Raw genomic sequence first — 260,773 nt, 5'->3', positions numbered from 1 at the left:
CGAGCGAAAGCTGGCAGAGCGGCTTGTCTGTTGGTCCGGAAACTCGTGATAGCAATGCTCCGTTCGAGTCCTTCTTGGTCGGGTACAGCTTGTAGGTGGACTGCAGTGTCGATGCCAGGCGTGCCTGGCCTCGAGTTGAGGATCGAAAGCTGTCGGAGGCTGCCGACAGGGCGGATGCCGTCAGATTCCATCGCTTGTGCATGCTGGAGAGCGTCGAGGTGAGGTAGGGGTTCGGATAGGTGCTACCCAGACGGAGCAGTTGATTGCGAGGGTGGGTACGAGGTGGTGCGAACCTCGATGATATACACCAGCCTCGGTGGCTTCGGCGAGCTTCGAGCCGAAGATAGGGTTCACTTGCTCTTGTCCACAGCGGTCCGCTCTTGGCTTCCGGTCGGGTCAACACTTGCATACACCATGAAGCCGAGGCTTCTTCTCCACGAAGCAAGCTCGAGTCGAAATAGCCGGCGCCCTGACCACCTCAACGTCGGCTAAACCTGAGTGCGGGGTAAAGAAACACCGGCAAAAGCGGAGCTGATTTTTCGTGAGATGTGGAATGTTACATCCTGATTTTGAAGCAATTGCTCAGAAAAACACAGAGTAGTCGGACCCGAAGAGCTGATTCGCGCGAGAATGCCAAGTTTGAAAGAGGCAGTTCCGCAATTCGGAAGATCGAGGGCAAGCTCAGAGAAAGAGCAACGAGAGCGTATCGGGGCGGTATCTGCTTGCGTGTTGGTCGACATCTCACTTTTTATCGTCCCTTCCTTCGTCTCACCACACCGCATTGCATCACCTACCCCAGCTTCATATTCGACATGCTCTTCGCTGCACGCCGTTTCGTCGCCCGCGCACCTGCTGCTCTGCGCGTGGCTCCCACGCCCGTCTCGTCCGCCTCGCGACTCTTTGCCTCGTCAGCGCTCCGCTCTGCTGCTGGCCCACCCGTCATCCAGGGTGAGGGTGCCAAGGATGGAGAGATGCCCACCGACGAGCAGCAGGCTACCGGTCTCGAGCGCTTCGAGCTGCTCGGCAAGCTCAAGGGCGTCGACGTGTTCGACATGGAGCCGCTCCAGATGACCCACCTCGGCACCACGGACAACCCCATCAAGATCCAGAGCTTCTGGCCCAGCCGCATCGTCGGCTGCACTGGCTACCCCGCCGACTCGCACGACACCATCTACCTCCACCTCAACAACCAGCTCAAGCACCACCGATGCCCCGAGTGTGGCAGTGGTAAGTGCCAACTCAACGGATTTGCAGCGTCTCGGTCCATGTTTGCTGATCCTTTTGATCGTTTGCTTTTCATCGACAATAGTCTACCAGATGGAGTTCGAGGGCGACGAGCACGCTGGCCACCATTAAACACTATGCCGACTTGACAAAGAATCCCTTATCTGTTCAGCGTGCAACACTGCATGCACACAATGCAACACATTTCACAGATTCAGCTTCGCGCAACATGCTTGACTTTATCCGATTGATCGGCATCGACATCGACCAGCAGCTCTTGCTTGTCATCGGGTGCAAAGCGCTGGCAATCTTGCAGTGACACGGACATGCGTTGCTACAAAGTTTCAACGACATTCCCCGACACAAGCAGATACAGATTGGGAAGACAGGCTCAGGACACGCACACGCTTTCGGAGGTATAGAGATGGTATCTTATATTAGAGCTCCGACATGTCGATCGGAGAGGTCTAAGCCTGCTCGTCAGCCTCCTCGGCAGCGCCGACGGCCTGGTCGATCTCGCGCTCCTACAAACGTTAGAAGAAGAGCACAAAGCCAGCAAAGGGTATCAGCTCGTGAACGGACAGTCGTAAAATCACAACGGGTCAAGGGTGGATGCTTACCTGCTTGAGAGCGTCGACCTTGGCGCCGCGCGTCGAGACACCGGGCGAATCGTCGATGATGTTCGACTCGTCGAGCTCGGAAGCCTCGGCGTTGAGCTGCTTCTGCTCGGAACCGCTCGAGACCACCTCGTCCTCAGCCTGGGCATCGACGTTGGACTCCTGGACCGACTCGTCCTGGACGGGGATGTTCTCTTCCTGGGCAGACATGGTGAGATGAGTTTAAGAGGTTTGTGTTGTGGGTGGGAAGTGGTTCGTTGTGAGAGGAGGGATGGAGATGATGATCAGGGTTCGGGAGGGTACTTATAGACGTTGAGACTCCGCATGTCAGAGGGGGTAGCGAGGCTGAGCGTACAGCAAATGAGGGCTGTAAAGCCAACGGAGAAGTGCGTGGGCAGGGTCGTAACAGGCACTTGTGTAGATCATCGAGCCTCCACAGGAGGCGAGGGTTAACATCGTCATTGAGGATCAGGTACCCTGCACCATCCTCGCTGTCAGACGAGCTGGCGCAAAAGCACGCTGTCCAGCAGCAGGGCGGAATGTTGACTCATGCTCAGACCTCACCGAACGCAACATTGTAGGCGGCCGAGCAGGTGAGAACGAGGCAGACGGCCATCAAACCACGAGACAACGTCACGGCACTCTACGCGATGCGAGATGTTGACGTGACGCACCTGTCAATGCAGCTGCTGCCGGTCAGATGGGGGTTCAGCAGCCGAGTCTGAAGCACCACGGCCAGGTAGACGTCAGACCAACCTTCGAGCGCATCATGTACCGGTGTATAGACCTACGTCGTTGATGCGTCTCAGAAGATGGACCCTGACAGGCTTAGCAAAGCCGATCTTCGACCTCGGCTACGGTGTGTTACGGAAGCGTGTTTCTTCGCGCCCGCCCGGCGCAATCATTCACCGGGCTCAACACACAATCGGAGGCTCTTGAACCGCTGCTTTGACCATGCGAAGGGTGACGCCCAGCTGACCACATCATACACGTCAAGAAGCTTGTCAAATTTCGCCATGTCGAGCTGGGGGCGCGTGACTCAGCGACACCTCGTGTGGAGCTCGCGTCTTATATGTTTACAGCATCAGATGGATCGTCTGACAGGATCATCTCGATCTGCATTCGCCCGATGAGGTCTTCCTGAGAGCTCCCATGGACGCCAGGTCCCGGCCTATCATATCGGTTGAACCGAGAGGCTCTCAGGCTCGGTGAAAGCATAGAACAGATGGCAGAGTTCTCTCGTGTCATCCCCAGTTTAACATGGATCCATATGGCGTCGAGCCTAACATCGCTCCTACACTGCCATCGTTGAAAGTCACGAGCTCGCCGGCAATGGTCATCAGGTCCACAAGCATCAATTCCTTTCGGGGCACTCAGTCCTCCTATCCTCAAAAGATTCACGAATGTCCATGCGCTCGAATGATATGAAAATTCTCGCATCGGCCTAAACTCTCCGCAGCCTGCAGGTGGTTGGACCACGCTTCCTAGTACAGCATCAGAAGGAGCATGCTTTGATTTCTGCCCGAGCGAGCTACAGCTACGCAACGAGCACTCTACTTGATGGGAAGCTTCTTGATGGCGGCCTGGGATTTGGCGTCGTTCTCGAGGGTGTCGTTCCACTTCTGCACGGCCGGGTAAGGGCTGAGGTCGATGTTGCCGAAGCCGGCGATGCGGGTCCAGGACCAGAAGGCGTAGTCGGCGATTGTAGGTCGGTCGAGGGCGATGAACTGGGATCCACGCTGCTGCTGCTTCTTGAGCTGCTCCTCGAGGATCTGGTACAGACGAGCGGTCTCACCCTCGAATCTGGTGAATGCGCTCTTCTGGGGCTTCTCGCCATAGGTGCCCTCCCAGTAGTGGTGGAGGTAGTTGACGTTGCCCTGTACGGGACCGAGACCCGAGAGCTGGTGGGTGAGCCACTGCATGACGATGGCGCGCTCCTCAGGCGTCTTGCCGAGGAACTTGCCCTCCTTGTCGTGCTTGTCGCAGAGGTAGTAGAGGATCGCGCCGCTCTCCCAGACGCTGAAGCCATCGCTCTCGTTAGAGACGAGGCAGGGGACGCGTCCGTTGGGGTTGATCTTGAGGAACTTGGCTCCCTTAACTCCCTTCTCCGCATCGTCACCAAAGTCGAGCGGGACGACGTCGTACGAGATGCCGAGGTTCTCCATCAGCACGGCCGCCTTGAGCGGGTTGGGGCCGGGGCCACGGTGCGAGTAAAGAGTGTACTGAGATGACATGTTGAGGGATGTGACTATCGCTGGTGTGTGGGAGCATCTGGAGTGAAGATGGTGTAAGTTCGCAGTGGCGGGTCTATATATTCACTCTCAGCTCAGAAGATTCGCGGGGAAGGCATTGTGGAACGGGAGGCACGGACCTCGTCACGAGGCAAGCACAACAGGCCCTCGGAGTTAAGCGCCGAATTGCGAACCACGAAGGCGATCCTCCTGCGCAGTGCAGCATCCCAAATGTCTGTTGTTCGCTCGAGGAGCAGCTGCCGCATACGCAAAGCCAAAGCACCTTCTAGCATGATTGCCGCCTGTGCGGCCGTAGCGGGTGGAGGTGTATGCCGGCGAATGATCCTCCTCGGAAATGCCAGTCGCCGAATTGCTTTGCCGAACCTCTCTGATCCGTGCGCGATTTATGACGCTGGAGTCCGAGTCTTCTCGACCAACTCTGCTCATCAGATCAATCGGCCGTGACAGCAGCGGATCTCACTGACTTTACACGAGCTTTCATGGTCCGCAACCAGAGATTGGATGTCGAGGACCGGCCTACAGGAGATCACGCCAAGGCCAAGTTGGAGAGAATTAGGGTGTCATTCCATCATTCCTTCCTGAAAATGAAGCTATACCTAGAATTCTACAAGCTCCTAAAGAGCCGGGCTGCCGGCAGCTACACCATGGTTCAAGAACCTGGCAGCCTTGACCAGGCCGTAGATGCAGGTGATGTTGCCGGTCCACCAAGCGACGGTGCGTGCGTATGCGAGTGTCTCGTCCTCGTTGAAGATGTAGAGCGCGGCGAAAGCAGCACGTGCACTGAGGTAGACACCAGCGACGCGGTTGATCAAGCGGTTGGGAGCACCGGCGAACTGGAGCGACAAGATGGAGCCGATAAAGATGGGAAGGTTCTCGATGGCGTTGTAGTGGGCAGCCTCCCATCGCTTGAGGCGGCGAAGTTGAGCCTGGGTGATCTTGCCCGAGGCGACGTGCTTCTCGCCGTTGACCCGCAGGTCGTCACGCGGGTAGACGTTCTGGTCGAGGCCGTAGAAGAGCATGGGCAGACGGTGCTGCAGCAAGAGGTGCGAGCCGGCAAAGGCGGCCAGGATCGAGACGGGGCCATAGTTGTAGTGCAGGGCTCGCGAGGCATCCTGCGCAAAGCCAGGGTCCTTGAGCGGGTTGACCCGCGAGATGAAGTTGGCTGCCTTGTCAGTGATGGAGCTCATCGTGAGAGTGATGCGTTCTGCGATGGGTGCTAGTGGGGGTTGGGGATTTGGTGTGGTGGTCAGAGGGAGCGGCGATGTCCACGATTCGTCCACGCTATCAGATTGAGTGAGCCCCTACAACCGTTCAGACAGTGGCTGCTGCTGATCAGTCACGGATCTCGAAACGATATTATCAGCGCAGAGGAAACAAGGTCATCTTGCAGCGGAACATCACGGATGAGGTGCGCGGGCCCTGCCTTGGCGAGCTCCCAGCCCGAAGGTCACCACTACGGGAAAGCCACTTGCGGGCAGAAGCCCAAGAAGTCGGCTTTCACCAGGTTTGAGGCTGCAAGTCGCCGTCATTCCCAAAATCCTTCAGACGCGCCGATCCACAGACTGCCCGATTGGCCCACGTCTAAAGATGCAGGGTCCAAGATGAAAAGCGGCCGCTTCTTCCTGATCCGAAGCTTCCAGCTCTTCTGCAGACTTTCATCTCTGCTCGCATACACCCCGCCGAATCGACCGTCATTATCAAGGGCATCTATCCAACATGAGCGCGGCGTCGACATCGAGAGAGCCCAAGGCATCGGCCGCAGGCATCGTTCAGCGAGCTGATACGCAGCAGAGGGTCATCCCAGAGTCAAGAAGAGCGGACGGATCGTAAGTATTGCCAATGGCTTCGTCCTCAGTCTGCTTACATTCCTATAGCTGACCGGTTCCACCCTTGATGAACAGAATACGGAAAGAGCGGAAGGTGCGGCCTGGCTTCACCCCGGTGGAGGACGTGGTTCGCTATCGCCCCGGGAGAGCAAGGGAAGCCGAAGAAGCTCGTAGACGAGCAGTTCCAGGAAGCGTACCATCGCCCGCAGCTTCGACACCGGGCGCCTCTTCTTCCACAACATCACCTGACTCACAAAGTGCCATTCCTTCCGCCCTAGCCGATACCACTCGGACATCCCGTGCAGCAGCTTCGGCCACGATTTCGCCGGGCAAAGACACAGCTCAACGGCCGCGCGGCAACTTCGCTCCGCTTGAGCCACAAAAGACACCATCGAGGAAGGACGCATCTTCCGACAAGAGTGCGACCGTCACATCCGGGGCTTCCTCATCCGAGGCGAAGCCTTGGCGCAACTCCCGACTGCGTAGACCAGTGCAGCCGACGCAGAGTCAGCATTCGTCGGCTGAGCCGGACGCTCGTGATCAAGACGAAGGAGACGCCAGCGACAAGTCCAATCAGACAAAGGGGGATTTGCCGTCATCGAAGTCAAGTCCATCCGCAGACGACTTGGCGGACGAGCTCGACTCGCTTCGCATTGACAAGGGCAACGCGGCGCAAGGGAAGCCAAATTGAAGGTTGTGCTCGAGCGTAAGGGCCAACACGCGGCATCGACCGACTCTCTGTACAGTAGCCATTCCAGTAACACCCTTTGATGCCATATGTAATGCGCAGCATGCCACTGCGATGTGCGAAGCCTTCGATCGATGTGATGCCAAGGGAAGCTTCTGGCCCTACAAACTGGAGAATCACATCGTCGGAGATATCCGAAATTTAGAGCTGCGCTTTGGTCAATTGTGATGCAGTCACCTTCCCACGCCTTCACGATAAGACGCTGGCTTTCGGCTACTCCTTCTTGACTTCTTCATCGCACAAACCAATACGGACTCAAAGCAGCATCGGCCTCAACTGCGACCATCGCTTGCGCTGTGGCTGCAGATCATGTGGATTTCCAAGAGCTCAAGTTGACCGAGCCAACTACCGCTTCATCTTCATCCTGCCAATCACAAAACGATGGCGATCTCGTCTGTCTCATCCGTCAGCTCCATAGCAGCCTCTTACCATCGTTGCGATGGCTTCTTGCGGCGATATTGCGAGACATGACGGCGGGCCGGCCGCACAGCCCTACGAGGACGGTCACTCGAGTATTCGGAAGCTGCCCTTGGAGCTGCTCTACCACATCATTCGCCTGGCAGCCTCCACGGATCATAAGACGGCACACGTCTGCGCCTATATCTCCAAGCTCGTCTGTAGATGGACAGCGCCCGATCGATGGAGGACTATCATCTGCACCGATGTCCGTCAAATAGAAGCTTTGTGGGAGATAGTCGAGAACCCCCCGCCCTCCCTTTGGCCCTCGTCACAGAGCGACAAGACCTTCACATCGCTTCCATCTCGTCAGCCGGCAAGATTCGTCGAGAACCTCTTCATCGACACGCTTCCGGAGTCGCTCCCGTCAAAACTCACCACCTCCACGGGCTCGCCCACCGATCTTCGCACGATCCTCAACTTGCAGGCCAAGCACCAGCAGATGAAGCCTTGCTGGGCAGAACGATGTCCGCATCTCGACGCAAGCAATGTCTTGGTCCACGGACCCGGTCATCTGCCGCATCGGGTATATAGCATCTTGCGCCACTTTCAACATGTCAACTACCTGGCCCTCGGGCCCGTCGAAGTCAAGCTGCTCAGGGTTCATTCCGTCTCGCCCGCCAAGATGCTCTGCCTGGCAGATGGCGACGACGCTCTCAAGTGCATCCTTTACACTCCGCCGCATCCCATCAGCTATGCCGGAAGGATCCGACATACACATCAAGAGGCTCTCTGGCGTGCCGACGGCTCTGGCAACTGGCGACCGTCTCTCGAGCAGTTCAGAAGGAGACTCAGATCGCTACACTTCATCTGCATCGACCCAAAGAGCGAGCTGTCGGGTATCTCGATGCCCTTCAAAGAGGTCGACGCGATGCGTTCTGGAAGCTTCGGATCGCTGTCATTCCTGCGCCAGATGGCTGACCACGAATTAAGCGGCCTGCCACCGCGCCTTTCGCACGAAGAAAAGCAAAACGCTTTGGCTTCAAAATGGTACATTTGGCCAGCAGAGGATCCCAAAGGGAAGAGACGCCACGTCGAGGGGAGCGACCCTTTGGCGCCAGGAACTGCAACTGCGAGCAGCGCCGACGAGAGCACCACGATGGCTGAGCTCGACCCGTTCGAAAACGAATACAGTCGCATCCGACCTTCCTTCTGGACCGACTTCCAGCAAGGCGTCACCAAGATCCGCTACGACACTCGCAAATTCGCCTTCCGCCCTTGCGAGATCACCGCCAGCCGATTGAAGCCGTTCTTCGAAGAGCTTTCGACGACGGGTGGCAATGCCGCCCATAGCCATTCTGAGAACCCCTCGGCGTCCTTCACGCACAGCGGACCGCGGCACGCAGCTCCCCACAGAGGTGCTGGGCACTTCTCCAAGCCGGATCCAGGCGGACAGCACAGCAGGGAGGCATCGACATCTAAGCAGGCGGCTCTCAACTCGTTCGGATGCAATCAGTTCCAACAACTACATCTTTGCTGGGACCCCGTGCCTGGCGCCGAAGGTGTGGATCAGACCGCGACCGCCAACAATCCAGCCGCTGGCACTGTCCCTTCCGCGATGTCAAAATTGAGCCTGAACGGCGGATCAGATTGGCCCGCGGAAAGACACGACATCTGGACCAACACAACGTCGCAGAACAACGAAGCGCGAGCACCGCCGCCGCACACGTCGAAAGCCGCGGCTGCCCACAAGTCAGCTGCAACTCGATCCGAGAGCGCAACTACCTCGCTCAATCCCTGGATCATCCCCAGCGCCATCGAATCCAAGCAGTCCAAAGCCTTTCGCGCCGACCTCGTCGACTCGATCCGCACCACCTTCGGATGGACGCGGCAAGACCAGCAATTGCTGAGCGACACGCCGTGGCTGTCCAATGGGGCTGATCTGGATCAGAGGCTAGAAGGCCAAGAGAGACGACACCGACTCGAGAACCTTGTTTCCGAGATCGCATATCAGCAGACCCCTCCGTCTAGCGATCAGGACGTCGCCCACGCCAACCGCGGAATCTCGTCGGACGAAAAGCTGTCCGTCCGCCTGGTGCCACCTGCCGAGCGGCTCAGGTTGGGCGGCATGTATGTGCCCTACACCAAGTCGCAGCGTGTCCAGTGGTTCCTCGACAATCTCGATACGGACGATGCCTGATCTCGTTCCGAAACGGTCACGCGGTCCGCCTTGGCACAAGTCTTCTTCAAAATGTCGAAATGCAAAGAAGTTCAAATTGAACCGAGAGAGAAGCTCTAGGAAGGTGTGATGCTCGCCGACGGCGTGAGTGCATGTGTGTGTCGATATGCATCTCGCTCTGGAGTGGGCTGACCTCAGAGCCTCGCCTTCCCCACAGCGAGTCACTTGCCCTCCACAGCAGGCGTGATGCTCAACCCGCTCATGCCCTGCAGCATGCCCATGTTGGGCCTCTCTCCCCTCTCCAACGCGCCCTGGCTCTCCCTTCTCAACTTCTCCCTCTTGCTCGCGCTCATGTACACCCTTGGGTAACTGAGCGGTGTGATGGCTCCACTGTGCCAACCGCTCTTCCTGCCGTCTTCATAATGCTTGACCTCGTGTTCCACTGGTTCGCCGCGTGCGATGCGTTCCCTCTCCTTCTTGATTCGCTCCTGTGCCTCGTCGCATCTGCTGCGCAGGAAGGCGATGACGTCCTTCGGACTTGGGTGGTTGAATATCGCGGTTCCGGCGACGATGATGTTTGCGCCTGCGTCGGCGCATCTGTCGATGGTCTTGGGACCTACACCGCCGTCGACTTCGACGTCGAGGTCCGGAAACCGAGCGCGGAGCTCGGCGACCTTGGGCATGCATTCCTTCATAAACTTTTGACCGCCCGCACCGGGCCAGACGGTCATGACCAGGATCATGTCGACGGCTTTACCCAGTTCGTCCGAGATCTCGCTGGCGGGTGTGCCAGGGTTGATCGCCACCGCAGCGCGCATCTTGGTGGCACGAATCTGTCGTACCACATCCATCGGATCGTCCGTCGCCTCCAGATGGAACGTATACGATTTGCCCCCCGCCTCGCTGATGTCCTTCACCCACCGTCCTGGATCTGCAACCATCATGTGACAGTCCATGAAGATTTCCGGTACCGCTTTGGACACGGAGGCGACGACGGGTGCACCCATGACGATGTTGGGCACGAAATGGCCGTCCATGATGTCCATGTGGAGCCAGTCGGCGCCCGAATCGATCATGCGCTGACACTCGCAGTTGAGGTTGCCTAGGTCCGAGGCGAGCACCGAGGGGGCGATCTTGGTGGCTGGCATGGCGGGCGATTCTAGTCGGGGTCGACGATGCTATGTGGTGGAGATAGAAGAGGGTCGCTTCGATCAGCTGCGTATCAAAGAAAGATGCTGTGCGCGCAGGGTGTCGATCGCAAAGCTATGATCAGCGCAGGAGCCGTAGGAGGCGCTCTTATGTCCGAGCTGAAGATGCGAGCTGTCGGATTGAGCGCTTTCGCCGATGCAGTCGATACCGCTATTCGAGTCGGTAGCCGAGTTCGAGGCGGACTATAAGGTGTGCGTGATCTCGGTCGTTCCGCTTTCTTCGTGTGTGAGAGTGCCTCGGAGATGGAAGCCGCGATAGACCGAGCAGAAGTGATGCGGATGAGCTCTTGCCTAAGAAGAGTCGTTCGACGGGCGGTGGTGCGATCACCTCAAGCCTGCTGGTAGCTAGGTATGTATTCGTCGTTCGTGGTGTACTTGTCCTCGCAGGAAGCCCGATGAGAAGCGGAGGGCCGACGTTGATGGTGAGGAACGAAAAGCAACGAGCGGTAATCTGTTTTGCGAGAGGCGCGAAGCGAAAGATAGAGCTCACGCACAATCAGTCACCACCACCAGTGGGCGCCGCCTGCGCTGCCGCACGGCCCAGTTGAGGGGGAAAGCATTTCTAAATTTGTAGGCAGCCCAGCGTAATCGATGCTGTGCCGTGCTCGCTTGGCAAACTTGCACTTAGGCGGGAGGGGGCAAAATTCCAAATTTCCAGAAAAAAGTGTTGTCATAGGCGTGTCTGTTGAGCTCTTCGGCTTTCTTTTTGGGCAGCGTGGCTGCCAAGCGAAGAGTTGGATCGCCGATTTTGAGATCAAGACGCCGGCCGGACCGCTGTTCCGGTTGTCGAAGCGCTCGCCCCGTCACTACAGGAAGCGTCATCAGTCCTTCAGACAATCATGGCAGCGCGGTCCTAACTTCGTATGCTACGCAAGGCGATGATCGACGCATCGGATGGGATATCAATGGATGGCTTGCCGTGCTTTGTATTGATTCCTCAGAACGACACGCTCCTGCCTTAAGTTTCGCGGTCGAACGCTGCGCCCCTGTAAACGCCACAGGGGCTCAGATTGGTGACGACGAACGCATTGGATATCATGGGAGTAGGTGCGCTTATCAAGCGTCTGGTCCGTCACTTCCTCTGACAGTAGCGACCATTTTTATGCTTTCATGTGCTGGAGGTGGTCATCGTCGAGTAGGACACCATGACAAGATGAAGCGCCCGTGTCAATAGACCGAGACTGCATCAAATGAGGCCCTCTTGCTCAGTATCACTTGCGCCGTCATCACTCTCACAGGCGATCACTGTAAACTCTTCTCAATCGACACGCTGTTTGGATGGTGACGATTCGCGAGGAAATTGGATATCATGAGCGTCAACATATCATCGTGCTTGCCCGTCCGCATCAGAAATGTGAAATCCCCTCAGCCTCCATCTTGCCGATCCGCTTGGACTTCTTACTCTCGAACTGGCGTTTCATCTTGGCCATGCTATCCTCGGCGTTGGTCTTCATCCATGTCAACGTGCGGAAGCCTTTGATCTGGGCGGCGCCGCGCTGGTTTCTGTGCAGAGCCCGGGCTTGGGCACGGCGGCCTTCTGGGCTGTCCGAGTCGGCGTCGGAGGCCAATTCGTCGAGCTGCGATTCGGTGAGCGATTGTGCGTAGAGCGAGTCGTCGTCGTCGCCGACGTCTTCTCCGAATTGGGCGGATTGCGAGGTGGAGAGGCCGAGGTCGGAGGTGTTGGATGCGGTTCTGCGGTGGGTGGAGGCGGCTTTGCTGGGGGATCGTCGTTCGGAGGCTAGCGTGCGAGGTCGCGCTCGTTCGCCTGCGTCAAGCAGCGTCATGTACGACTCGAATGCGAAACGCATTTCGGAATCGCCAGCGGTGCAGGATCGGTGCTCTGGGGCAATGCCTCGGTGGAAGATCATGTCGATCTCGATCCAGCCCACAGCTTTGAGATTGGCAGCTCGGAGCGCCTCGTCGGAGATCGTGGCAGATCCCGTGTGGCAGACATCTTCCAGTACGGGCAGCAGCTTGGACTTGACGGAATCGTCTTGCGTCTGCAGCAGCTTCGGATCGCTCGTGGCGCGCAACACGTCCTGCTCCACCTCGTCCCAGTCCGACGTCTCGAACAAGCGAATCCGACGTTGGATGCGCATCTCGTCGGCAACTCGATTGAGTGGCACGAACGCCCACGCATGGTGATGCGAGCGTCCCGGCAAGCGTGAGTCGGTCCGCAGACTCAGGTACAGCGAGTTGGGATACCTCTGTCGGACAGGCAAGCGGATGGGCTCTTTGAGCGGCCAGTCATAGCTAACGGTAGCTGCGTCGCCCGCACCGGACTCGTAGTCATCAACAGGCAGGGTGTCGTCCGTGCTTGTCTTGCCGCCGACTGTCTCCACCGAAAGGTGGCATGCTTTCTTGTCGAGCAAAGACTGCGGCACACCCGTGACCTTGACCTTGGCAATCTCGACGATACCCACGTTCCAGCCACGCAGCGGACGTGGCACCGAAAGCTCGACGCTACGGAACAGCAACGTGATGCGAATCTTGCCGTAGCCGAGACCACCAGTGAGCGTGTACCAGCCAGTCGAGCGGCTGCTCTTCGTCAGGACATCTGCCAATTGCAGACCGACGCAACCCAGGATCGCATCGCCTTCGCGCATACGAGCATCGCGCACTGCAAAGTCCAACCTTGCGGTCGTCCAGTCGCCGATGAAGCGCTCGCTGCCTGCATTGATGTAAGGCCGCGGGTTCAATGTCTTGGTTCGAGTGCGGAAGATGGCCTCGTCGTTCAGGAACACCTGCACGTACGACGACGGCAGCTTGCCGCCAGCGCCACCTTCGGCCTGCTTCTCGTCGGTTGGCGCAAGCCCATGCCTTGGCTTTGCAGACAGCCTCTTGGAGGTACCCAGCGATCGTTGTGTAGAAGGCACCTCGAGACCCGTGATTGAATGAATGTGGAACGCGAGAATACCTGACGGCAGCTCAGCCAAAGGTGGATGAGCCGTGGCCTGTTTTGCACCTTCAATCATGGTGGCCAGCTTCTGAACACGAGCTTTGCGCTGCTTCCTCTGGCGGAGGACATCGTCGTCCATTGGCAGGCCGAGGCCATGAACGAATTTGTCGAAGCCGGTCATATAGGCACTGAGATCCGAGTCGGCAGCAGACTCGGTCGGTTCGTCCTCCAGCTTGCCAGACGCGGGCAACAAGCCAGCGCTGTCGTCTTTGTCGTCTGCTTTGCGCTTGCCGTCGATCGGAGAGACTAGGTCGATGTCGTCGCTCTCGTTCTTGACTGTGGTTGATGTGCCTTGAAGTAGTTTGCGTCGGGAAGGAGCATGACCGGTGCCGGGAGCATGGGCGAGACCAAAGAAGCCAACGCTGTACTTGAGCGTTCCTTGCACTGCATTGCCCTTTCTCATCGGCAGCAGCTTGTCTGTCCGCGTTTCGAGCAGATTGGTGCTGCGGGCTTCGCCGCCTGGACGGAATTTGTGGATGAGGCGATGCAGTGAGATCTCGACCTTGCCAAGCGGGTCGTCCGCCGAGAAGCGGTCGGCGTCGAACACCGTGAACCGCAGACGATCGTGGTCGCGCACCTCATCCGGTGAGACAAGCAGAAACCCGGTCTCTTGCCAAACGGCGTCGCGCTTCTTTCGAACGATGCGAGACGTGAAGAGCGGCTTGCCTGCTCGGGCGAACGAAGCCTGCACGAAGGGATCGCTCTGACCATTGGAGTCCGCTGCAGCGAGGTCGTCTGCCTGGTGAAGCACGAAGCAAATGACACCGAGCGCATAGACGTCCTGCGGGCCATCGCCTGCTCCTAGGAGGCCAGCGACGTCGATGGTGTAGGACAGCGGCGCGATGAAGCCTTTGATGACGTCCTCGACTGCGTGAAGCACGTATGTAGACATGAAGGGCAGATTCATGGCGTCGATGACCATCTTCTTGCCCAGAGGCTTGGCGGACATCTCGAGTGTGGGTGCTCCGACGAACGTCAGAGCTGCGGACTTAACAAATGGAGCTACCGGCGTCATCTGCAGACGGACACGCGCTTTGCCTTCGATGCCAACCATCTCGATCCACACAGGGATGGACACAGCGGCAAGCTTCTGAAGACCCACGCTGAGGTTGAGAAGCAAATGGATTCTTTCTGTCGGCAGATCCTGGAGCTCAGCGTCGTCTTCGTCGCCATCGTTGGCGTCAGCTGCAACGGGACCTGATGTGTTGAGCGGTCCAGAGTTTGTGTTGGTGGTGGATCGGAACATGCCTTTCTTGGGAGCCGCTCCTCGGTAGGCGAAGGTGACTTCGAGGTTGACAAAGTCGCCCACGTCCACATTTTCTTGGTCATCGTCGCTTTCCGTCTGATGCATCGGCGGGGCATCGGCCGCTGACTTGCCAGCATCTTTGTGCGCTTGAGCTACGGCACCTTTGAGAAAGGCGCGGTCGTCCGAGGGCAGGACGCGGAAGCTTTTGACGCGCAAGGGAATGGAGCCCTGGTCCATATCATCGACGCGGACGCTGTGGACAATACCAGGCACCTGTGTCATTAGACTGTCCTCGAGGAGGTCGATGAAGGGAGCAAAGTAGTCGGCATTGATGAGAGGCCATGCGGTGGCAAGCGCCTTGTTGAGCCATTCGACCGACTCTTCGCCTGCACCAGGCATGGCAAGGCGTCTCGCTGACGCTTCCATCTCGAGCGCCCACTTGGCATCGTCTCCTCTCTCGTTGAGCTTCTTGTAGAGAATGTGACCGCTGCAGCCAGATATCAGAGCAGCCGCCACGATGCTGTATCTTGCCAGCACGAGTGCTGCTACGAGCGTTCCGGCAAAGAAGAGCATGGTCAAGGGAATTGTCTCTTTGAAAGCGGCTTGCGCGTCGTAGCCCCTAGGATCGATGTCGGGACGAGCTTCTTCGGATTCATGTGCGCCGAGTGTCATACCGAGCGTAGTCTGGGCAAGCGCGGAGACGTCGCCTTGAGCGGGCTGTTCTTTCCTGGAGGAAGAAGCGTTACTGATCATGGAGGCGCGCTTGTTGGGGGTTGGTGAGTCAGGCATGGCAGCTTTGAAGCTTGCCCGCGATGGGCTGGCTTGAAGATGAGAAGGACTCCCAGGTCCGAGACCAGCGTTGGGTGAGCGTGGAGGAAGAGGCGGTACCGGTGGAATGGAGCGATCTGATGCGGATGAGAAGCGCTTGGAGCGCGCTTCTCCGTGATCGGCCGGAACGTCGAGGGCGCTGGCATCATCGTCCTCGCCCAGGGACCTTCTCTGTTCACTCTTGAGACTGGGTTTGCGTAGCCGCGATCGGATGGAGCTGAAGCTGGTTCGGCGTTCTGACAGACTTTTGCGTGGGGACGAACCTGTATCCGACATGATGACCTATTCGAGTGCCGTTCTCGCAGTGAAGACCTCGGGAAGCGTGCGCAGATGAGGAGGGTACCGCTCGTCGACACGGCACGGCGCGTTGATGGTGGAGGGAACGAAGCGATCGTGGTGATGCCGGGAAAGTCTTCGGTTGTGGTCTCTCGATAAGGCAGGTGGGAGCGCTGTGGAGACGCGCTGAAGGCAACCCACTGATGCGATGCCGCATCGACGTGCAGTTTAAGCTGTGCAGCGTTGCCAAGCTGAGCGTCGGCGTCGTCGGTTGCTTTCGTGCTGTCAACCACGTTTGAAGTTCGGCTTGCTTGCTTCTGCGCAAGCGTGTTCGGGAAGAGCTTCTCGGCACAGCTGACTGAGTCGACCGTCAGCTTTAAACTTGGTGTGGCCGTGCAAGCGGCAAGAGCACAGCGTTGTCCGAAATGTCGGTTGGTTGCTCGGCTGTGCGCTTGCTTCTCAGACAGAACAGGGTTCAAAGCTCTCTTGCTCTTTTTCCCAGGATGCCCACGCCAAATTACGTCAAGGGGCTTGGCCCAAGGACAAGCGTCGAATAGCCGCACAGGCCAGCCTACAGCCAAGGCCAAGAGCAGGTCAAAGTCATGGCGGCCTTGGCGTCAGCATCGACCATGGCCTGTGGGTCGTCCTCATTGACTCGTCATATACATCACAAGAGACAACGCTAGAGTAAGGTGTGATGCTTGGATTCTGGTCTTCAAGCTGGTACAGGTATGACTGAATCGAGACAATGATGGTGAAGCTACGACTCGACTGCCTTCTCAAAGACGTCGCCGCCATTCTCGAGCAGCAACAAGGATGCTTCGCGGACGCGCAGCAGGTAGTCCTGCAGCAAGTTCTGCCCGTTGCCTCGGATGAACTCGAGATAGATCTTGTGTCGCTCGTCGGCCACGATCTCGGAGAGACGCAGTGCCATGTTGAGATTGGTCGGGATCACGCTGGCCGACTCCACCAGCATGTCGTGCAGGCGGAACACGATCTCGGGGATGTAGGTCTGTCGGATGTCGAACAACTCCCGCGCCCTTCGCTCCGTCTCGAGGCCACCGCTTGTATGGTCAAGTGGAATCTTGAGCCAATCTCGCTTGAGTAGCACCAGATCCAGTTCGCGCGCTTGCTCCACCACCTGGCTCAGCGCCTTGGTCCAATTCATGCGCTCCAGCTTGGACAGACCGCCGGTACGAGCGCCCGCAGCCGCCACATCCGCAGGTCGTGTGGTCCAGAAGGCCTTGTAGGCCACGTGCGCTTCCAGAGCCGTGAAGAAGGTGTCCCAGCCCGAGCGCTCGATGTTCTGGTCCATCGAGACGTCGACAATGTCGAGCACCGCCAAGATGTCGCTCGGCATGCGGTCACGAAGCACCTTGGCCGCGTGCAGTCGTCCCGTCGACAGGAAGAGTCGTGTGAGGTTGTTCGATTGGATGATAGCATCGGCGTACGTTGATGGATCAAAGGTGAGCCAATCGATGGCGCGCACCAGAGCTTCTTCATTGGCATCGAGACGAATGTCGAATCGGGCTGCGTCGAGCTTGCCTGGCCCGCTTCTCGCTCCGCCAAAGCCGGCCGTCTCGTCAAAGTCGGACATGATGGTCGGGAAGAGTTCGTCAAACACAATGTCGACCGTGCACCTGGCCACCGCTGCGAAGTCGAGGTTGTGCTCCTCTGCTTGTCGAAGTGCATGCGCCTTTGCTTCGCAGCTCGAATTGACATCCATGGATCGCAAGAAATTGGCATAGCTTCTCGTTGCCGATTGGGGCTCGAGCGAGCTGGCGTACATGGCCACCAGATCCGACTCGCCGGCTGCCTCGAGCACCTGCACATAACACGACAGGATCGCGTTGCATGCAAAGTCTGGCAGCGAGATCGACAGCAAGCGCAGGTAAAGGATCAAATGAGCAAAGAAACGCAGCAGCCGTGCGAATGTTGCAGGCTCAAGACTGGCTTGCATGTCGCCAAGGTTGTCCGCAAATCGGTTGAAGAGTTCTGGCAGATTGTTGGAAATGATGCTCCTCTGCACGAGGCGGTAAGGGTTGTTGGCCTCGAGATGGATGCTGTTGGACTGCGTTTGGCTGAGCTTTTCGAAGACGCCGTTGAGGGATCCTAGCTCGATCTCGTTCTTCGAGACCTTTCCGACTTGTGGCCCTTCTCCGCCTCCCGAGGATGCGGCCGCAGCGGCAGCGGATGAGGTGGAAGAGACGCCTTGTGAGAGTTTGACAGCGCCGTGCTCACCCTCGCCGAAGAGTTCGACGTCCGCCTCTTGACTCCACCAGTTGTGCCTCTCGTCCAGCTTCAGGTCGACTGCAGCTTCCAGCTTGGCATTGACGTGTGCCCAGAGGAGCTCCTCCCAGCTCTGACTGACGTGGGCCACCGAGGAAAGGTCACCTGCCAGCGATCCGTACAATGCCCTTTCGAATTCGTCCAAGTTGGTGTTGGCCGCCAATTTCTTGCACGCTGACTTCCACAGTGATCGGTTGCGATTGCCCACGACTCGGTCGACGTCTTGCACTTCGAAGCCGACGGCGGGATCGTGATACAACATGGCACCGCGAAGTGTTGCTGCTCGCCAGCTCTGGTCGGTCTGGTGACAAAGATCAAATGCGGCGTCCAAGCGGCCTGCTCGCGCGTACTCGAACAAAGTTCGCAGCAGCGCCTTTTCGTATGTAGCGTCTTCGAGCTCGAGGCCGCCCTCACCTCGCGAGACCGCATCCGGGTCCAAGTTCTTGACTGCTTTGCCGCGGTTCTTGGGTGCAAAGCTCGAGCTGGCAGCCGAGCCGAACGTCAGCTTGCGTCCGTCATTCGCCGTGGAGCCTCCTCCGACGCTGGCACGCTTCTCGGCGCGGACGCGGTTCTTGGTGAATGCAAGGTAGCCTTTGCGTACTTCAACAATGTGCCTGGGAGCGAGCGTGTCCTGTAGCCATTCGCGGATGATTCGGAGCTCGTTGAGATGCTCTTCCTTTTCGAAGATGCTCTGTATCGCTGCAAGCGGCGTTTCGTAGGCCTGCATCGCCTTATCTTGCTGTTCCTCTGATGCGAGTTGAGACTGTCGTTCGAGTCGGTGTAGCCTCTCGGAAGTGAGCCCGTGGATGAGCCTCCAGGTGTTCTGTTCTAGTTGCCATGCTGCTCGGTCGTCGTCCTCAAGGTTCTGGTCCGCATGGCGTGCGACATACCCTGCATTGTCCAGCGCTTCTTCGCCTAGACCCGAGCAGACATCTGCGAACAGCAAAGCGGTGCCACCATCCGGATCGATCCTTGCGGCCGGATCGAGATCTTTGCACGCCTGCAGGACGCGAGCGAACGCAGTGAAGCTGGATTCGCTGTTGCGTGTCGAGCCCGCCGCCCCGGACGCGGAAGTCGAGGCAGCACCCTGAGCGGACTGCGTCGCGACGGCCATACTTTCGAATGTACAGCGACGTCGATGATAGCACCACGTACGACGAAGGCTGTGAGAAGGTCGGTGATGATGGTGAAGAGCTCTGTCAAGAAGGTCGTCAAAAAGTGTTGTTTCATGGCGCGTGCTTCGACCTTGCCGCCTTCCGAGCTTTGTGCGGCAGCGGAGACGCGATTCTCGCACGAATTCATTTCCTGCGCAGCAGGACTGCAACTTAGCCTCTGCACAGTTGATAATTCCACCCGCATCGACGGCGTGCCTGGGTGAATCTTTGCCTCTCGCCACCATCATCTGCCCTATCCTTGCAGACGACATCCGCTGCTGTCACGAATCAATTGCATCGCATCATCCAAGCTGACCGATTCTTCGCTGGCTCGTCGCAACGCGATACTTGCCGACGCAGAACTACGAGCATTGGAAGACGGCTCTTGTACCGGCTCCCAGCAGAAAGGTGTCGCCGAAGGAAGGCATTTGAAATCGTTCAGCAATCGTAAAGCCTAACTCTTCGTAGCATCACATCATAAGCAGCCATGACGGCCGACACTGCCAGATCCTCACAGAATGCATTTGCGCAGCCTTTCGCTTTGAGCGCTAGGTATGCTGCCGACCGCGGTGACGCACCCAAAGGCGAGGATGACTTCGTGCCGGATCTCAACGTGCGTCTGATCTGCCGAGACTGCAAGGTCGACCCACCCAATCTGGCGGAGGAGTTCGAATCGGGTGATCTGGTCTGCGCCGACTGCGGACTGGTGGTGGGTGAAAACATCATCGATACCCGCTCGGAATGGCGTACGTTTGCGAACGAGGACGGCGACGATCCATCGCGTGTGGGCGCAGCTAGCAACCCGCTGCTGGACGGTATCAACGAGCAGCTCGAGTCGCGCATCGGATACAGGGATGGTGGCACTGGTGCATCGAGGGATCTGCAGCGGACCATGAACCGCGCCACGGGAACGAGGGATCGCAACATGCTCGACGCATTCGAGGACATCCAGCGCAAGTGCGACTCGATTCATCTGCCAAGAACGGTGTCAGATGTGGCCAAGCAGGCGTATCGACGGGTGGAAGAGGAGAAGATCCTGCGTGGTAAGAAGCCGGATGCGATCATCGCCGCTGCCATCTACGTGGCTTGCAAGATGAGCCATGTGCCTCGAACCTTCCCAGAAATCTGCTCGCTGACCAGCGTGTCGAAGAAGCACATTGGGCAATGCTTCAAGGAGATGCAGCAGGCGTTCGGTCTCAACGCAACGGGCACGGGCTCCGTGGATGGATCGAGGATCAGTGCCGACAACAGCGGTACCTCTACGCCTGTTGGCATCGGACCAACAGGGGCAGCGGATCTTGTGGGTCGATACTGCAACCACTTGGGCCTCGAGATGCGCATCACACGATCCACCGAGGACATCACCGCGCGTGTGCGGGAGCTTGGCATCCTTGCCGGCCGTAGTCCGATCACGATCGCCGCAGCATGCATCTACTTCTCCACGCTGCTGTGGGGAGTGGACAAGGGGGCTAAGCGCATCAGCCAAGCGGCTGGTGTGAGCGACGTGACAATCAAAAACTCGTTCAAGGAGCTTCTCAAGCACAAGGAGAAGATCGCCACGCCCGAGATTCTGGCCAAAAGCCCGCAGATGGATATCTCACGGCTGGATGTGTGAGCCAAATCATGGCAGCTGTACAGAGCCGCGTCTTCTTGGACAGTAATCTCATGTTTAGCCCCCTGCTGTGCTGACCGCTAGCCCTGTGGAGCAATGTTAGCGTGCTTGAACACGTTCGCTGAGACGTTGCAAGTGAGAACGGTCGGGGTCTGAGCAGCAGCCTGACAACACACATGATGACATGGTGGGAGCAACAAGTCGAGGCTAGCATGAAGTTGCGAAGAAAGCATCAACAGGAAGCCTTTCGGAAACAGCTAAAGTCCGTGGAGGCGGAATCTTTGACGGGCCGCGGTGCATTTTGGCTGGGTTTGGCGTTGACCGAGTGGCAGCATGCGATGTGCAGATCGAGGCAGCTCCGACGCGTCATCAAGCTTGCACTGGGCCAGTCAACTTGGCAGGACAAGAGGAAAGCACGAGCCGAGCTTGCTTTTTTGGCTCGTCAGGGTCACTGACCACGCCTCAGATTCGCTTCGCTTCGCTTCGAGTGTGACACACACACAAACACTTTTTGGCCTTGCACGCACGCACGTTGAAAGCAAAGCACATCCTCCGCGCTCGTCTCGGCTTGTCCATCTACCTCCATCATCCGTCTTGACCACCGCTCAAGGCGTTCGCATCCACTTGCATCCCTCGAAGCTTCTCTCTCAACATGTCTGGTTGGGGTTCCTGGCTGTAAGTAGCTCCTCGTTCTCGAGCATACGGTGGAAGCGTACTCACGTCTGCACTTTCCTTTCCGGATCGCACACAGTAAAGGCGACGCTCCCGCCGGCGCAGCTGGCAGCGCACCCGCTGCCTCGGGCAGCAACTTCCACGCCATCACCGACACCACTCCTCAGAACGCGCTCTTCGGCCCTCTCGAGCCCACCGACCTCGAATGGACCTGCGCAGGCGGCTTCACCACCGAGACCCAGACCTGGTACTCGGTGCTCGACGATGGCTCCTTCGCCACCTCGCAGATCATCCATTCCGCCGTGGGTCTCTGGTACCCCCAAGTGCAGATGACGTTCAAGTACTTCAACCCCAAGACGGGCAAGAAGATCTGGAAGTCGGTCAACGTGACCAAATTTGCGCCCCAGACCGACAAGCGCAGCAGTAAGGCGGCCGAGTTCAGCGTCGTCTTCAGCAGCACCGATGCGGGCGACAAATACAGCATCACGGCCAACCTGGATGCGGATCTGCAGCTCTCATGGTCCTTCACCCGCCCCAAGGCGATCCAGGGGTGGAAGCTCGGTGCGGGTCCCAAGGGTGGATTCAGCTACTTCGGCTCCAACCTCGGCAGTCCGGAGGGATATGTAATCCATCGTTTCTGGCCCGTGGCCGAGAGCGAGGGACATGTGATCGCCCAGGGCGCCGCTATCGACGCCAAGGGCAAGGGCATGTTCGTCCACGCCATCCAGGGTATGAGGCCCAACCTGGTCGCCGCCAAGTGGAACTTTGCCAACTTCCAGGCGGACGACGAGAAGCTCGGTCGAGTGAGCGGCGTCATGATGGAGTTCACCACCACTCCCGACTACGGATCCGCGCAAGATGGTCAGCCGACGGGCAAGCGCGAGTCGCTGACGGTCAACATTGGCTCGATCGTCGCCGAGGGCAAGCTGATCGCCGTCACTGCGGCAACTAGGACGGCGAGCGCGGCCGACGCAGACAAGAGCCAGAAGAGCAACTCGCGCGTCACGCACCTCGACAAGACGCTCGACCAGGACACGGGCTACAACGCTCCGCAGGCCATCGAGTACACCTGGCAAGGCCCCCTCCTCGATGCGTCGACCGGAAAGGGCGATGTCGACCAGAAGGTGGAGGCGTCCCTCAAGGTCGACTTGGGCAAACCGTTCCCGAGCAGCGAGACCCACGGTTTGGTGGACAAGGTCGATGTGCTCGCCGAGATCCCCTACATGGTCAGGAAGCTGGTCAACTATGTGGCGGGCACCAAGCCGTACATCTATCAAACGCTCAATGAGGCCACGCTGAAGCTCCGCTTGCCCGGCAAGGAGGAAAGCCAGGTCAAAGGCTCGCTCTTTGAGGAACACACCTTCATCAGCGGTTAGAGCGCGAGGGCGCACATTGTACATAGGAGGACCTCAAATTCAGCTTGATCAAGGGAATCTGACGCAGACCGCGTGATGTGATGAAGAACCTGTGAGTGAGAATCTAAATCCTCTCTTTGACCCACTTTTCCAATCCACCAGCGGTATAGATCTCCTGAACGCTCCTTCCGATCCCTGCGGGTTTCGCCGTGTACCTCTTCTCCACCGTCTCCCCCTTCGGTCCTTTGAACTTCAACTCGATGCTCCCCGTACTCGAATCGATCCTCACCTCACTTTCCTCCAACAGGATCGCCTTGTGGTTCCTCACGCCGTCCTGTCCCAAATACAGCGTGGTGAGATCTTGAACGAGTTCACTGCACTCGAGACAGATGAGACCGTTGTTGATGGCGTTACGCTTGAAAATGTCGCCAAAGCTGCCGGCGAGGACGAGAGGGATGCCGGCGTACTTGAGGGCTGTCGCTGCCTGTTCGCGCGAGGAGCCCGTGCCAAAGTTGTACCCGCCGATCAACACCGGTCCTGCCTTACCGCCTGACGAGGAAGACGAGGGGGTGAGGGACGAGACGGTAGTGGCGAAAGAGGCGTCGTAGTTCTCCATCACGACTTGGGCCTGCTTTTCGGGCGTGATGTCGTCCTGGTAGGTGTATTTGCCAGGGTAGATGCCGTCCGTGTTAAGGTTGTCTTGCGGGGCAAAGATGAGTGGGCCCGAAAAGGACGCCGGGAAGGAAGGGAGGATGTCCACCCCACCCTCGTTCGTCGCACTCGTCGACGTCGACGACGCAGCAGCGGTGGAGATGGAGTACTTCAATCCGCGACTCGGCGGCAGCAAGGCCGGATCCAAATCGCTAGGCCCACAGATCTTGCCCTCAATCGCACTCGCCGCCACCACCGCGGGCGATGCCAGATACGCCTGCGCATTGGGACTTCCCATCCTCCCCTTGTAGTTCCGGTTCGTCGCACTAATCCCCACCTCTCCATCCTCCAACAACCCCACACCCAGTCCGATACACGGTCCGCACCCTGCGGGGAGTGGTCGAGCACCAGCAGCCATCAACGCACCCCAATCTCCCGCCTCCTCCGCCTCGCGCTGAACAACACTGCTCGCCGCTGCCACGTAGAACTCGACCCCCGGGGCTACCTTCTTTCCTCGGATAACGTCGGCGGCGGCTTTCAGGTCCGACGCGCGCGAATTGACGCACGACACCAGGTAGGCTTTGTGGATCCCAATGTTTTGTGCAGTGAGCTCGTCGAGCGGCGTGGAAACTTTGACCGAGTTGGGGCCGGACACGTGCGGAACGAGGGTGGCCAGATCCAGAGTAAGGTGCTTCGAATAGAACGCATCGCTATCAGGACGCAGGAGCGTGCGGGAGAGCTCGTCGAGACGGTGCATGTTGAGACGCGGGTGGGAGGAGGAAGGGGACGGGGAGGTTCCGATTTGAAACTCCAACTTGTCGCGCTTGCGGATTTGACGTTCGTACCAGGAGAGAGTGATGTCGTCGGTAGGGAAGAGACCGGCGAGAGCGCCCCATTCGGTGGTCATGTTGGCGATGGCCAGTCGTTCCTCTACGGAGAGCGAGGTGAGACCGGAGCCGTGGAATTCGATGGCGGCATTGAGAACTTGATCCTTGTTAAAGTAGCCGCAGAGGGCGACGATGACGTCCTTGCCAGTGACGCCTTTGGGCAATTCGCCCTTGAGCTCGACCTTGACGACTTCGGGGATCTGCCACCAGGTCTGACCGGTCGCCCAGATGGCCGCTGCGTCCGTTCGAACGATCGGCGTGCCCAAACACCCCACGCCACCGTACATGTTGGAATGACTGTCGCTCGCCACCGCCAACGTCTGCGGGAATGCATACCCTTCCTCGACCAACACCTGATGCCCAATGCCCCGTCCCGCCGGATAGAAATCGATTCCGTGCTGTCGCGCGAAGCTCTCGATCCGGCTGTATTTGTCCAGATTCTTGGCCGACTTGTTCTGCACATCGTGGTCGAGCGCAAACACCACTTGGTCCGGGTTGAAGATCGACGTGGCGCCGATCGAGCCGAACTTGGAGATGACGGGACCGGTATTGTCGTGCGTCATGACGGTGCCGGGACGGATGGAGACGTAGTCGCCGGACTTGACGTGCGAGCCGGGCGAGAGGTCGACGGCGTACTTCTGCACAATCTTTTCGACCAGGTTGTAGGTGCCACTTGCCGGGTTGACGGCTGCATGCGTCGCGAGGGTGCGTCGGAGGGAGGGCGCGGAGAGCCTGGCGGCCGCGCTGAAGCGCAGCATGGTGGATGCCCTCATTGTGCACGAGACAGCGAAGTGTGTTTCGTGCTTTTGATGAGGAGGAATGGTCGTGGTAGAGAGGGGAGAGGTGTGCGTTGTTGTTGCTTCGGCATTTCACCGAGCTTGCTCCCAAATCTTCCAAAAAGTCACGCGGAGACGATTAGATGCTTTTTGCTCCGCGCTAGCCCGCCCCCTGCCGTCCTGTGACTCGTCCAATGGGCAGTCGCGCATTTCAGGCGTCTTTTTGGTCCTGTCTGGCTTTCAACAGCAAGGGCCTGCCAGACTCTGCGCTAGGCAACAGCCAAGCTATGAGCGACTCAGTCGATATCTCAGTGCGCTGTCATACCTTCATCAGCATTACAGCCATCGCCAAATACGTGTCTGACATCGTCACAAATATATGTTGATTGCGTCCAATCCATGCGGCAGTGGGGGACACGATGCGGTTCCGATACAGGCAGAAGATGAGAGCAAGGTGAGGAGGGTCGAGAGAGAAGATACGGTGACAGCGAGTGGAGTGAGATGAGATGCTACGGGAGATGCTTTGACTAGAAACACAGTATGACGGATCCGGAGACGAGCTGACAAGGGAGACTTTTTGAGGGCCGCGCAGCTCAGAACTGCTGGACGTTGACGTTCCAGACGACGTTGCCGAGCGGCTGCCTGGCGCCGAGCACAGGCTGCTGCACTGACACGTGAGAGTTCTTGCTGGTTGGCGAGGCTGTGCTGGCGGTATCGGCGCTGCCGATCGACATGCGATTCTCCTTGGCCTGCACCGAGGCACGCGAGGAGGGCATAGGGACGGGCAGACCAGCAGCGTTGGCAGCTGCCACTAAGGGGTCGTGCAACGAGTAGAGCGAAAGAGGCGTGACGGGCATGTCGTCCTCGTCGTCCTCATCTTCGTCCTCGTCCATCGATCGCGACGGTGTCGATTGCAATGACGAGGCGGGCGTGGTGGGCATCGACTCGTCGTCGTCTGCCTCCTGCGCACCGGCATCGGCGTCACGGGTGACAAGCTGCGCGGGCAGCAAGCCCGAGGGCGGTGCCGACTTGGCCGCATCCACACGGGCGCGGTACCAGTCGCACACCACCGTCGAGGCACTCGAGAAGTAGGCGTACGAGTACTTCTTGATCAGGATCAACGAAAGGTCCTGCAGGTTCTCCGAGACGTAGGCGTCGAGCATGTGCGCTGCCTTGGCCGCTTCGTCGGTGGGCAGAAGCTTGGCCGACTGCGGCAGTCCGCAGATGAATCGTGCAAGAATCAGAGCTCCCTTGGTCAGAGCAGACGACTTGACCGAGATAAAGTCGCGGTGGAAAAGGCTGACCTCGAGGAAGAAGCGCGCCAGGTTGACAGTCTTGAGGTCCTCGCCGCCACGGACACTCTCGATTCGGAGCCACGATTCGGCGGTGGGGTGGCCGAGGGTCCAGCCGATGGTCGAAAGCACGTGGCCTTCCATCTGAGCAAAGGCCGACTCGTCGTAGGCGTTGCAGCACATCTGGCTGAGCTCCTTGACGGTGGGGACACGGTCCTTGGCATCCTCGAACTTGGCAGCGATCAAGAGCGCAGCGCAGCCCACAAGCTGGTAGTGGCGCTTGTAGACGATGCGCTTCGAGACGTAGCGATCCACGATGTTCATCGTCAGGAACAGCGTCTCGGGTCGCAGGCGGAAGGTCTGATGGATCTCGATGAGGAAGTCGACGAGGTACGGGCGCATGAACCACTTGAGCTCGGGCTGAACGTCCATCAGCTCGACGGCGGCGATGGTCTGCAGCTCCATGTGGTGCATGTGCTCGATCACCTCTTCTTGGTACTCTTCCTCAAAGAGCATCGCGCGAACGTCGGCGGGAATCTTGCTAGTAGAGGTCGAAGCGGAAAGAGAGGTGGCAGCGGTGGTGTTGGCCTCCTTGGACTCGGACGAAGAGACCGAGTAGGTCGAAGATACGGTCGAGCCCACGCTCGAGGTCGAGGCACGCTTGGCAGCCATCTGCACAGCAGCTTCCTCCTTGGCAGGGTTCAGTGGCGAGATGCTTCGGCCGCGGGATGAGCGAGGACGAGAGCTCGATGCACTGGCACTCGACGAGCCAGAGCTGACTCGGATGTGGCGGTTGTAGGACGAGCGACGAGATAGGGAAGGTTGGCTGGAGCTAGCGGAGGAAGTCATGATGTATGCTGTCTTGAAGGATGCGAGATAGATGCTGTTGGGTTGTTGCAAGAGCAGTGAGAGCGAGTGAGGGATGAAGATGGGACGATCGAAAGCGAAAGGATGGAGTTTCGGAGGAGTCGAGGTCAGCAATCAGCTTCGGTTTGGTGAAAGCCTATGTGCGAGGAAGAGGGATGTGATGGCTTTGGGGCGGCACTTGTAAAGCTCGCTCGTCCCAGACCTTTTAAGCAGTTTGGTCAGGTCGACCTCAGCTGGTCCCGAGCGAGTGTTGAATGCCTTTGTATGTACGAAGCATTGTCGGGCCTATGCACAACTCAGGGGCCAACAAATGCAGCAGGAGGAAGGACGACTGCAGGGAAAGGATGGAGTAACGTACCTTAAGCGAATGATCACCTATGGCTGGGCGATGTAGATCGTAGTGGCGGATCAAAGGCGGGCACTTGGAAGACAAGGAGTGCGGAATGCAGCGGCTGCGGGTAGTGGCGCAGGCGGATAACGATCTTGCTCGGAGTCGGAACAATTAAAGCTCGACTAGGCGGGGGGGACTGGCGATGGAAGTCCTATAACAAACAAATGACGGAGTGTTGGCGGCGGAGGACTGCGGCAGAGTGAAATGGCACTGTGAGCGGAGAAGCAACGTATGCATTGTTCGTGAGAGCGTCAGATGGCGGATATGGCGGTAGTCGAGTGCGTTGCATTCCGCGCGCCATTGACAGCGAGTGCGAAGCGGGAATATGCATGAATGTTGTCGCAGCCACGATGCGGATGACGGATAGCGGCATGATACAAGGACATGCATCGAACAAATGCCGATGTCAGCATCGTCGAGGCGATCCAGAAGTCGATGTCGAGGCATTAGCACGCGTCAAGCAGCGCATGCCAGGCAAGGAGGTCGTTTAGGATCGACAGGGTCCAGTTTTGGTGGAGTCGGCAACCGCGGAATTTTGATGGTTGGAATTCGCCGGTGCAAGGGATGCAGGGAAGTCGATGGTGTAGTCGGATGGCGCAGCATTGATGACGATGGTCGAGAATGGAGTCGTCGAAGTCGGTGGAGGAAAGGCGAGGTGAAGAAGAAGGAGAAGGACTGGGTCAGAGATCTGTGTCATATCAGTATGCTTCTCGCAGCGCCAACGTCATTCGAGACCTTCGCCGTCTTGCCACATAAGGGCATCAGCACCTGAGTCTTTCGACGTTTCCCAAAAGACCGGCGACCAGCTTTGTCATTGCTAGCAGCGTGATAGATGATCATGCTGAGATGCCCGGCAGTACTCTGTACTGCTTGGCGTACGCTGACCGTCTGATAGTGGGTGCGATCGTCGTCGGCTGTCTGATCAGGTTGAAGACCCGCCATGCCTTCCTTGCGAGTTGCCCATGCTGTGAGCGATGCAAGCAGCATGATGCATTGCTGTCCTGACCCTCCTTTCACAGCTTAGGATGCGCTGACACCTGCGTCGTTGATGCCTCCTCCTTGTCCTTAAGCCATACTGATAGCAGAAGTCACTTACGGGAAGTAGCAAATCAACGAGATGGTCGGGAGCGATGTCAAAAAAGAACGTGGGTTGTGCAAAAGAGCGTGTGTGGTCGAGATCAAAGACGATGTCGAGAGTCGATAGTAGCTGGGAAAGGAATGTGGTGGATCAAAGGCTGATCTTGATAGAGATAGGAGGGGAGAGAATGGGGGAGTGGTAGAGAGTGGAGAGGAGAAGACGATGTGGTGAAGGAGAAAGATAGGAACGAGATGATGACGAAGACGGAGGAAGTATGGATCAGTATATACTTCGTCCAAGCTTGTGCGGTGTAGACCGGGGGTCGGTCTCGACAGGATAGTTGAGATGATCTGCGAGCAGCAGTTGCGGCTCTGGCTACGCCAGCTGTCCAAGAGCAGGCAGGCCCGACGGCTTCGACAGCAAAGCCATGATCGGTCAAGTGTCTGTGCATGCCGCGTGGATCTGCACAACCGAGGTCCGCTCGGAAGCAATGTCGATCATGAAGAGGGCACTGTATGCATTGCGACGACCGGACAAGGCGAGCGTGAGCGACAGTAGGCTTCAGTTCTGTGATCCTGAAATGAAGGCTGCGGGGTTCGACAGAGAGACGGCCGAGGCAGCTGTCAGCTGAAGGGAGAAGACCATACTGGTACGCCGGGGTGGACAGCGAGGCGCAAGCGCTCGGGCAGAGATGCTGACGATGCAGCAAGCAGACCGAAGCAAATGCAGTCTAGATGCATGGGTCGCGGATCACTAGGCGAGCTATGACGGCACTTGGCCTCGAATCAGCTTTGTTGACCCACGAGAGCGGACGCCGAAATCTGCTCGAAGACGATCGCATTGTACCGAAAGAAGGTTGTGACAGCCCAAGGGGGACGCAGGTCCGATCGAAGCTGCTCGATGCTGGCTGGGCAGCAGCGCCGGAGAGAGCAGCAGGCAATGCTACAGAAAGGGTCCACACTCGCTCGCCGTTACAGAGGCGCAGGATTGTTTCGCAAGCGGACAAGGAGCTCGGGCTAAGTATGCGGTTCGGTGTCCAGAAGAAACATGATATGGCAGAGGACAGGGCGGACGGCTATAGCAGCTGCGAGAGCTCGGACTGGACTGCAGTTCATCGTGGACCCTGACTGCCGAACAAACACCAGAAGGCGACAACGTCTTCATGACCGAGCATTGTACATCTCTTCGATAGGCCAGTGATTGACTTCAGGCAGCAGCAGCAGCAGCAGCAGCAGCAGCAGCGGTGCGGCGGATGCGATGCGTCGATCGATGGGCTGCGAGCAGTCTAGATGCTGGACGCTCACCGAGGCAGGACGGCGTAGCGAGATGACGCCCTCACCTCATGTCCGAGGTGAATAAACTGACGTGCAGCGAGGATCCTGAGGTCGAGACAGGAGACGGAGAGGAGCGTCAAAGTCCGCTCGGCGTGAATTTATGCTTGACACTGATGAAGTGCCGCAATTCTGTTGGTTTCGGTGAAAATTATGCAGGCTGCTGCACGTCCAACTGCAACACCTGTCTCGCGACCAGGGAAGCGCGTCTGTGTCAGTGTTGGTCTCTGCGAATGGAAGGTTGAGGTGACAGAACCGTGATGGTCTCAGCCTATGACGACCTAGCAAGTGCCTCCTCGCCCTCGCTTGGCAATTCCAAAGCATAAGAGGGATGCGTGGGATCGTTTCCGACTGCTGTCTGGAGAGAATGCGTCGAGAAGATTCAAGCTCGTGCATCGCTTCCCTGAAAGAACTGACAGCCGCGCGGATCGCATTCGACGGCTGGAGCGCGTCATTTGAGGCTGCGACTCGCTTTGTTCCCTCCCTGACAGACCTGACCGGGGTTCCGGGATCGGTGTCTCGTGTGGTAGACATCCCTCGAATCGGTGAAACAGCAGCCGGTCCATGCCGTCCGCTGCAGTGTGACTTTACGAAAAGGGGTCACTGTGCACGCATTGCAGGGCGTAAGGATCGGCTCACAGCATGCACCATCCCGACCCGTTGCCTTGCAGCGCTCGCTTCGACATCAAGAAGAGGTGTGGGCGCATCGCTTACGCTTTGGCGAGACGAGCAAATCCTCGCCAAGCTGGTGACCGTCTTTGGTTCGTCGCTCGTGCAGCTGGCTGCGGTGGGTGACTCTGTGCGGCCAAATCTGTTCCCTTCAGACCTCGTCGTCGACCCAATCTATGCACCTCCATTGTTTGCAACGACAGAATCGAGATCCTTCGTGGCGTAACGAACGGTCGAGAAGTGACTTTCGTTTCCTTCGTGAGAAAGATGAAGGCGGCCTGCTAGCTCGAGACACATCCTCGGTCATGCCTGCGGTCAGCTTCATCGCGCCGGTTCTCCGCCTCGGCGACTTGCAACATCCAAGCTGCTGACCCGCGAACGCCGTTCTGCACTCTGCTCTCGGCGATGTTCACTGCTTCTCCAGCTCTCAATGTTTCGTAGAAGGAGGGCGCCGAGCTTGAACACCGAGCTGCAGACTGGATGCTCCCGGCCGACTCCTGGTGATGGAACGATGAAGAAAGAAGCTTGGCCGAGACCAACACTGGTTGGGCGGTCGCCATGTGATTGAACTTTTTCGAAACCGCGCGTCACGTTGACAGCTTGGCGGTTTTGTGAACCATCGGGGCGATTTGCATTGTGCTTCTTCGGTATCGGGCTGGTTACGCGAATCGTCTCGATCAACGCCTCGTCCTTGCCAAGCTGCTTTCTGTTGAATGTCTGTGCAGAGGAATTGTCGGAGTGACCCTTGCAACGAGCTCGAGACCTCGAGCAAGACCTTCCTTTGAGCCAAATTGGTTTTGTTGACGAGAAATCACCAAAATGTCAAGTGAAAACCGGGGTCGCAAAATTCGCTGCTTCAATCCAAGACATACGCTCGAGCAGAATCGTACATGACAGTGAGTGAGCATCGTGATCTAGAAAGATGAAAGGCGTTCGCTTTCCTGGGTGCTCTTGCGTGGGCCATATCCGCCAGCCAAGACATGCTGGGAGAGGTCCCGAGGCATCGAACAGCTAGTGGGAGCTCACTTGACCTAACACATTGAAAAAAAGGCAGCACCCGCAATCCGATATCCGCGCCCCGAGCTCAAATTTTTCCTTTTCGCCAGGGTTCAAACTTCTTGACCCTTCAAACCCGGCCCTGCTACACCTTTCCACCCTCCTTCCCCCACCGACCCAACCCTCATACTCAGAAACAATGGTGTCGTTCAACTGCGACGGCTGCGGAGACGTGGTCAAGAAACCCAAACTCATCCAACACTACAACCGCTGCTATGCACCGGTCACCTGCCTGGACTGCTCGAAGCAGTTCAATTCGCCCAACGAGTTCAAGGCGCACAATAGCTGCGTGAGCGAGGCGGAGAAGTACGAGCGCACCGTGTACAGGGGTCCGAAGCATGCCGACTCGCAGAATGGGACGTCGCAGAAGGGCAAGAGCCCGACAAAGGTGCAAAAGGTGGAGGAGGTGAAGACGCCCAGCAAGGCGGAGGAGAAGAGGGACGAGGACGTGGCAGTCGAGGCCGCGAATGAGGGCGAAAGCTCTTCGAAGAGCGAGAAGAAGGAGAAGAAAGAGAAGAAAGACAAGAAGGAAAAGAAAGAGAAGAAGGAGAAAAAATCCACGGCACCGGCACCCGTCGAAGTCGCCGACGACGCCTCCGGCTCTGACATCGACCCCGCCGAGCACGACCAGGACGACCCGATGCAGGCGGCCTCTGAAGAAGCTAGAATCATCAAGCCGCTTTCCACCTCGGAACTCGAAGCATTCCAGAAGAAGCAGCGCAAGTTGGGGATCGTGTACATCTCGCGCATCCCTCCCGGGATGACACCCGCCAAAGTGCGTCACATTCTCTCGAACTTTGGTGAGCTCGGACGGATCTACCTTCACCAAGATTCGACCAAACCCGGGGAGAGCAAGAAGCGCTCTTCCGTGGCGCACTATAGCGAAGGCTGGGTGGAGTTTACGTCGAAAAAAGTGGCCAAGGCCGCAGCGGAGATGCTCAACGCCCAACCGATTGGTGGACTTGCCGCGTCCAACTCGAAAAAGTCGGGATCCGGTGGTGGCAGCAGTAAGATGGGTAAGAGCAGCAAAAGATTCGCCGACGACGTGTGGACCATGAAGTATCTTAAAGGGTTCAAGTGGCACATGCTTTCGGAGCAGATGGCCCAGGAGAGGGCAAGCCACGCCGCGAGGCTGAGGACCGAGCTCAGCCAAAGCGCTTATGAGCAGAAGGACTATCTCAAGAAGGTCGAGAGGGCTAGGGTGCAGAAGGACAAGCTGGAGAGGCGGAAGAGGAAGGCCGAGGCGGTGGGAGGCGAGGTGGATGACAAGTCAGGGATGGAGAAGAGCAGGACGTTCAAGCAGAGGAAGGTCGTGCAGAAGGATGTGCGTGATCAGGCGTAGGCTGGTTGTTTCGTCGCTGCTTAGACGGTCTTTCGCAATTGCATCGACTGATTCTAGAGTGCAACTGCTTTCGATTGCGTGCTCGTGTCAGGACGAGGGTGTCTGCCCGAGCTCCTTGAGGATGGTCTGATGTACAAGTTTGGCATCGGCTCGACCATTGGCGTCCTTCATAACCTGACCCACGATGCGCATCGCTACCTTGAGGTTGCCCTTGCGCACCTGTGCGACTTCGTCCGGCAGCCTGTCCAACGCTGATCGGATGAGAGGCAGAAGATCATCCTCGCTTGCAAGTGCCAGCAGATCCTCCTGCTTGAGCAAGTCGAACATTGGCGAAGAGGAAGCCTTGGCGAGCTCGCGGAGGGATGCGAGCGAGATGGCTCTGTCTGTGTCAGCAGAGGCGAGGATGTCGGCAATGACCGATTTGGCGGTGGTGCCCGTGACTCGACCGCTTTCAACAAGATCGATTAGCTCGCCGAAGTGGTCCGCTGGGAGAAGATAGTCTCTGAAAGGGAGGTTGCGAGCGTTGAGGCTCTTCATGAGCTCATGAATGATCCAGTTGAGTGCTGTCTGTGCCGAGCGGCCCTTTGCTACCCTTTCGAAATACTCGACTGCATCTGAGCCTTGCTGTTGTTCGTCTGGCTGCTGGGAAACGATTGTCGCGGCTCTCCCGTCCCTCTCGTCTTCAGATCCGACTCGCATGAGCACATTGATGTCTCGAGGGGCGAGGCCGTACTGCTCGCTCAGTCGTGCCCGCCTCGCATCGGGTAGCTCCGGCATGCCCTCCCTAAGAGCCTGAAGCTGTCGCTCTGACAGCAAGACAGGGGGCAGGTTTGGGTCGGGCATGTATCTGTAGTCTGGTGCATCCTCCTTGCCACGCAGTCGGAAGGTGGTGCCGTCGGATTCGTTGTACCCTCTTGTTTCCTGCTCGATGCGCCCTCCTTCTTCGATTATCTTGACTTGGCGTTGCGACTCGTGAGAGATGGCATTCATCATGAAACGCACACTGTTGAGGTTCTTGACTTCACAGCGAGTGCCAAAGGGATCGCCGATGCGGTTGACAGAGACGTTGACGTCGCAACGGAGCGAGCCTTCCTGCATGTTGCCGTCAGATGCACCGACACGGCGAACGAGCTCTTGGAGTTTACGCACGTACGCGCCGGCTTGCTCGGGAGAACGCATCTGCGGCCCGCTGACGATCTCCATCAGTCCTGCGCCGGCACGGTTGAGATCGACAAAGCTGCGTCCTACTCGCTCATCGTCCGCTTCGTGTAGTGTTGCTCTGGTTGTCCCTTCTGAACCTTGGTCGTCGCGACTGGCGTGCGACGATTGTTCGTCCTCATTAAATCGGGAAGTGGTGCCCGTGTCGAAGTAGCTGGATTTGGCGGTGTCCTGCTCCAGCTGTAGCTGTTCGATTTCAACAGTCACCTCATCCTCAGCACTCGGAAGGTAGCCGTCCTCGAAGCCGAGTTTGACCTTGCCGTTGTTTGCCAGAGGAGCATACTTTTGAGTGATCTGGTAGCCCGCGGGCAGATCCGAGTAAAAGTAGTGCTTTCGATCAAAGCGACTTTCGGGGTGAACGTGGCAATTGAGAGCCATCGCTGTTCGAGCGGCGAGTCGCAATGCTGAGCGATTGAGTGTCGGAAAGGTGCCGGGATGAGCAGCATCAAAGGCAGTGACGAGAGTGTTTGGCGGCGTGGACGGGGTAGGCAGTCGCGCATTGCTGAACAGCTTGCGCTTGTCCTTGATCTGAACGTGACATTCGACGCCGATGACGGCTTGCCAACCTTCCGGAAGCGCAGGGTACCGTGATGGCCCAGCGAGGGTGTCGCTTGCTGCCGCTGAGGAGGATGAAGCTGACTTATTCTTGCTCTTCTTCTTGGCAGCTGTCGATGGGGACGAGCTGAATGACCTCTTGTCTGTGTATGCGAAGGACCGAGGGGTACGGTCGGAAGATGCCGATATTGAACGTACGGAGCAGCTCACGGGCGAGTCCAATGCAATGCGCCCACCGCGGGCGTAGGCCCACGTCGACCTAGCAAAAGTCGAGGTCGAAGCTCTCGAGCTCGATGCAGCTTGCGAGACACATCGGCGACAAAGCGCGACAGCTGCGGTGCATCTCAACGGAGTCATCGGCGTTGCCGTTGCGAAGGCCTCGCTCCGCTGGCTGAAGCGATCGTGAGATGTAGACAGAGCTGAAGCAGGTCGATGCGTTTCAGAAGATCAGAGTGAGGAGAAGCCTAACTTTTTGGGTCGGTGCACACCCGAAATCCGGAAGTGTTGAGCTTCAGCTGGACCCTGACCGCCATCTTCCACCGAAGCTTTGCAGATCACAAGGATGCCACGCCATCTGCCAGCTGCTTGCCGAGCTGTGACGATTCTTTGTGATAAGGAGCGGTCACACAAGGCAACGATGAGATGGATTGACGCTTGCTCCGACGGAAAGGGGCGTAGCTAACGTGATCGGAGAGCCCGCCGTGGCTGATTCCGTCCAACAAGCCCACCGTGGGAGCCAAGTGAAGGGATCAGGTCGGCGAGGCCGAACCATCTTAGCCAGCGTTGTCGGTAGCCCCTTACTGGCAAAGCACCGCTTGCTCAGCCAACAACGTCGCTTCATTTTGTGTCACTTCGGCCAGCTGTCAGCCGAAGCAGTTCTGTGCATGGTCACGATCTACAGGAAAAAAAGGAGCTGAGCCGGAGAATTGGCCGAAAAGAACGGCTGACGGCACAGATCCAAGGCTGCCCGTCATTGCCGAAGAAGTTTCCAGGGCAGTGTGCCGCCGCTTAAGTGCAGAGCTTTCTTCATATCATCACGTTCACGGTCGCCCCTTATCGCTCATCCAGCAGAAACGCTGGAGCACTTATACGCAGCAATCGGAGCAATCGCTTTGCTCCATCCCACATGCTTCTCGGTGCGCCCATCCTCGCATCCTCGATTCGCCCAGCTGCAGCTCGTTCAGCCCATCTCGTCTCCTCCTCGCAACGGCTCACTAGCCTCTCCACCGTCTCAGCGCTGCTCACACTACCCTCACGAGCGACATCACGAACCCAAACCTTCGCCTTCACAGCCGCAAGCTCGCTGGTAAAGGCTCGGAACACCGACAAGATGACCACCTCGGCTTACCCACTGCAGCCCTCTGAGCCTGTAGATAAGGTTCACGGGCCTGCTAAGACGCAGAAGCCCGTCAACGTACAGGCCAACGGTCAAGCTCAAGCTCAGACTCATGCGTCCTCGTCGCGCGACCACAACAAGACAGCGCCTCTTCTTTCAGCTGACCCTCTCAAGGGCAAGATCGACAATGTCAGGAGGATGCAACTGCTCGCCAGAGACTTCCGTTCCGACACCATCACTGCGCCCACCGAGTCCATGATCCAAGCCATGGCAGATGCTTCTCGTGGCGACGACGTGTACGGAGAAGACGAGACCACCAACTCCTTCCAGGCCGAGATCGCTGCTCTCACCGGCAAGGAGTCCGCCATCTATGTTCCTTCTGGCACTCTATCCAACCAGCTGGCACTGCGAACTCACCTGCATCAGCCACCTCACACCGTCCTCTGTGACACACGCTCCCACATTCACCGCTACGAAGCCGGCGGTATCGCCTTCCACTGCGGTGCCTCCACCGAGATCGTCGCTCCTTCCAATGGCCATCACCTGCGATGGGACGAAGATATCCAGCCCAACCTCAACCTGAGCGACGACGTCCACTTCTCGCCAACCCGCATCATCTCGCTCGAGAACACGCTCAACGGCACCATCTTCCCTCAGGATGAGATCATCAAGATCTCCACCGAAGCACGCAAGCTGGGCCTTATCATGCACCTGGACGGGGCTCGTATCTGGAATGTGGCTGCCGAGACTGGCCTGTCGCTCAAGGAGCTCTGTGACCCCTTCGACACGGTTTCGCTCTGTCTCAGCAAGGGTCTCGGTGCTCCCATCGGCAGTATCCTCGTTGGACCTTCGCAGTTCATCAAGAAGGTCCGCCACTTCCGCAAGCTCTACGGTGCTGGTACCCGTCAGGTCGGATCTCTTGTGGCCGCTGCACGCGTCGGTGTCGTCGAGAACTACCCCAAGCTTCAAGTTACTCACCAGCTAGCTTGCTACGCTGGTCAGGAGCTCGAGAAGCTTGGCGTGCGCCTGACTGCGCCTGTCGAGACGAGCATGGTCTTCCTCGACACATTGTCCATCGGTATTCCCATCTCAGAGCTGGTTTCCCGCGCAGCTTCGCTTCCCGAGCCCATCAAGCTTGGAGGCGGTCGAATGGTTGTCCACTACCAGATCGAGAAGCGGGCCGTCGACGACCTGCTCGACCTCATCCGTCTGATGAAGAAGGAGAAGGAGGATGGCACGGGACCAACTGACGCGGGCACTGCAGCCAACGGCAGCGCCGGTCTCTACTCGAGCAGCATGACTGGCGGTAAATCGGCCGCCACAGCCAACGCCTCCGCCACCAATGGCTCACACGTCCGATCTTCGAGCATCGAGAACCGCGGCCTTGTCTTCCAGACCATCGGCACGTCGTCGCGCAAGCCCTCGGACGACATGCGACACAGCGTCTCCCTCATCCTCCCCTTCCCCGATCGCGAGTCCGCCCTGACCCTCCAGCAGGCCATCAGCGTCGACAAGGAGCTCAAGCCGAAAGAGGTGCGCAAGGAGTTCACCATCCTCTCCCCCAACTCGGCCTCGACCACCATCGAGCTTGGCGTCAAGATCTTTGCGACCACGGTGAGGCAGCTGAGGCTGAGCGTGAATGCCTTTTTGGAAGACGCAAGTCTGGTCTGTCGCACGATGGGCGAATTCGACCCGCTCAAGAGGGAAATTGGACGCTTGGAGGCCGAGGGCGAGCTCGAGCAGGGGTCTGTGGGTATTGCTGGTTGATCGGGCACTCTCGCTCATGAATCAATGTCAATACCTTTACCGTGTCTCATGTGTGCCATCGACCTGTCAATCACCCTCCCTCACTCGCTTGCACGCATCGAACTTGAGAACACAAGCAAACTTTGATTTCTTCTTCTTCCGCCTATCTAGCCTCCGGCAGCCCACCGCCAATCCCAGCGCCACCATTCCCTCCCTCGCCCTCGCCATCGCGCCTCCTCCTCTCGTCGGCGACACTGTTGACCTTATCATCCCCGTCGTCGTCGGCGGCCATAGCGGCAGCGATCGCAGCGGCGTCCTCGGGGCTGATCTCGTCATCATCAGCTGCAGCTGCGGCGTCGGTGTTGTTGTTGGCGGGAGCGTCGTCGGACGAATCCCCGATTTTGAGCGGTCGGAAGGCGTCGTGAGGTTTTCGGTCGATCATGAGCAGAATCCCACCTGTGCCGCCGATGGACGAGGTGAGGATGCTGCGTGCCTGTTCGGCGGTCGGACCCGCCGAAGTCGGCGCAGTCTCGGCGGTGGCGTTGGCCAGCGCTTGCTGGTGCAACGACTTTGCACCACCAACAGCGGTGTTCGGAGAAGGGGTAACAGTCCCACTAGCCCCCGGAGCAGGCGAGGCGTTACCCAACATCTTACCCGCCACGCTCGACGTATTGTACACGTCCTGACGCACCTTGCTGCCCAAGCCCTGCACAGGACGGATGGGCACAAAGCGCGACTCCGCTGGGAAGTTGACAAACTTCACCTGGGCCGGTGTCACCCTCGAGTAATTGGGCAACAACTCGGACTTGGGCTCCTGCTTCCTCTCCTTCTTGCCCTTCTTCTTCCCCGTATCCTCGTCCATGGCCACATCGCCATCGTCCTTCTTCACGGGGGCGTCGTCAACATCCATCGACTCGCCCTCAGCTTGGGCGCGTTCGCGCTCCTTGTTCCTCTGTCGCGCCTGCGATTTCGCCGTCGTCGACAACACCGCCGTCTCGACCCGCTCCACCTTCTTCTCCGTCGCCACCTTGAACGATGTCGGATACGCAAACAGAGACGGCTTTGCTTCACTGACAAACTCGAACTCCGGAATCCTCAACTCGCGGTTCAACCCGATCAGCGCAGTCGGCGTAAATGCGAGCGCCGAAAAGTGCGCCAGCGGGAACCAGTACCAGAACTGCGTAAACAGTGCCATCCCCACGATCGCGGGCATGTTCGCACTGCCCCCCCGACTCTGCAGCGAGATGGTGACATTTCGTCCACCAGCATCGACGAGACCCTGGGCGAGCGCGGCGCCGAATTTGGCCATCGCGTCCTCGTGCTTGTCGGCGATGATCTTGTCGAACGTCTTGCGCGCGTTGGTGACACGTGGGTTGAGAGCTTCGTTCTGCTGGATGAAGATCATAGCGAGTGCGATGCAGGCTCCTTGACGGACAAAGTCGACGGGATCCTTGGTCATGGGTTCGAGCAGGTCGACGGCTTCATCGAGTCCAGTGCCGGCGCAGGCGATGCCCAGAGCCAACGTGGACCCGTATCGCACGTGCGGGTTGTACGACTCAGAAAGCAACTGCACGATCCGAGGCACCTGAGTCGGGTTGCGGAACAGCAGGAAGCCCAACGACGTCACCGCCGCACGACGAACATCGTCACTAACGTCCGAGACGGCAATGTGCAAGATCCGGCGGATCGCCTTGTTGTTCGCAGTGCCCGCGTAGGCGAGCGCGATGGTGTACACACCTCCGTAGCGCAGAATGGCGTCCTTATCGGCGAGCAGCGTGTCGATCATCGTCTCGGCTTTCTCTTCCTTGCCGTAGAAGAGGAGCGAGATGCCGATGGCCAGACCGCGAATGATCTTTTCGTGCTGCGTCTCGTGTGCGTACTGGAGCATCTCTTCGACCGCGCGCTCGGATCCGGTGCCGAGCATGACGAGACCCATCGCGTAGCCGCTCGCCTCACCAGCCACGGCAGAGTCGGTATAGAGCACGTTGCGCAGCTCCTCGTAGGTCTCCTCGTTACCGGTGGCCATGCCAGCGGCACCGAGACCGAGAGCAGCACCGTGCTGAACGATCTCGGCGGGATTGCTCTTGAGCGTGTTGGTCAGCAGCTCCATGACCTCGGCGCCGTGGTTAGCGTGGATGAGACCGAGAGCGAACAGACTGCCCCCCTCCGAGTAGACGCTGCTCGTAACACCGTCCTGCGGCAGGTAGGGTCGGAGGATGCTAATGCCTTCCCTGAGGTTTCCCTTGTTGAGGATACCGAGCGCCGCAGTGGCGGTGAACTTGGACCAGTTGGACGCCTTTGCGAGCCACTCGAGGTTTTCACGCAGGAACTTGTCCGAGGTGGTACCGGCGTTCATGAAGGCGTTGGCAAAGCTGAGTGCCGAGTGGTAGATGGAGCTTCGAGCGTCGAGCGCCTCCTTGGTGGCTTTGAGGATGGGCAGGTCGGCCTTGTTGGAGCGCTTGAGGAACTCGAGGTAGAGCTGAATGCTCTCCTCGCCCTGGAGGATGGAACGTACGCGCTCGATGCACGACTGCACCGTCGACGCTTCCGACTCGCTCGCGCCGTTCATGTCGGCATCGGCGTCGGCGGTCTCGGTCTTGACGGCGGGAGCGTGGGTGGAAGATTTGGACGACAGATCCCTTCGTACGTTCTCGAGGAACTCCTGAGTGGCACTCTCTGCCAAGTCGAATGCAAGCTGATATGTGACGAGAAGAGGGTCGTGAGGTGTGTTGGCCTGCGAGGAGCTGGAAGGCTGATGCGCCTTTTGGATGAGGTCGAACAGAAGCTCCGAGGCGAGGTTGGGCGAGTTGAGGTAGACGTAGCACTGGCCGATGCTAAAGTGATCTGGGCTGGGCAGTCTCTGGAAGAGCTTGACGAGGAGGTGAAGGATCTGGTTTCGGACCTCGATGGAAGGCACAACACCGATACTGCTCTCCAGAACATACGTCAGAAGGTCCGCATCTTGAGTGACTGAGTAGACCTCCTCGATGACGTCCAAACGTTGCGTTTCAAGGGCAATACCGAGTGCTTGCTTGAACTCCTTGTCTGCGATGCAGCGAGCGAACATCTGGTCGACGATGTTTTTCAACCGCGGGTCGATCACGGCAGGCTTTCCGGCAGCGGCTTTTCCATTTCCGACAGCAGGGGCATCAGCTTCTGGCGTGATGGTAGCGGCAGTGATTGGGGCCGTGTCCTGAATGTATCGGTCAATGGCCTTGGAGACGACAGTGTCTACGTACTCGTCCTTGATCTCTACATCAAACAGAGGACCGGCGCCGAGAGCAAACATAAGCGCCTCGTCGTGCTCTCCGAGATGGAAGTAAATTTTGGAGGCGACGAGGGCGGCGAGCTGACGGTCGGGGAAGCGCTCATCTTCGTAGAGGATCTCGATTTTGGAGATGGCATCTGCAATCTCTGCCCAGAATTGGTGGACTAGAGAGTCGAGACGCTTGAGCGCGTACGACTGAAGCTCGGACTCTTGCTCGTCGAGAAGAGCGACGATGCCCGCTGCAGATGTGACCGGTGCGACCATGGCTGTGAGAGCGGCGCGGTGCTACCAGTGTGTAACGAGAATGCGCGGTCGAGCTGTGCTCTGGACGTCCTGTGATCGATCGCGGCGCTGTGAACAGGGATGATTCCAGCGGTGCGTATGCGGAGACGATGCCGAAAGAAAAGTGAAAGATGCAGTGAGGATGATGAGATGGGGTGCGGATGATGATGAGAAGAAGGTCGCGAAGTGTGTCTTTCGGAATGCGAAGCTTGCTCGACTCTCCGCTGGCTGACGACGCGACTGAGAAGGGTCGAGCGCAACACACAAACTGGCTGCCTCTCCTGTCTCAGTGCTTCATCGCGGCTCTGTGATCGATGAAAACCTCCACCGCCGCAAAATTGCAAAAGTGTCATCTGCTGAGGCGTAACACATTCAGGAAATTCAATGGCACTTAACACTAAAGGCTCAGTCGAAAGGCACGCGCCTTACGCGCAGCAGCGGCTGCGAGTCCAACACTTCCGCTTTCTCTCGATGAGACTTTGAGTCCCGCCGCCTCGCTTTGCTCTCGACCTTCAACGACGCTCAGCGAAGCCGCATGCTCGCCTCGCCTGATGGAATGCGCAGGCTTCGATGACGAATGGTAGCCTCACTGTCTAGCTAAGCTCTCCGCTTCTTTGGACGGTCATCCCGGCCTCGCCTTCGCCAAGATGCGATTCCGAACGCAGGTCGCCGACGTCTCGATCTTCACACGAGTAGTGCAGTCCATTGGCAAGGTGGCCAACAAGTGCATCCTCAAGCTCACACCGGACAAGATCCACATCATCTGCTTGGGCGACACAGACGGCACGCAGATCTGGTCGCAGATGCAGGTGGACTCGATCTTCCAGGACTACCGGATTGAGTCCAATTTTCAGAACCACATCAACCTCGAGGTGTCGCCAGATACGCTGCTCAAGGCGCTCAAGTCGGCGAACAACGCATACAGCGTCATACTTCGCTTGGCGAAAAGGAACAAGGATCCTCTGCTGAGCTTCTCGATCTCCGCACAGAGTCACACGGGAGCCAAGTTGGAGGTGGTGCAAGATGTGCTGATCAAGGTGCTCAAACCAGCCGAGATGAGCCGCATTGTCGAGCCGCTCTGTCCCGAGCCAGACGTGCACATCATCTTGCCCAAGCTGCTCAACCTGCGGACTGTCGCGGATCACATGCGTTCGCTCTCGGACGTGGTCACAATATCGGCTAACCGACAAGGCGAGCTGCGGCTTTCTGTCGTCGAGGATGAAGTAAGCTTGGACACCACTTGGTCAGGCCTCGCTCATCCAACCATCGACGCATCTCAGTCAAGCACAGCCCAGAATCAGCAGAGCGATCCGTCGGAACACAAGAGCGTCAATCTCGAGATGAAGTCGTTGCTCAAGTTCTTGTCGAGCTACATTGTTGCTACCACCACCATCGCTTGCATCTGCGCCAACCACTGCGCCATCTTCTACGTCTACATAGGTGATGTGGACAAAAGCAGCGGTGTCATGACCTTCTTCCTCCCGGGTGTCGTCCGCGAGGACTGAGCCTACCGCATATCTTGCAATGCATTGCATGCGCCTCAACCGGCGCGCATCACGTTTTCTGATTGACCCACACCCATTTGTACTACTATGTCTCGTCTGCAATAGCATCTTCACCGCGATCTCCCGTTTGCGAGTAGCCACCAGCGACTAATCTTGCAAAGCACGGAAGAAGCTGTTGTATGCCCCTTCCACGTCGAAGAGCATCTGTCTTGCCTGATCTTCGTCGATCTCATCGCTAGCCTTCATCTGGTTCAAGGTGATGAGCCATTTAAGCAATTTTGCGCGGGTATCGTTGCCATCCTGATCCTTGCCTGCCTCATCGCTGCGGCTGTACCCACGCATGAGGTCGCTGAGCATCGGATGGAGCTGGTCTTTCGCGCGCAGCTTGAGCTTGAGAGCGTCCATGAAGGTGATGAAGTTCTGCGTCGTCTCAGCCACCCATTTGGCCCTCTCGGACGAGGTCTGTGATGAAGATGACGAAGCGTGTTCGACGGTTGCTGGCACGCCGACATTGAGGCGGTGCACTGCTGCGAGGTAGTTCATCTTGTACGTGCGCATGAAGTCGGCGAGATCGTTGATGGGCTTGGAAGAGTTGCGCTCTTGGTCAACAATGAGCTTGAGCATCGTTTTGTACTGCGCTAGGAGACGTGTGCATGCCGGTGCGTACTCCTTCTCGGAAATTGACTCGCGAACGTAGGCACGCTCGAGATAGTCGAGGGCGACGATAAGACTGAAGAGCGTCGCCATGTTCTCGTAGCGCTCGCGATCATGGTTGTTGGTGTAGAGGCGAGCCTCTTCGTACGGATTGAGGTCTCCGTAGGATGAGGTGGACATGCTTATGGTTGCCTCGGCCCTGATGAGGGCGATGCTTGGTGGTCGAGAGGCAAGCTAGATCAATCGACAAGAGGGTCCGTGAGCTGTGAGACCCTTGCTACAAAGCGAATCGGTGATGCAAGCTGCAGCGTGAATTGCTAAAGAGGGGTCCAGCTTGCCGGCTCTGAAAAGTCAGCCAAGCGACCTGTGTCGGCCTTGCCGCGTGAAATTTCCCCCACAGCGCAGCCACTGTGTGACTTAAGAGAGCGCTGCCTCCACGTCAGAAGTGCTCCGGAAGCACCGACCGTTGCTCTTGCTCCCACCTCACGGCCGTAGTCGCCTTCTTCTCATCAACCAGCTCAGCATCTTCGTCGACAATCGATCACAATCAGCAGACCGAAGCTGCTGACAAACGTGCTCGCTATTTGCTCACTACTCGATCTGCCCACACCACGCTTCAGTAGAGCGTTCCGACTCTGTGTTGCTTCGCCCTTACTCGATGTGTCATTAGGAGATATCAGACATCGCAAGGACAGGCTATCAGGGCCTGCGTACCTGACATCATGGATCCATCATCCGATCCCTCCCAACACTTCCGCCACCAGCATCACCAGGGCCAGCATCATCCGCGACTCGGCCCTTCCCAACCCTCCGGCAGCATGCCATCACCTTCGAGTTCGCACGCTCCCAACCCTGCCTCTCCACCCACATCAACGGCGGCTTCCTCCAACCCATTTGTGCGGTCCCATCACGACGAACTGCCAGCGCCCATAACAGGCAGTCGATCTCCAGCATCGGAGACTCGTCAACGCTCCTTGCCCGATGCGGAAGGTGCCCCGAACAGCGCGAGTTCCCACACTCTATCGAGCGCAGACGATATGTTCGTGGCAATCAAGTGCCCTTCGCTTGACAAAGATTCGGCCGTCGTCAAGTTCAAGGCAACCGATACCGTTTTGTCGCTCAAGCAGATCATCGAAGCGACATGGGCCGGTGCTCCGCGTGCAAGCGGCATGCGCTGCATTCGGTCCGGTCGCATACTCAGCGACACCGAGGTCTTGGGCCATCTCGCAGAGAAGGTGAGTACGAACCCCATGCAGAGTTTCCAATCCAGTAAAGGTCTGTGCGTGTCCAGTCACTGACGCTTGATTCTTTGATTCATTGGTATCTTTCCTTAGCTCGAGGAGGCTGAGCCGCTGTCGCTTCATCTTGTCATTCGCCCCGACGCGTGGTCAGACCCACAGAACCGTCCCACACCATCAAGGCGGGGCTCTTTCAAACGACAACAGCAGCAATTGCAGCATCAACACCAGCAAAGCCTGCTACGCTCCACGTTGACACATCAAGCTGGCCCACACGCCGACGTTGACGATGACGTGCCGCCTCAACTTTCAGCCGCGTCGACCGAGCATCCTCCTCACTGGACCCCATCATTCGAGCCCTACTTCACTGAGCCCAACCTTCTGCCAACGCAGTCCACATCTAGCATCCCAGCCACCGACGTGGACGTGCTTGGATCCAGTAGCAACGAGGAAATGATCGACCTGTCGACCGCCCAGGTTGGTGCTGATGCGTATGCCGTACTGGAAGAGACACTCCGGGTCACTGCACCCGAAAATTGGCCTTTGCTCGTCGAGGCGCTCAGTACAGCCTGCGACGAGTACGTGCTCCTCTACGAGCGCATCTACGACGAGTCGCAGGTAGCGCAGCAAGCCACACCAACTTCGACGTCCGCGCAACCCGCGACACAGAGCGACCTTCTCACCAGTGTCGAGACGACTTTACTCGGCTGGGATCCGGTCCGCGTGCCCAGTGAGGATGAAGCCGCGTCAGCCGCTTCTGCGAGCGATGCTCCAGAGACGGAGTATCTGTATCAGCAGGTCTCCCATCGTGGCCTGCCGTACCTTTTGCGCGTCGCTACAACGTCACTAGCCGCCCAGCGCAGCGAGGCGCTCCACACCCTCCTCCACCGCATCACCACTCTCCGCGCCATGACCGACAAGCTGGACAACATCATCATGCTCGGCCGTCTCATCCAGGCGCAGCCGTCCACCGCGGCAACCGCATCCTCTGGACCCACCGCCACTGCCCCGGGCGCTGCACCCGCACCGGCCCTTGAAACCACCCCTCTTGCCCGCCTACTCCGATCCACCACCGCCGCAATCCGCGCCATCACCTGGACAGACCTCACCGCGATCGTCATCCCGCTCTTCTTCGTGGGCTTCAAAGTGGGCATCCTCCTCTCGATGGTGCTGCGAGGGGCCGATACGGTCAAGCGATACTTTGTGTTGGGGATGGCCACTGTTTATGTGGTCTTCGAAAGCTACCGGATTGTACAGAGGCGGATGCGGATTCGACAGCGGTTGGTTCGGCCTGTTGTGCCACCGGCTGCGCCTGCTGCGCCGATGGGCGCGAATGTGCCCGTCGCACCTGCGCAGGAGGAGGTCGTGGAGCGTCAGACGGAAGAAAACCCATTCGCACCTCTACCGCCACCCCAAGCGCCCGTGAGGCAAACAGCACGGGCGTGGAGCACCGACTGGTGCCTCGATCAGCTAGCGCACCTCGGGCTTGATGGGGAGGATGCCGAGCTCGGTCTCGCCTCCTCGCACCGTCGTCGCCCGACGTTGGCAGAAAAAGTGTTGGTGTCAAGCTGGATCTTGCCGGCAGTGTTGTTTGTGGTGACCATGTCGCCGGCGGTGGAGCAGCGACGCAAGCGGGCGATCGAGGAGCGCGAACGGGTGATCCGCAAGTGGACACGGCTTGAGGAGGAGAGGCGCCAGCGAATGGAGGAAGTGTTGGAGGAGAAGAGGGCCAAAGGTGAGGCGACGGATCTGACGGGGATGCATAGTGAGGGTGGGGTGGAGCTGCAGCAGAAGCGCGTCGAGTATGCGGATCGCATCCTGCGCCAGCGGAGGACGACAGAGGCGGTGGATGTGGATGAGGAGGATCGACTCGTCGTTCAGCAGGAGGACGAGGAGGGGTTGGAGGATATGAACATTTTCTGAGCCCACACCGCACAGCGGGACACGACGGACCATCGCACGACACTGATTCGATAGAGTTGCAATCGAGCTACTTCACACAACACATCACGACGTTGGATACGATCTCGACAGCTTTGCCATTGACAACTAACTAAAGAATCTTGTTCATGGAGTACATCTTTGTCTCGACGGGCGTGGGGATGTTGGTGGTGATGACCGGAGCGTCGTACATGTTGATCTTTCCTTTGCCGGTGTCGATGATTTCGGGAAAGTGGGAGCTTGCCTTGGACGTCTCGGGGTTCGACGCTTGGGCCTGGTCCTCCTTGCGCGCGGCGATTGCGCCGGCCAGACCGGCGGTAGCGGCTGCGACACCTGCCCCGACTTTGCCCGCGACAAACCCAACACCATCGCCGTGCTCCATCGCCTTCTTTGCCTTGCGTTCCTGCTTCTCAGCCTCCTTCTTCGCCTTAGCCGCCGCCTTCTCGGCGCGAGCCTTCTGTGCTGCCGCCTTCTTTGCCTCGACCGCCTCATCGGGAGCAACCTTGCTCGCCGAACTAGCCTGTTTCCCATCCGGAATCTTGATGAACTCCATCCTCCCCTCTTTACCCTTGACCGCATCCAAAATGTAGTACCCCTTGCGCTCAAACTGGATCGCAGCACCCTGTTTGAGGCTGACAACGTTGTTGTCGGCGAGCGCAACAGCCCTGAACTCGGAATTGGGCGTGACAAAGTCGGCAAAGTTGTCGTCCTCCTCGAGCTTCTTCTTGGTGATGAGGTAATCGAAGTCGAGCAGGTCGATCTCTACCAGGTCGTTGGAGGATGAGGCGGCGAGCCAGGTGACTTTCTTCTTGGTCTTCTTGAAATCGCCGTCGAGGTGGGCGGTGGCCGAGATGGCGGAGACGTTGCCTGCGGCATCCTGCTCCTTCGAATCGATGATCACGTTGCCCCAGTCCATGAACGTCACTTCTTCGCCAGCGGCGAACGAACGCGCGTCCGCCTGCTCCACATAAACCACATCGTCGAAGACTGTCACCTTCGTTCCCAGCTCCGCATTCTTCTTGTGTCGCGCAACCTCCTTCGTATGACGCGGAGAAGCACCCTTGACAGTCACCTTGACAAGGCCCTCCTTGTCCAAGGCAGTGTATCGCGGAACAACAGGATCAATGATGCGCTTGTTGATCGTCCAAATGTTATCCCACTCCATGTTGATGATCTGCTGCGAAGGGCCTTGGGCCAAGATGAACTCCTGGATCGTTTCGATCGTCATTCCCCTCCTCCTGATCCCCCTTACCGTCGGGAACCTCGGATCGTCCCATCCACCCACCACTCCATTATCGACAAACCACTGCAGCTTGCGCTTGCTCAGCAGCGTATACACGAAGTTCAATCGACCGAAATCCCAAATGTCGACCTTGCGCAGTTGGAGCGCGTCGAGCATCCAGTAGTACTGCGGGTTGCGATCGCGGTATTCGTTGGTACGCAGCGCATGCGTCACCCCCTCGATGGAGTCGACGATGGGGCAGGCAAAGTCGTAGGTGGGGTACACCTTCCATGTGTTTCCCGTGCGATGATGCGTCACATCCGGGTTGCAGCGGTAGATGACCGGATCGCGCATCGCCTTGTTCGGGTCCTCGTACGAGATCTTTGCGCGCAAACACCACTTGCGCCCCTCGGCCGAGCCGGTGGACATCTCGGCGAACCGCGTCATGTTCTCCTCGATCGAGGCTTCACGTCGCTTCGATGGGATGCCGTCCATGCGCTCGGCACGCATCTGTTCCTGCACCGTGTCGTCCGCGTACGCCTTGCCGAGCTGGATCATCTGGATCGCAAGCTGGTAGAGCTTGTCAAAGTAGTCCGAGGTATGGCTGGTAACGTCGCCTTTGATGCCGAGCAACGCGAGGTCCTCGATGATCGACTGCTCAAATTCCTCCTTCTCCTTGCTCGGATTGGTGTCGTCGAAACGGATGATGAGCTTGCCGTTGTACTGGCGAGCGAAATATTGGTTGAGGATGGCAGCTTTGGCATGGCCGACGTGGAGGTATCCGGAAGGCTCGGGTGGGAAACGGGTGACGACCTGACCCTGCTGAGCGTCTTTGAGGAAGAGGTCGAAGCCGGCGGCGGTCTTCTTGTTCTTGAACTTTTCGGCTTTGGCGTCGGCGAGCTGGACGACGGCGTCAGAAACGGGAGGGAGCGAGTCGATGTGGTTGAACCAGCGCTGGAGGTGCTTGTGGAGACCCTTCCTCACCAGACCGATGACGGGCGAGTTGGCACGCACAGCAGCCCAGATGGCCACATCGGCAGCAGTGATAGCATGACCGACGAGAAAGGTGCGAAGAGCAAGGTGCTGGTCGAGACTGTCGGCGGTGGCGGTGGCGGTCTGGAAGTCGGCGAGGAGGAGGTTGTCACCCTGGCTGACGTAGAGGTTGACCTGTGCGCTCTGGTCCTTGTCGGCACCGGAGAGACCGAGGCTGGCGTAGTGCGAGGCGAGCTCGCGGATGATATGAAGGTAGCCTTCAACGGGAGCGGCGTTGGGGAGCTCAAGTGTGGGTGCAACACCGTCCTCAAAGACGAGGGTAGGCGCCTGAGCGGGATCAGCAGCAGCGACGAGCTTGGCGAGAGCAATGGGTGCGAGGGGCGCGACCCTTGCCTGAGGATCGAGCTTGAGCGTAGGAGCAACCATGACTGAGTTCGTGACAGTCAGTGCCTTGTCCTATGTTCGAGGTGAGATGATGGTAGTAGTGGAGGAGGAAGGTATGAGCGAGCTGTCTTGATCTTGCCATTCCGACGTCCAAGCGGCCAAAAGCTTCCACCAAAACCAACTTTTTGTGAAGAAAAAGGGTTCCATGACTCGATCTGCTTCTCGAAATTGATTGCAAAAAATCCGGACTTATAGACACGCTTGATGAGTGTCATTCAATTCGGCACAAGACCCTCCACGCCTTCAGCTCTGTGCGCTGCGAAGAATCGGAACCGAATTTGGCTTGAGCGTCAGATACCGCGACTTCTTCGACATCCTCTTTGCTGTCTTCCACCATATTGACTTGCTCGCATCTCGTCTTCTGGCCCACGGACATCATCATGAGGTAAGCCGACCCGCTACTAGGTCGCTGTAGCGTCCACCATGGACCTGAGCGCAGAGACACTAACGCTGACCCACGCCGAATCCCCTTCTTCCCACAGTCAATACGTCAACGTCCCCAAATCCGAGCTGGACCAATCGCAAATCCGCGAGCTGGAGCAATACGAGATCTCCCAGGGCCCGCTCTCGGTACTTCAGCAGTCCGTCCGTAATCACACGCAAATCCTCATCGCACTGCGCAACAACAAGAAGCTCCTCGCCCGCGTCAAGGCGTTCGACCGTCACTCGAATATGGTTCTCGAAAATGTCAAGGAGATGTGGACCGAGGTGCCCAAGGGCAAGGGCAAGAAGCCGATCAACAAGGACCGGTTCATCTCCAAGATGTTCCTGAGGGGAGATTCGGTTGTGCTGGTGCTCAGAAATACTGCTTGAGCAAGCGACAGGCCACCTTTGCTGCTGCGTGCACGCCGACAGATACCCCTTCCCCGACACCGGCAGCATATTCAGCAGCATTGGATGGGCATGAACGCCTCCCAAAAGTGCAAAGGCAGCGCTCGAAACGAACATTTCAGCACACCGAACACCCATCACTGTATCATTACTGCAATCCGATCAACTTAGCCATCTGACTAAGATCTCATCTCGATCGCGACCCACACGCGTCACCGCCGCCACGATCGCAACCTTTCATGATGTGACCACCTTTGATCAGCCTTTGGCCGGGAAACGACTTCGGATGAGAATCGTGGGTGTCCCAATCAGCCGCAAGGCCGTTGTGTGTGGGCGTGGGAAGGTTTGCCTCCGCCCACCGTGGCATCGGAGAGATGAGAGAGGGACGTGTCGGCAGTACTACCGCTGTCCTGGCAACAGGCGCCACAAGAGCGGCACGCCGTTCATCGTCCTCGCACCCCGTCATTTCGGTCTTCATCCCGATCTGCTGTCGTTGAGTGGCTGGCTGTCATTGTTCGTCGGTGTTCGTCGGTCGGCCTCGCGGCCTTTGCTCGGTCTGCCAAGATGTGAAGCTGCAACGACGTGCATATATAACCCTTGCTCTTTTGTGAGCGGGTGAACCAAAGCCCGTCGCAAACACCCTACTGTCAGCGCTCCATATGCCGTATTACGACTCCAAGCCGCCCGTGCCCGTCGGTATGGGGCGGGGTGCGAACTCGGGCGTTTGGGGGAAGCCTATGGCGGTGAGGTGGTTGGTTGCCATCCTCTTGGTTGTTCTCGGTAGCGTGGTGGGAGGAACACCGGTGCCGTCCGTGCGGGGTCTTGCGCAAACGAACGCTACTGGTCATGGTGAGTAAGATTTCTTCTTCGACAGGCAGAGCTCGTTCACTGACACACTTTCCCTATACACAGCTGATCGTCTCGCACCCGCACCGTGCTTTCGCAACGGAACCCGCTCAGCCCATCAAAAGAAGTGGCACCGGGAGCACGACGATGAGTCGAGCTGGCGTACCTCCGACTCTGGCCAAGCTGTCCAGCTCATCCGCCTTGCAGTACCTGGCAGCGCTCGATCCCTCGTCGATAAGCCCGCTTCCGATTGGAAGATGGTCATCTTGGCCCAGTTCTAGTCTCCCGATCACATATCTCACTCGTAAACCATTGCAGAACTGTGAAGGCTTGACATTGTATACTTCTTCGACTGCTTCGACTTGACTTGAATCCCGACCTTGACTGAAGAGCTGCTTCGACTCGTCCTCTCTCGCGCTGGCTCCATGCGTGCTGCGTCCCCCGTTCGACCCTACTTATACCAGCGCGCACCTCCGAGCTGCTCCAGCATGACATCGATCTCATCCTCGTCTTGCAGACCGGCGCCGGCGATGGTGAGGTCGAACACGCGCTTAGGCAGCTGAATGCCGTTCTGCGAGATGAAACGGATGTGGTCGAGATTACACTGGAAGCGTGCGGCATAGGCTTCGAAGAGCTTGATCAACTTCGCTGTGAACATCGTACGGAAAGGCAAAGGGTCAGTTGGACGAATGGAGAGACTTGAGAGTGTAGGGGGAATGGAGGGGGAAAAGAGGACTTACTGTCAGGCTTGCACTTGAAGCGCACCTGGTAGTTGTTCGCGTCTCTCAGGATGATCGTGATGGCCGGAGGCTCCGCAGGGGGCAGCGGAAGACGTGGGACGATGTTGGTGCTGACAATCCGCATATCGTCGTCATCATCGTCATTAGCGCCGGTGGTGATGGGGCGACCCAAAGGGAGGTTGACATCGGCAGCACCATTGTCGACGTAGGTCGCAGCGAGAGTGGTGGCGGAGGCTCCGTTGTCAGGGTTGACATTGGTGCCGGCGAGCTCATCCTTTGGAGCGGATTCGTTGTTGTTGACGGCGAGACTGCTGGTGGCGACATCGTTGGTGGTGGAAGTGGTGCCGTTTGCCTGCTGTTCGAGCTGCTGACCAATTTTGGCTCGATGCTGATCGCTCTGCACCACGGGAAGAGGAAGTGGGGCAGGTACAGAGACGGGCTGAATGTTCTTGTTGCGCAGAACCAAGTCGGTGACGGTGTTGTTGGCGGCATTGCTGGGAACAGCAATGGTGGCTGAAGCGTCGCCGCCATTGCCAGCACTTGTGGCAGCCCGATCCTCGTCCTTGGGTGCAGCCTCAACATCGGGCGTGGGCGGTCCCTGCTCTCGCTCTCGCCGCTTCGCCAGCGGAACGTCGTCGTCATCCATCAGCTCGTCAACCTCCTCCTCGTTTCCCTGCTGCTGCGTCTCCACCGGTCCCGTCTGCGCCTGGGTAGTGTCCTCCATTGTCGCGTCCCTGTCACCGACCGCATTCGCTGGAGCAGATTGAGTCGAAGTAGTAGCGGCACCGGCAGAGTTTCGAGCATTCAGCACTGCCTGAATGGCCGCGTCGATGGCAATGTCCGTGCCGAGCGCGGTATCGTCGATGTCCGAGATCGGGGAGCCCTCCCGAGCGACAGCGGGGGTGGTCTCGCGCTTGGATGCGCCGAGCAGGTTCTTGCGGAGGTAGTCCATCTTATAGTTCGTGGGTGAGGAGGATGATCGTGTCGACCGGCCCTTCGTGATAGCTGGAGGAGGTTTGACGAAAGCGGATGAATCGGTGGGTTGCAGGATTCTCTGGAGGAAGAGGCTAAGTTCCGCAGCCTAAACAGCGGGCGAGGAACGAGGTTACGGACGACGAGAATGCGGCAAATGCGGGCGTCAGTAGCGCTTCAGAGGTCGAAGATGTCTTGAGCCTGCCTGAGAGAAGACCGCAGGGCAAGTATGAGGTCAGGAGATGCTCAGAAAGAACAAGATTGGGTGAAAGAGAGGAACCTACGCGATATCTCGTTCAGGCGGGATGAGCAGCCACGGGTATTGCGGTTCGAATCGGCGAGTCGTAAACGTTCGGACCGATGCGGAGGGTACTGTTGAGCGGACCGAAGTGCGTCTTGACGTGGGCAGGCCTTCGACCTTAAGCGCGAGTAGATGTCGGCGGAGGCGATTGTTTGTGACGGTGGTGATGTAGCCTTGACGATGAGTACGCTTGACGATCCGAGCGATGACCGTGCGGCCCGAGTTACTCGTGATCAGACTCGCGCCCCGTCAGGCTTGAAAGAGTCCGACGCCGTAGGGGTATCAGCTCGTGACCAGGAGAGGAGGCTGTAAGAGGTGCTGACCAGCTGCGCAGGAGTCCTTTGTTCTGAAGGGTATCCGCTCTTGACAGCGAGAAGAGGAGAAGAAAGACGAGAACAAAGGAGGATTGAAGTTCTTATATCTCGCAAGATCGTCTGCCTTCCGCTGTGCGACCTCTAAAAGAGTCCGCAGCTCGAGCTCGAGCGATTCCGCACTATGATCCCGCACTTTGTACTCCATCCAATACAAGTTTGAACCGATCGCAAAGGGCGAGCGGGATCGTACAGCGAACGGTTGTAATGCCAAACCTTATCCTCCAACGTCGTTTGCTGCGGAACAATCACACGCCTGCTAGCTCCGTAGCCTGACGGCCAGTACACCGTCTCGAACACAGACCTGACGAGATCACAAAGAGCGAGCGGAGGGAAGCGACTAGCTCTGTGATGTCAAACCTTATCCTTGTCGACTCGATGCATGCCAAGAAAGAGCTCCGTTGTGGAGCGGACAGCCTCTTTGTCCACCGTCGCTTTGTGACGTGTTTAACTACACAATCGAGGCCGTGCATCCGTTCCGCAGCGGAACTCGGCTCGCAGGCAGCCCGTCGGCTCGAGTCAAGTAGTGCGAGCTTCCACCCTGCAGCGGATGCAAGCCTGTACATGTCCCGAATGCGGACTGCCATCGGCCGTCGTGCAGCAATGATCGAGCGGAACCCGCTGCACACCGTGACCGAGCTCGAAACCCTGCCATCCCTTTGTGCGGCAATTCGACAATGTACTATTGAGCAGCGCCGCTCGCGCTCGCACACAAACAACCCCGTCGCTACAAATCACTCCAGTTTTAGGTTTGACTTTTGCACGAGCCTTGGCATTCCAGAGCTTAAAGGAGTTGATGAGGTGTGTGACACTTCCAGCTGCGTCTGCATCCACACATGCAGATTACAGGAGTTGATGAGCGTCTTGACAGCCCCGAGCTTATCCCTTCCGAACCATGCTCGTACACGCCAAGATGCGCGGGGAGCCGTGCTTGATGAGGCCCTTGACACGCTCCGACCACGCTCCACGCTCCTGCTCAGGAGTCAAGGAGCTGATGAGGCTCGTGACAGCTCGAGCTTGTTGCCCTTCTTGCTCGTACAAGCCCAAAGACGCAAGGACGCCTAGACACGCGGCATGAGCTTGTTGTCATTGATGAGCCTCCTGACACGAATCCACACTGCGTCGCACCGCATTTCACACTCTCGCCCACAGCGATGATGAGGATCTTGACACATTCCGTTGCATCCGACCACAATGCCGAGCTTCTCACACGAAGCTAAACTTGATGAGGGTCTTGACACGTCCCGCTCCTACAACCCAACCAAACTCGCCACGACATACCCAAAGATTGGCAGCACCAGGTTATCATGCTGATCCGAGACACCCTCTAACAACCCCAACGACGCAACAACCGTAAAGTACTTGATCGAGCTAAACTGCTCGCACCAGCCGACCAACCTTAGCAGCCAAGCGGACGCCATGATGCTCGTGACGAATGCGACGGTTCCTTCGACTGTCTTGCTCGATCCACCGGGCCAGTAGGTGCGGCCGTATCTGCGCCCGACGATGGAGGCGAGCGAATCGCCCACTCCCAAGACCAGCACACCTGTTTGCTGCAGGATGCGCGAGTGATCTTCGAGCCAGAGGGGACCCGCACAGCCGGTGAGCAGGTAGAAGTGCGACAGGATCACCGGTCCCGAGTCCTTATGGTCCAGGAACTCGGACATGAAGACGTGCAACGCAGCTCCGAACGGGTACAGCGCGTAGTATCGAATGTACTCGGCGAAGACGAAGATCGAGAAGGCGAGCGAGAATGCTAGGTGCGTCAAGGCCGGGTCGAGAGCGATGCCGGGAATGAACAGCATGACTGCCAGGGCGTGGAAGAACTTGCGTCTAGCGTTGAGCGACAGGTGCGATGCCTTTTTGACGGCAGCCGTGTTGTGCTCCTTCGCGAGCAGAGAAGCGGTACCTCCGAAAGTTGAGAGCTTCAACTGCACCCCGCTGGCTCGCTTTGCGTTCGTGTTGCTCTCGCTTCCGGTGACTGCGCTTCCATTGACGTGGTCTGCATCTGACCCGCCGTTCGCCTCCGCTGAAGCAGGATCGACGACAACAGGTGTAGCTGCGACGCCGCCTGGTGCGTGTGAGTTGGGCGAGACCGAGAGGACCACGTCGGACGGAGCGGCGCTGTTGATCTGTTGCTGTTGCTGCTGTTGCATTTTCAGCTGAGCTGCTGAGCTGTTGGCTGCAGCAGCGCCGATGGGCATCTTGGACCCTAGCATCGTACGATGGTATGAGTTGCCGAGACCGCGGAAGCGTTTGGCGTTGGCCACGACTGCTTGCCAGCACGAGATCGAGACCGAGATGAGCACTACCCAGTAGCCAACCAGCACTGGGCGCGACCAGGGCTTGGTGCCCTGCAGCATGAACGAGACCGCCCAGAGCCACGGGTCGCGGCGCACTAGCAGCCAGCGCACCCACATGCCCAGCACACCGACGACGTAGAGAGTGGCGAAGAGATAGAAGAACGCAGCGAGCAGACGTCGGTGCAGATCCCGCTTGTCGGGCCAGCGCAGACGGTGTGTCGGCTTCTGTGCCAGATTCCTCGAAAGGTAGAGGAGAGGTGACAGCATGAACCCGATCATGAAAGTGCCGACGATCAGTGCGAGCTGAAAGATCAGCAATGGCGTAGGGCGCCGGAAGGTCTTGACATACGGCGTCGTGACAGGCAGCAGCTTGGCAACGAAGAGATGGAGGGTCTCCATCGTCAGTGTGATTCCGACTCCAGCAACGATGCCGAGTTCTCCCAGCGTGAAGCTCTTGCGAGCGAGTCGAGAGACGGTGTAAAGGTTGGCCTGATAGATGAGCGCAGCGGTGATGACCTCCCAGCGTGCCAGATTGGACCACAGAGGAAAACCGTAGAACGCGGCTGCATCCTTGATGAGCTCGAGCACGACGGCGACCATCGAGGAAAAGACGATGAAGCTTCGCAGCTTGATCCAATTGCTCTTCGGAAACTGGTGGGGCCGACGAATCCACTTGGTCGCGAGAAGGTGGCAAAGCAAGACGGTCGACGTCATGCACATCGTGCTCACAAGCGAGTAGCGAGACACCACCAGCGTCGTCATGCCGCCTCCGAGTCTCTTGTCGTGACTGAGGATGACAGGAGGTCCTTCGATCAGCCAGGGAGGGTTTGGAAGGGCTTCGCCAGAAGCACGCGCACTGCTGCGACCAAAGGCCTGGTCCTGAATCGCCGAGAAGAGCGTCGCACAGGCGAGCAACGGCGGAAGCAGGAGAGCGTTGAGAGCGCCGTCTTCTGGACAGGCGCGGTAATTGCGGTGGTCGGTGGCCCAGATGGCGGCCTGCTCGTCAGGATCACGCAGGAAGAAGTAAAGCGTGCTGGTGACGGTGACGAAGCCGACTTCGAAGGCGTGGCTCTGCGTTGCGCGCATTCCATGTGTCTTGAGGCCGTAGCAGGCGATGCAGCAAGCTAGACTCACGAGCAAAGCCTCCAAAGAAGGATTGGTGCGCATTCGTCTCCAATTGGAACGAATGCCTCCACGCGACGGTGCTGGTCCGAGCTTTGGGTCGGCAGGACCAGCAGCATTCGAGGCCGATGAAGACCGCGCTGCATCTCCGCCGACCTTGCTTGATGGCTCCCGCGGCGTGCTACTGCTTCGCGCCTGTGCCGTGCTGCTAGCGCCCTTATCGTGACTGCCTCGTCTTGCTTTGGCCACACTACCCGATGGCAGCGCAGAACCAGGAGCGGTCGCGATTTTCGGTTTGCCGCCCGAAGAGGCCAATGATCCTGCCACGCCCATCGCGCGGGTGAGGATGGAATCGCGGTTGGGCCGGGAAGCTGATCGGGAAGAGACATGCGTGTTGGCTGACGAGTCAGATGGAAGGTGCTGGGTTTGCTTCTTTGGCGATCGAGTCGCGCCGCCAATAGTGAATCTGGCGGAGCGAGAGGTGGAGCGCCGTTCGCTGCCTGAGGCTGAAGGCGGTCGAGGCGGTGGAGTGGAGGTGGCAGCGCGCCATGCTGCAGCTGTCGCTGATGCTGCTGTGTGGCCATTGGATGGTGTCGTTGACCTGCCAGGCGCTAATGAACGCGAACGATCCTTGCTCCTTCGCTTGCGCCCAACATCCCAGTCGAATGGCTCAAAATCGGTACTGGAGGAATTGTCGTCGTCGCTAGATGCGTAGCCGCCGCCGCCATCCGCCGAAGGATCAGCAGAGTAGGCTTCCCTGGACGTGGCGGTGTTGGAACGATACCTGCGAGTGGGACCGTCCGTAGAAGAGCCAGAATACCCGTCGGAAGCGGCAGGCCAGGCGGAGATGCTGGATGCTCGAGAAGAAGCGGGCAAAGGAGACGAAGCGTTCGAGTCGACCCCATACGAGTGACGTTGGTTGCCGAAGCCGGAGGCGATGGAAAGGGAAGCAGAGTCGAGGATGTTGCGTCGTCGAACGTTGGAGGCTTGCGATGGATGTGTCTCGGAAGCCGTCGCCACAGCCTGAGGGGGCCGTCGCGAGGATGGACCAGCCTTGGCATTGCTAGCCGAGTAGGAGATGTTGTTGCTGTTGCCATTGGCATGTCCGTTGGAGGCGGCGCTGTCGTTGGATTGATGTGCGCGCGACTTCTTCCATTCTCTCGCGCCCTGAGCGGAAGCTTGATTGGAGAGTCGGCGAGCCGCTTTGCGAAGACGTGCCGGATCTGGGAGCGACTTTTTCGGTATAGAGGCGACCGAGTCGGTCGACCACGTGCGCTCCATCCTTGGCAACGAGAGCACGGATTGTGCGAATTCTTGCTGGCCTTCGCGAGACTGCTAGCAGGTCAAGGCGGATAGTGGGAGCTGAAGCGAGACAGCTGGCCCAAGCGGTTATTGGTCCATGCTTTGTTGGATGTGGAGGCCGTCGATCGATGTTGCGAACGTGGGTGAGGCTGGAAGCGGAGTACGGTGACCGAGGCGAAGGATATGGTCCGAGCAGATGAAAGGGTCTGCTGCGGTGTGGTGAGTGGTGGTGGTGGTAACGAGCTGAGTGGTGAAGATGACAGGATGACAGCGCGAAAGGAATCGACGAGACCCTTGATTTGGCTGAGCAGACTACTCGGATTCAAGCTCCGGTCTCGATGCGGTGCATTCAAAAAGGCGGAAAAAAAGGCGGTTAGCGAGCTACAGCACCTAGCGAAGACCAAGCGAGTGCGGCCAACTGTCCCTTTCAAACGCGTCACATACAGCCTGCACACCGCAGTCGGCAGTCACACCAACACACACGCCCGTCACCGCAGTCCGAATTCAGGGTTCAGCACGTTGAACTTGGCGCGTCAACCATTCCAGCCTGCGGTACCGCTGGCTCTGGCCACAGCCGACGGTGACAAGCTCCTGTCGATCCTTGCAAAAAGTTCCCTCATCACAAGCTCATCCTTCTGCGCCTCAATCACATGCTTCAAGCTTCGTCGCGACCTGGAAGCATGCGCATCAGCGACAGAAGTGCCACCGAGGAGCCTTCGTCTGTCCAACGATGTGCATAAGTATGAGTATGGCGCGGTTCTTCTCGTCGGTGCTAGACACCGAGCATCCGATTCAGCCTCTTGAGCACGCCAATCACACGCAGAGGTACGGGGAAGTGGTTTTGAGATTGAAGCAAGAGACTCGCTGAAGCCGACAAGGACGCCGCGGTCACTGCTGCCAGGAGCCGAACTGGAACGAGGAAGCGTGCGAGGCGGGAGGAGGGGAGGGCGACGAAGAAGTGGCCGCCGAGGGCCGGGTCGACTCGGTCCACGCCGAGAGCTGGGCGCCCGCGTTGGTCTCGTAGCTCTGACCCGCAAAGTATCCGCGAGAGTCGGTCATACTCTCCTCTTTGGCGCCGGCCAGCGCCGTCGCGGGGTGCATCTCGAAGATGCTGCCGCTTCCGTTGGGTCCGTGTTCGTTGGAGAAGGTGGCCGAGGGCACGGTGGGCGGCACCATCAGCCCGTGGGCCGCGGCACTCTGAGCTGAGAGCGATGAAGCGTTGGATGAAGGTGGCGATGACAGGATTGGAGAGCCCATCGCAGTGAAGTTGGGTGGGTAGAGAGGAGGAAGCGACGAGGCTGCCCCTCCAGCGCCAAGACCCATTGGCGAGCTTGTCTGCCACACCATCGATGACATCGGCGCACTCGGCGCGTTAGAGACGAGACCGTTGCCGTACGGACTGGAGCGCTCGTCGGATCCCTTGCTGTAGTGCATCGTGGCCGATGCTTGGGATTGTGCGTAAAGACCGTACATGCCGCCCTCATGGCCGCTGCTTCTCTGCTCGATCGCTTGACCACCGACGAGACTGTGCACGACAAAATTGGGCAAGTGTCAGCTGCTGCGCCTATCAAACTCCGATACCAGCCGGCAAAGTACTCACGCGATGGGCGTGCTAGGACCGTAGCACGACGTCTGATGAGGTCCACCATTGTTGTGGCGCTTGCGTGCTCTCTTTTGCGTCATGCCGATGGCCAGCTGGCCGAATCCTTCCGAGTCCGGGCGCAGGCAGGTAGCGGGGAAGTCGTAGCCAAACAGAGGAACGAGATGGTCGCGGATCTCCCAAGCGATGCGTCGGGACAGCTCCTTGGCCAGGTCGTAGGGAAGCCAGGTGCCCTGGATGCTGAGATATCCGCCCTTGAGCTTGGTGATGTGCGGGTCGAGGGCGGGGCAGGTGCGGACGAGGCGACCAAAGTTGACTGTTGCGTTAACGAGAGGCAAGAGGAGGTCGGGTCAGCTGAGGGCGCAAGGTGGAATACGCGCGAACCAGTAAGTCAGTGATGCATACCTTTGTTCTTTCCAAGCGCCTGCGTGATGGAAGTGAAGCGAATGAAAGACGTGTCGCAGTCGATCATCATGGTGTGGCCGCGAACGTCGTACTCGAAGACCGTCATGAAGCCGCGGTCGCCGCCAGTCGTAGCGTACTTGCCCTTTCGAAACTCGTGGATCTGCGTGGCGAAGAGTCGAGCAGGGCGCGGACCAGAGATGTAGAAGGTCCCATTGCTACCGTGAAGCGTCGCGGCGGACTGCGTCTGATAAGCCGGCGCAGGCATCTGGTCGTCGCGAGCGTAGGGAAGGCCGCGTTTCTTAACCATGCTCGAATCGGTCTGGAGGGCGTTGTCGTAGTGGTGACCGGCGGGCATCTTGTCTCCTGGTGGTGGCGAAGAGGTCTTGAGCTTAAGTAGTAGATGTGCTGCGTAGGCGACACCTTCGAGACCGTTTGCTTTGAGGTCCTTGTCGCTGTCTGCGATGCGTGAAGAGGCGTTCTTGAAATTGGGAGAGAATGAGCGAGGTGACGAATAAAGCGCCTCTTTCGCCTTTGGAAGGTCCTTGATAAAGATGGATGGTTGGTGAGAGTGGTGCTTCTGCTGGAAGTCAAAGAATGTGGACAAGTCGAGGGTCAGCTCGATACGAAGAGGGGGAGCCTAATGATGGAAGACGAAGGGCGAGGGGAACAAAGAAGGAGGGCGCCTTATATGTCCCACCCCGTCTGAGTTCGGAAGGACAAGGATGAGGCGGAGCTGCGCAGGAACATGAAGGGCGCGGCTGCCAAGACGCCAAAAGAAACCAAGAGCGGCGAAATTGCACCGAATCCGCGTCCATTTGCGCTGCCGTAGCTAAGCGTCGTTTTTCCATGCAACAGTGCAGACGCGCCAGCCGCTCGCTCTTCCACAATGGATGCATCCCAGGGTGGGCGACAAAAGGTTGCCGTGAGACGAGCGACCTGCGCACCTGGCTGTTCTGAGTCATGCGGACCACCGGGCATGATGAGGTGGACATGCCCGGTGTCCATACGGCAATTTGTCTTCCCCCTCGCCGAACGACGGTGGGGTCTGCCCCACACGCCGTCATCAGGCGGCAAAGTCAGCCAGCCTTTGTCAGCCCAGAGCAAGGGTAATCTCAGCGCCGATGACTGGCGTGGGGAATGAACGATTCAGTCGCATCAGCCCGGCAAAACGGAACAATGACATCGGACCACTGCGATGATCACGACCGAAGGCCGGTCAAGCGCGAGACGACGCATTCCCGACGTGACCCTGGTTTGGAAAGCTTGAGCAAGAACGAGTAACAAGCTTGTCGTTCAAACTCAAGCCCGCCACCCAGCCGCTTCAGAGCGCCACAAGCGCCACTAAGCATCGATCATGAGGTACAAACTCCGTCAGTGGTCGCGGGGATGCGCGCCAAGAGTCGACGCTCAGAGAAGCGGCAAATGAAGTACCCGTGCTGAGGAGATCATATCGCATTGCGCTGACTCGACTCAAGCAAGGTGACCTTGCTCGAGTGATGTGGGGTAAACGATAGCCATCGTCTGACCCTCTGTGCACCTTCGCCAACGTCCTCCAATGAGAGAAGACACACCGGTGAGGTGTGACATATCTCCACAGGCGTCAAAGGTGGGCAAACGACTGACACAAGCACCACGAAATGGTGCCATGGTGCCGGACAACCGAGCACAGGAGGAAATGAAGCAAGACAAGGTTTTGCGGTTCTGCCACAATGGGCAGCGACGGCAACAAAAGCGAAAAGTGGGCATCATATGAAACCGTATCAATGGTTGTGCTGATCGCTTTCGTGGATCGCATTGTGACGGCTTCTGAGGTCAGCCATTGGCGAGCAATGTCAGCAGTAGGCGAGTGCAAACTTTGAGGTTGCCCCCCAACCATATTGCCTGACGTCGGTCGTCAAGGACAGACAGCAAAGAAAATGAACGTAACAATGCGACTGACCACAGGAACGAATCAACTCCACTCGACTTCATGAGCAGCCGGTCAAGCGACCGTGCAAGACCGGCATGGGAATACCGGACATCGAACCAAGGAACGGGAGAGCATGTAAAAGGATCGGGAACACCAGCAACGACACCATCGCCAAGAAATGAAAAGGCGAGAGCCTGTGATACCAAGCCGTTGCATCACGACCTGATGTCACGAGGTGACACCAAGACACTGATGCGTTCTCGGCTATCGGCAATGATGAAAGGCTCCGGGAGCCTCGCTCATGTCCAATGAGCATGAGACAAGGGGGCCTAAGAGCGGCTCTCGGTCACGCTGGGTGACGCATGCCGAAGCAAGATTCACCATGTCAGCGGGCCGGTGAGGGGAAAGTACGTCGTGCGCAGAGGGTGGGCGTGACGAAAACGGCGACTTTGGCGAAACGAAGCCCAACTTACCGGCGTATGGGATGAATCATATTCGGCGTGGGCAAGCTTTGCCTCACGCTTTGGAGTAACCTCACCGCCCTGGTACCTCGAGGCACCAAAGTACGACGGCAAGGTTAACTGTTCCCGCCTACGACGGCTGACAAGGTTGTCGCGGTGGGGTGGGCGGGAGCCGACCGCGCTGGTCGACCAGCCCCTCGCCGCGGCAACCGTCTTAGCCGCCATGACTCAAGGTCGTTCCGGGCGGTAGCTTGCTTGGGGCGAGAGCTGGAAGATCAAGAAGCCGGATTTGTCGGTCGTGGTGGTTGCGAGGGTGCAGGTAACCAAGTACGTGCTGACTGTGCGGGGGAGTAGCCATGCAAAATAAGGTTAGATGATACGTCAGTATGTGCCGCCGATTCAAGGATCAGTCTGACCGCATGGTTCGTACTTACTGAAGGCAGAGTTCAAGTCATCGACGTGTAGGGAGAGTGAGTGGCGAAACGAGCGAAGACGACGGCGTTGACGATATGGCGATGCTAAGGAATAGGAGCCTGAGCAGGCAGCTTGATCCGTTCGAGCATGGCGACGACCTTATATATCGAACCGCACGCAGCGAGCTGCAGGAGAAGAAGCCATCGAAGAGAGAGCAGCTCGTCATCTCGAAGAATCCTCTGGACCAGCGTCCTTCGAGTGCGAGCTCGACCGCAACGTCCTCTAGGCAGGCTCGAATCAGAGACGCGGAAGTCATTCCGCACATTGCTTTGCGCTTCTCTGTTGACCACTTCGCGAGTAGATCCTTGACAGATGTTGCTCGTGTGTCGAGACCCTCATCAACGCTGCTTCCTCGTGCGATCTCACCGACCTCCGTTGCGAGACGGAGCAAAAGTCACAGCAGGTGGCGAGTGTTCTTGTGCGCAGCTCTCACGAAGGGGGACAAACATCTAACCCGACGGTTGGTGATCAATCCTGTGACAGGTGCGTCGGTTGGGGCGATGCAGGTTCTGGCCTAGGCACCCGTCTGGCAGCGGCACTTGGTGAACGTCTACCTCGAGCATTGGATTGATCAATCGCCTGACAGGACGATGCAGGGTGTCGGCAAGCTATCGCTCCACGACGGAGACCTGCACACGAGCAGTAGATGCGGACGAATGTCTACGTCGAGGTTGGACATTGATCAACGTCGTGACAGGTTCGACGGGGCCACCTGCGGCCTCATCCGGCGCTTCACCTCATCTTCTCTCGGTAGCGGGGTCAGAAGGACTGCCGAACGGATCATCACGTTGATCAGACCTACCTCATAGGCACCTCCTCCGTCTTCGTCGAACCTGTCACTCAGCTCATCGAAGCCGACCGTGGGAATAGACGTGTGACTCAACTCGCCTCCGCTCCGTCACGGAGCGGAGGAGGCGCGAGGCGTGATTGGAGGATGGCCCTGCGACCTCGAACGGTTCGCACTGTGCGCTATTCCCGAACACGCCAGTGAACTCGAATAGGCTTAGCATCCGTACGAGGGGAGAGCGATGCGCGCCGAGAATGGGCCTAGAAACCTTGTACTTCATCTGGGACGATGCAAGGCGAGAGCGTTCGGACGGGACGGTTTTGCGCACAAAATCTCGGCACTCCCAGAAGGGTGGCTGCGCCGAGCGCACAAGTCGCTCATGCAAGGCTGCAGGTCGGCCCACCAGGCTGGACGACACGTCCCCGGACATCATCCGCTCGCCCGATGCTGCAGCGCAATCTCGATCGAACTCCCCTCTCACAAAGCGTGCTGGCCTGAACGAGCCTTGTAGCGTCACCATTGGAGTCAGGTCGTCTCTGCTGGAACGTCGTCCGCTCGGCCCGGTCCTGCATTGCACCATCGCTCACCGTCTCAACTCGTGCTGCGGCGGACATGGAGCCTCAATACCATCGATGACCAAGAACCTCCTCTCCCAACCATGCGGCGACGTTACCAGCCTGCACACCACCGACAGAATCCCCTCGCACAATCATGAAACACCCTCGCACTCTTCCCTCACCACACGTTCACACACTTCTGTGGTCGAACAAGAAATCATACATTGCCCTTGCCCCTTCAATCCTCCATCTCGTCATCTAGTGCGTCCTTCGCTTTCTGAATCGCCTCATCTCTCAAATCGTCCGGCACCCTACTATGCACTCCGTTGCTCTCGGGACCGACCCAGCTCAATTCCAACTCAAACTCCTTGTCCTTGGCCTCGTCGTGGACCTTGTAGATGATCTTTGCTGCAGCTTCCACCGCTTGTTGTTGGGTGAGGTTGTCCAGGTCGAGTTTTTCGATTTCGGTTTTGGCGAGTTGACGGCCTTTGCCGACGGCGCAGCCGTTGTAGCCCCAAAAGACGCCGGAGGGTTCGACCATGTAGATCTGCGGTCCTTTGGTGTCGTCCAAGCCGGCGATGATGGCGGAGACGCCGAAGGGGCGGACCGAGGAGTAGAGGGTGTAGGCTTGGACGTAGTACGCTACGCGGTCGGCGAGGGTTTTGACCGGTGCGGGGAATCGGTAGTTGTCGAGGAACGAGACAGCTTCCGAGCGAGCGCGGGTGGCCAAGTGCTTACCGTCCGCGATGAGACCCGCAGAGACGATACCGATGTGTGGGGCGACGTTGAAGATCCGACGATTGGATCCTGGGACCAGCAGCTTGGACTGGACAAGTTTCTCAACGGCGACGACTACGCCCGTCTTGGTCTTGATGGCGATCGCCGTACCTGCGTTCTCCGCTGCTTTCGCCGCATACTCGATCTGCGATGATGGCAAGAAGGAGGGGTAAGGGTGTCAGTATTGAGCCTGGATCCGAAGATAGAATTGCCGCTCGAGTCTGCTGTAACTCACCTGGAAGATCCTCCCATCGGGCGAGTAGGTACTCGCGGAGAGATCGTAGCCTGTACCTTGCGAGGCCATTGTGTATTATCGAGTGCGCTGCTGATGACTGTCTCCTCTGCTGCTGGATACGCCTCTGTCAGCCGGTGAATATTGTGATGCCGAGATCGAGCAAGTGCTGCGCCGAGTGAGGATGCTTCGAGTGATGAGCGTGTGAGCCGTGCCGTGCTGCTAATGCGGTAGCTGTAGTTCGTGATCGATGTAGCGCGGATGTTGTGATGCGCTGAGTGCCGGAGCGAGAGTGAGGCGCGAATGAAGCAGGTGAAGTTGATGAGTCGAGGTGTTGGTGTGGAGCTTTCTCAAAAGGTGGCCTGCGCGTTCTGAGCCACGCAGCCAGACAGCCGCCTTCAAACAGGGTCGATCACCGCACGCTCTCTCCACTTTCCTTGCTCGAAATTTTTCATTCTTGTTAAGACCTGCTTCTTTGCAGCGAAGGGGGCGAAAAATCGAGATCTTCGGAAAGCGGGTCCAAAGGCTTGCTCACCTTTCGTTTCGAGATGGAAACCCACCTTTGGTCCTCGACCTGCATCTTCTCATTGTAGCGTCTTTGCACGGCGGCGAGCAGCATCTCTCCCCAGAGCTACCTTCAAGCGTCCGTACGCGGCCAACATCTTGTTATCAGCGAGCACGCAGCAGCACATGCATCGGACATAGCGCACGAACCACACCATAGCAAGGCAGCGCCGTCGCAACAATGACGCACCTCCTCCCACCCTCCCTCATCCGCCTCTTTGCGCCGCGTCCTCCGCTCGAACACATCGCTCCCATCACACGCTACGATCCGAACCCGGCAGCCACACCTGTCCCGAAAGACCCTTCTTCCCGTTCAAAACGCCAGACCCTTCGGTCACCGCTCACCGGCATCGCCTCGACGCTAGAACGAATCAAGCAAGAAGCGGCGGATCGGGGTGAGTCGACCGACGAAGCTTCCTCCTCCACCCTCACCCACACACGGGTCACCCTAAAAGAGCTCGAACTCGAATCGCGCCGTGCGGCAAAAGACGAGATTAAACGACGCGGCTTGGAAGAGTATAACCCCAACGCAAATGCGAGCGCTACCCCAGATGCGTACAAGACGCTCTTCCTCAGTCGTCTACCCTACGACATCACCGAAAAGGACCTCGCCAGGGAATTCGACATGTACGGCCCGATTCAAAGCATCCACCTCATCCGCGATCGAGCTGGCAAAAGTCGAGGCTACGCATTTATCGCCTATGAGAGGGAGAGGGATATGAAAGCTGCGTACAAGGACGCAGAAGGACTCAAAATGGGTGGAAGACGGATTATGGTTGATGTGGAGAGGGGTAGGACGGTGAAGGATTGGAAGCCGATGCGGTTGGGTGGGGGATTGGGCGGGGGGAGTCGGAAACCGAAGAAGGCGCCCGAGCCGGTGGAGGTCGTGCCGATGGGTGGCGGGTTTGTAGGAGGGGGAGGATTCAGGGGCGGAAGGGGCGGATTCCGAGGTGCGCCCAGGGGAGGAGGGTTTGCAGGCGGGAGAGGCGGATTCAGAGGCGGATTCAGTGGACCACCCCGCAGCGGAGGATTTGATAACGGCTACGGGCAAAGATCGGGGTATCAGAACGGTCTACCACAAGGAGGAGGGAGGTACAATGGCGGTCCGGGAGGGCCATCGCCAGCAGGCGGAGGAGGAGGAGGGTACGGCGGAAATCGAGACTACAATGGCGGCGGTGGCTACGCTCCCCGCTCGTATGATGACCCTGCATCGGGGCCTCCAGCCAAACGCAGTCGCTACTGATGTTCAATGCAGCATTTTCTGCCAACGTACTTTGGTCACATCTCAAGTCGTTCTGTTTCGGCAGCAAACGCAAAGTGTGTGAGGGTCAAGCGACCTAACTACCATTTCGTAAAACCCCAGAGTGAAGATGATGCAAGTGACAAGATGCGCTTCGAAGAAGACGGAGCAAGGAGGGGGTATCAAAGCGTCGTTCGATGACGACTATCGTCTCAAAGCCTGCTGCTGCTGGTCAGCCCAGGACCGCTGTTGCTGCTGCTGTTGGTTTGGGAACTGCTGCTGCGGCTGCATGGGCTGACCGTACGGCTGTTGCGGCCTCTGTTGCTGGTGCATTTGCTGCATCTGTTGCTGTTGCTGCTGTTGCTGTTGGCCATACATGCCAGACCCGCTGCCACCTTGCTGCAGCTGCTGTTGCGGCTGCTGGTGAGCCTGGAGATACGAAGGATGATCCTGCTCATCGGGGCTCCTGTCGTGGTAGCCTCCTTCGCCCATCATGCCCGTCAGCGATTGACTCGCTTCCAGCGCTGCCGCCTTGTCACCACACTCTTTCTCGACCCTCCAGTGCCTGCGCAGCGCGTCACTGCGCGGGAAACCCTTTCCGCAGATCTCGCAGACGTACGGCTTGTCGCCGGAGTGCACGCGGCTGTGACGCTCAAGATCGTGCTTGCGCGAGAAGGCGCGTGGGCAGACGGCGCAGGCGAACGGCTTGAGCTGCGAGTGCGAGCGCAAGTGGGCCTTGAGGTTGTACGAGCGGTTCTTGGCAAACGTCTTGTTGCAGTTCGGGTAAGGGCATTTGGCGATGCCGTCAACGTCGATGCGGGCGTCCATGGCGTCTCCAAGCGCGTTAATCATGTCGTTCTGGTGAGGGTGCATGCCTGATTGCGGCATGAAGCCGGACGAGGAATGCTGCATGCCGTAACTGTAAGATCGAGAAGGGGGCATCATGCCAGCCGGATGCATGGGCATGCCGTTGGATGCCATCCCATCCGCTGCCGCCTGCGGTCCTCGCGGACCAAAGCCAGGATCGCCAGAGACGCCAAGGCTGGGATCCGGGAAGCCGTTGGACTGCCACTCTTGCTCGCCAGTGTGCGCATTGCCGCTCTGCCAGCTCATCAGACGCGCACGTCCGACGTTCTGGCTAGGCACCAAAGGGTCGCGGTTAGGAGCTCGAACTGGGCCCGCACCACCTGCCACCAGACCTGGAGTCGATAGTCGTCGAAGCTCCGAGTTGAACTCTGGCGGAGAGACACCGGCGGCCGCACCAAGATTGTTGAAGCTGCGATGCGCTTGAAGTGACGGACGACCGCGCCCATATGGAGAGTTGGCGTTGGCGAGTGCCTCTCGAGACCTGTGCAGTCCACGAGAAGGACCGGCTTGAGAATCAAACAGCTCGTCGCTGTTGAGACCAATTTGTTGTGGTTGTCGCTGCTGCAATTGGTTGGGTGCTGGCCCCGGGTGAAGGACAGAAGGAGCACTGTCTGCGGACGAGCCGGGCAGGATGGCCATCGCCGATGCATCACTGCCAAGGAATGCTTCGCCGACTGCGATTGTAGACGCTAGAGGAAGAGTGTTTCGAGGCGCGAGGAAGGAGTCGGCGTTGACGTTCAACGAGCCGTCCGTCCGTGATGCGAGGTCGAATTGTGCTGCCGTGCGTGGCTGTGTCTGGAGGCCGTTGTTGTCAAGGTAAGAGAGACCGTCGTCTGGGTATGCGAAGAGAGAGGATGCCATGGGTTGGCCCGCATCGACATCGAGTCCGCTAGACCAGAGGCCGTATTCTGTCGTGGCGTCGAGCAATGGAGTGCCGTCCTCGGCGAAGGTGAAGGTGGGGATGTTGCCGCCGTAGTCGGAGGCCTCGAAGACATTGAGCCGTGTGTGCGTGGACTGTACGATGGCAGAAGGGTGTAAAGGTCAAGTCAGCATGCGATTTCTCTCGGTGGAGGATGGTCGCGCTTTGAGCGGGAACGTACGTATTCGTATTCTGGCGCCTCGTCGAGGAGAGAAGCTGGCAGCACTGGGAAGGATAGCGGCGCTGATGATGCATCCAGGCCTAGCGCATCCCCTGCGCCAAAAAGCGGAGCAAAGGCAGCAGCGGCGGCGAGATCAGCATCGAAATTTGGGTTGGAGAAGGAAGGACCTTCAGGCGGACACGAAGCCGAGAGATCTGCGAGCGCATTGGTAGCAGCGTATCCGCCTAGCACAGCATCGAGGCCTTGGGAGGATGGGATGGCGGCTGCCGAGTAAAGAGTGCTGGGTACGCAGGTGGACGCGGATTGGTCGTACGGAGACGTCTGTGAAAGCAGGGGAGTGTCGGACGAGGTGGGCGCTGAGGACATGGTGCTGGTGGCAGGGGTGGCAGCGGCGAGCGCCAAGGTGCTGGAGGAGGCCACCGAGTTGGCCTGATTCAAGGCCGAGGAAGAGGAGGAAGAGAAGGTGGGAGGCATGGATCTGGAGAGGTCGGCATATTGGAAACGCGATTCGTTCGACATGCCTGACTGCGGAAAATGAGTGCGCACGTTGGCGAGGACGGAGGTCATGGCAGCTTTGTGGGTTGGTCCAAGCTTGTGATGGTGGAGAGAGTAACGAGTCGTTGCGACGATCCAGCGACACGGTTGGATTGCCTGATCGTTCGACTGTTCGAGGAGGGATGTGATGCGCTGAGAAAGCGATCGGGTGACCCGCGTTGTGATAAGAAGGCTGAGTTCAGCTAAGCGCTAATACGCAGATGTGAGCGATGTGACAGCGACAGAGTGAACGCGTGACGTGCGCGTTGTGAATTGGGATGGCTGGTCGCGAGTGATGTGATGTGACGGAACAGAAGCTGGGCGAGTCACGGGATGGAGTCGAATATGATGGCTTTAGCGTGTGCGATTCGGTGTCGAGTGCGTGCCTGAAGTCGAGCGTCTGGTTCGAGATAGATCAGCTAGATGGAGCAAGCTAGCAGATGGCAATGTCGTGCGGAGGGTACGTGATGACGACCGACGGAGACGGAGCAGGAGGTGGGTAGAGCGGATGATGGGAGTGAGGAAAAAGTGAAGCGAGGATGGTGACAAAGGCGAAGGCAGGCAAACAAAGCCGGCGTCAAGATGGGCTGAAGGGCGTTGGGCGTGGCAGGCGGGGCGGCAAAAAACAGAAGAGAGCCCAAGCAAGGCGTGAGGTTGCAGCAGAGGCGGATCAACACGACGGAAGATCGACAGAGTGCTGGTGTGCTGGATGCAGTGGCGTTGTGACGCACTGGACGGGCAGGGGGAATGAGCAGGGTGCAGCTGCAGTCACGAGATGTAAGGGTGCTGTTGGAATCGGTTGGAGAGATGGCAAAAGGAACCGCTCCCTTGGTCGCAGCAGCGTGTCGAGCTGCCGAGGAAGAGACGACTGAGTTTGAGCTGAGCTGCGCTCTGTTGTCGGAGACGGGAAGGAGGAGTAGGAAAGTGGCGGGCGAGCGTCGACGAAAGCGTCCAACGACTCGACGCGGTGTTGTATGCCGAGCCGAGGCCCCACGCAGGGTGAAAGCGAGGGAGACCCAAAGCTCAAATTTCAAGCTCGGCTAAGTTGAGCTGGGTGACTGTGAGTGACTGCAGAGCCCTGTGCGTGGCAGAGAGGGAACAAAGCGAGAGGCAACCGAAAAGAAACACACGCGGACCTGCATCCGCGGTGTCAGGTCACTCACTGACTGGATGTGTGGCAGCAGCTCAGCGGACAAATGCTTTGTGGCAGAGCAAATTCGTTCAAGACCGAGCTGCAACCACAAAATACGAGCAAGAGTCAAAAAGACAAGCTTTTTCTATGGCCGAGGCCACCGCGAGAGTGTAGAAAAGGCAGTCATTTCAAACGCATGCGACTTTCAAATTTGGACCCCGCTCTACAGAAGAGGGGCAACGCGTTTGTCGCTGCTGCAGAGAGAGCCAGCTACTGACCCTGCCTTTCAAGACGAGACCCTCTCTCTCACCCCTCGTCTCGCGTATGATGCCATGTGAGACAGTCCTTATTTCGACCAGCAACTCGTCTCGTGCTACCTCACCACAGCCAACCTTGACTGTCCCCAAGCCGAGCCGTCAACGCCCAATGCGACCATTTAAAGCTTTTGGGTCCTCTCGCCTATCACGGCAATGTGGCCATGAAACAGCATCGCGTATCCCTCGATTCGAAATGCTGTCGGGATTTGTCGGTGTGGGTGAGTTTATGCAATACGAGTGGGTCAGTCCGCCATGCTGCAGCTGGCTGCACGTAGGCAAGTCAGAGTGGACCCCTCTTGCTGCAGAATCAAGTGAAGGGAGGGGGGGAAAAAGACTCCGCTCCGAGCGAGTGATATGTAAAGCTGATCCCGTCTCGCTCTTTGATCCTCGGTGGAGCAGATCCGGAAGCTTTCCTCCTCTTTGGGTCTTGATGGCCCCTCTCTTTGACTCTTCTGCCGCCGCGACTGCCGCTCGACAGGCCTGTGAGCATTCCGACGTATCGGCCCAGGGTCACTATCCCCTTTTTCGCAGCGAACGATGTTGCCGCTTGTGGGGATGGGCTTCAGCCTGTTGCCACCATCGTGCACATCAGCTGATTGTCACGACCATGAAGGCATGACCAAGCAACATCGATGTGCAGCCTCGCTCCCCCGCATCTGTCCTTCTGATGACCCCACGCAAAGTACATCGCCTTGAGATCGGCATTAGGTGAGCAGCGTCGGCCATGTCGGTATGGGCACGAGCCAGCTAACCCGGGCTCTCGTTACGAACTTTGCGCAGCTGGAGCCCAGTTCTGGGGCCCTTCTCATCTGCGCTATGCCCCGTGAGGTCCTGCCGGTTGCGTAGCACTTTGGAACGCTTGCACCTCGTACACCACAGATCGGCCTGTGAAGCAGATGCGAGCTAGCATCGCAAGTTCGGCGGCGCTGCAGCACCCTTCTTAGTTTCCCGGATCCAAAGGCAGGCAACCGTGCAGTAGCGTACCGGCAAATGTCACGCCGTACAAAGGGCAATATTCTGCTGCGTGGCGGCGTAGGCGGGCGCAACAAAACGCGGCTCTGTTGGATCTGCGTTCTGTCGATCCTTTCCTCTGGTTCCCAGATCCGAGCTGCCCAAGAATTCATGTTGAAAAAAAGGAGGCCACGAAATTCCCATCTCGCTTAGCTTGGTGAGCCGCGAGCATGGCCCCTTTCCGCTTCCGGACGCGTTGGCCACTTGCCACCCGGATAAATCGGCGCGCAAGCCCTCCTTCGACCCAGCTCTAACAGGTCAAGGCTCTTCAATTCACATGGTCTCGATCAACGTCACTCACGGTCATTCCAAGAAGCCATCCTGCACCACGCAACACGCCAACGATGAGAGCGAAAGAATCGTCTTGGATTGTGTAAGAGAAACAGATGATTAAACGAGAAGTGAAAAAAGTGAGAAGCCAGAAGTCGGCTCTCGTGTGTGTAGTGATACAAATATGCTGATCGATACATTCTAGCGCATCAACATCCTCAGCAGCGAAGAGAGCACTTTGAAGCTGAGCGGCTTGACAATGTACCCGTCGGCACCCGTCTGGAACGCCTGTCGCTTGTCCTCGTCCGTCGATCGGCCCGTCAGCGCAAAGATCTTGGCTCGATACCGCGAAGGTGGTTTGTTGGGCGCCGCGTTGCCCGAACTGCTCCGATGCGAGCTGCCGCTGCTAGTGTTCTGATATCGCTCCATCTCGATCTTGCGGATCGCAGCGATGGCAGAAATGCCGTCCAGCACAGGCATCGACAGATCCATCAGGATCACGTCAAAGTGGTTCGCCGGGTAGCGCGAGAACTGCTCGATGCCCTCCTCGCCGTTGGTCGCCTCGACAAAGTCGACATCCAGCTTGGCCAGGAACGCGGCGATCACCTTGCGGTTGATCGCATTGTCTTCCACCGACAGGATCTGCATGCGCTTGCGAGAGGCTCCGCTGCCGCTGACGCTGTTACTCAGCATGCTGCTGCCACTGCGAGTCGATGCAAGCGCACTCTTGAGCACAGCTCCATCGCCTCCTTCCAGAGACACCGTCGAGCCTGGCGTGTTGGGCGTGTGTGCCGAGTTGGGGGTCGGAACGCGATCAAAGTACGAATCCGCCTCGCCGTCGCGACCGCCCATAGGCGACATGAGCACATGCTTGTGCAGACGCGGTTCGTGATACGTGATGCTGCGAGCTGGCAGCAGCGGCCGGCTCGGCTTGAGCGTGTTCGAGCTAGACGCATCCTCGTGCGCCGCATCCATGCGCGCTTCCGTTGAGTGTCGACGAATCAGCGAGTTGGACGAGCTGCCCGGTGGATCAGGTGACATGTAATGCGAGCGGATGCGCTCGATGCCCGGGTCCAGCGTCGGTCGTCGATTCTTGACATCGCCTTCCGCCAGTGTGGGGTGCGTTGCTGCGACTTTGTGCGAGTTTGCTGATGCACGCGGGTCATCGCGACCTGTGGCTCTCTCCATCTCGACCTCCGCGCGCGGAGTGATCGATGCATTGGTGTCGAAAGAGCCAAGCTCGTGTCCAGGAATGCGATGGATGTCGGGCCGGCTCTGGCGCGGCGCAAAGTAGCTGTCGCCTTTCTCCATCTGCTGATACGCAGCTCCTGCTTCGCTCGGCGAAGGCAAGGGAGTGCTGGGCTTGGTCTCCTCCGACGAGGCTGGTTCGCCCGATTGTCGACGCTCCAGGCACTGCAGGCAGAAGTCGACGACGCTCTCCAGCTTGGCGGGACCCGCCGGCTTGAACAAGATGCGGGCCACACCGCCCGCTGCGTGGTAATCTTCGCACGCCTTGGCAATTTCGGACTCGCCGCGGCTGGCTGTGAGGAAGATGACCGGCGGCAGCTCTCCTTTGCGCTCCGCCTTGATCTTCTTGAGCAGCGCCAAGTCGTCGTTGAGAACGAGCACGTCGCTGTGCTTGATGTGATCGCCGATCGTAGTCTGCTCCGACAGCTTGAACTCCCACCAGTTGAGGAAGTAGCCTTCGAGGGCGTGGCGCAGATCCTGGTCACCTCGCGACTCGTCAAAACCGAGCAACGCTACGCTGTAGCTCTGATGGACGTTGACCGCGGGCTTGTAGGTGGGTCCCTCGATGTCTTCCTCTCCGCAAAGCTCGAGCTCGCAGGTGACACGGATCTCGGTTCCTTCGCCTTCCGTACTCCACACGTCGATCTTGCCGTTGAGCGAGGCTGACTGCACAATGCTGTTGACGATCGACAGACCGAGACCCGTACCTGTGCCGTGAGGGTTCTCTTGCGTGAAGGGGTGGAAGAGCTGCTCCTCCAAGAACGCGCGCGAGATACCGCGACCGGTGTCCGTGACGGCCAGCTCGATCATGATGTGCGTCTTGGAGCTCTGCACCTCACGCAGCGAGACGTGAACAAAGCCGGCCGAGGTGAACTTGAGCGAGTTGCCGATCAGATTCATGAGCACACGACGGATACCGCCCGTGTCGCAGTTGACCAGCCAGCCATCCTCTCGGAGCGCGATATCGATGACTGTCTCGACCTTGCTGTCTCGTGCCGCTTTTGCTCGTGCTTGCACCATGCTGCCGCTCGATGCGCCGCCCGCCGGCGGAGCGTACACGCTGCCGATGCCCGAAGAGGAGCTTTCGACCTGTCGTGCCATCTGACCGATCCAACTGCTCTCGCACACCTCCTGAATGAGCTTGACCATGTCACACTTGTTCTTGGTCTGGATAGATCGCTGACCAGAGCGTGTGTTGCCGCTGAGCTTAGTGAAGTCGAGCACGTGGTTGACCAGCTCCAGCAGGCTCTTGCCGCATGCTTCCACCGTTTCGAGGTACGATCCTTGCGTGGCGTTCATCTTTGTCTCCGCGAGCAGCTCGGCGGCGGCGAGGATACCGTGGAGCGGCGTACGCAGCTCGTGTGAGATGTTGGAGATAAAGTTGCTCTTGGCCTTGTCGGCGAGCATGATGTCCTTCTTGAGGATGGCGCTGAGCACGATCATGCCCAGAGCTCGCAGGTACTGAAGACCGCTCACCTGCAGCTCTTCCAGCGCGATCGATCGCTCTGAGCTGGTAATGTAAGCGCACATCAGAGCAAAGGGCTGCTTGTTGAGTCCGAAGATGGGCACCAGCAAGAGGCCAGTCACGCCGTGGGGCAGCAGGGAGCGGAAAGGAGGTGGCGCGTACGAGTAAAACTTGCCCGTGCGATGCAGACGCAGGAACTCGGCCATCTGGATGTGGTGACTCAGTGGCACCGATTCGCTGCGCTCTGGGGGCGCGCCAACTGCCTCGCTAGCGCCGAGCACGCTCATGGGTGGAACGCGCTTGGCTCTTGCGTTTTGCTCTCCCGCCGGCGAGGGGAACGGACTTCGGAATGTCTCGACGCCGGTGGTGCCGTCAAAGTGACGTTCTCGAGCGATCCTCTTGCTGTGACCTGATGCACCAACGGGTGTGTCAGGACCATCTCCGGCCTCGATGTCGTTGCTGGGACTCGATGCTGCCGCTCCAATGTCCTGCGAAGAAAGCGGGTTGGCGAAATAGATTTTGCTGCTGGTGCCCGTGCCGAGATCGTTGGGAGCAAAGTCGTCGTCGTACGAGTCGATGAGCTCAAAGTGCGAGAGGTCAAAGATGACCGCTCCGGACGCTTGCAGCGCCTCACGCATGCTCTGTGCGGCGAGCTGGAAGACCTTGTGCGTACCGATGCTTCCTCCGGCCGTGGCCACCGTCCCCGTTTCGCCGTCCTCTGAGTCCATCTCCAGGCATTCTTTGGTGAAGAGTTCGACGGAGCGTTGCATGCGATCGCGCATCCCGAACTGAATTCTGTCGCGCAGCAGCTCCATCTCGCGCATCACCACGCGGGCAAACTCTTTGAGCGTATGACGCTGTCGTGGTCCAAACTCGGCGCGTGGCTTGTCGTCGATCAAACACAGGCTTCCGATGTTGAGACCATCCGAGGTGCGAAGCGGACTGCCGGCGTAGAAGCGGATGTCGGGCGAGCCTTGCACGAGCGGGTTGCCGGAGAAGCGCCAATCCTTGGCAGCGTCGAAGACGACGATGGGCTCGTCGCTGTCTTGCAGAATGGCGTGCGAGCAGAACGAGCAATTGCGTGAACCGGCAAGCGATTGCAGCGATGCGATGGTGATCTCACCGCCTCCACCCATCTGCGCCTGGAAGATCTGCTCGTTCTCACCGACGAGCGTGATGAGCACCATCTTGGAGTTGAAGACAAGCTTGACGAGATGAGCGATCCTTTCAAAATTGGGATTGCCTGCGATCTTGGGCGGGCCGTAGCGCGAGAGGGCATGCAGACGCGACTCCTCGTGGGGCGGAAGGATGGACGGCAGGTAGCCATGATCACGGTAGAAGAGCTCGACACGCTTGCCCGCTGCAAGGTAAGACTGGATGCGCTGTGAGGATGTGCTGGTGGCTGCGGGTCTCGGTCTCGTCGCCGATGCGTTGGCTGCCAGCGAGACGTCTTTTGCACTGACATCGTGCGGGATTGAACTACCAGCAACGCTGTCTTCGACGTCCTTGACAGCAATGCCCGGCGAGGTTGTGACAGTTCCGCGCAGGTCGATGCGCGTCTCTCCGCTCTGCTTGCCCCCCACAAAGTGAGCGACATTAACGGTAGGACCGTTGTTGGTCGAAGCAGAGGCCGAGACGGAGCCACTGGAGGACGAGTAGTTGGCGCCCATCGACAGATGAGAGAGCGTTTGCAAGCCTTCGCGCGGGCCGCCGGGACCTGAGATCGATGGTCTAGGCGAGCTGCCTGGGAAGCTGGCACTGTGCGAGACCAGGGAGCCTCTCGAGTTGCGGCCTCCGTCCAGGCGAGCACGGTCCATCTCGCCCCCCGACCTCTCCATGCTCGTCCTTCGCGCAGCGCGACGCAGGCCGGCGACGGTGACATTGTCAATGGTGATCTCGTTGCCAAGAGGCGATTTGGAGTCGTTCGCAGCAGCGCCCGATGCCTGCCGTGACATGGCCTCGGCAAAGGTGGAGAAGCCTTCTGGCGCCGATTGCCACACCACAGGCTGTCTGGAGACGCTGTGGCTCTGGATCGGGGTCGGACCAGGTCTGCTGAGCGGATCAGATTCTTGTCCGTCCTTGTCGTTTGCAAACACGTCTTGGTCTGCCGAGGTCGCCCTGGGATCTTTGGCGATGTCATCTGCTAGCTTCGACTTTGTTGTTGCTGGGGGTACATCCGCTGATTCGGCGTGGGGCTTGGACATGGGCGAAACAATCTCGTTCGCCAGAGAGCTCTTATCCTTCTTCGGAGTGGAGCGCTGCAACGGGTCGGGAATCGCACTGATTGGTGTGCTCACTACCGGTTTGCCAGGTTCGTCGGTAAAGACCGGCTTGGCAGACGCTGGCCTGTCTCGGACCTCTGGAAGGATGGAGTCGGACTTTTGGCGACGAGCAGCCGATGGATTTGCCTTCAGTTGCGCGGCGGGAGCCAAGCCTGCGTGTTCGATTTGCGAGGGTAGCTGCCCGTGCAGAACACTGGTCGGCAAGCCCTCGGGGACCGTCTTGGCCCTCTGTGGAAGCTGTGCATCCTCGTTGTCGTTGGTGTGGCCGTCGAGAGCGTCGGCATTAGCCTTGAGTGCTGCTGCAGCGTTCTCAGCGACGTCTGTGGGCCTGCGCATGGCAGAGGACATGCTCACGGAAGGTACGCGAAGTGCATTGAGGACGTTGGGATCCATCACCTTACCCGCTGCGCCGCTCGACTCTGCGGCTCGGGCCGCATCGGAGACGGGCGCGTCATTGCCGGGAGATGAGATGTACTCGAGCGCATGGGATCGTAGCGGTGTCTTGTCGTCCAGTGGGCCGTCAATGATGGGCGCATGTCCGATTGCATCGAGGGGCAGGGAAGCGACTGTATTGGAATCACCGGCGTCCGTGGTGCCATCGACACTACCTCGTGCGCTCAGAGGAAGGCTGTGGGCCTCGAAGTTGAGCGCGTTGGTCAGCTGCGAGGCGGTGGCACCCTGGCTCGCCGCGTCTGACGTGATATACTCCAGTGAAGGTCTGCGGCGATTGAGCACATCCGCAGCAGTGGCTTGCAGCTCGCCAGATGGCTCTTGCGTGGTGTTGATGCGAGTGGCTGCGCCTGGGAACGCGGTCGACTGACCGGGCGGTTGCGGAATGAGACCGGGATTCCAGCGACCTCGCGCATAGGCATAGACGAAATTCGCCCAGTCGTAAGCACCAGCCTCGACGGACCGCGACAGGCCGTCGCTTTCGCTGGCTCCGACGGGGTTGCTGTCCTTTGCGATCGGTATCGAGCAAGGAGGTTGCGCTTGACTTGAACTGGGAATGCCTTGCGGTGCGGACGACGCTGCCTCCCGGAAGGGATGCGAGAAGGCAGGAGCTTCGCTATGCTGATTCGTGTCCGACGGGCGACGGGCGAAGGAGCCATCCTCGTCCACTGAGCCAGAGGTGACCGTTGCAGGTACGGAAGGCAGATAGCTGAGCGCACCGGGGGCGGCAACGCTAGGCTGATCTCGCATTCGATGCCATGCTGGGTGGTCGCGCACACAGAGTTCCTGAGGATTGTCGCGATAGCTCTCCTCGCCCTCGTCTTGATCCACGACGGAGGGATCTGAAGGGGGAGGACTAGGGGCAGACACAACAGAGCTCGACTGTGCACTCTGATTTGCAACGCCGGGAAGGAGGTCTTCTGCGCCGTGCTCGGATGCATTGGAAGAAGCGTAGGAATCAGCACGTTGGCCGTGCGTGAAGCTGCGGGAAGCCGAGGCTGAAGAGGCAGCGCCCATGGCCCTCCATGCACCTCTTCGTACGGCGCCAGAGGACGAGACGGAAGAGCGAGGCGAAGAGATGGCGCTTTTGATGTGGACCTTGGCGGCGACGAGAGGATCGTTGGAGCCGACACTGCTGGTTTCATCGAGATCGGAAGTGGGCAGGCGCATCCTGGCGATTTTGGAAGGCTGCGGCGAGGTGGAAGAGCTGGGCGTGTTTGTGGTGCGGTTGGCAGCGGGCATCGATTCGGCAGAAGATGTATGTGCTGAGCGAGAGGAGGAAGATGCCGATGAGAGCTGGGCAGAGCTATCTGGCTGCTGCGCAGGCAAAGTCAGCTTGTCGGATGAACCCGAACCTCCCGGAACTATGCCCCCTGTGGCCTGCATTATGGCAAAGGTGGAGGGGATCCGGACCTCAACAACGCGGACTTGGGCGTGATCAAGGTGTCAGGCTGTGGCTGGACGCTCGAGACGATGCGACCTGATACAGGGTGCTTCTGAATCGTGTCGTGAATGGCGTCACTGTGGACCGAGAAGAGCAGGAAGCCACTTGAGGCGTCTAGGCGGAGGAAGTCATTGGAACACCGCGGGTGAGGGCGAAGTGCTGAAGCAGAGAACGTGGAAAGCGGATGGTCGAATGCAGGACGAATGGGCGCGATCTGATCAAAGACAGAACGAGTCGCGCGTAGATCTGCGATGAGGAGTCGGAGACGGCAGCGATGATGACACCTGAGTCGATACGAATCGCGGCTTGGCAAGCGATGACGGTCTGCTGGGATGTTGCTGCGGACTCGTTGCTGTGGGCGCGAAGGAAGTTCAAGCCTTAATGAAGCTGTCGAGAAGATTCTATCGGCGCAGTGGAAGGTTCGAGGGCGAGTTGATCGACTGTGCTGGCGAAGATGGATGAGAGTCGAGATGGGTGCTCAGCTTGAAGCTGATGGCTGAGCCTAGTCTATGTTTGCAGCTGTACCTGTGCAGTGATGGCTGGAGGTGCGGTATACGACGACAAAATGCAATAAGACCAAGACGAAGGAGAGGCGTTTGCCGAATGGTTCAAGTCGGTATCGAAGTGGTTGGTGTCGAAAAAGATGAGTCGTGGGACGAGGCAAGAAGGAATGCGAGGATGAGGAAGGAGCAGGATGGTCTCGACAAGGTCCAATCCATCAATCGTCACTGCGCTGCGCTGCGCAGCCAACAACTCAGTGCGGACTGCGGACGGGCAGAGTTGACCGTGCCTCACTCCGACTCAGACTGACCTCTTCCTCTCTCTCTCTCTCTCTTTTCGCCCTGTGCAGAGAGGGTGGCTGGGTGCAACAGGCGGCGAGACTGCGCGCCCTAGAGTGGAGGCTCGAAAAGGGTCACAGCAGCCACAGTCAATCTTGGAAATTGGCCAAATTGAGAAGCCAACACAGCGGGGCGCGGGCAGCAAAGTGCAGCAGCCAACTCCAATTCAAGGAAGAGTCTGTCACTTCATCGAAGTCTGCAGCCTGGCTGGCTGGCTGGGGGCTATTAATAAAAATAATTGTTGTTGATCCGACGCAGACTGCATCTAAACAGTTCTCGCTCAAGATTGGCGTCGACTTTGCCAACTCTGCACGCTCTATGCAGAAGCAAGATCGAGACAGCGGACTGCGAAATGATCTTGCCTGCTTACGTTGACGCCTGCTCCTCGACCTGCCACTCTTAACCCAAGCTTGGCCAGGACGATGGCGAACAGGTTGGACCTCAAGCATGTCGTTGGCAAGCCATTGGATGCGACCGCTTTGACGTGGATTCAGTCCGTCGATAGCCAGCGTGGCACGCTTGACGAGAGGTACGAGCACAATTCGCTTGCGTTCTGCCGACGTCGCGTGACCTTGGCCTTGGTCAATTGGCGCCTCTCGAGCCCCCTTGGCGCAATGCAATGTCGATTGCAGAAGACAGCCGCTGTTGTGACCCGGACCATCTCTCCCGGGAGCTATCAAGGCTTGCGCCAACCTCGTGTAGATTCTGTTGTCAAAAAGTTACAGCCAGTCAGCCTCGGCGATGGCGGCAATGAGAAGCAGGCGTTCGACGCGCGGCAGCATCTCGACATGTGTCTGATTCGCGAACAAGGGTCGATCATGCTCGTTTTAGACGGGCGTGTCCGGTCCAGGTTTGACATGATCCAAATCTTGATCGCCGGTTACTGTACAAGAGACCCATGAGACTGTTCCGAGATGCGCCAACGTGCGAGACAAAACACTGACCCACGGCAAGCACGACCATCACATGCTCGGCTCAGCTGACATGGTGCGCTCCACCGACTCCGATCCGGTCGCCGTCCATCGGATACCATGTCAGCTGGCGGCCCGAAGGCCGCGGCCACGGCTCAAGTCTGTCACGCCATTCATGAGGGGCGTATTCGATCCACAGCGTCCGAGTCTGCATCGCTTCGGCAATCGATCGTCGACGCCACTACCCATTCTGATCGATACTGGCCAGGAAAACACGGAAAGCGGCAAGCAACGACACTCTTGCCGCGGCCTGGATGTCGCATACAAAGGCCGGCTTGGCTTTTGGAGGTGATCACCGCCGACGGCAGCCCCTTTCAATGACACAGACGGGTCCAGACCCTCGTTTTCAATGTCAGCGATCGCTTCGGAGAAAACTATCCTGCACCGTCGGAGCGTCAAAACAGCCAACCGCGGGGTCGCTCACTGACGCGTCAAAAGGTCGATGACTGCTTGAGCATCAGAAGCGACGATGCCGAGCTCGAATGCCGTCGCATCAGACACCGACGTCCATTGACACGATGATCGCCGTAGTCTCTCCTGCGCTTCCCATTCGTTCAGTCCCGCCGCGCTTGTCCGACGATCCCGAGGGGCGGCTCGGCAGAGCCCCAATGACAGATCGGCAATTCACGTGGCAGCTGACGGCGTGCTGGCCTTGAAGCTTCTGCTGGAAGGTCAAAAAACGTCCAACGACCTCATCCTGAGCTGGTGTAGCTTGGACTCAGACGGAGGCACTCCATAAACTGAGTACCGAGCCATGTCCCGCGGCCAAGCCACACGAAGCATTTGAGCTCGTTCGCTGCCAAAGCTCCCGGCCACAGCAGCTTGATCCTCCCTTCCACAGGCCGGCAACCGAAACATCATCGATGTTCGATCGAGAAGGGGACGGAAGCTTGTCCGGCCGACGAACGAGACCATGAATGCTCCTGGTGGTAGGTTAGCACGGTCGCAAATTTTGGCCTTGTTAGAGCCGGTCTGTCAGTTGTCCAATCTTTTCGTCTGCAGTAGGTCGACGCACTTTTGGCCTTTCCTGAAAATGAGTTTCGTACGACCTCGGCCACGCCTGTCCGCCAACGCGAGCTTTGCAGAAGCGTGCAAAAACATGACATCATCCTGCGAGGTTCCACAGATCTGGTCGCCTTCGCAGGAAAAAAGGTTTTCATTCTCCTCGAACCCGAGCGCAAACAGGCCTTGCCCCTGGCTCAACTCGCAGCTGGAGAAGATCTGGAACCTGTCTTGGACTGAGCTTGAACACGGCAAACCTTAATCGAGCAATCTATCTCCTCGCTTGTCAAGGGTTTGCATGGCTTGCGTGCTTCCTCCTCTTGCGAAGGCGCAGGGTCGTGACACAACTCGACGTTCTCATGTGCCTGTCTGTGGACTTGCGATGCCAAACCGGATCGAGTCACTTCGAGTGTTGCACATTCAAATCGTCTCGGCCAGCTCGGACGACTTACTCGGATTGGACCTTCGTCAATCGGCTCGCGAAAACTCTAAGCGAGAGATAAAGCTGCTGAAGCTTCGTCGTCATGCTACATGCGCGTGGTTCTTCTTTGGTCGTGACACACCTACAGACCAGCGCCGGCTTGCTACGTGTAGCTTTCAGCGAGCAAAGTTGATCGGTATGCAGCTTAGAACTCGCCTATGATCAGCTGCACGCGAACGACGGAAGCATACAAGCGAGTCGTGCAAAGTTCTCACGCCTCTTCTTCGAAAGGCACACGTTACCGAGCGAAATGCCCTCGCTTGTTCGGAGTTGGTCGTTCCTGCCTCGTTCCATCACACGCCGACAAGCTCTGAAGGAGGCGTGATCGAGTTTCGACTTGTAGTCTGAGCTTTCGACCAAAGCGACTGAGGAGCGCCTCATCCGTTGGTACACGACAGATGCACGAGAGCGAGCTCAGGGTGCACGTCATTGTTCAGCGGGCGGGGAGATCACATGGTCCATACCGAGGGCATATGCTTGCTGACGAGTAAGGTGTGGCGCTGTAGTCTGAGACATGATGCCCAGCCGCGTGATCATATGCGGTAGCTCAAACTCAAGTCGGGCCTCGTCGATCGAACTGTGATTGGTGGTAGGCGAGAGACGGTCGGCAGCCAGCTTCCGAGCAAGCCAATGTCGCACTTTCAAACATTCCAGAGCCGCGAAAACTGCAGCTGCACCCCATATAATCTTGAAGCCTCTGTCCGATGCGCACATGAAGCGCATGAAGATGATGTCACCGTGATCGACACGATGGCTTGTAACCTTGGCGTCCGGATCAAGCTGGCCGACATGCTATCTCCATTAGACGAGAGTCATCGGCATACATGCACAAGATGCCATCATAATCAAATGTAAAGTGCAAGCAACTCTAACATCTTATCAGCAGGAAAGTTCTCTCCCTTCTCTCGCCGCTTCAAAACGGCGTCTAAAGTCGGCCATATACCTACACCCCATTCACAATGCCATAGAAGCATCGAGGCTTCGTGTGCTGTAGTATCAAGCAACTCAGGAGTCATGGCTGGGCGAAAGGGGCGGTTTACAGCATTGGACTGGAGGTGGACGCAGGACGGTGAGACCCTGCATGGGAGTGAGATGCAGGGAGCTCCTGATTCTTTGGAAAAGGTGCAACCAAGCGGGGAACCAAGACGCGCGCCAAGCCCCTAGCAAAGCCTTTGACCCATCCCGAGCGCTTGTCGGGGCTTTTGAGATCGAGGCCTGAGGGAGCCGAAGAGGCTCGTCGCCTTGTCCGAGCAGACCCAACCGACAGCCAAGTTACAGCAAAGCAGACTGGGAGCAGAAACTTACGCCTGTGAGCAAGGAAGGTAAGGTGGCTTACCGCTGCTCCTTTGCCACGTTGCAAAATGCCATTTCGATTCCACGTTCCAGAATGACTCCGCTTCGACAAGTGGGTTCTTGCTCCTGTCACATTGTCACGTAGTACAGGACAAGAACAGCGATCGGAAGAGCCGAGATATGGTCTGGATGAGGCCCAGACCGGGCCCTCGGCATGTCCGATCCAGCGGCTCTTGCTCCTATTATATCTGAGTGATGTGATGATCGGAAGCGTGGGAGCGCGTGAGTGATTGATTTTTTTGGTGGCGCACTCTCGGAGGTGCGTGATATTTTTCCAAGAGGGCACAGGGCTTGGCGATTCGTGATTAGAGCTCGCAGGCTGTCAGGTGCGCAGCCTGCTGTTCTTGGCTTTCTGCCTCTTTCCAACGACCAACCAACACCCCCCTTTTGCTGCTTGGCTTGGCAGTCACAGCCTATCACCACCAACGCGACTTGATTCAGTGCTGCCGCCACCACCACAGATCCTTCCGTGACTGTCGCTCACTCTCACCCCTGCATCGTCGGAGCTACAACCAGCTGTCAGCGCCAACAGCCAGCCTCGCATCTCCTCCTTGCTGGCAAGCACTGGCTTTCCTCGTTCACGTGGCTTCGTTCCTCCCTTATTGTTGGCCATCCTTCCTTTCGCAAAACTACCGGCTCTCCTTTATAGACGTCTGCCTGATCGCTTGGTTTTCCTTCCCGCCAGACCTTATACCCCGCTCTTCAGCACCACCACCTCTTCACGGTCCCCGCCATCTCTTACCGCATCCCACGGCGACGACACAAAGAGATCTTCAAGCTCAGTCATTCTCGAGCGCCTCTGGCAGATGCAGGCGATCTCTGCGTCATACAGCATACAGTCGCCGCCTCGTACACCTTTTGCCAACATGTCGCACTTCTTGATCGCGCGCGCTGCTAGCAGCGACAGCGTCATTGGCGGCGCTGACCCCACCAAGTTTGAAACTTCCAACCCGCTCCGACTCTTCATCATCCAAGCCGCCATCATCATTATCGTCACGCGCGTCCTCGGTTTCCTGCTCCAGAAGATCCGTCAACCTCGTGTCATCGCAGAAGTCATTGGCGGCATCTTGCTCGGTCCCACCGCCATGGGCCGCATCCCTGGCTTCACCCAGCACATCTTTCCTCCTCAGTCCCTGCCATATCTCAACCTCGTCTCCACTCTGGGTCTCGTGCTCTTTCTCTTCCTCGTCGGTCTCGAAGTCGACACTCGTGTCATTCGTCGCTGCGCAAAGGAATCCACCGCCATCAGTCTCGCAGGGATGGTGCTGCCATTCGGTATGGGAGCCGCTGTCTCAGTCGGGATCTACAACACCTTCATCGACAAGGAGAACGTCTCTTTCGGCCACTTCATCCTCTTCACAGGTGTCGCAATGGCCATCACTGCTTTCCCCGTGCTCGCTCGCATCCTCACCGAAACCAAGCTGCTCTACACCAAGGTCGGCGTCATTGTCCTCGCTGCCGGTGTGGGCAACGACGTCGTCGGCTGGATTCTGCTCGCCTTGACCGTAGCACTCGTCAACGCCGACACGGGCCTCACCGCCCTCTACATCCTCCTTTGCGCCATCGGCTGGATCCTCATGCTCTTCTTCCTCATCCGCCCCGCCTTTATCTGGCTCGCTCGCCGCACTGGAAGCTTCGAGAATGGCCCTAACCAGGTCATGATCATGATCACGCTCCTGCTCGTCCTCGTTAGTGCTTGGATCACCGACATCATTGGCGTGCATCCCATCTTTGGTTCGTTCCTTGTCGGTCTCATGATTCCGCACGAGGGCGGCTACGCCATTGCTCTCACCGAGAAGATGGAGGATCTTGTGCTCGTCATCTTCTTGCCCATCTATTTTGCGCTCTCGGGTCTCAAGACCAACCTCGGCGATCTCAACTCTGGTATTGCATGGGCATACACCGTTGCGATCATTGTCATCGCCTTCTTCTCCAAATTCATCGGCTGTGCTGCTGCGGCCAAGGTATTCGGCTTCAATTGGCGCGAGTCGGCTGCAGTGGGCACGCTCATGTCGTGCAAAGGTCTCGTCGAGCTGATCGTGCTCAACATCGGCCTTTCCGCTGGCATTCTCGACACGCGTGTCTTTTCCATGTTTGTGCTCATGGCTGTCGTGTCGACGGTCATCACCACGCCCTTGACCCTCTGGATCTACCCGGAGAGCCACCGCACCAGCCTCGACGATGCTTCCACCCACTCGCACCACGGCGGCAAGACCAGCACGGGCGAAGAGGAGGACGATCACGACACCAGCTCGCGCCTGTCGCCCAAGCGTCTGCTCGTCGTACTCAGCAGCTTTGAGCACCTCCCCGGTCTCATGACCCTGGTTCAGCTCATGCAGCCCACGCTCGCCGCTGCCAACCCTGGCACGAGTGCCGAAAGCGATGTCGCGTCCCAGGGCTTGCGTCACCGCAGATCCAAGCAAGCTTCCTCGGGCACGCACAGCGAAGCTAACGAAAAATCGACCGACACTGGCGATGACGACGAGCCGTCGGTCAATGGCGCTGAATACCAGCCACCGGTTTTGGCCTCGGAGGCACCGTATGCTTCAGCACTCGGCGGCCGCTCGCAAGCTCAGATCAGCATCGACGCTCTGCGCCTCGTCGAACTCACCGATCGTACCTCGGCTGTCATGAAGGTCTCCGAGTCTGAAGACACGATGCGTGCCGACCCCATCATCAACGTCTTCCAGACTTTTGCGCATCTCAACGGTCTGCCCGTTCAGTCGAGCATGTCGGTCATCCCTCAAGAGGAGTTTGCCACCGCCGTCACTCGTCGCTGCAAGCACGCTGGTTCCAATTTTATCATTCTGCCCATGACCCTCTCGTCGGCGCGCTCGAATGTCAACAGTGGTGCTTCTGCCGGACAGGACGCTGCTCCAGTCGCGGGCCCCTCCTCGCCTTTGGCTGCAACGCTCGCCAACCCGCTCGAGAACCTCTTCGGTGGCGGATGGGCTTCGAACCCCTCGGAAGGCTTGAAGGGCCGATACTCGGCACAGCACTTCAACGTGGTCCGCAAGATCATCCAGACGGCCGAGACGGACGTGGGCCTGCTCATCGAGCGTAAGGTCACCAATAAGCGCAGCCAGCAAGGCCTCTTCTCTCGTGTCGGTACGCAGCACGTCCTGCTCGCCTTCATGGGTGGTCCCGACGACCGAGCCGCTCTCGACCTCGTGGCCAGGCTGTGCGCTAACAACCGCAGCCTCTCGGTGCTCGTCGTCCGCATGAGCCGTATCTCGTCCGAGGAAGCGGGTGAAGACCAGCTTCCCACTGTGCCGCCGACGGTACACCACGAGCTGAGCCTCAACTACACGCACCAAGCGGCGCTTCGAGCGGGCGGATCCAACATGGACACTGTATACCCCACGCAGCACGGTGCTCGTGCAGGTGTCCCACTTCAATCTGCCCTCGAAGCGACGCTCGAGGACGACCTTGCGCTGCAACGCGTTGAGGACCAAATCGCCGCTGACAGGTTCAACGGCCGACTCACGGTTCAGATCGTCTCCACGGCGCGACCCCTGCGCGAGCTGATCCATTTGACGGAGACGCACCAACCCGCTATCGTCGTCGTAGGTCGTGGGAGGAGGAACCCCACCCAGACGCACCGGGACGAGCTCAAGGCCTTGATTCAGACGCACCACTCTGGCGACGCCGTGGAGCGCCAGCTCAACAGCGAAATCACCAAGGTCATTGGCGAACCTGCTACCGCGCTCACTTTCAGCAACGGCGCGAGTAGCACGCTTGTCATTGCGGCTGGCTTCACCGCTGCTCGCCGCTAGTCACCCTCACACGCTTCTCACGACTGTCCATGGAATGTCATGAATATACCCAGTTTCACCAATGTCTGTGCTGTCAACCTAACTTCTTCATCCCGCCTTTTGGTGCATTGCCGCCGATTTTGGCGTAAGGATCCTCGCTGGTGCTAAACATGCTCTTGCGCAGCGCACCGGACTGGGTTGCTTTCGAGGCGAACTTTTGCCATGAGGCGGCCTTTTGGAGCTGTTGCATCGACTTTTGTTCTCGACGGAGGAGCTTTTTGTCGTTGCGATGCTTGCGTTGCGCGCGCTCGTCGAGGGCAGGTGCTGGTGGTGTTGCGGATGGAAGAGGTGGAGGTTGGCTGGATGTGGGTGGTGGCGGGAGTGGGGGTAGGCTGGAAGAGGGAGGTGGTGGAGGCGGGTGTGCTGATGGTGCGGGTGGTGGTGGTGGGTTAAGGTCCGTGCTTGATGATGCTGGCGGCGGAGGTGGTGGATTGAGGTCAGTACTCGATACCGGTGGTGGTGAAGGTGCTGACGGTTTCGAGGGTGGAGGAGGGGCCGAAGTCGACGTCGCATCATTCACCCTGACCTGCGACACCGGCAGCACCTCCTCGTTGCCATACCCTTGATACCTCACGGTCACCTTCCCGTCTTTCACCGCACGAACTGTGGCAGGATACCACCGGCCATCTGCCGAGTACTTGGCCGAAACCTCTTGACCCACGCTGAACTTCGCCTCTTCTCCATCGTGCCTTTTGCGCTTGCCATCCGAGCCGCTCTGTGATTTGACGGCGGGTGTCTGACTCGTCGATGCAGTGCTGGAAGACGATCCAACAAGCGACTGCGTCAGCCGAACCAGGTTCTCCAGCTCCTCCTTGAGCGCTCGCAGGTCTTCGTTGGATGGATCCGCCTCGAGCGCGGTGCTCACTTGCGCCAGTTGCAGCGTGTACAGCTCCAGCTCGTCGTCCATCGTGCCGTTCCGGATGATGTGGTTGGTGAAGAGGTGATGGTGGAAGGTGAATGCGGGTCGTTCAGGGTCCTTGCATGCGAGGTCAACTTTTTCGCCGCCCGGTGGCTTTGGGCCGGGGTCTAACAGTCGACCCAAAAATTAGGAACATGCTCTATGGCGTCGGTGGGCTTCGTGGTGTGCACCCACACCTTGAACAGCGATCACGACAATGGGGGGCCCGTGAGCCACCGTGCACGCCTGCACTATGGACGCACGAGTCGAAAGACTCTGACCAGTGCTTCGCCCTGCATGTCCTCGTTCCGCTTCACGCAGGTCGGTGATCTTTCCCTCCTCCTTTCGATCATCCTATCTGTACCCCTTAGCTTTCCGACATGCAAGCTGTATACGCGGTGACATTGTCCCCTGAGACCTCCGACACCAATGTCGCCCATAACCACGCTCTGTTCAACGGCAACATGCCTGCTCCGCATCTATTCGGCTTATTCGGATACATGCCCCTGAACGAAGCGCATCAAGATGCTGAAGGGCTCAAGATCTACCCTGATCTGGCCAACGCTGCTGGCACCGGTTCGCATTGCGATTTCACGTGGCTCGATCACGGTGTTCCCGGCTACCTCTATGCGGAGAGAAACCTTGACTTTAACTTGGTCCAACAGCAGCACTATAGAATTGTCAGAGTCGAAGATGCTGGAGGCCGCCAGATCGAGGTCGAACCTGTGGAGTACACGGTGATACTGTCCCCTGAGACCGCCGACACCAATGTCGCCCACAATCACACTCTGTTCAACGGCTCCATGCCGGCCCCGCACTTGTTCGGCCTACACGGGTACACGCCTCTGAGCCAAGCGCCTGAACACGCTGAACATCTCAAGATCTATCCCGACCTGGCCAATGCTGCTGGCACCGGCCCACACGCCGACTTCTCGTGGATCTTGGAGGGGGTTCCCGGCTACCTCATTCAGGACAAGAAGCTCAGGGACGAGGCGCTCGACAAGCGGCATTACAGAATTGTAAAGGTGGAAGATGCTGGAGGCCGCCAAATCGAGAACGAATCTGCGGAGTATACAGTGGTGCTAGCCGCAGATACGGCAGAACGCAACGTCAAGCACAATCACGACCTCTTCCAGGGCAGACTGCCTCCACCCCACCTGTTTGGTCTGTATGGCCGCGTGCCGTTGAGTCAGGTAGGTGACGAGGTGCCGGAAGGAACCAAGATCTGGCCTGACTTGGCCACCGTCAACGGCACTTCGCCGCACCACGACTTCGGCTGGCAGCTGTGGGGCATCCCGAGCTACCTTGTGACGAACAGGGATCTCGATCGAGATCTACTAGAGCAAGGTCACTACCAAATCGTTCCATTGGTCGCATCGTCGAGTGTGACGGCTCAATAGATTTCTTCCTCGTCCTTTGTGTTAATGACATTCCTGGAGGGAAGATGACTTTCTGTGACACTTTGAGAAGCTCATGAAGCCGCAGGAAGTCAGTCTTTCAAAGCAATGGCGCTTGGATCCCTCGGACAGATTTCCACTTGAGGACCCGCCGGCTAACACGGCAACGCACGTGTTCATTCCTGCAGGCGGAGTGCAGCTTCCGAACGGCCGTGTCAGCCTCATCAAGAGCAGCTCCAACTAACAGCTGCTTTACTGTTCCTCTCCTCTCCCTCCCAACCTTGCACGATCTGCGACATTCAGCCGAATCACCCTGTCTCGAATCTTCTGTATTTTCAACCTGATCCCGACCGTTCAATCTTTTCGATGCTGTCGCACTTTATCGTGTCAGCTGCGATGTACACCGTAGTGCTTGCGGCAGCTACTGCAGACAGCAACGTTAAGCACAATCACGCTCTGTTCAACGGTGCTCTGCCGCCCCCGCACCTATTTGGCTTGCACGGATACATGCCTCTAAGCCAAGCACCTCAAGAGGCGGAAGGAATCAAGATCTATCCCGACTTGGCCAATGCCGCTGGTACCGGACCCCATGCCGACTTTTCGTGGATCTTGCACGGCATTCCCAACTATCTTGCTGGAGATCTGAATATAAGCAAGGAGTCGCTCAAGCAGCAGCACTACAGAATCGTTAAGGTGGAAAATGCTGCAGGTATCCAGTTCGATGTGATCAAATCTGTGGAGATGACTGATCCTGCCGAAATAGATCAGAAGCTCCTCGAGATATCAGCAAGAAACGAATGCGCATCATCGCGATGAGCTGCTTCCGCGGCATGCAACCACAGCCACGCAACGCTTCTAAGAAATTGTAGCGCCCTCTTTGGGGCGATGACGGAGAACTTCAGTTGCAAATGGCATTGATCGACATCGATGCTAGATCAGAAATTGGCGTGTGCCTGTGTCGAGCCTTGACCTCAATACAGAGGAGATTGAGCAATCAAGCGTGAGCAAGGTGTTACGAATGGCGACCCGGCATCAAGGGGCATGCCTCACATCGACCCAAGCTCTAACACTTCAAAAATAATTCGGACGGTTACCACTTGATTGCCGAGGTACCGGATGGTGTCCGCACGCACTCTTTCAACCCACCCCACACGACTGCTTTTCCCCCGCAAATGCTGCATCCTTCTTCCTTCCTTCCTTCTTTTCATCATCTCGCCCTATATCCCCTCGACCAAACCAATATGGCGTCCAAGACCCAGTTCTTCGACCTGTCCGACGGGTGTCGGATGGCGTACCGCACCTTCACGCCCTCCGACTCCACTGCCAAATCGCGCACGCCCCTGTTCCTGATCAACGGCCTGTCCGCCGTGATGCCCGACTGGTCGCCTCTGTTCGAAGCCCTGGGCGCGACGCGACCCCTCGTCATCTCGGACCACCGCGCCATCGGCGAGTCCACGGTCTCCTCCGAGTGGGATCAAGAGCTGACCCTCTATAGCATGGGTCTGGACGTCATCCACCTCGCCCGCCACTTGGGGTACAGCACGATCGACCTGCTCGGCTTCTCCATGGGCGGACACATCACGCAAGCCATCCTCTCCTCCCCTGAATACGCCAAGGCAGACTCCTCCGGTGTCACCATCGACGGCGTGCGTGTGCGCAAGGCCATTTTGACTGCTACCATGGTCAAACTCCCCCGTGGCGACGTCAACCTTAACGCACTCAATGCCGAAGCTGAAAAGATCCCCGATAAGAAGAAGCGCAACGACTACATCACGGAAAACATGATGCGCGTGCAGTACCACGAGGACGTGCTGGGACCCGGTAAGCCGATGCAGCGCAAGTTCGAGGAACGATTGGAGATGGTACGCAACACCAACCGACCCGCGTGGGTGATCGGGTTGCAATTCATGGCGATCCAGAGCGAGGATTTGAGAGAGCAACTGGGAAGGATCCCAGAGAGCGTACCCGTGATGGTGATCCACGGAAAGAGGGACAGGATGGTGCTGTGGGACGAGAGCGAGAGGATTCTGGCCGGAGTCAAACATGCAAAGAGACTGACGGATACGCCGAGCGAGGAGTTCGGCCATTTCTGGTACGAGTATTTCGAGATCGAGTACTGGGTCAGGAGCATCGCTAACTTTTTGGACAACGGCAAGGTCGGTGGGCAGGCGGGCGAGAGCAAGTTGTGATACTGCAACACAAGATGTGTGCATGCTTTTGGTCGAGTGTGGGCTTGATGAGGTCTTTGGAGAGGTCTTTATCGATTGTGACCGCAGGAGCATGATCTTGAACACAGAGGCTGGTTCTGACGGCAGCCCTCGAGAGGTTCGCTTGACGCTCTGCCTCGGTGCACAGCTGCGCACTTTCATCAAGCGGCCCCTCGCACAATTGCACACACAGACAAGACTGTCACAGTGATCGTCACAATGACCATTGCTCGGGACTACAACTCGTCCTCCGCTGGATCGTCCACCCTTTCAAACGCGCTGAACCACTTATCTCCCCTATTCCTCTCGACCTTCTTCCCCTCCTCCGTCGCCCCATACACCGCCTCCACACACAGATCCCCCTTCAACACACCCTCGTCCTTGACCAACCGCCTGAACAGCGGATGTTCTCCTAAATGCTTATCCATCCAATCGTACAGCTCCCTGACATCCGTGATGATATACACGATGCCACCTGGTCGCAGCACGTACGCGTACTCGGCGAGCAGCGTGGGCGAGATGATCCTCGCCTTGTGCTTGCGCGATTTGAAGTGTGGGTCTGGAAACAGAAAGAATAGCTTGCTCAGCTGGCCCTTTGTGAAGAAGTTGGGGAGGAACTTCATGCCGTTTGCCCTGAGAACGCCGACATTGTCGTAGGAGCCAGGGGTGAGGTGTGCGGACGAGACGAGTTGTGCGTTTTGTGCTGCTTCGTCTGCCTCCTCCCCTTCGACCTCCTCCGCTGCTGGCTGTGGTGTTGACGTCTGGTCCTCGGGAACGGGTTCTGCGGGGGCGGATTCCAACCGCCCCTGCTGCGCAGCTAGACGAAGAGCAACGATCTTATCGTGCACATACTGCGTCACATGCACCCGAATCTCCAGCCCCAACATCAGCGTTTCCGGAAACAACGGCGCCAACTGCATCAACAACCCCCCAAATCCACATCCCACATCGGCAAACTCCACCACCCCTTTACCCCTGCTAGCCCCCGTCTTGGCGTCGAAAAACCGAGGAAAGATCGTGCCCCAGTTCATCTCTCCCGGTTGCGCGGGATATGCTAGCGAGTGGTCTGAGAAGGGATTTGCATGCGCTCGTTGACGATACCATCGTTTTTGGGGGATGATGATGCGGCCGCCGGAGAGCTGATTGATGTGCGACTTGGATTGGAGGAGCGCGATGCGGTCGTGCTCGGTTTTGGCGGTGGACGTGCCAGAGGCGACGTGCGCCAGGGCGGATCGCTTGCGCTTAGCCATGACGTCTTCGATCCGTGATGGAATGGTGCTGGGTATTGGGTGGTCGTGCGACGGGGATGACGGTTGTGCGCTGTTGTGAGGTAGGTGATGGTTGAAGATGGTGGTGAGGGAGAAATTTCTTCCTGACAGCTCGAGGTGGAGAGCCAAAATTTCAGGCCTAACATTGGGGGGTTTTCGAGCGGGCCCGGGACCCGAGGAAAGCGCAATGCGAATCGGTTCCGGTCGACCACAAGCAGATACACTATCCTGAACTTCGACCCCTGCCATCACCCACGCCCTCCCATCCCAAGCCTCATACTCCTTTGCATCGCACAACAGCGACGCACGAGCACAAACACCCCCCAACATGGACAAGCTTCCCAGCGCCGAAGAGATGCGAGGTTCGTATGCCGATCCACGCCTTCCGGCGCCCGTTCTGACCTGCCCCATTCCTGACCACTTCGACTGACCACATCTCCCTTTCCTCTTTCTCACCCCACATCCCAACACCTTAATCGTACTCGACGAATCGGCCCTTTATTCTTGCCCGACGCGCAACATCACACACGTCCGCTCACATGTCGTATCGTCACCCATTTGCGGCCAACCAGAGACGCTCTCGCAACGAGAGGAGAAGATCCGCGAATCGTGGGTTCGCACGATGGAGGCGAGGATCGTGCGCGAGGAACTGCAGAAGTGCCACAAGGCCGAGGGCGTCAACCACTACCAGGCGTGCAGCGACCTTGCCAAGAAGTACCACTCGTTGCTGGCCGATGCCAAGGTGAGTTTCGCAGCCCCGTCTCTGTTTGACCGTTCTACGTCTCGAGGACCTCAGGGAGATGCGATGGACATGTTTCGGAGAAGAGGACGCGGGATCGAACGAAGTGAAGCGAAGAATGCTGACTTTTGACGTGTGCTTCCGATGCGATTGATGTACAGGTCAAGGGCTTCAGGGTCATCGACACTGCGTAGACACCTACATACTGTCTCACAAATCTAAGGCTCACCTTCTTCCGTCCTTATTCAGTGTGCCTTTCGATTCATGCATGTGCTCTACTGAGGTCCCCAGGACTCATCCTCACATCGAATAGCATCAGCTCACCTTATCTGCGCACCATGCAGGCGTTGGAAGAGGCACAGGCATTTGGTTGAGACTACACCGTTGTCACGGTTGCGCTGATGTTTGCCAGAAGGTACAGGTACAAGTACAAGTGTGCCGGGGCCACTGCTGCTCACGGGTCAAGTTTGAACAAGGCTTAACGGACGACCGATTCAGCTCGCGTATTCGCGCTGGAAGTCTTGCAACTCGCCCTCCTTCTGCTTGTACTGTTTCAGCAGTGTTTCGAGGATCTGCTTGAGCTGCAAGGTCGGAGATCCATATCACCGGAGCGAACGCGGTCCAGTATAGAGAGTCGTACGGAAATGAGAGGAGACAGTGTCAGCAAAGCCGTTGCAGGACAGGACGAAAATGTGAGAAGTGGAATTGGCACGTACCCCTTCAAGATTGGTCTGCAGCGCAGGGAGCACCTCTTTGACTGTGCGTTCGACTAGCACACCACCGATGAGACGGAAGCATTTGCGATCTGGGTCGCCCTTGGACGCTTCTGTGAGTGTGTCGATGACGAGTCTGTGGAGCAGCAAGATCATCGTAGTAAGAGAGAGGGAGAATGAGCGCCATGGTCAATTGCGACGTTCAAGGGCACTTGCTCTCCTGAAGCCACCAGCTGGTCTGCGGAAAGAGAGAAGATGTATGAGATGCATGGGAAGCGACTCACTTGTGTTCATCCGCTTCGCCCTCGAGCTCGCCGATCTTGGATGCGATGCCTTGCAGCTCGGATCGTCTTGATTGGTAGACTTGCGCCGCCTCTGTTTGCGTGCGACGCCGTGCATGACACAAAGACAAGGTCAGCGGATGTCCTGAACAAACTTCCGGGTGCTGCAGCTCCTGACATGGCACGAATCAGGAGACTGCACGCTGTCTGACTTTGCCATGGACTCACCTTGTTCGGACAGCTGCCTCTTCTGCCCCGCCGCGGTCGCTGCCTGTTGTGTCGCTGCTGACGACATTGTAATATGATTGAGGCCGCGTTGATCCTCGCTGTCCCTGCGAACTGTAAGTTGGGTCAATGGCGTTGTGTGCGAGTGCGAGCTGGACTGTTCAAGATGATCGCCCAAGTGAAGATCAAGGGGTTCAAGTGTTGGACTCCATCTTCTCGAGGAGCAAGCTTTCACCTTCACGTGAGCACTTATTTCCAGTCTTGAGGTAATCCACGATATAACATCTTTATACCAAAATTTCGCCGCACGATGATGATGCACAAGATCGTTTGAGCGCTTGCGGAGAGGGAAATCCCAGGCTGAATTGGACGAACACAGCCCTTCTGCCGCTGCAGCTCCACTTCGGCGCTGACCTGCGTTTGGACCAGGGCAAGGGTCGAAGAAAGGGCCTCGGCTGTGCAGCCAATCCATCCGATATCGCATTCTTCCGCTCCTTCTTCCAACTCTCGAACCCATCCAGCATCGATCATAAGGCCGCAGTCCTTACTCAGCTCAAAATGGAGGCCATCAAGCTGCAGAGGAAGTATCCTCAATTCTCGCAAGAGGAGATGATGGGTCTCATCTCGCGCTTCCGCACGCTCGACGTCGAAGAAAAGGGCAGCATCCCCAAACAGGATGTCATCAAGGCCATCCAGGATGCGGGCGACGCATCGTACGATCAGGTGCGCGAGACGCTCAAGGAAGTCGACCTGGATGCTTCGGGTCGCGTCGAGCTTGACGACTACGTCGATCTTGCTGCCAAGCTCCGTGCGGGTCGCAACGCATCCGCCGGCGTGGTGACCAAGGGCAAAGTCTTTGTCAAGGGCGCGACCTCCTCGACGCAGCACACGATCAACGAGGATGAACGCACCGAGTTCACACGTCACATCAACTCCTCCCTCGCTGGCGACGCCAACATCGGCTCGCGCCTCCCCATCCCCACGGACACCTTCCAGCTCTTCGACGAGTGCCGCGACGGCCTGGTCCTCTGCAAGCTCATCAACGACTCGGTGCCCGATACCATCGACGAGCGCGTCCTCAACTTTGGCAAAGCCGGTAAACCCCCTAACGCCTTCCAAATGACCGAAAACAACAACATCGTCATCACCTCCGCCAAAGCCATCGGATGCAGCGTCGTCAACATCGGCCCGCAGGACCTCATCGATGGCAAGGAGCACCTCATTCTCGGCCTCGTATGGCAGATCATCCGTCGTGGTCTGTTGAGTAAGATCGATCTCAAGAACCATCCCGAGCTCTACCGGCTGTTGGACGACGGTGAGACGTTGGAGGAGTTTTTGCGTCTGCCTCCGGATCAGATCCTGTTGCGATGGGTCAATTATCATCTCAAGGCGGCCAATTGGCACCGTCGCGTGGCCAACTTTAGTAAGGACGTGAGCGATGGAGAGAACTACACGGTGTTGCTCAACCAGCTCAAACCCGACCAATGCGATCGAGCGCCCCTGCAGCAGACGGACGTGACGCAGCGCGCAGAGATGGTATTGCAGCGAGCCGACGCGATCGGGTGTCGCAAGTATCTGACTCCCGGCTCGATGGTGGCGGGCAACCCCAAGTTGAACCTGGCGTTTGTAGCGCATCTGTTCAACACGTGGCCTTGCCTGGAACCCTTGGAGGAAGCGGTGCCGGTGGAGATCGAGGACTTTGATGCCGAGGGCGAGCGCGAGGCGCGCGTCTTCACGCTCTGGCTCAACTCGCTCGACGTCGAACCGGGCGTGTACAACCTGTTCGAAGATCTCAAGGACGGGACGGTCATCTTGCAGGCGTTTGACAAGGTCATCCCCGGCAGCGTCACCTGGCGACGGGTTAGCAAGCCGAAAGAGGGCCAGGAGCTGAGTCGATTCAAGGCGGTCGAGAACACCAACTACGCCGTCGACCTGGCAAAGGCGTCCAACATGCACATCGTCGGCATCCAGGGTGCGGACATTGTCGATGGAACCCGGACGCTCACCTTGGGGTTGGTCTGGCAGTTGATGCGGTTGAACATCACCAAGACCCTCTCGTCTCTCTCTAAAGGTGGGCGCGGGGTGAGCGATGCGGATATGGTGGCTTGGGCGAACAAGTTGGTCAAGGGCAGTGGGAAAACGACCCAGATCCGCTCGTTCAAGGATGGTCAGCTCAAGAGCGCCGTCTTCTTCCTCGACCTCCTCAACGCCCTCCGACCCGGCATTGTCGACTACAGCCTGGTCAACGGCGGAAGAACCGAGGACGAGTGCAGGTTGAACGCCAAACTCGCCATCAGCATCGCGAGGAAGTTGGGCGCGCTCATCTTCCTGGTCCCCGAAGACATTGTCGAGGTGCGACAGAGACTCATCTTGACCTTCGTCGGCAGTTTGATGGCCATTCAATGATCGGTTGCGGATGTATCACAAAATGTACTCCTTGTGCCTTTGCTCGTCGTGTGTGACGCTGAGCTGCCTTTGACCCGCTCCATGCCGTGCGTTTCAACGCTGAACCAGACTCTCACCTCACACACTTCAGACCGACACACATCGAGGATGGGTAAAAAGAAAGTGTTCATGTTAAAAAAAAGTGACGAGCCAGTCCAATCGCGACTCAGTGCCACCTCTGCGGAGCGAGCGCCAACAAGCGGTTGAACGCCTCATCCCTGCTCTGGACGTTCTCTACCGTGCACGTCTGACCGTTCTTCAACCTCATCTCGAGCCCGGTCCCGACCTTGGTGAGGCCGACGACCTTTTCGAGCCTTGCATCGAACGAGATCCTGCACTCGTGCTTGAGTGCGTCGCGCAGGCTGACGACTTCGACGGGCGCGGTGAGGGCGCGGAAGACCACGCGGGAGGGCAGGACGACCAGGTGTCCCTGCTTGCCCTCGTGCGTGCCGAAGAAGGCGCCGTCGAGAACATCACCCGCGTGCAGGAGGTCCTGCTGCGAGACACGGTGGTCAAAGTCCGTCGGCGTCAGGCCCTCCTTCGCCTCGCGGTGGACGAGCTGCTCGCCACTCGCCGCACGACGTCGCATCGTGAGGATCGCGTGCTGCGTGTCGGTGGGGACGTCGTACAGCAGCAACGCATCGAGCGGGTTGCCCTGCTTGAGCCACTCCGGTGCCCAGCTCGGCTGGCACAGGATGGCAGGGAGCCACACGAACAGCGCAAGTCCCACAAACAGACCGGGCAGGGAGAAGATGAGCCCGCTGCCGAAGCGGTGCACGCCGCAGAGGAGGGCAGTCAGGCAGAGGATGACGCGCAGCGACGCCTTGGGCGAGCGGGAGAGCATAAGGTTGCGCACGCGCTCCCTGGTGTGGTCTGAGCCGAGGAGGACCGAGGCGATCTGGGAGTACGCCTCACCGAGCTCCTTGGCGTCCACGGTGGAGTCCTGCTGAGAGGATGACTGCACCGCAGCGAGAAGCGCCAGACCGACGGAGCCGACACCGGCGAGCTTGCCCTGCGACCACGTGTAGGCGTAGGCCGAAGAGACACCGGCGGACACGGCAGGCTGCTCCCAGGACGCGATGCGGTAGATCGAGCGCACGATGGAAGCGAAGAGAGGGTTCTGGCTCATAGCCGACGGGGCAGAAACGGTTGTGTCCTTGGCAAGGCGCGCGTCCGAGTAGACGAGCGTCGCGCTGTCGTCCGTGTACGCGGAGAGGAAGGTGGTGGCGTAAGCGACGAGGTAGGCGGGGAGCGAGTTCCAGTCCTCGCGCCTGGGCCAGTCGGAGGCACCAGCGTGGATGTTGTCCAGCACCTCGAGCGACTCGACGCTCTTTACGTTGGCGCCAAAGGTCGACAGGAAGCAGGTGATGTCGATGTCGTTCTGGCTCTGACCAGCAGCCTGCACGTCTTCGACGACATCGCTCTTGGGCACCTGCAGCTTCATGGGTGGCAGAGCGAGGCGACTGCGCTGCTTCTGCTCGTGCTCGAGGACTTCAGTCTCTTCCTGGATCTCGTCGACGGTCTCGATGTCGACGGATGCGGGGAGCTCGAAGGAGACCTCCTTCTTGCTGGCAGACACCGACGAGTCGGCCGACGACGGAGAGCGCTTGCGCAGGACACCCTTGACAGGCGACGAGGATACGCTGTGAACGGACGAAGCGACGGTGCCATCATCCGAAGAGCCGCCGCTGACCTTGTCGAAGTTGGAGCTGCTGGAGGCGTTGCTGTGCGAGTCTTCGCTCGAGGTGCTTCGTGTCGAGGGACGCCTCTGGCTGCTGACGGCAGGGACCTGGAGGGCGCTGCCAAAGTGGGCGAAGCTGGGCATCGAGTCGGTGATGCGGGTTCGTCCGCTCTTTCCACTCTTGCGAGTAGAGCGACGTCCGTTGGACGAAGGGGCATCGGAAGGCGTCTGCGAGATGATGCTGCCGTTGGAGCGAGCTCGGGTCTGGACACGGGCAAAGTGCGGGTCGATCGTAGCTGCCGATCCAGCCTTGGACAGTGACGAGGCCGTCTTGGTCAGGCCGGGAGTGCCGACGCGGTGTCGCTTGGAAGAGCTCGAGCTGAGCGACGAGACGCCGCGCGACGACTCGGACGTGAAGGAGGCGGCCTTGCTGCTGAACACGGGCGACATGGAGGTGTCCTTGTCAAGCGCATCGTTGAACAGCGGCATCGGCATGGAAGGCGCAGTCGGAGTGGTCGGCCCCTCCTCGGAAGAAGGATCCGAGAAGCGTCGCTGCGCTTCGCGGTCACCGAGGCCAGGCATGCGAGGGGGCACAGATGCGTCCGAAGACTTGCTGGCCTCGTCTGAGCTGCTGTGAGTAAGGCTGGGCGTCGAATCGGCGGAAGGCGAGTCGTCGGATCCTCGGCGCTTGATCGAGAAAGCCTTCTTGAAGGTTCGAGGGCTGATGAGGCGAGCTCGCGACTTGCGGATCATCTCCTCCTTCTCCCGGGGCAGGCTGGCAATCTCGAGCGGTGGAAGGAGTCGACCTTCGGGCATGAAGCGCCCGGTGCCGTTCATGCCATCGCCGTGATCGTTGACCGAGAGCAAGTCGGCATCGAGACGCTGGAAGACGGGAGGAGGCATCTCGTACTCCTGAAGAGTGTTGGGAGGGCATAGGTTGAACGAGGGCAGCGAGACGCTGGCGTCGTCGTCATTCGAGTAGACGCTGCCGTCGGTGTCGCTCTCATGGTCGTCCTGATCCAGACCGTACTCGGCGAGGAAAGCGGCACGATCCTGCTGCACCTGCGCCTGCCACTGGTTGTCCGAGATAGTAGGGGTGCGGAGGACGGCGGGATCGAGGTCGATGGAGCTGGCCAACGAATCGCGACGCGAGCGAACCGAGTAAGTGTCGGCGATCGAAGGCGGCCCACCAGCTTGCGGCTGCAAGAGCAGAGGCAGATCCACTGCCAGAAGATCTGAAGGGCCCGGTGCACGACCAGAAGAGCCAGAACTCGCCGAAGCACGCTTTCCAAAGCTGTTGAAGAGCTCCTCAGAGAAGCTGTCAGTAGACAGCGTAAGCGGAAGCGGTGCGATACTGCGGCTGGACGACGCAAAGGGATTGGCGCTGAACGCCAACTGGAGCGGCTCTGGGCGAGGACGGCTCCAGGAAGCGTCCATGGATCTCCTGGGAAGCGGTCTTGATGACATGGCCGGCGAAGCAGTGAGGGTGGAGCTGGTCATGATGGGCGACGAGATGTTGGGCAAAGGAGTGGTGCTTCGACCCGTGTCTGGCGAGCTGCGCAAGAGATCGAGAGAAGCCTTGCGGAGCAGACCGCCGGAGATGCTGGGCCGCCTGTCAGCAGGCGGCAACGGGGTGGTGCTTCGTCCAGTGTCTGGCGAGCTGCGCAGGAGGTCGAGAGACGCCTTTCGCAGCATGCCACCGCGCGGTCTGGGAGGGGATGCGTCCGCAGGAGGAGATGCGGGAGGGGCCGCCATCGCGAGGCGGTCGCTGGCCTTTGTGTATGTGAGCGGTTGAGCGGTAGGGGATGCCTTGCGGATCTGGTCGGCCCAGATGATGCGCGAGTCCTTCTTGGGAGGAGATGCGGTCGACTTTGCGCGCTTGCTGCCGATGAAAGCCTGGAACTTGGAGGAAGGCTTCTCGGAAGTGGTTTGCTCGCTGGACGGCACGGCCACACCTGGGACCATCATTGCGTGCAGAGGGGCGCCGCCTGTAAGTTCGTTTTGTGGGGAGCTCGTTTTGCCCGAGAAGAAGGGCGAGCGAGTAAAGCCTCGATCCGAGGTGTCAAAAGACTTCCTTGAGTTATAAAAGGAGGACATGGCGGCTGCTTGAGGGATGCGAGGCGCCGAAGAGGTGGGTCAAGAAGCAGGTACCGAATTCTCTGGTTCAGACGAGGCGGGGCGCGAGGTTGCACGGCGGCAGTCTGTCCGCGCGAGGAAAGGGCTGTGCTGGGTGGGGGATGCACGATCGACGGCTGAGGACGAGGTCAGTGCAGTGCAGCGAAGTGCAGTGAGGTACAGAAACGGGTGAGGAGTGGTTGCCAAGGAGGAAGTTCTTAGGGCTCGAAAGGGGTCCAGCGTGGACGCTCGTCGAGATGGTTTCGTCTTATACCAAAGTGTTGTAGGTGGGAGAGACGAGAGAAGCAGATCCGCTGTGCATGGTATGCGTAGCTAAGACAGTCTTGCTCAAGTTGGATAGGCGACCGGCGCAAGGGTGTCAGAGCTGTTGGGCCCTATTGCTCACCATCACTGATACGCGTGCAAGCGAGTGAATCAAGAGGCGTTGCAGCAGCGGCAGCAGGCTCTCGTCAGTGTTGCGGGGCAAAAGGAGAAAAAAAAGAAGGCTCAGTCGATCCCAAGGAGCCGGTTGGTTGCTCGCTCATACGAGATTGTGCAGGCGCGCAAAGGGGCAGTAATTGGCCGCTGACGTTTGCCCGTGACAGGCGAGCGAGTTGGAAAAGGGTTGAGCTGCATGAACCATCTCAGCCCTTTCAAGGATGCGGCGCAGCAAGGGGGAGGGGGAAAGCAGGCACCGCAAGCGTGTGACACTGCAAAGCCCTGCCTGCGGCTCTGGCGAAGCACACTAGCTGAGTCGAGGGCGTAACAAAGTGCGGAGATCGAAACACTTTTGACCCTCGCTTAGGATGCTCGTCTGAAACCGCAAGAAAAAAAGGCAACCACTTCGGAGACGCAAGCAGAAATTGACCCGCCTTTTTCCTGCGCCCTCTCTGAGCTGAAATCGCTAACAGCCTAGCTAGCCTCTTTCTATCCAGCACACGGTGTGGCGGAACAAAGGCTCAGGCTGAGATCGTGAGCTGGATGAAAAAGCAAGGTCGAAGCAGAGCTAGAAGAATGCACTGCACAGAGCTTGCTGTGATTGGCCCGAAAGGAAGGCAACCGGCTTCTATCAAAAAGATGCCCCGCCATGGTGATCTCATAGAAGCAGGTTTCCGCGTCAGAGGTCTTTGAGGACGACACAGCGAAGGAGCAGTCTGCGGAATCACCCCGCATTCCTGGTTGACCGTTGACTTTGTAGCTCCGCAAGCAGAGGCAGAGGCGGTGAAAAATGCAAGGAAATTCGGATTTCCTTTTTTCTTGAATTGTGCTGTGCGCTTGTGCAGCCTGCAAAGGCCCTTTGTTCGCGACGCCTAAGCGAGTGTCGTCAGAGTCTAGGCGTGCAGCAGTGGCATCAAAAAGGCGAGCGCATTTGGGCTGAGGCAAAAGCATTTGATTCTTTCGATGCGGCAACCCACAACGACGGAAAAGCAGCTGATGTTTGGTAGCAGAGCTTGAGTCTGTGATTTTGGCACTCCGACTGTCGTCAAATTCTCCTCGCTCTTCGCAATAACGGGTCTTTGGATGGCTCAGGGTCGTGTGTGTCAGACGAGGAGACCCTGGAGTGCCCTCTGCTGGAACACTGCGCCTGCGCTTTTCTCGAGGCAAAGTGCGGTTGCCGCAGGGACAACGTGAAACTAGCTCCTGACCGCCTGGCTCGAGTTCAGCCCCGCCCTCTCGGATCTCATTGCGCCTGCCCCACAAGCACAAACAACCCTGTGACTGCCCTTTTGCAACCCCGATGGAGCCGCAGATGCACATCTCGAGCGTGACAGGGGCTCTTTCGCCATTCGATGCAGCTCTTTGCATCCGACTTCTCATCGTTGACCCTTGCGAGCAATTCATCTTCCATCTCCGCTGGTCGGAACCGCCGTTGATCGTGAGAACGATGAGTGAGAAGCGGTCTCGATTCATAAAAGAGAGTGTTGAAGCTGCGTTGAAAAAAGATCAGGCGATATCGACGATCCAAGAGCTCGCTTAGCTCTTCCATCCTGCAGCTCAACTCAATTTAGGCAAGCCCTGGACTAATGAGCAATCAGAGCTCGTCTCTGGCTTCATCCGGAACACTACTTTGAAGTCTTCTGAAGCTGATGGTCGGATGCACCGATATACCGCCTTACCTAGCGTGGGATTTATGACTGTTCAGTCTCGGCTTTGCTGACCACTTTGCCGCAATCGAGGGATGCTGACGGGACGCGAGTCGGATTCGGTGCGGGCGCGCTTTGGCAGTGGCTGCTGGTGTGCTGCGCGGCTGATGCAGGGTGGTCCCACGGCAGCCGCCGTCGACCGCACCGACCCGCACTGGGCGGGGTAATCTGAGTATGATCTGCATCCTGCTTCTCCGTTGCAGTGAGCCAAGGGTCAAAGGGGAGTAAAGAGGGGCTTCATTGTCTGTCTCGGCTCTGAGTGTGGACTAAGTCGGGCGCTGCGCGACGCGAGGCAATTGGGCGCGGTAGCATTGAAACATCGCGTAAAGTGCCATTTTCCCACTTTGTGGCTTGACGAGAGAGAGATCGTCTTTCTGCATTCGGACGGAGCTCCAAATCCACTTGCTACTTGTTACGCCTTGACATGGCTACATCTCGGTCGCAGCCCAAAGATGGTGCTCAGCACTGCAGGCCGATCATGATCGACCCGGCCGCAGCGGTGGCAACATCTCGTCCATTTCAACTCCGCATCCGTGTCGTCGGGAGCGTGTGTGGTCAGCCTTGGCGTGTCTCCTGACCCTTCGGCAAGCCCGTCCTACGCTCGCTTCCAACGCAGGGCTTGCCCCTGACCATCCTCCCCACCCTTCCCACCTTCGTCGCAACCGGTTCGCTGGTCTGGCTGCTCGTACCGGCTTGTCAACGCCACCTCGGCTCATCATCCGACTATCAGCCCTGCAGTGAGACGCACCCTTGTCTCTCGCCTACGCATAGCCGCCCAATTCCCCACCTTGCCTCCTTAGCGCAGACCCTGTCAGCTCTAATTCAGAAACCCGGAGACCAAGATGCGGTCAAGACAACGCCTTAACTAGGCCTACTTGGTGCTAAGAGGTTCCGCATCGAGGCGGTCCAAGGTGTGGTCTATCAGCCGAATTGAGACACATCGTGCACCGCCTCTGAGCGCCGTGTTGAGTAAGCCGCACGCTTTCGGTGGCTGCCAGTCAGAGGACCAAAGATGAAAGCGACAGGGGTAGGTGTTGGTCGAGGACGACGGTGAGCTTTTCTCGTGCGGAACGTGTGGCCAGATCGATCGGACGCACAAAGTCCACTATCGGGTCTGATTGACCGAAGCAAGTCACACCGATGCCTGCATCAAGAAACAGCACAGGCAAGCCTTGGAACACGGAGGCAGAACACAGAACTGAGATCATATGGGAAGACGATGAATGGTATTGGTACACGGACGCGCGCTTCTGACCGCACTGGAACCGCTCTTGCGAGGTGCTCTTGCAAGTGAGCCGAAAGGTGAGCGTCGCAGAACAAAGATGGAGTTCTACAGAGATCGAGTGATGGAGCAGGGAAAGGGCAGCAACGCAACGGAAGCAGATTACTGGCTAAGGCCAGGGAGAAAGACAGCGACATTGCTGTGGAAGGTATCGATGATCGAGACAGTCAGAGCGTGACGGGACATCCGAGAGAAGAGGCAGAAAGAAAAGAGCGGCTGAAGAGCGGACAAGACTTATGCCTTGACCCTCTTCTTCGGGGGCTCATCCTCAAGGTCGATCTCTCCGTCGTCCTCGTCATCGTCCTCCTCGTCCTCCTCGTCCTCGCTGTCAAAGTCGTCCTCGTCGAACTCGAGGTCGTCAGCGCCAGTGTAGAAGTCGATGGCGCCGGGCCAGAAGTCCATGATGAGCGCGTGGCCGATACCGCCAGCGACCTCCTGATCAGTGTTCTCGAAGAAGGTGGAGAAGAACGAGCCGGGCTCAAAGTCGTCGCTGTCGGGGCCGCCAATGGTAGGCTTCAATTTGGAGAGGTTCTTGTCGTCGCTCTTCCAGTCGATCTGCGTCTTCTCGGGCTTGGTCTCCTCGAGGAAGTTGAACTCGTCCTCGAGCGACTTGGCGCCGTCGACCAGCGAGAACTTCTTGACCAGCTTTTCGTTGGAGAAGTAAGGGTTCTCGCGGAAGCTGAAGGTGATGGTAGCCGCACGGGGGTCCTCGATGTCGCGGTCGACCTCGACGTTGTAGAGGTACGAAAGCGCCTCGTGGTCCGCATCGTCAATGTAGACGTTGGTGGCCATGCAATTGATCAGCGCCTGGAACCAGAAGTCCTGAACGGACGAGACAATGTCGGCACGCTTCTTGTAGAGGGGAGCGTTGAGCTTGAGCTCGTGCTTGATGAGCTCGACATCGGCCTTGCGGAAGTCCTTATTGAGCGCGTCCACCTTCTGCTGGAGAGCGTCGGTGAAGGTCTTGGCCTCGGGCGATCGGTAAGCGTCGGTCATTGTGATAGATGTGTTTGATGAAAGGAGTGACACGGATGGTTGTGGTCCAGAAGGAAGCCTGAGTGAAGCAGATCACCAGGCTTTGTGATCCAAGCGTCTGTCAGAAGCACAAAGAAAAAGTTGAGCCGTTCTTCCAAACGTGCAGCAGCGGCGGCAGAAGGCAGTCTAAAATTTCGGCAGCGAGCACGTCTAAAAAAAGTTGGAAGTTCTTCCTGATGCTGCAAACACAGCTCAGGTGCATCAGATTTTTAGAGGTGGCAAAAGGGTGACAAAATTTGTGCATGCTCCTGAAGGAAAAATTTGGCAGGCGCACGGACGTCACCATGTGAACCTCAATCGTCTCCTCGCTACAGAGAGCCATTCATCAGATCTTGCCTTCGTGTGCAGGCTGGAGGAGTTGCTGGGCCAAAGACAATGATGAATGCCATTGAAGTGCTTCAGCGGCCGAGCACGTTCATAGTACCTATGCAGCATAGCAAGCCAATGGTCAAAGCGTTCTGAGCTTCCGCCGGTCCGCCTTCCCTCTTGGCTCCTTGAAGTGTGCTCTGCAGCGCACAATCTTTACGTCGTTGGTCAAATCATCTCGACCTGTGCTCGACCTGTGCTCAACGAGTGCGCTGCTCAACATGAAGCAGCACAAGAACGTCGTTGTGCTGCGCCGTCAATAGCTTCATACGAGCCTGGTGACCATCCTTGAGGAATTGCAACGCGTTCCAGCAGCAGGAAGAATTCTGTCGATCCGACACACTCAACGCGACGCGAGTCTGTGCGCCGAAAATAGGCCAGCGATCCGCCCGAGAAAACGGGCAGTCCTTCGCGTGAGCCGAGCCTACGCGGCGAGTCTGTTACTTTGCGCTCAGGCAGCTCAGCCTCGTCGTTCTTCTATGCCCGCGACTGATCAGCGTTGGCGCCATCTCAGCCCTCCACTGCCGACTCCTTCCTTCTTCCCCATCCTTCTTGGTCGTCGCCGCCTCTCTCCTAACATCGTCGAGGCATAAGCGCTCATCCGTTTCTGCAGCTTTGGATCACACATCGCGTTCACGATCGTCGGCACAACAATCCAATCCTAGCTACCCTGTGAAGCTACCCAAGATGGACGCCTCCGACCTCATCGAGGACGAAGCCGCCATTGCGCAGCAGAAACTCTCCAACGAGGAGTACAAGATTTGGAAGAAGAACTCTCCGTTCCTCTACGACCTCGTTGTCACTCACGCACTCGAATGGCCCTCCCTAACATGCCAATGGTTCCCTGACAAAGAGTCCCCCGCAGGTCAGTCCTACACGCAACACCGTCTGCTTCTCGGCACGCACACATCCGGTCAGGACCAGAACTACCTCCAGATCGCTCAAGTCCAGCTTCCGAACACCGGCGCCGACGGACCGTCCAACTCTGCCGAGAGCCGACTCGACCTCAAGCAGTACGACGAGGACAAGGGCGAGATTGGCTCCTACTCCGCGACGACCGCGCGATTGACGGTGGTGCAAAAGATCAACCACGATGGCGAGATCAACCGGGCTCGGTACTGTCCTCAGAATCCGGATCTGATTGCGACGCGGACGGTGACGGGCAAGACGTATGTTTTCGATCGAACGAAGCATTCGAACACGCCGAGTGCGGATGGGGTTTGTCGACCGGATATCATCCTGGAAGGGCAGGAGGCGGAGGGATATGGGTTGTCCTGGTCCCCTCTGAAGCAGGGGCACATCCTGGCTGCGAGTGAGGACACAACCGTCTGCCACTGGGACATCAACAACTACACCAAGGGGAACAATACCCTGCAACCCACGGCGACGTATACGGGTCACACGTCGATCGTCGAAGACGTTGCATGGCACCATCATCACGAATCGCTCTTCGGTTCGGTTGGAGATGATCGACAGCTTCTGCTGTGGGACACGCGCGAGTCGCCCTCAGCCCCCAAGTATCGCGTCGAGGCCCACACGGGAGAGGTCAACACCCTCGCGTTCAGTCCCGAGAACGAAAATATCCTGGTGACCGGTTCGTCGGACAAGACCGTCGCCGTGTGGGATGTGCGCAATCTCAAAGTCAAGCTCCACTCGCTCGAGTCTCACACGGACGAGATTTTGAGCGTTTGCTGGAGTCCACACCACCCAACGGTGCTGGCGAGCGCCAGCGCGGACAGGAGGGTCAACGTGTGGGATCTCAGCAAGATCGGCATGGAACAGACCCCCGAGGACGCAGAGGATGGCCCACCCGAATTGATCTTTGTTCACGGAGGTCATACCAGTCGTCCGACGGATTTGGGTTGGAGCCCACACATGGAGTGGGCACTCACCAGTGCTGCAGAGGATAACATCGTCATGGTCTGGAGACCGAGTAAGGCCGTGATCGATACGGGCAATGAGGAGGTTAGCGCCGAGGACCTCGAGTAGGGGTTGAATGCAACTTGTGTTTCACTGTGTTTCTCATCGATTGCGAGTTGTTTGTGCGAGACTGTGAGAAGGCAGGTTGTGCCACATCACTCAGTGCGAGGATCCAGACAACGACTCAGGACGAGGTTTTCGAAGCAGAAGGTGTGCTGCGCTTTAGGATACGGTGCGCATCCTCAGATGATCATCCGAACACACAACCTTAGTCAATCGACGTCTCAGCTGAACATGAATTGCAAACGTTTCTATTCCACCGCACTCAGAACTGCAAAGCGTACATGATGCTCACGCCGATGGTGCCCACAATGATGGTGGCCACGACACTAGCCAGCACGCCGACGCGCAAAAAGTCCTTGACGCTGACGTACCTGTCTCCGAGATCGTCCTCCATGCTGACGGCGATTTGGTTGGGGTATCCGCTGACGGGGAGGCCCATTGCTGCGCTGGCGACGAGGGTGGTTGCCATGATGAGGAGGCGGGGGTGAGGGGTGGCGAGGGACTCTCCGACTTGGGCGGCGATGGGAACCAGAAGGACGGCGGCGATGGTGTGGCTGATGAAGGTGGCCACTACCAGCCCGATCGAAAGGAGGGCGATGAGGATCTGCCACAACGGCAGCTCTTTGACGATCTCTTGGATCAGATCGTCGAGCGACTCTAGCAGTCCCGATGAGGTTACGGCTTTGCCGAGCGCAATGCCGCCCATAGCGAGGAATACCACTGTCCAGAGGAACGTGTTGAAGTCCTCCTTCGTCAGAATGCCCGTGCCGAAGAAGAGGACCATAGGAACGATGGCGATGATGCCCATGTCGCCCACAATCCACTCAAAGTTCTTCTCGAGACACCAGAGCGCGATGGTGCTGATAGCGACGGCCGAGATGAACCACTGGATCTTGGTGAACGAGTCACGGGATTCGTTGAGCTTCTTGATCACGGTACCTTTGCCGGCACCGTAGGACCAGAGCAGGATGAGCCAGATGACGACCAGCGAGAGACCCGAGACCGGAATTGTGACTGCGAACCATTGCAGCCATCCGACGGGCTGCTTCATGTACTGCAGTGCGATGAGGTTCTGCGGCGAGGCGATGGGCGAGGTCTGCCCACCAATGTTGGAGGCGAGCGCAATGCCCATGATCAGGCTCGAGGCGTAGGGCGACTTGGACGGCAGCGTGCGCAGGATAGGCTGGATGAGCGAGTACATGAGCACGGGCGCAGCGACGTTGCTGATCCACATCGAGGCGAAGCAAGCCACGCCCATGTGAGCCAGCAGTACGATGCTCGGACGAGTGCCGGCAAGGCGCAGGATCTTGGTGGCCAAGATCTTGTCGATGCCGTACTTGGACAGAGCGGCAGCCAAGGTGAAACCGCCGAGGAGCAGGCACATATTGGGTGCGAACATCTGCGAAAAGATCCACTTCGTTGTTTCGGGCGCGGTCATGCGACGGTCCTTGACGTCGTCGGTGCGGGCGACTCGAAGCACCACGACGAGGAGAGGCACCATGAGCGAAGTCACGAACAGCGGAATCACTTCCGTGGCCCAGAGGATGGTGCAGAACACGAGCATAGCAAGGCAGTTCTGCTCCTCGACGCGGTTGAAGAAGCGAAGACCGGGAGCCTTGAGCAGCGCGACCAAGGCGGTGAAAGCGATGATGAGATGCACCGTGCTCATGCTCAACCAGGAAGGGACAGTGAAGCTGCCACACGGGGTGCGCAACCTGAAAGGCTTCTTGGCTTCGTAGTCGTCCCTCTTGCCCGAACCCATGACGGTCCTCTCGAGCGCGGCGCCCTGCGCCCTCCTCTCGATACCGATCATCTCTCGCCAGACCGTGTTTCTCTGCCAAACGACCTGTTCGCGCAAATGCGTCTTGAGCTGCTGACTAGCGGCACCGATGTCACCTCCGGTGACCACCTTGGCGTAGAGTTGGATCAGCGTCTCGATGCACTCGTCGAGGCTGCGCTTGGTCTCGGCGGTGAAGGGCTGCTGTGTGCGCAGGCTGTCATTCATGTAGCGATCCTTGAGATCCGATTTGGTGATCTTGTCGTACTTCTTGAGGATCTTGCGCATACCGGTCTCGTTGAGCTGGACGAACTGCTTGAGTTCGGACATGGCGACGAAGATGTCGGTGATGCGCTTCTTGAAGGTGATGCGCATGTCGATGGCATAGTCGTTCTCGGCGGTCCAAATGGACATGGTCTTGGTATCGTTGGCGCCGTAGCTGCTATCGCCTCCTTCGCTGGAGCCTGGAGGCGCTTCGCTGTTGGCTGGATCGTCTCCAGCGAGCATGAGACCGAGCGAGCGACGTCGAACCGGCTTCTTGGCGAAGATGCTGCCCCAACGGCCCTTGCCGCCAGACTGGCTGGCATTGGAACCGCTTCGAGCCCTCCTTGCAAAGCCAGACGCATCCGGACCAATATCCGCCGACTCCGCCGACTGGTCTAGGAGCTGGCTGGATCGTTTCCTGTTGTTAGAAGGGCGAGCAGGAGCGCTGCCATCTTCGAGGTTGGTGCGGCTGTCTTTGCGTGAGCGAGACGGACCTGAACCCTCGCGCATGCGTTGCTCCTGGCGCGAGGCTTCGTTGTACATATGTGGTTGTGTGAAGACATTGTCGATGCTAGGGCGTCGATTCGTGCTGGCCTTGCCGGTGCGAACCGTATCAACCAAGTCATCGTCCTCATCGTCGTCGCTGTTACCGAAGTCGGAGTCGTCCTCGAAGTCTTCATTCTCGGTTCTCTCGAGATCCTCTTTGAGCTGCTGCAGATCGCCGCGCAGCTCGGTGTCCTTCTTGAGATAGAATTCGACGATCTTGTCTAGCTCCTTGTCGAGCAGAGGTACGAAGGCGCGATCTGTGTCGCTCGAATCGGCATCCTGCAGCAGCCCGGAAGACTCGTTTTCGACATCAGAATATGGAGCGTTGGGAACGGAAGGGAGCTCCTTTTCCATCAAATAGATGCTCTTCTTGAGATTCGAGTAGGAGATGTACTTGTCCGCCCAATCTGGGACGGCGTTGAACTGGAGACTGTGCGAGAACTTCATGGCGCCGTGCTGTTGTAGGTGTTGCTGCACGCTTCGTGCAAGATTCGATGATCTAGGAGTTGTGTCTACGTGGTAGCTCCGAGATGGACCGACGGGCTGAAGCAGGATAAGCTCGCCTTGGTCTGAGTCGTGCGAGGGCCGATGTGCCGAGCGTGGGCGCAAGGGAGATGGTGAGCCTGAAGAGCGGAATTGATGGTTTCCAGATAGGCTGTTGCGGTGAGAAGGATCCATGCAAGGGACGATTGAGCGTCCCTGAGCAGGGCAGGTGTCGAGAATGTGCTACGAAGAGCGATAGCACATGCACATCGAGAGTGCGAGCCTTTGCAAGGAAGAGAGAGGGACAGAAGGCGTAAAAGTAACGTAGAAGAGGAACAATGGTGCAGCAAAGCAGGCGATGAGGAGAGAAGGCCAGTGAAATGCGATTGATTTCACTGATTGGTCCAAGTGCTGCTGCATTCGGCCTGCAAAATTCCACTTTGTCTGGTCAGCCGCGCTCCCATGCCGAGATTATTGTTCGCCTGGCTGAGAGCGACGCCAGCGCCTTAAGCCTTCACAGCCTTGCTCATCTCAGATGCTTCCTCGGCCTCTTCCGACCGTCTTTGACTCAGCCTTGAGTGATTGCACGAAGCGCTGAAGCTCAAGGCAACATGTAAGCACTGGTGGGCTTGGCCAACGGAGAAATACGGCCGATGCCAGCCCAGCTGGCATGCAGTGGAGGCGAAAGCTCTTAAATCGCTAAACCACAAAAGCAAGGGTCCAGGATCGACCAAAAGTTGCACAGTCAGCCCTGCTACACCCTCCCACCCGACCATCCACCATCGGAAGCCACCGACCGGGCTGCTCAGAGGTCACATCGCCTCATCATGGGTCACGGCAAGTCCGACCGACCCTTTCTGAGTGCTGCCGAGCACTCAGGCGTCTACGGCTCCCACGGCGCCTCTTCCGGCAAAGTCGGTGGACTGGAAGAATCCACCTTCCATCCAGTCTCGTTCGACTGCTGCGCCATCTCATTCCAGCCCTGGTCCATTCCCGTCTGCTCGCCCGACTGTGGCGTTGCATTTGAGCTGACCAGCCTCATTCCCTTCTTGCGCAAGTTCGGCGTTCATCCGGTCACCGGCAGACCGTTCGAGCTGGACGATGTGGTGCGGCTCCACTTTCTTAAGAACGAGCAGGGCAGGTATCACGATCCCGTCTCTTTCAAAGAGTTTGATCAGCATTCGCATCTGGTGGCGGTGAGGCAGAGCGGAAATGTCTTCCTGTGGGATACCGTGCAGAGGTTGAATGTCAAGGCAAAGTATATGAAGGACCTGGTCACCGATGAGGCGTTTACCAAGGCGGACATCATCACGATCCAAGATCCGAATCGGCCCGAGGAGAGGAATCCGAGCTCGATGCATCATGTCAAGCAAGGGCTGGCGCTGAGTCAGGCGGACAAGGGCATCGACAGCTCGGAGCAGGTCAACCTGGGTGGCAGTGCACAAAAGCTAATCAACCAGCTTCGAGGCAGCACGTCGTCCGACACACCTACCTCATCCGCATCATCGTCCAAGCCCCAACACTCCCCAGCAACGAAAGAGACGACCTCGGCCTACACGCGCAACAAAGCCACAGGAGCATCCACCGGAATGACCGCAGCCAGCTTCACATCCTCGCATCTCACCCCGCGCACCGCCATCGAGCGCATCACCCTGGACACGGAAGAACTCATGTTCCAGCACATCCGCGGGCGCCCGCGCGAAAAGGCCTACGTCCGTCTCGCCACCAATGCCGGCCCTCTCAACCTCGAGCTGCACTGCGATAAGGCGCCCAAGACATGCTACAACTTCCTCCAGCTGTGCAAGCAGGGCAAATACGACGATACCATCTTTCATCGCAACATCCGCGGGTTCATGATCCAAGGTGGAGACCCGACAGGGACGGGAAGGGGCGGAAGCAGTATCTGGGGCCACGAGTTTAGGGATGAATATGACGAGCCGGGAGCGGAGAAGCATACAGGAAGGGGAGTGCTCAGCATGGCGAATAAGGGTAAGGGGACAAATGGAAGTCAGTTCTTCATCACTTACCGAGCGGTGCCGCATTTGGACGGCAAGCATACCGTGTTCGGCAGACTGGTCGACGGAGAGAAGGACAAGACGCTGACGGCGCTAGAGAGCATCCCGTCAGAAGAAGGGACAGACCGACCGCTGAGGAAGATTAGGATACAGGACGTGCTCGTGACGGAAGATCCGTTCGAAAAGTACCAGCTCAAGCAGAAGCAGGCCGCAAAGGCAAACGATCCGACGGATCCAGACAACATCAGGAGGATGGAGAAGAGGAAAAGAAGAGAGGCGGATAGGACCACTTGGCTGGGAACGGAATTACCGACCAAGGCGGAGGGGGATGGAGATAGGAGGTCAAAGGAGGCTGGGTTGCTAGCCAGTTCCAACTCGTCGATTGGAAAGTATCTCAATGCTGGAGCTGGGACGAAGGCAAAGACAGAAACGAGCAACGGATCCAATTTCGCAGCTGATAGCGGCACGAAGAAGAGAAAGACCGCTGGAGGGTTCGGTGACTTTTCAGGATGGTAGCATCGAATGCAGATCACCACAACCTTCAACAAACGCGTGAGCTGCAGCTGATTAACTGAGCATGTAGACCGAATGAACGAGAACGGGCGATTAGAGTGATAGCATTGCAAGAGATCATATGCGAGCATGGCAGGTGCTAATCAAGCCTCTGTCGTCGTCGTCGTGGCAGGCGCCGCATCCTCCTCTTCCATGTAGTTATCCACATTGATATCGTTCAACCCGAGATCCTCGTTCTGATCATACGTCCTATCGTAGACCTCCTCGACGATCTGCTCGTCCGGATCCGGCGCATAGGGGTTCTGGATATACGAGTTGGCCAGCGGGTCATCCAAGATCACCGTGTACGGCAGCGTCTCGCAACTAATGACGCTCTTCAACTTGCCCAGGAAGCCCTCAAAGTTGGATGCCTGGGTGGAAGAGTCTCCTCGCATGAGCACGCGCTCCGAGAGCTCGTCGTACACCTGCTGCAGCAGTCCTTCCAGCGTTGTAAATCGACCACCGAGGGTACCGGGCGACAGATGAAGGTCGATTTCGGGAATCGCGAATCCAGCAGTCTCGGACTTGAGCACGTCACGAGACAGATCCTCCTTGTCCTCCACCTTGAGCGTCAGCTTGCGACCCTGCGCAGAGACGGCCGCGCCGCTCTTGACTTCGTTGTCCTTGTAGCCGCAGTTGTCGCAGTTGGTCGACATGATGAGGATGTCCTTGAAGTAAGGGATGTTGACCTTCTTCATGCGTGTCTCGAGTGGCGCGTTGCAGGAGGAGCAGACACCGGCAAAAGTGTAGACCTCTTCGTTGTCGAATTCCGTCTCGCCTTCGTTCTTGTCGAAGCCGGTGGTGTGGACGTCGTCAGCAGCGGTAGCGTCGGTATGGGCAAGTCCGAGCAGCTCGTTCTGCTCCTTGGTTCGGGGGAAGTCGCGCTTGCTCCACTTGGCATCCGACATGCCTTTCCCGTACACATCGCCCATGAACTCGACGAACGAGTTGCCGGAAGGATCCTCGAGGCGGATCGAGAAGGGTGGCACTTTGCGGTTGGCCTTCTCTTCGGCGCTCATCGACGATGAGCTGGCACCGACAGGACCAAGACTGCGCAGACCCGACGAGCCGATCTCCTCGTCCTGGACCTCGGCATCCTCCGCTGGCTTGTCCTCGCCGAGAATGTCTCTCAACTTGTTGCATACCTCCTCGATCTTGGCGTACGCCTCAGGCTGCATGTGCTTTCGCAACGGCTGGTCAAGTTCCAAGTCACGAAGCGTGTCCGAGATGACGCCCTCGATGGTGGTGAGCTGGCCCTTCTTTGGTGGGATCTCGATCTGCAGTTCGGGAATGTTGATGGTGCAGTGTTCCGACTTGACCACCTGACGGTTGAGGTCGGCGACGTTGGTGACGTGGACCGTGTAGAGGCACCCCTTGGACTGAATCTGACCGGCGGACTGGATCTCGCTGTTGCGGTTGCCGCAGTGTGGGCAGGAGAACGAGACGACAATGACCTCGCGGAAGTAGGGAATGTAGGTGAGGAGCATGCGGGTCATGCCTTCCTTGTGGCAGTCCATGCAGAGCGAGGGGATCTCTTCAACCATCTTTTGCTCGCGCTCGGCGATCGTGCCCTCACCATCGATCGTGGTGGCAGCAACGGCATTGTCGTCGTCGGCTACATAGTCTCCGATGGGCTTGAAGAAGTCCTTGGAGTCCTGCGCGGTTGGCTGTGTTGTGGAAGACATGGTGGGAGCGTCGGCGATTTCGACGTCGTCGTCGGCGGAAAGGGTGGGCTCAGTGTTGGGTCTCTTTTGCAGCGGTCCTTCGGATGGTTCTGTCGTTCGTTTCATAGAGCGCCGTTGAAGAGGAGTTGGAGATCAAGCAGTTGATCAGTGGTGGTAGCAGAGAGAGTGTGGTCAAGTGGCAGCCGGAAGGTGTTGATGTCGAGTGACCTCAAAAATCTGTTGCGCCACCTCTGTCCGTGCTGTGTGGAGCTCGAGTGGGTTTCCAAAATTTTGGACGTGCTTCTTCTAGCTGATTCGACCAGAATCGGTTGTCTGATCTGTCACATCGGGTGATTGCCTGCCATTCGTCGGTCTAACACCCCTTGATCACGCGCCTCACCGTCAGCCACGTCAACTTTTCCGTCAGCGACACAAGATGATCAGTGACACACCGATCAAGCTGACTCTGCGGTATCCGTGCTCGATGCACGATAAGGACGAGACACCCTCTTTCTGTCGGATGTTTCGAGAAGCAGCATGCAAGCGTTACGGTTCCCCGCGGCACGTTATCTGCTTTCACTCGGCAGCCTGGCCACGGTCAAGCGAGGAGAGACCCTGTCAGTACGTCTGCAAGCGCATTCGCAGCGTCTGTCGCTGGCTCTTGTCCTCCGGCGCGCTCTCGACTGGGTGACGATGATCCCGAGCTGGGTCACTGATTCGAGCGGAGTAGGCAACCCGGTCTCGTGGCTTGGCGAGGCGATCAAGAAAATTCCGCCGCTATTTCCGCCTCTTGCCGAATGTACCACAGAAAAGCGTGTTTCTCTCGCTCTAGCCGAGGTGGCTAAGCATCAAGTTTGTTTTCCAGGCGACTTCAGCTGCAGCTCGTGGTTGGAAGACGCTCTTTGCAGGTGATGTACTCGCGCAGATGATTCCCCGGGGGCACCGGGGGAAACAATTGCATCCGACCCATTCATTGCCGTCGAACTCGCCGAACCCTGTGGTTCTGAGCTGCAGATGAGAAGAGATTGCTACTGGCACCATCCGGAAGAACATATGTCGACTTGACCTTGACCTACTAACGAGCTCGCTGCGGGACGCTGGGTCTTCTGCCAAGTCCTGTGCGCACGATTGGCTAGCCGTGGCTCGCTACCCCGCCGCGATCGCCCGGCCTCTCTTTCTGCTCTCTTGAGCGACTCGTCCCGATTCTCTCCTATGTATGTTTTGCACCGTTTGCTGCCGTCTCGCAGCTCTGAAGCGATCTCACCGGGTGGGCGCACGTGCAGCGGACGTTGTAGCGCAGGAACGCATGCACAGGACGTTTGTCACTCCCGCGTGGGAAACAGACGCGATCACATAAGCGATGATGCAGCTGTAATACAAGCTGCAGTGCCTTTCCAACCGGTCAACCCACCATCTCATTCTGCTCGCCTTTGATGCGAGCTAATTTGCTGCAGTGTGGTGCTATTCGCTGGGTGGGTTGAGGGCTGAGAATGAAGAATCTCAGCCCACTACCTGCAGACTGTGTCCATAATTCGCTGCTGCTGACTGGACGACGGTCATGATCGGGGTCGGAGTGCGGGTTTGTAGAGTGTTGAGTTGCTGACTGTGCCCCTGATTGTCGCAGGAAAGGATAAGCAGCGGGCAAACGCAAAGCGAAAGAAGCCATACGAGTGCGTACCACAGCAAGCACGGCACAGAGCGCCCGCAGAGTGTCTCTGGCCAGAAATATTTCGTGGCCCAACACTCCAAACAATTGAGAACTTTCCACTCCGTCGCTGGCTGAGTTGCAACAGCCGAGCCACGCTGCCAAAATTAAAGCTTGGATTAAAACGTGCTTTTCCAGTCTTAAAACTCTCTTTTTTTGGCTGAAGATGGGCGGAGTTGCCCTCGATGCGAGTGGAACTATTCGATTTCGGCCTTTTTTCCTTTTTTTTTGCCTCTGGAATCATTCCAAGCTGTGCCTTAAATTCAAGCCGAGACTGGGCTTGCAGCCTGGCGATTGCGGAGGACTGAGCTCGGGCAGCTGGAAATGCGCTTCGCTTGCTAGCCTCGCCAGAGCCTTGCCCATCATTTTCGCGTGTCACGCCCTTTGCTGTCTGCTGCGCTGCTGACTCCCACTTCGCGGTCAGTATTGAAATGTCCACTATCTCTTTGTCTGGTCACCTCCTTCGCTTTCTCTGCCGCCCTGCATCGTATACATCGTCATCCTCATCGTCGACATCAGCTCAGCCTCGTCACCTCTATCACGCCAATCTCGGTCTAGTGGACCATCATCAATCCCCAACGTTCAAGTTCGAGCTCGTACAGCAATATCTTCTCATCCCGCTCTTCCTTCCCACGCGACCGCCGTCGGTTCCGGGTCTTGACTGTCCTGTTCGATTCGCTGCCTACTTTCTGGCTTCCCGTCCTTCCGCTTCATCTTTCCATTCAGCCTCTCGCACCGTTCTGCATCGCTCTGCATACTTTTGCAGTGCTCTCCCAACCGCACGTACGCGACCAGTCTTCTCCCCGGCTGCTCTTCAGATTTCTAGACGTTCAACGTACGCGGCCTTGAAAGTCGCCGTCTATATCAAGCCTTGGCTCTAAGCATCGTTGTTCTTGCAACCCTGGTACCCATGAATCCTATCGACCATCACCGATAGAACATCCGGCTGTACTCATCCAGCGTAGCTGGCAGCACTTTGTCCACATCAATGAACGCGACGTCGTCTACACTCTGATACGACCCGGCCAAAACGCTTCGTCATACAAATTCGTCGCCCAGCACAGACCCAATCATGTCGGGAACGCCTCATCCGCTTCAGCAGTCGCTGCTCAGGCCCGCGTCGCCCGGCGCATCCAGCATCGCTTCCGACTTGTCCGCGCGAAAGATCGCCGCCAATGCAGTCGAAGCCCCCACCTGTTCCATCGCTTGGGGTGCATGGCTTCGCAAATATCAGCATGGCTCATGGTGCGAAAAGGTGGAACCAGAATCCTCCCTTGACCCAAAGCAATCGGGATCCAACGGAAGTGTCTCAAACGAAGCTTCCACCTCGGCAGAGTCCCTCGCTTCCACCGCTGCCAACTCGCCGGTTCCGACCTCGTCAGCTGCCAACGGTCTCGCGCAAGTAGCCACCCACACTGCATCTCCCAAGCTTCCTCAATTCGCAAAACCCACCAAGACCCATCGAACTGTCAAAGTCGATGCCGATGCATTGATGGACTCGATGGACTTCTATCGACAAAATGGCTGGCTTGCAGCACCTCCCCTACCGCGTCGCCAACATCGGAAAGTGGCCGAGGCGCTTCGTCGCCATGGCCTCACCGCAGCACAGGAGCGCGACGCTCTCCTCCTCTACATTAAGCACGCCAAAGCCGTCTTCAGATGCGAATACGCTTCTTTCATGGTCGAAAGCACAGACGATGCATACATGCTCATTCTGGCCCAGGAAGGTGGTGACGCTCAGGTTCAGATGGTACCCAGAACCGTCACTTTGTGTTCGCATGCCATGCTACTCCCAGACGACGAAGTTCTTGTCGTCAGCGACACCAAGAAGGATTGGAGGTTCCGCTCGTGCCCCTCGACCCTGGCAGGAACCGTCACCAACGCAAAGGGCAAGCCCATGAACTTCTACGCCTCCGCTCCGCTCTTTCTCTCGTACAATCTCAACGGTATCGAAGCAAGAGTCCAGGTTGGTCGTCTCTGCATCATGGACGAGCAGCCTCGCGACGACTTTGATGACAAAGACGCCGAGCTTCTCTATTCTATCGGCAAGATGGCCGGCGACGCCCTCGAGGTCGAGTTTCAAAGCTCAAAGAACGCCAAAGCCGCCGAAATGCAGCAACGCACCAGCTCGCTCGTTCGCGCCTTGGAAGATCCTTCGCTTCACGCGCAATACAGGCACTTCAACTCGTCCAGTTCCGGTTCCGATTCGGGCGATGGCTTCTCACGATATTCGCTCGTCGTCATCGATCGCGCGTGTCAAGAGCTACGCGAATGCCTTGGTGCGGCCGGGGTTGTCGCCTTCGATGTCAGCAACTTCCGTTTTCGCCGTCATGCAGCTCATCGCGGCTCGCGCACCTCGGGCACCTTCTCGAAGGCCACCTTGCCGGCACGCAGCTTTTCCCTGGAAGGTCAAGCTCTCACCGAGCCCTTGACTCCCCCGGGTGATTCTGTCTCAACGCCAACCTACATCGACCCGAGTTCGCCTATCATCTCGCCCAGAATGAGTCGTCAGCTCTCCTCGGCTGATACTGCTTTGACGTTCGAAACCATCGATCTCAACGAGGGCTCTCCGCCGCCCAGCATCCTCAGCTACAGCGGCCCTGAATCTTGCCGACCCAATATGCCCGAAGAGATCGGTCGTCTCAAGGCCGTCTTTGCCGCTTCGTTGGCGCGCAAAGCGTCTGATACCAACATGAACATCCGCTGCGGCTTCCACCGCAGGTCGGCCGAAATCGCCCTTTCATCCGACGAGGAAGACGACGAGGAGGCAACCCCATCCCAGCCCGAGAACATGGACCCATGGGCGGAGTTGATGCCTCGCGAGACCCAGATCAGCTCCTATGCCGTCTGCGTCTCGTACAATCGAGCAAAGGCACGCCCCGGCATCATGTTCCTCGTCATGTTCGAAGCAGAGGTGCATTTCGACCAACAAGAGCGCTACTTTGTCGAGAGCACCATGCAAGTCGCCCACGGAAGCTTGCTGCGTCAGAAGCTTTCCGAGACCGACTTCTTCCAGGCCGAATTCTTGAGGCACGTGCAGCACAATCTCCGAACACCACTCCACGGTGCGCTGGGTGCTGTCGAGTACCTTCGAGCTGCCATCAGCAATGATGACGACGAAGCAAGCAAGGTCGATCTCTCGGCCGACGGTGTCTTGGCCACTCTGCTCGAGTCAATCTCACTGTCAGGCCTCACGCTCAATGCATACATCGACGACCTGCTCAGCTTTCAGAATCTGTCCGGGATCAAGACGGCAAACGCTCCTCCGCCCAAACGCATCGCGGCAGACATTGTCAAAGTCATCGAATCGGTTGCCGACGAGGAATGGGAGTTCGCACAGCGTCTGGACCTTCAATCTCACCACCTCGAGATTGACTCGCTCAAGCCGCAAGAAGGTCCCTTGCACGGCATGGAGCTCATCATCAAGGCGAGTCCCGAGGTACGTGATTGCGAATGGATGGTCGAGGTCAAAGCGCTGCAAGACGTGGTGCGTAAGGTTGTCTCGAACGCGATTCGCTACACTAGGCAAGGCTACGTCGAGATCGCAATCCGTGTCGCTGCGCCAGGTGCATTGGACGATCTGGACGTCGAGGTCGCTGAGGACTCCACTGTTGTGGAGATTGAGGTCGCTGACACGGGTGTCGGCATGACCAAGGACTTCTGCACCAACCAGCTCACCCGACCCTTCAGCAAGGGTGACTCCTTCCGCGACGGAATCGGTCTCGGCATGACGATCGTCTCGTCGACGTTGCAGAAGTACGGCGGAAAGCTTTCGGTCGCTTCCGAAGTCAACCTCGGTACCCGCGTCACGATGTGCATTCCTTTGCAGCGTGGCAAGGCTCTTCACGGCCGCAATGGTTCCTTGTCGAGCACGTCCGCGCCCAAACTTGCCGTCTCCAAGATCGCATACTACGGCCTCGAGACACGTGGCTTACGCCGCTTGGCCAACGCCTTGTGCGAACACTTTGTTCCGATGGAGGGCGTCGAGCTCACGCGCGACTATGCCGAGGCGGACTGCATCGTCTTGCCGGAGCGGGCTGCCAACTCCTTGGATGAAGGCGAAGAGCCGCTTCTCTCCCTGGTCAAGCCGAACGCGAGATTTGTCGTCATCAGCTCCTCACACCTTGTCATGGAGAAGGGCCTAGAGAAGTTGGATGGGCGCGCCGTTCTTCCTATGCCCATGCCACACGGTCCCAGTGCGCTGCGACTCATGGAGATCTTCCTAGCAGAGGAAGAGCCACCGCTGATTCACCTTGGCAACGCCATTCGTGCCAGCAATCAGCACAGGGTCAGTGTGACCGAGCTTGGCGTCCCCACGGGTCCTCGTCGTGTCAGCGCACCTTTGAAAGTGGGCTCCATGACATCGACGCCTGTGACAGGAGCAAAGAAGGTCAACGGTGTCTCGAACGGCGTCGACGTTGCTGCTGTCGCTGCCGAGTCCTCGATCGAGGTCAAGCCAGGCAAGTCGCTTGCTCCAATCAACACAGCTGGCGCGGCCCTTCCCGAGGACGAGTTCCGCGTCCTCGTGGTCGAAGACAATCCCATCAACATGAAGCTCCTCACCACGCTGTGCAAGCGGCTCAACATTCGCTACGAAGAAGCACACGACGGTGCCGAAGCCGTCGCCAAATTTATCTCCTTCCGTCCCTCGGTTGTTCTGCTGGACATCTCGCTGCCGATCCAGGACGGCTTCGAGGCGTGTACGCAAATGCGAGCGCACAACCACCCATCCTTCATCGTGGCGGTCACCGCGCTCAGCTCGGAAGAGGACAGGACGAGGGGCATCGAGATGTGCGGCATGGACGCATGGATGACCAAGCCCGTCTCGCCGAGACTGCTGAAAGGCGACCTCGAGGAATGGAGGAAGAAGTTCCACTCAGACATTGAGGTTGGCGTCAACGGCAATGGCATCGCTCCGGGGCCTGCAGTGGGCGTGGCCGTGGCGAGCGCCTGATCTGCACCATTCTCACCTGCTGTATCACCACTTTCCAACATACCCCGCCTTCTCACACACGGAATCTTTACGGACCAACTGCACCATCATCTTCCAATCTTCTCTCACATTCACACTGCTACCATTCTCATCTGTAGAAAAATTCTATCTCTGGGGTCGTCACATTGTCACGGTTGTTTTTTTTGGGGGAAATGTTCACGCTGTTCAACGGGCTTTTGTGTCGACTGCTGAGGGCTTGTGTGATGATCGCAGATGTGAGCGAATGAAACAGCGTTGCTAGGAAGCGGAAGGAGGAGCTGCGCATTGCGATTGCGTCGCACGAAGCGGCTAATCCCCACTCCCAAGAATATCGTCTCGTCGCCCTCGGGCCACTTTGCAAGCTTTCAGCGCATAGCCCGCGCTCTGACGCTTGCACTCAACTCATCATCATCTCTCTTCAGGACCGTCAGAAAGGGCTGGCGTGCAAAAACGATGTATTCTGTAGACCGGCTCAGCGCGAGTAGTCGTTGTCGCGATTGTGATCTGGATGGTGCAAGTGGTAACCCTTCCCCGTCTACATCGCTGTTCGACTTGCCTTCGTCTCGGCTGAGCTCTGTTCCTCGTCTTTCGTCTCTTTACTTCTTCTTCGGCCCGCCAAGCGGAGCGCCGATGTCCTTGCCGGTCAACTTGACTCCCAATGCCCTCTGCAACTTGGCCAGAATCTGGGGGTTCGGTACGGCTTTGCCTGACTCGTACTCCTGCACCACCTGAGGCTTCTCGTTGATCTTAGTCGCGAGCTCCTTCTGGGTCAACCCTTTTTCTTGACGTGTCTGACCAATGGTCTTGCCGACGGTGGGGGCGACTTTGGGTGGGGGAGCAACCTCGTTCTCGCGATCGAGCTTGGCGATGCGCTGGTGATCCGTGCCGGCATGACCCTTGTTCGTACCCGCCGCGACTTTGCGGTCGTTCTCGGTGATCGCGCCCACTTGCTTGGCTCGTTCGTAAGCGGTGGGGCCCGAGGATGGACCAGAGCCGCCAGAGGGTCGCACGCCGCGTCCGATGACGGTTTTGCTGTCCCAGTCCGTGTTCGACATTGTGTGAATGGTTGTGTAGAGAGAGGTAGGTTGTGCCAGATGAATGAGTGCCTCGGTGTGTGCTGTGTATGCGATCGATGCAGTGTCGACAGAGGAGGTGTGATGGTTGATAGTGAAGAAGATGAAAGCAGGCTCGTGTGATCTGACGTGCCACCGACGCTGAGCCGTGCGGTGGACTCTTCCTTGCGCAGCTGTGAAGTCATCGAGAGCTCGATTTTGCCCTCCACCCACCGACGCTTTCTAAGGCTTTCCGCGTCGTTCTCGGCTAAGCTGTGCAGGGAATTCATTTGCACAAATTCCTGTCGACTCGACGGTCTAACATCGATCCCGTCTTCGACCCGCAGCTTTGCTCAGGGTCCCCACACATAACACAAAGCGGCTCATTTAGTGAGATCCAGCTGCTAGTCTGCTCACAGACAAAAGCATTCAATGCTGGTTTGCGGAGACATAAATGCTTTCCATCATCCATCGCCAGCACCTTGAATCTGCAAGCTCACACAGTCTGCGCCTGCTTCTCCACCTCTGTCTCATCATCCTGCTCCTCCCTCTCTCCCTTCTGCTCTTCCTTCCCTTTCTGCGGGAAGTACTCCTCCCCATTCTTGTCGCGCTCCTCTCCATCGTCCTTGCCCTCCTTGTAGACATCTGCGGCGCCGGGCGGGGTTCCAAGATCCTCCGTGTGTGGGCTCGACACCGTCGGTTGATCGGGCAACAGCTTGGGTTTCGGTTTCTTCTCCCCCTTCTTGCCTAGCGACGCCGCGCGCTCCTGGACACTCATAGCGCGGTGATCCGCGTCGTCGTCCGGCGAGGCAGGATCGGGATGCTTCGGTGGGAGCACCTCGTTCTTGCGCGCCTCGTCCTTCCTATCGGGATCGTCTTGCTTCTGCTCCTTTTCGTGCTCCAGCACCATGTGCGAGAGATGCGTCGCGATGGATTCGTCGGGTTTGTTCGTGTCAGCTGTGTAGTCGGCGCGGGTGATGTGGTCATTGGACGTGGAGCGTTGGGGTTGCTCTGTGTCAAAGCCGCCTTCGGAGGTGGGTGAGGAGACCATCTCGGGTGAGGCGCACCGTGGTGATTCGCTCACGCGCTGCCCATCGGCGTCGTCGGGACGGTGAAGCGTTGAGATGGGCCCAGAGTGGTTGCGTTGCAACGGCCCATTTCCGTCCGGCTCCTCCGGTGGCAGCTCAAAGGTGTGCATCTGCGGAGATTCGAACATGTGCGCTGCTGCGGCTTGGATCTCGTGCACCCCTTCCTCTTTGTCTTCCCTACTGCCCTTGATCTGCTCGAAGTTCTTCTGTTGTGTGGCCGTAGATGGTGCGGGAGATTCCTCTTTGATGGTGGATACATCACGAGCCAGGCGGCTGGCGGCGTCATCGGCCCCCCGTTCTTTCGAGCCAGACCGACTCTGCTTCTCCGGGCTGTCCAAAGAGCGTGGGAACCAACTGTGGTCCTGATTGCTGCTGCCGTCGGAAGTCTGCGATGTGCCGCGACGAGCACGCTGCATCGACCCGCCCTTTTTGAACCGATGGATGGCGCGGGCGAACGTGAAGATGTTGGTGATCTTGCAAATGGCGCAGTCGAGGTCCTCGTCTGTGATCTCCGATACCAGCGCTTCGAGATTGTCCTCTTTCGAGAGCAGCACGCCGTCCTCGACAGCCAGCGTCCAGGGATGCTCGCGCATCTCAGCTACGGTGATACGCTTCTCCGGATCCTTGGTGAGCATCTTGTGCAACAGATCCTTGAGATCGTCGCTGAGATGATCCGGGTATTCAGGTTCGTCGTTCTTTATCGCTTCGTACATCTCGTAGAAGTTGTCCCTATCGAATGGCAGGTGGCCTACCACCATACAATAGAGCGTGACGCCAAAGCTCCAGATGTCGTCTGCCTTTCCATGGTACTCGGCATGCCCCGCCGTACACAGCTCGGGACTCATGAAGGCCGGACTGCCCGCTGACTTTTGCATCGTGTCATCCCCCGGCTTGAGGAACATCTCGCTCACGCCAAAGTCGACCATCTTGCACGTCTTGCGGTCGTCACTCAGCAGAATGTTGTCCGGCTTGATGTCGCGATGCACAATGTCGTTCTCGTGCAGATACTCGATGCCCATGAGGATCTGCACAAAGTAGTAGCGCGCAACGTCCTCGGGTAGCGGCTCGACGGTATGATTGAGCTTAATATCGATGACGGTTCCGTCGGGGCAGTACTCGAAGACCATGTAGAGGTTGTCCTTGGATGGGTCGTCGAGCACCTCGTATAGCTTGACGACGTGTGGATGGTGAAGCTTTTTGAGGATGGCGATTTCGTGGCGGATGAGGGAGAGTGGGTCTTTGGCGTTGTCGCCTTCCTTCTGCTCGTGCTTCTCGCCGCCCTTTGTCGGATCGCTGTGGTTGCCTGCGTTGTCTCGATCTGCGCCGGCGGGGGCGCGAGGAGCACGATTTCGTGCAGGCTTGCGCAGCTTGTCGGCACGATGCGTTTTGCGCAGGCGAGTCTTCCCAAACTCCTTGACGGCGAATTTGACCTCGGGGTCTTCGACGAGGACGGCCTTGCGCACGGTACCGTAGGCGCCGCGACCGATGGTGTCGGTGATCTTATACTGGTTGATGACGAGTGAGCCGTCGTCGAGGTTCTTGCTCTTGGCATCGAGTGTTTCGCGGTATTCGTGCGAGGGCGTGCGAGTCATGGAGCGCGAAGGCGAGCCGTACCCGAGCGAAGAGTTGGACGTGTTGGACATGGTGCGTTGGCCGTGGGAGGAAGCGTTGCAGCTGCAGCTGCCGTGGCCGTGCGCATAATTGTGCGAGTGACCGTGGGAGTGGTGGTGGTGACCCGCACCATGTGAATGAGGCGAGAGTGTGCTGCCGTGCTGCTGTTTCGATGAGCTCGGGTCTGCCGATGCTTTTCGGTCGGTTTGCGACGGTGATGCCGATAGCTTCTTCCTCTGCTCCATGAACGAGGGAAGGTTGTCATCACCCTCGGGTGATCCGGAGATGAATTGTGACATTGTGAGGCAGATGTGATGAGTGTAGCTGAAGGCAGTGATGGGATTAGAGAAGGCGGATCGCCTTGCGAGGGCAATGGATATGGAAGCAAGAACAGATGCAAGTGCACGGGCTGCGATAGCGATCTCTTCGATCGCCATTGAACGGATCACCCCAATCACTAAACAGAGGCGGTCAAACGTTACAGAGCTGTGTAAAGCGTCGGAGTGTGAAACCATATGCACATGTTCAATCAGACGCCGTTGGTCCCACAAGAAGGTCCATGCGTAGCTAACCTAAAAAAAGTGCATACACATCCGCCCTTCTCTCGCTTCACGCCAAAAGACGCAGAGGTGCAGCGGCCTCGACTTTCGGCTTTGCATAATTTCAAATCACAGATTTCATCTCCACTTGGCTGCCGACTCAGCCTCAAGGTCGGGGCGATGGCCTGACATCCAACCTCGACTTCGTATCACAACGGAAGGAGGCGTGGGGACGAGAAGATGCTCTCGATCGACAGTTCAAGCAGCGCTGTATGATCGCGAGCGCGGCCACTCCGCCAATGAATCGTCTGCTTGCTGACGAGACGATCCTGCGCATTCTTAGCTATCTCGACGCCAAGGATCTTGTTCGAGTGCAGCAGGTGAGCAAGCACCTTCGCACGCTCGCAAAGGATCGTCTGCTCTGGAAACGTCTCTTCTACTTCAACTTTGTGCGACCCACACAGAGCGTTCAGGTCCAGCATGACACTTCCGCCGTCCTCCCCACTTTGCGAGAGCTAGGATCCCTACTGTTGCATCAGAATGTCTTGCCGGGCAAGCATGTCACCGGCGACGGACCCAGCCAGATACAGCGACTGCCCGACCGCTTCTACAGCTCGACGGCGTTGCACATCGACGTCGATCGGGACTTTTCGTCGCTATACCTCGACAGCGTCGGCCTCAACGATACTTCGAAGCGTCAACTCCTCGAATGGGAACAGATCTACAGCGTTTCGCGCAACTGGCAACGAGGCAACTTCGCCGTATCCGAGCTGTCCGCACAACAGCTTCAAGCTGGTTCGAGCTCACGACCTCATCCATCTCCGCCTCAGCCCACTGTCGTGAGGGTGTCGAACGACTTCATCTTCACAGCATCTTCTACTCCGATCCATGATGACACATATGCCCCACGGGTCTTGATCTACTCTTCGGAACCTATTTCAGACGGTCGCTTCCATAGTACCAACAATCAGATACCCAGCGATCTTCATCAAAAGGTGCCAGTCGCAACCCTTTCTTCACCAGGGCTAGATAAGCTTCTTTCGGCCCGCAGATCTGATGTGCACATCACCGAAATCGCAGTCGATGCTGCTATCGCCGGTGATGCAGCGATTGCTGATGCGTCTGGTCCTCGCAAGCGCAAGTCGCCTGGAGACCAGACATGCTGCGGCAGTCCAGCAGCGAGAGTTCTCGTTGCTTATTCGACCGGACATATTAGTCTGTTCTCGATAGAGAGTGTGCAAGGCACGGTCAGGACCGTGGAGGAGATGTTCCACCGTCCCGCAGCCACGACTTCGGCAGAACATGTCACAATGGCGGCTCTTCATTTCCCTGCCCTCGTGCTATGCTCCTCCCAGTTCGACGTCGCTTTCTATCGGCTTGACACTGCTTCACCCTCGAAGATGACTCCGATTCATCGCATGTCGAGCTACCGATGCTCGTGGCCGGCGTCCTTACGCCTCAAGATGTTGCCGTACTTCGACAGTATCAAACGTACTCGACGAACTTCGTCGTCCTCATCTGCGGAGCGTCATGCGCCGACGCAAGGTCCCGACAAGTCGGCGTTCAGAGTCACTCTGGTCTACTCGACGCCCAGCTATCCTTCATCGTGGAGTGTCTCGGTCCAAGAGATTGTCGTACGGCTTGACCCGTCGACACCTACAGCACAAGTCTCGAGTCGCCATGCCACAGCCAAGCACCCTTTTCGGCCGACGCCAGTAGATCTGAGAGGTCGATCCATGCTTGGCAGAGACTTTGCTCAATCCCTGCCTGCTCAACGCCCGATTCTGGATCAGGGTCATCCCATGCCGGCCCAGGTCTCCACCTCGAATGGCAGCAGATCTACGAGCTTGACCTACGACGACCCCTTCGTGGTGCTTGGAGCCAGCGACAATCTCGTCGAGGTCTACGAGCTGCTGGGCGCTACCACCTTCGTGCGGTCGGGTCAACAAGACTCAAATTCGATTCCACGCTCAGCAACCGCCACTCCTCACTCGCAGAAACAAGTCTTGCGGCTGGTGCATCGTCGCAGCCTGCACGGTCACACCGGCAGCGTTCACAGCGTTGCGCTCGAAGACGGACGATGCGTCAGCGGCAGTGCCGATGGTAGCGTCATGATCTGGACTCTGGGGGACCGGTCAAATGAGACCGACTCGATCGCCAGTGCGATGCGAAACGCTCGAACTGCAGCACGGGGTCAAGGCCGATCTGACTGGACACCAAGCACTGGTGCAAGGTCTACCAGCTCAACAATTCTGGAGGAGGAAGAGGGTGACGAGGCTGCCAGTCAGATGGCTCACGTGCTCACGCTAAGGACACCAACAGAACCGCAGCAGACAGTCACGAATGATATGGACGAGACGCAGACAAGCACGCATCAGCTCATTCGAGGCCGATCCTCCGGTCCCTGTCTGGGCCAGCTCGTTCGCAGCCGCGTACTTGACCGTCAAGCTCAAGGCATCATTCGTTGGGTCTCAACCGCCTTCGACAAGATTGTCAGCATCGTCACTTATCCTGATGCGACTGAAATGCCGTCAGGCTCTATTGGCGCTGCTCTCGATGCATCTCACCCTCGTGAACGGGTGCAGGTGTGGACCTTCGGCTAATCCCTGTCTCGATGAACTCGCCGGGTTGTCATCGTCATCATCTGTATTTTACGTTGTACCACCAATATACCATGCTTTTGAGGCCACTCGCTCCAATCAATCCAGTTCATCACCCTGCCTGTAGCCGTCAGTCTCGTCCGTATGCCGCTGAAGCTGTTTCTGAACGGTCAGAGCAGGAACGTTCGAGCAGAGCTCAACTGTTGTGTGTGAGGTCCAACGCTTCGATTCGCGGAAGTCGGAAAATCTTTGCTCCACCTCAGCCAAATTTTTCGAAGGCTCGCGGTAAACTTTGTGTCCTTCTCAGGCTTGAACTTGCAACACCATACTAATCTTGGTGACACTCAGCGCTCTTCATCAAGCTCCAGCCGAGCAGCACAACAGGGCTCCCTCCACGGCATCGACGATGGACATCTTCCGCACGCTAGCAGGCGGAGGCGCCAGCTTCGACAAGAGGCGCTTCCAGAACGATCTCAAGATCTTTGGTGGCGCTGACGACGAGGCTTCCACCTCGACGGCGAATGCCAAGAGCAAGGGCAAGAGAAAGCGCAGTGACGTCCAGACTACGGCGGATGGAGAGCAGAAGCACAGCGCTACCAATGGAGCCAAGGTCATTGTGCCGGATGGACTCGACTTCTTTGGTTCCGCAGCCAAGGCCAAGTCTACCACCTCGGCTGTCGAGAGAGAGGAGAGGCTGAGTAAGAAGGACGGCAAGCGTAAAGCCGAGGACGAGTCATCCGACTCAGAAGCTGAAGCGGATGAACAAGCAGCAGACGAGCCACCGGTAACCAAAGCAACCCTCAGCACCTTCCTCAAGGCGAACAAGATCAAGCTCAAAGGCACCGACGTGCCGCTCCCCATGGCATCGTGGTCGGAACTCGAGACGCGCTTCAACGTGCAACCCTGGCTGCGCACCAACCTAGACAAGTGGGGTTGGTCCGTTCCGACGGCGATCCAGAGGGGTGCCATGCCGGTCCTCCTCGCCAATCGCGACCTTCTCGCCGGCGCACCCACTGGCTCAGGCAAGACGCTCGCCTTCCTCCTCCCCCTTCTGCACCACCTCCGCGCCCCATCGAAAAAAGAAACCTTCCGCGCCGTGATCGTCTCCCCCACCCGCGAGCTCGCTCAACAGATCCACGACCAGCTCCGTCGTCTCTCCGACGGGCGCAACTTTCGGATCTGCGTCCTCACCAATACGGCCGATTTCTCGTCTCTCTCTCAAGAGCCGAGCAAGCGCAAGAAGTTCGACATCCTCATCTCCACCCCTCTGCGACTTGTGCACGCGGTGGAGAAGGAAGAGGTCGAATTGGGCAATGTAAGACATTTGGTGCTGGACGAAGCGGATCGGTTGTTGGAAGAGGGGTTTTTGGAGCAGACGGATTCGATTTTGGCTGCTTGCACGCATCCGGATCTTCGCAAGGCGTTGTTCAGCGCGACACTGCCTGCGGGCGTCGAGGAGATGGCAAGGACGTTCATGGTCGACGAATGTCGCGTCATCGTCGGCACCAAGGACAGCGCCACAGAGACGATCCAGCAAGAGTTGCTATTCGTCGGTTCGGAAGACGGAAAGTTGCACGCATTGAGGTCGTTGATCACGGAAGGAGGGTTGAAACCCCCCGTGCTGCTCTTCGTCCAGTCCATCGAACGAGCTAAGGATCTGTTTCATGAGCTCGTCTACGATGGGCTGCACGTGGATGTGATACATTCCGAACGACCTAAGGTGCAACGCGAAGGCGTGATCAGCGCGTTCAAGAGGGGCGATGTGTGGGTGCTCATCTGCACCGAACTCATGGCGAGAGGGATTGACTTCAAGGGCGTTCAGCTGGTGATCAACTACGATTTCCCACAGAGCGTTCAGAGCTATATTCATCGGATCGGGCGAACGGGTCGAGCGGGAAGGCAGGGACGTGCGATCACGTACTTTACCAAGGAGGACGCAGGGCATCTGAAGACGGTGGTGAACGTGATGAGGCAGAGCGGATGCGAGGTGCCCGAGTGGATGGTCAAGTTGAAGGGGCCGGGGAAGAAGGAGAGGAAGAAGCTGAAGCAGCGGGCGCCGGAGAGGAAGGAGATCCGGACGAGTGCGGCTAGCAGTGTCGGTAGGAGAGAGGCGAATAAGAGGAGGGATATGATTGCGGGGAGCAAGAGGAGAAAGGTTTCCGAGGGGAAGAAGGAAGGTGGCGGGGAGAAGTAGACACTGTCGATGTTTGGGTCAGCGAGGTGCACAGCAATCACACAATTCACCGCAGTCACACAGTGATGAGCATGTTTGAGATTCTTGTCACAAAGTTTCATGGGTGAATCTCTAAGCTCAGTAACGTAATTCACGTATTGCCCGAACGCCCGTATTGCTCGAACGATCTGCAAAGTTGGTCAACGCCTTCTGAGCAGTCTTTTTGCAAAAAGTGGTGATCACTTGAGACGGCTGCAAATGCATGGATACGCACAATGTCGGCGGAAGACTCTTGGAAAGACGCTTACGCAGATGCTGTTGAACATCGTACAAGCAACATCAATGCTATGCATTGCCTTCTCGCTGAGCTGTGGTAGTCTGAAGCTGCAGAAGCCCGTTTTGGGCACTTTGGCAGTGTAGAGCGCCTTCTTGAATGCTTGTGCCCCCAAACAGCGCCAAGGTACGGCAGACGAGAGCTTCAACAGCAACGACGTGGAGCCGTACAGGCTGTACAAGCCCATAGCGCGGCAAGGGGACTTGCAAATCATCGTCGTCGTGATCCGTGATGGCAAAGACGACGTCAATTATTCAAAAATATCGACACTGCCGATGTGCGTGCACAAATTCACGCCTTTTGACACCATCACTGATCACTACCACCATCTCTGTTGATCCTGGGCTTCCTGCCGGCGAGATCAAGCACACGCCTGATCTTGTGCAACTGTGAAGTCACCTGCTGCCTGTCGTGCGTTGTCGTCAGGTAAGAACGAGCATTGTGGGATCTGCAGTTTACACTGCTGAAGTGCCTAAAGGCCAGGGATTTTCCGTTCGCCAAACCACCATCTCAATTTGTTTGACAGCGATGCCACTTATTCGCAAAACGAGGCATGGACCATTCACCTCCACCCTCCCGCCAGAGGTACCACAACTCACTGCATAACATTGGCGCATGTGGTAGCATTGACAGCATCTCAAAGAGCATGGTACCAAATGCACAAAAGACAGCTAGACTGCCCAAAAGTCTAATTTCGGATCGTCCGAGCAATACGGGCGTTCGGGCAATACGTGAATCACGTTACTCTTCCTCGTCATCGACGTCCTCGTCACTGCTGTCCCCATCCAAGGGATCCAGACCATCACCAACCACGTCCTGCTGCTGTACGATCCCCTCCACCGTCTTCAACATCACGCCCAGTCCCTCCTTCACAATCTCCAAAAGCGGCGCCATCTGCCGCCTCAACCCCTTATCCCCACTCTCCTCGCCCAAGATCAACTTCCTCTGCGCCCTCGCATCCAGCTTTGTGTTCAAAAAGAACAGCAGTCCCCGACTCAAATCCGCGCTGCCACCCAACAGATTTGCCTGAATCCACTTGCCCAATTTCTCCACCTTCAACTCCTTCGTCACCGTCGGCAGATGGAGTGTCCTCGCCGGGCTCTTCGCCTGGACGCTCAGCACGAGGTGCACCATCAACAAGCCCAAAAACTCCCCCGGTCGCGTGCGCATCATAGTGAAATCGACTGTCTTGAGCGATTGCAGCGACAGACAGTCGTGGGTCATCCACCAAGCGTAGGCGCGAGCCAGGTTGCCCACCCTTCGGGGATCGACAGTCTTATCTGCAGAGGCATCGCCGAAGTGCGCAGCGGCGAACTTCTCACCCCCAACGTCCGACTGGCCTAGCTCACGCAGGAAGTCCCAGAGACAGTACTGGAGCGTCACGCGCATGCCGTGGTCATTACGACAGATCTCCTGGCCGATCAGCGTGTAGTACGGGTTGTAGGTGGATTCGGAGCCGACGCAGTGGACGAGGACGCGGATGACTTCGCGTCGCTGCACGTCGTTCAGTTTTAGGAGAAGGAGGTTCTCGGCTGCTTGGCGGAAGTCGGTCGCTGTGATGAGGGTGATGAAGACCGAACGGCGCGCGTCGGTGTTCATCCCCTGAGATCGGGCGAGGTCGAGCAGCTCCTGCTGCGCTTTGTCGTGCTCCTGAGTGATGTTGGAGGATTGGATGGCGGAGGAGCGCGCGTTCATGGGCGTCAGCTTGGTCAACCCCTGCGCGTCGGATTGGTCGGATTGACCAGTCCATGCTGCGCCGACAAGCCACCACTTGCCCTTCTTGTCCGCGTCTTGCAAGTCCTTGAGCCCGATTCGAAGAGCTTCGTATGCTTTGACGGTGCGCTTCTTCCCCAACCCACCAAGGAACTTCTTCATTCGCGTCAACAGCTGACCCGTCGCACTGGCCGGATTGGACGCGTCGTTGGCGTTGGACTTCGACCTTGCGTTCTTCTGCAGATCCGTCATGCGCTCCAGCATGAATTTGGTGCGCGTCGATGCGGTCGATGTGGCGACGCGCGATTGGGTCAAGGTGATGATGGCCTTGAGCGACGTCGAGTCGTCCGAGCGGAGCTGGTGGCCACAGCACCGGATGGTGCGGAGCAGCAGCTCGATGTCCACTTCCGTAATGCTCCCCACGTCTGCGGACGAGGTGCGTTCGCCGAGAAACATGCGGATGAGGTCGTAGATGAGCGGACACGCTACCACGTGCAGGTTGTACAGTTCACAGGCTAGGACGGTGAGGTTGAGACACTCTTTGCCCTTGTCCTCCTCGTCATCAACCTCCACCCCCGCGTTCTGTCGCAGCTCGTCGTAGTGCTTGGTCAGGACCTCGACGAGACGCTGAGTGAAGTACGCAGCAAACTCGACACCGATGACCTTGTGCAGAGCGGCAACTAGGGCGGCATGCAGGATGACAAAGGTGTCGATGAGGTTGGAGCGCGAGGTGATGATGTCGATGATGAGCTGCGTGATGGTCGAGGTGACATGGGCGCGTGGGTGGGACCGGTAGAGGTTCTCGTACTCGCCAAGAATCGTGTCGATGTTGCCGTCGCCGAGACGGTTGAGCAGGCCCTGCGCTTGGCGGCGCAGCTTCTGCGCGGCGATGGGGTCCATTTCTGCTTCCGTGATGCCTGGGCCGGATGGAGCGTTTGAAGTGGCGGGTGTGGTTGTGCTAGAGGACTCGGCGGCGAGCTTTGCGCGCAGAGCTGGAGGGATGTACTTGGTGGCTGTTGCGGCAGCAGGAGCTGATGATGCGGATGTCGATGCGACGGTGTCGGATGAGGCTGTCTTTGCGGAACCAGCGATGAGTGCACGGGCTTCCTCGGCTTCAGAGTCCTCCTCGGCGGTTTCTTCGCTTTCGTCGTCCTCGTCGGTGCTGGCTTCTTCGTCATCATCTTCCTCCGCTTCTTCGTCTGTTGTGGCCATGGCAGCATCCCAGTTGCTGAAGTCGTCTTCGTCATTCGAGTCGAAGTCGTACGCCCCTTCTCCCTCTAACGCTTCCATCTCCTCGTCCTCACTGGCACTCTCTCCGTCCATCTCGCTGTCTCCCTCTTCCTCCTCACCCTCCTCCGACTCATCGTCTTCGCTCGCACTGACGTCCTCCAACCCGGAGTCGTCGCTCTCGTCATCACTCTCCTCTTCCTCCTCGTCGCTATCACTTTCATCATACATTCCCACCTGGAACCGATCCAGATCGTCCAAGAAGTCATCCAGATCATCGCGCACCACATCCTCCCCCTGTCTGCTTTTGCCTAGACTGTACTCGAGCCATCGGATCTCGTCCTCATCCTCCTTCTCCTGCTGTGTCATGTGTCGTCTGCCCTTCTTCTTGCCGCCGTCCAGACCCTCGCTCGCCTTTGCTTTGCCATTTGACGAGGTGGATGGGCCCGCCTCTGCACGCGCAAGCATCTTCTCGAGCGCAGTGGGCTTAGTAGAGGACGTCCTCTTCTTGTTCGGCTTGACTACCTCGAGCTCGCCAGTGAACGGGTTGAGTCGCTGTTTCTGTTCGACCGACTCTTCATCCTCCGATTGTGGTAGAGGTGCTTTGGTGCTCTTGGGCTTCTTGATGACTTTGAGCTCCTCTCTTGGCTGGTTGGTCGACTTTCGCTTTTTGTCAGCTTGCCCAGCATTGCTGTTTGCGCGACTCGATGAGGCTGCATTAGCGTTCGCGTTGCGGTTCGTGGTTGGCTTATTGCCCTTGTGCTGCAAAGACGGTCCAGCTTGCGACCGTTGCTGCTTTCGCTGTTGCTGCTGCTCTTGCTGCTCCTTCTCCTGATTCCGCAGCGACTTGATGGGGCCCCTCGACGTCCCCTTTGCTGCACCATTGACGGCGCTCTGCGGCCTGCCTATCGCCTTGAGCTGTGGCTTGCCCGACCCATTGTGCGAGTCGAAGCGGTTGCCTCGGTCGTGTGGCCGGAAGGGACGTCTCTGCGCGGAAGGGGCAGGCAGTCCAAGTTCATCACGAAGGGCTGCGGGTAGCGTCGTCGTCTTGCGCGACTTCAAGCGTGAGTCGAACGGCATTGCGACTTTGCTGTCTTCTCTTTTCGAGGCGGTTTGGTGTCTGGAGGAAGAAGGGTGTGGAGAACAAGAAGAAGAAGCGGCAAAAAAGTAAATTTTGCTTCAAAGCTCGGAAATCGGAGCGATTCAGATGGCCGCAGAACGAGGTTTGGTCTTGCATTACCGTTGCTCACCTTCTTCTGACCCTTCTCTATAACCAACGAACGAAGGCAGACTCGGTCCGAACGAGTGAAAGGTGCAATCATGGACGCTCTTGCAGGCTACGGCTCTGAAGACAGCGACATCGGCGAGCAGCCTTCGCCCCAGCTGGTCAAGTCGAAGACAGCAACGACCACCGAGCCTCTGGACTACGATCCCACCGACGCTTTTGGACTGGGCAGTCTCAAGCCTGAGCAAGCATCGACATCACAACAAGCGCTACAGGCATCTCCCGAAGCACCTCCTTCCTCATCACGGCCGTCGAAGAAGTCAAAGAGGAACAGCAATGCCGCAGCACCGTCGGCACCGGCTTCAACATCCAACCCTTCCGGCCCTTCTTCCGCATCTTCGTCCACTTCGACCGCAGTCGCGCTCGCGCCGCAAGTGATCGACAACTCTTCCGCCGCCGAAGCTCTCCTCTTGCGACCCGGCGACAACACCATGCACGTCAACATCTCCTATGCCGACATGACAGCGCCCCAATTGGGCCCGGAGAATCCTTTTGCAACGCGCACCCTCGGCGCCCAACAAAACACTCTCACCGGCCACATCGAGTCCGCCGCAGTCTCCGATTTCGACTTCCGCAATCAACAGCGTACCTTTCACGTCTATGGGTATGCGAAGGATCCGTCTTTGCTGCACCAGTCTGCGGAGGGCTCTTCGTCGTACGTCGGTGATCAGTATGCAGCATCGCGTTTCGGAGGCGCCTCGGCAGCCGAGATTCGCGCGAGCAACGGTAGCAAGGCGCACAGGAAGAAGCGAAATCCCAAAGCAGGCGATGCAGGCATTCTCGATGGCGATGGCGCCTACGTCGGTCCGTGGGCGAAACGCGCCGAAGACGACGACATTGCAACGCAGCTCTTGGGGCAGGATGCCACCGTGGGTCCATCCCAAGCCGAACTCACCGCTGCGCAAGCTAAATCCGACGCGCGCGAGAAAGACGCCCTCCTCGCCGCCCAAGCTCGCAAGACCACCTCCGAAACCGAAAAGATCACCGAAACCTCGATCCTGCACGCCAAGAGCATGTACGACTACCAAGGACGAACGTACATGCACGTGCCTACGGACGTCGATGTCAATCTGTCCGGCGAGGCGGGCGAGCAGGAGTGCTTTTTGCCGAAAACGTGCATCCACACGTTCAAGGGGCATGGGAAAGGGGTGTCGACGCTCAAGGTCTTTCCGAAATCGGGGCATTTGTTGTTGAGCGCTTCGTTGGATACGACGGTCAAGCTGTGGGATGTGTATCACGAAGGGCAGTGTTTGCGGACGTTCATGGGGCATGGGAAGGCGGTGAGGGATGTGGCGTTTTCGAATGATGGAAGGCGGTTTTTGTCGGCGGGGTACGATCGGGTGGTCAAGCTGTGGGATACCGAGACGGGCGCTTGTCTGGATAGCTTTTCCAACAGTGCCACGCCGTACTGCGTCACCTTCCACCCGGACGAGGATAAGCAGCACATCTTCCTCACAGGGATGAGCGATAAAAAGGTCCATCAGTGGGATATCAACTCGCACACGATCACGCAGGAGTACACGTCCCACCTCGGCGCCGTCAACAGCGTCACGTTTGTCGATGGCAATCGACGCTTTGTGACGACCTCGGACGACAAGACGATGCGCGGGTGGGATTACGACATCCCTGTGGTGATCAAGTACATTGCGGATCCGACGATGCATTCCATGCCGGCGGTGACATTGTCCCCGACGGGCAAGTGGTTAGCTGCGCAGAGCATGGACAACCAGATCCTGACGTTTGCAGCGGACGGCTTCAAGCAGAACCGGAAAAAGGTGTTCAAGGGTCATAACGTTGCCGGGTTCGCGTGCCAGGTGGGGTTCAGTCCCGATGGCAAGTTCGTTAGTAGTGGTGATGGAGAGGGCAACGTGTGCTTTTGGGACTGGAAGACGACGAGATTGTTGAAGAGGTTGAGGGGCGCGCATAGGGAGGCGGTGATCAGCTGCGCGTGGTTGCCGCACGAGACCAGCAAGGTCGTCACCGGCAGCTGGGATGGTGAGATCAAGTTGTGGGATTGACAGCGCGGAGCAAATGTCAGCATTGGGTTGACGCAATCTCGGAATGTGCGTGTGTGTCGTCTGTTGAGCGAGAGACTGATTCAGGATGTCGCCGATGAACAGCGAGGTTCTCAACCAGCAGGCCGTTGCTCACGACCTTCACAGTCACACGGTCAACGATGTATCAAGTCAAACTGAATGCAAACCACAATAAAACAACTCAACGACCTCGCTACTTCCTACCCCGCTTGCCACCCCGTCCGCCCCTTCCGCCCCGCCCGCCATCCCTCATGCTCGTAACGCCATGCCCGCCAGTGGCAAACTGAACCGCCTTCCTCGTGTTCACCAGCTCCTTATCGCCCTGGCCCTCCGCGCTCTTGGCCGCCTTCCTCAACTTGCTCGTGCCCAACTTCTCCAACAACGCCAAATTACCCTGTCTCTCCTCCCTGGTATCCTTCTCATTAGGATCGAACTTCCTCTTCAACCCCTTCTGCTTGGTCTCGCCCTTCAGGGTCTTATCGAACCTACCCAGGCTCGCCGTCGATGCGCGGGATCGCAACACATCCGCCTCCAATTCGGCCTTCCTCTTCTCCCTCGCAGCCGCCCTAGCCAGCTTAGCAGCATTCGCATCGCCCAAACCACCCTTGGCCACCCCTGCAGCAGCACTGGAGCTCGCCGCACGCGCAAGGTTGCCCGCCCTCTGCTTTTCGTTCTTCTTGACCTTGGCCAGGCGCTCCTTCTTCGCCGTAGCAGCAGGATCCAGGTCGTTCTGCCCATTGTTCTTGAGCTCGTGAATCCATTGTTCTTCAGCATCCTTGTTGGCACCCTTGAAGCCCCAACGGGGGACCCAGGTGGAGGTGGCTTCGTCGAAAATGAGTTTGTCCTTCTTGCGCGATTGGATGCCCTTTTGCTTGGCGAACTTTTCCCACTTGGTCAAGGGTTTGGGTTTGGGCATGGATTTCTCCCGGGGGAGGCGGGTGGTGAACGCGGGGAGCGTGGCTAGGGGGCCATGGTCGGGGGAGGGCACGATGGGGAGGGTGAAGATGCGGTTGATGAGAGATTGGATGCCGTCCCTCGTGCGGGAGGTGAGGGTGGCCGAGGTGAGAGGCGTGGAAGGGAGCGGGTTCGGGTTGATTGAGGTTAGGAGGCCAAGGTCGAATTGGTAGGGTGAAGGGGTCTCGTCGACGGTGGTGGGGAGGTACTTGGAGGACGAGGCTGCGGCGAGGGCGGTGCCGTCCAGAGAGGTGGTGCTGTTCGAGACGATTGCGGCTGGCATGGTTGCAGTGCAAGCGGGGGGTGACAAGAATGATGTGGTTCGGTGGGATGGTGAGAGAGCGTTCAGATCAAGGTTGCTTTGCTGCCAAATTTTTCGAAAATCTTCTTGTTGGTGCCGCGAGGAGCAAAGGCAAAAATTTCATCTTGATTTGCGCGCCACCCGATCTGGCAGTTTGACTGAATCGGGTGGAAAGGACGCCTTGATTGCCGGTTGCAAGCCGAACCCAGCATTGTGGACCCTGAAGCCACACAACCGATACCCTCCTGCTTATGAGGGCTGCAACGAGCTTCGATGGTGACAACCTCAGCTTGGCCCCTAAACCTCCGCCACACGTTCTTATATCCGTTCGCGCTCGCTCGAAGGATGCTTCCCGACCACCACCACCAACACTCGAAGTCAAGATGACCACCCTCGCAGTGAACGGCGTGACCCTCGGCTTCTACCCGGACGAAGGCGATGCTGGCGGCACAACGTCGTACCTCTCGGACCTCAACAATGCGCTTGCGCTCTCCTGGCCGGCTGGTCATCATACGATGCCTGTGCCAACGATCGCCGTCGTCGGATGGTATGCGCAGACGTACCCCGGGGAGGAATTTACGGGGTTCCAGCTGATGCCGCTCGTCGACGACATCACTAGGGAGCACACGCGGTGTCATCGTCGCACGCGTTTCGTATACGAGGCCTCGGTGATGCCTTTCCAGAGCTGGACGGGCTACACACCCGAGAACGACATCAAAGCGAAAGAGGTCGCGCAGGTCATGCAGACCATGCTGGAGCGTAGTCGTGCGGGTGACGAGTTTGCCATCGCAGAGATCCGCCTTCGCTTCGGGCACGAGATGAACTACTACATCTCCTCCGGTCTCTATCCTCCCCCAACCACAGCCGATCGAGGCTGGGACTACCGCACCGCTTTCACCGCCGTCGCTCTCGCCTGCCGGGATCTGGCCCCGCAGTACAGAGAGCGGATCAAACTCTTCTGGTGCCCCAACATCGCTTCCACCTCCTCGGGCGCCGAGGCCGAGTACGACACCTTCCTCCCACCGCTAGAACATATCGACTATGTCGGCATCGATTACTATTGCCCTGCCGCCGGCAATCTGGACGCATCCGACTTTGTGCGCAAGATGAAGAGGGTGCACGACCGATACGCGAGCAAAGACCGACCGTTTGTGCTGGGAGAGACGGGATTGCAGTTCGATCCACCCAAGGAAGTCGAGATGGACGCCAAGATGAGGTGGTTGGAGGTGGTGACGGGAAAGGAGGCGAGGAAGAGGTTGCCCTGGATGATCGGATTGAGCTGGTTCAATTACGAGAAGGATCGAGACTATCGCTTGCTCTGGATCAAGAGGGAGGAGGCGGAGATGAATGGGGTGTTTGTCGAGTGGGTCGAGCAAAGTATGAGGCGGGAGAGGAAGAAGATCGAGGGCGAGCAAGGTGGAAGCAAGACCAAGAGGTTTTTCAAGACTCTTTTGGCAAAGTGAATCGAGCATTGAAACCTGGACAATCCATTCTATTCCGTTGTATCCATGCTGTGCGAAGACAATCCGTGCATGCGGTCAAGTCGACTTGATCCTCCTGGGTTGCCTCTTCGCCGACTCGCCGACATACCCTTTGACCCTACCCACGCCCTCCCACCACTCCTTTTTCCCGCCTCCTACCGCCAGCGCCACCTCGAGCACCGCCAACAGGTGCACCGCCACCACCAACCACATCCCTACCACCGTACCCACCAGTCTCCCGCGTCCGACGCCATCCAGCCGCTCCACCACCCTGAACGCCGTCTGCTTGACCAGCGGCACGTGTCGCTCCGCGTCCTTGACCTCGGATGGCAGATACACGCCGTCGATCGCCTCGGCCGCCCGCAGACCGGACGCAAACCCATCCTCGTGGAACCCGTAGTTCGTCCAGGCTCCCGCAAAGTACGCGCCCCTCGTCCCCTGCAGCGTGCGCAACTGCTGCTGGGCCAACACGGAATCTGGCGTATACAACGGATGCGTATACGCCTGGCGCTTGAGCACGAGCTCCGGCCTAGGCGTGTAAGGCGACTCGGGATCGCTCGTTGGATTCAACGTCACCAGAACCGGTCCGAACTTTTCTTCCGGCAGAGACTGGAGGAGGTTCATCCAGTACGTCAGGGAGACACGATCCACGTCGTCCCCGGACTTGTTCGCTACCTGCTTGCCATTGCTTTCCCCGGTGGCGGTGGACGCGGGGACGGTCTCGGCGAGGAAGTTCCACGCGGACCACGCGGCGCGTCTCACCGGCATCAAGCGCGTATCCGCGTGCAAAACCGCCACGTTCTCGCTAAAGTGGAATCGAGAGAGCGTCTCTAGAACCTCTCGACCGACGGTGAGACCCTCCGCCTCGCCGGCGGCGAGCATCTTCAGGGTTTGATCCGCGTGCGAGGCGAATACGACGCGATCCCATCCAGTGTGTTTTGTACCATCAGCGGTTTTGAGCGTCCATTTGGCGTTGCGAGCGTCGATCCATGCCGCCACCACTTCGCCGGCCTCGTTACCCTGGTGAATACGTTCAGAGGGGAGTTTTGAGAGGATACGATCGACGTAGCCGCGCGAGCCGTTCTTGATCGTCAACCACTGTGGACGGTCGAGGATCTGGAGCAGGTGGTGGTTGTGCATGAATCGAAGCAGTGTTACTGCCGGAAAGGAGGAGAGGGCCGTTTCGGGGGCTGTGGACCAGATGCTCGCCGTCATAGGGATGAGGTAGTTCTTACGGAATCCTTCGCTGTAGGATCGCTCATCGAGCCATTGACCAATGCTGATTTCGGCGCCTTCGACCGGATTGGCTTTGCACAGGCGGAGGTAGTCGACGGATTGCTGGTTGAACCGGATGATGTCCCACACCATGCGCCAGTGCGAGGGGTTGAACAAGTTGGAGGACTGGCAGAAGAGTGCGGCAGGACTACCACCGGCCCATTCAAAGGCACCGTAGCCGCCGAGGGAGGAGATGAAACGGGTCACGGAGAACGACATGTCGCTGTCGAGGATGGGCACGCCGGTGAGTTGGAGGAAGCGAAGGAAGTTGGGGTATGTGACGCGGTTGAAGACGATGAAACCCGTATCGACCGGTGTCTTTTCCGCAGAGGATGCGGAGGCAGCGGTGGGAGAGGTGAAGGTCACCGTGTTGGCGTGGCCGCCGATCCAGGGGAGGGGTTCGAAGAGGTGGACTTCGTGCGAGGAGTACTCGTTGAGAGCCCACACCGAGGACAGACCCGAGACGCCGGCTCCTACCACAGCGACCTTCATCGTTGTTGCACGCTACTGCTTATCGCGGTTGGGAGAAGGGACAGGTAGAGACGAGATGGTGTGTGAAGCGAGGAGGACGAGAAGAAAGGACCCTGACTCTTTGCCCTAAAGGCACGTGCGAGAAGGAACAGCCATCCGGATCGGCAACTGCTTTGCTCAACTTGACATTTGCCATTTCATTTCAGTATCTGCAGCGTGAAAATGAAGCTGCATCGGATCGATGCCTCCGCAACGCTTACCAAATTCAGCCTTTCGTCACCGTGGAAGCGTCTCTCACACCGAAGCAATTGGCAGTCGGAATTGGTATCATGATCGACGCTCGTATTTGTGCCGTTGAGTGGGGACAGATGTCGTGATGCGATACAGACGAAATGCAATGCTCGCCAGCTACTCATCCTGATGTCCAGCAATGGCAGGATGCTCTTCGCCCCTCCACAGCTCCGGCACGTCCGGACTGGGCTCCTCATCGTCCACATTGGCAAACAAGATCCCCCTATACCTCCGACTCCACGCCTTGGCCTGCTGCGCACTGAGCAGACGCTCGTACCTGTACTTGCGCTCCTCCTCGGAATCCCTTGCCGCCTGTTCTTCTGCTGCTTTCGAGTCGTGCTGCTCGGACTGCTCCCGTGGGTGTGTCTTGGACGAAGTCGACCAGATGCTGGACCAGCCGAACAACGCACCGAGCAGACGCAGCGGCATAGGCACAGGCATGGCGATCGTATTCATGAACGCAGAGAGCGCCTCCATCGTCGTTGGCTCCATGAGCGACTGCGAACCGCTGCCGCGACGAGTTGTCACGGAACCACGCTGCAGCAGCGCCGCTTCGGTGAGCCGCCAGCCGCTGGAGTCTGCCGTCTCTTCGCCGTCGACCGTCTTTGCGTTGGAGAACAGCGGGGATGTGGCAGGGTCGATGATGGGTAGCTGACCCTCGACTTCGGTCTCGCCGTCAGATGACGCTTGCCAGCGCTCGTGCTCGCTTCGACCGTCTAGCATCATTCCACTTGCAGCTGGCGAGGTCGTTGAGTCGCAGAGCGGAGCGCAGGCCAACGGCGCTTCTGCCGCCTCAAAGGCGAATCCAGGGCCAGTGGCCGCCCGAGTCTGATTACGTTGTCGTCCAACATCCTCTTGCAGGAACGCATCAAGCACCTCCGGTTCCAGATCGAACACCTTGCGCAGGATGGTGCCGATCATGCGTGAGGTCTTGGAGGGATGCTCCTGAGCCATCCTTGATGCCTGCGTTGCTGATCTCGGCGTCTCTGCGCCGTCGCCATGTCGACGACTGTGAGCGTGCTGCTGAGCATTGAGCAGACGAGACTCGTAATCGATGCTGAGCAGCGACTGCGAGGTGTTGCTACGCTTGCTCGAACGACCAGCAGCGGATCGTCGATGCCTGCGCTTAGGTCTTCGCAGAAGATCGCTATGGTCGAGATGCGAGAGACCAGCACTCTGAGCGAGGTTGCTGACGGCCAAATCGGCATCGTAAGTGGCCTCAGCAGCGTGGCGTGCCGTGGCTCGCGAATGATCGAGGTCCTGACCATCGTCGTCCTCGCGCTCCGACCCGCTGGTGAGCACGACAGGCAGATCGTGGGCGGTGCGTCGGGAGCGACCCATCTGACGACTCGAACGAGCACTGGAGTAGAGCTGAGTCGAAGCTGAAGGGCTTTCATCGACACGCTCGAGCGCGTTGCTTCGTCCAAGCAGAGACCATGCCTTGCTGCCGAGCATCTGGCTCTGCGATTGTGACGCAGCTTCTTCGCCCTCCTCATCGCTTCCGATGCTGACATGGCTGAGCTTGGATGGCCTCCTTCGGGATGCTGTGCGACGCTTGCCGCGACGCACCGAGCTGCGACTGGCATGCGAAGCTACAGCATCGCTTTCAAAGTCGAAATCGGAGCCGGAGCCAAAGCCAAGCTCTTCGTCTGCATCGAGCTGCGAGTCAGTACCACTGAAGACGGATTCGGGAAAGACGTCCTCAGAGTGGCGAGCTTCGGAATGGCGGTCATCTTCAGCACCGCTGTATTGGAGTGCTGCATCAATCGAAGCAGCGTCTGTAGAAGCAGGACTAAGTGGAGAAGCAAGAAATCGACCTGTGCCGTCGTGGAGCGGTGGCAAGGTGAGTGCGAGTGGATCGGTGTCGTCGGTGTGATCGGAGGAAGGCGTGTCGAGCGAGCGTGATGGACGGGAAGGAGAAGCTAGCTGGATCGTGGGTGATGCGGGCGTCTCGCGGGACCGCCCCGGAAAGACGATGCTCCAGTCTTGAGGGACATCTCTTTCGTGTCGATGCTGCGGCGTAGAGTATGCGGCGGATGGAGAGTCGACGGCATGGTCCTGGCGATCGCGACGCTGCTGCCGCGGCTGATGATGTACGAAGGCCATGATGGAATCAGATGCTAGACAGGACCAAGGTATCTACTGCGGGGACCGAGACCGAGGCTTAGAGATGATCCAGATGGATGCGGGAAGTGGAAGCAACAGCCGGTGCCGCTTATAGATGCGTGAAAGAAAAGAACCGCGCCCGACACTGCTTGAGGGGGATGACGATGGGCGATGAGGAGAGAGAGGAAGCTAGGTTGAGATGGAATGGGAAGAGAGATACGACTGAGCCAGAGTGTGAGCGCGAGAGAGAGAGAGAGAGAGAGAGAGAGAGAGCTGCAAGCATGCACGACCAAGCTCACCTGCAGCAGAGTGACAGCTTGAGTGACTTTTGGGATCGACAGCCAGATAGAGACACTGCTCATGTGCCCCTCTCATATCCTATTCAAAGTGGCACAATCGCAATCAAGGGTCTCTGCGCGTCAGACCCGCATTACCAAAAAAAGGGTCGGCCTGTTTGCGGCTCCTGCTGATCAGCAGCCTCGCCCTTTGTCTGGCTGAATGGCTGGCTGACAACGCGGCTCTCTTTCTTTCATCACCCAAGGTCAATCACGCATCGCCATCTTTCCATGTCGAGCTCGCCTGCCATTGCCCGTATACTCGCCCGCTCTTCTTCCTCTGCGTTCGGGTACATTGCTTCAGTCATCGTTGGTAGTCTAGATGAGAAGTAGATCAAGCTTGAGTCCCGGAGCTTACTTGTGCTCAGCCTCGACGGCATCGATTTGAAACTGTGGGGCAAGGCAGATGGCGTCGAGTCGGTCAACTTTGTCGAGCTTCGGTTGTGCGATATGCGAGATTAGCTTCCTCCAACCCAAAGGCAAAAAGCGATGAGATGCCGTCGGGACCCGCTCAGGTCAGCACGCCTCGGTCACTTCAACCGACTTCATCCCGTCTCTTGCGCCATCCGATGCCGTCTCCAGTCGCTCCTTCCGTGACGATGAAGCTCGATAGGAGCCCGGCGCTCGATCCCGTGGGACAATGAAGCAGCGTTGTGCGGTGCTCGCTCGGTCAAAGCGGTCTCGACAAAATGATAAGAGGTGGGCGGCAATGCGCTGTCCCCTTATCTTGCACCATTTCGTGCATCAATAGAGTAAGCGAGCCAGCTGGCCTTGACACCCGTCGCCTGACTCGTTCACCCGCACGCGCGCGCGCCAGGGTCCATTGAGAGCAAAAAGAAATGCTCCGTACTGGGCTCGAACCAGTGACCTTCCGTTGTTAATATGAAACTCAGATGTATCTGAGGCACCGTGTATTAGACGGATGCGATAATCCAACTACGCTAACGAAGCGATCATGTTTGATCTCGCTTAATGTTGCACATATGATCTCTGGCCATGATATGGTTTGCATTTCAAGCTGTTAGAGCGCGTTGCGTATTTCAGTGCCACTGGTGCGTCCGCCCGAATGTTCCGTCTCCGTCAGCGGCCGTGTCGGTTTAGATTGCCGATTCCCCGCAGACGACAAAATTCGAGCTGAGACGCTGTCTCCCTCAGCGAGTCGCCGTTTGGTAGACCCTTTGCCACTGCTACGCTCACCGGCTTGCCGCCAAGCATGGGGCCAAGCGGAAGAAACTCTCGTGCAGCTACGTCGTCCGTCCGCGCTTGTCCGGTGCGTTTCATTGTTCGACGTTGTATGCACAGATCTGCCCTGTTCATGCCAACGCTTCACGACATGGATCGTGTTTGTCGTTCAGATGCTTGCTGAGACATTCTGATGACTGCGCAAGCTAGCATGAGAATGTCAAGATGCAGAATGAGTTGAGGGAGGCGGGAAGGACGAAGGACAGGCAGCAACATGGAAGCCGTGCGCCGTATTTGCGCTGTGATGTATGAGAAAGCATCGAAATGGGATTGGCTGCTGCTGCTCTTCTCGGTCTCTGAATTTTTGGTCGGGTTACCCCAGATCGGTGCGTGTCATCCATCATCCCCGCACCTCTCCTCGATTTCCGGGCCACACTATCAGCTCGCCCAAGTATATACACGACTGCCCTGCTCTCTCCCGCCTCCTTTCACACCACATCCTTTGACCCCCTACACCATCGCCAACATGCTCAAGTTCGACGAAGTTCAGAAGCACAACAACAAGGACTCGTGCTGGGTCATCGTGCACGGCAACGCCTACGACGTCACCGAGTTCCTCCCCGACCACCCGGGTGGAGCGGGCATCATCCTCAAGTATGCCGGCAAGGACGCCACCGAGGAGTACGACCCTATCCACCCTCCTGGCACTCTCGAGGAGAACCTGCCCAAAGAAAAGTGCCTCGGTCCCGTCGACCCCTCGACGATCAAGGAGGAGGTCAAGACCGAGAAGAAGCCCGCGGCCAAGCTCGACGAGGATGCCATCCCCCCTCTCTCGCAGTGCCTCAACCTGTACGATTTCGAGGTGATCGCCAAGAAGGTGCTCAAGCCGACTGCGTGGGCGTACTACTCGTCGGGTGCCGATGACGAGGTCACCATGCGAGAGAACACTTCGGCGTTCGGTCGAATCTGGTTCCGCCCGCGCATCTTGCGCGATGTCAGCAAGGTCGACTACTCGACCTCTCTCCTGGGTCAAAAATCCACCCTTCCCGTCTACATCACCGCCACCGCGCTCGGCAAGCTCGGTCACCCGGAGGGCGAGAAGAACCTCACCGTCGCCGCTGGCAAAGAGGGCATCATCCAAATGATCCCCACCCTCGCTTCTTGCAGCTTCGACGAGATCGTCGGTGCCCGAGTCGACGAGAACCAAGTCCAGTTCATGCAGCTCTACGTCAACTCGAACCGCAAGATCACCGAGCGCATCATCCAGAAGGCCGAAGCGGCCGGCGTGAAGGGGTTGTTCGTCACCGTCGACGCGCCCCAGCTGGGCAGGAGGGAGAAGGACATGCGTATGAAGTTCGACGATGTTGGATCCAACGAGCAGAATCAGAACAAGGACACGGTGGATCGATCCCAAGGTGCTGCTCGCGCCATTTCCTCCTTCATCGACCCAAGCCTCAGTTGGGACGACCTTACCTGGTTGCGTTCGGTCACCCGCATGCCCATTGTATTGAAGGGTGTGCAGACGTGGGAGGACGCCGTGCGCGCCGCGGAGATGGGTCTGGCCGGTGTGGTGCTTTCCAACCACGGCGGTCGTCAGCTCGACTTTGCCCGTTCCGGAATCGAAGTCCTCGGCGAGGTGGTCGAGGCGTTGAAGGCGCGCAACCTCTTCCCCAACCCCATGTTCCAGATCTTTGTCGACGGCGGTATTCGTCGTGCCAGCGACGTCCTCAAGGCCGTCGCTATGGGAGCTACCGCCGTCGGCATCGGTCGACCCTTCCTCTACGCCTACTCGGCGTACGGCTCCGATGGTGTCGTCCACGCTCTGCAGCTGTTGAAGGCCGAGATGGAGATGAACATGCGTCTGCTCGGAGCACCGACGCTCAAGGATGTCGTTCCCGAGATGGTCGATGCAAGGGCGCTCGGTACTCACGTCAACTTTACCCCCATCAGCCACGGTCACCAGATCTACGAGAAACTCAGCACCGCCGTCGGCATGCCTAACGAGCCTGCTAACAAGCTCTGATCCTCGCTTCGTTTGTCATGTACTTTTTTCGGTTTGGAATGTAGATTGCCTCTATGCCCTTCTGTCAAGTGTGTGTGTGAGTGAGACTTCATGCCAGACTCTGCCCCTCGAGCGTGACAATTCGGACCGTCCGATCGAACCCGCAGCTGGCCACGCTGCCTTCATCCAACACCACCACGTCCTTGACGATGGTATTCCCGCCTCTGCTCCAGCTGGCAGCGGCCGTTCTCTCTCCGTCCTCCCCATCCTGCGCCACGCCATGAGCTAGCACCGTCGCCCTCGTCCGTCCCTTCAGATCCACCAGTCGCAGCACGCCGTCCTCGGCGTTCAACCAACACGCCCGCCCCGATGGCAGCCACGAGTGTCGAGGTACGGCGTAGGAGCTCGTTGGCACCCCGGTCCAGATCGTCGCTGCGCGGTGGGCCGATAGCGGAGCAAGGAGCAGAAGCCGCGAGAGTGAGCCGGGCGCTGTGGCGTTCGAGGTCGAGGCGAGCGCCGGAGAGGTATGGTCGCCCGTCTGGACGCAGATATACAGCGAGGAGGGATGGAGGGAGAGCGAGAGGAGGGAGTACGAGACGTGCAGATCGGACGGGTTGGGGTTCGTGTTGAAGCTGTGCAGAGACCAGTCCGCGACCGGCGAAGTTGCGGACGGTGGCTTGGCGGAATCATGAAGAGAGTTGGCAGAGAGAGAGTCGGTGATGGAAGAGACCGAGGCGTCGGCGGAGAGAGGTAGGGCGATGTAGTGGATGAAACAGTCGTTGCGGACCGTGAAGCAGAGCCAGGTGCGCTGCTCGCGGGCTTCGTGGATGACCAGCTCGCCTGCGCCCGCGGTGGTTTCTGTGCCGCTCGCGAGTTCGGAGGCGACCTCTGCTGCATTGGGCGAGACAGCAGCTCGAACGAACAGGATCGCTTCCGGATTGGTCTGCGTCTCCATCTCGAACACCTTTTCGTATCTTGGACCTTTGAGATCTTTCACCTCGTCTTCCTCGTCATCTTCCTCCTCTTCAGCCGAGGGTGCAGTTGACGCGACAAACAACGTCTGCTGCGTCCTGCGATACACAACGAGCTTTTTGTCGTATCCGATGCTCGCCATGTATTCTCCCGTCGGACTCACCACCACCTTGACCACGAACTTGCTGTGCTCGCTCAGCACCTGGATCGGCTGCCTCGTCAGCAGGTCCCACACCACCACCTTTGCGTCCATCCCGGAACTGATCAGACACCTAGGATCCATCGAGTCCTGGGCGACACTCAGTACCGCCGCCTGATGCCCATCTTTCGCCTCGAGGATCTCCTCCACCTCACCCGTGCGTGCGTTGGAAAAGACGATCCGTTTGTCCGCAGCTGTGGTCACGAGACAGTCCTCGATCGTGTTGACGTATCGTGCTCGACCCGTGTCGAAGCTTCGACGAGGGAGTTTGAGGTTGGCAATGGAGAGGATGTTGGATGCATGGAGCGTCGAGTGGGTCTTTTCGAGCTTGAAGGGGAGCGTGGTCGGGCCAGGGAGGGTGAGGGTGAGTGGGTCGGCGATGGCACGTGTAGCGTGGGTGGCAGCGAGCTGCTCGGCTTTACGTCTGCGTTCGTCTGCACGTACGCCGGAACGATAGCTCTCGACCAGCTGGCGCAGATCCAGTGACTGGCCAGCGTCAGCGGGAAGAGGCGGGAGTCTGAGTCCGGAGGAGGAGGCGTCCGTGCGCAGTTGTGAGGCGGAGGAGCTGTAGCCTTGCGAGAGGAGGAACTGCTCGACGATGAGATGAGACGCCACAGTCAGGTCGTACAAGTCAGACGACGACATGTTGGCAGAGACGGGCTGGAATGGTCCAAGAGGGGGATGTTGCGACGGTGGTTGAACGGAAGAAAGAGCGAGGCGACAGATTGCCGATGATCACGCACGGGATGGTATGGCGACTTCAGGGTCCAGAAATTTTAGGCGCCCAGGCGTGCATCACCTTTTGGCTTCTGCCGACCTCATCTCAAGACTCACATCACATCACATCACTCATTGGTACCGCAGCGATTGCAAGTCCAAGAAGAGGAAACATTCATAGATATATGTTGAAGTCCATGTGGATGTGCTTTACAGCTTGTGAAGGTGGGGCCGCAAGATGCAGGCCTGTGTCATGCTAGCCACCATGCTCTGATTCCTGTCCCACAGGAAGGCCTCCGAATAGGTCCTGCAGTCGTTGCCCTGGATGGTCTGCATCTCTCTGAGGTGGAAGTCGTTCATGTCGGGCACAGAGAAGAAGCGCAGAGCGCAGTCGAGCGACGAGACGGCACTAGCGTCGGTCAACGTCATCCGCGAGAACGTCAATGGGATGAACGAAAGTGCACCGTCCATCATGAAAGCCACGAAGGATGCGTTCGCCGACGCAGTCGAGACCGACAGCGGCGCGCCTACATCTTTGAAGTCGGTTGGCTGCACGGCCGACTCTGCTGGTGAGTGAGGCGGTGCCGACAGGTCCTGGAGCGACTTGACCCAGTCGACAGAGAAGCGGTCGGTGAGCTTGGCCGAGTGCTGCTCTGACTCTGCGAGCGGGTCGAGTCCGATCGCATTCTGTGCGTGCAGCCCTTGCGGCGGGAACACGCTGACCGAGACCTTCTTGCTAAGCGCAAACACGACGTTCTCCAAGTAATCCGCCGCTTGTCGATTCACCTTACGCTCCTGCACCTTGCGCAAGACGATGTCCGTCATCGACGGCAGCTGCTCCGGTGGCGCATACTGCATTCTCGGTTTCCTGCCGTAGCGTGTGAAGGGTGCACCTGCTTTGGCGTTGTCAATCTTGTTGGGGGCGGTAAAGTCGATGGTGGCAGTGAAGGTGCTCCTCTCTGAGCCGTCGTTGAAGAGTTGAGTGCAAGTCACTCGACGGGTCGCAAACGAGCGCGTGTTGCGAATTGTGGTGACGGTGAGCTTGACTTTGCGATCGGCGAGCGTGGGACCGAGGTAGACACCGAGCAGCGAGTGGATCTCAAAGTTGTGCAGCTCCCTGCGTGCTTCGATCGACTTGAACGCCGCCTGCACCGATAGAGCTTGCACACAGCCGCCGTAGGCAATGTCGGCAGGGTTGCCCATCTTCTCGGGATTGGAGCACGAGACGTAGACATCTGGCTGCGATGTCGAGCGCAGACGCACGAGTTCGACAAAGTTAGCCGCCATCCTGAATCGACTCAAGCGCGATAAATAAGGTTTGAGTTTGTCTTGTATGGGCGCGGTGATCAGGTAAGGCGGCAGCTGAGATGCGACGGTGATCGTATGTCGGATGAGATGGAGGTGATGCGGATGGGTAATGTGAGCGGAGCTGGAGGAGGCAAGGGACCGACTGCATGAGCAGCTGAGATTTAAAAGGAAACCTCCGTGGGCTATGCTGTCGAGAATTTGGTCGGGAAGACAACTCGCTTGATAGCCGGTAGTGATCACCACGGATGACCTCTGTGAATCCCTGCTGACCCTGTGGAAATTTCTTGCGGAAAAACAGATCAGGAACGGCCTCGCCTAGCATGAGGTGACTGCATGACAGCTGTAAAGAGCTCGGGCAATAGAGAGTCGTACAGATAGGAAGTCACCCGCTCTCCATTATACAGTAGAAGTCGTGCCAAGACTTGTCGAAACGCAGACGCAACGGCCCGGCAACCTGGACCACTGCAAGCTGCAAGCTGCGCCTCACGAGAGACGGATAGCCTGTTCTTCAAGGTCCGCAAGGAGTGGTATTTCATGCTGGTAACGCTGTCTCAAAGATATTGCCGAAGGTCCTTTCAGAGGCTTCCGTTGGAAGCCCCGGTGAGCCAGGAGCTTATTGGCAACGAAGGACTCGCTCTCTTGGCGACTTGCCATGTCGTCTGTGAGCTTGAGTTGAAGTCGGTCAAGCACTGCATGTAAGCAGCTTCGGTGATATCAATACAGAGGAGGGACTGAGCGGGACGGGCCTAGAACCCTCTCGGGTTTGATGGCTCTTGACAACACGCGGATTGCCCTATGCAAACGACGCAGACCGGTAAGCGAACAGCACAAGGTAATGTCGGTCATCCTGTTTATCCGCCAGCTGCAGCTGCAGTGACAAATATCCCTTTCTTGCTGTGCAACTTGCTTCGACATCTTTGATTGGACGAGTCTCGCTCCAACGGTACCGACAGAGCACGTCGTCAGGAAAGAGCTTATTTGAGCTTCAAGCTGTGATGTACAGCAATGTTGATGCGCAGCGGTGACAAACCGTGAAAGCTCCTGAAAGATGCATGGCAAGAGCACTCATCCCAACCTGATCCCAAGGCGAGTCCACGTGCTGAAATGATCAACGAGATTTTCGGAATATGGAAGTCAATTTTTGGTTGTCGCTCGCCCGCCGGTTGTTGTCGTTCAACATTGGTCAAGCCTGTCTGATCACCGACCGCAACACACCCTGTTGGCCAACGGTCCACCTAGATACCCCATGCCCCAGCAGTACGAGCCTATCTACTCATTTCAGACTACAAGAGCCGCCGCTGGACGCCAACAGGTCATCGTTCGTCTGATCGCTCTACTCGCCTTCGTTGCAGTCTCGTCGGTCATCTTCTTATCTCTGACCGACCTTGTACATTGGAGTCAGAGCCAACCTCGGACACCAACACTACTGTCAAGCCTAGAGTCGCTCAAGCCGTCTTCGGCGCAAGCACCTTCTGCCATCATGGCTTCCTCGTCTTCGCTCTCGACTTCGAATGGGACTGCCGATGTCAAGTCGTTGACGCTGGACGAGTATCTGGTGCAGGCCAAGCAGAATGCGTCTGCCCATCTCAAAGCCGGATCAAGCTCACAGGGCAGGCTCACGTTAATCATGGGCAACGAGGCGGGTGATCTCGACTCCGCTGCCTGTGCGATTGGGCTGAGCTATCTCCTGTCGCGGTATGGACCTCCCTCGGGCTACAAGCTCCCCCCATCAACGTACGTACCGTTGATACAGAGCATGCACACGGACGATGTGCTTCGACCGGAGAACACGGCTGCCTTCCGCGCGGCGGGCATCAACCCTGAGCACATCTTCTACCTCGATGACGTACAACAGACGCTGGGGTTGCAGCTCGACTCCGATGCTTTCGCGCCATCGGCGAATGTCGCGATCGGTCTGGTGGATCACCCTTCCCTAACAGGACCGTGGGGCGGAGCAAGGGCAGCGAACCGTCAGGTGGACATCGTCATTGACCACCACGAGGATGTTGGCGACCACGCGAATGCGGCGCTGAGGATCGTCAAGTCGCCTTCGAAGGATCCAGTGGGGAGCTGCAGCAGTATGGTCGCCGAATTGTTTGCAGAGCATTTCGGGAAGTCGGTTCCAGCCGACGCGGGGATGCGCGAGGTGGCAGATCTCTTAATCAGCGCCATCATCATCGATACGGACAACCTTCGAGGCGCCCCACGAGGCAAAGCGACTCAAGCTGATTACGATGCGATCAAAACGCTCTTCCCGGCCTCGTCCTTTGGCAACCCAGCCACGTCGGATCAGATTCGACAGACTGCTCTCTCCTTCTCCCCTCTCAACAACACACAAGACTCCAAAGGACCATCGATAGACCCGATCCAACCGATCAGCCCGTCAGAAGACACCGACTCGTCGACGCAGAGTGCCAAGATTGTCCTCGCACCCTACTGGCAGGTGCTCTCGCAGTCCAAGCAGGCGGTCTCGCATCTGAGCGGGCGTGATCTGCTGCGTCGTGACTACAAAGAACTCGATTTCACCCATCCCGAAGGCTCGGATGCCGCTCACGCCGAGATTGCGCTCAAGCTGGGCTTCGCCAGTGTGCCCATCAGCCTCGTCGAGTGGCTGCACAAGGACCGTCCCACGCCGCGACTCACCGACGCGGCGCACCCGAAGCAGGAAGTCAAAGAGGCGTGGGCGGCGTGGTGGAAGGTGTTGGACGAGTTTATGGCGGAGCGCAAGATCGACATAGCCGTCATGACAGGCTCGTTCCGAGTGCCGGAGGGCGAGGTGAATGCTGGCAAGCACAAACGAGAGCTGGTGCTGGCGTTCGCACCGCGCACTATGCAAGCGAGCAAGGCTTCGGCGCTGTGGGAAGAGCTGAGACGCGGACTGGAGGCGGATGCACACGTCGCAGCGGACCAAGTGGATCGAAGACTGATGCTCGAAGAGCCGTGGAAGGGACAGAGACTGCCAGAGAGCGCAGGTGGCAAGAAGGAGCGCGTCAAGGGCATTGACAGTGAAGGCAAGAGGGAAGACAACTCGACCGCGGAAAAGCCGAGATGGGCCAAGGTGTATCAGCAGGCCAACGCAAGGGCCAACCGAAAGATTGTGTTGCCCGCCGTCACTACCATCCTCAAAGCGGCGGTGAGGAAGTTGTAAGGGCACTGATAGGCGGCACGGAGCCGTGGTAGTTCTTGGCATAGATAGATTACCAATGCTCAAGGTGATACTGACCCCTCCGGTTGAGGCTGTGCAGGACGTGCTGTCGTGACTGTGACTGTTCGGTAGCATGCCAAAGTGAGGTAGAGATCCTGACAAGTCACAAGGACATGGGACGAACGGCGATCCCGCCGGCTGTCGGCTTGACCGGGTTCCGCGGAACAGTAAGAGGCATCCATCCGACCAGCCCCGAAGGTGGCCGGTCTGTGCGATGAGCGCATGGCGTTGACAGCTGCCGAACCCCAGGTCTTGGCTGTCCGTTCCTATTCAGCATGTCTTGGCATGGACAGCTCTGCCGGGACCTGCAGCTGGGCAGAAGGGTCCCACGCTTCCGGCGTCAGCCGGGGGTACCACCATGGAGGAGAGCATAAACAGGGCTGTGTAGGGAATGAAGCGGAGCCGGTCAGGCGAGACAAATCTACGGGCGTAGATTGTTCTCTGCATGGAAATCACGCTCACTAGTGTCCCTCGTCCGAAATCACTCGTGAAGGCCAAGCGTGCCCTGACGTAGTGAGTTGCAGGTCCTTGTTCATGCTCGAGCAACTTCGGCAATCTCATAGTTGGGCCATCCTTGCGTCTGTCGCCCACATCTCGCCATACTGACATGATATACAGTATGTCAGATTCAGGTCAGGATGGCAGTGTCACAAGGATAAATCTCGGGCGAAGCCGACTAAAGGTGCTCGAAGCTCAGCTGACTAGCGCTGCTCCAATTCGGATGCACCGAAGCCATGGCACATGGACCAAACAGTGCCAAGGCGGTCCCGTCGGAAAGCCAAGCGTCTCCACACACACGCTGATAAGGCTGCGAGCGAGAGTCGATTGTACGGCACATAGCCAAAGGCGAGCTCTGTTCGGCTATTTGTCCATCGTGCCGAAAGCGAGAGAGTCAGGTCATTCTCTGCAAGGGTCCAATCTAGAATCCGGCACGAGACCACACAAAGCAAGCCTGCCGAAAAGCTGTTCGCGTAAAAAGAGTGAATGCGGATGCACATACTCCGCTTGGCGCTCTCTTGCACTTTTGGACTGCGCTGCGCAGCTCCACTTGGCTCAGCTTTCCGGCAGCCCCTTTCCCCACCCTCGTCCCCACCGGACCCACCTCTCTTGCAAAGGCATATATACCGTCAGATTGTCACCAGATCGAGCTTTACATCCACAACCATCCGATCGCAGAGTCACGCCTTCTGCCTCCAATTTTTGACCCTTCAGTCACCTCTTGCTTCATCAAGATGTCCGAACTCGGCAACGATACCCTTCCGGGCAGCTCGCATAACGGCGATGCCATCAAGAAGCCCACCATGGTCAGCTCGTCTGCTGCTCGACCTACTACTGGCGGCCTCGTGACCGTTCAACCCCTCAAGCGCTCTGAAATGCAGCCTTCCTACAAGCAGAACCTCGGCCTCGAAACGGTCGAGCACGGCTTCTACGGCTCCCTGATCAACGGCATCGGCGCCGTCGCTGGTTGCTTTGGACAGCTTCCCTTCTGCTTCTGCTGTCCCAACCCCTACAAGGAGATCGAACAAGGCAGCGTCGGCTTAATCTCGCGCTTTGGCCAGTTCTATAGGTCGGAGGACCCTGGTCTAGTGCAGATCAATCCTTGCAGCGAAACTCTACGCCGTGTCGACGTCAAAATCAACACGACGCCCATACCCCATCAAACGGCCATTACTCGTGACAGCGTATCTATAAGCGCGGAGTCCGTCATTTTTTGGCACATCTCCAACCCCTACCGAGCCTCCTTCGGTATCGCCGACGTCCGATCCGCCCTGATCGAGAGGGCCCAGACTACCCTCCGAAACGTCATCGGTGGCCGAGTCCTCCAGTCGCTGGTGACGGACCGAGAGCAGGTGGCCCTCGAGGTGCAGGAGATTGTTGGTGATATCGCCGAGAAGTGGGGTGTCCAGGTCGAAAGCATCCTCATCAAGGACATCGTCTTCTCCAAGGAGCTGCAAGAGTCGCTCAGCTCGGCTGCTAAGCAGAAGCGAATCGGCGAGAGTAAGGTGATTGCTGCTCAGGCCGAGGTCGATGCTGCTCGACTCATGCGCCAGGCTGCCGATATCCTGGCGTCCAAGAGTGCCATGCAGATCCGTGCGCTCGAGAGCCTGCAGGCCATGGCCAAGACCGCAAACAGCAAGGTCATCTTCGTGCCGATGAACCTCAACGATCTCTCGGGTGACGACAACCTTCCCCCTGGAGGCACTGGCCCCGGTGCCAACGTGCCACCCGCCGCAGTGAACGCTGCTAGCGGATCGAGGTCGGGCAACATGCTCAGCACGGCTGCCCTCAGCCAGCTTGCTGAGATGTAAGCGGGGTCGATATGCGCGTTAGAGTGTCGAGCTACATGTCGAGGTCGGTTGTGCTGGTGCTATGTCGAATGGAGGCCGAGGCGGGCTTGACCGAGACGACCAGCTGGACGAGAGATGAAAGGGAGATGGATGCTGGTAAGAGGAGAAAGAAGAAGATGGTGGACGGAAGAGAGAAAGATGTCTCGAAGCGTCCTTCTCCTTAAACGGTCGATGCCACACGCAGGTCGCGGCGCTCAGGCCTCCTCGCTCCCCTTTCTTCGTCGAATCGCAGCGCAGCACTGCCAGCAACTCTAGCACGACCCGACCATCCGACGCCAACGCTCAGACCTCCAAGTCGATGCAGACCGTCATCGAGCCTTCCCATACCCAGAGTTCGAGATCAATGATACCTTTGTTCAGCTTATTGTCACCAAGACTGCATGTGCCTGACGCTTTTGAGTACGGTCCAAGCGCGCTTATTGTGATGCGACAAGTCGATGAATCAGGAACGGGCCGACTGCATTCGCGTGTGTGCAAAGAGCGCTGGGCTGCTAGACAGGGGTGACATCGTGCTTGACTGTGGACCGTGGAAACAGTAAGTTAGATGGCAGCAGGGAGGCTTGGTTGTGCGGCGATGTTCATTGAGACTACAGAGGAGCACTTTGAAACGCGATTAATATACCGCTAAACAGGCTGATCTGACATCTGCGGCCATAGAACCTTGAAAGCACCGCATCCCGTCCGATCTGCGAAGTTAAGCAAGGTATCGCCTAGTCAGTACTGCGGTGGGGGACCACGCGGGAATCCTAGGTGCTGCAGTTCTTTTGCTTCTTTTTTCGACCTTCTTTTTTTGCGCTCACTTTGGACAGCTCAGAACAACCTCGCAGCGAAGGTTCGCTGGATGGAACCTGTCCTCATAAATGGGCAAGCTGTGACCACTGCTGCCCAGCATTGATCGAGCCCGAGCCACTTCCGATGTGATGGCCGATGTCAGCAGAAAGCGAGGGGTCCACCATTGCAGCTCGGCGAATAGACGGGCGTCCAATCGAGTCCTTTCAGCGGCATCAGATGCAACCGGTTCGCTCGGTTGAAGAAGCAAAAATCTGATTCGTCGGGGTCCAGATTCTGTGATTAGATCTCAAGAACTGCCCGCAACCAAGTCGGTGCTTTCCCGGCCCCTCTTTGCCTGCTTCTGTCAACACTTGGCCAACTAAGCGGACCAGATTGGGCAAGCAGCTCGCTACGATTGAAAGGCAGCCTCAGACTGCTTTCACAAAGACAGTCGTGGAATGATCACGAAGATTGCAAGCGTGAGGTCGAGCACATTGAATGCTGGGTGGGTCTTGACAGGTCACCGACCGAGATCCAATCACAGGGCAGAACGGACAGCAGCAAGCGTCTAAGAAGAAATGAAGCGGACAGGCTGGAAGAAAAGGTGACTCGTTGAAAGGGGAAATCAAGGCGGACGCCGCAGGGAGAAGCATTTTGTAATGAACACCTTTGTTCATTTTCTACTTGTCAATCCGAGTGGCACAGGGATTTGTATTGCGAGAAGAACTGAAGCTTTAATTTTTTTTTTCCTCCTCGCCTTGCGTGACCCACAGCAGCAGCTCAAGTCAAGCGGGGACGAATGACAGGGCGAAGGGAAGAGTCACCAAAAGAGAGGTTGCAGCTGGCAGTCTCATTTTACACGAGAAGGAAAAGGATCTAGACTGTCGGTATGTGTGTGTCTCTGCCGCTGTGGCTTTGCGTCGCCCTGTCACGCCCGCTCCGCTCGAGAAGGAGCAGGAGGAAGAGGAAGAGGAAGAGCAGTTCTTCTCGCCAGTCAATTGGCCGCCCACCCACGCAGCCAAGCAACTTCCTGCAAGTCAAAGCGAGCCCGACTTGTCCCCGTCTGCCACCCAACTCGCTCTTCTTTCCTCTCTCCATCATCACATCCACAAAAGTCGTCACTCTACCCCCCGTCGACATCCCATCAACATGAACGCCAACGTCGCAAGAACCGCCCTCAGGGCCGCCACCCGCTCCGCTCCCCGTCGTGGTGCTGCCGGTGCCGCTCGATCGCTTTCGATCGCTGCCACCGCCCGCCCTTCGCTCACCAAGATGGTCTCGGCCGCCGCCAAGCCTTCGCTCGCTCGTGGTCTCAAGACCATCGAGTTCACCGAGGGCATCCCCGAGAAGGTCTACGAGCGTGAGGACTGGCCTCTCGAGAAGCTCCAGGACTACTTCAAGAACGAAACCTTTGCCATTCTTGGTTACGGTTCGCAGGGTCACGGTCAGGGTCTCAACCTGCGTGACAACGGCATGAACGTCATTGTCGGTGTCCGAAAGGATGGTGCTTCGTGGCAGGAGGCCCTCGATGACGGCTGGCAGCCGGGCAAGAACCTCTTCTCCATCGAGGAGGCCGCCGAGAAGGCCACCATTGCCATGCTTCTCCTCTCCGACGCTGCTTGCGCCAAGGTCTACGACGGCATCAAGGACAAGATGCCCAACACCCACACCCTCTACTTCTCGCACGGTTTCCAGATCACCTACCAGAAGGAGACCGGCTTCCAGGCTCCCAAGGACAAGGACATCATCCTCTGCGCCCCCAAGGGTTCTGGCCGTACCGTCCGCTCGCTCTTCCTCGAGTCCCGAGGTATCAACGGCTCCATCGCCGTTTTCCAGGATGTCAGCGGCAACGCTTTCGAGAAGGTCTCGGCTATGGGTGTCGCCGTCGGCTGTGGTTACCTCTACGAGACCACCTTCGAGCGCGAGGTGTACTCGGACCTTTACGGTGAGCGTGCCTGCCTCATGGGCGGTATCCAGGGTCTCTTCAAGGCCCAGTACGACGTTCTGCGTGCCAACGGCCACTCGCCCTCGGAGGCTTTCAACGAGACCTGCGAGGAGGCCCTCCAGTCGCTCTACCCCCTCGTTGGCGCTAACGGCATGGACTACATGTACAAGGCCTGCTCCACCACCGCCCGCCGTGGCGCCCTCGACTGGGCCCCCGAGTTCGAGAAGGCCTGCAAGCCCGTGCTCGAGAAGCTCTACGAGTCTGTCCGCAACGGCAGCGAGACCAGGAGGGCGCTCGAGTTCGGCAACCGCAAGACCTACCGCCAGGACTTCGACAAGGAGACCGACGCCATCGCCGCCCAGGAAATGTGGAAGGTCGGCCACAAGGTCCGTGCTCTCCGCCCGGAGAACGCCGCCAAGGGTCTCTAAATGCAAGGCTGCTAGCATTCTCATCGTGCATGACGATGCCAGTCATTCGGCTCGAAGGGTTGACTAGATCCGTCGACTCTACGCGCAACTCAAAAGTGCGGCCGTCTCGCTCATTGGCGTGACAGCCCATGTACATTTACCCTTCTCTTGATACAACCCTGTTTCTGCTTCGCTTTGCGTCTTCGTCCGTGTGCTCGATTGCATTCTTGTGGGGGTCGTACTCGCTTCCTGCTCAGCCTCATTGTGCAATTTATGCGGCCTGTGAACCGTTCTGGGCTCGAAATCTCGTCTCTATTGGACTATCAAGGGTATCCTATGCTACAATGCGCTCTCTCTTCCAACACCCTCCGCGCTAGGACGACGGCTTCTCGCACCAATGCAGATACGAGATGCTCAAATCGCTCGTCAGTCTAAAGTCTGCCAGCACGCTGTTGATGAACCCTTGTCCGGTCATGAGCCTGTACAGCGCCACTGGAGGAAATCTAATCCCTGGTCTCATCCCGACCAGATCCTTGTCCGGTCCCGGTCGTAGGCCGCTCCGTCGCATCACGGCGTGGACCTCTAACGGAGTGACGTACATCCTATGATCGTGAGCGTCGCCCTGCATCGCTCTGAGCAAATCCTGCAGAATCCATATCGTAAGATAGTACGAGGTGGGGGTGCGATTGATCGTGTCGAACGAGAAGAAGCCGTTGGGAGCGAGGCAGTGGGCGATGGAATGGAATGCCGAGGGGAGGTCGAAGAGGTGTTCGAGGACGTCACTGCAGATGATGCCGTCGATCGAGGCGGCGTCAAAGGGGAGGGCGTAGATGTCGCCCACGATATACTCGATTGACATCGACTTGGATGCTGCACGTTGACGAGCGGTTTCGATGGAGCGCACGGACACGTCGATGCCGATCAGCTTGTATGTCCGACCGTCCACCACAAGTCCCGACTTGGTCTGTGAGATAGTCGAGCTGTCGGAGGCGGAGGCGACAAGCGCAGAGTGGATCGCCTCAATCGCAAGACCCCCTCCACACCCCAGGTCGAGGATCGTAATCGTCCCTCTCGAATGAGTTGACACATGACGATGCAGCTTGTCCATGAAGTATCCGACACGGGCAGGGTTGAGAAGCTCCAGCCCTGACCGGCCCCAGTCGAACGACTGGTTGTCGTAGATCTCATTGTCCAGCGATGATGAGGACGGGTCGAGTTGCGCGAGGCGATCCGGGAAGGGTGGAGGCACTGAAGGCGCCAGGTAGATCGAGGAGAGCGCAACAAAGATCCGACCAATGATCGCGCCTGGCGAGACGGGCATCTTGGCTCCCTCTGTGCGACGGACGCTTGCAAGTCGAGAGCTGTGACGAGGGATGATGCTCAGCGGTGTCGATGCGAAGGTGGAGTCGAACCCCAAAAAGTGGGGTAGCGGAGGGCCGCGTACAAAAGTCGGAATTCCAAGACAGCGACGTCGTGGTGCAGCTGCTTCTGCAAGCGATCAGCCCCGCGAGCGCCACGAGCTCGTGACTAAACGCCAATCAACGCACAAACCAACCTCGCTTCCCGCAATCACCACCTCCCTTTTCTCCAACATTACTCCTCCAACAATCAACTTCACCTTCGATACCATGTCAGAAGTACCCAAAGCAACGCTCTACACGTTCGACGGCTCGGTCTGGGCCTCTGCTCCGCGTCTGGCGCTGGTCGAAAAGGGCTATGCCTCTTCGGACATCGACATCAAGACCGTCGACCTCGTCAAAGCCGAGAACTTCGACCCTTCTTACCTGCGCATCAACTCCAAGGGCACCGTTCCCACGCTCGTCGTCCCCCTGCTCGAGACGACCTCCGCCGAAGTGGCAACAAAGTTCCGCGCGATCACGGACACCAAGGCGATTCTCGAGTTTCTGGACAAGAGTCGGCGAGCTTCGGCCGTGTCTGGGGACGAGGCGGCTGCTCCCGCGCCCATCCTCGCACCGGCCACGATCGAAGGCAAGGCGGTGAGCGACGAAATCATTCGATTGGTCCACGACGCATCGGTCGATCCGAACTTCCTCCTGCTCGGCGCGAGGAGCGAGGCGGAGCTCAACGCCGCCAAGGGAGGCTTGCCAGGAACGTTCGTCACCAACCGCAACAACGCCTTACTCGCACACGCGCGGGAGCTCGAAAGCGGCTCGGCCAGCAAGGCCTTCGATGGCTCGGCAAATCCCAAGTCCTCGGCGATTCACGAGAACCTCAAGAAGTGGTACGCCAACAAGATCGAATCCCAAGCCCTCCTCACCAGCGCCTACGTCAACGGCGACGCGGCCGCCATCGCACAGCTCACCCAGGCCACCACCGCAGGATGGAAGGCCGTCGGCGAAACGCTCGCCAAGCTCGAAACCGTGGTGCAGGGCCCCTTCGCGTTGGGAGACCAGATCAGTCTGGCCGACCTCCATGTCATCCCGTGGCTCGCGAGGCTCGGTGCGGTGGCGACCGGGTTGACGGGCGACAAGGATCCTTTGGCGAGCTTGAACGCCGTGCTCGGCGCAAGCGGTGGCAAGGTCGGCGAGAAGGTCAGGGGTCTGTGGACCAACTTCTCCGAAAGGCCGAGCTTCAAGACTGTTTACGGCGACGGGCTGCACTGATGCGATCGCTTCGCCGCTCCTCAGACACACCAAGTTTGGATACATATCAATCATGCTAGAAACGCAACAGGCCCATGCAACATCATCAACGACCTTTAAGTTTGGCAGCGTAAGATGCGAGACATGCCATGCTGATGAGGAACGCGGTGAACGCAATGCAATGCAGATGAAAGATGAAAAGAGTGATTGGTGCTCACGACGTGAGATCGGGCTGCCAGCCGGGTCTGTCGGCATCCGTATGCTGTCGATCCAAGAAGCGCTTGCATGCCGCCTCAACATCCACGACCTCCTTGGGCGCCGCACTGGACAGCACGATGTTGCTATCCGCCTGCACGGCAATATCGTCCTCGACCCTGATCCCGATTCCCTGGAAATGCTTCGGGAATGCATCGTCATACGGCACATACACCCCTGGCTCGATGGTCACCACCACGCCCTCCTCCAGCTTGGTCGTCCGCTCCACCGACGCACAGTCGTGCAGATCAATCCCGAGCCAGTGTCCGATGTAGTGTGGATAGAGGATGCGTTCGAGCGACCCGCCGGTGAGTTGAAAGCCGATCTGCTTGAGTTCCTGACGCAAAAAGTCCACCGATCGACGATGCAGGTCGGCCAACGTGTAGCACTGCGATTCGGTCGCAAGTGCGGTGCACGACTTGAGCACGTTGAGCACTGCACTGTACAGATCGCGCTGCGGTTCCGAAAACATGCCGTCGGCGTTGGAGGGAAAGGCACGCGTGATGTCGGATGCGTAGCCGTCCAGCTCACCGCCAGCGTCGATGCAGACCAGCTGATTCGGCCCAACGAGACGGTCGTTGTTGACGTAGTGGATCGTCAGCGCGTTGGCCCCTGAGGCGACGACGGGTACATATGCGGGACGTTGCGACCCTCGGAGGCCGCAATGGTATTCGAAGACGGCCTGCAGTTGCGCTTCGGATACGCCGGGGCGGACAAAGCCCATCGTCTCCGCCATTGCTTCGCCGCTCGCTCGCCCAGCGCGCTTCATGACCCGGATTTCGTTGAGCGACTTTTTGAACCGGAGCCGTTCCACCTCGCGTGTGAGCGAGTGACACTTGCGCGTGTCGCCGAGCAGCTTGATCACGGCGTCAAAGTCGGACTTTTTGGAGAACAGGTCCAAGGGGCCGGTGCTGGGTGGGCTGAGGTAGTTGAGGACGTTGCCCGTCTTTGTGGTCGCTGTGGCGCCGCGTCGAGGCGTCGATGGTTGGGTTGGTGGTTCGACGTAAATATGTGTGTACTTGGGCAGGATCTGCTTGAGGTGATTCAAGAGTATCGCAGGGTCAAGCTCCTGGCTCTCGTCTGCACCAAAAATGTCGACAGCACCATCGAGACCCGTGCGAGGTCCGTTCCATGTCTCGTTGTGTTCGTCTCGCTTCTGGACGAACATGGTCATCTTGTAGCCACGTGGGCTGGAGGGATCCTTCTCGAGGATCACGGCGGAGTCGGGCTCTTGAAAGCCCGTCAGATACCAGAAGTTGGTCTCTTGACGAAACTTGTAAAAGATATTGCCGCTCATGCTCTTGACCCTCCCCGACATGGCGACAACCACGCTGTTGTCCGGTAATCGGTCCATGAGCTTTTTGCGTCGTTCTTCGTATTCGGATTTGGGAATGCCCGGCGTAAGCTGCTCGGTCGCCACGAGGCCGATACCTTCGTCGAAGATCGAAGCATCCGGAAGTCGATCGCCAGGCCGAAGTATCGCATCCTCGGAGCCAAGCACACCGCGCCGCGGAAACAAGTGTGGATGCGAATGTGGAAGCGGTTGTCCGTAGGTCCTTTTGCGATCGCCGTGCAGGCCTGTGCTTGAGCTCGTCGAAGCTGCTGATGATGAGGAAGAGTGGAGCGGGAAAGCGTCCTCATCGTCGATGAGTCTCGCTGCGGAGGAAGCCGCCCGACGAGCACGAATGATGCTTCTGCTACTGCTGGATGCCAGGTTCGCGCCGCTGCTGCGTTGAACCTGACTCAACAGCATCCGCGAGCTCCGATTCCAGCTGGCAGCCATCTTGAGTAGCGGCCTGCTTGGGAGGGCTCGATCAAGAATGATATGCGAATACAGACCGAGATGTGTTGAAGATGACGTGCAGGCGAGAGTAAAAGGCCAATATCGGAAGAGCTGCATGACGCCGAAGCCGCTCCTTTTCCGACATCGTCAGGGTCTGCCCCTGCATTATGTAATGCTTATTACTGAGTTCAGCTTGACACCTGTCATTCGTGCGTATCAGGAACCCACAGCATGAACTGCGCTCACGCCACCTGCTACCCAGAAGCACGAGCTGCTTCGATTGGCGCCACACGATGTTGACAGACACTTGACTTGGAGATCGACGTCTCAGCCCACTTCCCACGGTTTTTATCTGTCTGCGTCGTTACGACACGGCGACGCAGGCACGTTTAGCCATGTGCGCTTCCACACTATGCAGGATGCCGTAAAGTGTGGAAATCGTGGCTGTGATTGCGGGGACCTGAGAGCACACCACATCGGTCATCTAGCCAGCAGGAAAAGGTGCCGTGACGACCTCGTGTGATTCTGAAATCGAGACTCTGGCTGGGTAAGATGACCATATAGCGCTGCAAAGGCGTCTTTGCAAGGTTACGCGACCCCTTGGACGCCCGCTGGCCCCGCAGCTATCATCGTTCGAATGCGCTCAACGGTCCTCCTCATGTGATCTGCGCGAGCTGGGACTGTTCCGGAAGCAGAATGGCGTTGCAGGCCATTGTGGACGTTGGTAGCTCACGAGGCTGCGACGAAAGACACTTTGTGAACCGTGCTTCGGCTGCGAGCAGACAGTGTGCCGACAATGACAAGGCATCTAGCTCCGCGCCGACAAAGGCGACCCTGAAGAAGCGGACGCGCAATTGCGGGGAAGTCAGTGTTTCGGCCCCGTGCGTTACGCAGCCGCTATGCCGATTTGACCCTTATCGTGCCTGAGAAGCTGGCCCTGCTGGCCCTAGCCAGCATGGTCCGCCGTTAAATTGTTATCAGTTGGACCCCGCCTTCTCCGCCTCATGCTCCGCCTCGGCATCCCTGACTCGTAGCTGAGCGATCAGCTCACCACCTTATCTCTGACTCCGCACTGATTGCATACCTCAGATGATCCAGCTTCGTGTTTGATGTGCGGGGCAGCAAACAACTCCGCCGCACAGGCCATGCGGGGTGAGCCGTTTGTTTCACACTTGGGGCAGGATGTGAACGTCAGGCCAACCCGAAAGACAGTTGCGTATGTGCTCAGACCAGTGAAGTCAAACGAGCAAACGCTCGCTGATCGTCACAAGATGACCTGGGTGGGCTGCGTGCAACCCGTCTCGCACAGACCCAGACGACAGGATAAAGCGCTGCTGACATCTGCCATCCTTATCTGGACACGCACCTGCCGAGCTCGGCATCTTGGCTCCATGGCTCTTGTTGTACCGGACGTCCCGAGCGGGTGGGCGCAGCCAGTGTATCGCGGAAGAAGTTGCCGTGAGGGTGTGCTTGGCAAAGGATGACTGTGGGCTCGGCGCCAAGCACGTCGTGACAAGTCCAGAGAAGGCGTTTCGGGCCGTTTGCTGGCCTTCATGGGTCTCTCGAAAGGTACACGCCTCAACGGCAGACCTGATTAGGCTTCCGGCTGCGGTGCAGAGTGCTACCACCTCGGGCTGGTCTTTCCGTGCTCTTGCAGAATCGTGCTGGCCAAGCCGAAATAGCAACCTGATGAGTGCTCGTCCCCCAGGGTCAAACTCGGCGACTTGGAACGCAAGCTACTCCTGGACGTTCAGATGCCGTTGCATTCCATGACACGCCCACTGAGGACCTCGAGGTCCGGGCGAGGCGAAAGTGCTCGGCTAACTCAACTGTGCCGCTCGCACGAATTCGTCCCTTTTCGGAAAGATGGTGCATGGGAAAGTTTCTTCTCCAGGTTTGGACGGACGGTCCACGCCGCCCAGCCGAGGGGCTAAGAGGTCCCGCTTAGACTCGCTCTTGGGTGGGTTTCGCGAAAGTAAGCGCTCTTCTGACCAGAGCTCAGGCAAAGGCAGTCAAGAGCTATCGACGCAGCGTGCCGGCTACGTTCAGCCGAACAACAATCTGTTCATTGTGCCAGGATGCAAGTCCCTGAGCCCCGTGTCGCCCTGGCGGTGCAGCTCGGCACACGGCGATTGATCGACGTTGCTTGCAACTGAGGTCATCTTGCGACGCTGCATCTTGGACCACAGGTCTGAGCGACGATTCCGTTATGTCGAGCGTCCCTGAAGTGGGACTGGGCCGAGCAAACGGGTCTGAGCTGCCCCGCTGCCATTGGACGCCTCGCTCCGAGTTGAGACAAGCAGGGCACGATGGGTCGGCGATGAGAAATATGACTATGGTGTTACATCGCGCTTCACGTGAAGCTGAGGTGTTGGTTGCCACTCGAAAGGTGTTGGTGTTCGAGGATTTCTCTGTAGAACAGGCTGGCTGGCCAAGTGAACTGAGTCGTGTTGGGCGTCGAGATTTCCTTATAATATTGTGACTCGGGTGACATGAAGCGAGCTGAGCTTGGAAAATCCTCGGCTCTCAGGCAAACGGCGAATGAGGCTCGGCTAGCACATCAAGCTAGGAGAAGCTTTAAGTCATGGCCATTACATCATACATGGCACACTAGCCTCGCTGTCAGGAGAGCTTGGAGCCTCAGCGAAATGCGTGGCTCGCTTCTGGGTTGGCAGAGGAAAACGAGATGACCCTGGGGCTCAGACCTGTAGCGACTGCAGCTTTCCGAGCGACTGAAGCGCCCTCCTCGTGTCGGATCTGAGACCTAGTCTTTCGCTACGCCGTTTGATAGTAATAGAGACGGCACAGCCTTTGCCCGTGGGTTGTGTGGTGCGTGTTTGGGTGTTGATCTACAAAGAAAGTGGAGCGCCCATTATTGGCTGGCCATCACCTTATCGTCAAGCGATATCCACGGCCGCCGAGTGCCGTCGGGACCCATTGTTGCGATGGACTGCGAATCAAGCCAATCAAGAGAACAGGAATGCGGTTATGCAGGCAAGACGTGAACCAACCAGGCTTGCAGGATATGGGGCTCCATTGTCTCGGCACTCTGCACATTGAAGGAGAGCCCTGCAAGGCGAGTCTAAATTTCGACGAAACCTTCGCGTGGCTGAGGCTACTTGAAGGAATTGATAGCATGCTCCTGAGCATGAAGCAGAGTCGGAACATGCCACAAGCTCCTTCTCGTCTCATTCTGCAGACTCATCCGAGAGGTCGTTGTGCTTGGCGGATCAGGCTTCCGACCCCGAAGGATCTGCCAAGAAAGCGCTGCACGGTGCTCCCAGCTGCAATTGGAATTCCGCCGCGTTGCCGTCGCAGGGTTTGGTTCGCTTAGGTCACAGATGTTCGCCCGGCAGACTTGCAGAACAGACATTCCTCAAAGGCAGGCATCTCAGACAATTAATTGCGCGAAAGACTCCGACGAACTGGTTTGCACATCTTGCTTTTTCCCCTCCCCCCACCTCTTGACCCATCCTCGAGAGCCAAGTTCTGAGACTGGGCTTGCAGAGCACATGGCAGTCTTCACTGACTCTTTGTGGTGTTCCGCGGCGCGCTACCTGAGACAAGCAAACCCTGGCTGAATCGACAACGACGACTGTGGCGGACAACGAACAAGGAGGATCTCGGAACCAATCCGACTTCACTCTGACCAACGGCACTCTTGCTGCGACCCTCTTTCCTATGCCAACTGCCGACTGTCAGGCTGTCTCGATATTGTCTCATTTTGCTCGACACTAGCCTACAGTAGATGTCTGCCGGCGTTGATAGGCCACTGCACTGTTCTACGATGCCGTAATGCCAGCCGTGGCTGCCAAAGATGATCTGATCGACTGCAGCCCGTGGGTTTCCGGCGCGTACCTGAGCAAGCCTTGCAAGCCATGCGCAGGCTTGATTGGTTGCCGCACTTTGAGATTGCAAACGCGGGACGGCGAGGAAAGAATGAAATTGAAATTTTGTTGGCAAACAAAAGGCTGGCAAACAATCTCAGCTCACCCGTCTTTTTGCCTCGACATTCTGTGTCTATTCGAGCTCGGCCGCGGCCGCGTCCTAGGGTGATAACGCATCTCTGCCCATTTCAAGCTCCAGGTGAGGATCACTTGATGACAGAGCCGCAAGGTCTGATGTGACAGGTCTCTTCAAGAAGCTTTTGCGGTGAATTGCAATGCACGAGTTTCGGGCAAGGAGGCCAGACGGTCGATAAGCGCAGCGCCACGCCCGTGGCAGGCGGATGAGGGTTGCACTCTGCAGCCTGCAGGCGGCACGACTGACGAAATGTGATGTGCATCTTGCAGGCACATGGCCACGAGAAGCCTATTTCTTTCCTCTTCTTTTTGCCCCGCACTCTTCTGCGAGCAAAGGAACACTCACTGGCCTGGTGCCCTTTCTGGGTTGACGTTTTATTCTTTGCGCCACAGCGTTCGCAAGAATTTCTCCAGTTTTACGTTCTCTGCAGCAAGCCAGCCAGTCAGTCAGCCACCCACTACCCATCTCGGTTTCTCGGCTATGGCCCGTGAACTTCGGCAGTTGTGGCGTCTCCGGCTAGGCTTCTCCTACAGGCTCGAGCATGCCTTGACCCCTGACTTGGCCTGCCGTCAAAGTTGCCGTTGCTGCTGTTCGAAAATCTGGGCCATGCATTGAACGCAAGGTTTCTGCCTCATTGTTCGAACGAATTTGAACTCGGGCAGGGTGCTTAGTCCTGCAGCTGACAAGGGTGGCATGTGCTTAGCCGCCGCTCGCCGCCGCCCTCTCGTCTGTGCCTTCTGAGCTTTCTTGACAGGCTGTGCCTTGAGTGCCATATCGCAGCCTTCTTCTCGAGAGAGGTTCGGAATCATATATACAATCTTGGCGGTTAATAAAGAAGCCTCTTTGTCCCCCATCCACCGTACACTCGGCATCACCACCACCACACACGCAGCAATCCTTCTTCAGCATGGTCTCTCTCACATACTCTGCACCAGCTCCTTCCGACAATGATCCCGTTTTCATTCGCACCCACTTCCTTGGCCGTGTTGCCTCGGACGCCTCGGGCCTCGACTACCAGCACGAGCTCCTGAAGCGACGTAGCAGCCGACACAGCGAACTCAACCGCTGGAGTGCCAACTGGCTCGCACCTGTCACCAGCACGTTGAACTACGACAGCGACGAGTCGAGCGATACGGACGATGATGCGTTCGACTACGACTCTCAGTCTGCTAGCAACAGCTTCAGCTCTGCTTATCATGCTCGCAGTCGATCTTCGACACTCCCATTCACCGATGCATGGAGCTTCCCCGCCGAGTCGATCCGTGCTCGTTCCATGACCGCTCCTTCCATCGCCTCATCCTCCACCACCCACGAGGCTCCCACTTTGCACAGGAGCAGATCCAACATCGGCTCTGAAACCCGATTGATGCCTGCGCGTCCACTCAGCATCGACACTGCCCAGCCGCTTCGTCTGCCTTCTCTCAACGTCTCCACTCTTCCTAGCTCATCTTCGGCATCAATCGAGGTACCTTCTCCCATCGCAACCGTCGGTCCATCTCCAAAGACTTGCAGTCCTCCTGTTGTGCGCATCGAATGCTCTGAATCGGACGGCTCTTGCCACGGCGATGCCGGTGATCAGGATCCCGAGGCACAGCTTGCGGCGGGCATCATCCGTCTTCGCGAGCAACGTCGACACTCTTGCTCGCCGAAAGCGTCACGCCGCACTATCTCGAAGCGCCGTTCGTCGATGCAACTGCCGCGTTCGGTTTCTCAGGCTCAGCCGAAATTGTTCGGAGATGTCGACTCGGATCAAGCGCAGAGCGACATCATCCGAAGCTACGGCGGCAACTTTGTGCTTCGATTGGCAGAGATGGCGCTCGACTTCGGATCGTCCGCGCTCGAAAGGCTCGTGGCTTCAAGCAGCGATAATTCATCCGACGAGCGCGCGTCGCCGGCTCAGCTCTCGCCTCTCGAGCCCCGCCGTCGTTCGTCGACCACCCCGCAGGAGCTCAATGCCGAGGCTGGCGAGCTTCTGCGTCGTCGTCGCGAGCGCAACAGCAAGTTGGCATCGGAGGACAAGGCGACTCTGACCCGATCCTGGTCCGTTCCCAAGCTGCTCAGCCTTCCTCTCTTCAGCCCTTCGGCTTCCCTCCGAGCTCTTTCGGCCACTACCGCTTCGACTCCTACCACTCCCACGGGTGCGCCCACCCACCTGCGTCCAAACTTTGGCTTCACCAGTATCAGCCACAAGACGTCCAAGTACGACGAGCCCAAGTCCTTTGACGACGTCGCGACCACCTTTAGCCGACAGAGCGCGACACTCCACACCCAGCTACCTAGCGCCGGCAACACTTCGCCTGAAGCCCCTGCCGTCTCGCCTCTTTGGAGGCAGTAAGACCAGCCTAAAATCTCATGACCCAACGATTCGCACGAAGCATTCGCAGCTCGATGGTCCGAAGCATCGATGCTTCAGCCTCCTTATCAGTCACCTTTTCGCATCTTAGCATCATGTCTTTTGTATTTGTATCTCACTGGGCATTATCGGATGGACTTCAATCCACATCTGCATCTCTCAAACTTGTTCTCACGTGTGGTGCTACCCCATTCGGATCTTCTGCGTGTGATTCCAACGTGTGTCAACAGTGACTGTGACAAGACTGCGCTACGTGAACTCTTGTGACAGCGGAAAAACGCACGCGCTTTGGCAGCTGCAGGGTCGCAATCGCAGAAAAAGTCGCACAACTCCACATCTAGCCGAGATTGCGTGCGACCCTTTCGACACCATCACCATCTTACCTGCACGACCGGCGCAGCAGCGACACGCCAAGGCATCCTCATCGGCACTTCGTCAAGGGTCCGCCAGCTCACAGACATCGCCGCACGTCGAAGTCGTCACTGCCCTCTCAGATCAGTCGGGACCAGCACGCAAGATGGGCGCGACCAGCTCCAAGGGTCCAAAGATCACCCCGCACGATCGCGCTGTTTTGGAGTGAGTCGCTTCCGCCTCGAGTCTATCATCGCTAGAAAAGAAGCATGCTGACACTCGCTCACTCATCTGTCCCATCACACGCTCCTTTCCATAGTCTGAAGCTCCAACGTGACCGCATCAAGCAGTACCAGAAGAAGGTGAGCCGTGGCCTCGGCCCTTGTGACCTGCCTTGCACTTGTTGACCCCGGACCCCTAAATCTTGCTTCGTCCGTTCACAGATCCAAGTCATCCTCGACCGCGAGCACGAGATCGCACGACAATGCCTCGCAAAGGGCGACAAGACGAAAGCGCTGACGGCACTACGAAGGAGAAAGTACCAGGAGAGCTTGATACAGAAGACTGACTCGCAGCTTGAAACGCTCGAAGGCCTTGTAAGTGCCCTCCCCCACCATTGCACGCACAGAAGCAATTCGCTTACATCTGCTTCGTTCGAGCCGCACAGGTGTCGTCAATCGAGTTCTCCCAAATCCAACAAAGTGTCATGCTCGGCCTGCAACAAGGTAACGCAGTGCTCAAGGAGATCCACAAGGAGATGAACCCCGAGTCGGTCGAGAGGCTGATGGAGGAGACCGCCGAGGCACAGGCCTACCAACGTGTAAGTTTCGGAGAGCCGCACGGTCTTGCCGTTCCATGTAAACAGCTGCTGACGTTCGATCTATCTGCCCACACAACAGGAGATCGACGAGATGCTGGCATCACAAATGACCGCCGAAGAGGAAGACGCCGTCCAATCCGAGCTCGAGGCTCTCGAGCGCGAAGCCGGCATCCGCACCGACGAGCCGCAGCAAACCATCTCGTTGCCATCAGCACCACAGACCGAGCCAATCGCACAAGAACCCGTAACGCAGCCCGAACGACAGCCAGCAAAGGCGCAACCGGCGGAGGAGAGGCAAGCAGTTCTTGCTTGATCACACGCTTTTTCACAGCTCTGTGCACACAGGAATGACATTGATTTGCATCTCATTCGCATCTGATGCTTCAGCGAGACAACTTGGATGTGAGCGAAGCAGCTCGTTCCACGAGACGCGAGAGCGACATGCCGCCTTCGGCTCCTGACAGCGAGCCCATCTCGCGGACAAGGCGGATGGCTGTGTTCAACGCTCTGGCGCCGGTCGTCACGGCCACCTTGTCTCGGGGTCCATTCTCGAGCCGGTCGATGAGCGAGCTGAAGATGGTGATCCATGTCTTGAAGCTCGGGACGTGCAACGTCGCGAGCAAGGCGTCTTCGCCTTTCAGTGTTGTCAATGCGAACGGCCCCAATGTACGTGATGGCTGCGAGAGGGGCGTACGAAGGAGCATGTCATCGATAAGATCCATAGATCGCATGAAAGCCGCTTGGTCGGTGTGCGGGCTGCACAGGCCTTCAATGAGGAAGCGGAACGTCGTCGATGTTGGCGAGAGACCACGTCCCTTCATGCGCTCGAGCAGGAGCAGGGTTAAGGAGATGTGAGGCGAGTTCTTGAACCACTGGTGCATGGTCTGCTGTGTCTCTCCTAGGCGTTTTAGCAGCTTTGGGGATGTCAAGTAGTGGTCGGGTAGGGCCTTTGTCGAGAAGGCGTGAGCCACGGCGTCTGAGTTCTGCAAGCAACCGCCAATCAGAGCGCTGTAGGCAATTTCGGAGGGTGCAACCTTGGCCTCATGCATCCGATCGAGCAACTCCAGCGCTGCTTCGATGCGCGCCTCGTTCGACGATCGCCTTCCATACTTCCTTCCGTCCGCGTCGCCCAGCAGATTCTGCGACGCTAGGTCAAGCTGAGCTGCTTCTGCACCTACCAAACAAGCCTTGATCATCGCTGTATACGTGACGACGTTCGCTTGTACGCCCATGTCGTTCATGATTCCCAGGGTCTTGACGACCGCATCCGTGGCTGATTCGCCACCATCGCGAAGTAGAGCATCCAGGACTGTGGTGAAGGTGACGATGTCCGGTGTGAGCCTGAGCTTGTCCGCCAGTCGCAGCGTCGTTGCTAGTGACTGAAGGTCACCTACCCTGGCATGGGCTCGAACGAATGTGTTGATGGTGCCGATGTTGGGCGCCGGGCCTTTGGAGATCATCTCGTCGAGAAGGCCTTGTGCCTGTGCGTGCATTCGATTGAGGAACAGGCCGTGTAGGACAGCGTTGAATGTCTCGACTTGAACGCGAAGTTGGCCTCCGGATCTGTCGCTTTTGGCTTTGATGTCAGAAAGAAGAGCCATCGCTTCGTCGACCTGCTTGGCTCGGAAGTGGATGTTGATCATGGTGGTGTACATTTGCTCGTCCGGTAGCTTTCCCGACAGCTCTTCCGACGTGGCAGAATCGGTGCTGCCTTGTTTGACCGCAGTCGACCATGTCTGCAGGGCAGCGGCGTGGTTCTTGGCGCGTCCGTATCCGTCTAGCAACGCGTTCCATATGCGTGGCGTCGGACGGACTCGTCTTCGTTGGAGCTGCTTCCAGACGTCCATGGCGAGGTCAGTGCGACCTAGAGCAATGAAGTTGGAGAGGCAGACTGACCAGCAGCTTTCTGTCCATCGGGCTCTGAGGGCAGGTGAAGAAGCCTCGATCCCGCCGGGTGATTCGAGCGCAAGCCATGCCTCTGGACCGGAAGAAGCTTGCATCGCTGTCTGAAAGATAGCATATGCCTCGTCGATCTGCCGCAAGTGGAACAAGGATCCAAGAAGCCTCGCTATACGTTGGGGCCCGCCAGAGCCAGAGGAGAGACCACGGGCGAGTTCGGCATCCCGCAGCTTAGATTGCATCGCGTCCCAGCTCTGGAGCTCGCGCGCATTCTTCGCGGGAGATGCGGAGGGAGACAAGGACGAGAAGAAGCGCTTGGCGCGAGACAAGTTGAAGAAGAGTCGAAACGGCGATCCAATCTCGAGCTTGTCAAAGAGACCCACGAACTCAGACGCGCGGCTTGAGTTAGCACTTGCGAGCACAACGAGGCAGACCATGTCGTGGATGTCGACTCTGCTCCCGTCCTTCGAGATGTCCAGTCGAACGAATGTGTCCTGATCCGCGTCCGCCAGGGCCTCTGACTCGGACACATCCTCTGTGGACAGAGTTTGACCGGGTCCGTTCTCTAGGCGCGAAGCGATGATGTTCTGCCAAATGGCGACAACGTCCTCAGCTTGCCCGTTTGCAAGGAGAAGCTTGAACCAGTCCTGGATCAGGTCGACGTCTCCTGTCAGTGCTGCAGCCTTGGCGAAGACCTTGAAGCGAGGCGCCCAGTCCTGAGCCTGGGTTGCGTTTTGGAAGTGGGAAGCGTAGGAAGAGCAGAGGCGCAGAAGTTTGCGATGATCGGAATGACCGACTTGGTAGACGCTACTGGCGAAGTCTGGCCACGCGGAGGATATCGAGGTGATGTCTTGGCCATCTATGGCCCTCTGTAGCGTGATGAGTTGCGAATCCGTATTTCCTGAGAACCCTGTTGCAGTCTGCGGCGTCTGGTGTGGACCAAGCGCGAGGAAACGCTTGTTTGGAGGTGGGAGGAAGGAAGTGCTGGACATTGTCGATGAGCGCTGCTTCGAGTTGCGATACGCTTGGCGTCCTGCATTCCGTGTGATTGATGTCGCTTCTCGTCTGTTGCTCTGCCGACTGGCTTTGGGCACATGCACGCGAAAGGAGGCTTCTGCAGTGCTGTACCCTCTTCTAGCTCCCAAGCTAGAGCATGGCGGTACTAGCCCAGCCAGAAGTGCTTGACGCGCAGCACCGACTGCTGTAATAGCAGTGATCTGCAGCATCCGCCCGTTCAGTAGCTCCTGCAGCTAGTTGCTTCGAACGGCGCTGGTGGGTCGTATGGACATACGTAGGGCTTCAACGTGTTGGTTGTGTAACTTTGAGAAGAAACGTCAACGAGCCAAATTCAGGGTGCAGAACAAGATCCGATTCCCGGCTTGGAATGCAGCGATGTTAGAGTGTCGCGAACGCCAAGCTGTGCCTGACGAGGCGGGGCATGCAGGCTGCAGCCAAGACAGATCAGATCAGCACTCGACGGCTCAGCTTTAGCTTTGTCGACGTGAAATCAGCCGAGAATACTCAAATTCGGGAATGAGGTTCCGACTGCCTTGCTTCACCTTCATACCACACCATCCTCTCCCTCCTTCACCACCGAGCACAGCAGCCGTTCTTGTCGCAGAGTCAGTCAATACTCTGGGGATAGCAAGACGCTTTGCCGTCGATCATCCACCATCATGGACCGTTCACGCCGCTCGTTGGATCGAGATCAGCAACCTCTGCTTGACGATCAAGCTGTCGAGCTCGACACTCGTTTCGCCATCGATGATAGCCTCGCCGAAGAGCAACGCGCCGACGACGACGCCGCCTCTTCACCAAAGTATCCACCGCTTCCGCCCTCGTACGATGATACGATCCGCATCGATGCACGTCACAAATCCCGATGGAACCCGGCCGCGTGGTTCTCAATATCCAGAACCACCAAGGAGCACATCCAAGCTTGCTTTCCTCGCACCAGTGATGGCGACCTCTTGACCTGCTCCACCGCCTTCTCCGGCTGCTACAAGGGCGTCATGCGCTGCTGGCCCACCAATCGATTCGCACAGGCGAGCGTCTTCATCGTTGGGCTTTGGATTCTCGTGCTTTTCACAGGCCCCGCCCTCACCCAGGACTACAGCGAGAATATCGGCGCCGGCCTCCATCAGGACTGGGACTATTCTCAAATTCCTTCTACCAAACCAGCACCGCTTCATGAGGACGGTCACATCGTTGAAGAGGCTAAGTGGCAATGGCACAATTGTGCCTCCATCAAAGGCACCAACCGAGTTCAGTGCATGCAGACTTCGAGCTTCCTTCTCAATCCCAACAAGGCCAAAGATAGTTTCGCATCCACGGAGTCCATCTTTGTCGATGTCGATCCTCTCAGAGATGATCGCCCTGCACCTGCTGGAAGCGTTCCTGGCACTGTCACTGTAGTACATCAGGACGACGATGTTCCGGCCGCTGAGAAGGACTTGGTCAAGGTTGAGATCACCGTTCACTACGACGAGGCCTACAAGAAGCTCTTTGACACGAGCCTGGTCGCAAAGATGAAGCGAGGTCTCTATGACGAGGGCGTCGAGATCTTAACTTATGCCAAAGCGGTCTCGACCGAGCAAAGCCCGCTTGTCTACGACGTCAAGGTCATCATCCCCCCTCACGTCAACATCCCCACGCTCTCAGTAGACGCAGGTGCCTCCAACATTGATCTCTTCCAGTCTCCGCCTGCTGCGAAAAGGAATACCCGGTCACGTAGCCTTCGTTCTCGCGATCCGCCAGCTAGGCCTGATTTCTACTTCGGAAAGCTGCACGCCCGAACCCAAGTGGGCAAGTTGCGGTCCGCGTCCATCCGCGCTCTTGCCGACATTCATCTCACCACATCGAATGGCAAGCTCCACATCGGTGGATCCTTCGAAGCTCAGTCCTTGGAGTTCAAGACGATGAATGGTCATCTTGACATTGACCAGGATTCGAAGCTCGAGGCGGCGTACGACCTCACTTTGCAAACTCAGAATGGGCACATCCGCGTCGGACAGCACACTAGCCTCCGAGCAACCACACTGCGGTCAGAGTCGCTCAACGGAGGCATCATAGCAGAGAGCGCCGTATTCAACGTTAATCATACATTGAGCTTGCGCTCTCAGACCGGTCGAATCGAGGCAGCCGTCAACGTCGAGAAGCCTGACCTTGCAAGACTCGATGCGCCTGGTCTGGGCAAGACGGATCTCGTCAAAGTCGACGCACAATCTCAGACTGGCTCGATCCAGCTCGAGTTTGTTGGCCATCAACGTGAAGTTCCGCTTCACTGCCATGCTTCCAGCGAGGTCGCACCCGTCGCAGTCTCTCTACAGCCCGAGTTCCAGGGTCGATGGGAGCTGCGCGGAGCCACCCACTCTCGCTACCGTGGACCAGGAACGCAGGATGGCGTCAAGAGCGATCGTGGCACTCACCGTTTCGTCATTGACGAAGACAGCTTTGGCTGGATCAATCGCCTGACCAAAGGCCGCACCTGGTGGGATGCCGCCGATAAGCCGAGCGTCCTTCCCAAACACGCGGAAGCCATCGTCGCCACATCAGTCGGCCTTGCCCTTCTCACGTTCAACTAGCCCGCTTCTGCTTTAGTCACCGCTCACATATGTCTCGCTCCCTGCACGTCCCTCGCTCTCTCGCATTGTCGCATCTTGTACCTTTTTGACACTGCACTGTCTTTCATCGGAATCGCACCGTTGATGTCGTCTTCATGAAATTTGAATAGCCACGAAACCTTGCACCGGGCCATCGAGCCAATCGTCTGTGTGCTCTGCTCGTCATGCTCACTCGGCACACTGATATCGTCAAGTCTGCGAACACAAGGACAGCAGCTGCGAGAAGGTCAGACTGCAAAATTTGCATTGATTGGTCTATTCCTCGTATGCGTGTGAGATGTATGCTGCCAGCATTGTTTGACATTGCAGATCGGAGCTGGCTGGACGAAAGCGGCAAGATTTCTTGAACTGCTTAACGACGGAAGCCGAACTGGATGCTGAGGTCGAGGCAGAGCAGGTTTGATCCGTCCTGGTTCTGGCCAGTGACGTGAACGTTGAACTTGCCGGGTGGAATCTCTCGGGGCAGAGCGACGGTCTGCTCGAGCTCGTAGTCGCCAGCCGAGATTGGGCACTGGATCTCGGCGTTGGCCTCCCTCGCCTGCTCGCAAACGTCGAACCGACGAGCAAGGAGCCTAATGAGACCGAGCTTGACCACGACGTCTGCGAATGTTCCGTCCTGATGCAATTGTATCAGAGGTGTGAAGGTCGAAAGACATGGTCAGCTCTTTTGAAGCGCATCCAGCACGTAAGGGTCAGTGACTTGATACTTACGCTGACTTCGTCCTTGACGGTGCCCTTGGCACGAACGGTGAGGTTCTGGCCGGGAACAGGCGGGTCAGGGCTGACAACGATGCTGTCGATGTCGACCACTTCGTCGCCGGTTCCGCAGCTAGCCCATTGCCAGCCTTGACCAGGAGTAGGTTCCCACGCCGACGCTTTGGTCTTTCCGCTGTGACTCTCGGCTTGGGGTGCTGAGAATGCGATCTGGTTGGCGGCCTGGTTGCAGTCCTGGCCGAAGCAACCCCATGCCAGAGCCTGCGAGGCCAGGGAAAGGGATGCCAAGGTGACGGCGATGAATCTTGCGTGCATGATGAATGAGTGCCAACGCTGGTGTGAATGCAGCGTGATGCCTCTCTGTATGGTCGTCGGTGGATGGCAAGGGTGGACGAGTGCAATGACGAGAGGCAACTCAGCTCAATATCACTGCCGAATTTGGATGTTGGGATTAGACTGATGAACTGCCCGGATGGGCGTGCATGTGGAGTTGGCTGCTGCCTGACTGCAACAGTAGTTTTGCTGCAGCAGGCAAGTCGCTTAAGCAACTGAACCCTCTCTAGGATCGACGCCGTTTCTTTTTTTTTGCGGGCCCCTCTCTGGTTTCGTCATTGCCAGTCGATGTAACATTTCGGAAAAATCACATATAACACAACTCACAGCTCGCCGCTCTGCAGGGTCCTCTCTTCAGCGTGGCTCAACTTTTTTTGACAAAATTTCCGTGGAGCCTGAATTCTTCTTGCTACTTTCACCACCTCCTCACCATCATCATCTTGACCTTGCATCCTCACTACCAGTAGCTCCAACGCAGACGCTCGCCCACCATGAGGTTGGATGCAACGGACCTGCGCTACATCTCCAGTCAGGAGTTCCGCGTCCTGACTGCGGTCGAGATGGGCTCCAAAAATCATGAAGTCGTCCCCTCGACGCTTGCCGCTCAGATCTGCGGTCTTCATCACTCTGGTATCAACAAACTTCTTGGATCTCTGGCGAAGCGCAACCTCATCGCCAGAGTGCAAAACACAAAATACGACGGCTATCGACTCACATACGGAGGGTACGACTACCTTGCGCTGCGTGCGTTCTCCAAGCGAGACAGCGTCGCTGCCGTCGGAAGGCGTATCGGTGTAGGAAAGGAAAGCGACATCATGATTGTCTCCTCGCCAGACCAGGAGCAGCGCGTTCTCAAGATCCACCGTCTCGGTCGAATCAGTTTCCGAGCCATCAAGGAGAAGCGTGACTACATGGGCAAACGCAAGAGCGCCAGCTGGATGTACATGAGTCGCCTCGCCGCAGCCAAGGAGTACGCCTTCATGAAGATTCTCCACGAGCACGGCTTCCCGGTGCCACAGCCTATCGATCAAGCTCGCCACTGCATCGTCATGTCCTACATCGACGCTTTCCCACTCCGACAAATCGCCGTACTTCCACCAGATCAGATTCCGCATCTATACTCGGCTCTCATGAAGCTCATCGTCCGTCTCGCTCGAGCTGGTCTCATCCACGGTGACTTCAACGAGTTCAACTTGCTCATCCGAGAGGTCACAACCTCCAGCGATGATGATTACGAGTCCGACTCGGGCAGGGCGGCGCAAGCCAAGAAGTCAGAGCCAGCGAGCACGAGTCGGCAGGAACAGAGCGATGCGCCTCGCCAAGCGGAGAATGATGGTCTCGAAGCAGATCTCGCGGAAGGACAGGAAATTGAGCGCGGCAACGGATTCCAGAGGGTGGTGGCATCAGCATCATTACAGGTCGCGGAGGACGATGAATATGACGATGGGTCCGCAGATGAAGAGGATGAGGAGGAAGAAGAAGAAGAAGACGATGAGGGCGCGTCAGAGGGCCAGGTCCATCTCGGAGACGATGTCACCGTTGAACCGATCCTTATTGACTTCCCGCAGATGGTCAGCATCAACCACGAAAACGCCGAATAGTAAGTGCAGGACCTGAGTCTAGCCAGGTCTGGCTGCAAGATGCGACAGTGGCTGACCACCTTCTTACATCCGCCCTCATCAGCTACTTCGACCGCGACGTCGAGTGCGTACGCAGGTTTTTCCGGAAGCGCTTCCGGTACCAGTCCGACGAATTTCCTCGCTTCCAAGATGTCGTGCCAGAATATGCACGTAAGCAAACGAAGCTACCAAAACCGGCGCCAGACTCCGAAGCCGCAGAGGGCGAGGAGGGTGCAGCAACAACAGGGACCGGCGACGTGCGTCTCGATCTTCTCGCCAAGGCTAGTGGATTTGGTGGATCGAAACAAGATCGCGAGCTTGAACAGGTAAGTACACCCTGCTGCCTCAAACAAGAGTATGGACGCTGGAGTTCGGTGAGACTGACAAACACTTTTTCCTGATTGATGACTTCGCAGTACATGTCCTCCCTGCGTCTCAGCACTACGGAGGGGATGATCGAGGTCGCGGATCCTGAGAACGAGGATTCATTGGACGAAGAGGACGAGGAACAAGACGAGGACGACGAGGATGAGGAGGGCTCAGACGAGGATGAGTCCGGGACGGATGCCACGAGCGAAGAGGAAGAGGACGACGGACTCACCAGGAAAGAGCGCAAAGCAGCCAAGGCGGCAGCGGAAAACGGCGTCAAGCCATCCCGCGGTGCTGCCCGCAAAGCTTTGCTTGACGGTGACGACTCCAAAATTGCCCAATTGGTGGCCACCGATCGCGCTAAAGCTGCCCGTCGCGCCGAGAAGCATCACGGACGCAAGGCACACGCTGGCAAGGGCGGCAGAGCTCACGCCGGCGGCAAAGCCAAGACCGGAAAGGCACGCATGATCAGCGACTCGATGGACTTCTGAGTTCACCTTCCTGCAGCATTAGCATCGCATTCAATCAGCATACACTTCACCATCACCTCTTTTAAGTCCCCGTCAGCTTGTGAGCCTGAGCGAGATCAATCGGGTTGGCGCCTTGCCCTATCCCTCGGGCTGCCGGCCGTTCCCCTCGCCTCGTTATGCCTCCGCTTCGTCCCTTACCAATTGAGCCGACCTTTGAACAAGCTCGGAGGACTTCCCCTCGCGATCGCAATGATGGCCCCACTTCATCATTTGGTGTCGGCATGCTTGGGAATAGTGCAAGCCCACGTCGTCCGCCGGGTCGGCACCGGAGACGTCCCACCCTGCTCGCCATCGTCCCTTACCTTGGAGAAGGTCGGCGACGGAGCTGGGGCCAATCTTTCATTGGTGTCCCCAATCTCATCCAACGGATGCGCCACCGAGTCAAACACGTGAATTACCTTTGGTGAGAGAAATTGTCAGCGACGAAGAAAACACTGACAAGGCCCGAGTCAACGCAACCCTGTGGAGATGTGTCGTCCAACGAAACTTTTGTCGAAAGTGCTGATCAAAATCCCGGCTGTGAAGTTTGAGTCGCCGACGTCGGCCCAAATAAGGCTACGCAAGCATATTTTGAAGTCCTCATGCTTGATGCTTAGGGTCACCCACATAAACAAGTTGATAAAATTTCGTAGAAATTGGCACTTCGCAACGGATTTTCGCAGTTGTGAGAGTCGTTTTTGCTATGTCAGCTAAAAAGCGGGGTCGAGAAATCGAGCGAAGTGTCAAAAAACATTGAAAAGAACAATATAAGCACGATTCTGCTCATCTTTGTGAATTTGAGTGCAACACGTCGAATGCGCAATCGATGCCAATTGCAAAATCTCATCTTTGAGTTCAATCTGATCAATCGGATCTTTTGTCGGTCTTTTTCGAGGTCAGAAATGCTTAGGGCCCACAAATTGCGCCCACAAAGGTCAAATCGGCTTCCCAGTCGGGAAAAAGTTTGTTCGCCCGTGCAATTCAGTCGAGCGAACGCGGTCACATCACATCGTCATGCCGACAAGGTGAAGATCCCGGAGACGACGAATCCGTCGACCCTCTCCCACTGCCGTCAGTCCAATTGAGCAAGCCATGATGGCGACCGAGAGGCAGTGGCTCCCGCGCCAAGTAGTATTACGAGAAGGCGCATACTGAGTAGCCACGCGAGGCGAAGGTCACTCCTGCGCAGACGAGGACAGAGATGCATGCTTGGGAAATAGTCGGAGCGTATGTGTGCTCTTCATCGGGGCGATCAAAGGGGATGGGGAGCCGGCGCCGTAGCTCAGAATGGATAATGCTTCGCGCAAACAAGACTGAACAGCGACAACGATGGTGTTGAGCGGCCATGCTCGGTCCTGCTGCAGACGATGGGCTCTTTCGTGGGTCTAGAGATCAAGCGACTGCAAGATGGGGGGGCGAAAGGGACATCAGTCTCGTTCAGCGAGAAGAACAACGAGCAGTGAGGTCAAGCGAACGAGCTTCGCCAGCGACGGGCACTCAACTGGACTTCGAGCGACTCGACCATCAGGTCCAACCCAAAGAGACCCCGGAGACAGCAACTCTGACCGCATTTCCGCAAGCTCAGGAGGTGAGGGATGTACTGCGGCAGCTGTCAGCGCACCAAGTGCTGTCTCTGAACGTTGACGACCTCCAGCTTGACCGATGGGTGCAGCAACCACCTGATGTCAATTCGGAGCCTTGCTGAAGACCGGCTCGTTTTGTGTGCGTCATGGTCGCAAGCCATGGACGCAGACCGAGACATCAGCGGCGACCGCTTGGCAAGCCTGGTATGAGACGACAGACATCGTTGATCTGCTCACGCACGAAGCTGGTCAAGCCCTCTTCTCATCACATAATCTCATGAAGACATTCACACGAGATCGAAGAACGAGACAGATGGGTATTGGACGATGAGATGATAGAAAGAGCAAGAGATGGTATGGCGCACTGGCTCTCGGCCACTCCTCAATAGCGACCAGACTTTCGACTGCTGAAGCTGCGCGAAGCCCGACTCGCGCCCGATGCCCTGGCTGAATTATTGTTGGTCGAGTAGACCGCCTCGACGAGGCTCGAGTCACCGATCTGCTCGACCCAGTCGTCTTCCTGCACGGCCGCCTTCTTGCGCAGCTTGCGCTTCTTCTTAGGCGTCACGGTCTCTTCGACGACCATGCTGGCGTCACTCAGGTCTGTGAGCTGACCAGCTAGGTCGATGACCGAATTGCGCGGCTTGTTCGAAGAGCGACGGGCGCGGGTCGTGGCAGTGCTGCCGTTGCTGCCGCGAGCGCTGTTGTTGACGTTGCTGGTGCGACCGGATTTGCGTTGTGGCGGACGTGGTGCGGATCGAGAGTCTTCGTCCTCGTCGCTGTCAGAGAAGGCGCTGCCATCGTCGAAGGACGAGTCCGAATCTTTTGCCACAGGAGCGCTGGCGATAGAATCGAGGCTGCCGTCGGGCAAGCTGGACGCGATCTCAATGAAGGCCTGCGTCTCGCCTCTTTCGGCTGCGAGCCTACTGCTGTCCGGATCGTCATCTTCGTCAGCGTCGCTGTCGTCGCTGCTGTCGTTCTCGTCGTCGCCGGCAGCGCTGACAGCTGAAGACATGTTGTCGTCGTCCTCGTCGCTCGCCGACGCTGCGTCAGATTCCGACTCAAGGTCAGAATCATCTTCTCCTGCTTCGGAGATGGAGGATTCGGAGATGGCGTAGTTTTTGCCCTGGCTGGCTGCTCGGCGCTGAGGAATCCTCCCTGGCTTGAGGATGGCAGACTCGTCGTCGTCATCATGTTCGCCGTCAGAGGCTTGCTCCTGTTCGGAATCGTCGTCAATGACGATGGGCGCTGAGATGTCACCCTCGACTGCATCGTCAAACACGCTGTCCTGATCACTAGCGCTGACTTCGCTCATGCTGCGGTCCAGACCGCCGCCTCTCTTGGAAGCAAGTGCACCTTCGACCTCCGCCTCGTCGTGTCCAGACTCGTAATGGTCGTCATCGCTGACGCTCATATCGGAGAGGTGCAACTCGGAATCGCCTTGAGTACTAAGGTCTGGTTCGTTTCGAGCTTGCGTACTGACGAGCAAGTCGATCTTGCGATTGGTGAATTGTGCATTTTGCTCGGCGTCGGTCATCATTCTGCGGTTGTAGAACTCCTCCATCTCGAGGAGACGGTGCTCCATCTCATCGGCCATCTCCTGTCGCACCTCGGCCTCGATGGTGGCGCAGCGGAGCTCAGCAGCATGCAGCTTCTGGCGCAGCTCCTCGTGCTTCTCGACGAGCATGTCGACAAAAGAGTCGTGGTTCTCGTCGTCGAGCTCTTCGTCGTCCTCGATGATGGTGACATCTGCGCTAGTCTCGCTGTCTGATGGGATGATGTCGATGCTCGATTTTGACTTGGGCAGCGAGCGAGATCCTGACGCGCGCTCTTGTACGGGCGGGAGCGGAGGCAACATCTTGGTTACGGCGCCCGTGTGACGAGGAACGGCGACCTCTTTGGCGATAGCGCTGAACTTCATGACGTGCGAATTCTCATCGAAGCCCGTATCGTAAGGGTTCGCGTTGACGATCATGACAGCTTTGCCCTCGCCAACAAAGAAGCTCTGGAAGAGCTCCGTTAGCTTTGAGTGACGGAATGGCACGATGCTCATGCGCCGCTTCACCGTCGCAGCTTGGCCGCCCTCGGTGGACCCTGTGAGGCGCACCTGATTTTTGCGGAGCGTCTCGAGACACTGACCGAGACACATCAAGCTCTTGTTGATGTTGCCGGCTTCCTTGAGACGGTCGCCGCTGGCCAGACCGGTGTTGGCGACACGCTCGCTGCCTGCCAGATCGACAATGCTGAGACGTGCGGTGGTGAAAGAGTCGAGATCGTCGTCGGACAGGGTGGTGAGACCCCCATGATGGCGAATGACTTTGATGGTAAAGATGCCGTGACTTCTCGAGCTGGCCCTGTTGGCCATCGTACCAAAGACTGCGCGATTCTCCTGACCTCGATGCAGAAGGTCGCGAGCCTCTTGTGCCGAGGTGACCTTGATCTCGCGAAGACCAGCGACGTATTTACCGCCATTCTCGTGGTCGTTCTTGAGACTGAGCGGTTTGCGGTTCAGCGTGATGCTGCTAGCGCTTGCAGGAATGGAGCTCGGGGCAGCGTTTGCGAGGTTGGCAAGACTCCAATTGGAGCCACGAACCGATTCCGAGCGACCGAGGGTGGAGCCAGGCGAGACATCGAGGAGGTCGAACAGCTTCTCGTTGTAGATCTCGACGTAGCTGACGAAAACGCTGTATCGGAGGTTGCGATCTACGGGTACCTTGGTAGCGTCATGCTCCATGGGCTTTGACGGCTTTGCAGCCCGAGAAGGGGCCTCCCCGAAGAGCCGGCGGGAGACGCTGGGAATCAAAAACGGATTTACACCGAGGCTGGAAGTGGCCTCGGCTTGTGCAGACTGCTTGTCGAAGCGCTGAACCCCAGAAACACCGGAGGGCTGGATGCTTGCGGTACTCTCGACACCTTTGATGCTGTTGAAGATGACGTCGAGCGAGCGGGGCAGAATGCCTGCGCCTCCGGCTTCGCTATTGCCCATGACGGTGTGGCTCTTGCCCGAGTTGGTGACTCCGTAGGTGAACATGAGGCCGCTCTCGCCCTGGAGGAGTGCTTCCACGAGGGGCAGTGTGGTCTGCTGGAAGAAGGCGGACTGAGACATGTCTTGCTGGGCGCCAGAAGAGTTGGTCTGACTGCCAAAGACTTTGCTGAAGATGTACTTGGTCGGAGGGGCGATGCTGGCGGTTCTTGACCTGAAACCGGGGATACCGCTGCTATAAGCGGATTGAGAAGGAGGGTGCATTAGAACCTCGGTATCGCTGACGACCTCGATGTAAGGACGAGCCGACTCTTTGGGCGCATCGTTGGAAGGAGGTCGGATGCGGAGGTACGCTTTGACGGGCTCGATCTCATCGGCTCTGGAGGTATCATCGCTGGAGGAGGAAGCGGCTGTGAGCCTAGAGATGTCGCTGACGGACTGCATCTGGCGCATACCGGAAGATTTGTCAAAGAAGGTTTTGGGGCGAGGGGTGACGGTGGCGGGTTCCGCATCTGTGCGCTTCCTCCTCGGCTGAGGGGTCGCATTGGAAGAGCTGCTCATGGCAGATTTGAGTGACTCGGAGGGTCGCTTTGGCATGGCAGCTGATTGCATGTGCGGAGGCAGGATTCGTTTCGAGGCGACGGAGTTTGTGATGTTGGTCATGCTACTGCGAGAAGGCAGTAGCTGAGCTGGTTTGGCTCGAGGAGTAGCAAGCGTGGGATCGTTCTCGCCGTCCGGGGTGGCATGCCTTGCGGCAGGCTTTGCCATGTCGTTGGCGGTGCTACCAATCGCGGCCGCGAGCGATCAACGAGATGTGGCTGTCCCGTGTGTGCGGGAGTGACGAGTTGTGGGCCTGTTTCCCGATCAGATAGGGCCGACGTTGTGATGGTGGAGAGAGGCCGTGGTGGATGCGTGATCAGGGTTTGGATCGATTCCAAATTAATTTCAACTGCTGCGCTTTCTTTCAAAGTCACACTAAGAGCAACACGAGCAGCGCTGACTGTTTTTGAGCCTCACTTTTTTCCGAAGCGCGTTTTGAAGCTGAGAAGCGCGTTTCAAGTGTTGTTCTCAGCTCGACTCGGCTACAGTTCTCCACATCTTGCCAGACCCAGCGGCTTTGCAGGACTGAGGTCACCGAGCGACTTGCAAAGCAAGATTCGACAGACGGCAGTCTTCTCAAGGATACAAAGCGCCTTCTGCTCAGTGCAGCTTGCCATGAGAAGCGAGTCAAGCCGTTTCACGAGGTGGAGCAATCCGTGATCAGACAGCGTACAGAGATCGCTGAGAGACACTGTCGAACCAAGGGTGGGGCTCATAGGACCTTGAACAGTGACGTTCAGGTGTTCTTGCAAGCTCAACATCGCCTGGATGAAGGGCGTTTGACAGTTTTGGCTGTTCAGTGACACCCCACAACTCCAGGGCCCCTGTACCGCGTCCACGACAAGAGGTCACGTGTCGTCTTTACGTGTTAAGACGTCATCTTGACTCAACTAGCTGATTTTTGGCTATTGGCCGTGCGTTGGTTCGCAAGCAACAGAAAATGGCCGTTGAGAAGGGGCAAGCTGAAATGACTCGCACTCAACACCATCAACTTTTTTAAGCTTCTGGACCATCTTCCAGCACCATCGGACGCAGTTTCACGCCGGCACTCAATATGTCGCAATCAGCCATCGTATCCACCGACCTGCCCCTCAAACTCATCGCAAAGGGCAAGGTCCGCGACGTCTACGATGCAGGCCTCACCGAGGGTCCTCATGCGGGTGCCATCCTCTTTGTCGCTACCGACAGGATATCCGCCTTCGACATCATCTTGCAGAACGGCATCCCCAACAAGGGCAAGCTCCTTCACGCCCTTTCGACCTTCTGGTTCGGTCTCCTGACGCCTTCCCTTATCGAGTCGCACATCATTGCTACCGACTACGCCGACTTTCCTGCGGAGCTCAAGCAGACTCTCGACAGCGTCAAGCACCAGGTCGAGGGCCGCTCGATGCTGGTCAAGCGCGCAAAGGTGTTGCCCATCGAAGCCATCGTCCGCGGATACATCACCGGCAGCGGCTGGGCAGAGTACAAGCGAACTGGCACCGTCCACGGCATTCAACTCCCTGAAGGTCTTCAAGAATCGCAAGAGCTCCCCACCGGCCCGCTCTTCACCCCGAGCACAAAAGCAGAGCAGGGCGAGCACGACGAGAACATCCACCCCGACAAAGTGGACGGCATCATCGGTGCTGATCTCGCGAAACGCATGTCGACCGCTGCTGTCGCACTCTACTCCAAAGCTGCGGCGCACGCCAAGTCGCGCGGCATCATCTTGGCAGACACCAAGTTCGAATTCGGCATCGTCGGCGACGACCACATGATTCTGGTGGACGAAGTGCTCACACCGGACAGCTCGCGTTTCTGGTCCGCGGAAAAGTACGCCGTCGGTCGTGGGCAGGACAGCTTCGACAAGCAATACGTGCGGGACTGGTTGAAGGCGAACGGGCTGGACAAGGCCGCGGATCAGGGCGTGCCTGTGACACTGCCCGACGACGTGGTCAAGAGGACCGAGGAAAAGTACAGGGAGGCATACGAACTCATCACTGGCAAGAAGTACGGCCAGTAAATGTAACCTGTCAGCATGTAACATAACTCCCGTCTGCGATGGGTGCCGAATCATATAGCTTTCGTCTGAACTGTTCTCACCACACCCGCAGTGCACGACATCACGCATCGACGATCGAGAGCAAACACTTCTGAACAAGGTATCAATTCTAAGCATGGTAAGGGATGGTCTTCCGTAACAGTACAAATGTTCGAGCTGGGGAGAGATGAAGCATGTCTACGATCTCGCGCGCTTGCTCACAGGCAGAGCAGTGGCAGCGAGCTTGTTCTTGGCGGCTCTGGATTTCGGCAGCGCCGTCACCGATTCGATGGCCTTGATGGGAGCCAAGTCTTCATTAGACGTTGAGATGGGCAGGTTGGAGTGGCCGAAGGGAAGTTCTCGCAGCGGTCGAGTGGCTGTCCTGGTCGGCAACTCTTGTGATGTCTCGACGTGTGCTGGGGCGGGTGGCGATGTGGGTGCGTGCAGTGTCACGGTCTCGTGCGCTTCGACGCTCGCGTCTGCCGAAGGTGCAGCTGCTGCATCGACGTCAGCTTCCGAGGATGGCTCGAATGCCACGTCAGAGCTGGGCACGTCGTCCATGGTGGTGGCGGAAGAGAGCAGCGTGTCGGCCACCTGCCTCCCGGCTTCAATCGCGTCCTCGCGATTCGCAGGGACGAGGTTCCACCTTCCTGGCAGCTTCCACGCCTTCTTCTGCGGCGTGTGACCGGTGCTCTTGTCCTCCTTGAATTTGCCCGCCAACAAGGTATTAGAGTCCGAAGACAAGCCCTTGAGGCCCCCGCCCATCTGCTCGCTCCAGGCGTTGACCTCGTCTTGCCTCTCGTCCAGAACGCCGCTGACTTGCTTGACAATGGCAGCCATGTCCTGCGCCGAGGTCTGGAGGTTGGAAGTGATCGAGTCGAACGTCTCGGTGAGCTTGGTGTTGCCCGCCTTGATCTTGGCCGACTGAGCTTTGGTGCGCGATTCAATCTCTTCGCGTGCCTTGTTGGTGAGCGAGGAGATCTCTTCGTGCCCACGCGCAGTGGTGGTGTGAGTCGAAGAGAGATCGTCTTCGATGGCAGAGGCGAAAGCATCCATCTTGGCGCCCAGCTCGCTGCTGGCCTGGGTGACGTCTTGGCTGGTGACACTGGCTTGCTCGACGAGCGAGGTTTGCGAGCGCTCCAGCTGGATGGCCACCTCGGTTGCTGCAGCAGAGAGGGATTCCAGTTGTGTCGATTGTTCAGCGGCTTGAGCCTCCACGGCAAGGACCGAGGCCGAGACGACCGCCTGGGCAGAGCCAATTGAGGCGGAAACCGCCGACTCTTGTTGATCCGTGAATCGGGTCAGGAGCTTGCCGAAGTCGGCCATGAGGTCAGCCTTGAGCGAGACGTTGCTGCGCTTCATTTCGTCCACCGTCGCTGTCAATAATGCGTTCTGTTGCCTCAACCGCGCCAACTCTTGAGCATTGGCGTCCTGGGCCGCTGCCTTGATCTGGGCGATCTGATCCTGACTCGATCGATTGATCTCTGTCACATCTTTCAACGTGGCGACGTGAGACTGGACCATTGAGTCCAGCGACGCAGCAACCTGGGCGAAACGCTGCGTGTTGGCCAAGACAACATCGTTGATCGCGCCTCTGCAAGTCTGTTTGAGCGAGCCGAGACTTGCCTCGCTTGAAGCCTGCATCTCGTTGACCGTGGCATCGAGCTCGCCGAGCAGCGCGGTGAGAACATCCTTGGACTCCATCTGCCCCGATCGAACTTCGCGGAGAGAGGTTGAAATCTTTTTGAGTCGTGCCTGCAGGAACTGCTGCTGCTCTTCGTGGCGGGTTTCTGTTCCACTGATAAGGGTGTCGAGACTTGATTTGAGTGTGGAATGAAATTGACCTTCCGCCGAGTGGAAGTTCGCCAAACTCGACTGGAGCTGCCCGGCCCTTTGCGAGACCGCGTTTCTGCATTCGGCGACCAGAGCACGATTGGCCTGCTCGACGGCTGTCTTCCTCTCGAGCTTGTCAAAGAGGGCCTGGACATCGGCGGTGCTCTGCTGCACGAGATCGGCGAGCGAGGTAGCGGTCTGGTTGAGGTGCGCCTCGCTAGCCATGTAGGCTTTGCGGAGCGCAATCTCTTGGTCAACAGTGAGCTCGAGCGAGGCAGCTTTGGCGATCATGGCTTCGAGCTCGGCGACCTTGTCTGCGCACTCGGTCTTTGCCGCCTTGACCTCGTTGTCGCGCTTGACGAGGAGCTGCATGTTTTGCTCGAACTGCTCCTTGAGGCTGTTCAGCTTGCTCTCGGTAACTTCGGCGTTGCGTTTGAGCGTCTCGGCGAGTGTCTTGCGCTCCTCGTGCTCGGAGTGCATCGTCTTCCACGAGTCCTCAGTCAGGTAGATGCCATTCTGATCACGGGATGCCTGGAGGTCACCCTTGAGACGCTCGATCTCGAAGACGTACTCTTTGATGAGCGCGGAGCGAGTCATGCGGGTATTGAGCTCGGGGCGATTCTTGATGGACTTGGCGCGCAGAGCGTAGTCGAGCGTTGAAAGAGTTTCCTCGATGTTGGCCCGTTCTTGCGAGACTGTGGCGATGATGCATGTTTTGGTTCGACCGCCGAGAGACTCTTGCAAGAGACGAGTGAGTTTGGACTCGCGGTACGGGATGTGACTGTTCTTCTCGACCAGAGCGTTGATGACACGTCCGAGGGTGAGTAGACTCTGATTGATCATCCCCGCTTCTCTGGCGCGCTTGTTCTCTGCACCGGACCGACCGATGTTTTCGGAGCCTGCCAAGTCAACGAGATTGAGCTTGCCGATCTTGAGGACATCCTCGCCGCGAGAGCCCTTGTCCTTGATGAAAACAGTCATGGTGAAGACACCGTGGGAACGACTCGACTGCTCGTTGCAGTTTGTCGCCGCGATCTGCCTCTTTTGACTCCCACGTCTGAGCACCGAGAGACCGTGAGCAGCGTCTTTGAGCGCAACTTCTTCGAGACCCTGAATTACGATGCCTTTGCCTCGCGCGTCATCGTACATTCGAAGCCCATGCGGCGCATCTTTGGAAGAGGCTTCGGAAGCTGAAGGCTCGAGGCTGAGAAGGTCGCGGAGCTCTTCGTTGTACAGCTCGATGAAAGTTGCTTTGACTGAATAGTCCTCTTTGGACAGCTCGAGGGTGTGAAAGAGTCGATAGAGCGACCGGGGGATGATACCAGCCTCGGAGCTGTAGGTACCCATCTGAGAAGTAAGGTCGCCTTCCATTGTGTGCGTCTTGCCGGTGCCGGTCTGACCGTAAGCAAAGATGGTGCAGTTGTAGCCGGACATGACCTCCTCGAGAATGGGACCGACGACATCCTGGTAGACCATTCCCTGATCTGCCTCGGGACCAAAGACCTGATCGAAATGGTAGCTCTTTTGGCGTGTGGAGGACTCCTGTACGAGGTTGGAGGACGAAGCCATGACCGAGGTAGAAGAGACGGGGGGCGGCTCGATCGCTACATCGATCTGCTGACATCTCGGACCTGATGTCGTGAGGATGCCGGGAGTTGTACGTTTTGGCTCGTGAGGAGCTTGACCTCGTACACGAACGACGACTTGGATGTTGGACTCGCCTGCCTCGGAGCGCTTCTTGTCAGCATCGTTGGTGCTGGAAGACGAGACCGAGCGAGATGCTGGTTGTGCGGGTCCGTTGACAGTCAAGCGTCGAGCTGCACCTGCGGACGATACGGGCGGTGCTACGCTGGGTGCCCTGGATCGCGGTTGAACTGGGCGGGTGAGATTGGAAGACGACGGCTGACGTCGAAGCTGAGAGGAGCCCGACATGATTGGGAGCGCCGCAAGTGAGCGTGTGTCTACCGTAGCAATCGGAAAGGTGAAAGATGGTGGTGATGATGGTGACGACGAGCAGGTCCAGTCGGCCTGCCGTTCAGCAAACCGATGCAAGAGTGCAGCAGCCAGAAAAAGAACAACACGCTCAAGTCCAGCTCGACGCGCACATGTGCCGACCAACGAACAACACCTGCACGTGATGCATCATTGATTTTCGTGAAAATGTTAGACCTGTATTGACTCGAATGACGATTATTTTTAGGGCGGCAAGCGTGGATTAGCCAAGCGCATTTGAGCAGAGGAAAAGTGACATGACTTTGCATGCGTGAAAAGGCGGATGTGGAGGAAACCCCGCTCAAAATCAAATTGACAACGCTTTGTCCTCCTCGTCCTCGTGCTCGAACTCACCCAAGAAGCAGTGTAATCCATCCGCACTTCCATCCGCTCAACCATCATCCATCCATCCACTCGGACAAGACATCGTCAGCATGCTTGGTTCCACTTCGCCTTGGGCCCACGCGGTCCTCGACCCGAACACCCACCTCATCCCCGCCGCCCGCTCCTTCTGGCCCGCCTTCACCTCGTACTTCCGCAGCGGCAAGACTCTCACCCACCTCGCAACCTACAAGGCCTACTATGCGGATGCGGACCCCTTCCACTCGGCCATGGCCTTCTGTGCCTTTGTCAGCTTCTACGTCTGGCTCATGGAGAGGATCACCGGTAACGCTTCCCAGGTCGATGGCCTCTGGACCTTCCTTCCGCTCATCTACTCGATCCACTTTACCGTGCACAAGTACTTTACCTACCAGCCCGCTAAGATCACCCTCTTCCACGGCATCGAGCACGCCTCTGTCTGGGACAAGGTCGAGCCTCGACTGGCGCTCATGACCGCGCTCTCGGTGCTCTGGTCCGCGAGGCTCACCTACAACGCCATCAGGAGGAACATGTTCAAGCCCGGAGAGGAGGACTACCGATGGCCTTTGCTCCGAAAGACCATGTCGCGACCCATGTGGCACCTCTTCTCCATCTTCTTCATCGCCATCGCTCAGAACATCCTTCTGGCCATCACCGCTCTACCCAACTACCTCCTGCTCACCACCACCTCGATCAAGCACACCACCGCGCCCGTCCCGCACCCCGTCAACAAGCTCATCCTCGGTGACTACATCCTTTCCGCGCTCTTCGTGCTCAACCTCACCATCCAGTTCTACGCCGACCAGCAGCAGTGGAACTACCAGAACTACAAGCGTGGCAAAACCCCCCAAGAGAAGCCCATGCCCAGCGCCCTAATCGAGCCCAAGACCGGCCTTCCCGCCCGAGAGCAGGTCGAAACACCCTACTCCACCCCCGAAGACGCCAAGCGCGGCTTCGTCACCAAAGGTCTCTGGGCCTGGAGCCGCCACCCCAACTTTGCCTGCGAGCAAACCACCTGGTGGATCCTCTACGCCTTTGTCCCCCTCACCTTCCTCCCCACCGACCTCGACTTTAGCAAATCGCACTGGTCCCACTTCCTCAACTACGCCATCCTCGCCCCTCTCGCCATGAACGCGCTCTTCTTGCCCAGCGCGCGCTACTCGGAGCAGGTCTCGGCGGAAAAGTACCCCGAGTACAAGGATTATCAGAAACGCGTGGGCATGTTTTTGCCCATCGACACCCTGATTAGGACTGTGTACTACAATGTTGTGGCGAGCAAGGAGGAGAAGCGCCGCGTTGAGGCGAATGTCTGGGGTGTTAGTCAGAACATCAAGAAGAAGAGCCAGTAGGCGAGGGCGCTCTTTCACACCATCATACCCCTCCTCTTCCTTATCTCAATTGCGACGCAGGATCGACTGCTCCGCTGAACCAACCATCCAAAGTAATACAAAATTGATGTTCGATACTGTTACACATGTCTGTTGCGCGCTACTTTTCGCCAAAGAACCACACCTTGACCGCGTTCTCCGGTTCGACGGCTGCAGTGGCCATGACCCTCGCTGTGGGGTGGACTGCAAGTGCGACCACCACCTCCTTGTGCGCCTGCCACTGGCGCACCACGCTTTTGCTCTGCACGTGCCACAGGGTCACCTTGCCATCTTCGCCGCCGCACACCACTGTCGCCGTTTCGAGATGGAAGGCGAGCCGTGCGGTGAGCGGAATTTTACCGTTGCTGTGTCCCGTATAGGTCTTGACAATCTTGGAGTTGTAGATGTCCCACATTCGCACGGTGCTATCCAGACTGGTGCTGAGGAGTTGGGCGCTGCTGGGTGTGAAGCAGACCCCACCGAGCGGCGCCTGCTCTTTGTGCACTAGCGTCTTTAGACACGCCCCCGTTGTCGTATCCCATAGACGTATAGACCCGTCGTACGAGCAGGAAACGATCATCGTCCCATCCCCGTTGAACCCCACCCCCGTTACCGCTTCGGAATGCGCCGAGATGACACGATGACTTTTGGCGCGGGTGACATTCCACAACCGCACCGTCTCATCGAAGCTCCCTGACACCAGCAGCGTCGACTGCGGATTGTATGCCAAACAAAGGACGTAGGAAGTGTGCTCGGCGAAGGTGCGCACGAGGGTGTGAGTGACAACGTTGAAGATGCAGATGCTCCGATCGTCGGATGCGGACGCGAGGTAGAGGCTGTCTGAGGACCACGAGAGGTCGTTGATGCCGGAAGTGTGGGTGGTGTAGGTGTGAAGGAGGACGCCGGTGGATACGGACCAGAGCTTGATCGTGCTGTCTGCAGAGGTGGTTGCGAGGAGCGTGCCGGACGGGGAGAAGGCGAGGGCCGTGGGGGATTTCGTGTGACCCAAGAGGGTGTAAATCGGATTTGGAGGGCTTATTGATGAGGATGAGGAAGAGGCGGTGGGAGCGGACGACATGAGCACGTCGTCTGACATGGCTATTGTCATGATGGCATGTCGTTGTGGTAGCAATGATAGTGAGGCCGGTGGTTGAGGACGTGGGGAGGTTCAAGGGTCCATGAAAGCTTCGCGACTGTGCAGCGAGCCGATTCGCGCCCGATCTGGAATTTGGGCGCAGAGCCTTTGACGCCGAGAACCGATTTGGCAGAACCAACACCTTCTGATTCCTAGTCGCGACCTCATACTTCTCTTTCGCATCATCACCAGTCACTCTCCCCAGCATCGCTGCCACCACCACGCCAGCAGCTCTCTCGTAGTCTCGTTATACGGCCCATCTCCGCAGCATCCGTCTCCAGCCTCAATCCTATAGGAGCCCTCCGAAGCGCAGCTCTACCAAGGTTCTTTCACAATGCAGGCCCACGACGTAGGCCGCGACCGTCGCCATCGCGGCATGATCGAAGACGAGGATGCAGCCATCGGCAAGCTCGGAACTGAGTTCGAAGATGCTGGTTGCCTGCTCATCTCAGAAGTCGAGCTGGTCTTCTCACAACCTGATGCGTTGGGGTCGGCGGGCGAAGCTGGTGCGGGGGGAAGGGACGAGGTTGCTACAGCGTAAGTTGGCCGTCGCTCATGAATAGCAAGCAAGACAATGATACTGACACTGTTGCTTGATGTCTATAGGGTGTTCTCCAAAACGAAAGACTACGTCTCCGAGTTCTCCCGCTACAAGGACCCAAATACCATTCGAGAGATTCGAGAGTGAGCATCTATCCCTCTTCCATCCCTTCTGTTCACCACATCGTCTGACCCTACCCTTCTTCACCTTCACACCCTCCAACAGGCTGCTGCTGAAGCACGCCAAGCTGGACGAAAGGTTGGTCGACGAACACGGCAACGAGCTCCCAGACGACGAGGCGGGCGGCCTCCAACTCACCCAGTTCGAGATGGCCCAGTTGGCCAACCTGTGCATTACCGAGGTGGACGAGGCCAAGGCGCTGATCCCGACGCTGGCGACGAGGGACGATGCGTTGTTGGATAGCTTGCTTCAGGAGCTGGACAACATCAGGCGGTTCTCGTGAGCCAGGAAGGGGATTGTACTTTTATAGCATACGAAACGCAGACTATCGTTCGGGCAAACAGTCACTGCGTCGTTTGCGCCAGGTTCGTGGGAGTGGTGTCAATCTGCGTAGCCCAATTCTTCTACAACATCTGTGTTGGCACAAGCCTAGCCGATGATAACCATCATCGCTGCTCGACAGCACCTCTGGCTCCCATTCTCAACCTCTCCACCAGTACCCGCTTCAGCCGTTCCCATGCCTCTGCGCCGTACCACCAGTACACCCAACCGAATGCGGCCCCTCCCAGGTGCGCCCAGTGATCGAACATCCTCCACCTGAGCAGCACGCCCGCCACATCGGCCGCGACCAGCCCTGCCACGCCCGCACCGATGGGAAAAGTGATGAAGGGCAAGAAGATGATGCCGAGTTGGGCGTCGGGGAAGGCGCAGGCGGACATGACCACTGCAGCGTAGACGGCGCCGCTTGCGCCCAAGCTGCCCTGCCGTCCGAGGGCCGCACGGGCGACGTCCAACCCGTGCAGCGCTGAGATGCGCCTGAACCGGACGGCGGCGACGATATGCGAGACCGTCGCCGCAAACACGCCGGCTGTCGCGAAGAAGGCCAGGAAGTGCGGCGTGGGCGAGGCTTCCGGTACATGTGCCCCGCTGCGATACGATGCAGCGTGATGCGCGGCCACGATGAGTGCCGATCCGCCAAACGACCACAGAGCATAGTTGTTGAAGGCAAAATGAAGGAAGGTTTGGTGGCTGAAGACCGAGGTGAGCATCGTATGCATGCGGTTGCTGCTCGGTCGGTGGAGGAAGTTTTGAGTCATCCAACGCCACATTCCTCCTCTCCGTACTGAAGCGATCCCCCACAGAGCAAAGACGGCTCCGTTAGCCACCACGATGGGCAGCACGACCTCCTTTGACGGCGACAAGTTGATGTACTTTTCGGTGACGATGAGATAGCTTCTCCCCACGAACTCAGTCAACCCCGCAGGCAGGTGCAGCTGGTTACACCATCCGACCAGCCAGTCCATACGCAGACCCAGTCGAGTCGCTCTTTCGTGCTTCTTTGCTACGGCAAGGCTTCTGTCTGTGGCCCCTGGGCCCCAGACGTCTTGACCGCGTGCATCGTCGCCAGCGCCCGAGAAGAACGAGGAGATGTTGGCAAACACATCGCGTCGACTTCGTTGTTCGCAGGCTATACGTTCGGTGTCTCGCAGCGAATAACATGCCGCACACGTGAAAGAGACAGCGGAGAAGCCGAAGAGGAAGAGGAGTGCGCGGGATATCGACGGTTGTTGGGCGTCCTTGGGCGGTGGTGGGAGGTCGGAGTATAGGAGGGCAGCGTCTTCTTCTTGTGTGGGCAAAGGGTCGGTTTGTTGCGGTTTGACAGCTTGCGGTGGCTCTCTACGCCGTGAGAATGGCGCCAATCGAGCAAGTAGAGGGTATGCGGTCGATAGAGGACGCCGTGTGGGCAAGGCCGAGCCGATCAAAGGTGTTGAAAGCGAAGTCCGCGATGCAGCGGCCTGCTGAAGGCAGGCTGCCCCCGCTCTGAACTGCGCGGCGCTTCGAAGTGAAAGGGCCAAGCCTGGCGCCAGCATGATTCAAGTCTTGCTACTGTGCGTCTGCGTGTGAACGAAGTCTGTCTTCTACCTCCAAACTCCCGCGTCTGCCATGGCGTTGCTGTCGAAGAAAGATGAGGATGATGACTGGACCCTGAAAGGCTTCTACTTCCTCCACACTTGGCCTCGTAGCCGCCCGAGACATGCAAAAGCGAGAGCGGACACCAAAATCCGGAAAAAGCTTTCTTTTTGGGCTCGTGGTTGAGACGTCGTGCCGAGGTTGACGTGGAACACCACGAGATCTTGGCCCGTGACGTCGACCATCATCGCACCTGTTCGAACCACCATCCGATTTTCTCTTGGTTTGCTGATCACTCATGGCTCGAGCCTGAGTGCCGACGTCGTCTAGAGCGGCCGCGATGTCGACCATGCGCTCGGCAGCCAGTACTTCTGCAAGCAAGCAGGTTGGGCCGACGATGGCGGCCCCGAGGAGACACACAAACATGCCTGCAGCAAGGAAGGCGTCGAGCAGCGGATCGATCCTGTGGATTCTGCTGACACCGCTCATGTGGCTCGCCTTCGGACTGCTCCATACCGTATATCATATCACTCTCCTCATCCTCCAGGCCAAAGACGCGATCAAGCGTGCGATCAAACGACAAGCGAACCGACCTCCAGCATCTTACCTTTCCCTAGAGGATCTTCTTGCAGCGTACGAATGCGAATCGAGCACGATCAAGGTCCCACAGCATCTGGCTGTGGTACTTGCCGATACCGCGCCTTCGTCAACACGTCTCTACCTATCCACGCTCTGGTTGGGTCTGCGCCGGCAAGATGCAGCGCCAGCCGGTGACCTATGGCGCGAGTTCAGGATACAATACGACGAAGCTGTCGAGTTGAAGCGTATCAGAGATATCGCTGCTATCGTACACCTGGCAAGGATCAGCAATGTGCAGCAGCTGAGCGTGCACGCGTCGCAACCGCTATCTCCCATTGCGTTACAATCCTTGGGCCGTATGCTGCACGTCGGATACAAGACCAAGGCCGTATTTCCGCGAGAGGCACCGGTACAGGGGCCTATGGCGAACGTCGATGGAGGGGACGCTTGGTCACGATATGCTGAACTTAGAAGAAGGACGCCTAGGTCGGTGGCGAAAAGCAGCAGCTCTTCTTCTGCGAGCTCACCGGGGTCGCCAGCGTCAAGTGATTCGGAACTCGGTCCTCCTTCGCTGGATGAGACGCTTGCATCGTCGTACACCGCAGAGAGCGACAGTCCAGCACAGCAAGACGGTTTTGATGCCACCGTCAACATTCGCATCGGTCTCGGTTCCGCATCAAAAGCAGCCGACTCGATTCCGGAGCAATCAGACGCAACGGTGCAAGACGGGCAGACACCACGGCCTTTGCAAGTGACCTTGTTGAGCCGACAGGATGGCCAGGAGCGGCTCTCGGAGATCGTCAGCGAGCATATCCAAGATCGTGCCTCATCGTACTTGTCGGACGTCCTCGTCCCGGACATGGCGTCAGCGGCGTCGGGAGCGAAGCGCTTCTCGTCGTCTACACTGCGCAAATTGTGGGTGTCAAAGCGGTCTCCCTACACCTCGGAACTGACGGCGGACGAGCTGGACGCCACGCTGAAAAAGGCAGCGTACTTGTCCGAGCCCGAGTTGCTGGTGGTCTTCGGTGGTCGACCAAGAGCGAGACAGCTGTACGGCTTTCCAGCATGGCCATTGAGAGTCACCGACCTGTTCTACGATCCGAGATTGCGGGTGAATCAAGCATACAGCAGCACTGACTTTGTAGCAGCATTACGGAAGCTGGCCAAGGCAGAGCAGAGATATGGCCGATGAGCGGGTATCCCTTTATAGCATCGCACAGCACACCGCAATGGCATTCGGTAGACAGCTCGAACCTCCGACGTTGTCCTCGTTTTTGGAAGGCAAGGCGTGTGACTGAGCCATCTCACAGTCAGCTTCATCCGACGGGATCCCCGATGTGACCTCGACAAGTCGGGAGCAGCCGATCGCAGATCATCGTCGATAGGTGAGCCCAAGGCAAAGTCATGCTGACAAAGACGTCGAGATCATGCCGTCGGAGTGGGTTCCGTGTTGCGCGAATGAAGCTCAAGCCAGGAAAGCGGAATGCTCCCGAAAAAGCAGCAAAGGCTTGGCGATCGCAGCGGAACGCGTTTTTGCGCAGCTGTTCGGATCATGAACCACGCCTGTCCGCGGCTAGTCCGCTTAGTCGGATGTCGGCGAGATCTTCTGGGACACACAGCATGTACGTACGTACCGTACAAGCAGGTTGGCTCTGGTGATCAGCTAAGCTGAGACGCTAAAGTAATATCAAGCTCGCTGTAGAAGCATGTGGTACGTGCAGAAGCGAACTTCGCCTGTCATTGCTCGCGAGACGGCTAGGTACTCGCGACTCGCTTGTCCTCGACCACAGGAACTCGTTCAAGATGTGTTGATTCTGACTTGTTGACCGATGTCAAGCGCTTTACCAGCAAGAGGAGAGGCGTGCACCTCGGATATGAGAGATGTGTGCCAGAAACGGCTGAGCGGCAAACTTGATGGATGCCCAGTCGTGCTCGAGCCACGGTGAACCAGGTTGTTCGATGTTCGAATGTATAGCCGTCCGTACACCAGCGTCTGGCAATCTTCTGTATTACCTAGCCGCCGCGCCGAGCGACTTGGCTGATCTCATATTCGGACGCCTTCTCATCATTAGCTGACCTAGCTTGTCCTCGTATTCAAGGGTGACTACGCCCTTGTCAGACGCTGCGAGATAGAGAAGAGGCAGAAACGCTCCGAGCTCCGATGCGGCTGGTCGGTCACGCCATGCATTGCAGTCCAGCGCCATCCCTGAAGCGTGAGAACGTGAGTGCTTTCAAAGTGACATCCGATTCGGAAGGTCCGTCGAGATCGCAACTTGGCCTTCTCCGCTCATGGTCTCGCCTGAGGGCGCTACACCTCGACAAGCATCTGCCGTGATTGGCTAAGCCTGCATGGACGGAACGCTGGCTTCGTAGACCCTTGCTGGTGCATAGACAAGACACGAAGCAACCCCGCACATTGGTGCACCCTTGTTTGCTGAAGCAGACGAACCTTATTGATCCAGGGTTGACTGGCTGCGTAAGCAACACGAGATCCATGGCAGAGGAGCGTGATGCTTTGATGAAATTGCAAATTGCGGCCAAGCCGAGACTCTTCTGTCACGATTTTATGCACGTTGCGAGCTGCAACACCTCGTGACCCTTTCGGCACGTCTTCCGATGAGAGCAGATGAGCAGAGTCGCTTCTCGAGGCACCGCCGACCGCATGCTCCTTCTTGGCATCCACACCTTTAGATCGAGCAGCCAATTTAGACTCGCTTCTCCACTCGCTCATCTCGGACAGAGACTCGGTTTCCGGGGCAGCGACTGCTGTCCAGGCTCGCCATCTCGCCTGCTCATTGCGATCAAGGTTTGGGTGAAGCTAACAGACCTCACACTTGCGACCAGTCATATGCACGATGATGCCAGCCACATCTCGTTCCATTGCGGCATGACGGAAGGAGCTTGAGCACCAGCCACCAACGCGTTCCGATAGAACGAGGCGTTGCGTGGCAGCGGAATCCAGGGGCGAGATTCGAGCCTTGATGTATAAGACGAGCCAACTCTCTGCGCATCGATCCAGCACAGAGCTTTCAGAAGAAAGCCGAGTCTCGGGACAGCCGTGCTCCTGCACCGCCGCTGTCATGTTCTGAATCCAAGCAAGCCCCTTTTGATGCCCCTTGGAGCCAGCATTCGTCAATTCTCATTTCCTCATCGTGCTTCCCTCGACGTCGTGAGGTGCCGGGGCAGTTGCTTCCTTGATTCGAGTACCGTACGGCGCCGCGGAATTGCCTCAACGTCGTTCCTCCACACCAGTCACCATCATGCACATTTCTGTTTCTTGGTCTAAGCGAGGTCTCAGGCCAACCTTCGAGCCTTTCTGGTCCGGACCCCCCTTCCAACACTGCCGCCAGACAGCTGTCGACTTTGCTGCTGCTAAGTTGCTTACCGTTACCCAAGGCTTGGCTTTTTGGTCCCTTCCCTCAACGGCATGCGGGTCTCGCCCTGCCCTCCTACGGACCTTCCTCCCTTCGCCTAGCCATATTCTCCGTCGCCCAGTCGCCCAGAATGGAAAGTCAGCGTGGGATTCGCGCTCCGTCAATTTGCACCATGAGCAAGGTCGTCGCTCTTCCATGTCCCCCTGCTTGGACCGCAGCAAGGCTTGGCCCCTTGGCGCACACTCGACTTTGCGTGCTTGGATGCTGTGATGCTGTGTCCACCGCCTCTCGTCATTGTCTTTGTCCGAAGGCCTCGCATCCGGTCCGGCCGAACTGCCTCCGTAGATGTCTGGACAAATCTCGTTGGTCTGTCCGCAGTCTCCTGCCAGACGCAATATAAAGCATCCTGCCTCGGGCTGGCAACGTGACATCGTCGCCCTCTCGTCTCCTCATACACGTCGACACCCGCAGCCGCCCTCCTCGTCATCCCCCATCCTGACCCTTACTCGCTCTTCTCACCAGAATGAAGTTCCTTGCTGCTCTCACCCTCGCCCTCTCGGCCACCGCTGGTGCCTTTGCCCAGCAGACCAACGCTACTGCCTTCGCTGAGGGCCTTCTTAGCGCTCTCCGAGCCAACAACCTCTCGGCGCTCGCTGATGCCGTTGGCAATAACTCGCAGCAGCTCCTCGGTGCTCTCCAGGGCGGCAACAAGACCGTTCTTGCTCCTTCCAACCAGGCTATTCAGGCTCTTGGCGATGTTGACAGCGACACGCTCGTTGCTACCATTGCCTACCATGGTGAGTATACAGCAACGGCAAGGAGCGACTTTCGAGCGGGTGCGGCGCTTGATATAGCAGCGCCTTCTGCTTTGAAGCGAAGCCCGGGCTGCTCTTGCGACAAATGTGTCTGACAGCATCCTCCAGAGACAGGCTTGCTGACTTTCATCTTTCTGCTCTCATTCTTTCTCACCAACAGTCCTCAACGGGTCCATCTCCAACAACCAGCTCGGAACCAACAACAAGACCATCGCTGCATCGGCCCTCAACTCGTCCGAGTACGTCGAGCTGCCCGGCAACCGCAGCCAGGTCGTCGTGCTCTCCAAGCAGGCTGGAAACAACACTGCCTACGTCCAGCTGGCCTCTGGTAACGTCTCGTTCGCTCTGACCCAGGACGGCCCGCAGTACGAGAACATCCGCGTCCAGCCCATCACCCAGGTGCTCACCGTCCCCGGAGAGACCAGCGAGATTGCCACCCAGCTCGGTGCCTCGCAGCTCGCCGAGCTTCTCCAAGGCGCCAACCTGGTCGAGGCGCTTGACGACTCGATCGTCACCGTCTTTGCTCCCTCCAACGAGGCGATCCAGCAGGTCGCCTCGACTGTCCAGAGCGCCACCGAGGAGCAGCGCACCGCTGTGCTGCTCAACCACGTGCTCAACGGCACCGTCGTCTACTCGACCAGCCTCGCCAACACGCCCAATGCCATCTCGGCCGCCGGAAACCAGCTGACCTTTGTCGCCAACTCCACCGGTGCTTTCGTCACTTCGGGCAACGTCACTGCTAGGATCGTCCAGAGCGACTACGTCGCCAAGAACGGTGTCGTCCACGTCATCGACCGTGTCCTGCTCAACACCACCCAGAACACCCAGGCGGCCGCTTCGGCTTTCAGCTCGGCCACGGCTGCCGCTGCTACCCAGACCGCTGCTCCTGGTGTCGGCTCTGGTTCTGGTTCTGGATCTGGTAGCGGCTCCGGTTCGGGCTCGGGTGGCGCTGGAAACGGCGCCAACGCTCTCAAGATCAGCTCGGGTGCTGCTGCCGTTGCTGCCCTCCTTGGTTCGGGCATGTGGCTCCTTGCCTAAGCGTGAGGAAGCCAGTGCAAGGGCTTGCAATGCCAAAACGCGGTTCTTGCTTCACCCCATGGACCACCCACATCGTCATCCCATCCATCACCCGTTGATTCCCGCCTTCCCTTTCCTTTCTTATCTTCATCATGTATGCCAATTCATTGATTTCATCATCGAAATGATCGAAACGTGCAACCTCTGTATTCTCCGGCTATCTTGAAGCAGGCATCTTGGTACTTTCGAATCAGATGGAGTCGCACAAGGTGTAGAACAAGGCTCGAGAGTATGAGTTGAGAGCAAGAGAGGGAGACAGGGAGCAGGGAGTTGCGTGATTCCGCGGAGCAGATGACGTGAGGTTCTCTGTTTTCGCCATTCTTGACAGCTTGAGCGCACGCGCCATCGGAGCCCTTAACCCCGGCGAACCTCGTTGAAAGGGTCCAGCTGTGCACATAAGAGCCCACCGATCCGACCCGTCTTCCTCTTCTCCGCTTCATCACCTGGACTCCTCCTTCTCCATCTCGCGCGATGAATCCGGCCCTTCGCCAAACTCATTCTTCAATCAGAGCAACGCAAGCCTTTGTCAAGCAGACCCAATTGCCAGCATGCCATCCACCAACGGAACGAACGCCAAGCTGACGCTGTACACGGCCAAAGTGTGCCCTTACGCCGCGCGCGCCGAGCTTGCGCTGGCAGTCGCCGGCATCGATTACGAGACGTTTGCGGTGGACCTGCTCAACAAGCCCGAGTGGTACGCCGAGCGGATCAATGCTGCTTCCAAAGGTGCGTTTTGCCCCTCAGACCCTCTTTCTTTTTGGACCGACTCGCTGACCTCGCCCTTTAATCCCGAATCGATGCGTTCCTTTGACATCGGTACCAAATCGCTGCGCTCACTCCTCTTGAAACGATGCAACAGTGCCGGTCCTCGTCAGCGAGGAGAACGACCACCAATTCAAACTGCCAGAATCACTCGTGATCGTGGAATACATTCACGACCTCACCTCGTCCATCTTCACCTCGACCTCGCCTGCCCACAAGGCGACCTCGCGCTATGTGGTGGAGCGATACGCGCAGCTCGTGCAGCCGCACTACTACGCGGCGGCCATTTTGCGCGATGAAGCTGCGGTGGGCAAGCTGAGGGAGGGGTTGAGGTCGTTCAATGACCTGTTGGAGAGCTTTGATCAAGGCAAAGGAGATTTTGTGCTGGGTGAGGAGAGGTTCGGATACGCCGATCTCAACATCGTCCCCTTTGTAGGGAGGATCTTGAGCATCAGCAAGCACGGTCTGCTTCCCGAGAGAGAGGGCAACAAGGTCTACGACGAGGTGCACGCGGGCGGAGAGGGGTTCGGCAGACTCAAGCGATGGTGGGACGCAGTCGAGCAAACAGAGGCGTGGCAAAAGGTCTGGGATGAACAGGGCTATCTCGAGCCGGTCAAGCGAAAGCTGGCGCAGCAGTCGTAGTCACCATGCAATTGAACAACAAAACAGGATTTGAATGTCCCCAGAAGCGCACGGATGCGTCCCATGTCGCGATGCTGGCCGCGCCGGGCGCATGGAGCCTTTCCGATTGGGAACCAGTCCGAGTGCGTGGGTCGCAAAAGCTGATGCCAAACACTGTCCGGTCGAGTCGACTGCTTTTGCCCTTCACCCAGCGACGATGACCTGTTTCGCCCGTTTGAGCTGGCGCACGAGCGCCTCGGTGACGTTCAACTGCTTGGCCGCCACGCTCGGCGGCAGCAGCGCGAGCCACTGGGTGAGCGAAAAGTCGTCGAAGCGCACCCGGTCGCCGAAATTGGCGCCGCGGAAGATCTCGATGAACTCCAACGGTTCCTCGCCGACGTTCTGCAGGTAGTGGCCGTAGCTATCGATGCGCAGAGACAAGAAGCGGGTGTGGGTGTCAGTCGCGCGCCATTCGGTCAGATGAAGAAAGGAAAAGAGAAATGAAGGGTTGGGGGAAGGGCCAGGAACTTACTTGGTGGGAAAGACCCAACTATCGCCTGCTTGGAGGTCGAACGTCCTCGCCGTGGCTCCACCGGCGAAAGCCGTCGCTCGTGCTTTGCCCTTGACGATGTATCCCCACTCGGCGTTCTTGTGCCAGTGCAGCTCCCTCAGTCCACCCTTTTCGACGTGCACGTAGGCGCTGGCGAGCGTCGGGGAAGAGGGGAACTGGCGGTAGTCGGTCACCTTGACCCAGCCACCGCCGCCGGGGGCTTGGGTGCGATTCTGCTGACTGAGCGCGTAGACGTATGGAGTAGCCTCTCCTCCCGGATTGGTAGAGACTGCCTGGCGCGCTTCCTCCAACGAGAGCCACGATTCGTTCTGTCCAGCGGGGACCAGGTACGGGTCTGGAGAAGGGATGGAGCCAAACACGCTGGCGTTCCAGCCAAAGTTTTCGGCCAGCACCTCGCGCGGCGTATGCGCGATCCAGTCGTCCAGCATAAACGTCGTCCCCGCCGCATCAAAGTTGCCGTCGTCAAACACCAGCAGATACTCGGCGCCTTCGGGGCCCGCTTGGAGGGTATGCGGTATGCCCGCCGGGAACGACCACAGATCGCCCACGCCCGCATCACCGACGTAGTTGCGATCCTCCTCGTCGTTGGCCGTGATGCGAACGGTGCCGTTGAGCACGAGACCCCATTCGGCGACGCGGTGCCAGTGCAGCTCGCGATACGCGTAGGGGCTGAGCCGTTGTTCGGCCGCCGCGACGCCGGGCGACGAGGGCAGGTCGGTCACCGTCTGCTCGCGCACCCAGCCCCCGTTGAGCAGCCGGCTGTGCGAGAGCGAAAAGGACCACTTGAGGTTGGGTACGTTGCCCGCGTCGGTGGGGGGCGGAGAGATGCTGTCCGGGTTCTGACGATCGATGGGCGTGTTGGAGTCGTGCAGGAAGGGAGCTCCTTTGCTACCTCGGATGGGTTGCGGGTTGGTGGTGGTGTTGATGCCGCCGTTGTCGACGGTTTGACGGCGCGAGACGGAGGGGTACTCAGGGCGGATGTGTCGCGTCACTCGCCTGTGGAGGACGCTGTCGGGTGCCGAGGGGGGAGAGCGCGGGACGAGGGCGGGGATGCCGCCAGAGTTGCGTGCGTAGGGCGCCGACTCGACGGGCAGCACCCTCGAGTGGGCGCTATCCAGCACCGCGAAGAAGAGCGCCAGGGAGAGGAAGGGTAGGGTCAACTTCATTGTTTCTGCGAGTTCGCGGCCAGGGAACGCTTCACGTATGCAGAAGGCTATGAACGATGGGCGAGGGCAAATCTCAACCATGGCAAGCGATGTACTTATACGAAACTATCGCTCTCACTGCGTCGATCCAGGTCGAAAGCAGGCGCACAAGTTCGATGGCAGCTTGCAGCGACGGACCTTGTTCTCGCTAGCGGTTGTGACACCATCACTTGAATGCTGCATCCGTGAGTGCAAACGCCGGCGTGTAAGTAGCAAGGGCAGATGATGTGATTCCGAGAAGAACCATATCCTTGCGCGCCACCGCCGAAGAGCTTTGGCTGGAATCGACACGGCTACTGCGGTCTATGAACTTTTGCTGGAAACCGCTGAGGGGTGCGAGAAGGAGGCCAAGATCTGCAGCACTTCGATTTGCCCTTGCCGTCTGCCACCCGACGGAGCTGCAATCACGGATGATGCATTGCCGCCGCAACATCACGTCTTGCACGCCGGACACCGTTAAATGCCGCATCAACCGCGGCTTCAGCGGGTCACTTATCGAGAGAAGGACGATGCCAAGACAACCAACGACCTCACTAGTCCGCTCTTTTCAGCGTTAGTGCGGTCGTGGGAGCCCAAGCGAAGATGATGCAGACCGAAGCGAAAGCACGTCCAAAACTGCACGTTGGAAAACGGAACGGAAAGGGTTGCGAATTTGGCCAGCTTGATGGCGTGACCCTCGGCAGGCGATGCGAGCGCTTTTTGGCGTGGTGAGTGGACGGATGAATCATGCCATGGTGGATCGTCACATACACACGTCGAGCGTCTCATGGGTCTACCAGCGTAATGTCGACGTATTGCATTTCAAGGCCATACACCCGCTACTCGTTCTTGTACCCCTCCAGCACGTCCTCGTTCCAGGTAACAAAGGCACCCTGGCCACCCAACCCTTTGCCATCCTTCCCCTTGGGTTCGTCCCTCGTCCCCTTGGTTGCCAACGCAGCGATACTGAACGCGGGCTGTTCGGGCCTGAGCAACTTTCCCTCCTTGTGCAGCGTCACGAACCTCTCTACCTCCTGTGGCTTCATTGCATCTTTCCCTGCCCCGCGCAGCAGAGTTTGCATATCCGTATCCACCACGCCGGGTCGAACCGCAAAGGCCGCTATGCCCTCTTCTTCATTAGCGAGCGTTCGAGCGATAGCGTTCATCGCCGCTTTGGAGGCGTTGTACGCGGTCCAACCGGCAATGTTGCCCGTTGCAGCGCCCGAGGAGACGAACACAACGGTGCCCAGCTTGCTCTTCCTCAACTCCGGGAGGGACGCAGTGAGCGTGGTGATGAGGGAGACAGTGTTGACGTTGAGCATGTCGGCAAAGTCCTTGGGGGAGAGATCTGCCAGTCGTTGGGTTGACACCACCCCGGCATTGAGCACTACGCTGTCCAACCGTCCGAACTTCGACACGGCCTTCGAGACCGCATCTGCGTTGACATCGCTCGATGTCACGTCGCCCTGAACGCAAACCAGGTCCGATGAGTGTTGAGCTTGGAGAGAAGAGAGCTCCTCCGGCAGACTGCGCGAGATGGTCACGACGCGCGAGGCGGGGAAAGCGGCACTGGCAGAGGTCGAGCCACTCAGCAGGAGTTTGAGAATCGCCAGTCCCAGACCGCGCGATGCTCCGGTGAGCAGGACTACGGGCTTGTCCGACATTGTTGCTGCAGTAGTTTCGTGGAATGTGCAAGTGTTCACAAGGTCTGAGAGGTAGGAGGACAAGGGATACAGTTGAGAAGATTCGGTGTTGCACCGCGCACGGACGACGGCGAAAGGCTCTCCAAATTTTTGTGGAGGCATACACCCGATCCGCTCACTCTCTTCACCCGATCCAGTAGGCACCGACTTATCCTGTCTTTCTTATACGCTTTTCAAAGAACACACACACAAAAGAGAGAGCCAGAAGAGCTTCGAGGAGCTGAAAGGTGTATTGCATGGCTGCTTCAGCGACGCGGCGAACGAGACCGCCTGCGACTGCTGTGATGGTGCGACGAAGAGGCCGCTCGATCTTGATGTCGGTCTTCGCCGTGTTTCCTCTCGTCTCTTCTTTCGGTGTCTCTCCGACGAGAAGAGGATGACGTTGGCGGTGTGCGAGAGCGTGTCCTTGAGCGTGACTGCCGCCGCGAGGAAGTTTGACGCTCTGCAGTAATTCGGTCCGATCCATTCGTGTCGAGGATGCTGCGCTTCTTCATCTGCTCGTAGCGGTTGACGCCCTCCTCTTCGCTGTCGTCCCCACGATCGCGATGCAACCGATGCCATTTGTGGTCTCGATTGTCTTCCCTCTCGTTTCCACGGTGATGGCTTCGGTGTCGATCACGACCCGGAGAAGGAACAGGCCGTCTTGAAGTCGAGCCTGAACCGCTAGTATGCGCCCGCCTCTCTTCCCGTTCTGCTCGGATCCTCGCCCTCTCCTCCTTCCTGCGTCGCTTCTCCTCTCTGTCCTGCGAATCAGCGTCGGCTCCCTTCCCTTCCCGTCGCATTCGCTGGAAGTACGCCGCCATTGGATCCTCCAAGTCGTCCTGCTCGTCTTGCTCCTCCGCCCCACCTGCCGCGCCAACACCAAGCTGGGGCGGAGCAGCATTCAAACTCTTGCTCTCCGCATCCACTCTGTTGCCTTCGTCATCCGTCACCTTGGGCTGCTTGTAGCTGGCCACGTGGTCCACCCTGAGCGTCCGTCCTAGCACCTGTGCTCCATTCAAGTTATCCACCGCGAGCACGGTCGATCTCTGATCCTCGTACATCAGAAACCCGAATCCACGATGTTTGCCCTTCCCCACGGGCTTCGGCTGGGACGTCGAAGCACCGTCTCGCCGGTCGTCGTTCTTTTCTCCCGCGTTCGGATTGGCCCGCGGCAAATTGACATCCACCACCTCGCCGTACTGCGAAAAGATGGCAATGACATCGCCCTCCGTCAAGTCGTACGGCAGACCACCGATGAAGATGTACGCCGAGTCCTTGTATTGTTCGTGCCAAGATGCGGAAGGGTTGTTGATGGCAATGTCGAGTTCGGTTTGGTTGATGCGGGTGATTTCGCGGACGACGTTCATGCTGGCGACGTGGGGACACCGCGCTGAGCTGGTGGCGGGTTCAGCTCAGCGTTGCGATGAGGAACCGTCGGATTGGGATCGTTCCGGGATGATGGTGTGAGAAGGGATTGCTGCAAAGCTCAGTCGAAACAATTGAGCCGAAGTGACAGCCATTTGAGAAGAAATGAGAAAATGCACCCACAGAAATCGACGCCAAAAAAAGAGGACTCGAAAAGCGACTTTTTTCAATGCAGCAGGCGATAGCCCCTGTGGAGCGTCAGCGTGCGCGGTCGAGCCAGGCCAGCTGTTCCCAGAAATTTGTCGTATCGCAGCAGCAGCGGCAGCGGCAGCGTGTGTAGATTTCGTCACCGCTTGCCAATCCCACCCTCTCGTTCGATATCAATCACTGCCATCCAGCCTGGTCGCAATCACCTCCCTGCTACCCGTACACAAACATCACACCAACGGAACCAGAGCAGCAATATCTTCGCATCGCCAGCACCAACCATCGCCACATCAACCACTCTTTACCGCAACAGACACTCTCTGATCGTCACTTCACTCCGCCTCCACCATGCCGTCCGATCTGGCCTACTGGATCATCTCGGTGCCATTGGAGGACTCGGATCCGCACCGCATGTTCTCCGAGCTCGGCAAGAAGCTCCTCTCCGACGGCGGTTCCGCATCCAACGACTTTGGCCAGCTCAACTTCCCACCGCTCAAAACGGGCACGCTGGAATCGCTCATCTCTCTCTCGGAAGACCTTCCGCGTCTGGATGGGCAATACACCCAGATCGTAGCCAAGATCATCGACACCCTCCGCGCCTTGCTCAACAACGACGAGTCCGCACTAGCGCAGCACGTGCTGGTCAACGAGCAGAGTCTGGACGACTACATGCTCGGATGGGCGTGGAACACGGGCAAGTACCGAGCGGACCGCTCACTTCGCGAAACCGTCGAGATGCTCGGCAAGGAACTCACCAGCATCGACAACGTCATGAAGCAAAAACTCGGCAACTACAACGCGGCCAAGAGTCAACTGCAACAACTCCAACGCAAGAAGCAGGGCAACCTGTCCACTCGCAGCCTCGCCGACGTCGTCCACAAGGAGGACTTTGTCGATCCCAAATCCGAATACCTCGAAACCCTTTTGGTTGCGGTCAACAAGAACAACACCAAGGACTGGTCGGCGAAATACGAACGTCTGACCCAGATGGTCGTCCCCCGCAGTTCACACAAGATCGACACCGACGACGAATACGCCCTGTTCACCGTCACAGTGTTTAAGAAGGTCAAGGACGAGTTCGTCCAGAAGTGTAGGGAGAACAAGTTTTTGGTCCGAACGGATTTCGCCTGGGACGACGACCTGGTAGCCCGACAGAGGCAGGAGCTGGATGAGGCGGGCGACAGCGAGAAGGAGCTCTGGACCGAACTTCTGCGATTGGCCAGGACCAACTTTAGCGAAGCCTACCAGGCTCTGGCCCACTTGAAGGTCGTCAGGACCTACGTGGAGAGCGTGTTGCGCTACGGTCTACCCGCGGACTACTTCGCGGTTACAATTCGACCCAACCCCAAACGCACAAAGGCGTTGATGACGACGCTTCAGAATCACTTTGAATACCTCGAGAGCTACGATCAAAGCGGGAAGAAGGGAAAGAAGAAGAAGGGCCAACAGGAGGCAAGTGCGGACAATGCACCGGGAGAGTACGCGCAGCTGTTGGAGGAGGAACAGTTTCCCTTTGTGCTCACCGAGCAGTATATGGTGGCTGTCTAGGCAAGATCCCCGTTCATGTTCGTTGTCTTTTGGAATCGATACACATTTTTCTTCTCACGATCCGGATGGCAGCCGAAGGAGAGGGTTGTCTGTGTCAGCACACGCATCGTTTCCGACGTTGCTGTTCTAGTCGATCACACCGCCTCATCGACGGTCCATCCGATCACAGCGCACTAATGCGCAACGTGACTGTGTATGTCAACTTGTATTGCTTTTCTGCAGATGCTGTCTAGAGTGGCGCGACTATGCGCTCGACTGCTTCGACTTGAGCTCGAGTATGTGCTGGTTGACAAAGTACTTCTTGAGCGTCTCCTCCGGGATCGAGTGGGCGCCATCGATCTTGCCCAGACAATGCGACGATGAGCCGCAGGAGCAGTCGAACGGTTGCGACATGTGCCACTCGGTGCTTGGGTAGACTGTGTCACACAAAAACAAAAGGGGGTCAATTCTGGGAAGGGAAGAGTGGATGCTGGTGGTGGTGCTGGGGGGCACCTACAGAAAGTCAAGATGTCGCCCTTCTTGATGTCCTTCTCCGCGCGAGCCTTCCAAGAAGCCTTGTCGCGCGCATCCCCAATGACAAAGGCCACGTTGGGATCGCACGAGTGGTTGCAGTAGAGCAGATCAGAGTTGAGCTCAATGTGCGTCTCGGGACCCGTTTGGACGGTGGAATAGCTCTTGGCGGACGCAAAATCGGCGTGCGGCGAAAAGGGCGTGATGAGGTCACCGCGGGAGAAGTTCTGGAGCGAGATGAGGTGCGAGTTGTACGAGCCGTTGTTGAAGACGACCTGGACGAGAGAGGGATGGGTGGGCTTGTGGAGGCGAGAGGCGAGCATGCCGTCCCCGCCCGTGAGGTGACCCTGGTAGGACGAGGCGGAGGGGACCGCAGAGGTGGGGTTCGAGGTCATCATTTTGCGCGAGATGGAGGGATGGCGTTGCTGGCCGGTGACGTTGAAGAGTGAAAGGAGGAGAAGAACAGATTGAGAAGGAACGGTCAAGAAGAACAGGAATGGAACATCCGAGAACCGTGCATTTCAGAGTCAGCATGCGTTGAAAGGGGCCCCTTGCACACCAGAGACGGGGATACAAGGCGGTGTCAACATGGCTGAACCCTTCTCTTCTTGTTCTTCTTGTCGCACCATTAATGCCGATCCTCCGCCCTCGCTTATGGACAGCTCTCTCCGCTCCACAATGCCGGTTTCCCCTTTTCGCCCGCGCTTCTCACTGTGAGTTCATGGTCCCCTTCAGAGGTTCCATTCCGTCCTCTTCAAGCGTCACATGGCATCCGTTTAATCGGTAGGAACAGTCTGAGCCTCATCCAGGTGATTCTGCACTGTGATTGGTGTGCTCAGTGATGTCGTACGATGCCAGCCAAAGCTGGACGAATTGCCCCGGTTCGGGGACGCTTCCGGAAGAGCCGAGCGAGACTGCGCACAGACGCGACTTGGATTCTTCCAACCGCACGAGTCACGGAGGAATTTCAACTTTTGAGACAAATGTCGGCCTCACACTCCTGGACTGAAATTTTACTTCCGACACTCACTTCTTCTCAAGAAGAGCGGCTTGACCTGCAGGCCCACGATCACCACCCTAGCAGCACGAGCAACAATGTCGTCAGAGCCACCCACAGTAGTGGCACAACAACCACAAGCGTCCACTTCATCCGCAGATCCGCCCGTCAACCCCGAGCGCAAAGCACGCAAGGAAGCGGCAAAGCAGCTCAAAGCGCAGCAGTCTGCCGACAAGAAAGCTGCCGCCGCGGCCGCTCGAGCCTCGCAAGCGTCCTCTTCCAAGCCGAAGCCGGACAAGGCGCAGCGCAAGCCTCAATCCAGCGAGGAGCAGCTCTCGCGTGGGCTCGCCTATATCCTGCGCCACGGGGCAGAGAAGGAGGGTCTCGCGATTCGAAACGATGGATACATCCGACTGGAGGACGTGCTCGACCGGCCAAGGGTCAAGAGCGTCGACATGGCCGAAGGGGAGGGCGGTAAGAGGAGACCAGGGCTTGAGGATGTGAGGAAGATCGTGGAGAGTAACGACAAGAAGAGATTCGAGCTCACCGAGGAGGAACAGGGAGAGTGGTGGGTGCGAGCCGTGCAGGGACACTCGTTGAAGAGCGTGGTCGAGCTACAGCATGTGCCGCTGACGTTGGACAACCTGTATCTGCTGAGTGTACGACAGCAGGACGAAGAAGATGAGGACGACGGACTGGTGGACGAGGTCGATGCCAAGCTCGGAGGTCTGCAAATCGACGGAGAGCATGACGCGAGCAAGACCGGCCCAGTGCAAGTGATCCACGGCACATACACAGCAGCGTGGGAGTCCATCCTCGAATCGGGCGGACTCAAACCCATGTCGCGCAACCACATCCATCTGTCCAAGGGCAAGTTTGGCGACAAGGGCGTCATCTCGGGCATGCGCAAGTCGGCCAACAGGCTCATCTACATCGACATCGAACGGGCGATCCAGGACGGCATCGAGTTCGTGCTCTCTTCGAACGGCGTAGTCCTCACGCCGGGAGACAAGGAGAGCAGGTTGCTCGGCTCCAAGTACTTCGACAAGGTAGAGGATCAGAAAGGGAATACCGTGTGGTCTCCGTCATCCACGACGAGCTGAATGCAATCCATCGCAAGGATACCTGCTCCATGTCGTATTTGTCCGTGCCTTGTAGCGTTGATGAGGACCGCCGTTCCGCCCGTTCAGGGTCCAACTTTTTCTTCTTGAGCGACTTTTTTTGGCGGATAAGAAAAATTGCTCCACCTGGTAGAGCTGAGAGCCGAAACCTGGATCTGGACTTCGATGCGCTGATCGTCTTCATCACCACCATCCCTGACGAGCGTCTTGAGACCTCGAACGAGGCACAGCACACCAAAGATGGCGCAGCCAAGCACACCGCGTCGCGCTGCGGGACCATCTACCTCTGCAAGCGCGGCCGGCCCCAGCAGCAGCAGAGCGATGGCCACACCATTCACACCATCCACACCGTCTGCACAAGTGGACGACGACATGGACGACCCCACCGCCACACCGAGTCGTGCCGCTCCTGGCACCTCCTCCGCTCCACATGGCGACGATTCGGACGGAGAAGACGAAGCGCCCGATTACCTGCGCCTCATGTCGACGCTCAACTCGAAATCCAAATCCTCCAACGCATCCAGCAGCGGCGGCATCGTGATCCCCAAACGCGGCGAGAAGGATTTCGAACCAACCGGATTCGGTGGGCAAGCAAAGCTCCTCGAGCGGAGTAGAGAAGCTATGTTTCAAGCTGTCTCTGGAGAGCGCAGAGTCGGTTCTCGATCGCTCGTCAGGGCAGTGTGGGATCCAAAGACCTGCAGAGCGCGGTTGGTCGACGTGCAGGGCAAAATCTTCGAGACCGTCGGTGTGATCCGACGAGAGCAAGTCGCGGAACAGGAGCCAGTAGAGATGAATACACCAGAATGGAACGAGCGAGTGCTGGAAGAGGCGCTTTTCGGCAAGGCGACAGGAAGGACGAGAACGTGGAACGAATTGCTGCCGGAAGAAGCGCTCTTCTTGGCCGAAAGGGGCAGTTTGCAGATCCTCGAACAGACAACCGACAGATTGAGGGAGACGGTGGAGTTGTCGCTCCAGCAAGCATTCGCTGCGTTAATGCAGCCACCCTCGGATGGCACAAAAGGCGAAGACGAACCGATTACGAGGGAAGCTTACCTGATCTATGCCTACCTCAAGCGGCTCGGATATGTGGTGCAGCGAGCTAGCATTGTGGATGCTGTTCGTGCCGCTCCTATCTCCGCTTCTGCGCTGGCAAAGAAGAACGGCAGCCAGGCGGAGCCTTTCGCCCTAATCTCAGGCAAGAAAGCCGAGGACGAGGGGATCATCGCGGATCCGGACCGCCCCATCAAGCTCGTCACCATCTGGGACATCTTCCTCTACATACCGCGGCGGATCGTCCAGCTGGCGGGCGATGGCATCAACGCGCTGGCAAGATGGTTGCATCGACTATGGCAGAACACGACCGCGAAGGTGATCGCGTCCATCGCAGCAGCCTCACGCAAGGTCTTTGGCGGAAGAGTGGGAAGCAGAGGAAGCGTCGGCAGTCTCGGTCTAGGTCTTGGTCTCGGCAACGGACAGCAAGATGGAAGGCGGTTCTTGGGCGAGAAGGGTGCCGTCAAATGGGACAGCTACGATGCGGTCTTTTCGTCTCTACAGATCGTACCTTCGGGCCACGACTTTTGGCTCCCTTCCGACTCGAAACCGCCTGCAAGGACACCGACAGCATTGCCAGCAGCGCCGAGCGCCACTGTGCAGCAAACCATCGGAGGCGAATCAAGACCGTCAAACGACCATCTCAAGCCCTTCTACTACGCCTGGCGACCAGCCACCCTCTATCGCAAGTCGCATCCTCCCCCACCCGAGTTCCGCATTGTGATTCTCAACGCGCGCACGACACCTGTGCCCTCCGTGTGGCAGTTTGAGTCGATCTTTGCGCAGATCCCCATCCCTGGGTCGGATCAGGAGCTCTTCGGCGCGGCCTCAGTGGCATCCACAAGCGATGGCACAATCAGCGAAGCTGGCGGAATGAGCGAGCAGGCGATTCGCGACCGACTCGAGTACGAAAAGAAGCTCAAAGCGTCCAACGAGGCCAAGAATCGCGCTGCGTACGGCAAGTTCAGCGATGGCAAGCAGAAGTTCCTGCGCGAAAAGGCGGCCGCTCGTCAGGCGGCGTGGAGTGCGCGACAGCAGACCAAGCAGACAGCTGGAGGAGTGATGAGCAGGATCAGCAACACCACGGCTGGCAGGGCGGTCATCAAGGTGCTGCTGCTCGACTTTGCGGTGCTCAGGACGGTAGGGAGGCTGTTTAGCCACTGCCCTGGTTGTTGGACTGACAAGGGTCGTCACGGTAACAGAGGTGGGGCAGGAGGGAAGCTCAAAGGTCGCAACCCGGGTGCGGGCAGCGGAAGAGGTGGAACAGGCAATCCCTTCCCACCGCTGAAGGCGGGGAGGAGGACGGTGGTGGTGGCTGTGGTGGATGGGAGCATCACGACACTGTTGCGCTTTGGCGAGTCCGAGTTTGCCAATTGGGCGCTGTACGGCACACAGCCGCAGCCTGAGTCGCAGCAGCAGATCGGCAAGGCGGATGATCAGCAGCAGAGCGAAGCAGCTGCGCAATCAAAGTGAGCGTTCAATGCAGATATCACACTCCGATTGCGGCCATCTCTATCAATGATTGTGATTAGCGTGAAAGTGGCGTGACAACATTGCCACAAGCGGAACTTCCGTGCATCACATGTTTACTTCTTGGAGAAGAGGTAGTGACCGACGCCCCACTCGTTGCCGCCGTTGGTAGCAAAGAACTCGGCGCAGGCCAGGTAGAAGATTCTGAATCTGTAGAATGTCTTTTCGCCTTCGATCTCGGTGCTCCCCTTCTTGGCGGCGTCCTTCCTGAGCGCCTTGATCGAGTCGTGTTTCCTCTGGTTGGCGTCTTGGGTTTTGAGCCAGTCCTCGCACGTCCTTGCGTAGTGGTTTCCGTTGACCCACCACGTATCCTCCAGGGTGACATGCTGCTGGAAGTGCTGGAAGAGGTCGAAGGAGGGCATGGTGCCACCGCTGAAGAAGTTTTGCGCCATCCATCCGTCATCCTCCTCAAAGTGGTACGGCGTTGTGCGGTGGCAGAAGATGTGGATGAACAGGCGCGAGTCACCACCATCCTTGAGCCAGGAGGAGACCTTGCGGAAGAGCTCGGCGTAGTTCTTCATGTGTTCGAACATCTCGATGCTGAGGATGCGGTCGAAGCAGCCTTCGGGGAAGGAGTAAGTCTTGACGTCGCCGGTGTGCACTTCGATGTTTTTGAAGCCGCGGCTAGCTGCGATCGAATCAATGTGGACCTTCTGCGTGCGTGAGTTGGACAGCGCTCGAATGCGCGAGTTGGGATACCTCTCGGCCAGATACAAGGACAAACTCCCCCATCCGCATCCCAGATCGAGCACGTCCTGTCCATCTTTGAGGCCGGCCTTTTCGCAGTACGAGTTGAGCATGGCCTCCTCAGCCTGGTCGAGCGTCTCCTTGCCCGTCTCGTAGAGGCAGCACGAGTACTTGACACGCTTGCCGAGACAGCTGAGCATGAAGCCCGTGTCAACCTCGTAATGCTGCTCGTTGGCCTTGTCCTGCTCGATAGCAATCTCGCGCGTCTTGAGAGAGCGGATGTACTCCTTCTTAATGGCGACATGCTTGCCAAAGTCGTCTTCGGGTTTGGCGAGGCTGCGAATGCGCTGGGCGTTAAGCAGACGGATCGCCCGACGCAGCACCACGTCGGGGAGATAGCCGCGGTCGAGCAACTCGTAGACCTGATTCATCTTGGGCGATTGAATGCGTGGGAGTCGGGATCAGCGATGATGGCGTGAGAGAGAGAGAGAGCTCGATGACTATGACGAAGACGAAAGGGATGTGCGTCGCAAGCTCGGAAGCATTCACATTCCGCAAGATCGACAAGCGCAACGTCGCTTTCTCAGGGTCCATCCGCTTCGGAACGCGAAGCTGGAAGATCTCGACAGCGCACGGCCTTAGCTAAGGGCGGCAGAGTCGGATGATCCCATCCCACTTCGAGCTGCAGGCACATCCGCGGATCAGACGCTGCAGCCGGGTGCATTTGGATTTCATTTACCACGCGAGAAGTGGGGTCTAACAGAATCAGAAAAATTTGCCTGCAGTGATGATGTTTTGAGAGTCATCGTGCCGCGCGCTGCAGCCTCGAAATTTAGGTTTGCTGCCGAATGCAAGGCTCATTTCGGCCATGCGGTCGGCCCGACTCTGTGTAGCTTGCTAGCCGTCTGTTGCTCTCTCGACAGCACCCCTTCCCATCTTCACAGCATCACGTCCAAGATTGTGGCCACGCCGGATCGCTTCCGAAGATGATAAGGTAGCAGGCATTCAAGCGGAACGCGCCGCAGTACTGACTCAGCCATGGATCCTTCCATACCATCGCATTCCGGCAAGGATGTCGAGGCGGCGGGAGTCACGGTACAGTCGGAAGATCCGTCAGTCATACCAGCTATCTCAGTCACAAGATCGGATAGTCTGCCAGTGCCACAGCCACAAGAAGCCACGCCTCCAACTCCATCGGTGGGCAGCACATCGCATCCGCCGCCGCAGCCACTATCTTCTCCGGTCCTCGACACCAGCCAAGAATCGTCTCCTTCAGTCCCCAACTCCACCACCACCTACCCGCCCACACAAACTCAGGGCACACGACAACGAGCAAAACCGCAATCCAGCCTCCCGCGAGCTCCAGCACAGAGCGTGTCGACCTCTGACGATGTCGATCGAGCAGAAAAGCAGCAACAATCGCCCGGCTCATCAACACGCGATGACACCAATAATGGCAAGCACAAGCCTCGGTTCAGTAGCGCCAAACGACACTGGAAGCGCTTCGCCAAGCTCATCGGCTTGGATCCTCTTCCGTGGTATATCAGCTGGGCTCCGCCGTGCTTCACCTGGCCCAAACTCAAGCCCGTCATCCGTTCGGCCCTGCTAGCCTGGATCTGCATGGTCATCTTTCTCATCAGACCAGCAGAGAGTGCTCTGGGCAACGCGTCCTTCCTTATTCTCGTCGCCGCCTTCATCCAGCCTGCCGAGGTGCCATTCGCTGCCGTCGTAGAGCGCGAGTTCTTCACGCTCCTCTTTGTCTGCGCTGCCTGGGCCTGGTCCAACATCGGTATCGCCATCTCCCATGCTGTGCGCCGCAACAAGCTTGCACAAGCGCAGACTGATATTCTCAGGGCGATTCAAGGCGACTACATCGAAGTGCGCCCAAGCATCGTATGTGCCGTCTTTCTCTCGGTCGGCTCGGCTGTGGTCCTCTACATCAAGATCCGCTTCGGTCCGAGTCCCTTCCTCTTTGCTAGTGTGCTCAGCTGCATTCTTCTCAACATCTGCTTGACGTATGGACCACTCTATCCTTTCGCCTTCTACTCGCTTGGTCAGTCCGTCGTGGTGCCTTTAGCTGTCAAAGCTGCCATCAACATCCTTCTCAGCGCCATCTTCTTCCCAAAGTCGGTCAACTCGCAGTTTGTCGAGCGTCTCGTCGCAGTTCTCAACCCCATCGCCGACGCCTGCGGCGATCAGGTCAAGCTGTTGCAGACATCGCCACTCGACACGCCGTACACAGATCCCGACAGCGAGAAGCTCGAACAACCAGCTCCGGTTGCTGGCAAAGAGAACAAGGATGGCTTTGACTTCGAATTCGTCAAGAAGAAGCTGGCCGCCGCCGAGGGTGGCATGATGCCCATGACCATGGCTTCACGGCTCCTGACCCGCGAAATATCCTTCGGAATTGCTAACGGCGATGATCTCAGGGCACTCGAGCGCATGTCACGCTCCCTGATCGCTCCGGCAGACGGCTGGTCTTACTACTACACTTCGATCAAGGCTGATATTCAATCTGCTCACTTCCCGAGGACGCCGGTGCCCTCTCGCCTCGCAACGCCAGCCATGTCACCAGCACTCACCCCTAGAACATCGCTCGAGCAATCCCGAGATGCTTCCGAGTCGGGTCATGCCAATCATGCTGCTACGCTCCAGCCTACGCAGGCCTTTTCTCAGCACAGAGAAAGTGGATACCACCACACGCATCATGTCTCACATCTGCACACTGCATCGCGCACCCACTCGCCTGCATTGACGCCACTTACACCAGTACCTACAGCTCACTCGCCGGCTGCAGGAGGGAGCGTCTCAGCACCCGCTCATGTGGTACACCATGATGCACCGCACTTCCACCATCCTCCATCTGGCTCTTCGACTCCGTACCGCGAGTCTCCCTTGCACTCGCAAGTGTTCCCACATGAACCCTCTCGCAGTGCCGCGGGCTTTCGTCAGCTCGACGAACATCCATCTGTCCAGCCGGGCAACGAGCTCACCTCTTCCCGTTTCAGGAAGATGGCGCGTTCCATCGCATCTGCTTCACGCAGCTCCTCACCACGTCGCATGATCTATCACAGCCACCACAGCTCGAATGATGTCCGCGATCATCACTCTCCCAGCGATAGCCGCTACCATCAGGCACTGGATCGATCGAATCAGCTCTTGCACAACTTTGTCCACAAACGCGACCCGGCTCCCGTTGCTATCTGGGAGTCGATCCGCTTTGGTAATCTCGAGACCTTCCTGCACACGTCGGCATCCAACTACATCACCGAGATGTTTGCTCAGCTCATTCGCGAGACGTCGTCCGACTTGCTGACCACCAATGCAGAAGCGATCAGGCACATTGTCGCCTGGCTCAACCACCTCAACTCGCATCGTTACACCTTCTTGCACGATCGTATCTTCCTATCAAAGGAACAACGGACAGAAAAGGGCCTCAAGCAGGCAGAGGAGACTAGCAAGGTGATCGCCGGCGTCGAGGCGAAGCTTGCCGACTTCAGGCAATCTCAGCGACTCAAAGTGTTGGATCCGTTCAAGGACGCTCTGAAAGCGCACGAAGAGGCCGCGCTCAGCAGTCACGACCTCGCTACCGAGCTGGATCTTCGCACGGGTCCAGGTGAGTTTGGCAAGATCCACCACAGATATCTCTATCAAGCCTGGCTTCATCAGTTCCACACAATCAGCTTCACCGAACGCATGCTCGAGCTGCTTCGGGAAGTTGAGACGATTCAGAGGCAGAGAACGGCAGCGCACGTCTGGTATCCACACTGGCCACGCATCTTTTCTGCCGACGTGTGGCGCAACTCTTCTGGCGCGGCGCACGAGACGGACGAACCAGATGGCGAGCCCGATCACATTCCGGACATCTCTAGTGATACTCCAGCAGCCTCGAGACAGAGGAGCAGAAGCAGCCAGACGGTCGTTGGTGATGACTCGACTCACGGAAGTCGCGAGGGCAAGGATGGACTGCGTGATGGCAGCGGCGAGAAGACCAACAAAGGTGCCACCGCCCACGGCCATGCACACGCTCATTTTGGACAGGCCGACGACATTGCTGAAAAGCCTTTTGACCCGATCGTTGACCTCGGCACCACGCGCGCTCGCGACCCAGACGCGCTCGACCCAGAGGGCTTCCTGCAGGTGGTGGGCCACACGATCTACTTTTGGTCACGTCGACCTTTCCACGGCAACACGCTATTTGGCGTCAAGGCCGCCGTGCTCATCGCGCTCGTGTCCTTGCCCGCCTTCATGAAGTCCTCCGCAGGCTGGTGCTACGAGAACCGAGCGATCTGGGCGATCTTCATGGCGCAGCTCACTCTTGCACGCTTCCGTGGGGAAACCGCGTTTGCCCTCCTTTCTCGTATCCTCGCCACCGTCATCGGCGGCGTCTTCGCACTTGTGATTTGGTACATCTCGACGGGCGATGGACGCGGAAACGCCTTTGGTCTCGGCGCGACAACCGCGGTAACCTTCCCATTCCTGATGCTGTTCAGGATCTACTTCCCTGGTCCGCCTATCACGCCTATCATCGCCTCGGTGACGACCGCGTTGATCGTTGGATACAGCTGGAAGGACGTGACCAACCCGCTGCCAGGAGCACCAGGATACGGATGGGACACGGCGTGGCGAAGGCTGGTGGCGGTCATCATTGGTGTGTCGGCAGCCTACGTCTTCAGCTACCTGCCGCCCACTTCGACACTGAGGCAGTACCAGCGGCTGTCGCATGCGGCCACCATAGCGGAGCTGGGCAGGATCTACTGCGCGGTGGTTGGCATTGCTAGCCACCCGCATCAGCAAGGTGGATCAACGGGGCCAACCACAAAGTCGACACAGATGCAGTCGAGGCCCGAGTCTCGTCGAGCGTCTCTGCACCACAACAACGAGGAGGCGCGAAGCCAGATCGAGCTCGTGCCTCAAGCGGAAGAACATCAGCTGCTCAACGCCCATCCCTCGTCCGACCTGGTGCGCAAACGCATCATCGCCATCCGCGCCAAACTCCGCCGGCTGTCAATGATCTCCGTCAACGTCTCGTACGAGTTTTCCCTGCGCGGTCGATGGCCTGCCGCCCGCTACCGCGAGCTCTTCGACGTCCAGATGCAGATCTCGAAGCTCCTCTCGCACTGTCTGGCCATCTTCGAGCGCCTAGGCGCGGCATATTCGATCGCGCTGCTGCGCCGAACGCGCTTCCTCGACCCGCGTTTCCTCGGCGACGTGGTCAGCGTTATCAGCATGTGCTCGACCGCCCTGAAGACGGGCGAACCGTTACCACAAGTCACACCCTGCCCCCTGGTAGATCGATTCATGGACACCCCGCACGGCTTCAACACGTACCTGCCACAAGACCTCGCCGGTCCCATGGACGACGTTCTCGCGAGCCTCCCGGCAAAGATCACGATGAGCACGCTCCAAGACGCAGAGTACATGACTTTCAGCGTCGGAGTGGCGACGCTGTTCGGGTTGGTCGTGCGGATCGACAAGCTGTGCGTGGCGGTCAAGGAGTTGGTGGGGGAGAGCTACGCCGTGCCCGTCGACGTGCATCGGATGTTAGGAAGAAGGAACGGTCATCATTGACGGATCTGTATTTGTATCGCTTCACGGAATCGTCATGGAAGGAAGAGCAATGTCAATTGTATTGCTGTACAGTCTGTTGCGAGACAGTCTGCGGGTGGTATCTGTGTGAAGGGTCAATCGAGTTGCATGTCCGTCTGCCCGTCCGTCTGGACGGCGACTTGTTCCATTCCGTGCGCCGCGCGCTCTGAGGGCGGCGTGAGACGCTGTCGCTTGTTCGGCTCGTTTCTGTCGTCGAGGTTACTTCTCTGTCCCACCCAAGCAAACGGTCAGTCCACAATTTCGTCCTTCATTCTTGAGTGGGGATTCGCCAACTTACTAACAATGTTCTTAAGCCACTTGGGCATGGGTTTTGCGTCCTTTGCCGTAGTCGAACTTGAACTCTGTGCTGCTGCGTTTGCCGTCGGTGGTGGCTGATCGAAGCTGGGCGGTGGTGGCACAGGTTCCGCCTTACCCCTCAGCTCCTGCTTCAACGGTGCCGGGAAGCCATTCGAGTTCATCCTCACCTCTTCCCACTTGACATTGACCACTGCGCTTGGAATCAGCCCCAACTCTCTCAACGTCTTGCCCTTGACCTTCTTATCCTCTCTCCGATATTCGACCCGCGGCGGGGCCGTGTAGAGTACCACCCCTCTCCCCCGGACACCCTCGTCGAGAGACGCATGGAGGAAGGCGTACACCGCCTCGATGGTATCCGCCTCGTTGAAGGTCGATTCGATCATGGTTCGGTCGGAGAAGCGAACGCGGATGCGGACGGTGGTAAAGGTGCGATTGCGAGAGGAGTGAAGGCCGAGGCGGGCTTCTTCGCGCTCGCGCAGAGCTCGGGTGAGCAGTGGCGCATCCGGACCGTGACGCTGGGCGATGGTCGAGCGGAACGCCGCCTTGAGCTCTTCAGGGGTGGGCTTGAGGTCGTCTTCTGCCGGAAGCGGGGGTTGAATCGTTGATGAGGATGAGGAGGATGCGGTGGGTGGGAGGAAGACTCGAACAGCGTTTGCGGAAGGTGCTGAAGACGAGCCGGAGGGCGTAGACGTTTGCTCGTTCGATGCCATCGTCGGATGATGCTGCGGCCGACTGGCGGGATGCACTTTGCCTTCGAGTGTTGCGCTGGGCGTGGTGGTCGTGTGAAGGACAGGTAGGACGATAAGGAGAAGCTCAGTTTGTGCGGGAAAGTGTTGGTTCAACTGAGCCGGTGGAGGGACCAAGCGTAGCCAACACGTCAGCCCGCACTTTCCCCAATTTGTTAGGTCGCTGCTTCGCCAGCCTCGGCCAAAAAAGGCACGAGGCCGAGGACGATCTCGAAGAAGTTGTTCCGAGCGGGGTATGGATAGCCGGTCAAGAGCAGCACAAGCCTTCCTATGGCTCATCCCGCCTGACCATCACCACAGCATCGAACACACCGCAAAACGACGCTTACAGGTAGCATAACCGCCACGATGACCAACAAGACCATCGCCGGCCACGTCCTGGTTCCCGCCACGGAAGCACAAGACCAGATCGCGACCGAGCGCGAGTGGGAGGAATGGGGCAAGCCATTGTTGACGCAAGACCAATTCATTACTCGTGAGAAGCGCGTGCTTGGGCCTACGGACTTTTCCGTCACTCGTCGACAGCGGTGGGCGCTGGTGCCTGCGGACGATACGACAACGACCGACTTTCTCTCTGCATGCGAGACGTATCGCCGACCGATCCTGGTCAAGCGGCCAGGGAAGGACGAGGTGGAGCGAGCCCTTTCGTACAGCGTCTGTTCGGTCTTTGTCCCGGAAAACAAGCGACGCAACGGATATGCGGGGCAGATGATGAGGCTGCTGCAGCACAGCCTCAGTCCGCAAGACGACGTGCCTGCGCTGTTGGACCAGCAGGAGCAAGCGAGCATCGAAGCGAGCGGTGCGCTGGTGGTTCCATTGCACGAGGAAGGTGGCGAGTTCAAGGACGGCGGCAAGTACGGTGGCAACGCAACGTGCTCGTTTCTGTACAGCGATGTAGGCGACTTCTACTCGCAAGCCGGATGGACCGTGCTTGGCAACCGCCACGTCGAGTGGAAGCCCCTTTCGAGCCAAGACAGGCCAGATCCCCTTCCGGACGGAGCAAAGTGGCTCCAGCCGGAAGAGCTCAGCGAGGTCGGTCGTATCGATCGCCAGTATCTGCTCTCGCAGCTGCAGAACACCTCCTCCGACTCTACCGCCATTCGATTCTGCGTCGACGATCCCGAAGCAACATCGTGGCGATGGCTCATCAAGCGCTCCTACTTTTACGCTACGACGCTGCTTCCCGAGTCGGCACCCAAGCCAACCTTCTTCGGGCTCAAGCTTTCGTCATCGAGCGGCAAAGAAGCTGACGCTTCGTATGCAGTCTGGATGTTTGACTTCATCGAGCGCAAAGTGGCGTTCCTTAGACTGCGCTACACTTCTCCCTCTGCGTTTGCGCAGCTGGTAGGCGCGGTAAGACAACAAGCAGCCGAATTCGGGATGAAGAAGGTCGTCGCTTGGAACGTCGATCTTGCCAGCTTGGAGGCCAAACTTACCGATAAGGACGAGAGCAAGCTCAAGGAGGGAGAGAGGGTGGACAGCTTCGAGAAAGAGCTGCAAGGAGGCGTGGTGGTGGAGAGGAAGGGCAGCAGCGCAAGTCTCCCTGCGCTGGCTTGGTACGGTGACAAGAAGAAGGGCGAAAAGATTGAGTGGGTGTGCAACGAGTATGGCTGGTGGTGCTAGAATGCATGGAAAACACAACAGTACTAGAGAGCATTGCAGCTTCAATGGCAGACAGGATGCTGCCATTGCCTCAGGAGAAGACTCGATGTGATTCAGGAGCCGAGCGTCGGAAGCTGAGATGTGTGAGAGATGGCAGGCACTTCACGACGACGCGTCTAAATTTTGGCCGAGCCGATTTTTGTGGACCCTTTGCGCAAGCGTGTGTTGATGTGTTGGTCTCTGCGCTAAGTTAGCACCGTTCCCACGTTTGAGATGAAGTCACATCGGATCACGCGCTTCGCTCTTTCCCACCATCATCACATCCATCAACGGGGAATCTGCCGACGACCTCGTCAGCATTCACGATGTCGGCAGCTGCGGACGAGTCACGCTCGGCGTCGCCGAAGCGCAAGCCGCAGCAGCAACCTCAACGCATCGGACCCATCGGCGTGCTCTCTTCACCAAAGTTCTCGTTTCGTGCTGCGCTTGTCCAGCACAAAGCATCCAAACTCGCCTCCAAAATCATCCCGGCGTCCAGTGGATCTCCCGCTTCGAGTGCCGACGTTGCTGTATCGCAGCTTCCGTTACACTCGCAGACGATCAGTGCAGGCCGACCCACCCGCAGCATCAACACCAGCAGCATCCCTTCGCTGAGCGGCAGAGGTCGCTTCAACTCCGCTTCGACCGATTCTTCTTTCACTTCGACCTTGCCAAGACGAAAGGATGCCGACATTAGCCCGGCAACGACCCGCGCTTCGTCTTCGCTCGGAAAGCGACCGATGGACGAGGCTACGACAGTCAATCTAGCAGGAGACAGCAGCTTGATGAGCGACTTTGGTCCCGTCATGCGCAAGAGCTCGGCAGTAGCCGGCAGCAGCTCAGTCAGCAAAAGCGGGACCGCCGCATCGACTCGTTCTCACGCCAAGACATCGCGGCTACCGGGTCCTCCGTCGACTCGCGCACACTGGAGTGTCGCTCCTGCTACATCGAAGGCACTTCCATCTCCCACCACAAACAAGGCACCTCATAAGGTGGCACGACCCGACGGCGTTGCCGAAGTGCACGCAGCGAGCACCAAGGCTCCGATCACAAACACTGTCTCGCCCGCATCGGCACGCACCGAGTTGGCCGGTGTGCGCAACCGAACGATCAGCGCACCGGGCAGACCGACGACTCAGTCACAGCCGCTCAACAAGCAAAAGATCGGCACATTGCCCAAGCTCAAGCCCAAAGCAGCGCCAATCAAGACGCTACTCGACGAACGGCCCATTCACCGACCGAGGCCATCAGTGTTCGGCGCGATTGCGGGTAACATGGAAGACGGACTCGACTCCGACAATGAAGAAGAGGAGGGTAACGAGGATGACGACGATTCCGACGATGATGAGGACGAGGACGACGAGGATGTTCTGGAAGGTCCTGACGTGTCGAGGATTCGTACCAAGCGTGCAGCGATTCGGCGGCTCGAGGACACGGCGGCGATGCAGAAGCATCCAGCGACACCGACAGGCATGCACCCGCCTGCTTCTGTTACTTCGTCAGGCTCACGGATCCCCAGCATCGGCAAGGCTACCGCACCCAGACCGTCGAGTCGTCCTCAGAGAAGGTCGTCCAGCAACAGCGTCGCTGCTCAGACATCAGCGAACGAGAAGGAAAATGCTTCTCAGATTCCAGCCACAGCGCATCGTAGCTCAGGGTCACAGCGACCGAGTATAAGCGCCTCGTTCGGCGTACCAGGACGGACCCGCTCGAGCTTGCCGCTAGCTGTGTCGCAGCCCGCTCCGCAAGCTAAAGCGCCGGACGCTTCTGGTGACCGCACTGCTAACAATCACGATGAGAAGGATCCGAAAGCTGAAGCAGTGGAAACAGCTACGAGCATCCCCACATCGCCATCAAAATTTTCATCGCTGTCTGCGCTTCGCTCACGGGGTCTGCAGACCGACTCGGCCAAAGCGTTGAAGCCCGACGTCAGCATGGACAGCGCTCTCCCAACTCGGTCAGGCAGGCCAGATCTCGGCATCAAATCTTCCATTATACGAGCCAATCCTGCTCACCCCTCCATCATGGCGCTTCAAGCCGCCAAGACAACCCAACATCAGCCCATCAGCACTCCAGAGGCGTTGATCAAGGCAAAGGAGAGGATCAGTGGCGTACTCATGTCTTCGTCGTTGTCTTCCTCCTCGCTGAGCGCTGTTGGTTCGACGGCATCACCTTCGGAGCGCGGTTCGAGTCTTGCGAGGTCGTCTTCTGTTCAGCGGGGACTGCAGAAGGGCGTAAAGGGTACGCAACGGTCGAGCGCTGCCGATTTGGAAGCAGCGAACACCGTGACACCTTCCACGTCTACCTTGTTACTACCTCGCTCGGCGTCTCGTTCGCCGATCAAATCTTCGCTCTTGCTCTTCCCAACGACGGTCAGGCAAGAGACTTCGCCGACGGATGCATCAAAGGCTGCAGCGTCTCCGACCAGGCGAAATCTCGTGCCGACAGGCACCGAACACGCCACGGTCGTTCAGAGCAACAATGTCCTCTCGTCCAACGAAATCGATGTGAACCTTCTCGCAAGTCTCAGAGTCGTTGCGCAAAAGGCCAACCTCAAGGTCGGAGACTTGCTTGACGAAGAAAGGCGCCAACTTCCGCGACAGACGGATGCCACGACTGTCGAGTCTAGCTTGAATTCTCCGCAAGGCGACGGCCTCAAGCCGCACGCAAGAGCGCGAAGAGAAGCATCCCAGGAGCTCGAGGCAATCGCTGGTGACGTCTCCGTCGACCTCATGGCCTTCGATCTGGCTGCGGGTTCGCCCGTCTCGGACGTCAGCGTGCTCAGGTCGCCGATGGCGAGGGGCAGATCGTATCTGGACACACCACCGAGCGTCTTTGCTGCACTCGCGGCGCCGAAAGCCGTGGCCACCGAGTCTCAGCCAAACAATGATTCTGCAGAAAGAGGAGCTGACGACGAGGCGCATGACAAGACCCACGTCGACGAGGACGCGACCGACACGTCCTGCGCTTCGCCATCTCTCCGGGCTGCTGCTGCACTGCGTATTCCACGACGCCCAGCTGTCGCAAGTAATGACAACGCCAAGGATGTCTCAGAAACACCCGTGCGTCATCGAGGCTACAGGAATGTGCCCTCGATCCCATCCACTCCTTTCCCTGTCGCCGGCTCTGGGCCTTCATTGTCGCCATCGAAGAGCGCTCGTGCCTACCCTCCGTCTGCCGCCATGTCCGCAAAGACACGATCCCGTCTCAAGAAGGCGCTCAGAGAGTCGCTCAACCTCGAAGCTCATTTCGCGTCCATCAGGCTTGGATCCAACAGCAACGACGACGTCCTCGCCGAGAAGCTGACAGCTGATCGCAGTGGCCGAGACGAACCGAAGCAGAAGGATGAGGAACTCTTGCGGGCTGGGAGCGCGAAGGTGGACAGTAACGACATGCGGAAGAGCATCAGTGCCATGTTGCTGACCGAGGACGACAGGTATCTCGACGAGCTGGTGAGCGCTGTCGCACGGATCGGGCTGGAGGATCTGGCTCCCGAGTCATCACCGTCGGATGGTCCAGCTGACGTCGAAGCTGAGCCAGCATCTTCAGCTCACCCTCTCGAACCAGCGGGTGCGCCCTCAAAATCGTCAGCAGCAAACTCAGCCGTCCAAGCAGAGCTGTCAGCAGCACTCCTCGAACTCGACACCCTCCGCACGCAGCTGCAGCTCTCGCAAACCCACACATCCTCACTCGAAGCCCAGATCGCACAACACACAGCCTCCACCGCTCGCACAGCACGTACGCAAGCCATCCTCGAAGCGGACCTCGCCGCGCTCAAGGGCGAGATGGCAGGCGTCGAATGGGACAAGGCCAAGACCGACTGGGCGCGGGTCAGGGTGGAAGTGCTCGCTGAGCTGGAAGATGCCAAGGTGCAGAAGGACGCGATGCTTGTGCTGGGCTCGCAGATGGGCATGTGGGAGCGGATGATTCGGGCTCGGACGTGAGCACAACAATGCAAGCATGATGCATTGAAGCGTCGTCTCAGAAAGAGACCTGTGTGTTTTGTGTGAGATGAGGTAGGAGTGGCTGAGATCAACGGTGGGTACGATCGTCTGCGATTCGTGCAGACATGAAGCCTTCAGGGGTGCATGCGACACCGATTCTTGACCAGGGCGCTGTGAGACCCACCAAGAGACGGCGCTTGAGAACGCCGCACCGCCAAATGAAGGCGATCACAGATCGTCATCTCCCGTGACTATGGACTAGCTGAGTTGGAGCGTTTGCGGTGCTACAACGATGTTTCTGGCCGAAGTGTCGCACTACTTTGGCAGGCGTTGAGACGATCAAGACCGAGTGTGATGCGACAGAAGCATCGTCTTCGACAGAGCTTTATTCGACGGCCTAGCTATTGTTGACATGACAGGAGGAGAACAAACAGGGGCACGGCAGCCTTCATCTCAATTCCACTGGATCTGACCGAAAACCCACTATGTTGAATGCAGATCCGGTAACCCAGCTGCTTGCAAGTCTCTTGCTCGTGCTACATAAGGCTCGGCCCCCTGTCTTCGTCTCTTCCCCTTTCCTCACTTCCTCACCTTCTCTTCGCTCAGAAGCCCTCGTCCCATTCTCTTTGCCAACTTCACGCTCTGGTAGCGGTCCACTTCTCTCCTTTCTTCATCCATTTATCCGTTCGCTTCTGAGATGCGACGTCTCAACACCGGCTGGTCCTTTGGACCGCCCCTTTGCCTCTTCCTCTCCACTCTCCTGTTCACCCTCACCGCTCACGCCATCTCAATCCGTGAGTCCGATCTGATCACTCTCGGCAAGCCCATCCTCCCCACCTACTACAAGCCGGACACGGACGAAATCTGTTTCCGCAACGGCATTCGCTATGTCAACTGCAGCCCGGACGAGGGACGTCTGGTCAAGCTCGACTCGATCGACCGGTCGAACCTGCTCGAGCTGGTGCAGCGCAAACGTCTTTCCGCGGGCACCATCCAAAATCTCGTCTATGTCATGCTCGTCGACCTCGACCGTGAGCTCACTGTCTCGCACGACGAAGGCAAGGGAGGCAGCATGAAGGACATGGCGGAGAAAGAGTGGAACCGCGAGACGCTCAAAGGCAAATCTTTGTCGGAGAAGCAGAGCGATATCGACCCGAGCATCCTCGGTCCTGCAGCGGCGACCAAGCTCGGCGCCCCTTCGGTGACGGACGAGGAAGAGAGGTGCTACACTCACTGGCTCAAGACGAAGAACTTCGCGGAAGCAGACGTCGGTACTGTGCTCAACGAGCTGTACGTGCGACACGTGGCGATCACGCAGGGCGACAAGAAGGTGTGGGAGATGGTCAGTCCGACGGGATGCTATCAGAACCCCGGCACCATGACCGCTGGTGAGCCGTCGCTGAGCGAGGCCGACAAGCTCAAGGAGTCGCTCAGCACGCTTCCTCTCCAGCAACGTTCGCTTAGCCCCGAACAGGACAAGGACGGTGATGGCATTCCTGACGACATGAAGGTGTATCACCCGACCTTCGGCACACACTTGAAGGACCCGTGGGCCGACAAGAGGCACAACGTAACCGAGAAGACGGGACACACGAGACGCTCTCTCAGCTCGCACGGTCGAGTTTCGGTCAATCACGAGCACGGCAGGCGCTCGGCCAACCCGTTCACACCTTCGGACCTAGGTGCGGACTACACCAAGAACATGCCCCGAGCCCCCGTCAGCGGCGCTGCCGGCTCCGGCTCTGTCCACACCGTCTCCTCTGCCATCTCGACGCAGCCGCACGGCTTTGCCTCCTCTGTCACCGGTGGCGGCTCTGTTTCACCAATCGTCCCGAAAGACATTCATGAGCTCACCTCCCTCCTCACCGACGCCCAACCCCGCGTCATCCACCTGGACAAAGTCTACGACTACACCCGTTCGGAAGGCGTCTGCACCAACTGTGCCGGCTGCGCCACCGACTCCTTCCTCAAGTGCGGTGCTCGCGGTCAGCTCGCGATCAACAACGGTCAGGGTTGGTGCAAGGACAAGCCCTCGCATCCGGTTACGTACGACAAGGCGGGTGTCAATCCTATCCAGGTTGGCTCGTCCAAAACCGTCATTGGTATCACGCCCAACGCTGCGATTCGGGGTAAAGGTCTTCGCATTGCCCACAAGAAAAACGTCATCCTGCACAACTTTCGCATCTCGGACATCAACGCTGCTGCCATCTGGGGTGGCGATGGCGTGATCCTGTACGATTCCGATCTGGTGTGGATCGACAAGTTGACGTTCGCCGACATCGGTCGTCAGTTTATCGTGACGGGCTACGAATCCGCCGGTAGAGTCACCATCAGCAATTGCTTCTTCGACTGTCGCACGCAGTACTCTGCCACCTGCGATGGGAGTCACTACTGGACCGTGCTGGGCTATGGCAAGTCCGATCGAGTCACGTTCAGCGGTAACCTGTTCAAGCAGTGTTCCGGTCGTTCACCAAGGATCGCCAACCCGATGAACGCCGGCGGCGACTCGGTGTGGCACGTTGTCAACACCCTTTTCGACACCTCTACCGGTCACTCATTCGATATGGGTCCCGGCGTGAGCGTGCTCATCGAAGGAAACGTGTTCAAGAACGTCGCCCAGACGAGCCTGCACGAGGCCACGCCAGGACGAGCCTTCGCGCCAAGTGACAAGGCCGTGTGTGGTCAATGCAAGGGTCAGCTCGGAAGAGATTGCCAGCCGAACGTGTATGAGAATGCGAAACCGGTACCGAGCACGGCGAGCGCTGGGCAGGTGCTGAAGGATGTGGTGGGCGAGGGGTTGGGTGGGGCGCTGCCGACGGGCGAGGTGGCGGACAAGGTCGGGCTGGGTGGTAGTGCGGCTGGTGGCGGGTCTAACGGCGCTAATGCTGCTACCGCCGGCGGAGGCGATGGTGGCGCAAAGACGGGTGATGACGCGGCTAAAAAGGCCACTTCTGACGCTAAAAAGAAGAAGAAGCAGCAGCAGAAAGCCCAGAACCTGCCCCAACAACAGTCCGTCAATGAGCAGCAGCAGCAGCAATGGCAGCAAAAGGCGGCCCAAGACCAGCAGATCGAGGAGGAGAAGAAGCGCAAGCGCGAGCAGGAGGAGCAGAGGAGGAAGCAGGTGCAGGCGCAGAAACTGCAGCAGCAGCAGCACTAGCTTCGTCTTTAGTCCGTTTCCTGCAATTCTGCCCTGTATCGATTGCTCGAGCCTCTCACCCTCTTTCCTTACACCTACCACAGCTCCACACCACACTTCTCAACGCCCCCCAAATGCATTTCCTTCCCCTCCTTCGACGTGCGAAGTCTGATTCGCGACACTCCCCACCTGTGCAAGGTCCAACATGAAACACGTCTAGTAGATTGTATTTGTATAACGCCCTTTTACTCCATCTTCTCATCATCGAAAATTGCCACCCTCGGCAGGAATTCTGTAGCCTCCGAAATAAGCCCTCGGTTCATAGTGCTTGCCGCAAGCGGGAAGTAGGCGTTCCCCTGCTTGTCAAGAATAATCGCACCTCCTACGCCCTTTTTGCTCCCAAACATGTCCGCCAGCTCATCGATGGCCGACTTGATAGCTTCGCCCGTCGGAGCGCTGCCGTATTTGATCCTGTGCGCGATGGACGAGGCGAAGTTGGCGCGGAGGAAAAAGTCGCCGTCGCCCGTGCCTGAGATTGCTAGCCCTGCGTCCGAGGTGGATTTGGAGCTTGAGCTACGTGGAAAGATGGAGCGCATGAGACGGACAAGCAAAGTTCGTCGCTTGCTAGCAGTTGCGGACCAGGACTCGGCCCAAAACCCGGACCCAACAGAAGGAGTATCGCCAATGCGACCGGGGAACTTGTTGGTCTTGCCGCCGGTCGAGGTGGCTACCGAAAGATGACCGTGCGAGTCCAAAGCGACGGCACCGACCGTGCCTTGCGGGAGGAAGTCGGTTAAGTGTGCGTACCTGTCAAAGATCGCGAGGTCTTCGTGGTCGGCCTTGGTGCTCGTTGGAAGAGGTGATGTCGAGTACGCGGGTGGATTCGCCTTTGTTGCTTCCACCTCGTCTTCTTCATCGGAAATGTCTGCTTCGCGGGCTAGCTCGGTAAGCTTCATCGTCTCGATTCCCTTCTTGTGCTCGACCCATCTGCGCTTGGTAAAGTAGTACCGCTTGCTGACACGTTCAGTGCCATGCTTCCACCCCACCTCCTCTGCCGCCCTTCCGGAGTAGAACACATGCCCGCCCAGCTGCTCATTGTTCTCGAGCAGGGCTCTACACAGCAGAATCGGACTCTTGGTCCGCCTCACGCCCGTCACAGCAACATTCCTAGAATGGAACCCAGGCTGGGTGGTCATCAACGAACTCTCGCACACTGTGCGGCCTGCGAGGTCAAACACCGCACCTTTGCCTGCGTTGAACAAAGGTGTATCTTCGAGCTGAGAGACGGCGTGACATACCGCATCGAGTGAGGATGTGCGGCCCTGATGGTAAGTGTTGACGAGGATGGTGCGAAGACGGTTGCGGTAGGCGGCTACGAGGTCGGCGGGGAGGTCGGGGGTGGTGGTTCCTCCTGCTCCGCCGTGGATTGCCAGTGCGACGATGTGTGGGCCCTTTTCCATGTCGTGCGGGGCTTGACGAGTGTTGCCCTTCATGGTGCTGTCGTTTGCGATGGTGGTGGGCGATTTGGAGGTCTAGGACAGATGGTTGATGACGTGAAGATGATGGTCTGAGCACTGCTTGATTGCGGAGGAGAAGGGTCCGACTGCAGCGGGCGGCCCGGGGAATTCGCCGGCGTTGCCGGACAGCTGATGAAGCGACCTGACATCCGAAGTAAATTTGAATTTTCGACGAAGCGTGTTACACCCTAGCATCTGCACTAGCTCATCCGCCAAAAATGGCGCTCGACACCTCGAACCCTGAACCTCGTCCGTCGATAGTCAACCCTGGACCCAAACCCTCGTTCCATAACAGTAGACTTGTGCTTTTCGTTGCGAACCCGCATTCCATCTGCACGCCAATGGCTCGTCTCCTGACCGAGCCTACTGCAGATCTCGAGGCTGTTGAAAGCAGGTCATGGGACAGGACGGACCAGCGGGGTGCTGCCTCGACTGAGCTACGTGAAGCGAGTGCCGAACCCTGATGATGCTTCTAGAAGCGAGTCTGCATCGAGTATATCGCCTCACAAAGCAAGCTGCAACGTCAACAAGGGTCCAGGGCGGCAGTCCTGCGGCGAGCAGAGTACGCGAGCAAGGCTTAGGGCGCGGCTCGGGCCTAGGATTGCTCGATGCTGTCTGAGAGAGCGCTCCGAGCTGTCAGGGTCTTAGGTGTGACGCGGATCTTAGACAGCAGCGTGTCTCTCTGACCGACGGTGTTCACTCACTGGCTCTTGATGAGCATCAAGTGCTAGACGTATATATGATCAAGACGGCGCCGGCACAGACTTGTCGCAGCTGAAATCTCCCCTTCTTCATCTCGCCGCCTCCCCATCTTCATCAACAAAGCGCCATTTGCACTTACCTGCAGCATCAACAGGCAAGACCCATAGCAATATGCTTGTCAGACCATGTAAACGACCCTCGGTGCCCTTGCAGCATTGGCTGGAAGCCGGACCGAGTCGCATCCAGCACCTTGGACCAGCTCGAAGCTTCTACTCAGACCTGTACGAGAACGAAGGGCATCTTTTCGATCTGCATCGCGACGACGGTCGACCCACAGTCAGCGCTCCGCCCTTCAATCACAAGACGCAGCAGCAAACGTCTCGGTTCAGCACGAGTCGAGCATCGGCTTACGAAGTGGAGCGGCTAATGCACAAGGTGAGTTTGTGTTTCGCGCCGGAGTGGAGAGCGAGTCCGATGCGGAAAGCGACAGGTCGAAATGGGCGAAGACTCTGATGTCAGAGTCAAGCTTTGATCCAAGACATGCTCGGAGCGACCGTCGGCAAGGAAGGCGCTAAGATGGGTTCGGCTTTACTCGATCTTGGACAGCTCGTCAAGAGCCTCCTCTTTGATCTCCGTTCGTGTCGGGGGATCTAATGAGGGATCAGCAGATCAGGGTTCAAGGCCAGATTTCAGCAGCAAAATTCAAAATTTGGATCTCATGTCGGGCCACGCAGAGAGAACAAAGGCGATGGCTGGTGCTCATGATGGAGATGATGATGCTGTTGATGCTTCTCGCTTTGCGAGTCACAGAGTCCGCGAGATAAAAAAAGACGATAAGACAAGAGAGCCGGCAGCAGATTCCAAATTCTTCCGAAGCCTTTGTCTTGGCTCGCTCATTGTTGCCTCGTCGTTCCTCTCCATCACCACCGCGTCTGAGCACCTTGGACCGTCGATGGCTTGTGACGTGCTATCGTAAACCTGCACACTTGGCTGGTCGGCGCATCCGAGCTTGTGCAGGCAGGAGCCAAGCAGATCGTAGGACATTCCGACTTGCTGACACCGCCTTTCCCACGCTTTTGATATCACCCCACTCTGCTGTGCTCGTCACCATGTCGAAACGCATGCAGAACTTGATCATGGAGATACTCCAGGCGCAGCCATCGCTTCGAGACTCGAAAACCTATCTCAACAGCTTTGCACCTCGCAAGCCTCCACCGCAACGCAAACCAACAACTCCTTCACACCAACACCCCGCTTCATCCGACTCTAGCAACAGCATCGCATCTTCGTCCTCAGCAGCACACTCACTCAGCCACCCTGAGTTCCCCATCCCGCACAACATCGCCCACCCCGGTAGTCTGCACAACCCTTCCACCACCACCTGGGATCCCCAACACTCAATATCCCTCGAGATTGATCCCCATGCAACCATTCGTCCCGATCAAGCTACACCGAAGCTTCCCAAGGCCATCCTCGACATCCTCCAGGAACACAAGCAGCGCTCCAGTCAAGACGCTGCATCGCGCACTGAACAACACAGATCGGCACCGCATCATGTCACCCCGCAAGAGAGCTCGACTGTGGCCATCCCACAGGTCACACCCGTTTCAGACGCGCTGGCCGACTCGCATACTGCCCTCGTCAAGGTACAGGGTCCCTTCACCGATCGTCAGCTCGACTCGATCGCAGAGGGTCTCGTCTACCTCAAGCGTCTCGGCCTCGTCAGTGTAGTCGTCGTCGACCAGGACGATTGGCCAGAGATCTCGGCCGACATCGATCGTGACGGCCAACTCGTGGCAGGCAAAGACGAAGTGGAAGAGCGACGCATGGGCGACTGGCTAGCTGCCCATCCGGCGCCAGCTTCTGCTCAGACGGCGTCCTCCAAGGGCAAGCAGAAGGCATCCGAGAATGGTCGCTCGAGTATGCTTGGTCGGAAGCAGGAACGCCTCCGCAAGCGAATCATGGCAGAGACACTGCGATTGACCGACAGCCTCAACCGTAAGGGTGCCATGGCTCGACCCTTCCCTCAGGCTGTGGTCAAGGTTGATGCTCACTCCGCTGCCCGGGTAGAGGCCGAGGTGCGCCAATTTCAGCAAACGCAAACATCGGGGGAAGCCCAGCCTGGTGACGCCGTCGTAGCCGGATCCTCGTCTACATCGCCGACCGTTCACTACGGAAGCAGCGGCGAGCAGCGTCTCCGTCCACCGCTTGTCTCGGACGACAGTCTCGCCTCGATCCGATCGGCCCTTGCATCCGGCCAGATCCCTGTCTTGGCACCCTACGCGCTCTTTGAGAACGAAAAGGATGGCACGCTCGAGACACTCTGCGTGCGAGCCGACGACGTCATGGTTGCGCTGACCAGGGACATGGTAGTAGCTGCTAACCGGTCATTGGAACAGGAAGAGCCAGAGCAAGGTTCAGCATCGTCTTCAACAGCCAGCAACGACCCACTCGCCGCCTTGACCGGCGGAGAAGTCGACATGATGCCTCTTCGGCTCATGGTCATCAACCGTGAAGGCGGGATCCCCTCGCATGCCCGTGGCGGTGATCCGCATCTGTCCATCAACCTGGCCTCCGAGTATCACCAGATCAAGCAGTCTTTCGTCTGGGATCAAACGCATCCTACAGCACTGCGCAACCTCGACGCCATCTCGGACTGTCTCTCGTACATGCCACAGACCTCGTCCGGAGTGTTGGTCACGCATCGCTCTCCACGATCTCTGATCGCCAACCTCATCACCAACAAGGCAGCTCACAGTCCCTCCTTGCCGCACCGCCTGCTCGCCAACAAGCAGGATGTCCGCCACACGCCCACCATCGTCCGTCCGGGTCTGCCCATCAAGGTCATCCAGGACTTTGACAAGATCGATCTGGCCAAGATGGCGGCTCTGCTGGAAGCCTCGTTTCGACGCAAGCTCAACCAGCAAGGCTACTACGACCGGCTGCGCAAGTCGCTCGACTTTGTCATTGTGACCGGCGACTATCAGGGTGCGGCTATCGTCACCAAGGAGTACGCGCCAGATGACGACCGCGATGCTGTAGAGCCCATCGCCTACCTGGACAAGTTTGCGGTGCTTCCCTCGCTGCAAGGATCGGGCACGGTCGACTTTCTGTGGGGTGCGCTGCGTGACGAAGTGCAGGGTCTAGGCTTGCTCGACGCGCTCAACGACAACGGTGGGCTTGGCGGCTATGGTATGGGCCGAGATCTCGTCTGGAAGTCGCGGGCCAACAACCCGGTCAACCGGTGGTACTATGAGCGCTCGAATGGCTTTGTGCGTATCGACACCGACGCAAAGGGCACCGGCTGGCAGCTCTTCTGGTGCGACGCTGAAGACAAGCTCGCCCGTCTGTCAGGAGAGCGTCGACTATCAGCATCCGCATCGAACCTGGAAGAAGCCGCAGCCATCGCGCACGACGACATTGAGCTGGGCCATGCATTCGACGACGAGTCCATCTCACCGTACATGGACCGCACGCAAGGCATCAATGCCTCGGACAACGCCGGCATCGAGGCCTACGAACGTAGTCGTCGCCTGTCCAAGCCCAAGTTCCACTCGCAACTGCATCGAGGCAGCATGAGCTTCGAAGGCGGAGGCGCTCGCAACGATCTGACGCTGCTTCCTATTGTGGCGCCGGAAGAGGGCGGAAGGCTGTTGCGCTGGGCCAAGTGCATGAAGACGATCCAGGGCGCATGGGCCGATTGAGCCTGCACACTCTTTGAACCACACTCGCTTAATCTAATCAATCTGAACAATTCTCGTATCTACATCATGCTCTGCCATCCGTTACTAGACTGTGCTTGTCTCTCATGCTGTGTGTCACTCTGATGGGGCAGTCTGTGAGGGAACGACAGGAAGGAAGCATGGACTTGAGGTATGGGATGAGGTTGTTCGCCTCCACCTCTGAGCTACTCAGGGTCCCGCAGCCAAAAATTCCCCACCACTCACGCGCCTTGGCCAAGAAGGTGTTGGTCTCGTGTCAGAAGAAGCGCAGCAACCTCATTTCGGGCTGACCGAGCCTTTCCTTCCTGCCTCCTCCCATCACCTTCGCCCGTCTGGTCTCGTTGCCACCATCGGCGCCATACTCACATCACCACCCGACACTTGCGCAGCCATCGCAAGCTTGGACGCAAAGTCACCGCCGGTCGAAGTAGCATGCGCTCGGCCTAAAGGGTCGTCGATCGGTCGAAGCCGCTTGACTCGTCGAAGCAGACAGCTACCGACACACCGGCGCAGGCTGAAGTAGTAGCCACTGGCGGTTGTTACGCAAGCAGTCTAGAGACATCATCATGGTCCGCCTCACACGCCGGACCGGCACGCAAAGGTCAACGGCATCGCAGCGCAACAGCGAAGAGCACGATCAGCTCGAATCCTCCACCTCTCAGCACCAGGACCATGTCCAGACCGACCAGCCCAGTCATACCCGTACGCACCGTCGAACACGGAGCGGCGCATCTGGTCAGGTGCAAGAGCTCGAAGAAGCGTCCGAAGCTGAGATGGACGTCGAGGCTGAGCCTGAGGCAGATCAGCTCGCTGACGAACACGACACCGGGACAAACGCTCAACAGCTTCCGCCTTCCACCTTCTCGGCGCAAAGCGAAGGCGATCACATCAAGATCATGCTCGCCACTGACAACCACATCGGCTACATGGAGCGCGACCCCGTTCGTGGTCAAGACTCGATCCGCACCTTCGAAGAGATCCTCCAATTGGCGGTGCAGCACGAGGTCGACTTCATCTTGCTTGGAGGAGATCTTTTCCATGAGAACAAGCCGAGTCGAGCTACGCTGCATCAGACGATGGCGTTGCTGAGACAGTACACACTCGGAGACAAGCCCATCTCGGTCGAGCTGCTGAGCGACCCCAATGACGGTGCGCTTCCCGGTAGAGACTTTCCAGCTATCAACTACGAAGATCCGAATCTCAATGTCGGCATCCCGGTGTTTTCGATCCACGGCAATCACGACGATCCGCAAGGCGTTGGTGAGACAGGCGCACTATCAGCGCTTGACCTGCTGTCGGTCTCGGGCCTGATCAACTACTTTGGCAAGATCGAGCTCCCCTCTGACGACGCGACCGCCGGCTCATCGGCCGCACGAACAGCACGAGGCGGTGCCTTCGCGGAAAAGGGCATCCGCATCAAGCCCGTCCTCCTCCAAAAAGGCCAGACGAAACTCGCCCTCTACGGCATGGGCAACATCAAAGACGAGCGGATGCACTTCGAACTTCGCACCAACCGCGTCCGGATGTATCGACCCTCCGAAGACCCCGATTCGTGGTTCAACATCCTGTGCGTGCATCAGAACCGGGTTGCGCACAATCCGAAAGCGTGCGTGCCCGAGACGATGTTCGACGACTCGATCCATCTGGTGGTCTGGGGCCACGAGCACGAGCAGATGATCAACCCGCAACCGGTCACCGAGAAGAAGTACCACATCACGCAGCCGGGCAGCAGCGTGGCTACGAGTCTCAGTCAGGGAGAGACGGTCGAAAAGTGCGTTGCAATCGTTCACGTTGAGAAGACGGATTTCCTCATCGAGCCTATCCCGCTGCAGACAGTAAGGCCGTTTGTGATGGACGACATGGTGCTGTCCGAGGAGCTCGAGGAGGCAGGTTTGTCGTCGGAGCGGAGCGACATCATCAAGCTCCTGCGTAAGCGGGTGGAAGGTCTGATTGTGCGAGCCAAGCAGGAGTTCAAGAAGCGATATCCGGACCGGGAGATGCCCCTGCCGCTCGTACGATTGCGCGTCGAGTACACGAATCAGGAGATCAGCAATCCGCAACGCTTCGGGCAGGAGTTTGCCGGCAAGGTAGCAAACCCCAAAGAAGTGCTTCAATTCACCAAACGCAAGAGTCTGCGCAGTGGACGTCGCGACCAGGCCGACGCTGCCAATGGACCGAGCGCCTACGTTGACGTGGAAGAGGAAGGCCTACTGGCCGTCGAACGGCTCGAGAAGGTGGACGTGGGCAAGCTGGTCCAGGAATACCTCCAGGCGCAGAATCTCGACATTCTCAATCCCGAGGGTCTGGAGGGCGCGGTGCTCAACTTTGTCGAAAAGGACGACAGGGAGGCGATCGACAGCTTTGTCACCAAGATGCTCAAAAACACCGTCAAAGGGTTGGTGACGATCGATCCGGAAGAGTCGCGCATCGAGGGAGAGCTGGAGCGATTGAGGCAGCAGCAGCAGGAGCAGAGGCGAGAGATGGAGCTCGAGATGGAGGGTGCGCAGCGCAATGCGAGGGCAGCGAGGGGGAACGAGTCGGATGATTCGATGATGGATGATCTCGAGCCGCCTCGTGCTGCCGCGCCGGCTAGAGGCGGTGGCAGGGGACGAAATGCCCGTGCTGCTCACGACCATGACGAGGAAGACGAGGAGGATGACTTTGATGACGGAGCGAGCGTTGCCAGCAGCACTCGCCGAGGGGCGACCCGACAGGGCGCCGCCGCGGCTTCGACAAGCCGAGCCAGGAAAGCTCCAGCTGCGTCTCGCACCGCTGCTCGAACACCCGCTCGTGCAACCGCCTCGTCCTCCCGCACTCCAGCCCCAACCTTCCTCGGCCCCGAATCAGCCTACGCCGAGGGGCAAGACGAAGAATCGGACATGGCAATCGACGAGCGACCCTCCACACCTGCACCCGCGCCCACTCGAGGCCACGCAAGCGTGCTCGACATGCTCAGCAAGCAGAATGCCGCCTCGAAGCCGAGCAAGAGCCGTAGCAGGGCGACAGCGGCTGCAACACCAGCGAAGAGCAGGGCAGCAGTAAAGCCGGCTGCATCGCGTCAACGACAGCAACAGCAGCAGGAGAGCATTCAGATCAGCGACGATGAGGAGGACGCGATTGTGGACGATCAGGGTGAGGATGATGATGACTTTGTCGAGCCGGCGAGTCGGGCGGGTGGACGACGGGCTGGGCGGCGATGATGCGTCACTCTCACACGAACGAGGCGCTTGTATGCGCACGTCAATGATCTCATTTCACCCTCCGTGTTCGACGTTGAGTGTGTGCCTGACAGACTGTGAGAGGTCAAGCACGTGGTGCCGCGCTCATTGTTTGTGTGCGAGGATGGGATCGACGTGTTGCTTCCGAGCCTTCCCGCCGCTCGGCGTTGTTTTTTCTGGGCGAAATTGCAGTGACACGTCTTCCCCCTCGGCTAACGTCAAGAACAGGGCGCGGGCTTCGATGTGGCGCCAAGGTTGACTCGGGAAGGCTTCCACGTCGACGTCGTTGATGCTGTCGCCCCTTTGCACTGGTGTACACGTCGACGAGCATGCGCATCGACATCAAAATGCCTGCTCAGACTACGAGGCGTGCAGAACGAACGGGCGAAGGGGAGGATCAAGTGAGACACGGCGGAAAAAACCCTGCTTCCCGTGGGTGCATACGAAGCTGCAGGCCAAACCCGGTGTTGGACCCTGAGCGACGCTCAAACGTGGCAGCCAACGCACAGAGCAACCGCATTTCGTCCTCCGACACTTTTTTCTTCCTCACCTTCCTCACCACCACCAACACACACATCTTCGCAGATCGCCATGGTCAACCAATACAGCGACCGCGCACACCCGCGCACTCTCTGCCTGTTTGACGTCGACGGCACGCTCTCGCTCGCGCGCCAGACCATCACGCCCGAATTCCACGCGTTGCTCGCCAAGCTGCGCACCCAGTGCGTCATCGGCGTCGTGGGAGGAAGCGATCTCAAAAAGGTCCGTGAACAACTCCAGATCGGGTCCAAGGACTTCACGAGCGAATTCGACTACGTCTTCGCCGAAAACGGACTCACCGCGTTTAAGGATGGAACGCAGCTCGACAGTCAGAGTTTTATCGGCTGGTTGGGCGAGGAGAAGTACAAGAAGCTCGCCAGGTTTTGCTTGCGGTACATCAGCGAATTGGAACTGCCTGTCATGCGGTAAGTGATGCGACGACGAGAGATGATGAGGAAGGGCAAAGGGACTGATCCTTGTTCTGTGGAATGATGCACACAGTGGAACGTTTATCGAGTTTAGGAACGGAATGATCAACGTCTCGCCCATTGGCAGGAACGCTTCGTAAGTGACGCTCACACCCTCGCTTTCTCCAGCAACAGCCTTGATACTGACTGCTCTCCCCCTCCTTTCCGCAGCATCGACGAGCGCATCGCCTTCGAGCAGTACGACAAGACGCACAACATCCGCAGCACCTTCGTCTCGGCCCTCAAAGCCCAGTTCCCGGACTACGGCCTCACCTACTCGATCGGCGGTCAGATCTCGTTCGACGTCTTCCCGTGTGGTTGGGACAAGACGTATGCGCTTCGCAACGTCTGCCTTCCCGGCTTCAGCGTCGAAGCCAGCAAGACGGCCAGCGACCTCGGCTGGGATGCGATTCACTTTTTCGGTGACAAGACCTACAAGGGCGGCAACGACAATGAGATCTTTGAGGATCCTAGGACCGAGGGTCATACGGTGACCAACCCGCAGGATACCATGGCGCAGCTGAAGGCGTTGTTCGACCTGGCTTGACTCGAAGCGAGGATATAGAGTATCGAGGGAATACACAGCAGACCGATTTGCAGAACTCGCGCCTGGATGCGAAGAAGGGCCGAAATTGAGCGAGCGACCTGATCGGCAATGCATCGAGGTCGAACTTGGCGCGCAGATGCACCGGTGCGCTTGCTGCCGGATGAAGATGATGTGCTCGTACTCGAAGCGAAAGAGGCTACTGAGGTAACGAGCCATCTTCAGGGGTAGCCAGCGGCATCTAGCGGGATCGCAACGCTTTGATCCCCGATTGGCCTTGCTTGGATCGACGTGAGCTTGGGATCGTGGGTTCTATCCGCCGAGGTTTGCATCGGCATCTGCCTTGTGGGCTTGTGTGTTAGGCCGGCCGAGCTTGCAACGGCATGCCATCGCCAGCCCCGTGAGCAGAGCGATCGCTGCTAGCTTCGCGTGCCGACGGATCCTTTGCTTTCAGTCAGTCCGTTCACGATCGAGCTTAGGCAGACCAATGTCATGCATAGTGGGCTCGCGTGTTAGGCCGCCGAGCTTGCATCGGCATGCCATCTCAAGATTGCATCGGCATGCCGTCGAGCCTTCTAAGCTCCGCTCGATAACGCCTGTCGACAGCACCCCTGAGAGCCCACGCCACTAACTTCGCGTGCCGGTGGATCTTCTCAAGCTCAAGCTGCTCAAGCTCAAGCCTGGGATGTAGGCACTCCAATGCTTCGTCAGCATACCCGTGAGCTAACCTAGGTAGCTTCGCGTTCCGACGGATCCCCTTCAATTCAATCACGATCAAGCTTGGGACGTAGGCAGACCAAGGTGTCGTCAGCATTCCTGACAGGTAGCGCCGGTAGCTTCGCGTGCCGGCGGATGCTCTGTTCGATTCGTTATCGATGAAGCTTGGAATGCAGGCCCACGGTTAAGCTTGGGATGAAGGTAGCCCAATGCCAAGCCTTGTGGGCTCGTCTGCGAGGCATGCTTCGGCAGCAAATTAACCTTACTGCATCGGAACGGATCCCGGCGGCGAGAGTTCAGAGGCAAGCTCATCACTTTGATCTTCTTCTTGCGATGTCGGCACTGGATCCAAGGCGCTCATGTACTGGTCGCCACGCAGATAAATAAAGAGACTTTCGCAGACCGTCCGACTTGGCTTCATCGACTCCAGGGTCTTCTCAGCCTTTCTCTCCAGGAACAGCGCATCAAGATCAGCAATCCTGAACAACCCTCGGCTGCCATCATGTCCATCGACAGCTCGCCGACCGCCGAGCCTTTCGCCCCGGCGTCGCTCAACGCCCTGTTCGCCGCCCGCGCTAAGACGCATCGCGACAAGATCTTCCTGTGTGTCCCTCGACCTGGGTTTGACAACGACGCTTCCACTTTCGCCTGGGACGAGTACACCTATGGCCAGATCGACCAGCTCCTCAACCAGCTCTGCGCCTCGTACGCCGCCAAGCTGCCTCCCAAACGACGCAACATCCCAACTCGGACCGTCGCCATCCTCGCCCCGAGCAGCTTCGACTACGCTCTCAATGCGCTGGCTCTCTACCGTGCCGGGCACTGCGTCGTCTATCTCTCGACCAACAATTCCACCGCTGCCCTCGCTCACTTGGTCAGGATCACCAAGACCAAGCACGTTCTGTACAGCGATGAGCAGAGCAAGGCTGCCGCTGCGCTCAAGGTCGAGCTCGGTCAGCAGGAGTTGGGCTCGGTTGAGATTATGAGGCGGAACACCGTTGCTGAAGCAGTGAGCCTGTCGCTCGCTGCGTCGATGGATCGCGCTCAATACATTTCGGAGCTTACTTCCGAGGAGGAAGCTTCAGAGAAGGCCAGCGTTCTCCACTCGAGTGGTTCGACCAGCTTTCCCAAACCAAGCACGTTCACGTAAGTCCCTCCGAATGTTCGACTAGAATGGACCTTGCAGCCCATCATCCCCTCATTGCTTCTGTAGCGGCCCTTTGGCTAACCTTTAATTTCGCGCTTTGCGTCTTTGCTCCACCGCTTCATGCTAGTCACCACGAGTCGGCCAACAAGCTGTTCACAACGGGAGCCACCGACACGTTTTCGACGATGCCACTCTTCCACGTGAGCGGCTTCAACACTCTCCTCTCGCCCATGCTGTCCACCAAGAAGCTCTACATGTACACCAGCCGCCTCACAGCCGACCTCATCGCCGCAGCGATCGGCAGGAGCACGGCCAAGCAGGCGTTCATCGTGCCGTTCGTCCTCAAGCTTCTTGCCGAGTCTCCCGCCGGCTTGCGCGCGCTTCAGAGCTTCACGCTGGTCACGTTTGGTGGCGCCGCCTGCCCGACTGCTATCGGAAACACGCTGGTCAACGAGCACAACGTCGCGCTGCAGAACGGCATCGGCTCCACCGAGGCCGGCTTCCTCCTGTCGAGCGCACGCGACTTTGCCACCGACAAGGAGTGGGAGTACGTCCGCCCGATCCTCAACGCCAAGGACTACATCGCATTCGAGAACACAGGCACAGACAAGGAGGGGCCGTACGAAATGGTGGTGCTCCCCGGCTTCCCCTCGCTCACCGAGAGCAACCGTCCCGATGGCTCGTACGCTACGCGTGATCTGTTCGTCAAGCACCCGACGCGCGAGGGGCTGTGGAAGTACGCCGGCCGCGCAGACGACACCCTCGTCCATTACAACGGCGAGAAGACCAACCCGGTCCCCATGGAGCTGGCCATTCGTGCGTCGCTCTACGTCGCCGACTGTCTGATTTTCGGCGCGGGCCGCTCGCAGACCGGTATTCTGGTGGTACCGAGCGAGAAGGCGTTCCAACAGGCCGAGACCCAAGCTTCATCTCAGACGGAAACGCAGCGGCTCGAAAAGCTCATCTGGTCCGCAGTGGAGAGCGGCAACGCCGAAGCACCGTCGCACTCGCAGATCATTCCGGAGCTGGTCATGATTCTGCCGGCTGGAACGAAGCTTCCTGCGGCCGACAAGGGGTCGTTGATCCGCGCCAAGGTCGCACGTGCTTTCGAGCGCGAGATCGACGAGCTTTACGCAAAGTACGATGCCGGACCCGCCGAGGGTGCCAAGATGACGCTGACGGACGAGACGGCGAGTGTCACGATCGTCGCCGAGATCCTCGCCGAGGTTGTCGGCACTCCTTCCAAGCAGCTCGAGACCGAGCTGCGAGACGCAGACCTCATCACGCTCGGCGTCGACTCGCTGCAAGCCACGCGCATCCGCAACTTGCTCCAACAGCGCGTTCGGCTGCAGTCGGCGCTGCCCGCCAATCTCGTATTTGAGCACCCGACCGTCGCCAAGCTGGCCAAGTGCGTGCTCAAGCACAGTCGTGGCGAGGGTTCGAGCAGCCAAGAGCAGGATCGAGCCGAGATCGAAAGTGCGCTTGCGCTGCTGGAGGAGATGAAGGGTCGAATCATCACGCGCGATGCGAAGCTGGCGTCCGACGTGGTGCAGAAGGGAACCGCGAAGCAGACGGTGGTGCTGACCGGCTCGACGGGGTCCCTTGGCGCCCACCTTTTGCACCAGCTGGCTCACCTCGACATGGTCGAGCGGGTGATCTGCCTGAACCGCGCACCCACCGATGCCGACGCTCTCGAGCGCACTGACTCCTCGCTGCAGGTCCGCAAGCTGGACACGCTCGACGCCCTCGCCACGTCGACCCAGACCTCCATCCTGTGCTTCGCCGCTCAGCTCGACAAACCCCACCTCGGCCTGAACGCAGATGCATGGCAACTCGTTTCGACCACCACCACCGCGGTGATCGACAACGGCTGGCCGGTCAACTTCAACATGTCCATCTCCTCATTTCGATCTCCCATCGTCGGCTCTGTCGCTCTCATCAACCTCGTCGCCGGCACACCGGCCACCCTGACCCCACGCTATATCTACTCCTCCTCGGTCTCTGCTGCCATGAACACCGGCAGTTCCGTGGAGGAATCGGTCGCGCCGACAATTCAGCAAGCCTCGCCGCTGGGCTACGGCCGCTCCAAGTGGATCGTCGAGCAGCTGTGCGCCTATGCGCAGCACCACGTCGGGGGTGGATTCGATGCGGTCCTCGCGCGAATTGGCCAGATGGTCGGCGATCGCAAAGCAGGAGTGTGGAACGAGACGGAAGCCATGCCTCTCACCATCAAGTCGGCGCAGGTTGTCGGATGTTTGCCTGATCTGCCTGGAAACATCAGCTGGCAGCCGGTGGACGATTCGGCGTTCATCATTGCGAGACTGCTCCTTCCCGAAAGACTGCAGGGTGTAGTGCACGTGCTGAACCCGGCTACCGTACCCTGGCGACAGGTGGTGCAGATGCTTAGGGTCAACCTCGGCGGGGAGGTAGAGATGGTCGACCCGACCGAGTGGGTGCGCCGCCTCGAGGAGTCGGACCCGGACCCGGCGCGCAACCCGACCATCAAGCTGCTCGAGTTCTTCCGCGCCTCGCCGGGCGGAGGACTCGCGTCGGACCAGGTGTACAGCACCGAGCGTCTGCGCGAGGTTTTCGCCGACCTGGGGCTCAAGCAGCAGCTCGAGGAGAGGCTGGTCCCCACGGATGCCGAGTTGGTCGGCAAGATCGTTGCTGCGTGGAAGGCAAGCGGGTTCCTCAAGTGATCAACTCGATCTTGCAGTGCGATTGAGTCGCTGAAATGTGGCTAGGCCCACTCGTCGTGCCCGGTTCGTCTCCTGTTAGCCCTCGTGTCGTCCCGCTTCCCAAGCTTCTCGCGTTCAAGTGTCCATGTCCTTCATGTCCCTCATGTCTCTCACGCCAGCTCCGGCTCAACGTAATGAAAGAACAGTGTTGCATGCCTTAGCGCCGCACGCGCGCGGACCTGTTTGTCAAGCCGGTCCATTTGTGCCTTCAGATGGTATACTATTACGTGACGAGGGGTAGAGACTAATGATACAGATGTTCTCGCCGACAATTGGCGGAGTGGTGTTGATGGTTCAGGCAGTGGCTGCAGCACTCTGACCGATGCGTTCGGCCATGACGGCTCCACTGGGCCCGGCGTAGCTGTTTCTGCCCCAAGTGACGTAACCCACGCTTGACAGGAGCACCACACCGACCAAGATGACGCTCGACCAGTTCATCGTGTTTGCCGTCGGCGGGTAGACGAAGGGGAAGCAGAAGATGACCCCGAAGAAGATCATGTACACCATCGCGATGACATTGACGGTCCAACCGACCGTCGAGCTGAGCTTGTACGGTCCGCGCTTCTCGATGTACCGTCCATTCAGCATGAACGAGCCGATGACCATGGCGTAGCATGCGAAGAAGAGGATAGTGAGCGCGGCGAGGAACGAGTTGAACGCAGTGATGCTACCGAGGTAGATGACGCCGACGCAGCTCGAGATGAGGACGCACAGCAGCAGCGATTGGACGGGCACATGGAGGCTCGTCGACATCTTGCTGAAGGTTTTCGGGAATAGGAGACCGCCATCGCGCGCGAAAGCCCACGAGACACGGCTTGCGACCGTCACCGAGGTCACGGCGCCGTACATGGAGAGGATGATCATGAAGAGCGACAGCACCACCGTCGCGCCGTTGCTCTGCGTCGCGTTGCGGATGATCTGGATGTACGGCACGCCCGTAGCGCTCGTCAGCACACCATCCACATCCACGATCGAGAACATGAAGCACAGCGTCACGAACAGCCCCGTTACAGTGCCGATGAGCACCGAATAGACCATCGCCTTGGGCACGTTCTTCTCCGGCTCGATAGTCTCTTCGGACAGATGGCTAGGCGAGTCGATGAGGATAAAAGCGCCCGAGGTGGCGATCTGGCCGAGACACCAGACGAGACCGTTGGAGCTCCAGCCGGTGGAGTTGATGATGTCGACGAAGACGAAGCGCGCCGACTGATGCGAGGGGGCGGTAGCGACGACGGTGATGCTAAGCACAATGCAGCCGGTGAAGAAGGTCACCAGTCCGATCTTGTCGAGCGCAGGCATGATCTTGACCGCGAAGAGATTGACGAGCAGACCGACGATGAGGACGGCTTGGAGCAAGAGCCACGTGTGCCACTGCTTGATGACATAGTCCGGGTGGTAGAGCACGGCGAGCGCAAGCACCTGCTGCGCGACAAGGGAGGCCCAGGTGGTCGCAGTGACGATCCACGCAAACGTGTTGAGCCAGGCAGTGGTCCACGCGACAAACTTACGGCTCGACTTGGAGGATCCCTCGTAGGCCCAGTCGAGGACACCTCCTGCGGTCGGGTAGGCGGAGGCAAGCTCGGCCAGTGAGATGGCGATGCAGAGGATGCAGAAGGCGCAAACGAAGATACCCCAAAAGAGACCGGGCGGGCCGCCAACGCTGAGGACCGTGACCATGGTGACGATCTGGCCGGCCCAGTAGCCCGCGCCGAGCAGGCCAACGCCAAGAAGCGGCATCAGGCCGAACTGGCGAATGAGCGGCTCGGAGACGTGATCGTGACCGGCATAGCTCGCGACTTCGCTCGAGTGTCCGACCTCGGCGCCCTTCTTGTGGTCGGAAGCGTCTGACATGGTGGCCATGCGTCTGTGCGACGGGAGCAGTCCTTACTGTCGTGAATGGAAGTGGACAGGGGTATGAGACCAACGAGAGGCGCAGGTCTTGATGGTGCGGTCGCGGACGCTGAAGATGGTGCCTGGTGTGTCGAGCGGCGGAGCGGCGATGTGGAATGCTCAGAATAAGGACCGGTGGGGGGAGACGGACGGCATTGATCGTGGGGCAGCCAAGCGGCCACGCTACATATATACAAAGCGCAGCAAGATCGTTGTCGTTCAGGAACGAGGTCAGCATTCGAGGTCCGGCTTGAGCTTCGAGTGGAGCAATCGAGCTTGATAGCCGGCCCTGGTAGAGCAGAGATAGTGACCGCGGCAAGGACAAAAAGACGGGGCACAAGGGCAACCCGCTCAGACAACAAGGTTCAGGTACAAGCGCGGGGGCAACCAATGAGAGCAAGGTGGCAATTCGCCTGCATTGTTGATGCGAGAGCGGAGTGCGGAATTGATAGAGATCCTCTTGGTTCTTTGTCTGTGGTAGAACTGTCATTGCGGCTGCCGAGATCAGAAGGCTCAAGCTCTGCCAGCTTAGCGTATTGCATATGTGCGCGACAAGGCAGGACAGCTTCTGAGCTGCGATACCGACCCGGAACAGTGGCAAGGCAGCAGATCGTCGCGGCTCTACGGTATCAGAGACTATCCACGCGGGAAAAGGAGGTCATGCGGCAAGGGTTCAAGGCTTGAAGGGGTGCCGGCGGACGCGAAAACAAGGAGGAGCCAGAGCAGTAGGACCGCGCTTCGCGCGGCTGGATCGGCATCCAGAGATACCTCAACCTGCGGCCCAGTATCTGTGTATGGCATGCATAGACGCGCTTGCCGCGACCCTGTTTGACATCGTTGGCCTTCTCTGCGTACCAGCTCCGTAACGGGGCAACATGAGGGTAAATTTGGCTCTAGTCGGGTATCCATTCAGCTCACAGCGTGTGCCTTCCCTGGAACTGTCGTTCGCGCTGAGGCTCTTACCCTCCCATCGACTTTCTGTATGGACGTGGACGCGCTGTAACCGCGCTATCCGCTCCCTAGTGCCCCTTCTCCTCGTGACCATATCATCCGATAAGATAAACAAGAGCAAGTCCGACTTCCTTTGTTCCACTTTGATAGATTTATGCGCTGCAGGTCAGTTGACCACCGTGCTGCAAACAAGATAGAGCTGCAAGTTCGGCTATCCGCGCTGCTGCTCTGTTCGCCGCAGTCCGAAGTTCAACGATAGCAGTGAGCTCCCGACCTCGGCTGAATACCATTAGCCTACTTCGGCACTGAGCGACGATCTCGCTTGCATTTGTTGTTCAGTCCAAGCGCAGCAGCCATCATCGTGCCCGTATGAGTCCGAGCCCGCTGCGTTGAGCCTCGTTTGATGGCCCAGTCGGCTGTTTTGGCAGCTGGCTGAGCTCCATAAGTGAGACCGCCATGCCATCGGATGTAATTGTGCGACGATGATCTGCAGGCCGACCGCGGCCCTCCGACAAGCCTTATAAGGTCGCTGCGTGCGCCATCTAGGTGCATCGTTCCCCCTGCGTTTCGCAATTCAAGTCTCGACAATGTGGTCATTCGCACTCCTCACAGCGCTACTTCCTCTGCTGGGCGCAACCAGTCCTGTCCCGGCGACCGAGCTGGCGGCACGAAACAAGAACCCTCCTTATTACAGGGACCCCGAATGTCCCGCCGGCACCACCCCAGGCTTCGAATTCTTCACAGCGCGGTATGACGTCCCTGCGAAAGAGTTCTACGCCAAAGTGGGCTCGTTCTACGACGAGGTGTGGTATGTGAGTATCCCGATCGCTTTCTTCATATCTCCTGCCCTTCGCCCACGCTGACGACCAAAGTGCTTTGTCGTACACTTCAGATCGGACTGCCGCCCAACCGCACCGTCGGGCCGGACAACACCGTCGGTTCGATCCGCGAGATTGACTTTGCAGGCACGATCCTGCACGAGCAGCTGATCAAGTACACTGCCAAGCCGACCCTGCTCGAGCTTCAGTGGCACCTGGTCAACGGTCCCATCAACGTGACGGGTGCCGTGGCCGACGACCCGCCCGATGAGGTGGTGCTCTTCGGCAGCTACACGGAGGACCTGCGGGTCGAATCGATCTGTGCGGGCAAGGCGACGTTTATCACCTTCACGGGCAGGTACTGCTTCGACAAGCCCGGACCGGCGTACAAGATCTTCGACGTCGCGCACTCCAGTTCCATCGAGGCGGTCGCACAGGGGCTGAATGCGACGTTGATCCAGGGCAACGGCACGTGCCCTTCCTAGACGTATGCACGGCGTATCACACAATGGGTGCAGGGTCAAGAACAGGACGCAGCTTGCCATCTTGGACATGCCCCTCCGCTGCGCCTCGAATTCAAAGTGCACCTTTTGGGTCCTCAATTTCTCATCGTTGAAGCAAAGCAGAAGCACACGCATTCCTTTCCATTGCGAGTTTGTGATCTAGGCCCACTCAATGACAGGCTTGATGACGCGCCCGCTCTCCTGATCCTCGACCGCCTTGTTCATGTCGGCAGGCTGGTAGACCGCCACCATCTTTTCGAGGAATTGGAGCTCGCCAGCCTCGAGCTTGCTCACCAGATAGGGGAGCGTAATGGAGGGCACGGAGTTGCCTGTTCGAGGGAAATCGCGGAAGACGTCAGATCTGGCAGCTGAGAAGTGGGAAGAAGGATCTGATGGTTCACTGACCCATGAGAAGGCCCTCGACCGAGGCTGCTTGCGCCTGTAGAACCCAAACAGGCACTCACAATGTCAGCGACTTTCCTTCCTCGAATCATTCCGTTGCTGTGACCTACCAAGATGTAAGCGTGAGGCACGGGCAGCGGAGCCTCCGGCGGCGGCGCGCCAACCACCACCGACCTGCCTCCCACCGCGAGCGCCATGATCGCATTCCCGATCGCAACCGGCGACCCGCTCGCCTCAATCGCCAAGGAAGCACCCCTCCCATCAGCGCTGCATTCCTTCACCTTGGCCGCAAATGCCGCCGTATCCAGACCTTTGACATTGATCACATGAGTGGCGCCAATTTCTTTGGCAAGCTCGAGCCGGCTGTCGTTGAGATCGCACGCGATGATGGCGCCAAACCCGAGCGTCTTGCCGCCGTAGATGGCGCCCAGGCCGACACCGCCCATGCCGGTCACGAGAAGGGTCTGCTGACTGCGCTCGTAACGGGATGACGTTCGTGCAGAAGCAGGGATAGGGACGCCAGCGGAATCGAACAGCTCAAACGAGCGAGGCTGGTCCGAGGGCGCTTTTTCAAAGACGGTTGCGAAGCCCGTCTGGAAGCCGCAGGCCAGGGCGCAGACCAGCTTGGTGGGGGCATTGGCGCTCACCTTGGTCAGGCTGCGGTCGGTGACAGCCATGCGGCTGGAGAAGGAGCTCTGGCCAAAGTACTTGATCTGCGCCTCGCCTTTGCTGCCGTCTTGCGCAGTGTAAGGGACAGTGACATGCTGCATGTCCTTGGTGTAGTTGACGAGGTTCATAGGAACAAAGATGTCGCAGTAGGCCGGACGACTGGACAGACAGTTGTTACAGCCGCCACAGCTGCAGAAGCTCGCCAGTACCGAATCGCCCACTTTCAGATCGCCACTGAAGGTGCTCGACAGATGCTCGACCACGCCGGCTCCCTCGTGGCCGTAGATGCAGGGCAGAAGGTCGGGTGTGGCCAGGTTGCGAGAGTTGATGTCGGTGTGGCTGTTGCCTCGAGTGGGTCAGTGACAGGTCTGAGCAGCAAAGAACTGAAGGCGGACCACTCACCATACACCTGTGTGTTTAAACCGGACAATCACCTCGTCCGACTGAAGCTCGGCAAGATCGAGCTGGATGTCGACCAGCTTGAATGGTCCCTTGGCTTCATCGACGACGAGCGCTTTGGCTTCGAGTATTTGCGTCATGATGGGCCGTCAGTCTTGATGATGTTGGTGGTCGTAGCTCACGAGAGACTCGGTCTGACGCACGTCTCAACGCGGAGCTCGCTCAGACAACACGCTCGGCTAGGGCAATCGGTCCCCTTGGCGGTGAGCCCACAGCATGGCGTAAGAACATGGCGGTGCAACTTGCGTTCATAAACTCGCTGCCCTCGGTCAAGCAGGCATCACCGACCGCACGGAAGACATGATCTGAGCGCAGTGAATCGCACACGACAGTCCGCAAAGCGGAGCGAGGTCAATACAGTCGGAGAGTGAACAAGTTCTCGGGCGAAGACAAGTGCGGAAGACACGGCGGTCGTGACAGGTGTTCTTTTTTGCGGGGAAACGGCGAATTAAGGTTTTGGCGAGCTTGTGGGGTTCGGTAGCAGATCACGATAGCGTTGGTGGTCACATCGGCGATGGCAGGTCAGCGTCAGTGACGAGCATACTTGGAATCATTCGACGTCTGTTCCTCTTGAGGTCAGCATTTGTGCTGTGTTACAGCGGGAGTGCATGTCTTCTAGCACGTAGAACTCAAGCCCAAGCTCATCAGATCGAGGGATGGCAAAGATGGTCGATTTGGCATGCATCCACAGAAGACAGCTCCTCACAACTTCGGTGCCTTGCTCAGGGTGGGCGCATCGGCATCCTTCTCCTTGACTTCGCCCATCTTAAGCTCGTCTTTGACCTCGGAATGGCTCATCCTATCCCAGCCATCCGACTCGTCCTCGCTGTCCTTCTTCGCACCGCCCGTCGATTCGTGGTCGAGCTTCTCTCCCGTCGCCGTCGCCGCCTTGTCACGCACTAGCCCGACTACATGCGCCATCAAGAACTCGCCGATCGCCTCAAAATAGCCGCTCTTGATGCAAGTATCGTTATGAGTTCCGTCGCGGAACTCCTTCTTGACCTTGACCTTGCTGTTGCAGCGTTCAAAGAGGGCGTCCATGTGGGCGGGAGGCACCAGCTCGTCCTGCCTTCCCGACAGGAAGAGCGTGGGTACTTTGGTTGAGATTTTGCCAATAATGATGCCCGAGTTCCAGAACTCTCGACAGAGGAAGACAAATGGCCGTACGGGCGGCAGGACGTGCGGGATGAGTTCGGGGATGCTGAGGAAGGTGTTTTCGAGGACAAGCGCGTGCACCGAGGCTGGGTTGCGTGCGGCGAGGTCAATAGCTACCGCTCCACCGATGCTCTGTCCATACGCAACCAGGATCGTCGAGGAGAGAGACGGGTGAGAGCGAATGTAGTCGAGTGTGGTCTGTGTGTCGATCTTGATGCCGCGCTCGTTGGCTTTGCCAGAGGAGAAGCCGTACCCACGGTAGCTGAGCATGATGACGTTGCAGCCAAAGCGCTTGTAGAAGACGGCTGCTAGTGGTAGTCGGTGACCCATGTTGCCGGCGTTTGCATGGAGAAACAGAACAGTGGGGCGCTGGGACGCTAGATCGGCGTCGACCACGTCTAATGGTACCATGCCCGTCTGTGTTGGTGTCGACTTCCGTTCGATCTGCGGAGGCTTCTCGTCGTCGACCTCTTGTATCTTGGGCGTGGGTCTCCGTGTGGCGAGCTTGGTACCTTGCAGCATGACAAAGATGCGTATGCGCTCCGAGTCCGGTGTGATGAGCTCCTCCTCGATGTACGGCAGATCGTATTCATCAGGAGTATTGACCTCGGCTTTGGACCCCGCTGGGAAGCCAGCTGGATAGATGAGTGACGTTTGATATCGGTAGAGAAGTCCAGCGGTAGAGACGAGACCGACTGCCAACACACCGCCGACGACGCGGACGATGGATCCGAAAGAGGGGAGGTAACCCATCGTGGCGTGAGAAAGCAAACCGTCGATGCTGTGCTTCTTCGGATCAACCGTCTACCGGTACTGAGATCGTGACTGATACTAAGAGAAAGTCCTGCGAATCAATCGGAGTGACCGTTGCGCTCGTTGTCGGAAGAATGCCGAGTGTGACGTTGTCGAGGCGGGCAGAAGTGTGATGATAGCGAGCAAAGAAGTGCTGTGCCGGTCACGGGCCCAATTTTGTAAGCTCAGCCGCTGCAGGACCCTGAATCGCTTCTGGTCTAACACACCGCCTCCTGGCCCCAAAATTAGCCTGCAGACCAATGCCAGGGTTCCGGTGGAGGCTTCTTCTCGTTTCTTCTTGACGGCGACCAACACCACCCACGCTCCCACTCATCCTCGCTCGAATCCACAGCACAATGCCAGCAACAATACCGACACCCCCTCATCTCGAGACCAAGCAAGAGACCGCCGAGCGCGAACGATGCGAGCAATGGACCGATCAGCTCTTCCGCACTTCGCCCATGGTCCGATTCATGTCGAAACACCTCACCCTGCTTGATTGCAATCCGACATCACCCCTCCCCGCACCGACATCTTCGTCATCCTCAAGCCCATCACCACCGTCCCAGCCGAAACTCGTCATTGCGCCGTGTCCGCCCGACACAGCAGGCGGCTTCTCGCCCTCGATCCCTGGCGAGCCTACCAGCCACTCTTCGATCCTCATCTGCTCGAACCGCATTATGAACAAGTCGCATCTCGAAGACACGCTCTCGCACGAAATGGTACACTGGTACGACCATTGCCGATTCCTCGTCGACTGGACAAATCTGAGGCATCTTGCCTGCTCCGAGATCCGCGCCAACAGCCTCAGCGGTGACTGCGGCTTCGGCAGAGAGTACACAAGGAAGAACTACGCCTTCAAGCTGCAACATCAGACGTGTGTCAAGAGGAGAGCAGTGATGAGCATCATGGCGAATCCGGACTGCGGTGGCGATCAGGACAAGGCCGAGAGGGTGGTGGACGAGGTGTTTGAGAGTTGTTTCGGCGACACAAGGCCGTTTGACGAGGTGAGTTTGCATTTGACGAGTCGAGACGGTGGGTTGAGAGAGGAGGTCACTAACGCGCCGACTTGCTCTTCTTTTCACAGATCTACTGAGCCGAGTCTTCAAACACCCTCATAGTTATGGACGCAATCACACCGGCCGCAACAGTCCGTACGACATTTGTCATTATCTGAGCACTGGCTGCGAATAGAAAAGGGCATTACGTTGAACAAGTGGTGTAAGGGCGGCGGGACAGCAACGATCTCTGCTCGCGGCTTACGCTTTTTGCGGGATCTGCTCGTAGGCGACGGTGTCGAAACTGGTGTGCATTGCCTTGTACGTGCTTGTATAAGGGTTCGTGCTGATGCTCCAGCGATGCGCCGTGAGCTTGCTGTAGAAACGCGAGTCTTTCCTTGACGGCGACGAGTGCGAGTCGGAAAGCTGCGTCGTTTCCGGCATCACTGCTCCACGCGATCCGACAGGTTCAACAGCAGTGTCGCCAGACATCTCTTGGTGATGTGATCGTTCTTCAGCAGCTGGCTGAACGTGGCGTCCCTCAAAGGGCCGGGCAGGCATGCCCGCAACGCCTCCCTCGCCCTTGGGTTGTCGCTCAATCGCAGGTAGCACCTGACAACGTGCTTGAGCAACCTCACCGCCTGGCTTTCGACAATCTGGCTGACCATGTTGCTCAGCACCGTGCCCACGGCATAGAAGCGCTCGTACGTCTGGCAGATGTAGGCCAACCCCATGTCGTCTAGCAGGATCTTTTGCACGATGAAAATGGCGACCGTCTTGCTGAGCTCCGAGCCGGTCTCCATGATGCGCAAGCAGAGCGGAATGATCTCGGTCGATAGGAGGAACGTGATGACGTCCGAGTTGTCGTTCTGCTTGACCAGTGCGCCGATCACGCCCAGCGAGGTGAGGCGGAGGTACTCGAAGGGGCGCGTCTTGGAGGTGGTGTTGAGGAACGGGTAGAGGAAGAGCGGGATGTGCGCTTGCAGGAATAGGCCGCGGGTCTCGCTGTGCGAGGCGACGCATTGAAGAAGTGCAAGGGCGTTGCAGACTCTGTTGCTCGCTTGGGCCGTCAGAGCAGGGGGAGAGAGGAGCGGGTAGACCGAGACAATCTCCTGAAGCAGCGACGACATGACACCAAAGCTGTGCCAAAGGACGAGAGCGAGATCCTCGTATTGTTCGCGCTTCTTGCTCAGCTCCAGCAGTGCATGCTCACGCTGAGCGGAGGATCCAGGCAGGCTGTCGAGATCGCTGGGAGAGGTGGCGCCTTCGCGGTCTCCGTTGCTGTTCTGCGTGTCATCGTTCTTGCTGTTGCTTTCGCCATCAGCGGTGTTGGCAGAGGGAGGAGGCGAGGCGGAACCCTGCTTGCGGTTGGTGGCCGAGGTCGCGTTGGGTTCAGGTCGTTGGCAGAGCTGCGTGATGAGGTGGTAGACGCTGAGTGCCGTAGTGGGCGTGCCTCCAGGACCGGTACCTGCTGGCATCGTGGGTCCAGCATTGGGCGGGGGGCCAGCAGCAGACAGCATCGAGGGCCCAAGGTCAACGCCGGCTAAAGATCCGCCCATGCCGGGAGGAGGAGCACCATTCGAATTGGTGTTAGCATTGTTGCCGCCGTCGATGAGACCGTTGCCAAGCATGGGGCTAGGGCTGTGAAGCATACGACTCTGCATGCTGCCTGCGGTGCCAGGTCGACCGGCCATTTCAAGCGAGCTTCCTTCAGTGGACGGAGGAGGTAGCTCCTAGCCGATCGATGAGCTGCGCGTATCGGAGATCGAGGGCAGCGGCGTCCTAAGTGCTGATATGACGGTCCGAGCTAGGTGTTAGTGATGGTCCCGAGCTGACATACGAGCAACGATGGCTGAGCTGGTGAAGAAAGTGTGTCGAGGTGGGGCGCGTGTGTCGAAGCACTTGACCGATCGATCGATGTCTATTCGGGTCAAAGAGCTGTTCGTCGTCGGAAGGCGGGCGGGTCGTTTTGCTGACTAGGGGTATCGAGCGTGGGAATGCTGATGCAGCTTTTGGAGAGATGCGTAGGTGGTGATGATACAGGACAAGTCTAGAGATACACAGAGACCGGAGTTGCCGAAGAGAAGAACGGTGTGCTTCCGACAGAGCGACCGGCCAAGATTGAGCTCGACACCGTCACTGAGTTGTCGCAAGGATCGTCCACAGAAAGCGCAACGGTCGCTGCTTTGAGAGTAGAAGGTATAGAGAGCGAGCTGCGGTCGAACGAGAAGGTAGCAAGTATGGTGCAAACAAGATGGTGTTGCACTCGCACCAAACCTTGTCCCATCTGCGAATGCAGCTCGCTGCCGACCTGGTTCCTAGCTCCGGAGAGTATGACGCCGCTCTGTCTTCGTGCTTCCTCTCTCTCTCTCTCTTTCGCACGCTTCCGAAGAAACGATGTGATTTCATGGAAAAGGAGAAAAATCGAGTCCAACACTTCGCTTTCTTCCGCTGAGGTCACACGGCACAGCACAGCGCTCTCTGACTCCGCCTCTTCTCAAATCGGGAGGCGCCTGCCGCATTTCAGTTACGAAATTTCCTGCGATCACGCTCCGATTTCCCGACGCGATTCAGTCAAACCTCTCACAATGACACCAATTTTTCGGATTTTATTTTTCCGGCTTGCAATTTTCAACATGCACAAAGCGTTATACATGTATCTATTGGAAATCAACCCCTCAATAGCAGCAGTGGGAGATCAACAGTAGGCAAGTAGGCTTCAAAAGGTAGCTTACCAATGTTGCTATGACAGTAGCAATGTTGGGAATAAATCAGAGACAACAGACGTTGTATGGAGGGTTTGAACAATGTACTTGAATTAGGGAAGTGACGTCTAATCTACAAGGGCCGTCCACTATATACATGCTGTAAAGGACCGGTGGAGCACTAGACCACTCACCGCCAGATTCATCTACACCGTTAGACATTCTCCCACACCGTAGGACACCAAGACCAGCTCCACGCACCGGCACAGCTCCCTGTAAGGGGACGCGTGCCTGATAGCCGTCTCGAGGCTCAACTCTTGACTTTGGCAATGGCAAGGCAATGCAAGCCGAGATCAGCGAGCTTGGCGTAGGGTAGTGTTGCTCTGCCGAAGTGGGAGGCGGCTATCGACTAACCCTTTGAACACTCCGTTCAGAGGCAGCGCGGCGTAACTTGGTGGTGTAGGTGTAGCTCCTACGCCCCGTGAGTGTTCTTGACGGCAGCGTAGAGCTGTGGGCGATCGGGTGAGCCGTTGGCGTGATCGCTGGCTGGGTCGTGATGGTGTTGGTGGAGGTTCCAACACTCCAGTTGAGGTTCCGGCTGCAGTTGAGGTGCTGCAGTGTCAGTGACGGTTCTGACCAGTCCTGTGTCAGACGGCACAG

At 58.0% G+C, this 260,773-nt stretch overlaps 105 protein-coding genes and 1 non-coding gene across 106 annotated transcripts in view; 52 read left to right on the top strand and 54 right to left on the bottom strand.

Annotated features, from left to right (window-relative positions):
* Positions 1 to 202, bottom strand: part of PSEUBRA_001746 (AMP-binding enzyme C-terminal domain protein) — a gene marked incomplete at both ends in the record, with an annotated part of 2,940 nt that extends 2,738 nt beyond the window's left edge. The window contains one exon of the mRNA XM_016434946.1: positions 1 to 202. This exon is cut by the window's left edge and continues 214 nt beyond it. Coding sequence (XP_016293659.1) covers positions 1 to 202 — 202 coding nt within the window.
* Positions 203 to 812: 610 nt separating this feature from the next.
* Positions 813 to 1,356, top strand: PSEUBRA_001745 (Cytochrome c oxidase, subunit Vb; the record flags this gene model as incomplete). Its single annotated transcript, XM_016434961.1, has 2 exons — positions 813 to 1,227; positions 1,310 to 1,356. 2 exons carry the CDS (start codon positions 813 to 815, stop codon positions 1,354 to 1,356), a joined length of 462 nt encoding a protein of 153 aa, XP_016293658.1.
* Positions 1,357 to 1,691: 335 nt separating this feature from the next.
* Positions 1,692 to 2,051, bottom strand: PSEUBRA_001744 (uncharacterized protein; the record flags this gene model as incomplete). Its single annotated transcript, XM_016434949.1, has 2 exons — positions 1,692 to 1,748; positions 1,845 to 2,051. 2 exons carry the CDS (start codon positions 2,049 to 2,051, stop codon positions 1,692 to 1,694), a joined length of 264 nt encoding a protein of 87 aa, XP_016293657.1.
* Positions 2,052 to 3,394: 1,343 nt separating this feature from the next.
* Positions 3,395 to 4,075, bottom strand: PSEUBRA_001743 (Glutathione S-transferase, N-terminal; the record flags this gene model as incomplete). Its single annotated transcript, XM_016434937.1, has 1 exon — positions 3,395 to 4,075. The coding sequence occupies one exon, from the start codon at positions 4,073 to 4,075 to the stop codon at positions 3,395 to 3,397; it is 681 nt and encodes a 226-aa protein (XP_016293656.1).
* Positions 4,076 to 4,707: 632 nt separating this feature from the next.
* Positions 4,708 to 5,280, bottom strand: PSEUBRA_001742 (Membrane-associated, eicosanoid/glutathione metabolism (MAPEG) protein; the record flags this gene model as incomplete). The annotated part of the gene is made up of 1 exon (XM_016434935.1): positions 4,708 to 5,280. One exon carries the CDS (start codon positions 5,278 to 5,280, stop codon positions 4,708 to 4,710), a length of 573 nt encoding a protein of 190 aa, XP_016293655.1.
* A 529-nt stretch (positions 5,281 to 5,809) lies between these two features.
* Positions 5,810 to 6,610, top strand: PSEUBRA_001741 (Exon junction complex, Pym; the record flags this gene model as incomplete). The annotated part of the gene is made up of 2 exons (XM_059464670.1): positions 5,810 to 5,919; positions 5,995 to 6,610. The coding sequence occupies 2 exons, from the start codon at positions 5,810 to 5,812 to the stop codon at positions 6,608 to 6,610; spliced, it is 726 nt and encodes a 241-aa protein (XP_059321195.1).
* A 496-nt stretch (positions 6,611 to 7,106) lies between these two features.
* Positions 7,107 to 9,263, top strand: PSEUBRA_001740 (uncharacterized protein; the record flags this gene model as incomplete). The annotated part of the gene is made up of 1 exon (XM_016434965.2): positions 7,107 to 9,263. The coding sequence occupies one exon, from the start codon at positions 7,107 to 7,109 to the stop codon at positions 9,261 to 9,263; it is 2,157 nt and encodes a 718-aa protein (XP_016293654.2).
* A 200-nt stretch (positions 9,264 to 9,463) lies between these two features.
* PSEUBRA_001739 (Ribulose-phosphate 3-epimerase-like protein) lies at positions 9,464 to 10,390 on the bottom strand (the record flags this gene model as incomplete). Its single annotated transcript, XM_016434942.1, has 1 exon — positions 9,464 to 10,390. The coding sequence occupies one exon, from the start codon at positions 10,388 to 10,390 to the stop codon at positions 9,464 to 9,466; it is 927 nt and encodes a 308-aa protein (XP_016293653.1).
* Positions 10,391 to 11,796: 1,406 nt separating this feature from the next.
* PSEUBRA_001738 (C2 domain protein) lies at positions 11,797 to 15,759 on the bottom strand (the record flags this gene model as incomplete). Its single annotated transcript, XM_016434943.2, has 1 exon — positions 11,797 to 15,759. The coding sequence occupies one exon, from the start codon at positions 15,757 to 15,759 to the stop codon at positions 11,797 to 11,799; it is 3,963 nt and encodes a 1,320-aa protein (XP_016293652.2).
* Positions 15,760 to 16,519: 760 nt separating this feature from the next.
* Positions 16,520 to 19,162, bottom strand: PSEUBRA_001737 (Nuclear pore protein; the record flags this gene model as incomplete). Its single annotated transcript, XM_016434932.1, has 1 exon — positions 16,520 to 19,162. The coding sequence occupies one exon, from the start codon at positions 19,160 to 19,162 to the stop codon at positions 16,520 to 16,522; it is 2,643 nt and encodes an 880-aa protein (XP_016293651.1).
* A 527-nt stretch (positions 19,163 to 19,689) lies between these two features.
* On the top strand, positions 19,690 to 20,817 carry PSEUBRA_001736 (Zinc finger, TFIIB-type; the record flags this gene model as incomplete). The annotated part of the gene is made up of 1 exon (XM_016434954.1): positions 19,690 to 20,817. One exon carries the CDS (start codon positions 19,690 to 19,692, stop codon positions 20,815 to 20,817), a length of 1,128 nt encoding a protein of 375 aa, XP_016293650.1.
* A 649-nt stretch (positions 20,818 to 21,466) lies between these two features.
* On the top strand, positions 21,467 to 22,862 carry PSEUBRA_001735 (Oxidative stress survival, Svf1-like protein; the record flags this gene model as incomplete). Its single annotated transcript, XM_016434956.1, has 2 exons — positions 21,467 to 21,489; positions 21,566 to 22,862. 2 exons carry the CDS (start codon positions 21,467 to 21,469, stop codon positions 22,860 to 22,862), a joined length of 1,320 nt encoding a protein of 439 aa, XP_016293649.1.
* A 103-nt stretch (positions 22,863 to 22,965) lies between these two features.
* PSEUBRA_001734 (Aconitase/3-isopropylmalate dehydratase large subunit, alpha/beta/alpha) lies at positions 22,966 to 25,152 on the bottom strand (the record flags this gene model as incomplete). Its single annotated transcript, XM_016434940.1, has 1 exon — positions 22,966 to 25,152. One exon carries the CDS (start codon positions 25,150 to 25,152, stop codon positions 22,966 to 22,968), a length of 2,187 nt encoding a protein of 728 aa, XP_016293648.1.
* Positions 25,153 to 25,748: 596 nt separating this feature from the next.
* On the bottom strand, positions 25,749 to 27,296 carry PSEUBRA_001733 (Cyclin, N-terminal; the record flags this gene model as incomplete). Its single annotated transcript, XM_016434933.1, has 1 exon — positions 25,749 to 27,296. One exon carries the CDS (start codon positions 27,294 to 27,296, stop codon positions 25,749 to 25,751), a length of 1,548 nt encoding a protein of 515 aa, XP_016293647.1.
* Positions 27,297 to 31,978: 4,682 nt separating this feature from the next.
* Positions 31,979 to 33,181, top strand: PSEUBRA_001732 (Zinc finger, C2H2, LYAR-type; the record flags this gene model as incomplete). Its single annotated transcript, XM_016434958.1, has 1 exon — positions 31,979 to 33,181. One exon carries the CDS (start codon positions 31,979 to 31,981, stop codon positions 33,179 to 33,181), a length of 1,203 nt encoding a protein of 400 aa, XP_016293646.1.
* An 87-nt stretch (positions 33,182 to 33,268) lies between these two features.
* On the bottom strand, positions 33,269 to 35,311 carry PSEUBRA_001731 (Aspartyl/Glutamyl-tRNA(Gln) amidotransferase, subunit B/E, catalytic; the record flags this gene model as incomplete). Its single annotated transcript, XM_016434947.2, has 1 exon — positions 33,269 to 35,311. One exon carries the CDS (start codon positions 35,309 to 35,311, stop codon positions 33,269 to 33,271), a length of 2,043 nt encoding a protein of 680 aa, XP_016293645.2.
* A 769-nt stretch (positions 35,312 to 36,080) lies between these two features.
* PSEUBRA_001730 (Aromatic amino acid beta-eliminating lyase/threonine aldolase) lies at positions 36,081 to 38,057 on the top strand (the record flags this gene model as incomplete). Its single annotated transcript, XM_016434960.2, has 1 exon — positions 36,081 to 38,057. One exon carries the CDS (start codon positions 36,081 to 36,083, stop codon positions 38,055 to 38,057), a length of 1,977 nt encoding a protein of 658 aa, XP_016293644.2.
* A 142-nt stretch (positions 38,058 to 38,199) lies between these two features.
* PSEUBRA_001729 (Proteasome/cyclosome repeat) lies at positions 38,200 to 41,568 on the bottom strand (the record flags this gene model as incomplete). The annotated part of the gene is made up of 1 exon (XM_016434941.1): positions 38,200 to 41,568. One exon carries the CDS (start codon positions 41,566 to 41,568, stop codon positions 38,200 to 38,202), a length of 3,369 nt encoding a protein of 1,122 aa, XP_016293643.1.
* A 665-nt stretch (positions 41,569 to 42,233) lies between these two features.
* Positions 42,234 to 43,091, top strand: PSEUBRA_001728 (Checkpoint protein Hus1/Mec3; the record flags this gene model as incomplete). The annotated part of the gene is made up of 1 exon (XM_016434955.1): positions 42,234 to 43,091. The coding sequence occupies one exon, from the start codon at positions 42,234 to 42,236 to the stop codon at positions 43,089 to 43,091; it is 858 nt and encodes a 285-aa protein (XP_016293642.1).
* A 147-nt stretch (positions 43,092 to 43,238) lies between these two features.
* Positions 43,239 to 43,925, bottom strand: PSEUBRA_001727 (Vacuolar protein sorting-associated, VPS28; the record flags this gene model as incomplete). The annotated part of the gene is made up of 1 exon (XM_016434936.1): positions 43,239 to 43,925. The coding sequence occupies one exon, from the start codon at positions 43,923 to 43,925 to the stop codon at positions 43,239 to 43,241; it is 687 nt and encodes a 228-aa protein (XP_016293641.1).
* A 542-nt stretch (positions 43,926 to 44,467) lies between these two features.
* On the top strand, positions 44,468 to 46,906 carry PSEUBRA_001726 (Ubiquitin domain protein; the record flags this gene model as incomplete). Its single annotated transcript, XM_059464702.1, has 2 exons — positions 44,468 to 44,980; positions 45,080 to 46,906. 2 exons carry the CDS (start codon positions 44,468 to 44,470, stop codon positions 46,904 to 46,906), a joined length of 2,340 nt encoding a protein of 779 aa, XP_059320810.1.
* Positions 46,907 to 47,036: 130 nt separating this feature from the next.
* PSEUBRA_001725 (Glutamyl/glutaminyl-tRNA synthetase, class Ib, anti-codon binding domain protein) lies at positions 47,037 to 49,565 on the bottom strand (the record flags this gene model as incomplete). Its single annotated transcript, XM_016434934.1, has 1 exon — positions 47,037 to 49,565. One exon carries the CDS (start codon positions 49,563 to 49,565, stop codon positions 47,037 to 47,039), a length of 2,529 nt encoding a protein of 842 aa, XP_016293639.1.
* A 398-nt stretch (positions 49,566 to 49,963) lies between these two features.
* On the top strand, positions 49,964 to 50,396 carry PSEUBRA_001724 (Ribonucleoprotein LSM domain protein; the record flags this gene model as incomplete). The annotated part of the gene is made up of 2 exons (XM_016434964.1): positions 49,964 to 49,968; positions 50,066 to 50,396. The coding sequence occupies 2 exons, from the start codon at positions 49,964 to 49,966 to the stop codon at positions 50,394 to 50,396; spliced, it is 336 nt and encodes a 111-aa protein (XP_016293638.1).
* Positions 50,397 to 51,073: 677 nt separating this feature from the next.
* PSEUBRA_001723 (uncharacterized protein) lies at positions 51,074 to 51,541 on the top strand (the record flags this gene model as incomplete). Its single annotated transcript, XM_059464701.1, has 2 exons — positions 51,074 to 51,263; positions 51,327 to 51,541. 2 exons carry the CDS (start codon positions 51,074 to 51,076, stop codon positions 51,539 to 51,541), a joined length of 405 nt encoding a protein of 134 aa, XP_059321194.1.
* Positions 51,542 to 51,711: 170 nt separating this feature from the next.
* Positions 51,712 to 52,952, bottom strand: PSEUBRA_001722 (Rad60/SUMO-like domain protein; the record flags this gene model as incomplete). The annotated part of the gene is made up of 2 exons (XM_016434953.1): positions 51,712 to 51,908; positions 52,001 to 52,952. The coding sequence occupies 2 exons, from the start codon at positions 52,950 to 52,952 to the stop codon at positions 51,712 to 51,714; spliced, it is 1,149 nt and encodes a 382-aa protein (XP_016293637.1).
* Positions 52,953 to 54,894: 1,942 nt separating this feature from the next.
* PSEUBRA_001721 (Phosphatidate cytidylyltransferase) lies at positions 54,895 to 58,350 on the bottom strand (the record flags this gene model as incomplete). Its single annotated transcript, XM_016434950.2, has 1 exon — positions 54,895 to 58,350. One exon carries the CDS (start codon positions 58,348 to 58,350, stop codon positions 54,895 to 54,897), a length of 3,456 nt encoding a protein of 1,151 aa, XP_016293636.2.
* Positions 58,351 to 59,259: 909 nt separating this feature from the next.
* Positions 59,260 to 61,338, bottom strand: PSEUBRA_001720 (Transcription regulator HTH, APSES-type DNA-binding domain protein; the record flags this gene model as incomplete). The annotated part of the gene is made up of 4 exons (XM_059464700.1): positions 59,260 to 59,896; positions 59,972 to 60,287; positions 60,377 to 61,013; positions 61,321 to 61,338. 4 exons carry the CDS (start codon positions 61,336 to 61,338, stop codon positions 59,260 to 59,262), a joined length of 1,608 nt encoding a protein of 535 aa, XP_059321193.1.
* A 3,464-nt stretch (positions 61,339 to 64,802) lies between these two features.
* PSEUBRA_001719 (Proteasome, subunit alpha/beta) lies at positions 64,803 to 65,645 on the bottom strand (the record flags this gene model as incomplete). Its single annotated transcript, XM_016434945.1, has 2 exons — positions 64,803 to 65,486; positions 65,577 to 65,645. 2 exons carry the CDS (start codon positions 65,643 to 65,645, stop codon positions 64,803 to 64,805), a joined length of 753 nt encoding a protein of 250 aa, XP_016293633.1.
* A 673-nt stretch (positions 65,646 to 66,318) lies between these two features.
* Positions 66,319 to 67,380, top strand: PSEUBRA_001718 (U1 small nuclear ribonucleoprotein of 70kDa N-terminal; the record flags this gene model as incomplete). The annotated part of the gene is made up of 1 exon (XM_016434957.1): positions 66,319 to 67,380. One exon carries the CDS (start codon positions 66,319 to 66,321, stop codon positions 67,378 to 67,380), a length of 1,062 nt encoding a protein of 353 aa, XP_016293632.1.
* A 201-nt stretch (positions 67,381 to 67,581) lies between these two features.
* PSEUBRA_001717 (Zinc finger, C2H2) lies at positions 67,582 to 69,911 on the bottom strand (the record flags this gene model as incomplete). The annotated part of the gene is made up of 2 exons (XM_016434939.1): positions 67,582 to 69,258; positions 69,345 to 69,911. 2 exons carry the CDS (start codon positions 69,909 to 69,911, stop codon positions 67,582 to 67,584), a joined length of 2,244 nt encoding a protein of 747 aa, XP_016293631.1.
* Positions 69,912 to 72,809: 2,898 nt separating this feature from the next.
* PSEUBRA_001716 (Signal transduction response regulator, receiver domain protein) lies at positions 72,810 to 79,439 on the bottom strand (the record flags this gene model as incomplete). Its single annotated transcript, XM_059464699.1, has 1 exon — positions 72,810 to 79,439. One exon carries the CDS (start codon positions 79,437 to 79,439, stop codon positions 72,810 to 72,812), a length of 6,630 nt encoding a protein of 2,209 aa, XP_059320809.1.
* A 5,570-nt stretch (positions 79,440 to 85,009) lies between these two features.
* Positions 85,010 to 87,919, top strand: PSEUBRA_001715 (Cation/H+ exchanger; the record flags this gene model as incomplete). Its single annotated transcript, XM_016434920.1, has 1 exon — positions 85,010 to 87,919. The coding sequence occupies one exon, from the start codon at positions 85,010 to 85,012 to the stop codon at positions 87,917 to 87,919; it is 2,910 nt and encodes a 969-aa protein (XP_016293629.1).
* A 73-nt stretch (positions 87,920 to 87,992) lies between these two features.
* On the bottom strand, positions 87,993 to 88,865 carry PSEUBRA_001714 (Tudor domain protein; the record flags this gene model as incomplete). Its single annotated transcript, XM_059464698.1, has 1 exon — positions 87,993 to 88,865. One exon carries the CDS (start codon positions 88,863 to 88,865, stop codon positions 87,993 to 87,995), a length of 873 nt encoding a protein of 290 aa, XP_059321192.1.
* Positions 88,866 to 89,320: 455 nt separating this feature from the next.
* Positions 89,321 to 90,256, top strand: PSEUBRA_001713 (uncharacterized protein; the record flags this gene model as incomplete). Its single annotated transcript, XM_016434926.2, has 1 exon — positions 89,321 to 90,256. The coding sequence occupies one exon, from the start codon at positions 89,321 to 89,323 to the stop codon at positions 90,254 to 90,256; it is 936 nt and encodes a 311-aa protein (XP_016293628.2).
* Positions 90,257 to 91,494: 1,238 nt separating this feature from the next.
* Positions 91,495 to 92,442, top strand: PSEUBRA_001712 (uncharacterized protein; the record flags this gene model as incomplete). Its single annotated transcript, XM_016434928.1, has 1 exon — positions 91,495 to 92,442. One exon carries the CDS (start codon positions 91,495 to 91,497, stop codon positions 92,440 to 92,442), a length of 948 nt encoding a protein of 315 aa, XP_016293627.1.
* Positions 92,443 to 92,696: 254 nt separating this feature from the next.
* On the bottom strand, positions 92,697 to 93,710 carry PSEUBRA_001711 (tRNA (guanine-N-7) methyltransferase; the record flags this gene model as incomplete). Its single annotated transcript, XM_016434902.1, has 1 exon — positions 92,697 to 93,710. The coding sequence occupies one exon, from the start codon at positions 93,708 to 93,710 to the stop codon at positions 92,697 to 92,699; it is 1,014 nt and encodes a 337-aa protein (XP_016293626.1).
* Positions 93,711 to 94,056: 346 nt separating this feature from the next.
* Positions 94,057 to 94,661, top strand: PSEUBRA_001710 (uncharacterized protein; the record flags this gene model as incomplete). The annotated part of the gene is made up of 3 exons (XM_016434923.1): positions 94,057 to 94,090; positions 94,301 to 94,470; positions 94,629 to 94,661. The coding sequence occupies 3 exons, from the start codon at positions 94,057 to 94,059 to the stop codon at positions 94,659 to 94,661; spliced, it is 237 nt and encodes a 78-aa protein (XP_016293625.1).
* Positions 94,662 to 94,961: 300 nt separating this feature from the next.
* Positions 94,962 to 95,756, bottom strand: PSEUBRA_001709 (Prefoldin beta-like protein; the record flags this gene model as incomplete). The annotated part of the gene is made up of 4 exons (XM_016434910.1): positions 94,962 to 95,048; positions 95,184 to 95,316; positions 95,465 to 95,555; positions 95,690 to 95,756. 4 exons carry the CDS (start codon positions 95,754 to 95,756, stop codon positions 94,962 to 94,964), a joined length of 378 nt encoding a protein of 125 aa, XP_016293624.1.
* A 488-nt stretch (positions 95,757 to 96,244) lies between these two features.
* On the top strand, positions 96,245 to 98,092 carry PSEUBRA_001708 (Calponin homology domain protein; the record flags this gene model as incomplete). The annotated part of the gene is made up of 1 exon (XM_016434922.1): positions 96,245 to 98,092. One exon carries the CDS (start codon positions 96,245 to 96,247, stop codon positions 98,090 to 98,092), a length of 1,848 nt encoding a protein of 615 aa, XP_016293623.1.
* A 205-nt stretch (positions 98,093 to 98,297) lies between these two features.
* Positions 98,298 to 101,909, bottom strand: PSEUBRA_001707 (uncharacterized protein; the record flags this gene model as incomplete). Its single annotated transcript, XM_059464697.1, has 1 exon — positions 98,298 to 101,909. One exon carries the CDS (start codon positions 101,907 to 101,909, stop codon positions 98,298 to 98,300), a length of 3,612 nt encoding a protein of 1,203 aa, XP_059320808.1.
* A 3,678-nt stretch (positions 101,910 to 105,587) lies between these two features.
* On the bottom strand, positions 105,588 to 106,349 carry PSEUBRA_001706 (Nucleosome assembly protein (NAP); the record flags this gene model as incomplete). The annotated part of the gene is made up of 1 exon (XM_016434898.1): positions 105,588 to 106,349. One exon carries the CDS (start codon positions 106,347 to 106,349, stop codon positions 105,588 to 105,590), a length of 762 nt encoding a protein of 253 aa, XP_016293621.1.
* A 1,092-nt stretch (positions 106,350 to 107,441) lies between these two features.
* PSEUBRA_001705 (Histone-binding protein RBBP4, N-terminal) lies at positions 107,442 to 108,743 on the top strand (the record flags this gene model as incomplete). Its single annotated transcript, XM_016434924.1, has 1 exon — positions 107,442 to 108,743. One exon carries the CDS (start codon positions 107,442 to 107,444, stop codon positions 108,741 to 108,743), a length of 1,302 nt encoding a protein of 433 aa, XP_016293620.1.
* A 256-nt stretch (positions 108,744 to 108,999) lies between these two features.
* PSEUBRA_001704 (SPX, N-terminal) lies at positions 109,000 to 111,771 on the bottom strand (the record flags this gene model as incomplete). Its single annotated transcript, XM_016434906.1, has 1 exon — positions 109,000 to 111,771. The coding sequence occupies one exon, from the start codon at positions 111,769 to 111,771 to the stop codon at positions 109,000 to 109,002; it is 2,772 nt and encodes a 923-aa protein (XP_016293619.1).
* Positions 111,772 to 112,634: 863 nt separating this feature from the next.
* PSEUBRA_001703 (Cyclophilin-like peptidyl-prolyl cis-trans isomerase domain protein) lies at positions 112,635 to 114,338 on the top strand (the record flags this gene model as incomplete). Its single annotated transcript, XM_016434914.1, has 1 exon — positions 112,635 to 114,338. The coding sequence occupies one exon, from the start codon at positions 112,635 to 112,637 to the stop codon at positions 114,336 to 114,338; it is 1,704 nt and encodes a 567-aa protein (XP_016293618.1).
* Positions 114,339 to 114,478: 140 nt separating this feature from the next.
* On the bottom strand, positions 114,479 to 116,164 carry PSEUBRA_001702 (Zinc finger, ZPR1-type; the record flags this gene model as incomplete). The annotated part of the gene is made up of 1 exon (XM_016434897.1): positions 114,479 to 116,164. One exon carries the CDS (start codon positions 116,162 to 116,164, stop codon positions 114,479 to 114,481), a length of 1,686 nt encoding a protein of 561 aa, XP_016293617.1.
* Positions 116,165 to 118,815: 2,651 nt separating this feature from the next.
* Positions 118,816 to 122,697, top strand: PSEUBRA_001701 (Signal transduction response regulator, receiver domain protein; the record flags this gene model as incomplete). The annotated part of the gene is made up of 1 exon (XM_016434917.1): positions 118,816 to 122,697. One exon carries the CDS (start codon positions 118,816 to 118,818, stop codon positions 122,695 to 122,697), a length of 3,882 nt encoding a protein of 1,293 aa, XP_016293616.1.
* Positions 122,698 to 123,311: 614 nt separating this feature from the next.
* On the bottom strand, positions 123,312 to 123,770 carry PSEUBRA_001700 (Cro/C1-type helix-turn-helix domain protein; the record flags this gene model as incomplete). The annotated part of the gene is made up of 1 exon (XM_016434907.1): positions 123,312 to 123,770. The coding sequence occupies one exon, from the start codon at positions 123,768 to 123,770 to the stop codon at positions 123,312 to 123,314; it is 459 nt and encodes a 152-aa protein (XP_016293615.1).
* A 493-nt stretch (positions 123,771 to 124,263) lies between these two features.
* Positions 124,264 to 126,765, bottom strand: PSEUBRA_001699 (Protein kinase domain protein; the record flags this gene model as incomplete). The annotated part of the gene is made up of 1 exon (XM_016434904.1): positions 124,264 to 126,765. The coding sequence occupies one exon, from the start codon at positions 126,763 to 126,765 to the stop codon at positions 124,264 to 124,266; it is 2,502 nt and encodes an 833-aa protein (XP_016293614.1).
* A 539-nt stretch (positions 126,766 to 127,304) lies between these two features.
* Positions 127,305 to 129,608, top strand: PSEUBRA_001698 (WD40 repeat; the record flags this gene model as incomplete). The annotated part of the gene is made up of 1 exon (XM_059464696.1): positions 127,305 to 129,608. The coding sequence occupies one exon, from the start codon at positions 127,305 to 127,307 to the stop codon at positions 129,606 to 129,608; it is 2,304 nt and encodes a 767-aa protein (XP_059320807.1).
* Positions 129,609 to 130,011: 403 nt separating this feature from the next.
* PSEUBRA_001697 (Helicase, C-terminal) lies at positions 130,012 to 131,799 on the top strand (the record flags this gene model as incomplete). The annotated part of the gene is made up of 1 exon (XM_016434925.1): positions 130,012 to 131,799. One exon carries the CDS (start codon positions 130,012 to 130,014, stop codon positions 131,797 to 131,799), a length of 1,788 nt encoding a protein of 595 aa, XP_016293612.1.
* Positions 131,800 to 132,853: 1,054 nt separating this feature from the next.
* On the bottom strand, positions 132,854 to 136,132 carry PSEUBRA_001696 (Initiation factor eIF-4 gamma, MA3; the record flags this gene model as incomplete). Its single annotated transcript, XM_016434903.1, has 1 exon — positions 132,854 to 136,132. One exon carries the CDS (start codon positions 136,130 to 136,132, stop codon positions 132,854 to 132,856), a length of 3,279 nt encoding a protein of 1,092 aa, XP_016293611.1.
* A 240-nt stretch (positions 136,133 to 136,372) lies between these two features.
* Positions 136,373 to 138,355, top strand: PSEUBRA_001695 (WD40 repeat; the record flags this gene model as incomplete). The annotated part of the gene is made up of 1 exon (XM_016434918.1): positions 136,373 to 138,355. One exon carries the CDS (start codon positions 136,373 to 136,375, stop codon positions 138,353 to 138,355), a length of 1,983 nt encoding a protein of 660 aa, XP_016293610.1.
* Positions 138,356 to 138,566: 211 nt separating this feature from the next.
* PSEUBRA_001694 (Ribosomal biogenesis regulatory protein) lies at positions 138,567 to 139,610 on the bottom strand (the record flags this gene model as incomplete). Its single annotated transcript, XM_016434899.1, has 1 exon — positions 138,567 to 139,610. One exon carries the CDS (start codon positions 139,608 to 139,610, stop codon positions 138,567 to 138,569), a length of 1,044 nt encoding a protein of 347 aa, XP_016293609.1.
* Positions 139,611 to 140,011: 401 nt separating this feature from the next.
* PSEUBRA_001693 (Glycoside hydrolase, superfamily) lies at positions 140,012 to 141,091 on the top strand (the record flags this gene model as incomplete). Its single annotated transcript, XM_016434916.1, has 1 exon — positions 140,012 to 141,091. The coding sequence occupies one exon, from the start codon at positions 140,012 to 140,014 to the stop codon at positions 141,089 to 141,091; it is 1,080 nt and encodes a 359-aa protein (XP_016293608.1).
* A 75-nt stretch (positions 141,092 to 141,166) lies between these two features.
* Positions 141,167 to 142,876, bottom strand: PSEUBRA_001692 (uncharacterized protein; the record flags this gene model as incomplete). Its single annotated transcript, XM_016434911.1, has 1 exon — positions 141,167 to 142,876. The coding sequence occupies one exon, from the start codon at positions 142,874 to 142,876 to the stop codon at positions 141,167 to 141,169; it is 1,710 nt and encodes a 569-aa protein (XP_016293607.1).
* Positions 142,877 to 143,263: 387 nt separating this feature from the next.
* PSEUBRA_001691 (uncharacterized protein) lies at positions 143,264 to 145,252 on the bottom strand (the record flags this gene model as incomplete). The annotated part of the gene is made up of 1 exon (XM_016434912.2): positions 143,264 to 145,252. The coding sequence occupies one exon, from the start codon at positions 145,250 to 145,252 to the stop codon at positions 143,264 to 143,266; it is 1,989 nt and encodes a 662-aa protein (XP_016293606.2).
* Positions 145,253 to 146,427: 1,175 nt separating this feature from the next.
* Positions 146,428 to 146,538, bottom strand: PSEUBRA_006446. Its single transcript has 2 exons — positions 146,500 to 146,538; positions 146,428 to 146,463 (listed from the first exon to the last, which is right to left on the bottom strand). It is a non-coding gene; the product is annotated as a tRNA-Ile (tRNA).
* A 757-nt stretch (positions 146,539 to 147,295) lies between these two features.
* On the top strand, positions 147,296 to 148,792 carry PSEUBRA_001690 (FMN-dependent dehydrogenase; the record flags this gene model as incomplete). The annotated part of the gene is made up of 1 exon (XM_016434919.1): positions 147,296 to 148,792. One exon carries the CDS (start codon positions 147,296 to 147,298, stop codon positions 148,790 to 148,792), a length of 1,497 nt encoding a protein of 498 aa, XP_016293605.1.
* An 88-nt stretch (positions 148,793 to 148,880) lies between these two features.
* On the bottom strand, positions 148,881 to 150,587 carry PSEUBRA_001689 (WD40 repeat; the record flags this gene model as incomplete). The annotated part of the gene is made up of 1 exon (XM_016434909.1): positions 148,881 to 150,587. One exon carries the CDS (start codon positions 150,585 to 150,587, stop codon positions 148,881 to 148,883), a length of 1,707 nt encoding a protein of 568 aa, XP_016293604.1.
* Positions 150,588 to 150,869: 282 nt separating this feature from the next.
* Positions 150,870 to 151,946, bottom strand: PSEUBRA_001688 (Acyl-CoA thioesterase; the record flags this gene model as incomplete). Its single annotated transcript, XM_016434913.1, has 1 exon — positions 150,870 to 151,946. One exon carries the CDS (start codon positions 151,944 to 151,946, stop codon positions 150,870 to 150,872), a length of 1,077 nt encoding a protein of 358 aa, XP_016293603.1.
* A 1,501-nt stretch (positions 151,947 to 153,447) lies between these two features.
* On the top strand, positions 153,448 to 155,115 carry PSEUBRA_001687 (DHHA2; the record flags this gene model as incomplete). The annotated part of the gene is made up of 1 exon (XM_016434927.1): positions 153,448 to 155,115. The coding sequence occupies one exon, from the start codon at positions 153,448 to 153,450 to the stop codon at positions 155,113 to 155,115; it is 1,668 nt and encodes a 555-aa protein (XP_016293602.1).
* Positions 155,116 to 156,404: 1,289 nt separating this feature from the next.
* PSEUBRA_001686 (Band 7 protein) lies at positions 156,405 to 157,481 on the top strand (the record flags this gene model as incomplete). The annotated part of the gene is made up of 1 exon (XM_016434930.1): positions 156,405 to 157,481. One exon carries the CDS (start codon positions 156,405 to 156,407, stop codon positions 157,479 to 157,481), a length of 1,077 nt encoding a protein of 358 aa, XP_016293601.1.
* A 1,959-nt stretch (positions 157,482 to 159,440) lies between these two features.
* Positions 159,441 to 160,664, top strand: PSEUBRA_001685 (Acetohydroxy acid isomeroreductase, catalytic; the record flags this gene model as incomplete). The annotated part of the gene is made up of 1 exon (XM_016434929.1): positions 159,441 to 160,664. The coding sequence occupies one exon, from the start codon at positions 159,441 to 159,443 to the stop codon at positions 160,662 to 160,664; it is 1,224 nt and encodes a 407-aa protein (XP_016293600.1).
* A 352-nt stretch (positions 160,665 to 161,016) lies between these two features.
* Positions 161,017 to 161,964, bottom strand: PSEUBRA_001684 (Methyltransferase domain protein; the record flags this gene model as incomplete). The annotated part of the gene is made up of 1 exon (XM_016434900.1): positions 161,017 to 161,964. The coding sequence occupies one exon, from the start codon at positions 161,962 to 161,964 to the stop codon at positions 161,017 to 161,019; it is 948 nt and encodes a 315-aa protein (XP_016293599.1).
* Positions 161,965 to 162,271: 307 nt separating this feature from the next.
* PSEUBRA_001683 (Glutathione S-transferase, N-terminal) lies at positions 162,272 to 163,267 on the top strand (the record flags this gene model as incomplete). The annotated part of the gene is made up of 1 exon (XM_016434921.1): positions 162,272 to 163,267. One exon carries the CDS (start codon positions 162,272 to 162,274, stop codon positions 163,265 to 163,267), a length of 996 nt encoding a protein of 331 aa, XP_016293598.1.
* Positions 163,268 to 163,460: 193 nt separating this feature from the next.
* On the bottom strand, positions 163,461 to 165,284 carry PSEUBRA_001682 (Aminopeptidase P N-terminal domain protein; the record flags this gene model as incomplete). Its single annotated transcript, XM_016434908.2, has 1 exon — positions 163,461 to 165,284. The coding sequence occupies one exon, from the start codon at positions 165,282 to 165,284 to the stop codon at positions 163,461 to 163,463; it is 1,824 nt and encodes a 607-aa protein (XP_016293597.2).
* A 4,930-nt stretch (positions 165,285 to 170,214) lies between these two features.
* PSEUBRA_001681 (uncharacterized protein) lies at positions 170,215 to 171,642 on the top strand (the record flags this gene model as incomplete). The annotated part of the gene is made up of 1 exon (XM_016434915.1): positions 170,215 to 171,642. The coding sequence occupies one exon, from the start codon at positions 170,215 to 170,217 to the stop codon at positions 171,640 to 171,642; it is 1,428 nt and encodes a 475-aa protein (XP_016293596.1).
* A 535-nt stretch (positions 171,643 to 172,177) lies between these two features.
* PSEUBRA_001680 (Snf7) lies at positions 172,178 to 173,144 on the top strand (the record flags this gene model as incomplete). The annotated part of the gene is made up of 5 exons (XM_016434891.1): positions 172,178 to 172,236; positions 172,331 to 172,373; positions 172,455 to 172,607; positions 172,679 to 172,831; positions 172,911 to 173,144. 5 exons carry the CDS (start codon positions 172,178 to 172,180, stop codon positions 173,142 to 173,144), a joined length of 642 nt encoding a protein of 213 aa, XP_016293595.1.
* Positions 173,145 to 173,214: 70 nt separating this feature from the next.
* Positions 173,215 to 175,722, bottom strand: PSEUBRA_001679 (Pentatricopeptide repeat; the record flags this gene model as incomplete). Its single annotated transcript, XM_016434874.2, has 1 exon — positions 173,215 to 175,722. One exon carries the CDS (start codon positions 175,720 to 175,722, stop codon positions 173,215 to 173,217), a length of 2,508 nt encoding a protein of 835 aa, XP_016293594.2.
* Positions 175,723 to 176,406: 684 nt separating this feature from the next.
* PSEUBRA_001678 (protein of unknown function DUF4098) lies at positions 176,407 to 178,314 on the top strand (the record flags this gene model as incomplete). Its single annotated transcript, XM_016434879.1, has 1 exon — positions 176,407 to 178,314. One exon carries the CDS (start codon positions 176,407 to 176,409, stop codon positions 178,312 to 178,314), a length of 1,908 nt encoding a protein of 635 aa, XP_016293593.1.
* A 391-nt stretch (positions 178,315 to 178,705) lies between these two features.
* Positions 178,706 to 179,382, bottom strand: PSEUBRA_001677 (MD-2-related lipid-recognition domain protein; the record flags this gene model as incomplete). The annotated part of the gene is made up of 2 exons (XM_016434871.1): positions 178,706 to 178,969; positions 179,065 to 179,382. The coding sequence occupies 2 exons, from the start codon at positions 179,380 to 179,382 to the stop codon at positions 178,706 to 178,708; spliced, it is 582 nt and encodes a 193-aa protein (XP_016293592.1).
* A 509-nt stretch (positions 179,383 to 179,891) lies between these two features.
* PSEUBRA_001676 (RIO-like kinase) lies at positions 179,892 to 181,879 on the top strand (the record flags this gene model as incomplete). The annotated part of the gene is made up of 3 exons (XM_016434887.1): positions 179,892 to 181,000; positions 181,084 to 181,345; positions 181,436 to 181,879. The coding sequence occupies 3 exons, from the start codon at positions 179,892 to 179,894 to the stop codon at positions 181,877 to 181,879; spliced, it is 1,815 nt and encodes a 604-aa protein (XP_016293591.1).
* Positions 181,880 to 183,862: 1,983 nt separating this feature from the next.
* Positions 183,863 to 187,231, bottom strand: PSEUBRA_001675 (Kinesin, motor domain protein; the record flags this gene model as incomplete). Its single annotated transcript, XM_059464695.1, has 1 exon — positions 183,863 to 187,231. The coding sequence occupies one exon, from the start codon at positions 187,229 to 187,231 to the stop codon at positions 183,863 to 183,865; it is 3,369 nt and encodes a 1,122-aa protein (XP_059321191.1).
* An 886-nt stretch (positions 187,232 to 188,117) lies between these two features.
* On the top strand, positions 188,118 to 189,065 carry PSEUBRA_001674 (SAICAR synthetase, conserved site; the record flags this gene model as incomplete). Its single annotated transcript, XM_016434886.1, has 1 exon — positions 188,118 to 189,065. One exon carries the CDS (start codon positions 188,118 to 188,120, stop codon positions 189,063 to 189,065), a length of 948 nt encoding a protein of 315 aa, XP_016293590.1.
* Positions 189,066 to 189,281: 216 nt separating this feature from the next.
* On the bottom strand, positions 189,282 to 192,848 carry PSEUBRA_001673 (Kinesin, motor domain protein; the record flags this gene model as incomplete). The annotated part of the gene is made up of 1 exon (XM_059464694.1): positions 189,282 to 192,848. The coding sequence occupies one exon, from the start codon at positions 192,846 to 192,848 to the stop codon at positions 189,282 to 189,284; it is 3,567 nt and encodes a 1,188-aa protein (XP_059321190.1).
* A 494-nt stretch (positions 192,849 to 193,342) lies between these two features.
* On the top strand, positions 193,343 to 194,617 carry PSEUBRA_001672 (Protein of unknown function DUF1295; the record flags this gene model as incomplete). Its single annotated transcript, XM_016434877.1, has 1 exon — positions 193,343 to 194,617. One exon carries the CDS (start codon positions 193,343 to 193,345, stop codon positions 194,615 to 194,617), a length of 1,275 nt encoding a protein of 424 aa, XP_016293589.1.
* Positions 194,618 to 194,756: 139 nt separating this feature from the next.
* PSEUBRA_001671 (WD40 repeat) lies at positions 194,757 to 195,743 on the bottom strand (the record flags this gene model as incomplete). The annotated part of the gene is made up of 1 exon (XM_016434867.1): positions 194,757 to 195,743. The coding sequence occupies one exon, from the start codon at positions 195,741 to 195,743 to the stop codon at positions 194,757 to 194,759; it is 987 nt and encodes a 328-aa protein (XP_016293588.1).
* A 361-nt stretch (positions 195,744 to 196,104) lies between these two features.
* On the top strand, positions 196,105 to 196,774 carry PSEUBRA_001670 (RNA polymerase II, Rpb4; the record flags this gene model as incomplete). Its single annotated transcript, XM_016434889.1, has 3 exons — positions 196,105 to 196,307; positions 196,377 to 196,454; positions 196,537 to 196,774. The coding sequence occupies 3 exons, from the start codon at positions 196,105 to 196,107 to the stop codon at positions 196,772 to 196,774; spliced, it is 519 nt and encodes a 172-aa protein (XP_016293587.1).
* A 163-nt stretch (positions 196,775 to 196,937) lies between these two features.
* On the bottom strand, positions 196,938 to 198,362 carry PSEUBRA_001669 (Peptidase S54, rhomboid domain protein; the record flags this gene model as incomplete). Its single annotated transcript, XM_016434875.2, has 1 exon — positions 196,938 to 198,362. One exon carries the CDS (start codon positions 198,360 to 198,362, stop codon positions 196,938 to 196,940), a length of 1,425 nt encoding a protein of 474 aa, XP_016293586.2.
* A 464-nt stretch (positions 198,363 to 198,826) lies between these two features.
* PSEUBRA_001668 (Decaprenyl diphosphate synthase-like protein) lies at positions 198,827 to 200,173 on the top strand (the record flags this gene model as incomplete). The annotated part of the gene is made up of 1 exon (XM_059464693.1): positions 198,827 to 200,173. The coding sequence occupies one exon, from the start codon at positions 198,827 to 198,829 to the stop codon at positions 200,171 to 200,173; it is 1,347 nt and encodes a 448-aa protein (XP_059321189.1).
* Positions 200,174 to 202,878: 2,705 nt separating this feature from the next.
* On the top strand, positions 202,879 to 204,208 carry PSEUBRA_001667 (FAS1 domain protein; the record flags this gene model as incomplete). The annotated part of the gene is made up of 2 exons (XM_016434885.1): positions 202,879 to 203,152; positions 203,331 to 204,208. The coding sequence occupies 2 exons, from the start codon at positions 202,879 to 202,881 to the stop codon at positions 204,206 to 204,208; spliced, it is 1,152 nt and encodes a 383-aa protein (XP_016293585.1).
* Positions 204,209 to 204,795: 587 nt separating this feature from the next.
* PSEUBRA_001666 (Glutathione S-transferase, N-terminal) lies at positions 204,796 to 205,651 on the top strand (the record flags this gene model as incomplete). Its single annotated transcript, XM_016434884.1, has 2 exons — positions 204,796 to 204,973; positions 205,107 to 205,651. 2 exons carry the CDS (start codon positions 204,796 to 204,798, stop codon positions 205,649 to 205,651), a joined length of 723 nt encoding a protein of 240 aa, XP_016293584.1.
* Positions 205,652 to 205,834: 183 nt separating this feature from the next.
* On the bottom strand, positions 205,835 to 207,367 carry PSEUBRA_001665 (Cupin 1; the record flags this gene model as incomplete). The annotated part of the gene is made up of 2 exons (XM_016434869.1): positions 205,835 to 206,051; positions 206,163 to 207,367. 2 exons carry the CDS (start codon positions 207,365 to 207,367, stop codon positions 205,835 to 205,837), a joined length of 1,422 nt encoding a protein of 473 aa, XP_016293583.1.
* An 857-nt stretch (positions 207,368 to 208,224) lies between these two features.
* PSEUBRA_001664 (Short-chain dehydrogenase/reductase SDR) lies at positions 208,225 to 209,049 on the bottom strand (the record flags this gene model as incomplete). The annotated part of the gene is made up of 1 exon (XM_016434873.2): positions 208,225 to 209,049. One exon carries the CDS (start codon positions 209,047 to 209,049, stop codon positions 208,225 to 208,227), a length of 825 nt encoding a protein of 274 aa, XP_016293582.2.
* A 284-nt stretch (positions 209,050 to 209,333) lies between these two features.
* Positions 209,334 to 210,437, bottom strand: PSEUBRA_001663 (RNA recognition motif domain protein; the record flags this gene model as incomplete). The annotated part of the gene is made up of 1 exon (XM_059464692.1): positions 209,334 to 210,437. The coding sequence occupies one exon, from the start codon at positions 210,435 to 210,437 to the stop codon at positions 209,334 to 209,336; it is 1,104 nt and encodes a 367-aa protein (XP_059321188.1).
* A 553-nt stretch (positions 210,438 to 210,990) lies between these two features.
* PSEUBRA_001662 (ATPase, V1 complex, subunit C) lies at positions 210,991 to 212,190 on the top strand (the record flags this gene model as incomplete). The annotated part of the gene is made up of 1 exon (XM_016434882.1): positions 210,991 to 212,190. The coding sequence occupies one exon, from the start codon at positions 210,991 to 210,993 to the stop codon at positions 212,188 to 212,190; it is 1,200 nt and encodes a 399-aa protein (XP_016293581.1).
* A 243-nt stretch (positions 212,191 to 212,433) lies between these two features.
* On the bottom strand, positions 212,434 to 213,098 carry PSEUBRA_001661 (SET domain protein; the record flags this gene model as incomplete). The annotated part of the gene is made up of 2 exons (XM_016434872.1): positions 212,434 to 212,606; positions 212,687 to 213,098. The coding sequence occupies 2 exons, from the start codon at positions 213,096 to 213,098 to the stop codon at positions 212,434 to 212,436; spliced, it is 585 nt and encodes a 194-aa protein (XP_016293580.1).
* A 697-nt stretch (positions 213,099 to 213,795) lies between these two features.
* On the top strand, positions 213,796 to 214,800 carry PSEUBRA_001660 (Phosphotransferase KptA/Tpt1; the record flags this gene model as incomplete). The annotated part of the gene is made up of 1 exon (XM_016434894.1): positions 213,796 to 214,800. One exon carries the CDS (start codon positions 213,796 to 213,798, stop codon positions 214,798 to 214,800), a length of 1,005 nt encoding a protein of 334 aa, XP_016293579.1.
* Positions 214,801 to 215,058: 258 nt separating this feature from the next.
* PSEUBRA_001659 (tRNA-splicing endonuclease, subunit Sen54, N-terminal) lies at positions 215,059 to 217,341 on the top strand (the record flags this gene model as incomplete). The annotated part of the gene is made up of 1 exon (XM_016434893.2): positions 215,059 to 217,341. The coding sequence occupies one exon, from the start codon at positions 215,059 to 215,061 to the stop codon at positions 217,339 to 217,341; it is 2,283 nt and encodes a 760-aa protein (XP_016293578.2).
* Positions 217,342 to 217,454: 113 nt separating this feature from the next.
* PSEUBRA_001658 (Mycolic acid cyclopropane synthase) lies at positions 217,455 to 218,516 on the bottom strand (the record flags this gene model as incomplete). The annotated part of the gene is made up of 1 exon (XM_016434866.1): positions 217,455 to 218,516. The coding sequence occupies one exon, from the start codon at positions 218,514 to 218,516 to the stop codon at positions 217,455 to 217,457; it is 1,062 nt and encodes a 353-aa protein (XP_016293577.1).
* Positions 218,517 to 219,123: 607 nt separating this feature from the next.
* PSEUBRA_001657 (Brefeldin A sensitivity protein-related, domain of unknown function DUF2421) lies at positions 219,124 to 223,656 on the top strand (the record flags this gene model as incomplete). The annotated part of the gene is made up of 1 exon (XM_059464684.1): positions 219,124 to 223,656. The coding sequence occupies one exon, from the start codon at positions 219,124 to 219,126 to the stop codon at positions 223,654 to 223,656; it is 4,533 nt and encodes a 1,510-aa protein (XP_059320806.1).
* A 113-nt stretch (positions 223,657 to 223,769) lies between these two features.
* PSEUBRA_001656 (uncharacterized protein) lies at positions 223,770 to 224,702 on the bottom strand (the record flags this gene model as incomplete). The annotated part of the gene is made up of 2 exons (XM_059464680.1): positions 223,770 to 223,901; positions 223,977 to 224,702. The coding sequence occupies 2 exons, from the start codon at positions 224,700 to 224,702 to the stop codon at positions 223,770 to 223,772; spliced, it is 858 nt and encodes a 285-aa protein (XP_059320805.1).
* A 384-nt stretch (positions 224,703 to 225,086) lies between these two features.
* On the top strand, positions 225,087 to 226,361 carry PSEUBRA_001655 (uncharacterized protein; the record flags this gene model as incomplete). Its single annotated transcript, XM_016434895.1, has 1 exon — positions 225,087 to 226,361. The coding sequence occupies one exon, from the start codon at positions 225,087 to 225,089 to the stop codon at positions 226,359 to 226,361; it is 1,275 nt and encodes a 424-aa protein (XP_016293574.1).
* A 344-nt stretch (positions 226,362 to 226,705) lies between these two features.
* On the top strand, positions 226,706 to 230,323 carry PSEUBRA_001654 (uncharacterized protein; the record flags this gene model as incomplete). The annotated part of the gene is made up of 1 exon (XM_016434896.2): positions 226,706 to 230,323. The coding sequence occupies one exon, from the start codon at positions 226,706 to 226,708 to the stop codon at positions 230,321 to 230,323; it is 3,618 nt and encodes a 1,205-aa protein (XP_016293573.2).
* A 697-nt stretch (positions 230,324 to 231,020) lies between these two features.
* Positions 231,021 to 233,480, top strand: PSEUBRA_001653 (Pectate lyase/Amb allergen; the record flags this gene model as incomplete). The annotated part of the gene is made up of 1 exon (XM_016434878.1): positions 231,021 to 233,480. The coding sequence occupies one exon, from the start codon at positions 231,021 to 231,023 to the stop codon at positions 233,478 to 233,480; it is 2,460 nt and encodes an 819-aa protein (XP_016293572.1).
* Positions 233,481 to 233,704: 224 nt separating this feature from the next.
* On the bottom strand, positions 233,705 to 234,952 carry PSEUBRA_001652 (Peptidase T2, asparaginase 2; the record flags this gene model as incomplete). Its single annotated transcript, XM_016434863.1, has 1 exon — positions 233,705 to 234,952. The coding sequence occupies one exon, from the start codon at positions 234,950 to 234,952 to the stop codon at positions 233,705 to 233,707; it is 1,248 nt and encodes a 415-aa protein (XP_016293571.1).
* Positions 234,953 to 236,787: 1,835 nt separating this feature from the next.
* PSEUBRA_001651 (protein of unknown function DUF619) lies at positions 236,788 to 239,382 on the top strand (the record flags this gene model as incomplete). The annotated part of the gene is made up of 1 exon (XM_016434881.1): positions 236,788 to 239,382. One exon carries the CDS (start codon positions 236,788 to 236,790, stop codon positions 239,380 to 239,382), a length of 2,595 nt encoding a protein of 864 aa, XP_016293570.1.
* A 584-nt stretch (positions 239,383 to 239,966) lies between these two features.
* On the top strand, positions 239,967 to 242,600 carry PSEUBRA_001650 (Phosphoesterase domain protein; the record flags this gene model as incomplete). The annotated part of the gene is made up of 1 exon (XM_016434876.1): positions 239,967 to 242,600. The coding sequence occupies one exon, from the start codon at positions 239,967 to 239,969 to the stop codon at positions 242,598 to 242,600; it is 2,634 nt and encodes an 877-aa protein (XP_016293569.1).
* Positions 242,601 to 243,209: 609 nt separating this feature from the next.
* Positions 243,210 to 244,172, top strand: PSEUBRA_001649 (Eukaryotic phosphomannomutase; the record flags this gene model as incomplete). Its single annotated transcript, XM_016434888.1, has 3 exons — positions 243,210 to 243,583; positions 243,660 to 243,722; positions 243,797 to 244,172. The coding sequence occupies 3 exons, from the start codon at positions 243,210 to 243,212 to the stop codon at positions 244,170 to 244,172; spliced, it is 813 nt and encodes a 270-aa protein (XP_016293568.1).
* Positions 244,173 to 245,388: 1,216 nt separating this feature from the next.
* On the top strand, positions 245,389 to 248,732 carry PSEUBRA_001648 (AMP-dependent synthetase/ligase; the record flags this gene model as incomplete). Its single annotated transcript, XM_016434880.1, has 2 exons — positions 245,389 to 246,032; positions 246,161 to 248,732. 2 exons carry the CDS (start codon positions 245,389 to 245,391, stop codon positions 248,730 to 248,732), a joined length of 3,216 nt encoding a protein of 1,071 aa, XP_016293567.1.
* Positions 248,733 to 249,065: 333 nt separating this feature from the next.
* Positions 249,066 to 250,622, bottom strand: PSEUBRA_001647 (Amino acid/polyamine transporter I; the record flags this gene model as incomplete). Its single annotated transcript, XM_016434862.1, has 1 exon — positions 249,066 to 250,622. One exon carries the CDS (start codon positions 250,620 to 250,622, stop codon positions 249,066 to 249,068), a length of 1,557 nt encoding a protein of 518 aa, XP_016293566.1.
* A 1,577-nt stretch (positions 250,623 to 252,199) lies between these two features.
* Positions 252,200 to 252,915, top strand: PSEUBRA_001646 (uncharacterized protein; the record flags this gene model as incomplete). Its single annotated transcript, XM_016434883.1, has 2 exons — positions 252,200 to 252,424; positions 252,505 to 252,915. 2 exons carry the CDS (start codon positions 252,200 to 252,202, stop codon positions 252,913 to 252,915), a joined length of 636 nt encoding a protein of 211 aa, XP_016293565.1.
* A 177-nt stretch (positions 252,916 to 253,092) lies between these two features.
* Positions 253,093 to 254,543, bottom strand: PSEUBRA_001645 (Alcohol dehydrogenase GroES-like protein; the record flags this gene model as incomplete). Its single annotated transcript, XM_016434870.1, has 4 exons — positions 253,093 to 253,262; positions 253,339 to 253,372; positions 253,446 to 254,343; positions 254,407 to 254,543. 4 exons carry the CDS (start codon positions 254,541 to 254,543, stop codon positions 253,093 to 253,095), a joined length of 1,239 nt encoding a protein of 412 aa, XP_016293564.1.
* Positions 254,544 to 255,165: 622 nt separating this feature from the next.
* Positions 255,166 to 256,371, bottom strand: PSEUBRA_001644 (uncharacterized protein; the record flags this gene model as incomplete). Its single annotated transcript, XM_016434864.1, has 1 exon — positions 255,166 to 256,371. One exon carries the CDS (start codon positions 256,369 to 256,371, stop codon positions 255,166 to 255,168), a length of 1,206 nt encoding a protein of 401 aa, XP_016293563.1.
* Positions 256,372 to 256,766: 395 nt separating this feature from the next.
* PSEUBRA_001643 (Peptidase M76, ATP23) lies at positions 256,767 to 257,506 on the top strand (the record flags this gene model as incomplete). Its single annotated transcript, XM_059464691.1, has 2 exons — positions 256,767 to 257,417; positions 257,498 to 257,506. 2 exons carry the CDS (start codon positions 256,767 to 256,769, stop codon positions 257,504 to 257,506), a joined length of 660 nt encoding a protein of 219 aa, XP_059320804.1.
* A 345-nt stretch (positions 257,507 to 257,851) lies between these two features.
* On the bottom strand, positions 257,852 to 259,072 carry PSEUBRA_001642 (Rcd1; the record flags this gene model as incomplete). The annotated part of the gene is made up of 1 exon (XM_016434868.2): positions 257,852 to 259,072. The coding sequence occupies one exon, from the start codon at positions 259,070 to 259,072 to the stop codon at positions 257,852 to 257,854; it is 1,221 nt and encodes a 406-aa protein (XP_016293561.2).
* Positions 259,073 to 260,773: the final 1,701 nt, after the last annotated feature.

This window comes from Kalmanozyma brasiliensis (assembly GCF_000497045.1).
Source record: "Kalmanozyma brasiliensis GHG001 unplaced genomic scaffold PSEUBRA_SCAF15, whole genome shotgun sequence".
NCBI classification, from domain to species: domain Eukaryota; kingdom Fungi; phylum Basidiomycota; class Ustilaginomycetes; order Ustilaginales; genus Kalmanozyma; species Kalmanozyma brasiliensis.
Note: the sequence above shows the minus strand (reverse complement) of the source record. Positions and strands in the feature narration are given on the sequence as shown.